Source organism: Erythrolamprus reginae, chromosome 2 (genome assembly GCF_031021105.1).
Source record: "Erythrolamprus reginae isolate rEryReg1 chromosome 2, rEryReg1.hap1, whole genome shotgun sequence".
NCBI lineage: Eukaryota > Metazoa > Chordata > Lepidosauria > Squamata > Dipsadidae > Erythrolamprus > Erythrolamprus reginae.
In genome coordinates, this window is record NC_091951.1 from 302,812,976 (window position 1) to 303,101,333 (window position 288,358).

At 39.4% G+C, this 288,358-nt stretch overlaps 2 protein-coding genes across 4 annotated transcripts; one reads left to right on the plus strand and one right to left on the minus strand.

The window, feature by feature from the left end:
- The first annotated feature begins 20,493 nt into the window (after positions 1-20,493).
- CHD1 (chromodomain helicase DNA binding protein 1) lies at positions 20,494-94,830 on the plus strand. Of its 3 annotated transcripts, none has more exons than XM_070742981.1 (37): positions 20,494-20,916; positions 23,889-24,085; positions 34,176-34,377; positions 37,054-37,158; positions 43,425-43,492; positions 44,993-45,142; positions 46,916-47,184; positions 48,417-48,642; positions 56,903-57,003; positions 58,786-58,964; positions 60,938-61,065; positions 63,807-64,023; positions 65,401-65,490; positions 66,044-66,234; positions 68,132-68,320; positions 68,439-68,601; positions 70,583-70,735; positions 70,858-70,929; positions 72,727-72,876; positions 73,468-73,616; positions 75,024-75,120; positions 75,206-75,301; positions 77,919-78,095; positions 78,212-78,372; positions 79,163-79,204; positions 79,706-79,833; positions 82,113-82,251; positions 82,637-82,787; positions 84,870-84,992; positions 85,289-85,420; positions 86,693-86,947; positions 88,718-88,858; positions 90,152-90,330; positions 90,697-90,793; positions 91,009-91,066; positions 91,408-91,618; positions 93,857-94,830. In XM_070742981.1, the coding sequence occupies exons 2-37, from the start codon at positions 24,033-24,035 to the stop codon at positions 94,200-94,202; spliced, it is 5,388 nt and encodes a 1,795-aa protein (XP_070599082.1). In that variant the 5' UTR covers positions 20,494-20,916; positions 23,889-24,032; the 3' UTR covers positions 94,203-94,830. The 3 variants fall into 3 exon arrangements, with proteins under 3 accessions (XP_070599082.1, XP_070599084.1, XP_070599083.1); XM_070742983.1 differs by having other exon boundaries at positions 91,012-91,066; XM_070742982.1 differs by lacking the exon at positions 20,494-20,916 and adding an exon at positions 21,126-21,181.
- Positions 94,831-102,063: 7,233 nt separating this feature from the next.
- RGMB (repulsive guidance molecule BMP co-receptor b) lies at positions 102,064-136,728 on the minus strand. Its single transcript, XM_070742984.1, has 5 exons — positions 136,635-136,728; positions 134,926-135,015; positions 128,970-129,208; positions 123,762-124,270; positions 102,064-105,584 (listed from the first exon to the last, which is right to left on the minus strand). Exons 2-5 carry the CDS (start codon positions 134,931-134,933, stop codon positions 104,922-104,924), a joined length of 1,419 nt encoding a protein of 472 aa, XP_070599085.1. The 5' UTR covers positions 134,934-135,015; positions 136,635-136,728; the 3' UTR covers positions 102,064-104,921.
- Between the last annotated feature and the right edge of the window lie 151,630 nt (positions 136,729-288,358).

Genomic DNA, 288,358 nt, shown 5'->3' on the forward strand with positions numbered 1-288,358 from the left:
AACAATACAAACTTGTATTATTTTTCTTTCATTTTTCTTTGATATGGTTTGAAGATGTTCTGGTTTCTTGTAGAAATTTAACAATTACAAATAACTCTTATTAAATGCATCATTTCATGAATAAAGAAACTCGATTTATTTCTCTGCTCTCCTGTAATTCAAACACATTCCATACAGGCACTCGGTCCTTATCTCTCTTAACTACATTCCTCACATTCCTTCTCCTGCTCCACTTAACAAGATTTATTTTCCTAACAGCATGACTTTGAAAAACAACAGAACTGACTGTTAACAACACAGGATACTTTTGCTTACTTTAGCTCGGCAAAAAACACATCCACTTTCCCTTCGGCAACGTTGAAACTCCACCCTTCTTCTCCACTGCCCCCCTGATGTGCCAAATACATCACTATAGTATTTAACCCATTCATCTCCTTAATATCTTCTTCCAGACCTCTATTCTCTATGTTTTTGGGCCCTTCTGAATTTAGGGTTAACCCAGTGAGCGTCTGATTCTTCCTCGCTAGATCCTGAACTCATAGCCCCATCCTGTGGCTAGCCTCCCACCTGTTCTACTACCTGTAACCCCGGGCCCCCCACTGATTCATAAACACTATCTGAATCCGAGTCCTCAATATCTTCATCATCCTCCAACTGATCAGGAGTATGTACAACAGAAGACAAATATAGTTAAATACTCATGAACTCGTAGAATTAGGGAGTATTGTTCCCTTTATTCCAAAAAAATTAAATGGGAGCTTCGTGGTGTATAAAATTTGTTCAGTTTCACATCTTGAAGGCAAAGTCTAGTGATGATCCCATTTTCATACTTGTCTCTCCTTGCCTTTGTATTCTGTTAGTATTTGATTGTTTGAGTTCCTTTTCATGCCATCGTCTCAACTTATCGCACCCAATTTTTGACAGTAGCGTCTCTCCAACCTTTCATCAAGTTGGAGGAAAGCAGAACTCCACTCCACTATCATTTTTGTAATCAGAGGGGACATGTTTCACTTTATCTTCCAGTCTTCCTATATGTATCATTATCACTTCATTTCCTCCCCTTGAAATAGCTTCTTGTCCAACAGCTATTCTGTTTAGTGTATCTGAAACTATAGAAGATCTGATTAGTTACACAATCACACTTTTTTCTTCTTCAGTTTTGGCTCTGACTTTGTGCCTTCCTATTTGTATCTTTATAGCACTTTAACTTGGAAGGAGGAGGAGGAGGAGGGGGACAAGAATATTATTACTATTACTATTACTACTATTACTATTACTACTAATAATAATAATAATAAGATGATGATGATGATGATGATGATGATGATTTATAGGCCGCCCTTCTCCTTGTGGACTCAAGGTGGCTTATAAGAATAAAATACAATATAACAATAAAGATAATTATGAATAGTTAATTATGAACAGTTAGAAAAGTTAAGAAAAATTTAAAAAACTCAATATAAGACAGTCAATCATCCCTCATTCACACTACCGGGCGGAGTGGAAACTATCACTCATAGCCCCAGGCCTGCCTTAAAGGTATAAGAAATATTCTACAAAAGTTTAAACAGGAATCAGGATTGTCGGTCAATATGGAAAAATCAGAGATTATGTGTTTAAACACAGGTCCGAGAGAGCAGATAGAAATCAGGAAAGAATCAGGGTTGAAGTTAGGACTAAAGAAAATTAAATATCTGGGAATTTGGTTATTGAGAAATCCAGCGAAAATTGAGGAGGTGAATTATAGATTAATATGGAGGAAAATGTTGAAACAGATGAAGAGCTGGAAAGAGAAAAAGCAAAGGAGAATCTCTAAAATAAGAGCCTTGAAAAGGATGATAATTCCCAAAATTATCTATGTGTTTCAGGTAATAGGGGGGGGGGCTATCAGCATCCAAGTTTAGAGAGTGGGACAAAAAACTTAATTACTGGGTTGAAGAAGATAAGAGACCAAGAATAAGAAAACAGTGGTTAATAGCGAACAAAAAAGAAGGTGGATGGGGAGTTCCTTGTTTGGAGCTGTATAGGGAAGCATTTCAAATTGAAAGATTAATGGAGTTGCAATTATTCGAGAATAAATGGGTGAAACTGGAAAAACAGATAAACGGGATGAAGAATAGAGAATTAATCTTTATAAAGTGGAATAGGAGCGACTTAAATAAACTAATAGGTCCCATGAAAGGGACTATGGAAATTTGGAAAAATGGCAGGAGAAAATAGGATTATATAAATTAAAACTGTCATCGATTTATGTAATAAATAAAGATAATGAAATAAATTTAAATAAGGGTGTAGGAGAGTTGGAGGCAAGAGGGATAACTAAGATAGAACAGTTATATGAGAAGGATGGGAGGCCAAGTAGAAATCGTATAGAATGGTGGTTGGGTAAGGGAAGATGGCTACAAATAAATGCAATATGTAAATATCTGAATAAAAGGGAGAATAAAGAAGCACTATTTAGGGAGGAGATAGAGTTAGAGAAAATAATAAGAGAAAAAACTGAGGGTACTAAGGCACAAGCAAGCAATATACAGTATATAAGATGTTAGTTAAGTCAGAGGGGATGTGATCCAAGGATTGACTAAATGGTGGCAAAATGAGATACAAGTAGAGGTGCAAGAGATGGAAAATACAGTAGAGAATATAAGGAAAATCAAGAATACAAGAGTTAGGGAAATGGTATTACACACCCGTTCAACTTGCACACTTTCAGCAGAATGTTAAAGGCATCTGTTGGCATGGGTGCCAAGAAAAAGGAGTGTTTATGCATATTCTCTGGGAATGCCCAGTGGTGCAGAAGTTTTGGAAAAAAGTGCAAGAGGATATTAATAGGATATTAAATATAAGATGGATGATTACTAAGGAAATGGCAGTATTAGTAAAAAGTAGTGAGATGGGAGAATACAGAGAAATAAAACAAGCAGCGATAGAAAGCGCTCAGGCAGTAATAGTCTTGGGGTGGAAAGATGCGACAAAATGGACAATGCAAAATTGGTATAGGTATATGGTGGACCACATTCAATTCGAGATTATGGATAAAAGGATGAATTTGATTAATGAAACTGATTTGCAACAGCTGATGGGGCGATGGGATAAGGTAAGACAATATATGCGAGTAGGATCTGAGACCAAGCTATAAGAAACAAGTTGGAATCACTCTATAATATGTAAAGAAATATTTCACTCTTGGGTTTAAATGATTTATACAAGAAATACCCCCAACTGGTGGTGGGGTATGATTGATTGTCTGGTGGTGCGATCACTGAGCACATGTTATATGTTGTGTGTGTGTTTTATATTATAAAAATCAATAAAAATATTAATTTAAAAAAATAGCCCCAGGCCTGCTAGCATATATGTGTTTTCAACGCCTTTTGAAGGGTGAAGAGAGTGGGGGTGGTACGAGTGTCCAGGGGAAGTTGGTTCCAGAGGACTGGGTCCACAACAGAGAAGGCCCTTCCCTGTGGACCTGCCAATTGCCATTGTTTGACCGACAGGACCTGGAGAAGGCTGACTCTGTGCGACCTAACCGGTCGCTGGGATATGTGAAGCAGAAAACAGTACCATAAATAATCTGGTCCAATCAAGTCACTTAGTCTGTCGTCAGGCATGGGGGAATTGACATGTTCCCTCCCCCTAGGCTTATAAAATTTATGCATGGTACGCTAGTATGTATGATTGGTTTTAATTTGTGGTGTTTTTTAAATTAACTTAAATATTAGATTTGTTTTACATTGTATTGTTATTGCTGTGAGCCGCCCCGAGTCTGCGGAGAGGGGCGGCATACAAATCTGATTAAACTTAAACTTAAACTATATCAGTGATGGCACTGAGTGTTGAAAAGGGAGAACTTTGCTCACGCTCATTTGGGCCATGGCCAGGAAGAGGAGGCGACCAGGGGGCATGTTCATGCTAGAAAATGTACTTCTAGTTTCTGGCTTGCACATGCAGGCCAGCCAATAAGTCTTCTGGTTACTGCCACGTATGCACACAAACCAATCAACTGGCTGGTGTGCAAGCTCACGCCAGAAAACAGAAGACCAGCTCTTCTCATTTCTGGCACTGCTACATGCACAAAGGCCAGACGATTGTTGCATGTTCATGCGTGTCAGAAACCCAGAAGAGGAATGGGTGATGTCGCGTGTGCCAGGCGACAGGGCACGCGTGTCATAAGCTCGCCACCATGGGTCTATATCTATCTACAGTGGTACCTCTACCTAAGAACGCCTCTACTTACAAACTTTTCTAGATAAGAACCGGGTGTTCAAGATTGTTTTGCCTCTTCTCAAGAACTATTTTTCATTTACAAACCCGAACCTCCGAAACTGAAACCAGAAAAGGCAGGGAGAAGCCTCCGTGGGGCCTCTCTAGGATTCTCCTGGGAAAAAACAGGGTTCGAAAAGGCAGGGAGAAGCCTCCATGGAGCTTCTCTAGGAATCTCCTGGGAGGAAACAGGGCCTCCACCCTCCCTGTGGTTTCCCCAATTGGACTCATTATTTGCTTTTACATTGATTCCTATAGGAAAAATTGCTTCTTCTTACAAATTTTTCTACTTAAGAACCTGCTCATGGAACGAATTAAGTTCGTAAGTTTCTGGTTTCTTACAGCTATGTAACTTTTATGAAAATAAAAATAAGAATGATCTTTATACTAATTAAAATCAAATTTTATTTCATTTCTCATTATATATAAATATATAACTACAATACCAGAAAACATTCAATGTTGGATTTTCTCTCACATAATTATGACTTTCAGGCAGAAAATCTATGACATTTCTCCATTAGAGGGAGCCAGAATCTTTTACTCAAAATTATAAAGTATCATCAATTTAATATAATGAAATGAAAAGTAAAGTGAATAAAACTAAATCTTAATAATATGGTTTCTGTTCTTGCAATTAACCAGGAGTATAACTTTACAAAAGTATTTGAAAAAATATTGTAGAAGTGGGAGACTTTCAAAATGTTTCAGGGAACAATTCTACTCAACAGCAACAACTTAAGCAAATGTACAATCAAGTCTTATTAGTATGGGTCAACAAGTGCATGTTTTTCTGGATTTATTCCAAAATACTTAGTATTTTACATTTATTTGTTTGTTTGTTTGTTTATTATTTATTTGATTTATATGCTGCCCCTCTCTGGGGACTTGGGGCTGCTCACAACATGTCAAAAATAATATATCATATAAATATCTAAAAATCCAATTAATATAACTAAAAAACTTTTAAAAACTCTAATAAGATTTAAAACCATTCATTACCATTCACACAGCAAAACATACTACACTCATCGGCCAGTGGCTAGGATCTAGTGGTCCCAGGCCTGGCAGCATAAATAGGTCTTTTAGCTTTTATGTAAGGCAAGGAGGGTGGGGGCAGTGTGAATCTCCAAGGGGAGCTGATTCCCTAGGTCCCGCCAAACAATATTGTCTAGTTGACGGGACATGGAGAAGGCCAACTCTGTGGGACAGAACAGGTTACTGGGACTCATGTGGCAAAAGGCAGTCCTGGAGGTAATCTTGTCCGATGCCATGTAGGGCTTTATAGGTCATAACCAACACTTTGAATTGCGTCCAGAAACTAATCGACAGCCAATGCAGTCCGCAGAGTGATGAAGAAATATGGGTATGCCTTGGAAGGCACATAACCGCTCGCATGGCTACATCTTGGACAATTTGAAGTTTCCAAACACTCTTCAAAGGTAGCCCCATGTAGCCCCATTGCAGTAGTCAAATCTCGAGGTGATAAGGGCATGGCTGGCGGTGAGCAAACACTCCTGGTCCAAGTAGGGCCGCAACTGGTGCACCAGGTGGACCTGGGCAAATGCCCCCCTCGCCACAGCTGAAAGATGGTGTTCTAAAGTCAGCTGTGGGTCAAGGAGTATGCCCAAGTTTCGCACCCTCTGAGGGAGGCAATAGTCCCCCCCCCCCAAGATGATGGATGGACAGATGGCTTTGTCCTTGGGAGACAGAACTCACAGCCACTCCGTCTTGTTGGGGTTAACTTTGAGCCTTTCTAGTATATACTGACAAGTACTGTATGTATTTACCTATATTTGATTTCAGTGTTACCTGATGCCAAACTGTTTCCAGCCAGATCTGGTAGAATGGGTGGAAAACAATTGCGAAGAGATATTAATCTGGTCCTAAGCCATAAAGGGCTTTTAATTAATTTTAAATTGCATCTGGAAGCACATCCCCTTAGTCTGGCCTATCTTCCATCCATTCCGAAGCCATCCAGATGTATAGTACAGTGGTCCCTCGACTTGCGCGTTCTCGATTAGCGCGAAACGCTGCAACGCGGTTTTTCAAAAAATATTATTTAAAAAATAAAATATTAAAATATTATTTAAAAAAAAAAAAATTTTTTTTTTAAAAATTTTTTTTTTATTCTGTTCCCTGAATGGAGACCGCCGGCCGCTCAATCGGGCCGGCAGGGAACAGAATGGAGCCTTCCGCGGCGGGGCTGGTAAGGGGGGGAGCCGAGGGGGGAGCAGCAGGGAGCCCACGTTGGAGACCCTCCGCGGCGGCGGGGGCTGCTGCTGTTGCTGCTGGCTGTTGTTTCCGCCGCTGCCTCTCTTAAGCTCGCCTGGGGGCGGTTGGGGGGGTCGGGCCCCGCGTCTCCTGGAGGGTGGCGGCGCAGCAGCCTGCCTCCCCCGCGCTTTACTGCGGCCGCATCGGGGCGGCGACCTGAGGGGGTGCCGCGAGCGGGTTGCGGAGCGGCGGCAGCAACTCCTGAAGGGGGCTCCCGCGCGAGCCAGCCGGGAAATCCTCGCGCCTTCCGCCCGCTCTCCCGACAGGCACTAAACTTGCAACTTCTCCCCGGCGCCGGCCGTGCAAGTTTAGTGCCTGTCGGGAGAGCGGGCGGAAGGCGAAGGTCCAAAGTCCGTATCCCTCCGCTGGAGGGAATCGGCGGGTACGCGTCTTTCTCTCCTTTCCCTCCCACCGCTTCGAATAGGGGATTGCGGAACCTCGCCCCATTGTAAATACAGAGCGGGAGGAAGGGGAGGGGGGCGGCGGCAAGGAACATGGCAGGGAGCGGAGGCGCGGGCGAGACCAAACACCGCGGAAAGCAGAGGGGAGGACGCGGGGTCGAGGCGCCTCGGGCCGGCCAGCCCGCGTCGCCGCTTCTCGGCCCGGCGCCCCTCGGGTTGGACTCTCTTTCAGCCGCCGCCAGTCCGGAGAGCGTAGGCGAGGCGGCCCGCGGTTCACCATCCACATCCTCCAGTTTGTTGTTCTCATGGCGCTCTGGCAATTCTCCATTCCTTTCGTCCTTCAGAGCTTTTAAGAATGACGGTGAGCGGGGCGAATCGGGCGGGCGGGGGGTAGCGGCAAGGAGCCCGGAAAAATCACCATTGCATTGCCAGCCTCCGAATTTGCGTCGCTCCACCTTCTGCGCATGTGCGGCCAGGGCGCGCATGCGCAGAAGGTTTTTTACTTCCGCATCCAGTATAACGCGGAAATCGGTTAGCGCGGGAGGTCTTGGAACGTAACCCCCGCGCTAACCGAGGGATCACTGTAGTTGTATCTGGATAAATTTGTCAGCCATTAAAATAAATTTAGTTTCCCAGTGCAATCTCTCCCCCCAATTCTGCATCAGAAGGATGGGGGAGAGAACAGTTTGGAAAGAAAAAACATTCCTCTGCACAAATGAAAACCTATCTCAGTGATTGATATTCCACAATACCTTCTATACCTGTGATGGTGAACCTATGGCACGTGTGCCAGAGATGGCACACAGAGTTTTCTATGCTGGCAGGCAGTGTTCCCTCTAATTTTTTTCCAGTGTGGGCGGAAAAGTATAGTGTCTGAGCGGCAGTCCCTTTGGGACTGGGCGGCATAAAACTCTAAATAAATAAATAAATAAATAAGTGTGGGCTAACGCTATTACGCATGTGTGAGTTCTGACATCCATAATTCGCTACCCCTCCTCTCTCTTTCTCCTCCTTCCTCTCTCATATCTCTTTCCTTTCTCTCCCTCCCTCTTTCTATCCTTTCTATCACTCACTTTCTTTCCCTCCCTCCTTCATTTTCTTTCTCTCATTCCCTCTTTCTATCCTTTCTATCTCTCACTCTTTCTTTCTCTCCCTCCCTTTCTGTCTCTTTCCTTTCTCTCATTCCCTCTATCTCTCTATCCTTTCTATCTCTCACTCTTTCCTTCTCTCCCTCCCCTTTTCTCTCTTTCCTTTCTCTCATTCCCTCTTTCTCTCTATCCTTTCTATCTCTCACTCTTTCCTTCTCTCCCTCCCTTTCTGTCTCTTTCCTTTCTCTCATTCCCTCTTTCTCTCTATCCTTTCTATCTCTCACTCTTTCTTTCTCTCCCTCCCTTTCTGTCTCTTTCCTTTCTCTCATTCCCTCTTTGTCTCCTGGGGCTACCTGCGCCTGCCCTGCACCCCCCACTGCGGAGGGAAAGCATTCGGCATCGGCACCGCCAACCCCCCCTCCACGAGCAGCAAAAGCCTCAGGGACGGAGCCGAAAGGCAAACGGCGCAATCCGTCACTGAGGCTTTTGCTGCTCCTGGAGGGGGGGAGGATTTACTCCTCCCCGCCCCCCCGGCAGCCAAACGTCGCTGAGGCTTTCGGCATCGGCACTCTCCCCTCCACGAGCAGCAAAAGCCTCAGCGACGGAGCCGAAAGGCAAACTCCGCGATCCGTCAATGAGGCTTTTGCTGCTCCTGGAGGGGGGGGAGGATTTACTCCTCCCCGCCCCCCGGCAGCCAAACGTCGCTGAGGCTTTCGGCATCAGCGCTCTCCCCTCCACGAGCAGCAAAAGCCTCCGCGATGGAGCTGAAAGGCAAACGGCGCGATCCGTCGCTGAGGCTTTTGCTGCTCCTGGAGGGGGGGAGGATTTACTCCTCCCCGCCCCCCTGGCAGCCAAACGTCGCTGAGGCTTTCAGCATCGGCGCTCTCCCCTCCACGATCAGCAAAAGCCTCAGCGACAGATCGCGCCGTTTGCCTTTCGGCTCTGTCGCTGAGGCTTTTGCTGCTCGTGGAGGGGGGGGCGCCGATGCCAAAAGGCAAACGGCACGCTCCGTCGCTGAGGCTTTTGCTGCTCCTGGAGGGGTGGGCGCTGATGCCGAAAGCCTCAGTGACGTTTGGCTGCCGGGGGGGCAGGGAGGAGAAAATCTGCCCCCCCTCCAGGAGCAGCAAAAGCCTAAGCAGCGGGGCGCGCCATTTGCCTTTCGGCATCGGCGGCCACCCCTCCAGAAGCAGCAAAAGCCTCAGCGACAGGGCCGAAAGGCAAACGGCACGCCCCGTCGCTGAGGCTTTTGCTGCTCGTGGAGGGGTGGCGCTGATGCCGAAAGGCAAATGGCGCGCCCTGCCGCTTAGGCTTTTGCTGCTCCTGGAGGGGGGGCGGATTTTCTCCTCCCCGCCCCCCCCGGCAGTGAAACGTCTCTGAGGCTTTCGACATTGGCGCCCACCCCTCCAGAAGCAGCAAAAGCCTCAGCGACGGAGCGCGCCGTTTGCCTTTTGGCATCGGCGCCCCTCCTCCACGAGCAGCAAAAGCCTCAGCGACGGAGCGCGCCGTTTGCCTTTCAACATCGGCGCCCCCCCTCCACAGGCAGCAAGAGGCTAGGTTGCTTGCCTTTTGGCAGCCCGTGATCGCGCCCCACCCCCACGGACGCTTAGACGCCTAGTGCCGGCTGCACCACTAGGCCTGTTAACTTTCCGCGGCCACCGGTCGTGGCCCCCAACCCGTGCCCCACCCCACGGATGGTTAGAGGAGAGGCCCGGCAGCGAGCTGCACTGCCAGGCCCAGCCCCCCTCCCAGACGATTTTCTTACCTTACTCGCCGGCTGCTAAACAACGTTTGGCTGCCGGGGGGCGGGGAGGAGAAAATCTGGGATTTAAGGGGCGGGGAAGAAAGCAGGCCTGCAATTGGCCCCTTTGTTTCCCGCCTTTCCTTAAGGAACTGTTGCTGCCCTATGTTTGTAGAGCAGCAACACTTCTAATTTCAAATTCCAGCGCGGAGGTTGGTCCTCCGTGCTGAATTTGAAATTTCTCGGGCTGAGAGGTAAAAACCTCTGCGCCATAGCGCACTGCGCAGCTTAGAGGGAACTATGCTGGCAGGTGTGCCATCACCCCAGATCAGATCTCCATAGAGTTTCTTTAGTCAGCTTCTGTTTGCTTGCAACAATGAAACAGAAGCTCACTAAAGAAAAAGATTAACTTCTTGCCATGCTGCCACTGTTGGGATGCCCTGCCTCCCGCCGGCTAGCTGGTCTTCAGGGCTCTGCTGCGCATGCATGCATGTCTATGCATGCACATGTGCATGTCCCATGCATGCACACATTCATATGCATCCGTGTAAGCACACATTCATGCGTGTGTGCATGTCCGCACATGTATTTACATGTGTGCACATCCTTCAGTTTGGGCATGCAAGCATGCTAACCAATCTTGCTAACCAATTTTGCACGTTCACATGCATCCGTGTATGCACACATTCATGCACGTCTGTGTGCATGTCCACACGTTTTCATGTGTGCACACCTTTCAGTTTGGGGATGCACACATGTGCAGGTTGGGTACCCGGTGCCTAAAAGGTTTGCCATCACTGTTCTATACAATCTGCCAAATTCTCCTCTCAGATTTTAGAGGTAAATGGGTCATTCAAATGATTACACTTATTACAGAATAGTAATTACTTATTAAATATAAGAAAAGGACAAACAAAATGTTGGGTGATGTCTTTATATTGCTATTAAAGCAAGAAATGTGTCAAAAATCTTGGTGTTTAAATTGGATGTATAGTAACATAGGAGCTATCTGGTTAATAAGGCTATGCTCCATCTTTGACCAGTGTTTTCTCATAGTGGCTGGCCAACAGCACTGGTGTTCAAAAGTAATAGATGTTGAGCCAATAAGTAAGATATGAAGGCTTACTGCTCCTAACTTCGCTAACCAAATAGCTCTCTAAACTTGTCTTCCATTTAGCTAGGTTTTTTTTCAATAGTGAAGCCGTCTTTATGGCCTGTAGCAATGAATTACATGGGATATGTATTAAGTAAAAGAAATACTTTCTTTTTCCTGTTCACCATACAATCAATTAAATTAGATTATCCCTATTCTACAGTTTTAGGAGAGGAAGAAAAACAGGTGAAGCAGCATTTCAGAGTTAGAAGCACTGTAGAGAAGTGCCTATGAATTACCACCAGATGGCAGTTAGAAAGTCTTCATATATACAGGTGTAAGGAAATCTCTTTGATGGTCTAAAAACAAAGGCAAACTGACATATAGCCTGGTACCCAAATTATTTAGGTTCTTGTATGTCATAACTAAAATATTTAACAGCAAACTGGCAATAAATCAAGTTGCATCAACAAAGGTGTAACACATGCACAGGTAGGTGCATCATTTCGTTCTGTACTAACTGTAGTTTCCAGAATAAGCTCAGGCTACCTAAAGTGCATAGCTAAATCTAAGTTAACATATGTTTCCAGCATGTGCACAACTGCACCTCTGCTATCCCTGCCTAGGAAAAGATATAATGGTGATATGAACAGAAGTACATATAAAGAATGATTGATGCAATTGGCATGTCTAGTTTAATGAAAAGAAAGACTAGGGGTGATATGATAGCAGTGTTCCAATATCTAAGGGGTTACCATAAAAAAGAGGGAGTCAACATATTCTCCAAAGCACTTGAAGGCAGGACAAGAAGCAATGAATGGAAACTAATCAAGGAGAAAAGTAACCTACAACTAAGGAGAAATTTCCTGATTATTAGAATCAGTGGAACGACTTGCTTGCAGAGGTTGTGGATGCTCCAATACCAAACATTTTAAAGAAAAGATTGGATTTTGTCTGAAACGATGCAGGGTTTTCTGCCTGAGCAGAAGGTTGGAACAGAAGACTTTCAAGTGCCTTCCAATTTTGTTATCCTGAAAGTTGGCAATAAGCACTGCAACATGTAGAGGGTTTCTTTTACTGACAATGACTTTACAATTATCCTAAATTACATAGAGTTCTTTCTGAGGGATGCAATTTTATTCAGGATAAACTGGTAAAATCCTCTGTGTTCAAGGTTTCTTCTGGATGGCAAACCTTTAAGATCAGTAATACTATGTCATAGGTAAAAATGCATACATCATTCCCTAGCATTCAATATTCATCTAGCTCAAAGTAGTTGGCCAGATAGGTACAAGCTAAGACTCATCTATTCAATCCAATAAGATACTGTCTGAAAAGTATTGTTCAAGTTAGTTTAAGCAATTTTATTTCCAAAGGACCTTATAAATGTGTGACATGGACATTGGTTTTTCTAGGGCAGATAGCAGTACACATAGACCTTGCTTAATGATTGCCATGCTTAGCAACTATTCATGTTTATAACCAATTGCCATTTGTACTCTTCACAGCCAGTGAGTCTTATAACAAGCTGAATGTTACGAGTTTAGTCAATGGAAAGGTCAGCAGTAAAATTTCAACTTGTGATCACATGCTATCTCATTTAATAGCCCACAGTGATTCACTTAACTGCAAGGGAAGTGACACCCAAGTTTGTTGTAATCCACGAAGTTTCACTTAATTACCATTTTGCTTAGTGACAAGAGTTGCCAATTCCAACTATAGTCACTGAGGTCTACCTAGATGTTTTTTCCTATCCGAAACCACGCTGCTGGAGTGTTACTTGAGAGGACAACCACGTAAACATTGGGAGGGGAAGGCCCTTGATGCTCCCTGAGCTTGTTTTCTTGCAGATGTTTAATTTCCACTGTAACATCATCAGTATTATTGTTGTGTTTGGGCTTGGGCCAGCCGTTGCACCCACAGAGGGGAGAGATGTGGCACAAAGTAAGTGCAACAGCCAAGAAGACGTGGCAGACAGCCATGAGGATGAGGCCACTGGTTCAGAGGAGTTGGCAGACAGCACGCAGGATCCAGCAGACGGCCCAGGGGATTTGGCATGCAGTCCCTCAGATAGTCTCTCTTCCTTGGATTCCTCTGCAGACCAATTCATAGACATATGTAGCCGAAGAGCCATGCAAAGGAGGGCTCACTTAAAGGATTATTACAGATGATCAGAGTAGCACCTGGGCTGGGTGTGGTTCTTATACTGAGGGCTGGGTGTGGTTCCCTTAACGAGGGCTAAAGGTATAAAAGGGAACAGAGGCACAAGGCAAACTGTGGCTGTTTATCTGTGTTACTTTGTGGTTCCTGCTCTGAAGTTTCTGTTCCGTGCCTTTGGATTTCAACCCAGCATTTTCAGGCACGTGGGAAGTGAAACCTCTGGGACTTGCTGTTTGCTCTAAAGATTCAAAGGACTCCTAAAACATTTCTGCTCCATGCTTTTTCCTGTGTTTTGTATTTGGCTAAATTATGCCTTGCACTATCATTATTTCCTGACACTAAGGACTGTTTTGGTTAACCCTTTTTTGTTTGTTTAATACAAGTTTGCTGATTAGAAGAGCATGTGTGTGTTTGATTTCTTTTCCTTGGACTGTTACGAATTGCCTGAGCCCAGTCAGGCAGAACAATTATAAGGCATGCTTTTTTAAAGAAATTATTTATTTATTTATTTATTTATTTATTTATTTATCAAACAAGTATGGTATTATAGTACATATTAACATAACATAACATAAGTACAATGTAGTAATAGGAAGGATAATAAGACAGCAGGACAGGGACATTAGGCACATAAGTGCACTTATGCATGCCCCTTACAAACCTCTTAGAAAAGGGGAGAGGTGAACTGTAGGTAATGTAAGGTTGAAGATTTTGGGGTTGGGGGAAGCAACAACAGTCAGGTAATGAGTTCCAGGTGGTGACCATTCTATTGCTGAAATCATTTTCTGCAGTCAAGTTTGGAGTGATTTACATTCAGTTTATATCTATTACGTGCTCTTGTGTTGTTGTTGTTGATAAAGGTGAAGTAGTCACTGACAGGGAATACATTATGATGTATGATTTTATGAACAACAGTTAAATCAGTTTGGAGACGACATAGCTGTAAATTTTCTAGATTTAGTATTTGAAGTCTGGAGGAGTAGGGTAATTCATTACGTGAGGAGGAGTAAAGGACTCTTGTGAAATATTTCTGGACTCCTTCGATTGTATTAATATCTGATGTGCAATGTGGATTCCACACAGGTGAGCTATATTCTAGAATAGGTCTGACGAAAGTTTTGTATGCTCTGGTTAATAAATCAGTGTTTCTAGAGAAGAAGCTACGTAAGATTAGGTTTACAATTCTTAATGCTTTTTTGGCAATGCTGTTACAGTGGGGTCTAGCACCTAGGTCATTGGAAATGAGTACTCCAAGGTCTTTGACTGAGTGAGGGTCTGCTGTTAGTTCAGTTTTACCAAGTATGTATTTAGTATTCGGATTCTTTTTACCAATGTGTAGGATGGAGCATTTGTTGGTAGAGATTTGAAGTTGCCAGTTGTTAGACCATTCAGCTACATGGTCAAGGCTCTTTTGAAGGGTAGAAGTATTGTCAGTGGTATTAAATAGTTTAACATCATCAGCAAAGAGAACACAATTGCTTGTCATGTTATCACAGAGATCGTTTATGTAGAGTATAAAGAGAGTAGGTCCTAAAACACTGCCTTTTGGGACACCACTGTTAACTGGAGCAGGATTAGATATGGCATTACCTATTTTGACCACTTGTTGTCTGTTGGACAGGAAGGCTGAAATCCAATCATGCAGAGATCCCGACATGCCATAGGATTTTAGTTTCAGAAGAAGTTTGTCATGAACTACTGAGTCAAAGGCTTTGCAAAAGTCTATATAGATTGCATCTATTGATCTACCCTGATCAAATTGGGTTTGCTCTCAGTTTATAGACAAGTGCCCTGTCCTATCAGAATTGGTGGGGGTATTCTCGGTTGTTTCTTGATTAGGATGTTATTTATGTTTTTTGGTTGTTCCTTGATTGGGTAATGTTTATTGCTTGGTATTAATCTCTGCTTATCTGGACAATGATTGGTTGCCAGGTGTGTGTTTTCTTCACTTTTGGATTGTCTCTCTTGAATGATATGTAGATGTTTATCTTGATGTGCCTATTGATGCCTGATTTGTCAGAATACCAGGATTCTAGGAATTCTCTAGTGTTTTTGGACTTAGCTTCATCTAGGATGCTCACTCTCAGCTAAAATAAAGTTTAAAAAAAGATCTTTTTTGAGCTTTTACTTGCACACTTTAAGTACCAGTAAAGACTATATTGGCAAGTCTTACACTACTTGTCCTTTTGCTGTCTTCCATTGCATGGAACGCTTTAGAAAACAAAGGGATAGCTAGTTTCACATAATGCACTCAGGAGTCATTTAACCAGTATTCAATTCTATTTTTATGTCCCATGTGTCAAGAAGGCCTTAACAAGATTCCTTTTAAACATTCAAGACTTCATGACATTCCATAGCTGTCTAGGGATGGATCATCTTAGTGGTTCTCCTAGGGCAGGGATAGGCATTGGCTCTTTTCTGACTTGTGGACTTCAACTCCCAGAATTCCTGAAGCAATCATGTTAGCTCAGGAATTCTGGGAATTGAAGTCCAGATGACAAAGAAGAGACAACTTTGCCTACCCTGTCCTAGGGGATGGCATGATGCCATAAAACAAAAATTCATTGACATCTGACCATTACAGAAAGGGAAATGTACCTTTCTTTGAAACTTGGCATTTTAGTATAAAGGATAGGTTTGGGGTGGTGGCAGATCATTTCATCAGGTGTATCAAACAAAGTGAGGTTCATCTCATTAAAGCTTATGTCTTATGATAAAATCTATTCATCATGAAAAGTGACACTGGACTTTCTAAATATTTGACCCTAATAAATTAACATGACTTTTCCACAATGACTATTATGGAAGCCATGGAATTCTGAACTGGTCCTGTTAAGGTAGATCCTAGAAAGTAGTTAGGCATATAAAAAGTATTATTGCTTTGAGAGATTTCTGTCACCAACTAATCTTAATGTTATCTAATGTTAGTCTAATGAAGCTACCCATAATTACAGCTACTTTTCCTTTGGCTGCTGCTTCATTTTCATCTTTCCATTATGATTAATCATAATTAAATTAATCACAAATTTGTTCAAACACTCTAATGTCATAAACTAGCTCAGCATAGCATACTGTATAAATGCCAACAATAAGTAATCCTTCAGACATACCTCCACTTCTGCAACTTCTATGACAGTTTCATAGCTACTTTAACTCAAGAGCCTTTAAAGAATCAATTCTTGAAAGGAACATCATAATACACATTGTTTTGGCTACAAAAGTGCTTTTATGCAGTACTTATTTTTCCTCCACAATAAAAACTTATTTTTATGTAGCCTTCTATCAAGCAAAATTGTCACTTTTGCGGTTTTATTTTTTTAATTAGACAAAACATACAGTAGTGGCCAAAATTGTGGAAACATTTTGAAACCTTTTTCTAAAACTAGCTAATAACACCACTTTTTTGTAATAGTGCCATAAAACTATATATCAATGGAAAGATAATTTAATCAAGAATGCAATGCAGTAACCTTTATGAAGGATTTGCTATTAGAATAGCAGTTATAAAGAAAAAAAGTGAAATGCAATATACAAAAATTATCACTGTAGAAAAAAAATGAGATATACAAAAAATATCACATCAGTCAATATTTAGTTTAGGATGAATTACAACATCTTCCTATGGAGTGAACCAAGTACCGTATTTTAGTTCTGCAGCTGTTATTGTGTGAAACCAAGATTGAATGATTGCTTCTATTAACTGGGTTTATTGCTGGGTTGCTTCACACTAACAAGTTTATTTAATCAGCCCCTTAGATTTTCAATTGGGTTAATTGGCCATCCCCAGGCCATTCCAGCAGTGGAATATCGTTTTGAAACCTCCAGCCCCCCCGCCCCCCCAAAAAAGTGTTATTAGTAATCAAACCTCAAAAATACTTTTCCCAAAAGGTTTCCACAATTTTGGCCACTACTATAATTTGCATCTGGGACAATGTAATTATTTTCCTAAAAGAATGTAACTCCTTGTGGGGCTAGCAAACCTATTCTAATTTACAATAGTGATAAGCTCCTTAAGTATTAACATACAAATAAAATTAGAATATACAGGTTTCTTTTTAAGTGTTCTTTGAAATCTAAATCCTTTCGAGTAATTCTGAGGAAAATATATATAGGAAACTTGAGCATTATTTATGGCAGAATTATTATACGGTTCAGAACTCTTCAAAAATTGCATTGCTTCAATATAATTGGAAATGTTAAACTGTACTATAAACTATTAATAAATGTATGTTTTTTGAAGATTGGATATGGTAAGTGAATGTATAATTACCCTACAGTCAAAAATGGTAGGACAAAATGGAAGACATGAGACTTTCATTTTTTCCCCATTTTGATTAAACAGAAGAAACTGTTAACCTACTTAAGTGATCTTATTTTGTTTTGGAAGATTAAGTACATTAAAGGACTAATGCTGGTGCTTCTTGACCTCTCAGCGGCTTTCGATACTATCAACCATGGTATCCTTCTGCACCGACTAGAGGGGTTGGGAGTGGGAGGCACTGTTCTTCAGTGGTTCTCCTCATACCTCTCTGGTCGGTCGCAGTCGGTGTTAGTAGGGGATCAGAGGTCGACCTCTAGGTCTCTCCCTTGTGGGGTGCCTCAGGGGTCGGTCCTCTCCCCCCTGCTATTTAATATCTACATGAAACCGCTAGGTGAGATCATCCAAGGGGATGGGGTGAGGTATCATCAATACGCCGATGATACCCAGTTATACATCTCCACCCCATGTCCAGCCAAAGAAGCAGTGGAAGTGATGGGCCGGTGCCTGGAGGATGTTAGGGCCTGGATGAGTGTCAACAAGCTCAAACTCAACCCAGACAAGACGGAGTGGCTGTGGATCTTACCTCCCAAGGACAACTCCATCTGTCCGTCCATTACCCTGGGGGGAGAATCACTGGCCCCCTCAGAGAAGGTTCGCAACTTGGGCGTCCTCCTCGATCCACAGCTGACATTAGAGAAACATCTTTCAGCTGTGGCGAGGGGGACGTTTGCCCAGGTTCGCCTTGTGCACCAGTTGCGACCCTACTTGGACCGGGAGTCACTGCTCACAGTCACTCATGCCCTCATCACCTCGAGGCTTGACTACTGTAATGCTCTCTACATGGGGCTACCTTTGAAAAATGTTCGGAAACTTCAGATCGTGCAGAATGCAGCTGCGAGAGCAATCATGGGCTTTCCCAAATATGCCCATGTTACACCAACACTCCGCAGTCTGCATTGGTTGCCGATCAGTTTCCGGTCACAATTCAAAGTGTTGGTTATGACCTATAAAGCCCTTCATGGCACCGGACTAGATTACCTCAGGGACCGCCTTCTGCTGCATGAATCCCAGCGACCAGTTAGGTCCCACAGAGTGGATCTTCTCCGGGTCCCATCAACTAAGCAATGTCGCCTGGCGGGACCCAGGGGAAGAGCCTTCTTTGTGGCGGCCCCAGCCCTCTGGAACCAACTCCCCCCAGAGATTAGAACGGCCCCCACCCTCCTTGCCTTTCGTAAACAACTTAAAACCCACCTCTGCCACCAGGCATGGGGGAATTGAGATCCTCTTTCCCCCTAGGCCTTTACAATTCTATGCATGGTATGTATGTATGTATGTATGTATGTTTGGTTTTTATATTAATTGATTTTTAATCATCAATACCAAATTACTATTGTACACTGTTTTATTGTCGCTGTTAGCCGCCCCGAGTCTCTGGAGAGGGGCGGCATACAAATCCAATAAATAAATAAATAAATAAATAAGGAAGCTGCATCAAATTTAATTTGTGAATCGTAAATTCATGCTGGGTGCATTAATGTGAGTGTAATTTTTTTTCCAATCCTGGAATTAGAATGTGCATTCTCCAACCAAGAGCCACATTTCCCAATACTGTATTTCCTAAGTTTAAAGCAGTTTTCATGAAATATCCACCACACTTATAATGTTACCTAATATAACCTATTACTCAGCTTGACAACCAGGTTTTTGAATGGATGAATTTTAAAACAGTGGCAGTTACTATATATAGATTTCCAGGTAGAATTGCACTGCTTTTTATATTTATCCATATTTATTTTGCTGAGAGCCGCCGGGTCTCTAGGGAGTTGGGCAGCATAGAAATAGAATTAGTTAGGTAGGTATGTAGGTGGGTGGGTGGATGGATCTATGGATGGATGGATGGATAGATAGATATAGAGTGAAGGGCTGCAAAAAAATTTACTACCACTGTGGGTGTGCATTATTTTGTAGGGGTGGCTTGCTGGCCATGTGACCAGGTGGGAGTGGCTTGATGATCATGTGACTGTGGTGGCTTAAAGGTGGCCAACTTAACATTGCTCATGTCAAGGGTTTTGCCTCAAAAAGATACAATTTCCCTATCTATTTACTATTACTGAACATCCAAAATATACTATTTAATTCTATGTATATATGCCATAGGTGTACATACATATTACGCACAGGCACACGCAAATATACATTATCTATGATATAAAGTGTATGTACACACATACGTATGCACAGCTGTTCTAAAACTATACACATTCAACCTCATCTTCTGCCACAGGAAAAACATACCCAGAGCCCAAAAGGGAAAAAAAGAAAAAAAATCAGAATCTTTCTACCAGTTCTGGGTGCCTGACCAAAATTTTCCTACCGGTTCTGCAAACCTGACTGTAACCCTTGGAGCCCATCACTGGATGGATAGATAGAAGACAGATAGATATAGAGATAGATATAGATAGATAGATAGATAGATAGATAGATAGATAGATAGAAGATAGATAGATAGAGAGAACTGACATAGATAGATGATAGAGATAGATAGATAGATAGATAGATAGATAGATAGATAGATAGATAGATAGATAGATAGATAAGGTGAAAACAGGAATCTTTATTAGTCAGGACAACACAAATTTATTTATTTTATTTTTTATGCCGCCCTTCTCCTTAGACTCAGGGCGGCTTACAACGTGTTAGCAATAGCACTTTTTGACAGAGCCAGCATATTGCTCCCACAATTCGGATCCTCATTTTACCCACCTCGGAAGCCCGCCTACACGGCTCGTACGTTTCCCAAATACTCAACGCTTCAAGCCATCCCATCCGATTCAACGGGATAACATTTCGACTAAAGATCTGCCTACCCGGAAGGAGGGAGGGAAAAAAATTTTTTTTTAACCAACACGGGGATTCAGCCCGGATCGAAACCCGAATCCAGTTAGGAGCGGTCCCAAATTGGGGAAGTACAACCGTTCCAATCCACGATCCCTCTCACGTGACATCCCGACCCATTTTCTTTTGGTGGAGACCGAAAGGCAAAGCCCTCCAAGCGCCGCGCGCTCATGCCCCTCCCCCGCCCGCCCCCACCTCCCTTTTCCCCGCCCGCCCTCAGCTTCCAAGCCCGTCGCGCGCGCCAGCCTCTCCGCCAGCTTCCTTCCCGCGCTGGCTCCTCCCTCTCCTTCCCGCTCTGTCCCACGGCTGACATCACGCCCGGGGTTTCCATCGGATGAGGGAGGGGAGGGAGGGGAAGAGGCTGAGCTGAACTGCTACGGCGGCAGCGTGATGGCGGCGGCGGCGGCGGCAGCGGCGGCCGGGAGGACTTAAAGCAACGGCGACGCACGCCTGCTTACCTCAGGCATTTTTTTTAACCCATTCCTTCCTCGCCTCCCCCCGCCTCTCTTTGGAAAGGAGTCTCGCTCCCTCCCCCCTCCTTTTGGGGGCAAACCAAACGAAAGGGCCGGGAAGAGGCAAGGAGAAGAGGAGGAGAGCCAGGCCGGCCCGGGAGCGCTTCTTTCTCCGCCGCCTCAGCTCCCCCGGTTTTTTTTTTTTTAAGGGCCCGGCTGCAGAGCTTTTCCGTCGCTTCTTCGCCACGCTGTTCTTCCAAGAGAGGCCCAGGCAGGCCTGGCGACGCTCAGGTAAGAAGAGCGGCCCGCTGAAGGAAGGAACAGGAGATCGGGCAGCGTTGGGCTGACCGGTAGGGCTAGGGAAGATCGCAGGCCGACTTAACTTGCCTGGGCGCCTAGAGGTTGGGAGAAGGAAGGGCGAGGGGAGGGAAATGTTACCAGGGAGGGCGGCCTGAGTGAGCTGAGAGCCGATTTGCGGCCTTCGGCCTGGAATGGGCGAAAGAGAGAGAGGAAGGACGGGGCCCAGTCGTGCTTTCGGGAGAAGGCCGGCCTTCAGGTGAGCATTCGGGGAAGTGCCTGCAGGGGGCCAGCCAGGGCTGGCCGGGAAAATTGTCACTTTTATTAGCCGTCCCCATTCCCTCGTCCGCCAGATGCGGCACCGCGGCCCTCGCTTTGTCCCTCCTTTTCTCCCACAGCGGCTCGGACGAAGCGACCACGCTGCTGCCCTGGCCTTTTGAGTCCGGCTTTTTTCATCTTCCCCCGCCATCTCCCTTTGTTTACCAGGCTGCGGAGAGAGAGAGGCGGTTGTGTGTGTGTGAGAGAGAGAGTCAAGAGAAGCTTTCGCAAGTGGGCGAGGGAAGGGCGGGCACACGGGCGGGCCGAGGCCGGATTCGAGAGGGAGGGAAGGAAAAAAATCCCGGTGACGGTAAAAAGAAAAGAAGGCGCCGTGTGCGGAGTCGTGAGAGACACTATCCAACGCCGCTACGGGGGAGAACGGAGGGAAGGGAGAAAGCCCATTTGTTTTGGCACCCACTAAATCCACGAGGCCCGCTCCTCATTGGCTGACAGGCTGGCGGTGAGGGTGTCTATGCGCTGCCTTCCTACTGCTCTAAACGGTGGCCCCGCCTTTTGCCTGGGTTTCCTAAAAAGAGAAGAGCGCGGGAGAGAGAGAGAGAGACAACCCCGCATGAAACTCAGCCGGGCTGATACGTGCCAATACATGGGCTTTGGGCTCTGGTAATTTTTCCTCGTTTTCCAACGATGTGCCCAGTCTCTCAGCTGTAGTTTGCGCATGAACTTTTATTTAAATCGGCCCTGACTCTAGTCTTAAAAACAGGCCAACGTTGTACTATGTAAATTGTCATGATATTTATAAACATTTTTTTTGTTATCCCAAAACTGTCTTTCATCTCATGTATTTATGGATTAAAAAGATAGGATAGAAACAGAGATTGACAGCAGAAAAAGACCTCATGGTCCATCTAGTCTGCCCTTATATTATTTCCTGTATCTAATCTTAGGATGGATATATGTTTATCCCAGGCATGTTTAAATTCAGTTGCTGTGGCTTTACCAACCACTCTGCTGGAAGTTTGTTCCAATCATCTACTACTCTTTCAGTAAAATAATGTTTTCTCATGTTGCTTCTGATCTTTCCCCCAACTAACTTCAGATTGTGTCCCCTTGTTCTTGTGTTCACTTTCCTATTAAAAGCACTTCCCTCCTGAACCTTATTTAACCCTTTAACATATTTAAATGTTTCAATCATGTGTCCCCCCCCATTTGCCTTCTGTCCTCCAGACTATACCAATTGAGTTCATTAAATCTTTCCTGATAAGTTTTGTTTCAATTTTATCAATATCTTTTTGTAGGTGAGGTCTCCAGAAGTGTACACAATGATCTTTTTTCCTTGTTCTATATTCAAGTGTCAATTTATAAAATAAATGAATACATACACATGCACACGTGTGTGTTTTTATGTATGCATATGTATATGTGCATGAGCACTCTGCAAAACCAGAGCTTCAAATGCTGAGACAATGGTGCCTGCACATGTCTGCCCAACATGTGGCAGAACATTTTGTGCCCCTTTAGGCTTAACTAGCCACCTGCGTACAGCCCACAACCCATTAGATGTCAAGGTCCTCTTCGAACACAATGGACAAACATCATGTATAAGGTGTACATGACTGTTCACAATACAATTCTATGTATGCAATTTTTGTAATGTTTTGACATACCAGCATGTATGTCCTCGTAAATTTATTTAGGATTACAGGTAGTCCTTGACTTGCGACCACAATTGAACCAAAATTTATTTTGCTAAGCGAGATGGTGGTTAAGTGAATTTGGCCTCATTTTATGACCTTTCTTGCCACAGTTTTAAGTGAATCACTGCAGTTAAGTTGGTAACACCGTTAAGTGAATCTGGATTCCCCATTGGCTTTGCTTGTCAGAAGGTCGCAAAAGGTGATTACATAACTCCTGGACACTGCACCTCTCATATATGTGAACTAGTTGCCAAGTGCCTGAATTTTAATCACATAATCATGGTTGTGTTGCAATGGTTGTAAGTGTGAAAAAAGGTCATATGTCACTTTTTTCAGTGCCACTGTAACTTTGAACATTCACTAAACAAATTGCTGTAAGTCGAAGTCTGCCTGTATAGTATTTTATTTAGTTTAGATAAATATATACATTCATATTAATATATATATTATAACTTTTGTAGAAACTTATGTAGGAAAAAAGAATACATTATTTTTCTTGTGTCGTAATTCTTTGAATCCAATCTAAATGTTAGATACTATAGAAGTGCTATAGAATTAGATTATCCAAAGCTAGTCTATCTCTGAACAGTATTAATAGTTTTGTGTGGTTTTGTAAAAATTACTGAGGTAATGGTTTTATATACAGCTTGTAATTGTAAGACACAGCGTATTTGTATAAGTCAACCTATGTTCATGATACAGTATTTGGGAATCCAGAAAATTGAGTTGAGCAAAATACAATTCTATTGTATAAACATGACTATTGACAGAGTGGGATTGCGTTACGTAAATTAATTAATTGATGGACTAAAATCCTATTTCTGAAAATTGTTAAACCATTGAACCTGTTTAGTCTTTTTATATAACTAATGTCATAGGATTTACAGAATAGGAATGACTGCATGTTCAGTTTGTTAAATAAATAGATAATGCTGCCAGAATATCTACAAAGTTGATTATATAAACATTTAAAATACTTCTTTTTTTTAAAAGGTAACTTATGCAAGAATCATGAACTGCTGAACACAGTGAAATATCTGAAGCACAAAGAAGAAAGCTTTCTAAAAAGACATTTTATATCCTAGTTACAGGCTGGGATAACTTTTATTTATATTTTTATCTTGGGGAAGATTTACAATGAATGGGCACAGTGATGAAGAAAGCACAAGGAACACTAGTGGAGAATCAAGGTATGTACTGGAATTCAGTTTGATATAATCTTAATATTTTTGTATAGCTTTGAACATTTGCATACTTTTGAGATTTCAAGCTTTATTGTTTTACTGCCGGTAAAACTATTTGAAATTACTAATACACACTCTGTTTACATCCCCGGTATACATATTATTTGTCCAAGTACAGTATATGCAAAATTATCTACACATCTGGTTGTGCAAAGCTAAATAATATGGAAGACATTTTTGGTCCTGCTATATAAAGCTGTATCTTTGTCATGTCCTTTGTTTCTGACTGTGTTCTGTTTCATAACATTTCCTTAGTGTATATGTTATAATCCTGATTAAGAATGGGAATAAATTGCATTTCACTCAAATATACAAGGAGAAAGCAATTGTTGAATGCTAAGAGAACTTTCAGTTATGTCCATGGACCTGGATACTAAATAAAAAAGAAATTTGAATTATCGTATTTTTTATATTTGTTAAACAGATAGCAAGTTCACAAATATATTGAAAATGCTATAGTGCATGTGTTACAAAAAACAATACACATTGAAGCTGTAATTCTGTATGCAGTTATGTAGGAATAAATCCTATTGAATTGAGAAGATTTACTGCTGAAAACGTTCTGTAGAATTGCTAAGAGACTATTTCAGGTAGTTCAACTTTTTCTACTGATTTTGTTACTTTTCAAAAATATATGCGAGAAAATGAGAACAAAGATTGTTTTAAGATATATCTTTACTAGCATAATACTTGCAATGTTTTCATAAGTACAGTTATAAATATGAAATGTTATGTAATAAGGGACAATTTATACATGTAGATTATTTGGTATCTGGCAAAAGTCAAATTTAAGCAATTGTTTTATACTCGCTAGTCTGGAGATAAATCCAGTTTTAACTCAATCATGCTTACATATGATCCAAAAATAAACATATTTGTTTTTAAATGTAACATATTAAACTATAGTTTTCAAGTGTGATTAAAAGCTAGGTGAATCTGTGAACGCAATAATTTGTAACTTACTCAACAACCAATCATTAAGGAATTCTTAACTTAATACAATGTACTGTATGAACCCAGTTGTTAGATTTATTACTTTATAAAGTGCATAAGATTCATTGTCCTAGATGCCTCAGATAATTTTACTGATCTTTGCACTAGCCAGTGATAGATTACTTTGAGCAGGGCTCTTAAAAGCTAGTGATAATCCATCTTTGTATTGGTTGTCCAGTTATTTGTATGGAATATAAAGTACAGTCGTACCTTGGTACTCATTGTTAATAGATTACAGGTGGAGGTGCGATGAGTACCAGTTTTTCCCATAAGGACTAATGTAGTGAGCCACAAGACAGCTGACACCAATAGGTTCTAGCTTGTGTGTTGAGTACCAATCAAACAATGAGTCCTGGACAAAATTTTCATGTAAAAATGCACTGAGTAACAAATTCAATAAGTTTCAAAGTTGTTGAGTACCAAGGTAACATACAATTGGAATTGTTGTTTGCATAAGTTACTTGTTAGTCATTTCAGTCATTCATAAATTTTGTGGCTATTAACTATGCATCTTGCACTCAAAAATTAACTAAATCACGGTATATGTTATATATTGTTTTTAAGAATTTGATAGTAAAAAGACATTTTTTTTTAAATTTGAAACACTTCCAAGAGCAATTGTGACTTGATCCTTAGCTATTCAGACATACAGAGCTATGTCATAATGTGGCAGGGAGGGTGTGAATGTTATCTAGGTTCCTTCTCCCTTCTTAGTCTTGCTTTTCTGGAGTCTTTAAGTGCCATATATCATGAAAGGTGACAGCAGATTGATCACCTATAACAATTAAGAGCATTCAGATTTATTATTGGAAATCATTTGATTGTCAATGTGAATTCTTATGGGGAGCAAGAAGAGCAATAAACTTGCTTAAATGAGGTTATAGGTAAAGAATACAGATGGTGCTAAATTTTTAATAAAATCAGTTAAAATAGCTGTCCTCAACACCACAGTCCAAGGCCTGATGCCGGGCTGCAGCCTATTGAGAACCAGGCCACAGAAGTGGTAGGCAAGCATGTTTACAGAGTTACATTTATGCAAAGTTACAAGTGTGTATGTGCCCAAAACTATCCCCCCTCCCTCCACTGCCATAATCAGTAGTCTGTAGAGTCAGAAAGGTTGGGGACTGCTGAGTTAAAGGATATGGTTTGCGCTATCCATATGACAAGATAATTCATAAACATGACTTACGTGCTATAGAATTCTGAATAGATCCTGTTTGTTGAAAATACAATAAATTCTTGATTTATCATACAATGGACTTTGTATAGAATGGATCAATTTTTAGGCTGATTAATGCCATTTGTATAATAATATTGTTACACAAATGATGTAAATATATTATTAATGTAATAGAACCATATTAATGAAAATTACTACTGAGGATCAATTTTCTAAATTTGCAAGCATTTGTGAATAATGGAATCTTCTTCCTCCAATTATATATTAAAAATAGGATTTATTGTTACAGAGTTTTAACTCTAGATTATCAAGAAATGACAATAAATTTCTGAAGTTTTAGTCAATATATCTTTAGTGTTTGTATATCTGTTAATGTACAGTATTTGCATATCTATTAAGTCTGGCTGTTTAATTGATTTGTCTCAGTTGCTTTGCTGGTTTAAACAGAAAAGGCAGAAAGTTGGTGGGAAATTGAATGAAGGCATTGCTTATGGCATCTGTGACTTCCCATCTGTCTGTTATTTCTTACCTGCTAGACCAGGGGTGTCCAACTGGCCGCCTGCGGGAGGATGTGTCACATGCTAGCCACGCCCACCCCAGCTCCCTGAATGTGGAAAACATTGCAAAACGTGATGTGGCGAGTTTGACACTTGTAGGGTAGAGAGAGCACTTTTGAAAATATCCCATTTCCATGAGGAAGATAGAAAAATGTTAGCAGAGAAGGGAATTTTCAGTTTCTTGGCATAATCATATTGTCCTTAGTCATCTTCATATAATTATTTATATTCCAATAAGAATGAATATAAATAATTCTTGACTTATCAGTTCATTTAGCATCTGTCCAAGTTACAATCACTGGAAAAAGTGATTTATGACTGTTTTGCACATTGCAGCATCCCTATGGTCTCGTGGTCAGAATTTAGAGACTTGGCAATTAACTTATGTTTTGAAGGTGTCCTACTCCTAAGATCATGCGACTTTCTGACAAACAAAATCAATGCGGAAGCCAGATTTATTTAACAGTATGTTACTAACTTAACAACTGGTTCCCTTAACAACTGTGGCAAGAAATGTTGTAAAATGGGGCAACATTCACTTAACTGTCTTGTTTAACAATGGAAATTTTGGCCTCCATTGTGGTCGTGATTGAGAGCTATCAGTAGGAAACCAAATTAAAGAAGGAGCTATAAGCAAAGTAAAACAAGAACTGAAAGAAAGAACAAGCAGGCACAAATACAGAGTTAGTTATTGCAAAATAACTGTGAAGAGCAATGTAAAATTAAGCTTGTCTATTGCTAATTTACATTTTAATGCATTTTTTTTCCAGAAATATGTCACTTTATCTCAGTACCCATGTATGAAATAAGAACAGGAAATGATCTGGTAAAATCTTTCCAAACTGAGTGAGGGTGAGGTTGAGGTACATAGATTTCAGCATTGGCCACAATGGCTAACACATTTTGAGAGATATCAAGCAGCATTTCTCAGCCTTGATAACTTTAGGATTACTATTCTGCCTGGGGAAATATGGAAGTTGAAATGCATATATCTGAAAAGTTGCTAACATTGAGAAATACTGCCTTAAAGGATACCCAATTTGGGGAAATTACAAATTGTATGTAATAATCTCTGAGCACTAGTATTTGATACAGATATTTACAATAATGCTAGTTGTCATTCTAGTGTTAATTCTGGCATACTAATTTTTATTTATTTATTTATTTATATATATACATGTTTTATATTTTATCATTTCATACAAAACTGCCATTCATACGTGTATTTAATGAGTTTCAGCAGAATTTTCATTCCAATAGAGTGGAAGTGCAGCCACAAAGAAGTACAGCCTTTAATTGATGTATCAGTGAGATAAATTACTGTTTTAGTTATTACTGAGTAAATATTGAAAAAGGTATACTTTCTTTTAAAGTATGATTAATACTATACATTTATCCTGGAATTAAGTTACTAATTAACATCCAGTTTGGTGTAGTGGTTAAATTGGCGGCCTAAAAACAAAGAGATAGCTAATTCTGTGTGTGTCTTCCTTTGACATGAAAACAGTTCATGTGTGTTTGTGTATCTGCATGTATGTGTGTATCTGTCCAAACCACCTTAAATAGTACAGTAGTTGTGGGGAAAATAGGCTGGAATATGTTTGCCACTATCATTTGACCATAAATAAATAAGTGCAATCAAAATCTAATAACTTAATTGTTTTAGAAACTTTTATATATTATATTGAGTAGTTCTTTCTGCCTCTACATTTTTTAGAATACAAATTATTAATAACATTTCTAGTTTTATATGTTTGTTAAAAATCTACTGTTTTCGCCTGAAGCTGACTAAATTGGTTGGAATTTGTTCACTATTTCTGCACTGAACAATTTATTTATTTTATTTATTTATTGGATTTGTATGGGAGTACAATCTTTATTAGCATGGTGTAGCGCTATTATCTTCAACCAGTATAATAATGTTATATATCAAAGATAAATTTAGGGCCATGATAATTAAATCAGATTACAGAGGTATAATGTGGCACATAAAAATCCTTAATTGTGGATTTTGTATTTAATGTGTATATTACATGTATAAATTCCGTAGTGAGGATTATTGGAAAATCAGTAAAAAATAAATTTAAAACAAATAACAGTAATTTATTAATCTTAATGGATTATTAATCTCAACATATGATATTTCCTTGAAGGTAACATATTGTCTCTGATGAGCTTGTTTAATATCCATGCTTGAGTTGGTCTGTTTTCTATTCTAAAAATTTCAACACTGATATTCTTAATTTTGTAGATCTTATTAAGTCCAGATCATTTTAATTTAGATCTGTTACATATTTTCACATACACAACTTCTTTCTCTTATTCATTTAGTTTATTCATTAATTTGTGCTTTTTATCAGATAGTTTTCAACCTATCAGATAGGTTGCAGTTTTCCAATCATTAAAATGTAGATCCTTGAGTATGGAACTCCTCTCTTGGCTTTAGTCAGTTAAGATTTTAAGTGTTTGGGGTAACATAAACAGTAGAGAAATCTTTCTTGTATCCATGCCAGACAGCATTTCTGCTAAGAACAATATTGGTCCAATTTTAGCATTTTGTTCAGTATCAGAAATGTAACCTAAGGAATGAATTTGAAATCATGATTTGTCTGACTGCTTAAGCGTGAAAAAATAATAATTACTGAAGAATAAAAAGATATTGAAACATTATGAATGCAAAATAGACTATTTAGTATTGTGTGGGTTAGGAAATGGACATAGAATAAAAAATAGTGATAGAATATAATCTGAGAATGAAATCAGTTCAAGAATATGCATTTTAGTACCACATGAAAAAGTACTAACATTAATCTCTTAACATAGTTAAAATGAAATCAATACTCAGAATGAAGAGGAAGAAAATATTTGGAACATAGTGAAATAATTATGTTATAGAATATACAATATACTTTGGTGTTATGTTAAATAAAAATAAGAAACTGGTACTTGAGGAATGATGGAATGAAATAAATTGTAGGTGAAGAGAAAAATGATTGATGGAAAAATGACAAAAGAAATTTTTTTTTGTGTGTGTGTGTGTGTGTGTGTATGAGTAAGTAGTCCTCAACTTAAGGGATGTTTCAGTTTTACAATGTTCTTGGAAAAAGAAGATGAAGTTGTCCTTGAGTTATAATTCAGGTTTGATGTCCACTAATCAGATGACTGCACCTGCAGTGTTTATATGGCTGTATCGCAATAATTTTGCAGAAAGATGGACATTACTTCCAGTTTTTCATAAAAACATGCCATGTCAAATAATGGGTTTGCTAAACTACTGCTGCAGAAGTCATAAAATGGGTCAGTTACGTGACCAAACTGATTTATGCCTATAATGGGCAGCCTCCATTACAGTCACATATTGAGGATACAGTGGTACATCTATTTAAGAACGCCTCTACTTAAGAACTTTTCTATATAAGAACTGGGCGTTCAAGATTTTTCTGCCTCTACTTAAGAACCATTTTCTACTTAAGAACCTGAAAAATCTGCCAGGAAATTTGAGAGCGGCACGAAGACCCAGCCATTCCCCCTTTAATCCCGGGCATCTGGGCTGCCAGAGGAGCCTTTTGGTGGCGCTTAAGGAGGCTTTGGCAGTCCAGAGCGAACGAAGCATTTTCCTTTCTCTGGGTGCTTGGATAAAGAATAAACCTCTGCCAGCGCCCAGAGAAAAAAACGCTCCCTTCACTCTGGGCAGCCGAGGAGTCACCACAACGAAGGAAAGACACTGGCTGCAAAGCAAGCGAGAGGAGAGGGGAACCGTTCAGCATGGGAAGGAAGATGCAGCAGCAGCAAGACTAAGGGAGGCAGCGTTGCGCCGGGTGTATTGGAGGCACGAGCTCCTCGCCACCTCAGAGTCCCTCTTTTTTTTTAAAGCCTTAAAATTTTGGATTTTTTTTTATTCCCCTCACCTCCTTCCTTCAGCAGCAACTCTCTTCTTCTTCTTCTTCTTCCTCCTCCTCCTCCCACCCAAATTTCGAGCTTTTATTTCTTTCCTAATGGGTTTGCACTCATTATTTGCTTTTACATTGAATCCTATGGGAAAAATTGCTTCTTCTTAAGAACGTTTCTACTGAAGAACCTGATCAGGGAACAAATTAAGTTCTTAAGTAGAGGTACCACTGTACTTGTAATCAAAGAGGGAATGATTAAATGAAAAGATAGAGAGAAAATGGGATAGAAATAATTTGGGGGGGGGGAAGGAATCAGAAGAAAGCTAGAAAAATTTGCATTTGTGAGAATGGAATTAGATGGGATAAAATGATTTTGAATTAAATTTCAGTGAGAAATGCTGGAAGGAGTATTTGAAAGATTTGTATAGGAATGATAGTGATATTCTATACTCAACACTGGAATTGATACAAATCTGATTATTGATGATATCATAGTTAAATGAAGAAATATTAAAACATAACTTCTGACTTACATAGCATTTTGCAGCTAGTTCAGGGTATGAAGGCTACATCTGTGCCTGATGTTGGGAAGAATTCCATTATTGTACTCTTTGTATTCTTTATACAAAGAAAAAAAACCAAGGGTACAATATAGCTTATTCTTAATTTAGGCATCTGTTTCATAAGTTTTGACTTGCCTGTATTTCTGGTTTGAATGCAAGCTTAAAATCTAATATGCTACAATGATATACTTTTTCATCTATTCTAAAATTTGAATTGGGCCACTACTAAATTCTCGTCCATTCAAATTTCTCAAAAATAGAGGTATTTTTGTAAAAAAAAAAACACATACTAATTTTCTACACTTTTATTTTGAATAAATTCAAATTTATTGATTGATTATTTTGAATGCTTTGCTAGGAACTCCATTTCAATCTTTGCAAATTATATTTCTTAACATTAAACATTTTTTATGGGAAGTAATCATTTTGGTAGCCATCACCTCTCTTAGGAGAATTTTGGAAATGGGGATTACACAGAAGAGTCTATAGTTAAATGTGTATGCAATGTTCATTACAAATATTAACTTTATGTTCAACTGGAACATAAAATTCCAGTTACAGTGACTGGAACAAATGTACTGATTCCAATGTTTATTCCAGTTCTTTGGAAGAAGAATGGCATAAGCATCACATAGGTATATGTGTGGTGCAGCAGGTAGAGTGCTGTACTGTAGGCTACTGAAGCTGACTGTAGATCTGAAGGTCAGCGGTTCAAATCTCATCACCGGCTCAAGGTTGACTCAGCCTTCCATACTTCCGAGGTGGGTAAAATGAGGACCCGGATTGTGGGGGCAATATGCTGGCTCTGTTAAAAAGTGCTATTGCTAACATGTTGTAAGTCGCCCTGAGTCTAAGGAGAAGGGCGGCATAAAAATTGAATGAATGAATGAATATTGATAAATCACTCAGAATAAATTAGATTTTTGGAATTTTTTTCTATAAACATATACTTTCAAGTGGGCTATATTAGGACATGAGATTTAGGTGGCAATGTTCTACATGGATTCAAGTATGCATAATTTTTTTGTCCTGAATCATGGTACATCAGCCAGGAACATATAATCTCTGTCTTTGATAGCAGAGTGGCTTTGGGCAGAATGACTATCTGGTCCTGTTTCTTCAATTATCATGTAAACTTAACATTTTTGTTTCTTCTAAAGCTCCCATTTTGAAAGATGTGTTCTTCATATCATAATCTCACTAGATTTCTTGTTTCCATGAATTTTGAATGCCATCTTCCACCAATAGGAAAACATATGTATATTTAAGATACATATCTTTAAGATATATTTTTGGTGATGGAAAGGAAGCATCCTTTCAGCTGAGCAGTTTCAGGAGTGAAAGGGCTGAAAGGGCTATAATGGTCTTATTTTTTGGCTATTGTTATTGTATACTTTGAAGTTACATGTGCCAAAAAGTTCAATAATAGTTTCCCATCATAGCTTGCCATTGTGGAAATGCATGAAGAAGTAAGGACTGATATCCCCATCTCCTTTTTTCTCTTTGTGAAACCTAACTTCTGAAACAATATTCAAATAATTCATAGAAATCAAATATAATTTACATTAAACTTTCCTAATTTTTCTAGAAATAACCTGAAGACAACTGTATTTTGTTAATAATAACATCAGTTAGAAATAAATGTAAATGTTGGTCATTTACATATAATTAAATGTACCTACTGTGATTGTTGGTTGTGTATTTAATTCTTTTTTCAATAACTTTAATCATTGTAATAATGTCGGATTTTAAGCTTTTGGAGACCACAACTTTCCATAAGCCTCACATTGTATACTTCTCCTATTCTAAATGTTTTAGATGTGGTTTCCAAATCACTGTATTTGCCATGGCAACTGGCACTCATAAAGACAGACGTCTAAAAAAGTTTAGAATTGTTAGTATTTTGGAGATCCTTGAAAATATCTGTCTTCACCCAGGCCTTCACAAAGATAGGCAAATACTGTTGTTTGATGGTGTTAAATGTATCATCACAGTTTATACTAAGCTGTTTCAAGTAAAGCTGTCTTTTTGTGGTCGACTAATGGTGCTTTTGTCAATGCTGATGGTGTTCAAATGAGGGTTTTTTGGGAACTGCACCCAAGGCAACTATTTCTATTGGTATTATCTTTGTTTTCTTTTGTCATAATAGTTCTATTTCTATTTGCAACTTTTTTGTACTTTGCGATTTTTTTAATATTGGAAAGACAGTAGTGCATTTTTGCAAAATAATGTTTTAGTTGCTGAGTTGTGAAAATTTCTTGGAATAGATTCGATCAAACTTGGCACATATCAGTACAGCTACTCAGTCAGGTGTTTTATTTATGTTTGTGTTACAAAGCTGCATATAAGAAATTGAAATATAAGGCAACTTATAAATAAGCTTCCCCAAATTACTGGCTTGCAAACCTCCCAATGATTATCATAAAAACAAGTTTCAAATGAAGGCTGGCAGAGGTTCACTATGCTTCCATGCTAATTGTAGAGGAAGAAAATTATTTGATGAGTAGCATGGTAACCAGATTATGGGAGGAAAAATTAAACCAGTGTTCCCTTTGCTGCTATTAATATTATTAAGTTCAGAATGAAGTGCTCAGTTGCTTAGCAACATAATGCCTGAAATCATTCAGTGCTGTGTCTTCTTCATTTTCTAGGAAACAACTATTCAAACACTCAATTTATTATTGGAATTGAGTGGAATGTTTGAATAGATTGATATAGATTTCCTGGAAGTCCCAGTCTGAGATATAACTCCCTTAAGATCTATCTGTTCTGTTTTAACTCTATTTGAGAAGCTTTAAAATTACAAATAAACATTTGTTTATTGCTTTCCTAATTCTAAACTTATAATTGCAGCCAATCAGATGATGATTCCGGGTCAGCATCTGGATCTGGATCTGGTTCAAGTTCTGGAAGCAGTAGCAATGGAAGTAGCAGCCGGTCAGGAAGCAGTGATTCAGATTCTGGTTCAGATTCTGGCAGTCAATCAGAATCAGAGTCTGACACATCCAAGGAAAAGAAAGTCCAAGCTAAACATCCAAAACTTGATGGAGCTGAGGTAAATGAATGAATGATTTATAATTGACACTATTTTAAATTGATACTGTATTAACTGAGCATGTGAAACAAAACTGAGAATGTAATAGTTACTTTGCTTTAAAATATACCGCAATGCTGGAAAAAATAATTGATAAAAGCATTGCACAGCATATATTTATGGCTGCCCATTTTAAGTACATAATTCTAAGGATAAACAGTATATATAAAAACAATATAACAACCCAGAATCAATTAAAATAATATAGTATGAGGAAGCAAAAAACTGAGATGTCCTGACCCTGTTTCATCTGGTGAAATGGGTATAAACCCTCAGAGATGGACAGTCCCACAAATAACCTGACTGTGCCAAATAGGCTTTTAAAAATAATAATCAGCAAATTGAATTATACCCAGAAGCATGCTGGAAGCAAATGCCGATCATACATTGGTGCTTTTACTGGCAAATTTTGCAGCTTCCAAGTGTTACTGCACTTGTGTTACTGCATTTTGCAGTAGTTGAAGCTTCTGGGTGCTCTTCAAAACAACCCTATGGTAAAATGCATTTCAGTAATGCAACCGTGAAGTGATTAAGGTGTGAATGTCAGTGAGCAGTCCAGTAAAGGGTGCAATATGTGTACCAAACAAATCTATACAAAACCTCTCTAGGAAGAACTGGGTGTCCAGAAAGACCCCTAGGTTGCATACCAATTCTGGGGGAATGTTACCTATCAAGTACAGTGGTACTTATACTTACGAACTTAATTCGTTCCGTGACCAGGGTCTTAAGTAGACATGTTTGTAAGAAGAAGCAATTTTTCCCATAGGAATCAATGTAAAAGCAAATAATACGTGCAATTGGGGAAACCACAGGGAGTGTGGAGGCCCTGTTTCGCCCAGGAGATTCCTAGAGAGGCCTCATGGAGGCTTCTCCCTGCCTTTTCTGGTTACAGTTTCGGAGGTTCAGGTTTTGGAAGTGGAAAATGGTTCTTAAGAAGAGGCAAAAAAATATTGAACACCCGGTGCTTATCTAGAAAAGTTCGTAAGTAGAGGCGCTTGTAGGTAGAGGTACCACTGTATTAAAGATGAAGAATCACCAGACCAGGGAGACCCAAGGTTTTTTTTAAATTCGGGTTGAACTTGAATGAACTTGTTCCCTTCCACTGCACACTCATAGCCTCAAACTACTAAGTAAGAAACTTGACAATGTCACTTGTGACAAAAATGAATATAAAGCTGAGGATTGTCATCACATTAATGATGTTTTTATGTAGATTTAAATAGGAACAGAGGGGACCCACAAAATAATCCATCTCAAGCCTTCTTGAGTTCACCCACAAGTACAGCTAATGCTTTCTTGATATTATAACTTTGCCTAAATCTCAAATGAAAATGGCCCAGGTCCGCTTCCTTTAGAATATCCATAATATATTATCTTCTGCTCAAATCTTCCTAAAAGAGAAGCTTAGAAATTGGACAAAAATTGTTCAATACAATTTGATCGAAAGATGGTTTTTAAACATCCTAATGAACCATTGCCTCAAAAGCAGGCAAAACCTGCCTCTCTCAAAGAAGCATTCACTAAACAAGAACGTCATAAATACATGCCATTGCCTGGCTGGTCTTTATGAACCTTGAGGGACATGAAGGACAAGAATCTTAACAGGTGATAGAGCTCATAGCTCCAAGGACCCTGTCTACTTCCTCAGGGCTAACTGGGTGAATCTCTTCCCAGATAAGCTGCCAAGACCATGCCTCAGAGTCTTCTTTAAAACCTTCCCATCTAATGCCAAATGGAAAAGGATCTGATTGTTTGATGCTTAAAATAGTTCTCAAAGTTACCTGCAAGTCTTCTCTAATCCCCCTTTCCCAAGGAGAGATTTGATCACTTGAAATACTGTTATAGCATAATAAATGTGTTGAATGAACCCTCTTTAATATTCTTTGTTACTGTACAAGTAAGACAGTTGCAAGTACGGCAGCTAAGGCAGCTACAAATGTTTCATTGCTGCATCTTGGTTGAAGCCAGATTGACATTGATCGTAGATAAATATATTTTTATAAGCATTCTTGTAGTTGCTGATTACCACTCTTATTTGTCTAAAAAAGGATAGTAATTTGAAAATGGCATCTTTCAAAGAAGTAGAAATAATTCTCTTCCATAAAAAGGTATTAACCACTCCCTTGAACCATTTGGTTAAACACACTTAGATTTATGTACTTAATATCCATAAATATTTATGTACTTAATATCCATAAATATTTTCCCAGTTCTGCAAATTGCAGTAATTTAAACTTTGATTATATAATGTCCCTTTAAATTCAGTATGTGGTCTCTAATTGTGGCACACAAATAACAACTAATTTGTGGGTCAACCTAAATTTTAGGATTAGCCCCAAAAGCAGCTCACTCGCTACTCAGAAAGCACTGTTTATTGAAGATAGTGGAGTAATGGGTCCTCCACGTGGTAAGCATGTTTGTCATTTATTATTTCTGGTAGGTTGTTTTCACTTTAGGAATTATGCTGCTGTCTACATTCTAGCTATTTGCCAATTTATTTCATTGTGTAATGTTCCTCAGTAAAGTAAGAAATAATCTAGACTCTTATTTAACCAGAAAATTCATTAAGTAATAATATTAGTAACTCTTGCCATTGTCTTACCATACTGTAATATTTTTATTTGTATCCTACTTCAGTTTTGGAAATCAAATCCAAGCATTCTTGCTGTACAGAGGTCTGCAATGCTCAGGAAACAGCAACAGCAGTCAAAAGCAGCATCCATAAATAGTGGATCAGAAGAGGTAAATAATTATGATTGAATTTAAATTCTCCGTACTGAAGGAGCGGGTCCAGCAGTCACATGGGTTGCTCATGTCCAATCCGGTGGAACTGAGCCTAGTATTAAAAAAGCTTGCCGGATCCGCCCCTTCCCCAGAATTCGCTCAGTTCGCATATCCTGCGGTTGTATTGTGATAGCTCGTTCAACTTTCTAACACCTTCCCTTCGATCTTTTCCTTCAAAAGTAGTAAGAATTGTTTTACCATTATTATTTACTTGCACTATAGCGCCAGCCGTTTGTGGCTCGGCTTTTTTCCTTTGGAGAAGTTGCGGTTTCGTTTTCCCCCGGCGGTTTTGCCGTGTATGATCCCCGCTGCCGCTTGTGGATTCCTTTAATCCTTTGGCCTGGAGGTCTTGGTGCAAGTATTGATTTATTGATTTATTGATTCATTATTGTATATTATTAAAGGGCTTAAGAAATACCTCCTGCGGAGTGAGACGTCTTGCTAGTCTCCTGGACTTAGTCGATCGCTTCCCCTTTAAGAAATATTACGGAGCGATTTTTCGGCGCGAAGGCCTTCGCGCCCTTTTTAAATTTAGGCCTCTCGTGTTGGCCTCCTGCCAGCCGCGTAGGCCTCAGTCCACCGCGTGGATCCCGGAGCGGGCCTTGGGACGCCCAGGCTTAATTCTCCACCGGCTAAGCCTCCAACCAGAGTGCCTTGGTTTACTTAATTATAAAGTTTAGGGAGGCTGGCCCCGCTGGATTTGGGGACACGAACTCTGGGTTTGCCCAGATTGCCCTCAAGTCTCAGCAGCTTCGAGGCCTCGAAGCAGGATCCATTCCTCTTGGGAAGTCCTTGAAATTCTTCTCCTTAATTATTCAGTTATTGGCTCAGCCTTGTCTTCTGTTAATTGTCAGACTATGGCTACTTTTCCCAAGAGAGGCACAACTAAAGGTCCCAGAGAGGCCAGGCCTACAGGCGATGAGATTACTAGTATCCCCCAGGCCTCTTCCTCCTCTTCTCCAGGGGCCCGCCCCTCGACCAAGGTCACCAGGGCCGAGAAGAGAAGGGACCTAGCCCTACAAAGAATCCATGACAAATCAGCAAAACGTTTGAAAGTACAGGCCCAAGTACTCAGTAGTCAAGACCCCCCAGAGGCTTCTAGTCTACCTCCTTCTGGGGTCCCTGTGTTATCTCTGGATGAGCCTAACCTAGACAGACCCCAACCTAACCTATGGGGCATAGGTCCAGAGGAACCAGATATTATTGAAGATTCCCCCCAGCCAGGATCCTCCCAGGCCTTTAGGGATTCTTCTGCCATTCCTGCTGATATTTCTAGTTTACCTCCTGAGTTCCAATCTATTTTTGCTGTGTTGTCCAAGGCCATTGATGCCAAACTCTCCACCATCAATGAGCTTCCCTTACCTCCTCCTCCTCCTCGTCCCTCCCGCCCCTTGGGTTCTTCCCCAGCGGTTAGAGCTCCTATTCAGGATGATTCAGATTCCTCTCAGGACGAATATGAGGATATGGAGGATGATGAGGATCCCTTTCAAGGCCTCTCAGATGATGAGGCATCCCAAATAAAGGTTCCTTCTCCAATTACTATTTTTCCTTCTCAATTGTTCAAATCTCTCCTCCTCAAAGCTAGAATTTCTACGGGATTAGCGGCCCAGGAGAAACAAGCCTCCACTTCCACTGATCCCCCGGAGGAGAATTTACCTTACTTCACAGAGGAACAGGAGGATAACGAGGTAATTCCTATGCCTAAATTGTTTAAAGATGCTTTACTCAAACAGTGGGATTTCCCAGCCTCTGGCCTTAATCCCTCCACCAAGGACAGAAAGTTGTACAAACTTTCCTCTTCTTATGAAGAGCTTCTATCTTTTCCCAAACCGGATGAACCTGTCAAGATCCTTCACTCGGCAGCGGCTGTGCCAGGTGAAGCGGAGGAAGTCCTCCGCCCAGAGGACAAGCGGATTGAACAAATGCTCAAAAGAGGATTCACCGCAGATTCCTGGGCCATTAAAAGTTCTGCAGCAGCTTCCTTTTTCTCCAGAGCCATGCTTCTGTGGCTTCGTCAACTTCAACAGCATATTCCTCCCGATGACTTGAGAGGTCAACAAGACTTCAACAAGGTCTTTGCAGCTGCCCAGTACGTGGCTGATGCCACCTTGCAATCTACTAGATTTTCTGCTAAGTCTATTGCAGCTTCTACAACGGCAAGAAGACTCCTATGGATTCGCCCTTGGCAAGCGGGAGTACGCCAGAAGTGGCAGTTATCCCAGGGACCCTTAAAGCGCGACCTTCTTTTCGGTGATCTTCTGGATCCACTCCTCACGGAAACCACGGACAAGAAGAAGGTTTTGGGTCCAACCACTAAAAAGGCTACCAAAACGCAGTCCTTTCGTCGCCCAGGGCGCCAGCAAGATCAAGCGGCTTCCTATCAGAGATCTCCAGGTCAGTATTCCCCCCGCTTTCGTTCCCAAGGTAGGAACTCCAGGGGCAGAGGTTTTCGCTTCCAAAGGGAAGCGTCCTCTAACAGGGCTTCAAAAAAACCTAGATGGTAATCTTTCCTCAATTCCCATAGGGGGTCGCCTAGCCCATTTCGCCTCTAATTGGCGTCTCACCTCCAAGGACCCCTGGGTCATTGACACTGTTCAAACAGGCCTTCTTTTAGAATTTATTTCTCCTCCCCCGAAACGTTTTATTTCCTGCCCTTCTCCCAGGTCCTCCTCAGATTGTAACCGTATGGAGGAGGCCATTTCTCATTTATTGTCCATCAGAGCCATTCAACCGGTTCCTTCCGGTCAGAAGGGCCTAGGTTTTTACTCCATCCTATTTATGGTTCCAAAGTCCTCCGGAGGTTGGAGAGCTATTTTGGATTTAAAGAAGCTAAACCTATTCATCAAATATAGGAAGTTTAAGATGCACTCCTTATCTTCTATTTTGGCCGCCATCCACACGGGAGATTTCATGGTCTCCTTAGACCTCACTGAGGCCTACCTCCACATTCCTATAGCCAAATGCCACAGAAAATTTTTACGTTTTTCCTTTCAAGGCAGGCATTTCCAGTATAGGGCGATGCCATTTGGCCTTTCCTCGGCCCCTCGGGTCTTTACAAAGCTCTTGGGGTCCCTGGCGGCCTATATCCGGGCGTCTCCCATCCACATTTTATGTTATCTTGATGATATTTTGATTCATGGGAACTCCCTAGAGAAAGTGAAAACAGACCTTTCTGTCACCATGTCAGTCCTTCAGGACCATGGATTTTCCATCAACTTTGATAAAAGTCACCTCCAACCTTCCACATCCATCTTACACCTGGGATCCATTATTAATTCAGAATCCTCCCAGGTTTTTCTCTCTCCCGAGAGAAAACTCAGTATAGGGGAGTTAATTTCTAACATTTTATCTAATTCTTCAGTATCCATAGTAACTCTGTCATCCCTTTTGGGGAAGATGGTGTCATGCATAGGCATCATTCCCTGGGCTCGCCTTCATGCTAGGGAACTCCAGTGGCTCCTATTACCCTTTCAGAGATCGGGACACAGCAACTCAAATCGTCGCATTGTCATCCCACCAAGTGTTCGCAGATCCTTCAAGTGGTGGAAGTCTCCGGCCATGGACAAAGGATCCCCGTTCAGGTGCCCGGATCAATTTGTCATCACCACAGATGCCAGTCTATCGGGATGGGGCGCCCACGCCCAGGGGATGATAGCCCAGGGCACGTGGTCCCCGGAGGAAGCTTCCAGGCCAATCAATTGGCTAGAGTTAAGAGCCGTTTCCCTGGCTCTGAAGCATTTCTCTCCTCGCATTCCCAACCGGCACGTTCTCATTCTCACCGACAACATTGCCACAAAAAGCCATATCTGCAGACAGGGGGGCACGAGATCCAAGGCCCTCATGAGGGAGGCCCTCAAGTTAGGCCTTTGGGCGGAAAAACATCTTCGGTCGCTCCTAGCCGACCACATCTCGGGGAGCCTCAACGTCCAGGCGGATTGGCTATCTCGAGCAACGATAGACCCAGGAGAGTGGAACCTCCATCAAGACCTGTTCCATCAAATCAGCCTCAGATTCGGCCTACCAATCCTGGATCTCTTCGCGACCAATGCGAACGCCCAACTCCCTCGCTTCTTTTCCAGATTTCCATCCCCGGGAGCGGAAGCAATCAATGCCCTCCGGAGTCCATGGCCTCCAGGCCTACTCTACGCATTTCCTCCAATTCCAATTCTCCCGGACGTGATTCACAAGGTCCTCACCGAGAGGGCCCGAGTAATCTTAATCGCCCCTCATTGGCCCCGCCGGCCCTGGTTCGCGGATCTCCAACAGCTGTCCGTCCAGGACCCTTGGCGACTCCCCGTTTCGGGGGATATGCTGCGGCAGGGGGCCTCATTCCATCCAGACCCGGAGTGGTTCCACCTCACCGCCTGGCTGTTATCAGGAGAGACCTAGAACTGCGTGGTCATGACCCCGAGTCAGTGGAGGTCATTTTAAAGGCCAGAAGGGGTTCGACCAATCGAATCTACGACCACACGTGGTCCAAGTTTCACCAGTGGTGTCTACAGGAAGGTCTCTCTCCTCTGTGCATCCCCATACACAGAATCATTTCCTTCCTTATGCAAGGCTTCCATAAAGGACTTTCCACCAGCACCCTCCGGCGTCATCTGGCAGCCATTTCATCTGTCCTAGGGGGTCCCCGCAGACAGCCTCTCCGATCCTTCCCTGAAGTTCAGGAATTCCTCAAGGGCATAGCCAACCTCAGACCTTCCAAGGTCCACAGGTATCCATCCTGGGATTTGCCACGGGTTCTCCATTCCCTCACGCAGGCACCATACGAACCCCTTAAATCGGCGTCCCTCAGGTACCTATCCTTTAAGGTAGCATTCCTGGTGGCTATTACCTCTGCACGACGCATTTCGGAGTTGGCTGCCCTCTCAATCAGGCAGGACCTTTGTCAATTTCATCAGGACAAGGTAGTCTTGCGACTGGACCCCACCTTCTTACCCAAGGTCAGTTCCATGTTCCACAGAACTCAGGATATTGTCCTACCATCCTTCTGCCTCTAACGAGACCATCCCTTGGCAATTAGATGGCACACCCTGGATCTTATTAGAGCGCTGAGAATCTATATCCAACGCACTGGACCCTTTCGGAGGTCAGAAGCACTGTTTATAGCCTATCACCCCAGAGTCATGGGTGCCAGAGTGTCTTCAACAGTAATAGGCCGTTGGATCAGAGGGACTATATCTAAGGCCTATGAATCGGCCTCCCTCTCAGTCCCAAGGAACATCACAGCGCATTCCACCAGGAGCGCAGCCACCTCGGCCGCTTGGGCGACTCAAGCCCCGTTGGAGGAGGTCGGCAAAGCAGCCACTTGGGCCTCGCCAAATTCCTTCATCAGGCACTACAAGATTGATGCTTACGCTTCAGCGGACGCTGCCTTCGGCAGAAGGGTACTCCAATCCGTTATCTCACACGATAGCAATTTAACCCCTCCCTAGGGACCATCTATTGGGTATGTCCCATGTGACTGCTGGACCCGCTCCTTCAGTACGGAGAATAGGCGTTGATTGCTTACCTGAACGCCTCTTCTCGTACGGTGAGCGGGTACAGCAGTCACTTCCCGCCCTTGTATGTGTCTTCTTTACCTTCTATAATCCTTTTTCCTCTAACAATAAGAGTTGAACACTACAGAGCTTCACAGCTGAGCCTAGTCTATGGATTCGCGAATTCTGGGGAAGGGGCGGATCCGGCAAGCTTTTTTAATACTAGGCTCAGTTCCACCGGATTGGACATGAGCAACCCATGTGACTGCTGTACCCGCTCACCGTACGAGAAGAGGCGTTCAGGTAAGCAATCAACGCCTATTTTAATAAATTAAAGAAAAAAATGGAATGATTCTCATCAAAGAAAAGTTAGCTTCTAGTCATAAATCTAGTCAGACATGACTAGAATCTGTTTAGATAATAATTGTTTCCTTAGGTTAGAATGGCATTGCATCTTTAAAATTGCTTACCAAATTATTGCTTCATGATTGTGATTAATATACTTTAATCACTGTATAAAAAAAGAGTTAAAGTCATTGACAGCACAATTTTTAGGGGCTTTGATCCAGTTGTCTTTTAATGGATTTTTGTAGTTGGTTTTCTTAATTTCTGATTGCAGCCTATAGTTTCTTGGTAGTTGAAGAACTATATATAAAATTATCAGGCAGAATATACATTTAATGAATTATTATTAAATTAATAAGGTGATAATAAAGTTCATGTGTATTTCTTACTGTTTAGGAATCATCAAGTAGTGAGGATTCTGGAGATGATTCATCCAATGAAATCAAGAGAAAAAAACATAAAGAGTAAGATTTTTTTTTTAAAAAAATGCTTCATAAAAGTTACTTAATTTACTTCATGCCTATTAGTGCAAGTTTATTTTCAGAGATATTTTGTTTCTTATCCAAGGATTAATATTCTTCATTAGTGTTTTATCTTATATAATCATGTCAGGATTTGTATGGAATCAATCGAGAGAGGTTCAGGCAACTATATCAGAACAATGTTTATTTTCCTTTTCAATAAGTTAGATCAGCATTTTAAATCAAGGAAGTATAGATTTTTCTTACTGTCATAATTTAAGAAATGTTGAGAAATACTTGATGCATAGTGCAATAAGGGGAAACTCTGCTTCTCTCAGTTTGAAAACATAGGAGGAAACTGTTATAATCGGCTTTAGTTTGAAGGCCCTTAGTATAAGAAATACATTTTAAATTATACCAAAACTTCTTTATTTATTAGATGCAATAGTTGAATAGAAATAGTAGAAACCATTATAAATGCAGGAATGAACCACTGCTTGAGGTTCAAATTCAGGACAAATGCTGACCTTAGTGATGCTTGTTGGAGATAGAAAAAAATATTGTAGTTAATATCCTGTACGTACGTACGCACGTATGTATGTATCTATGTATCTATTGATTGATTGATTGATTGGTTTGATTGATTGATTTGATTTGTATGTCGGCCCTCTCCGTAGACTTGGGGCGGCTAACAACAATAATAAAACAGCATATGACAAATCTAATATTTTAAATAACTAAAAACCCTTATTAAAAAACCAAACATACACACAAACGTACCATGCATAAATTGTATAGGCCTGGGGGGAAATGAATATCTCAATTCCCCCATGCATGATGACAGAGGTAGTTTTAAGGAGCTTACGAAAGGCTCCTTAAAATCATTAATATGGAGAAGAATTATAGAAGAATATAGCTATTTTGTTAAGCAACCTGTCTTTTTTTGATATTATTTTTTAAACAATTTCTGTATTTTTTCTCTTTAAGGTAGGGCAAAGAGCTTGCAAAGAAATCTTTTCTATTATTTTTCTATTTTTTTCTATTTTTTTACTTTCCCCCCATCCACACACCATAATCTCAAAAGTATAAATTAACAACCTCTCAACAGTATGTATTATGTAAATGCTATTTTTCCTCAGACTTAACATTGTTAATGTGGCAGTTATCAACGTAAGGAATTCATTAATGCTTAATGTTAATGATTTTAAGTTATTTATGATTAAATATTGTCATGTGAAAATTTGGAAAGTTATATAAAGCTGAAATACCCACAAAACTATTTGTCTTACTAAATACAGAAGCAATATTTTGATATTTAAAACTTTTTGCATACTTTTCCTGTACATACTTTATAATAAATTGTTTTCCAGGTTCACTATTGCTCCAAAATATAGTGGATAGTATTCTTTTTGTGAAACACAATACTGATACATTTTTATTAAATTTTGAACAGAATGAGAATATATAGTTAAAATATTTTTTCTGTAATTTTAACCTGAATAGTGAAGATTGGCAAATGTCTGGATCAGGATCTATTTCGGCAACAGCTTCAGATTCTGATATAGGAGAAAGCAGAGAAAAAAGTACTTGTGAAGAGAGTGAATCTGATTATGAGCCAAAAAATAAAGTCAAAAGCAGGAAGCCTCCAAGCAGGTAGGTAATACTATGTTAGAAAATAAAAGTTAATATGCAAATATTTCCTTTAAAGAAACTTTTGTGATACAAATTTGATAAATTGCCAACTAAATGGTTATTCAGTAAATTATCTCTCTGTGTGCTAGGAAGCTGGATTTTGAAAAGAAACAATTTATGTCCTTAGATGAGCAAAGCTGTAATATCAAATGAATATCTTAGTTTTCAGAAGAACCAAAGTACAATTTTGGGTTGATAACAACTTGAACAGAACATGTCGGGCAGTAGGAAAAGCAAGTAGGATGCTTGGCTACATAGCTAGAGGTATAACAAGCAGGAAGAGGGAGATTGTGATCCCCTTATATAGAGCGCTGGTGAGACCACATTTGGAATACTGTGTTCAGTTCTGGAGACCTCACCTACAAAAAGATATTGACAAAATTGAACGGGTCCAAAGATAGGCTACAAGAATAGTGGAAGGTCTTAAGCATAAAACGTATCAGGAAAGACTTAATGAACTCAATCTGTATAGTCTGGAGGACAGAAGGAAAAGGGGGGACATGATCGAAACATTTAAATATGTTAAAGGGATAAATAAGGTTCAGGAGGGAAGTGTTTTTAATAGGAAAGTGAACACAAGAACAAGGGGACACAATCTGAAGTTAGTTGGGGGAAAGATCAAAAGCAACATGAGGAAATATTATTTCACTGAAAGAGTAGTAGATCCTTGGAACAAACTTCCAGCAGACGTGGTTGGTAAATCCACAGTAACTGAATTTAAACATGCCTGGGATAAACATATATCCATCCTAAGATAAAACACAGGAAATAGTATAAGGGCAGACTAGATGGACCATGAGGTCTTTTTCTGCCGTCATTCTTCTATGTTTCTATGTGCTCTAGTAGAAATGAGTATATGTTGCCACAGGTCTCCACTGAGTTTGATATCAACTGCATTAGGCAAATTGCCAACTAGTTACCTCAAATTAATTTATTATTAGATTTGTATGCCTCCCCTCTCCGTGGACTCGGATGAATATCTTAGAGATTTTATGGATAGTTTAATCTGTGTTAGAGGGAATTAACTTTTGTGCTCATTGATAAATCAGAAGACTATGAACTGTTACTTCATCCTATTCATCTGTCATAAAAAGGAGGCATAAGTCTCCTTATGTTCCCTTAGTTTTCAAAACCTATGAATCCAGGCTTTTGCTTAATAAACCTTTAGGCATGCAATTCAGTTGCTACCACTGAGTAGCGATCCAAATTGTTTACACTGGTATATGACATTTTCTTAATTGAATTTGCTTTTGGATATACAGTAGTGCATTTTTTAATAAGTCAGGATAATGTTTTTGATTCTAAATGATAGTTGATATATTAATCTAACATTTCAGGGAGCACATGGATATCATAGTTGAGAATCCAGATGCTTTTTTTTCATAATAAATGCTATAGAGAAATTCAGTATTTGGATCAGTTTGATAGGTAGGTTGGCGGTTACTAAGCATTCAGACTACATTCTTCATTTATTTCAATAGTCTACTATGTCCTGTTCCATATGTAAAAGAATGGGCTGAAATTATTGTGCAACAAGAAGAAAAAATGAGTAGATATCAGAGTAGTAAAGTTGCTTTGCTTTAATACTTTACAGTTTTAAATCTTTTATTCAAGAAATTTACGAAAAATCTGTATAGCCCACAGTTATTCTAAGAATACTCATCAGTCATTTTTTTCAGCCATTGACTCAGTAATGTTTTAAAAGACTTATTTTTCTATTATTTATTATTTAAGAATAAAACAAAAAAGTGGAAAGAAAACTGCAGTGCAGAAAAAAAGACAACTTGACTCATCATCATCATCATCAGATGATGATGATGATTATGATAAAAGAGGTTCTCGCCGCCAGGCAACAGTAAATGTTAGTTATAAAGAAGCTGAAGAAGCAAAGACTGATTCAGATGATCTCCTAGAAGTCTGTGGAGAGGATGTTCCACAGCCTGAAGAAGATGAATTTGAAACAATTGAAAAATTTATGGATAGTCGCGTTGGACGAAAAGGAGGTAATCTTTAATTTACATTAGAAAAATATATTCATAATTGTTATAGTTTTGGTTTGCTTTTATTGCAGAGTACATTGAAGGGCTATAGGTTACACCGAGGCCATATGTCTTGAGGTATCTTAAAATATCATTAAATACATATTTTTCTATGTAAAATATCAGAAAATATATGTACATATAAAATATTTGATGGTTTGCTAATTTTATTGATAAAAGGACTTCTTCTCTAGCTCACTTAGACATTATTTGTATACTACATGGTATACTGGTAGTCCTCAACTTTCAACTATTTGTTTAGTGACCTTCAAAGTTACAAAGGCACTTTAAAAAAAAGACATTGTTTTTCACACTTACAATTATTGCAACTACTCATGGTCATATGATCAAATTTGGACGCATGGCATCTGGCATTCATTTATGACAGTTACAGCGTCCTAGAGTCATTCAATCACCTTTTGCAATTTCTTGACAAGCAGAGTCAATATCTTCCTCTTTTCTCCTCTCTGCAAGGGAGGAAAAGAAGAATCCCAATGATTTTTAAAAAATATTTCCTGGGTCCCCACAACCACCCTCCACCCCTGCAGGGTGCAGAGATTTGGGAAGAAGGGATCACACACAAGTAAGCAAGCATGCAATGAGGAATAGAATTGGGAGTTTGAGTAGTGCACTTGCAGATCTCAGCCCTGATCCTATCCATGGCTGCTGCCTTTCAGTGTGTATTTTTTGTTGTGTGCCTGTTTACTTTCCTGTAACCCCTTCCTCTGCGATCTTTCAATTCTGCAAAGTGCAGAAGAAAAATAATAGGCACAGATATTGTGTAACACTGATCATGTGACTCAGACAGTGCAAAGGGTATAAACTTGAGCATTGGTCATAAAATTATTTTTTCAGCAGTATAACTTTGAACAGTTGCTGAACAAGACAGTCAATAAGCGACATCTACCTGTATGCTACTGATTGCCCAGCATGTAGAGGAAACGTCAGCTAATCAGCATCACTTAACTTGGTATCTTATGGCACTTACAGTTTGTTTTAGATTGGTTGAAATCACATTAGTTAATTCTTTAGCAGAATATTATTTTGTGAAACTTTTAATTTGACAACACTATATCATATCATTGCATTAAATGCCTAAAGAAGTTTTTATTTTAAAACAATTTGATATTTTATAATCCAACTGAGATTTGTATATGATAGAAGTTTTTTTTTTAAACTATGACTATTTTTCTCAGCAATTGGTGCTACAACCACTATCTATGCAGTTGAAGCTGATGGAGATCCAAATGCAGGATATGATAAATCAAAAGAATCTGGTGATATGCAGTATTTGATTAAATGGAAAGGGTGGTCCCATATTCATAATACCTGGGAAACTGAAGACACTCTAAAGCAGCAGAATGTTAGAGGAATGAAGAAACTGGACAACTATAAGAAAAAGGATCAGGAAATTAAGCGCTGGTGAGTATTTGCAAATTATAATAATATATTTGCATGATATATAAGGCAAGTGTTGTTAAATAATTTATATTTTCGAATTCAAGTTATGGCAGTACTTCTGATTGCTAAATTCACAGAATCTTCATTGGTTTAGCAGAATAATGAATAGATTTTATTTGACTGTAAAATCTTTAATAATAGCCTATTGGCTGCTGGGCGCAAAATTCAAATCCTCCACTTGAGAAGCCAGGAAACATAGTAAAGCAGCTCGCAAAATCCGTACAATAGGCTGAGCTAAAATTGGGAAGGTCACCAGGAAGAGGATGCGTGACTAAAAAGATGACATGCTCAGTCTTATCACAGAAGAGAAGAGCAACTATCCACTCCTGGCTTCTCTCTCCCCCATTCTCCGTACTGAAGGAGCGGGTCCAGCAGTCACATGGGTTGCTCATGTCCAATCCGGTGGAACTGAGCCTAGTGTTAAAAAAGCTTGCTGGATCCGCCCCTTCCCCAGAATTCGCTCAGTTCGCATATCCTGCGGTTGTATTGTGATAGCTCGTTCAACATTCTAACACCTTCCCTTCGATCTTTCCTTCAAAGTAGTAAGAATTGTTTATCCTTATTTGTTTACTTGCACTAATAGCGCCAGCCGTTTGTGGCTCGGCTTTTTTCCTTGGGAGAAGTTGCGGTTTCGTTTCCCCCCGGCTGTTTTGCCGTTTACGATCCCCGCTGCCGCTTGTGGATTCCTTTAATCCTTTGGCCTGGAGGTCTTGGTGCAAGTATTGCTTCATTGATTTATTATAGTATTATTGTTAAAGGGCTTAAGAAATACCTCCTGCGGAGTGAGACGCTTGTTTCTAGTCTCCTGGACTTAGTCGATCGCTTCCCCTTTAAGAATTCTATTACGGAGCGATTTTTCGGCGCGAAGGCCTTCGCGCCCTTTTTAAATTTAGGCCTCTCGTGTTGGCCTTCTGCCAGCCGCGTAGGCCTCAGTCCACCGCTTGGATCCCGGAGTGGGCTTTGGGACGCTCAGGCTTAATTCTCCACCGGCTAAGCCTCCAACCAGAGTGCCTTGGTTACTTTAATTAAAGTTTAGGGAGGCTGGCCACGCTGTATTTGGGGACACGAACTCTGGGTTTGCCCAGATTGCCCTCAAGTCTCAGCAGCTCCGAGGCCTCGGAGCAGGATCCATTCCTCTTGGGAAGTCTTTGAAATTCTTCTCCCTAATTATTCAGTTATTTGGCTCAGCCTTGTCTTCTGTTAATTGTCAGACTATGGCTACTTTTCCCAAGAGAGGCACCACTCAAGGTCCCAGAGAGGCCAGGCCTACAGGCGATGAGATTACCAGTATCCCCCAGGCCTCGACCTCCTCTTCTTCAGGGGCCCGCCCCTCGACCAAGGTCACCAGGGCTGAGAAGAGAAGGGACCTAGCCCTACAAAAAATCCATGACAAATCAGCAAAGGGTTTGAAAGTACAGGCCCAAGTACTCAGTAGTCATGACCCCCCAGAGGCTTCTAATCTGCCCTCTTCTGGGGTCACTGTGTTATCTCTGGATGAGCCAAACCTAGACAGACCCCAACCTAACCTATGGGGAATAGGTCCAGAGGAACCAGATATTATTGAAGATTCCCCCCAGCCAGGATCCTCCCAGGCCTTCAGGGATTCTTCTGCCATTCCTGCTGATATTTCTAGTTTACCTCCTGAATTCCAATCTATTTTTTCTGTGTTATCCAAGGCCATTGATGCTAAACTCTCTACCATCAATGCGCTTCCCTTACCTCCTCCACCTCCTCGTCCCTCCCGCCCCTTGGGTTCTTCCCCAGCGGTTAGAGCTCCTATTCAGGATGAATCAGATTCCTCTCAGGACGAATATGAGGATATGGAGGAGGATGAGGATCCCTTTCAAGGCCTCTCAGATGATGAGGAATCCCAAATAAAGGTTCCTTCTCCAATTACTATTTTTCCTTCTCAATTGTTCAAATCTCTCCTCCTCAAAGCTAGAATTTCTACGGGATTGGCGGCCCAGGAGAAACAGGCCTCCACATCCACTGATCCCCCGGAGGAGAATTTACCTTACTTCACAGAGGAACAGGAGGATAACGAGGTAATTCCTATGCCTAAATTGTTTAAAGATGCCTTACTTAAGCAGTGGGATTTCCCAGCCTCTGGGCTTAATCCCTCAACCAAGGACAAAAAGTTGTACAAACTCTCCTCTTCCTATGAGGAGCTCCTATCCTTTCCTAAACCGGATGAACCTGTCAAGATCCTTCACTCGGCGGCTGCTGTGCCAGGCGAAGCAGAGGAAGTCCTCCGCCCAGAGGACAAGCGGATTGAACAAATGCTCAAGAGAGGATTCACCGCAGATTCCTGGGCCATTAAAAGTTCTGCAGCGGCTTCCTTTTTCTCCAGAGCCATGCTTCTGTGGCTTCGCCAACTTCAACAGCATATTCCTCCCGATGACTTGAGAGGTCAACAAGACTTCAACAAGGTCTTTGCAGCTGCTCAGTACGTGGCTGATGCCACTTTACAATCTACTAGATTTTCTGCTAAGTCTATTGCAGCTTCTACAACGGCAAGAAGACTCCTATGGCTTTGCCCTTGGCAAGCAGGAGTACGTCAGAAGTGGCAGTTATCTCTGGGACCCTTAAAGCGCGACCTTCTTTTCGGGGATCTTCTGGATCCACTCCTCACGGAAACCACGGACAAGAAGAAAGTATTGGGTCCAACCACCAAAAAGGCTACCAAAACGCAGTCCTTTCGTCGCCCAGGGCGTCAGCAAGATCAAGCGGCTTCCTATCAGAGATCTCCAGGTCAGTATTCCCCCCGCTTTCGTTCCCAAGGTAGGAACTCCAGGGGCAGAGGTTTTCGCTTCCAAAGGGGAGCGTCCTCTAACAGGGCTTCAAAAAAACCTAGATGGTAGTTTTTCCTCGATTCCCATAGGTGGTCGCCTAGCCCATTTCGCCTCTAATTGGCGTCTCACCTCCAAGGACCCCTGGGTCATTGACACTGTTCAAACAGGCCTTCTTTTAGAATTTATTTCTCCCCCCCCGAAACGTTTTATTTCCTGCCCTTCTCCCAGGTCCTCCTCAGATTGTAACCGTATGGAGGAGGCCATTTCCCACTTATTGTCCATCAGAGCCATTCAACCGGTTCCCCCCGGTCAGAAGGGTCTAGGTTTTTATTCCATCCTATTTATGGTTCCATAATCCTCCGGAGGTTGGAGAGCTATTTTGGATTTAAAGAAGCTGAACCTATTCATCAAATATAGGAAGTTTAAGATGCACTCCTTATCATCCATTTTGGCCGCCATCCACCCGGGAGATTTCATGGTCTCTTTAGACCTCACTGAGGCCTACCTCCACATTCCTATAGCCAAATGCCACAGAAAATTTTTACGTTTCTCCTTTCAGGGCAGGCATTTCCAGTATAGGGCGATGCCATTTGGCCTTTCCTCGGCCCCTCGGGTCTTTACAAAGCTCTTGGGGTCTCTGGCGGCCTATATCCGGGCGTCTCCCATTCACATTTTATGTTATCTTGATGATATTTTGATTCATGGGAACTCCCTAGAGAAAGTGAAAACAGACCTTTCTGTCACCATGTCAGTTCTTCAGGACCATGGATTTTCCATCAACTTTGACAAAAGTCATCTCCAACCTTCCACATCCATCTTACACCTGGGATCCGTTATTAATTCAGAATCCTCCCAGGTCTTTCTCTCTCCTGAGAGAAAATTCAGTATAGGGGAGTTAATTTCTTGCATTTTATCTCAACCTTCAGTATCCATAGTAACCCTGTCTTCCCTTTTGGGGAAGATGGTGTCATGCATAGGCATCATTCCCTGGGCTCGCCTTCATGCTAGGGAACTACAGTGGCTCCTATTACCCTTTCAGAGATCGGGGCACAGCAACTCAAGTCGTCGCATTGTCATCCCACCAATTGTTCGCAGATCCTTCAAGTGGTGGAAGTCTACGGCCATGGACAAAGGATCCCCGTTCAGGTGCCCGGATCAATTTGTCATCACCACAGATGCCAGTCTATCGGGATGGGGCGCCCACGCCCAGGGGATGATAGCCCAGGGCACGTGGTCCCCGGAGGAAGCTTCCAAGCCAATCAATTGGCTAGAGTTAAGAGCCGTTTCCCTGGCTCTGAAGCATTTCTCTCCTCGCATTCCCAACCGGCACGTTCTCATTCTCACCGACAACATTGCCACAAAAAGCCATATCTGCAGACAGGGGGGCACGAGATCCAAGGCCCTCATGAGGGAGGCCCTCAAGTTAGGCCTTTGGGCGGAAAAACATCTTCGGTCGCTCCTAGCCGACCACATCTCGGGGAGCCTCAACGTCCAGGCGGATTGGCTATCTCGAGCAACGATAGACCCAGGAGAGTGGAACCTCCATCAAGACCTGTTCCATCAAATCAGCCTCAGATTCGGCCTACCAGTTCTGGATCTCTTCGCGACCAATGCGAACGCCCAACTCCCTCGCTTTTTTTCCAGATTTCCATCCCCGGGAGCGGAAGCAATCAATGCCCTCCGGAGCCCATGGCCTCCAGGCCTACTTTACGCATTCCCTCCAATTCCAATTCTCCCGGACGTGATTCACAAGGTCCTCACCGAGAGGGCCCGAGTAATCCTAATCGCCCCTCATTGGCCCCGCCGGCCCTGGTTCGCGGATCTCCAACAGTTGTCCGTCCAGGACCCTTGGCGACTCCCCGTTTCGGGGGATATGCTGCGGCAGGGGGCCTCATTCCATCCAGACCCGGAGTGGTTCCACCTCACCGCCTGGCTGTTATCAGGAGAGACTTAGAACTGCGTGGCCACGACCCCGATACAGTGGAGGTCATTTTAAAGGCCAGAAGGGGTTCGACCAATCGAATCTACGACCACACGTGGTCCAAGTTTCACCAGTGGTGTCTACAGGAAGGCCTCTCTCCCCTGTGCATCCCCATACACAGAATCATTTCCTTCCTTATGCAAGGTTTCCATCAGGGACTTTCCACCAGCACCCTCCGGCGTCATCTGGCGGCCATTTCCTCTGTCCTAGCGGGGCCCCGCAGACAGCCTCTCCGCTCCTTTCCAGAAGTTCAGGAATTCCTCAAGGGCATAGCCAACCTCAGACCTTCCAAGGTCCACAGGTATCCATCCTGGGATTTGCCACGGGTTCTCCATTCCCTCACGCAGGCACCATACGAACCCCTAAAATCGGCGTCCCTCAGGTACCTATCCTTTAAGGTAGCATTCCTGGTGGCTATTACCTCTGCACGACGCATTTCGGAGTTGGCTGCCCTCTCAATCAGGCAGGACCTTTGTCAATTTCATCAGGACAAGGTAGTCTTGCGACTGGACCCCACCTTCTTACCCAAGGTCAGTTCCATGTTCCACAGAACTCAGGATATTGTCCTACCTTCCTTCTGCCTCCAACGAGACCATCCCTTGGCAATTAGATGGCACACCCTGGATCTCATTAGAGCGCTGAGAATCTATATCCAACGCACAGGACCCTTTCGGAGGTCAGAAGCACTTTTTATAGCCTATCACCCCAGAGTCATGGGTGCCAAAGTGTCTTCAACAGTAATAGGCCGTTGGATCAGAGGGACTATATCTAAGGCCTACGAGTCGGCCTCCCTCTCAGTTCCAAGGAACATCACAGCGCATTCCACCAGGAGCGCAGCCACCTCGGCCGCTTGGGCGACTCAAGCCCCGTTGGAGGAGGTCTGCAAAGCAGCCACTTGGGCCTCGCCAAATTCCTTCATCAGGCACTACAAGATTGACTCTTACGCTTCAGCGGACGCTGCCTTCGGCAGAAGGGTACTCCAATCCGTTATCTCACACGATAGCAATCTAATCCCACCCTAGGGACCATCTATTGGGTATGTCCCATGTGACTGCTGGACCCGCTCCTTCAGTACGGAGAATAGGCGTTGATTGCTTACCTGAACGCCTCTTCTCGTACGGTGAGCGGGTACAGCAGTCACTTCCCGCCCTTGTATGTGTCTTCTTTACCTTCCTATAACCTTTCTTCCTCTAACAATGAGAGTTGAACACTACAGAGCTTCACAGCTGAGCCTAGTCTATGGATTCGCGAATTCTGGGGAAGGGGCGGATCCAGCAAGCTTTTTTAACACTAGGCTCAGTTCCACCGGATTGGACATGAGCAACCCATGTGACTGCTGTACCCGCTCACCGTACGAGAAGAGGCGTTCAGGTAAGCAATCAACGCCTATTCTATGGAGAAAAGGATATTCAACATAACTTAATTCTGGAAATTATGTTTAAGTCATTAAAATATGACTAAAATTACAATTATGGTGTACATCAGTGATGACGAACCTTTCTTTCCTTGGATGCCGAAAGAGTGTGGGTGGGTGTTATCGTGCATGCGCGAATGCCTACACCCATAACTCAATGCCTGGGAAGGGCAAAAACAGCTTTTCCTACCCCCAGAGGCTCTCTGGAAGCTGGAAACTTCTGTGGGCCCAGTAGGCTTGTGTTTCACCCTCCCCAGGCTCCAAAGACTTCTCTGGAGCTGGGAGAGGGTAAAAACGCCCTCTCCCATCCCCCCAGAGGCTCTCTGGAAGCAAAAAACACCCTCCCAGAGCCTCTAGGAGCCAAAAATTAGCTGACTGGCACAACATGCATGTTGGAGCTGAGCTAGGGCAACGGCTCTCATGCCAGCAGATATGGCTCCCTGTGCCACCTGTGGTACCCTGCCTTGGGTTCGCCATCATTGGTGTACATGAAATAGAAAATCTTTTTTAAAAACACTGACAACAAACCATACATTCCAGAAATTCTGCTTGAAGCATTGTTGGGTCAGCCTGAGTTCAACTAGACATTTTAGTTGTTTTAGGTTTTTTAGATTTTCTTAAATCCCACCTTCATTAGTTTTATAAATAACTCAGGGTGGTGAATACTCCTTCCTTCTACTATTTACTGTAGAAAAACTCTGTGAGATCAGTAGGGCTGAGAGACAGTGACTAGTCCAAAGTCACCGACCCAGCTTTCATTTCTGAGATTGGAGTAGAACTCACAAACTCCAGGTTTATAGCTTGTTGCTTCTGGAATTATTTTATAGGGCAAGTATGTCAAGACTTGTGCATATCGCCCCATCTTCTTCCAAGTGGTGCCAACTCAATTTATCTTCCTAGCATCTGCTCTCCCGTTTCAGCCAGTCAATCCATGTTTGACGAATCTGGCCACGCATACAAATCTAATAAATAAATAAATAAATTTTCATAGAACTTTGCCTCGCGTTTTTCCCTTGCCCCAATTTAACCACCACTACCAGTGTATTAACCTGTGTGCATATTTTTATTTATGAAACTGATTACTAGCGATAAGTGACACGTTTTCACATGCTTATTCCATCAGCTTCTGTTCTATAATCTTCTTAGCCCATCCTTTCTCTTGGCCATGGTTGCAAATCTTCATACATGCTGCTTTCAAAGAAATTCCTTAGCTGTGGTATTTCCTTACGCTTATCCACACATTCTGCTTGATATATTGTGGTGTTTGGATCCATATCTAAATCCATACAATCCTATTTCATTATCTTTACAAATAAGGCATAGGGTAGCTGTTCAATGCAGAGAACAATTTGAGTAGATAATATTTTGTATGTTACTTCTAGTCTTTTTCATACCCCTAGCTAGGAGCTAAATACCTTGATACCAACAGAAAGTTCTTCCTATATTCTTTCTTTCCTGACACAGAGGTTCATGTGATATAAGGAAAATAGTAGATTTTAGGTCACGAAGTAAAGTACATGTCAACAGGTACTAAAGTGCCGTCTCTTTTTCTTTTTATTCTTGTTTATAATAGCAATCAACTAGTAAAAAAAATAATAATAAATCGACTCTTCCTGAAAATGGATTCTGGGAGGTCAAACTAGGTTTGATGATTTATGAAATCAAATTTTCTTTCAGGATTTTATTTAAACCATGTGTGTTTTACAGACCTACTGTATAATTATAAACTATTTTTACTTGGTTTATTATCTTGTCAGAAAGATAATACCTAAATGCATTAGATAATCTTCCGTATTATCCTAAATCTTTGTCTAAATATTTAAGAAAGGGTTTTTGGGGTTGTGCAGGATAGCATTGGGAAGTCGAGAAGCCAACTATTCACATTATCCTTTAGGACCCAGCCATTGAAAGTCACAACTCTGTAAAAGTCATATACAGGTGGTTATCATCTCATTAGACAGAGGATTTTCATACCTTGAAATCAGTATCAATGCTTTTTTAAAGATGTCACCAACATGCATATTTTATGTCCAGGCTGAAAAATGCTTCTCCAGAAGATGTAGAATATTACAACTGTCAGCAAGAGCTTACAGATGACTTGCATAAGCAGTATCAAATTGTAGAGAGAATTATTGGTAAGTGATATAACTTGAAATTTGAAATGTGCATGATTAAAATATATTTAAATTCATAGTATTTATATAAAATATTATTTTTAATACATTTTATTTATTTGCTTAGGTTTAAAGCCATTGCAATCACGGCGACTCTGTTAAAAATTACAGCCTGGGTTTTGCTGAAAATAGAAAAATTAATGTTGAATTTGTAAATGCAGTAATACTAGAGAAATATAATTATTTCACTCCACTTTCTGTCATAGTGTAAACTTAAACTTAAGTTCTTGTCCATTTTGAATGCACTCATCTTTAGCTTTTGCCCAATCAAACTTTTACTGGATTGGTGACCAGGAAGAGGCAGTGCAAGAGCACTCATTTCAATTATCAATATCAATCCCTTATTTGATAGGCAGACCAAGTATCCTACAGAATGTACATGAGGATTTTGGGGAAATCCTCAAGAATTGTCCTATGAAATTAGTTTATCCTGTTTAGGATAGTGATTGTAATAAGTCCCATACTCATATTATTTGTAAAAAACTATTTCTGATTATATATAGTCTTCTAGACAATAACTCCACATCCTCTTCCTCCTTACTATGGATTACATCTAATATATTAAATGGTACAGGATTTCCTGCTTCAGTAGGGAGCTGGACTTAGAAGATTTCCAAGGTTCCTTCCAGCTCTATTCTGATTCTGATTCTGCTTCTAATGTATCATTGATACCCAGATGGGCATATCTCCAAGAGGAATTCCCTTTACTCTTCTATATCTATCTCAGTAATACTTGGCCTAATCTATCTGCTGATCCAAGATCAGAATTTGAATGAGAAAGGTTATATTATGGACAAACCTGGAATTCAATAGCAACAGTCTGTGCCCATAGTGTAGAAGTGTCCCACTACTCAGTTACCAAGAGGAGTTGGAGAGAGGAGGAATTAAAGTAGGGCAGCTCATCCCTTATCGCCTCTCATATTACTATTTTGATACTATCTTTCCTTCCATTCCCCATTCTGATAATTAATGGAGTTCAGAAATTTACTTCCTTCCTTATATCCCTCCAACTTCAGTCAACCCTTTCTCCATGTGGCTTTTCCTTCTCTCTAAATGGATGCTCCCCCCCTCCTTTGTGGAGAGCATTCTACCATCCTTGTCACACACGCACACATACACACCATTTTTTGGGACGGTAACCTGCAATATATTTTTTCTACAACTGACAAGTCTGGTCACCCAATTTCTTCCTCTTTCTGAATTAGGTTTGAACAATTTACCTTTCCCTTAGGAGCCATATGCATTTCACTTTTGGTGTTGATTTTGGGGAGAAGATGACTCTCTGTAGACCCCTATAGGATTGAACTCTCCCCACTTATTTAGCATCCACATGAAACCACTGGGCGAGGTTATCCAACCATTTCCTTTACCGTGTATCTTCTACTGAAAGTTGTCTCTGACTTTTCCAGGCTTAATCCCCTGGCTGCCTTCTTAGCTTCATTCTTGCTTTGTTCCTTTTTCAATGAATCCAATTTTTACTCTGATGCTATTTCAGCTTTTTAACTCCCATTCACAGGTCTCCAACCGATTAACCATTCTCTCAAAACATTTGTCACTTTTTCCATTTTCTTTTTTTTTTCTTGTTCTTTTTGCAAATCTTTCCATTAAACAATTACATCCACTCAAACTCAAACATTATTAACGGATATTGTATTTTAACCAGGTTTTGTGTATAATCTGTTCTTCATGATTCGTTATTTAAGTGAACATGTTACTTTGCATTTTTATGCTTACTTTCTATAGCCCATTCTAACCAGAAGTCAGCAGCAGGTTACCCAGATTATTATTGTAAATGGCAAGGTCTCCCTTACTCAGAGTGCAGCTGGGAAGATGGAGCTCTCATTGCAAAAAAGTTCCAATCACGGATTGATGAGTATTTTAGTAGAAATCAGTCGAAGACTACTCCATTTAAAGATTGTAAGGTAGGTACAATTTAAATTATTTTAGTAAATGTATCATATTCAGCATTTAGAATATTGGCCTTTTTATTGTGCAGATGGGAGTCCATAATTAAAAGCAGGTATAAATCAAATAAATCTGAGTCGAGTGGTCCGCAGGATAAACACATTGTAAGTGGTGATTCAGTCAAGATTGTCTTTCTCTGAAATATCTAGGAATATGCCAATACAGAAACTGCCTTTTGTTTCAAGTATGAAACAAAACTTTCCCCCTGAGTGTTCTAAATTGGGATGGCTATTGAATTCACAGTAAACTATGGCAACTCAGAACAAACCTTTAATTATGGACCTTTGTTTTCAGTCATGGATCACAAGATTGGCATTCCATGATGACACCCCTGGTTAACCAACTTATGCAAAAACTACCAAGAAAGAGGCTTTTAAAAATATTTTTGAAAACATATAAAAATATTATCATAAGTAATAATGGAATCATTTAAATACTGTGAAGAAAACTTGAAAAATGACATGTTTAATCAGCATTATTTTTGTTTGTATCTTCAGTAGGCAGGCTAATTGTATTTATTTAAACAGTTAAACAGGAAAATAAATAGGGAAAAATAAGCAGAAATATTAGATATTAGTATTAAATTGCTTCAGCTACTGAGTCTCCATTCTTAGAAGGTCTCAAGATACAATCACGTGGCATGTTGTTGTGTCATATATAGTCAGCTGCTATTTACTCAGCCATATGAAGAGCAAATTCTGTAAATGTCATTCAGTTTAAATAGATTATTTCCCAAGTGTAAGCTGTAACAATAGGAGGAGGTTGATTTAACACTGAACTGTCACTCTTTCATACATGTGGAAATGATTATAACAATTTTATGATATCTGTATCAGTGCCTGGTGAAAAGATCTTTATTCTTTTCAGACTAAGTCTCCTTTTGCACAATCAGGTGCGATTTGTGGACAATGACAAGATATCTTTTGGTTTATAGCCTGTCTGATATTCCCAAATGATAAACTACCTGTGTAATCTTAGCTGTGGCTTAGAATCCGGGAATAGGAAATTGTTTTCCTTGGCAATCTTTAGCCTCAGTCAATGGATTTCTGATAAGTGGAAGAACCTTTGGCTGGGGCCAGAGGCTCCCAACACTGTCATGTATTTGTACGATTACTGCCAGAAGATAGTGATACATTTTTAAAAATCTTTTTTATCTTTGTCATTCTTTGTCTGCTATACCATTAGAACTTAATCATCTCTCATCCTCTTAACTGTTTATTATTTTTTGCCACTCAGGTGTTTTTGAATTGGCATTTGTATTGGGGGAAATTAAGTAGATTGTGCAGGTGGTGGTGGTGAAGTTATCCCTAAATAAATGGGGGGGGGGGGGGGGACGACCACGACTGAATTATGTGTGTGGTATGCAGCAATAAACACAGCAGTCCTATCACCTATCGTATGTGCAACTTGTAATTCCCCCAAACCAAGTAGTAGTCTTCCTAGGGAAGGGGCTTGAAAGGATATGTTTTAAAGAGATTAAACTGAAAAGCAAAATAAAAGGAGGATGAGATTTGTCTTCCTTTAACAGATGCCCATTACATTGGCTTGAAAATTAAAAAAGAAAACCGAAGAGCTGCATGCTGGAATTAATTGGGTCTGTTGACTGCCTAAGAACCAGATAATGTTATATGATTAGCAGCTGTAAATCATAATCTATTTTCAGATCCTTTGTAGCACTCCTGGTCCTAATTTCTCAATGTGTAATCAGATCTAAGTTTGGTTTTTTGATTGTGCCATGTATTTAAATACCTGCCTGTTATTTATCTCCAGTACTCTGGTCCACAGGTCACATCATATCACCTCTCCCCCACAAAAAAATCATTTTTATATTGTCTCTGTTAGTCTTTAAATGTCAGATAGTATAAAATTCAGATTTTCAATTGTATGCAAAATAAGGAATAAAAATAACATTTCTTTTTTACTTTGGTAGGTTTTGAAGCAAAGACCAAGATTTGTGGCTTTAAAGAAGCAACCTAATTACATTGGAGGTCATGAAAACCTAGAGTTAAGAGATTATCAATTAAATGGACTAAATTGGTTAGCTCATTCATGGTGCAAGTATGTACATATTTAAAATCTTACAACTGTACATTAAAGTGCATGCATGCATGCATGCATGCATGCATGTATGTATGTATGTATGTATGTATGTATATTGCTCTGTTCAGTTTTATTAACAGAAAAATAAGCTTCATATACATTTTCATTTAGCCAACTATTTACTTACTTACTTACTTACTTACTTACTTACTTACTTACTTACTTACTTACTTACATACATACATACATACATACATACATACATACATACATACATACATACATACTTCTTGCTGCAGAGTTTTGGTACTCTCGCTGTTGCCTAAGACTTGCCCCAGGTCATCCAGCTGGCTTTGTGCTTAAGTCAGGACTAGAATTCAGAGTTTTATAGTTTCTAGCCCAGTGACCTAACCACTATACTAAGCAGGTTCTCTTATCTGCATAAATGTGTTCCATTCATACTTGAAGGTACAAAAATAATAACGCTGGTCAACACACACACAAAATCATTATCAAAGGTAATATGTCTGTTTTATGGAGTTTGATGTGCTGATTCCAAAAATATGCTTAGTTTTGCTCTATCACATAAAGTTTCTGATATAGAAGCATTTTTGTTATTAGTTTATTTCTACATTTTCAAAGTATGTGGTAATTACTGTTTTCTTAATGTCATCAGTATATTTCCCATATCTTATAATAATAATGATGATGCTCCTTGGAAACTGTAACTGCTACAGAAAAACTATATACATTTTTGAAATCAGAACAAAAAAATGATTCAGAAAAGTACAAGGTCAACTACGATGATTACAAAAAATATTACTTTTTGTAGACCTGTGTAATTAGATTCTAAAGATTTTTCAGGTTTAACAGGCACTTTGCAAAATTGAAGCATTCTGCAGCCTTAGTTCATTTAGAAGTAAGAACCTTGCTTCCTGTACACCCAAAGTATAGTTTTAGGATCAGATAAAATCTATTCTTTCCCTGCTTCTTGGAATTTTAAAATGTATTTAATAATCTAGTTTAGCAAAGTGGGAGAAAAGTACTGTTGTCTTAATTTTGCCAGCTGGTTATATAGCAACAAACTACACCAAAGGGGAAAATATATTATCACATATGGTGGTTATGCAGAAAAACTCAAAAGTATTAGAAGGAAATACATCAAACATTCAGAAAATGTGAAACTCAGCATTCAACTAAACTCACAATTATTTTTATTAGGACTAATTCTATAAAACATAAAAGTATCAAAATTTATTAAATATGTGTGTTTACCTAATGTATGTTAACATCTGTAAAATATATATACACACACTTTCACAAACACATGCACACACACACATATATGAATGACACATTTTATCTGACATTGTACAGCAAAGATAAATTCAGATACAGTGATACCTCGTCTTACAAACCCCTTGTCATACGAAGTTTTCGAGATACGAACAGAGGGTTTAACATTTTTTTGCCTCTTCTGAACTATTTTCACCTTACGAACCCGCCGCCGCCGCTGGGATGCTCTGCCTCCGGGCTTCCGTTGCCAGGTGAAGGCTTGCCTTGTTGGGAAACCCCACCTCCGGACCTTCCGTTGCCAGCGAAGCACCCGTTTTTGCGCTGGTGGGATTCCTCTGATGCTCCCCTTCATGGGAAACACCACTTCCAGACTTCCGCGTTTTTGCGATGCTGCGATTTTACTGAGGCTTCCCTCGCTTGGAAACCCCACCTCCGGACTTCCATTGCCAACGAACCGCCCGTTTTTGCGATGCTGGGATTCCTCCGCAGCATCGCAAAAACGCAGAAGTCAGGAGGTGGGGTTTTCCATGGAGGGGAGCCTCAGGGAAATTCCAGCAGCGCCAAAATGGGCGCTTCAGCTGGCAAAAGGGGTGAATTTTGGGCTTGCACGCATTAATCGCTTTTCCATTGATTCCTATGGAAAACATTGTTTCATCTTACGAACGTTTCACCTTACGAACCTCGTCCTGGAACCAATTAAGTTCGTAAGACAAGGTATCACTGTATTTTGAATAATAGCTTTTAGGAGATATTATGATACATTCTATTATTATTATTATTATTATTATTATTATTATTATTATTTATTAGATTTGTATGCCACACCTCTCCGGAGACTCAGAGCCGCTTACAACAACAATACACAGTACAAACCTAATGGTTAAAAAACAGTTTAAAACCCTTATTATAAAAAACAGTCATACATCCCAAACAAACCATAAATGAAACGGCCCGGCAGAGGTGGGTTTTTAGGAGTTTGCGAAAGGCAAGGAGGGTGGGGGCAGTTCTGATCTCTGGGGGGGAGTTGGTTCCAGAGGGCTGGGGCCGCCACAGAGAAGTCTCTTCCCCTGGGCCCCGCCAAACGGCATTGTTTCGTATACTATAAATATTTAGGTAGCAATTAGCAGTTGGGAAATAAATCAAAGAGGAAAATGTGGCTACCAAAAGGTGGGGGAGGGGAGGTTCGCAGAGAAGATAAATTAGTAGTAACTTTTATTTTGATTTTTGTATCTTTATTCTTGTTTCATTTTTTAATAATCTGTGAAAGCTTATGCAATTAAATAATGTAAACAAATCTTTTCAGACCTTTATTCCTTGATTCCATATGAATTATAAGTAAAAGTTAATACTTAAATGACTATATTGGTCAAATTTAGAAAGTAATACATCATAATAATTTAATTTCTAATATGTAGGAATTGATGAATATGTATGTGAATATGTATGTTCATATCACTTTACAGGGGAAACAGCTGTATTCTTGCTGATGAAATGGGTTTGGGCAAAACGATACAAACCATTTCCTTTTTGAATTACTTATTTCATGAGCATCAGTTGTATGGACCTTTCCTGCTTGTAGTACCTCTTTCGACCCTGACATCTTGGCAAAGAGAAATCCAGACATGGGCTCCACAGATGAATGCTGTAGTTTATTTGGGAGATATTACCAGTAGAAATGTGGTAAGTGGAATTGTAGGTTAATGGGAAACAGAGATTTGGAAGTATTATTTGTATAGTGGTGTAATTTTAATCCAAATCTATACTAAAGAGTTTTTATATTAATTTTTATTATTTACTATTTGTTTTTAGATAGACTGTAATTAAAATATAGTGACATTATTTAATATTTCAGTATTGGGTTGAGCAAGAGAAAATAGGCTAAAATAGGAAATAGATCTATATTTTAATTTAATTTATATTTATCACATCTGCTTAATAGGCTACAGATAGAATTAAAAACTCCTAGCATGGTTGAATAGTCTGGATTTTTTTTTTCATTTGATATTTAATGAAATGTTTTATCACAAACAAAAAATTAACAGAATTAATTAGCCATTTTACCCAGTATTGTTTTACTTTAAAATTTAAAGTGTTTAATGTTTTACTGATAAAATGTAAATATTTCTTAGAAATTGTTTAAGGAACTAGCTTTCCTGAGAGTAATATTTTTTTTAGCTTTTTTCTTTTCCCTAAAGGTAATGCCTTGATCCACAACTGTTTTGGCAAGCAGGAATGTTTGGAAATTTTTTAGAACAAATTATGGGTGGGGAGGGCGGTTTTCAAAAGAGGTATGAATGACTGCTAACAAAATAATTGTCATGTGTATGGTGTAGTCAGACCGAAAAGGAAGAAAATATAAAGGATATCAACAGACATGACTCTGGGCATATTGTCCCTTGCTACAGATAATATGGTGGAAACCTCCTTGGAACCACTGCCATAATTATTTGATATAGACATTCTATAGTTTTTCATTCTAAATGGGTCAACACTGAAAAATGTCTAGAAAGAATGTGATAGTCTACAGTAAAAAGTTAGTTCTATCCAAACAATGTTCTTACCTACACCAGACAGTTTAGATCTGAGTTTTAGGAAATAATTATAACAGTAAATTCTGAACTGAATTCTATGTATTTTTACTCATACCAAAAGGCAAAGCAGGAATCAAACTATTTCAGATTATAGATCAGTGAGGGCGAACCCTTTTTTCCTCGGGTGCCGGAAGAGCATGCATGCTATCGGGTATGCCTGAGTGCCCTCACCCATAATTCAGTGCCTGGGGGAGGGCAAAAACAGCTTCCCCCACCTCTCTGGAAGCCATCTGGAGGCCAGAAATGGCTTGTTTCCCAACTTCTGGTGGGCCCAGTAGGCTCGTGTTTCCCCCTCCCCAGACTCCAAAGGCTTCGCTGAATCCAGTACTGTTAAAAAAGTTTATTGATTTGTATATTGAAAAATGAATAAATAAATAATAATAATTAAATTGTTTATATTAGCGGTTTCATATACTTTTTTTTTGGTGAAAAAACCTGGCCTTTATTTCACTGATTTTTTCTATAGATAAGAACTCATGAGTGGATGCATCTACAGACCAAACGATTAAAATTTAACATCTTATTGACAACATATGAAATTCTATTAAAAGACAAGGTTAGTAATTAGACTGATCAATTGAATAATCATAATTAATTGCTAAAAATTAAAACAGTATATTCAAAACACGTTACTTTTTCAGTTAAGAATAAGAAACTAGATTGATTGTTAGGATAAATACCATAACTACCAACTATGGCTTGGATGTTTTGGACATTTCTCTTCAAAGATGAAAAAACAAGGCCTATCATCAAAAAGAAGACTAAACCTTTCAGAACTATCTTTGCTTTCAGCAAATTAAGAGGGGACATTTTTAACAAGATTGCAATAAAATATGCAGCTAGCTATAAGATCTATTCCTTCCTTTCCATCAGAATTATGAAAAAATGTGACTTTTTCTAAGGAAATAATTTCCATCCTGTTGGGAAAAAGAAAGAAGAAAACTCATCAATCCAGGGCTTTGGATAAAATGGTTTCTCTGCCTTCTTATATTATTTATCTACCTGTGTAATTTTTATTGCCCATAATTTAGTTTAAATTGCTATGTTAAATATATTTTTTCTTTTAAAAGAAAGCATACTTATTGTGGGTTTCTTTTCTTTCTAAAAAGTCATTCCTTGGAGGCTTAAATTGGGCCTTTATAGGAGTAGATGAAGCCCATCGATTAAAAAATGATGACTCCCTCTTATATAAGACATTAATAGACTTCAAATCTAACCATCGCCTTCTTATAACTGGAACACCTCTACAAAACTCCCTGAAAGAGCTGTGGTCCCTGCTTCATTTCATCATGCCAGAAAAGTAGGTAATCATATTGCATTGACAAATAGAGATAGTATGATTGCAATTTGGTTTATATTCACCTTGTTTTGATGGATAAAAACTAATCTTTCTGAACAAACTTTTTTCAGATCTGTTGTATTTTGAGTGCTATTTCTACTCAGATAAAACTTGATAACTTTATTATATTTAGACTTTACATTTTAAGAAAACCAGTAACTATTAAATCAAGAAATTTAAATTGGCTTGGAGGTCAATTACAAATTCTCAGAAAGTCCAGCTATATAATACATGGCTGTGTGGAAGAATCTTTTCAGAATTAATTTTCACTGACTTTAAAGGGAAAATATATATCTGAAAGGTTTTAGACTAGAGCTGTCAAACTTACATCGTCATGTGACATATCATGACTTTCCCCCTTTTGCTAAAGTGGGTGTGGCCAATCCATGATGCACCTTGCCCATGGGCTGCGAATTTGAAAGCCCTGTTGTAGACTGTAAAATCTGGTATCAGATTAGGGTTTATTTTTAACATAAATAGAATGAATCTCTGTGCTCATTTTCTTGCTTACTATAAGATAAGAATATTCGAATAGTGATGATAAATTAGACCAAATACTTACTTTTGTCTTTGATGATCAACTAGATGCTTATAGAAACAAGATATCAATGTAAATGTCATGTTCCTCTCCTTAACTCATAATTATTTAAAGATGTACTGTTTGTAATACTGGAGGTCACACATAGCCATAGTGACCATTACACAAGGGCTACCTGTAATTCTTAAGTATTATTTTGTATTCTGAATATATAATACTTAGTGAAACCAATATTTGAATTAATTTAATCTCTTTGAATGTACAGTGGTCCCTTTTGCGGGTCTGACTTTTGCAAAAAATCTATATGGATTTTCAATAAATAAATAAATAAATAAAATAAAAATTTTGAATTTTTTTTTAAAAATGTTATTTAAAGAAGCCGTCCTGCTTCTTTAAATAAAAGCTCCGCTTCCTCCCCAGCCTCCCGATCCCTCCCCTTTAATTCTCGGAGTGTTGGTACGCTCCAATTGCAGCCGGGGCAACGGGGCGGCAAGCTGGGGGCTTTGCTGCATTCGCTGCCGGCATCTCCCATGGCGACAGCCTTAGCTCGGAAATTCTGCACTTGACGGCCCTCTGCTCAGAGCGCCTTCGCCGACCGCTGCACCCTCCCAAAGGCGCCCCCGAAGGCAGGAAATTAGGGTGGGAGCTGATGAAGCCAAGCCCCATCCCGCTGGAAGATTGAAGCTGTCCCGCGGGCTGCTCCGCCAGCTGGATGCCACGCACCCCACTCATCCCCGTGGCTGAGCCGCCGCTCTCCAGCCGATGACTGCTGGGTGGCCTTGGGGATAGCCGACGTGCTGCTGGGGCAGTGCTGGCAGGAACCCCCAGAGGAATGCCTGGAACGCCCGCTGCTGGGCAGTTGAAGCGGGGTGCACAGCAGCAGCTTCCGAAAAGCGGGCGGGTGTCCCCTCAACGCATCCAGCCCGCGGGGCAGCTTTGATTATCCGGCGGTTTGGGGCTCTGCTCCATCAGCCCCCACCCTAATTTGCCGCCTTCAGAAGCGCATTTGGGAGGGCGCAGCGGCCGGTGAAGGTGCTCCGAGCAGAGGACCGTCAGCTGCAGAATTCCCGAGCTAAGGCCGCCGCCATGGGAGACACCTGCAGCAAGCGCAGCAAAGCCCCCAGCTTGCCGCCCCGTTGCCCCTGCAGGTTCTGGGGGGTAAGTAAAACCAGGAATGGAGGAGGGAGGGGGAGGAAGGAAGGGAGCATCTCCACTTCGCGGAAATTTGACTTTCACGGGCGGACTTGGAACGTATCTCCCGTGAAAGGCAAGGGAACACTGTATTGCAAATTAACAATGTGGTGATTTTTTTTATTGAAGATTCTCTTCTTGGGAAGATTTTGAAGAAGAACATGGGAAAGGAAGGGAATTTGGTTATGCAAGTCTTCACAAAGAACTTGAACCATTCCTGTTGAGGAGAGTTAAGAAAGATGTAGAAAAATCTCTACCTGCCAAGGTTGAACAAATTTTAAGAATGGAAATGAGTGCATTGCAAAAGCAGTATTACAAGTAAGTAATTTATTATGTTTATTAAAATGATACAAAATATATGCAAATTACCATGTATCTCTTGTTTTATGTTTTGTTTTCTACTGTCTTGTTATCAACAATGTTGTTAATGTCCTAGGTGGATTTTAACAAGGAATTACAAAGCTCTAAGTAAGGGATCAAAAGGCAGTACCTCAGGCTTTTTGAATATCATGATGGAGCTCAAAAAGTGTTGTAATCATTGCTACCTCATTAAGCCACCAGATGATAATGAATTCTATAATAAACAGGAGGCCTTACAGGTAAATATCTAATAAATTGTTGTATTTTGTAGTCCAAGATTCATATGTTATTTTGAATGAGATTTAGTGATTTGTCACTGAAGGTGCTGGTTTTATTATACCTTTACAGTTTTCTTACATATATCTTCTTTCAGTTATACAGTTTACAAAACAGAAAAATAAACACAAGAATCGAGCCTCACTGCATTCTTTGACAAAGTGACCAAATTAGTGGATTAGGGAAATATCGTGAATATAGTTTACTTAGATTTCAGTAAGGCAAGGTCTTTTCCAATTCTGTTATTCTACGTTCTAAACAAAGGAAAATAAATGATATCCATTTCAATCAAGTTGAATTCTAGCAAGAATGAATGGCTCTTGGATTTGTGTAGTGCCAGTTTCAGGTTTTTGCTGCTAGAGTTTTATGAGCCCAGACAGATCCGCTGTGCAATCTGGGGGTCTTTCTTGACTCAAAAAGCGGGGTAGTTGTGGCTATAAGGGTTTTTGCACAGCTTTGTGTCTTGTATCAGTTGCTCCTATTCTTGGAGCTCTGTTCACAGTCACTCATCACCTAGTCATTTCCCAATGGATTATTGTAATGCATTCTGCATGAGATTACCTTTAAGAATATTTGCCTGCAAAGAACTGTTGTCTTACATTTTGATCACATAAATTTATTTCAACAATTTTTTGGAAACTGAAAATTGACTTAATTAATTATAATTATATTAAGCAACTGAAATTATTTGTAAATTTGTTTTATGGCAACCATTAAAAACCGAGCATCAGGTCTGAAAAAGAGTGACCTACGAAGGCATACCTTTTATAATAATGTTGTCATGATAACTATAGGTAAGGTTGAATTAAGAATAATATGTGAAAGTGTGTATGTAAATATGTAAAGGGCAAAGTTATGTTGTCTTTTACAGGATACTAGTAGTCCTTGATACAACCATTCATTTAATGACAGTTCAAAGTTATGAAGGCCTCACAAAAAGTAATTAAAGACTTGTACTCACAGTTAAAATTGTTGTACCTTCCCCATAGTCACATGATATAATTCAGGCACTTGGCAACTGGCTCACGTTTTTTATTGGTTGCAGTGTACTATATCACATCATCACAATTTGCAACCTTTTATGTCAATTTCCAACAAGAAACATTATTTAAAAAGCCAGTTACACTTAATGAACATATAGTTTATTTAATGATTGCAGCAATTCACTTAATGACCTCTGTAAAAAACCAGGTCTGATTTGATTTATGACCATAATGACTTACACTCGAAATTCCAGTCACAATTGGGGTCATAAGTAGAGGATTATCTGTAAATTGTCTCCCCAAGGATAAATGCTATTTGAATAACACTGGGATGCATTCTGTACCTGACTGCCCTTAAAAATAGATGACTAACTTAATTTGCAGATTGTTAATAAGGACTAAATACCAGAATCTGTTATGTTATTGCATCTTTTCTATTTCAGTCTATATTGATTTTGAGATCTTTAGACATGGTCCTCCTTATGCTAGGAACCAAGATGCAAACTGCAAAATTCCTAATGAGAATTCTATTTTACTAGGGGTTCTTAGGCAATTCTCCCTTTTGGCTTAGACCCATTTCTCCTTTATCTTGTGTGCAACAGCAAAATATGAGTGAGTTGTCTCATAAGGTTGTGTAAAAACCATTGCTAGATAGTACCAATACTAGTCCAAAGTAGTAGTTACATAGTACAATGAATGGCTTCTTAAGAGATTTCTTTAGTAATTGTCTTACTTATATGCAACTTTAGTTATGGTGCACTTGTATGGATTAATATGTGTAAAGTCAATATTATTTTTTTTACTTCACTTTGATTTTTTTAAAAACATTGAGCTTCTAGCAGTTTTCATAGAAATGCATTAATGTTGTCTTGTAAATATAATCTTTCTGTCCAACATTTTTTTAAAAGAAACAAAAACAGAAAACTGTTTGAAAGTGTAATACTTTATTTTTCATTTAAAGAACTTGATCCGGAGTAGTGGAAAGCTAATCCTTTTAGACAAGCTGCTGATTCGCTTACGAGAGCGTGGCAGTAGAGTACTTATATTCTCTCAGATGGTGCGGATGCTGGACATCTTAGCTGAATATTTGAAATATCGTCAGTTTCCCTTTCAAGTAAGAATGTTATTCTTTAGCTACATGACTGTGAGTGTATTTGTTTCCATTATTGAATTATTCATTATTCACGCTTGTTTACATACTTACATAATTGTTTTCTTTCTCCACCTCTCCCACAGAGACTAGATGGGTCAATAAAAGGAGAACTGAGGAAACAAGCACTGGATCATTTTAATGCAGAAGGCTCTGAGGTAGGCAATTAGTTGCCTTTTTCTTTTTTTAAGATAAGTGTTCTGTCCCAGACTAAACATGCAATAACAGACAGAAGCAAGAAGTGTGTTTCAAAAATCAAGCAAGTATGCTTTAAATTTCCAAGTGCAAGGCAGCAGACAAAAGAAAAAAAGAATTGGATCCAAGAGTCAGAGTGTAATAGAAGGTTTGTCAGACAATTGGGGTTCAATTGTCTTGGGAGTTCAAACTCATGGGATTCAAAAGTCAAGATACAAGATATACAGAATCTGCATTAGTGAATGGTTGTGCCCAACATACAGGCTTTGCTGCTTTACTTAGAGTCTGTTGATACTGCTCATTATGGGAGGGCACATGTCAGCCTTATGAAGCTGACGAAACAGTAAACATGACCAGATGAATTGATTCTATTTTATTGTAATGTTACATTAACAGAATTTTTCAAGTCTGAAAGTACTCCCTTCTAAGCCCTTTATAGTCCAAAAACTGGGAAGCTCTTGTCCAATTCACATTCTTTTTGTGGCCTAAACTGTCTTTTATCTGATTATTCCTGTTTGCATCTCATTGCCCTGCCTCCCAATGTAATTTCCGCATACCATTACAGCACATATCCTGCCTTAGGAAGAGCTTTGTAGAGTGCCTTCATTCTTTTCCCTTTATGGTGTACCCTTGCATTAGGGGTAAATGGCAACTGAATGTCCTATCTCTGGAGGCTAGTGGTAAAGCTCCTGTTGATTACCAGAAATCCCATCATAACTTCCTGCAGGTCCTTAGCTGGTGACTCATCTATTAACTCTGAAACAGGCTGCTAACTATTGATCCTTGTCTGAGCTTACCATAACAAGTATGAGACTAATTTTAAAAAATGTCCTTTTTTAATTGTACATATGAATGGTGTGTTTAGAGATTCACCAAATACAACACGGTTAAAAAATTGTCATTATGGTAAACGTTTGGTTTAACAGATTAGTTGGAAAAGGAATACCTGTTAAAGATGAATGTCTATCAAATTGACAGTTTCTTGTAATTGTAATAACCAGTGAATGGGCAGAGCAGATCCTGTCTCTGAACAAAGCTTTCATGCATCATCTTGTCTCTCCTCTTTTCTCTTTAGTGTTGCCCCAATCTTCCTAGCACCTTTCTTTCTTCTGCCACTGACCTAATGCAGCATATATTTATTTATTTGCATTTTGTCAAAGTCCACCAAAGGATTAATAAATTAACTTAGAAGTTTACTATACTAAATTATGGATTGATGTAAGCCAGTGATAGCGAACCTATGGCATGGTGGCATGCAGAGCCATGTCTGCTGGCATGTGAGCCATTGCCATAGCTCAGCTCCAACATGCATGTGTGAGCCTCCGGGGGGATGCGGCACAGCATTTTTACTCTTTCCCCAGCTCCAGGGAAGCCTTTGGAATCTGAGGAGGGTGAAACACAAACCTATTGAGCTCACTAGAATTTGGTAAAGAGACCATTTCCGGCCTCCGGTAGGGGTGGGGGAAATTGTTTTCACCCTCCCCAGGCATTGAACTATGGCCATGGACATTCAGGCATGCGCAACAGCGCGCGCCCATGCTCCTTTCGGCACCCGAGGGAAAAAAGGTTTGCCATCACTGATGTAAGCGATAGGGCTATCAGATAGAGCTGCAAAAATCCAGAAATCTGTGAGACTGCAGAAAAAAGATGCAGAAAATCTTTAAATAAATTTTCCTTCCATTTAACTTAGACAGCTTAGTTCAAAAATATTAATGGTATCATATTCATTTTCCACTATTTAATTCTTCTCTTAATTTCAGGATTTTTGCTTTTTACTGTCTACAAGAGCTGGAGGTCTAGGTATAAATTTGGCATCTGCTGATACTGTTGTTATATTTGATTCTGACTGGAATCCTCAAAATGATCTGCAAGCTCAGGCTAGAGCACACAGAATCGGACAAAAAAAACAGGTTTGAAATTTAAATTCTAATTTAATGTTTAGTATATCAGAGCACAAACATTTAGATTTTCCTGCATTTTATCTCTATTTGGATTCACCGAATGGTTAATCAAGGTAGTTAAAGATGGATGCCCTATTCCTGTGGTTCATTGCTGCAGAATTTTACTCCTTGAAAATAGACATGTCATATGATTCACTTAAATACATATATTGAACGTTTTCTTCAACTAACATTCCTTTGGTATCTGAATGGCATCACGAGACCAGAACTGGCTTTTCAACCATTTTTACAGTGATCATTAAGTAAATGTGAAGATCCAAATCAGGTGATCATTAAGTGATTCCATTCTTCTGAGTGGAAGTTGTTTTTTCCAGAAACCAACTAAACAAAGTTCCAAATTGTGGTCACCAGTTGCCAAAAGCCCAAAATACCAGGAGGGAGGGGCAGGGGGTGACATTTTATGAGAGCCAGAAGTGCTTTCTATATGATTCAAATATAATACATGTTTGTAAATAATAAAATGCATATTGTTCCATTTCGGAATGCATATTTCTCCATAATTTCTGTTTTGCTATGTAACTTTCTTTCTTTTACCCATAGGTTAACATCTATCGTTTAGTGACCAAAGGATCAGTAGAGGAAGAAATTTTGGAGAGAGCCAAGAAGAAAATGGTACTAGATCATCTAGTCATTCAGAGAATGGACACTACAGGAAAAACCGTACTACATACAGGTTCTGCACCCTCTAGGTGGGTGGGTGTATGTGTGTGTCTGTGTTCTAGACTTCCCAAAAGTATAAAAGTAATATATTAATTCGTGAGGTTTAGTTCTTTTGACAAGTATACATACATACATACATATATATTACTGAGAATTGGGTTCACAATCTCTAGTGATCACCGAAAAGGAAGGGCAAGACTTCCTTTTACAGACAAAAGCTGGGAAAGACTGCAGGCCCAGAAAAGATAACTTCTTGCTTAAAAGTATCTCCTGACCAATTGGCCCCCATCTTCACCCAAATCTTCAATAAATCTTTAGAGGTGTGCTCTTTTCCTTCTTGCTTCAAATGTTATACTATCATCCCGTTACCGGAAAAAAATATCATTAAGGAACTTAACAACTTAACTTCTGCATGATCTGAAGTTTCTGAACACTTTTCAAAGGTAGCCCCATGTAGAGAGCGTTACAGTAGTCGAGCCTTGAGGGGATGACGGCATGAGTGACTGAGCAGTGACTCCCGGTCCAAATAGGAACGCAACTGGTGCACCAGGCGAATCTGGGCAAGCGCCCCCCTCGCAACAGCTAAAAGATGTTTCTCTAATGTGAGCTGTGGATCGAGGAGAAATGGTGGTAGACTTTAAAAGAAACCTGCCCATACTTCCACCTCTTACAATAGTAAACAACATAGTATATCAGTAGTAGAAACCTTCAAATTTCTGGGGTTCTACTATATCACAAGATCTAAAATGGACACCTAACATCAAAAAGTCATCAAAAAAAGCACTACAAAGAACTTTCCTTCTGCACCAACTCAGAAAGCTTAAACTTCCCAAAGAGTTGCTGATACAGTTCTAGAGAGGAATTATTGTCTGTCATCTACACCTCTATAATGGTCTGGATTGATTCTGCAACTCAACAAGATAGACACAGACTTCAGAGGATAATCAGAACTGCAGAAAAAAACAATTCTCATGATTCCCATCACCCATCTCTTCCCACTAATGACTAACTTTGTTGCTTGTATTCTTACAATTTATATTGACTGGTTCCTAATATGATTGCTGATTTGTACCCGGACTATCATTACATGTTGTACCTTATGACTCTTGACAACCATGTCTTTTATGTACGTGAGAGCATATGCACCAAGACAACTTCCTTGTTTGTCTAATCACACTTGGCCAGTACAAATTCTATTCTATTCTTTAAATCCACAATGGCCCCCCAGATTGCTGCCCTATGCAGAACTAAGGATGAAATATTCAGAGAGCCAAGGAGCCCATATTATAAGAACCATTCAATTTGGTCAGAATTGAGCCTTAACCTGTTCCTTATCCAGACTTGCACACTCTCCAGGTAACAGGATACAGCATCAACAATATCATGAATGGCCCGGGCTGAAATATATCCTTAAAACTATTGTTCTTCATTTTCAGCTCTGCTCCTTTTAACAAAGAGGAATTGTCAGCTATTCTAAAGTTTGGTGCTGAGGAACTTTTCAAAGAACCAGAAGGGGAAGAACAGGAACCACAGGTACAAGCAAATTAACTTCCTGGCATTTTATTTATCTGTAATGCAAAATAAAATTCAGCTGTATAATTTTATTTCATGTTCTTAGGAAATGGACATAGATGAAATATTGAAGAGAGCTGAAACACGGGAAAATGAAACTGGACCATTAAGTGTTGGTGATGAATTGCTCTCTCAGTTTAAGGTATTAACATGGATGTTTAATTGTAAATAAGTATTTCTAAATTTGATGTTATTAATTTTATTTATTTATTTTTGTTTTGTCAAGCATGTATTAGATAATATATATAAGTATAAACATGATTTGAATACATGAAATGAATATAAAAAAAGGGAACATTAGGACAGAGACGGTAGGCACACTGGTGCACTTATGCATGCACCAGATCTCTTAGGAGTGAGGTGAGGCCAATAGTAGACAATGTAAGATTAAAATTTGGGGGATAAAACCACAATCAGGTAGTGCATTCCAGGTATTGACCACTCTGTTGCTAAAACTGTATTTTCTGCAATCGAGCTTAGAGCGGTTCACTTTAAGTTTATATCTGACAGGAAGGACATTGTAGCAGATAATTTTATGAACTATGCTTAAGTCATACCGAAGGCAGCATAGTTATAGGTTATCTAAGCCCAGAATTTCCAGTCTGGTGGCATAAAGTATTCTGTTGCAAGCAGAGGAGTGGAGGACTCTTCTTGTGAAATATTTCAGGACTCTCTCAATTGTATTAATGTCCAATATGCAGGGCAGTTTCCAGACAAGTGAGTTGTATTCGAGGATTGATCTGGTAAATGTTTTCTATGCTTTGGTTAGTGGTGTAATATTTTTGGAGAAGAAGCTACATAAGATTAGGTTTAAAACTCTTAGTGCCATTTTGGTGGTGTTGTTACAGTAGACTTTGGCACTTAGGTTATTAGTTATGAGTACTCCAAGGTCCTTGACAGAGTGAGGGTCACATCCATTCAGCTTGCATTTTGTGTTCTGATTTTTTTTGCTAATGTATAAGACAAGAACATTTGTTGGTTGAGAATTGGAGTTGCCAATTGTTTGACCATTCAGACACAAAATCAAGGTCTTTTTGAAGGGTAGCAGCATTGTCAATGATGTTAAATAGTTTTACATCATTGGCGAAGACAACAGAGTTGCTTATAACATGATCTCAAAGGTCATTTATGTAAAGTATAAAGAGTGTTAGTCAGGGGTGAGGCTCAGCAGGTTCGGACAGGTTCTGGAGAACTGGTAGCAGAAATTTTTGGTAGTTCAGAGAACTGGCATATACCATCTCTGGCTGGCCCCAGAAAGTCACATCAATTTTAAAGATCTGTAAAAGTATAATCTGGAATGTCCTGTTTTAGTATTAAGTATCAGTATTAAGATAAGGCAGCTGAGTTAAACCCTGACTTAGTTATGTTTGGAGTAGTTATATTTAAATAATTGGGAGGAGTAAGTGTGATTACATTTAAGAAAACTTTCTGGGATTAATATACTGCCATAATGTACATTTCTCCAATTATTTGCTATTTCTATGGGTCAGGCACACATGCATAGAAATGTACATGAATGAATCCTGTATTGAGCAGGGGGTTGGACCCGATGACTCTTCCAATTCTATGATTCTACATTGTTGCAGAAATGCGAACAGTGTATATCTGTGCTGTTTACTGTTTGGCAAATCGCTAGGAGGCAGAGGCGTTTTTTCCTAGTTTTTCCTCCCCCCCCCCCCCCCAAATTAAGGTGCGTCTTATACTCCAGTGCATCTTACACTCTGAAAAATACAGTACATTCCTACATTTATTTCTACATAAGCATACATAGAGCTCTAGTTTAAATTAGTTTAGCCTTTATTTCCATTACATCAGAGCTTTTAATGCAGTGGAATAGAAATAATTGAGGTATGCTTGGTCAAATGTACAATTATTACAATTAAGTGAATTGGTTTCTTTTCATTATTTTATTGGCTTGGGCTTTGTACAATACAGATACAATTCTGTGTTCTTACAATTACACTGGCACTGAAAAAAGGTTTATAACCTCTCCTTGAACTTATGATCATGTCATTGTGAGTCTGGTATGCATTTACAATGGTCACATGATCACTATTTACAACCTTCACATCTGGCTTCCAGCAAGCAAAATCAGTGGGGAAGCTAGCAGGAAGTTACAACCCGAAGTCATGTGATGCTATGCTTAACAACCATGGGTTGTTATTCTGCACTTAATGACAGCACAGAACTGATGTCAGAAATGGGGTGTGGTCACATATTTCACTTTATTACATTGTTATCTAGTAAAACTAGGTAACTGCTGATCCCAATTGTAGTTGGTAAGTGAGGATATCTATACTAGTCATATAAACATTTTCATTCATTAGAGCTGTCAATCTAAATTGACATGAAAAATCCAGATTTTTTCTCTGCTCCATAGTTAGTCAAATATATATAAATAATCTGTTTTATATAGTTCCTAAAGCTTTATAGATTTTGAAGTTATATGGAACCAGCAATAAAAGAAAAGATATTTCTCCCTTTTCTGTTCTTCCAATTCTTCCTTAATTTACAAATGAAGATATTTGACCATCGGGGCAAAAGAAAAAAAACACAGGAGAATTAGATTAACTTTGATGATGAGTTACTTGTGTTCTTGCTAATTTTAGTTTTGGGGATTTGGAACAAAAGCATTGATTTGTCATCTATAAAGATCTAGATAATATTTAAGAGTTTGATAATTTATATATTTTGTGACAATATATACACTGTATAATGTATGCATTTGTATTGTGTCTGATAAAATAATATTTTTACAGGTGGCCAACTTTTCCAATATGGATGAAGATGATATTGAATTGGACCCTGAACAAAATTCAAGAAATTGGGAAGAAATAATTCCAGAAGTTCAAAGACGAAGATTAGAAGAAGAAGAAAGACAAAAGGAATTGGAAGAGATTTATCTGCTTCCAAGAATGAGAAACTGTGCAAAACAAGTAAGCTTGACCTTTGAAAAGACCTCTTCGTTGTCTTTTGTTTTAGAACAATTATTTATTTGAAATGCTAAATGTTAAGATTGAATTTGAGCACTTCTGACCTTTTTTTTTAATAGATAAGTTTTAATGGAAATGAAGGAAGACGTTGTAGAAACAGAAGATATTCTGGATCTGACAGTGACTCTGTCTCAGACAGAAAACGACCAAAAAAACGTGGAAGACCACGGACCATTCCTCGGGAAAACATTAAAGGATTTAGTGATGCAGAGATTCGGAGGTAAGGAACACATTATCATAATGGATATTATCCTAATATATTTCAATTTAGAAAGTAAAAATGGTCCCATAGCAAAGTGTGTGTATTTATTTATTTATTTATTTATTTATTTATTTATTTATTTATTTATTTATTTATTTATTTATTTATTTATTTATTTATTGTTAGATTTGTATGCTGCCCCTCTCCGTAGACTTGGGGCGGCTAACAACAATAATAAAACAGCATATGACAAATCTAATATTTAAAATAATTAAAAAACCCTTATTCAAAACCAGACATACACACAAACATACCATGCATAAATTGTATAGGCCTAGGGGGAAAAGAATATCTCAATTTTATTTTATATATATATATGTCAAAATGATATTTTTTTTCATTTGTGGATGTGAAAAATTCTGATATATTAAAATAGGTTTTTATTATTGCAAGTTTAAAAAGGTATACTTGAATACTTCTATAAATTCAAATAGCAGTAGAAATTAATTAGATTTGGGTTATAGTTTAAGTAAATATCTAACATTCTTCAAATTGATTAATCAAGAAATGATCACATATACCTTGTTAATTTGTACTGTTATACAATTCAAGTAATATAAAGTAACTGATTGTTTTATGTATGAACATCAGTTTTTCTAAAGCCTTTCTAGGCTCTTTCTGTGAGACAATCATTTCTAACTTGTCATTATTCACTAAAATTGATAAATGTTTTTATTTTCTCTGCTTATAGTGGTTTATTTTAAAACAAGAATAATTTTCCACTTAATTTATCAAACTTTTTTCTTAGGTTTATCAAGAGTTACAAGAAATTTGGAGGGCCTCTAGAAAGGTAAATAACTAATAAGAGGAATTTCTCTTTTAATTATCCATAGTGAAGTATTCCAATGCTACTTTAAAAGACAAACAAAAGCAAAATATATACAGTTCTGTGCATGGAAACCATAATTCTAGTAGCATTTACTTACTCCCGCAACAAGGATTTTTCTATTTTAAATTCAGTAAATAGAATTGTTTAGATTATAAAAAAATAATAAGGGGGAAGGGCAAATTAAAAAACTTGAGATTTAAAAGCTTATAAAAAATGTTACCATCTCTCACACAAAATATAGAGATATTTTTCCTCTTTTTCTTCTTTAATGAAAATATTTAGAAATAAGGAAAAAATGTGTCAAATGAATTACTGAAAATGTCAATTATGGATTGATTGTGTCTTTCCTTCCTTATTAAGAACTTTATTTAAATGTTTAGCATTAATAGTTTTCTAGCTTTCTTTATGGTGTAAAATGATTGATACTATTGAAACCGGAATTGTAATGTTAACCTGTTGCAGATTAGATGCCATAGCTAGAGATGCTGAATTAGTGGATAAATCTGAGATAGATCTCCGGCGGCTTGGAGACCTTGTACATAATGGATGTTTCAAAGCTTTGAAAGACTCATCTGGACAAGAAAGAGCAGGTACAGAGTACTTAACAATACTATGTTATTGTTATGTGGTATGTAGTATAACTATGTGGTATGAACCCAAGCAAAGAGTTCAGATTATACCTTTTAGCTCCATAAAAAAAATCATAACATTTTTGGTTGTGCCCTTGAGTTTATGAACATTGTGGCTGATAGCAGTTTCTTGTTTCTTAATGTGTTTTCTGTTCCTCCTGTTTCTAGATATATCCAGTATATCATGTTAGTTACCTTAGAACATTACTGGCAACAATTACAAAAATTAAAAAGTGAAAAAAATGGGGGGGGAAAGTGAAAAAAATTTGTAAAGTGAATAGGAGACATTATTTTCAGTAACTTCCATTTCTTTGCCCATTTTGACTAATGCTAAATATGCCCATTGATGTATTTCACCAATGCTATCTTAACTATTCTTATATATTGGGCTAATTTTGCATTGTGTAAAACTTTACTGTTTTAAGAACCTAAGAATGGATCTGCCTCTATTAAACTCGAAGAACTAGAAAAATAATGTCATACAGGTAGTTAACAAGTTAAAAATTGAAATCAAAATTTCAGTCACTAAGCAATATGGTCATAAAGTGTGACTTTCTTTGACTTCAGGTTTCCCACAGCTGCCTATTTTTCATCATTTATGCCATTTTGGCTTTCTTGCAGCTGCCTTTCAGGGCTGCGGGGTCCAATGGCTGTTTGCCATGCTGCAGCTTGGGCTTGTGCAGTGCTTCTCTGCCTGCAAGAAGTCCCTGAGCTGCAACATGCAGCCACCCCAGCTCAGTGAAACCTCAGCACCCATGGCATGAAAGCCATAGCTACTCCAGAAAAACCCAGGTATCCTCACCAACCTGTACTACAAGGCTTCTGCCACCCAGTGTTCCACTGACTTTTGCTATGTTCTTGTTCCTGCTGCTGCTGAGTTGTGGCCCTTTGCCTGCATGAGATCTTCCCCAGGTCTTGTGAGCAAACTACAGTGGTACCTCTACCTATTCGGGTTCTAGATTTTTTTGCCTCTTCTCAAGAACCATTTTCCACTTACAAACCTGAGTCTCCAAAACTGTAACCGGAAAAGGCAGGGAGAAGCCTCCGTAGGGGCCTCTCTAGGAATCTCCTGGGAGGAAACGGCCTCCACCCTCCCTTAGTTTCCCCAATTACACACATTGTTTGCCTTTACATTGATTCGTATGGGAAAAATTTCTTCTTACAAATTAAGTTCGTAAGTAGAGGTACCACTGTGCTTGCTACCTCAAAGAGAAGGCCATGTAGAGTCAATAGCTGCCTTTTGAAGGACCAGTGTGGGCACATTCGTTCAGCATCAGGAACAAGAAGACAGCAGAGGTCAGCTGGGTGTTGAGAGCAGGGAACCAAAAGGACAGAGATGATGAGGTATGTGACTTGAGGTGGGGTGGGGAGTTGAAGCATCTTTGCAGTCATAACTTGGGCTGGTCTGCCAGGCACCCAAATTTTGATCATGCCTGCCAGATCACTGTAATTTCAGAATTATTTGTTTTGAAACTGCAGTAAATTCAGACAGTCACTGAACAAATAGTCATCACTCAAGGACTACCTATATACTTAATATTATCAGTACAGTATTAGGTAGTACTGGGGTAGGATTTTATATAGGTTGCCCTTGATTTGTAAGAATTTGTTTAGTGACTGAAAAAAAGTGACTTTTGGCCATTTTTCACATTTATGACAATTGTAGGATCGTCATAGTCATGTGATCAAAATTCAGGCACTTGAAACTGATATGCATTTATGACAGATGCACTATCATGTGATCCCGATTTGTAGTCTTCCCATCTGGTTTCCGATAAACAGTCAATGAGAAAAACAAATTCACTTAACAACCACATAGTTCACTTAACATCTACAGTGATTTCCTTAACAACTGTGGCAAAAAAGGTAATCAAATGCGGCAAAACTTCTTTAGCAACTTCCTTAGCAACGAGTCTACGGAGAGGGGCGGCATACAAATCTAATAAATAATAATAATAACAGAAATGTTGGGTTTAATTGCCATAGGTCAAGGACTATATTCATAATTACCATTTCAGTTGTTTTACTTCATATTTTCAAAAATCAGCTTTCCTACTCAGTTTGTTTACATCTTATGCATTTTTTTTTGTTTTTGAAACAATTTTGTTTAATTGGCTCTACTCCTTTGGATGGTTTTGTATTGAACTGTAGAGCCTTTTATTCTTTTCACATTTTGGAGTGTTTATATAAAGAGAGTAAGAAAATCTAATACTTTCCCTTTGTTACATTCTAAATTTAAGGAAGCAGACTTGGAAAAGTTAAAGGCCCAACATTCCGAATATCAGGAGTACAAGTAAACGCAAAATTAGTCATCTCACATGAGGAAGAGCTGGAACCATTGCATAAATCCATTCCTTCAGATCCAGAGGAAAGGAAGAGGTTTGTATGTTCGTATTTGTTTCCTTAGGTAGAAATTCTGGCAATCATAATCATTCTGACAAGTGATTTCATTCACAAAAAGGAGTTGCTATTTTATAATGGTTGAATTATGAAGTAGCTCCTGAGCTTGTGACACAATTAAAGTAACTGGTATAATGATCAGTGTATATCACTTCACCCAAAGAACTTCATGTTAAACATTTTAATGATCCCCCCAAAAAATCACAGATCATTCATCATTTAACAGTTTTCACAGAACTGTTGATATACAGTGGAGAAACAAGTTTACAATGCTAATATTTAGTTAAACGTGTTCTTTCTCGTTTTTATTGTTTACATTCTATTCTTAGACATTATGTCTGAAGCATATTGACTTTTTATTTAGATACACCATTCCTTGCCACACTAAGGCTGCTCATTTTGATATGGATTGGGGTAAAGAAGATGATTCCAACCTTCTAATAGGCATTTATGAGTATGGATATGGGAGCTGGGAAATGATAAAAATGGACCCAGATCTCAACTTGACACACAAGGTAAGTCCTTTTTCTATTCAATCAATATAATGTTGCTTGAAATATTAAAGTTGTTCTTCAGTGAGTGTTCATAGTGACTTGTTTTGGAACTCAGCAGTGAGAGATTAACTGGTGTCATACTATTAGTTAATTCATTTGGGATTTTATATTTTAACTATTTCTATGATATCTTTAGAAAAATAAGAAAAATATTTTTGTATGGGTTTCCTTTACTTGTTTATTGCATTTTAATCAAAATATTTCAAAATCACCAAAAAGTAAATTTCCTATCTACAATAATTCCATCTATTCGATTCAGTATATATCCATAAGAGAAAGTGCCATGAATTGAATGTACATTTTGCTATATAGCAGCAGGGTAATACTATATATTACAAGAATGAATAGGAACTTAACTTTTAATTCCATATTATTTTATTTCATCTATATATGTAAGCTTTCTTGGTCATCTGCATAATTTGTTTGTTGTTCATTTTATCCTATATTTATTACTTTATAACTCAAAGTGATGAACATACATGATGTTCCTTCCTTCTATTTTGCCACAACAAAAATTGTGTCTCAGTGTTGTGTATAGCAGTATGTATTGCAGTATAGCAGTAACAGCGAACCTATGGCACACGTGCCATAGGTGGCATGTGGAGCCATATCTGCCGGCATGTGAACTATTTGCCCTAATTAATTTGCAGTGCGCATGTGCCCACCGGGCACCTGATTTTCAGCTTGTGCAGAGGCTCTGGGAAGGTGTTTTCAGTTTCTCAAGGGCTTGGGGAGGGGGGGGAGCCATTTCCGCCCTCCCCAGACTCCAAGAATGCCTCTGGAGCCTAGAAAGGGCAGAAAATAGGCCTACCAGGCCCACCCTAATTTGAGAAACATGTGATTGGGAGGGGGGATTGTGCGTGCATTCATAGGGGCAGGGCAGCACATGTGTGTGTGTGTGTGTGTGTGTGTGTCATACATGCATGTGCAGGGGGGCATTGAATTATGGGTGTGGGCATTCGCATGGGCGCAATAGTGTGCTCACATGTGCTTTTGGCACCCAAGGAAAAAAAGGTTCACTATCACTGCACTATAGAGATAGATATAGGGATGGGAGGAAATTAAATAGATCAAATATTATACTTTAATGTGAACGTTTACTGGTTAAGAGCATATTTATTTATTTATTAATTATTTATTATTTAGATTTGTATGCCGCCCCTCTCCGCAGACTCGGGGCGGCTCACAACAAAGTGAAACAATTTACAACAAATCTAAATTACAGTTTAAAAATATTTTTAAAAACCCATTTTCTAAACAAACATACATACAGACATACCATTCATAAATTGTATATGCCCGGGGGAGATGACTCAGTTCCCCCATGCCTGACGACAAAGGTGGGTCTTAAAGGAGCTTACGAAAGGCAAGGAGAGTAGGGGCAGTTCTAATCTCCGGGGGGAGTTGGTTCCAGAGGGTCGGGGCCGCCACAGAGAAGGCTCTTCCCCTGTGGCCCGCCAACTGACATTGTTTAGTTGACGGGACCCGGAGAAGGCCCACTCTGTGGGACCTAATCGGTCGCTGGGATTCGTGCGGCAGTAGGCGGTCTCGGAGATATTCTGGTCCAGTGCCATGAAGGGCTTTAGAGGTCATAACCAACACTTTGAATTGTGACCGGAAATTGATCGGCAACCAATGCAGACTGCGGAGTGTTGGTGAAACATGGGCATACCTAGGTAAGCCCATGACTGCTCTCGCAGCTGCATTCTGCACGATCTGGAGTTTCCGAACACTTTTCAAAGGTAGCCCCATGTAGAGAGCATTACAGTAGTCGAACCTCGAGGTGATGAGGGCATGAGTGACTGTGAGCAGTGAGTCCCGGTGCAGATAGGGCCGCAGCTGGTGCACCAGGCGAACCTGGGCAAACGCCCCCCATATTGTGTGCCTCCCAGAATCAATTTGGAATGGGCAGCATCAGATTTGAATGAAATAAATAAATATATAGATCTATAATATATTTTCAATTTTAGCTTTTCTGTCCCTATCAATTAGTATATTGCTATTGATAAATTCTGAAGAAAATATTTTAAATTGTGCTTTCAGATTCTACCAGATGACCCAGATAAGAAACCCCAAGCCAAGCAGTTGCAGACCCGTGCAGACTACCTCATCAAATTATTGAGTAAGGACCTTGCAAGAAAAGAAGCACAAAGACTTTCTGGAATAGTAAGTAACTTGTTGCTGCAAAAAGTAGGATGCTAAATATTCATCTTATAGAAATGTAATATATCTGTTTACATTGTTTACATTTTGAAATTATTTCTATATCTGCCCACATATAGATAGGTTAAATCAGGATGCTCCCTGAACAAATGAATTGTGCTTGTTTACTAACTAGTTCTGTGTATGGTTCTAGTTTCTAAAATTTCTAAAATGTAAAACATACATTTTTAGAAACAGTAAGACACTAAAAATAAGCCTTACTAGCTTTCTGATACTCACAATGCTTTTCTGATATTTAGGGTTCAAAGAGGAGAAAAATAAGAATGAAAAAGAGCAAGATTATAAAAGCAATAAAAATGAAAGAGGAGTTAAAGAGTGACACATCACCACCACCTTCAGATAAGTCTGATGAAGAGGAAGAAGATAGCAAGGTGAGTATATTGAAAATGTTATCTGCTAAATTTATTTAGCTTTTTATTATCAGTTTATTCAGACTTCACACTTAGAAAAATTATATCAAAATCACAGGTTCAGGTTCTAAATGAAATTTCTAAGGCGATATCTGGTGTATTTGTGTTTTAGATCCCTTGGTAAACTAGCTCCCTAATTTAAGGGAACAACTTGAATGCAGTTTGCATAAAAGTGAAATAAGATTTTTTTTCTTATACCCGTTTTATTGTATTATAAAATAGTCTCTTATTAGATGTCATTGCTAAGTGGCAGTGGAACATTGCATGTATTTAGGATATTTAATTCCTGTGGTTTTGAAAGTGCTTATGAACCTCAAATTAAAATCATATAAAATATAGATTTTAAGAAGATTTTTTTTTTATTCAAGAAAGAGCAAAGAATAGTAGGTAGGCTTTTAAAATGTCTTTTTACCTCAAAAATTAAATTAAACAGGAAACCTTAAACATTATTTAAGGTTTCCTAAGCTAAGAAATTGCAATCTCCAGTTATTTGCTTGTTTTTATTCCTTCATTACATGACCTTTTTAGGAAATTGCAAAATAAGATTGAAATTTATTTGTTTCTTAAAGTATTAAAACATATGGCTGGGATTCTGCCTGAAGAAGGGCTTATTAACATGGTCTAAAATACAGCATTCTAATAAAAATATCAAAACATAAAAAGAATGGAAGAAATAACTTAATTATAGTATAAAGATAAAAAGTAAAATGAAAAATTAGACAGACTACCAGATGTTTTTCTTTGTTTTATGTTTATTTTTATGTTAAACCTTAGGATTTTTCCTGTGATTGCTAGGTTGAAGAAAAAAATAGTATTGTTTAAACAATTGTTTAAAATTGTAAAATAAACACTTTTGCTTGAAAAGATTTTTGTTTTAATGAAATACATTAATGGGAAATAGTACAAGAAAATAGCAAAAGATAGATACTTTAAGCATTGTTTTCTTTATCACTGATTATAAATAGAAACTATTTTAAAATTTGATTTAAATAGCAAAGAATGTCCAGTCATTTTAACACTCCAAATCCAATCTGTGTTTAACTGATTAATAAGAGATACAAAAAAGTGAATAATTGACAATGGAATAAAATAGAAGAATGTGTCAGAACAAAAGACAAAATTACTAAATAATATCACAGTTTCCTGATGTTTCTGATGCATATTACTTGTGTGTTTATATGCCAATCAAATGTTTAGATTTTTTATTTCAGCAGATATGTTTATATATTATAGGATGAAATGGTTTCATTGAAAAATTCAAGTAAGATAAAAATGGAAAAAGAAAATGAAGAAAATCTTGATGGAGATATAGCTTTGAAAAAGCAGGGTGATGAAAAAAGAGAAAATAAGGAAAATAAAAAGGAACAAAAAAGAGAGAAAAAAGAAAAAGAGGACAAGAAGGAGATGAAAGAAAAAGATATGAAAGAAAAGAGGGAAAGCAAAGGAAAAGAACACAGCCACAAAGAAAAAGACATTAAAGAAGAAAAGGTAATTAAGCCCTACTAGATTGCTTGATCTCTTTTATAGACAGGGTTGTATTCTAGGACTCAGGAACCTGGCCAATCTTTTCCAGGCATTCACATGTAAGTTAGGAGCTTCACTCCAAATGTATACAGGGCAGGAATAAAATGTTCAAAATTAAATAATGCTAAATTTTGTTTTTTCTTTTTCTTGCATTAAATATTGTAGTTTACCGTATATACTCGAGTATAAGCCGAGTTTTTCAGTCCAAAAAATGGGCTGAAAAACACAACCTCGGCTTATACTCGGGTCATTGACAAAGTCACCACAAGAAGGTGCCATTGCTTGAGCCAGAGCGAGGAGGCACCAGCTTTTTTCCCCTCTCGCTTGCCGTAGGAGCTGTGGGAGGGGTGGGGCTGGTTCTTCCTCTCCCTGGCTCAAGCAAAGGAGCCAGCCATGTGCTCCAACCGAGAGGGGGGAAAAGCAATGGAAAGCCGGTGAGGTCGTGTGTGTGTGTGTGTGTGTGTGTATGCCCCCTCCCCCCCCCACCGTGAAAAAAGCCAGCTACCTCTTGCTGAAACCCGGAGGCTTTTTTTTTTTTTACTCCCTGTGTGTATTTGTCAACAGGTTTACAGTAACTATTCCTTGCTCTCTCTGCATTGCCCTTAGTTGGATTAAAAAGGCCCCCTGCTGTCAGATTCTCCTCCCCCTCCTTTGAAAGGATTTAAACTGTTTAAAAAATGGTACTTTGTGGTAGTTGCTGTCTTTGCTTGGATAGGAACTAATAAGGCAAGAGCTAGACAGGAATTCCTAAAGTGTGTTTGTGGATCTTTAAAAGTTGCCTTTTATAAAGTGAGTTTGAGAGCAAGTTTCAATTAACAAGTATGAGGGGAAGCATTTTACATATTTTAAAAATGAGTTTGATTCTTAATAGGACCTGCATATTTAGGATACAAAACCACAAGAGCTGTCTGTGTTTTGCAAGTTTTGCTTGTCTCACTAGTCTGTCTGTCTGTCTGTCTGTCTGTCTATCTATCTATCATCTACCTACCTACCTACCTACCTATCTGGTTTTCTATGCTGATAACCTCACAGCAGCTAATGCTGAAGCTCTGTTTGGATATACAGATTTATTTATTTATTTGATTGATTAATTAATTAACTGGATCTGTATGCTGCCCCTCTCCAAGGACTCAGGGTGGCTCACAGCATATATAAAAACAGAACAATAATGTAAATCCAATTAATGATGAGATGATGAGAAGGAATCCTGTTTTAAATTTACAGAGCTAGCTTACTGGTTTTCTTTAAAATAAATATTCTAAAACATGTAATCTTCTGATATTTCAATTAATGTAATTTTATTGGTTTCCATTTTTATAAGTTACCAGTAGCCACTGCATTTTCTAACCTCGGCTTATACTCGGGTCAATAAGTTTTCCCAGGGGTTGTTTTTTTTTTTTTTTTTTTTTGGCAAAACTGGTGCCTCGGCTTATACTTGGGTCGGCTTATACTCGAGTATATACGGTAGTTACAACTTTTAAAATCTGTTGGACAGCCTATGCAATGTTGAGGAGAGAACTCAAATCTGCTACTTGGGTTCTGCACCTTCATTCTATAATGTGCTTCATTGGGGGTGGGGGGATAAGGGAGGGGTCCCCTTCAATAAATAACCCTTTGATTGAAATCTAGGCAGTTCTTCAGGGTGCTTTGGAATAACAGAGCATATGTAAAATGTTGACTGTCCAATATATTTCATTGTTGGCAGCATTTTAGACTCTTGATTTTTTTTTATAGACAAATGATCATAAATCTGACAGCAAAGAGAAAATGAAAAAAAACCCTTTAGCAGACACACCTGTTCATATAACAGCAAGTGGTGAACCTGTTCCTATAACAGAAGATTCAGAAGAATTGGATCAGAAAACGTTCAGTATTGTAAGATTATCTCCAGTACTAGCAATTGCATTGTTATTTGATTGTATCACTTTGTCTTGTTGTGAATTGAGTATGTACAATTTTTTGTCAGGAAAAAAAGTCTATATAGAGTTAAATAACTAATAGATTTGGGGTTCTGGCTAAGTGTTTTATCACCGGCAACATAATATGGGAGCAAAGGAGTGTTGAGAGGTAAAATTTTCTCAACAGGCAAAATTTTGTAAAGTTTAATTGGGCTCTGACACACTATTGCTATCTCCTCAAAGTCTCCTTCTGCAAACTCACATTGCTGGCCAAGATGTTGAGTGACTATGGCAGGCTTATTTGATGAATGTATATCTTACTTTTCCAATTAAGAGTTAGCGCTTCTATTTTTTTGTACAAGAATTACATCATGAGGTGTGCTGAGCTGAGAGAGAGTGACTGGTCTAAAAGTCACCCAGTGAGCTTGATCTTCCTACTCCTGGCCTATCACCTTAACCCTTTAGATCTTCTTTTAGGAGGATATCTATTGCAGCATTGAATGTTAGATTATTCTACTGCACGTTAATTAGCTACTTGAGAGACTTTTAACTCTTTATATATTTGTTTGTGAATTATATGCTGTGTGAATTGCATACAGTTGATTTTTAACTAAAGTTCCAAAAATGCATTAAATTTACATGACTCCATATTTCTATAATTAAAAGATCCTTTGCCACATACTGCACATATTGAACATTCTCAAATTTTTGTTTGTTTTTATAAATTCTAAATAAAAGTGGACTTTGTAGATGGGTTGAGATTCTTTTTGTTTTGTTCATGGGGGAAGATAGTTTAATTTCTGATTAAGGTTGCTGGAAAGAGCAAAATTAGATGAGGAAAAGGAATCACACAAAACCATAGAAAATGGTAGAAAATCCATTGCTATTTCAAAAGAATAGAAATTGAGTTCCACTTAAGAACTAAGTTACTGATCCTGGGACACTTTCCCAGTTCAGAATGTGCCCATGAACCTGAAATAATAGGGAAAAGTTGGTGCAAGTTGCAATAGGTAACTTAGATACCTCTGAAATTTGTTTGCTTTTTCCATTTCAATAATGCCGATCTACTTGTGCATAATGTTACTTTTAAATTTTGATTATTTTAATCCGATGTTTAATATAAAATTAGTCTGTAATAGAAAGCTTTCCATATAAGAGAACAGGGGTAAGTGAAATCACTCTGCTACAAATTTTAGTGTGTGTGCAAGTATAAACTTGTTTAGCAGAACTCTGAATATTTGTGAATATATGGGTATCATTTTTTTTACAGTGTAAAGAAAGAATGAGGCCTGTCAAAGCAGCGCTGAAACAGCTGGATAGACCAGAGAAAGGTCTTTCAGAAAGGGAACAATTAGAACATACTAGACAGTGTCTCATAAAAATTGGAGACCATATAACTGAATGTCTAAAAGAATATACAAATCCTGAACAAATTAAACAGTGGAGAAAGTAAGTAAATAAACAGATCTACTGAGCTTTTAGTTACTTTATCATTAAACAGTTTATAGGATTACCACTAGGTGGAAGTTGATATCTGTTACAGCCGCTACTGTGTTAAAGTAATATGTTGGAACCAAGTATTCTCTGCCCAGTTTAAGACTTGTATTTTTGTGCAAATTATTCCATAATTATACCACCTAATTCATTTTTTATCCGGAACATGGTCTAATTTCTCTTTGAATAAGAACATCCAATAAATAAGGTACTGTTGAATCATAGCAATAATTTACTGATTATAGAGAAGTGTAACCTGCTTAAAAGGAGTTTCCTAAAATTAAAGACTAAATCTTTTTCTTTCTTTCTTTTCAATTTTAGGAATTTATGGATTTTTGTTTCCAAATTTACTGAATTTGATGCCAGAAAACTACACAAATTGTACAAACATGCAATTAAAAAGCGCCAAGAAACACAGGTGAGGGAGGGATTATTAAATACACGCAGATAATGCTGTTTTGTTATGAAAACAAAATATTAAAAAATGTATCCCATGGATGGGGCTTTGTTGTGTGGTCCAGTTTCTGGCATGTCGCAGGCTGGTGCCAGTTCACAAACTGGGGGTTGGGGATTCCTGATCTAGTTGAAAGTTATCAAATAAAACGTCAATAATATTTTATTTATTTTTTTCAGCAGTATAATGAACAGAATATCAATAGCAGTATGAACACAAATTTGATTAGAAATCCAGGTAAGCTATTAACTATTATGCTAATTGTTACACATATTGTATTTTAAGGACATACTCTGAATACTGTTTTCATATTTCAATTTTAAATACCTCTATGAAATGGGAAAATATTTTCATTCCCAGTTTAGTATAAACCTATTTATTTTATATTTTCCACAAACCAAATTGCATAACAATCAGTATATATGGTCCCCTGAATTTCAGTTCTCCGATTTAAAAAAAAATGTAATTTACATAGACATGTATGTATATTGCTAGAAATAATATAAAATATCTTATGTTGTAGATAATTATTTGCAAGCATATAAATTGCTGATGCAACTCTATTTCCATTTAAGCAGATATGGAACGTTTAAAAGAGAACACAAATCATGATGACAGTAGTAGGGACAGTTACTCCTCTGACAGATACTTATCACAGTATCATGATCATCACAAAGACAGACTTCATGGAGAGTCTTACAAAAAAAGTGACTCAAGAAAAAGGCCTTATTCCACTTACAGCAATGGAAAAGATCATAGAGATTGGGATCACTATAAACAGGATAATAGGTAAGTCCTGTGACGTTCCTTGAGTCCAGTGCTGCCAGACATTTCATAATTGTTATGATTAATATGATAAGTATGTGTTGAGTTCATAAAATGATAACAGTTATTGATATAATTTTAAATTAATAATATACTTAACTCATCTTGAACAAAAACTATAATGTAGTAGGGAAAAACAGGATGAGAAAAGGATCAGGACTATGCACTAGACTCCATGAATCTACATGAGAAGAAGTTGATTCTCTTCTCACAAACACACACACACACTGGGGGGGAGAGCAGGTAAGACGCCAGTTAAAGACAGTATGAAGCGACTATTAGTTTCTCTTCTTGTACTTGGCATATATTCCTCCGTTAACAACCACTTGTTCAGCAATTATTCAGTTACAATTTCTGCTGATTGAGTGCTGGTTACAACCGGTGCTTGAAGTTCCAACTATTTCAATACCCTCCATGGTCAAACTAGCAGCTAGTTTACAGTTATGATAGTCACGGTATCCTGTGTTCATGTGATTGCATTTATGACCATCTCTACCAGCTTCTCACAAACAAAATCAGTGGGGAAGCCAGTAAAGAGGGTCACAAGTTGCTCAGATGGGCCTCTCCTATCCACACACCCTCCAGCAGCCCCTTGGGCACATGCACCTTGCCAGCCAGCCACACCCTACATAGCCACTCCCCCACCCAGAAGTAGTCACCCTAATCCCTTCCACTTACGCACCTTCTCCCATCCATCTCCCATTCTCCCATCTCCCATCCAGCAGCAGCCAGCCCAAGCGTCACCAGACGTGGACCTTGCCTCCACAGCCATCTTCACATCCCCTTCCCACTCTCTTCCCACAGCCATCTTCACATCCCCTTCCCACTCTCTCCCACCCAGCAGTGGCTACTTACCTGCTTGCCATCCTGCTTGTAAACCACCTGGGATTTGCAACTTCCTGCTGACTTCCTCACTGACTGCTTGTTGGAAGGTGCATGCAGATACTGCCCTTGCCAAGAAATGCAGCCATATAGTATCTCTCTTTAGTATTATAACACTTAGCAATGGAAATTATGGACCCAATTGCTGTGGAAACTCGGGGACTAACTGCATAACAATAGACTTCCAGTGCTTATTTTATTCATGTGTTTATTAAATTTATATGTTACCCAATTCTGGATGTCACTGACTCATAAGTGTAATAAAATAAAACACAGCAAAAATGCTAAAAATAGACAGGAATGAAAAAGGGAGAAATCCACACATAGCAAGGGAACTTCACTCACCAAAGTTCTAGAAGAAAACCCAGTCCTCAAGTCCCTTCAAAACACCACAAGACATCCATATTTAGGGGGAGTCTCATTCCAGAGGGCAGGTGCTTTTACAGAGAAGGCACATTTCTGGAGTCCCGATGGGTCACTACTTTTTAACAAGTAAAAATTGGTTGTGGCCTCTGTATCAATGCAGAAGCTTTGTGGTGGCTCCACAGGGACTACATCAAGTATATTAATTATAAGCCAGTAGTATTGCCACTTCCCTGTTCAAAAAAATATCCAATAGTTTAGGTGGAAAAGGTCATGAGTACTGATGTACAGAATTTTTGTACTGGCGCCTGAATGAAATCTATGTTGCACATTTCATCTGTTCCTGTAGAATCTGCCTTTTTAATCCAAATTTATTTCCACATGTTCTGAGTAATTGACCCAGCATATCCTACTTAGTTTCTTCATTTTCTTTTTGTGATTTTCGTCAGCTCAGGTGGCTGATTAGGTGTGATATTAAATATACGCATATGATAATATTAAAGGCATCTGTTTTGAAAGGCTAATTATAACAAGAATCATCATTTAAAGAGAAAACTATATTCTTTCCTACTGCAGTCATGAGATGGGTTTCCACCTTGTGAAATTAATATATGCATTGGAAATTGTTTTTAAAATTCTGAGTTCCATAATCACTAAAGGACAGGAAAAACCAATCCCATGCCATTATAGCAGATACCTTGAATAAGGTTGCTTTTCAACTTTTATGTCCAAATAATTTTCACACACGCACAGGAGGGGTGGGGGGGAACAAATCTTCCTTTCTGTGAATGGGTAGTTTCTAAATTTGGCAAATTACATAAATGCAACGTTTCCAAAAACGCAGCCTTACTTTTAGAAAGTTGTGAAACCTTTATAAATAAATTTGGGGTACAGATTCTAAAGCTATATTATTTTAAGTTACTTTCCACTATAGTAATTATTTTTCTTGATTTTCAGATACTACAATGATAGTAAACATAGAAAGTTAGATGATCACAGAAATAGAGATCAAAGATTGAATCTGGAAGGAAGTTTTAAGGACAGTCGATCACATTTAGATCACCGGATACATTTAGATCATCGATCCAGTTCTGACTACAGTCATCATAAATCTTCAAGAGATTATAGGTATCACTCAGACTGGCAAATGGACCATAGAGCTTCCAGTAGTGGGCCCAGGTCACCATTAGATCAACGGTCGCCTTATGGTTCTCGATCTCCTTTAGGACATAGATCTCCTTTTGACCATTCAACGGATCATAAAAGTACACCGGAACATATGTGGAGTAATCGGAAAACATAGCAAAGACTTAACATTTCATGGACTTCTTTTTTAGCCATACACAATAAAACTAACACAGTAATTGCCTTACATGACTTGAAAGATGTGGACCGGATGTGCTCTGAGTAGCAGTATTGTTACTACTTTCCAGTATGTTAGTTATATTATCCCCACAGAAGAAGAAATATTTTTGTATTTAAAGTTTTAATGCTGCACTGTGCTACAAATGTTGTGGCACATTTTTTAAAATAGGAAATGTTTACTTTTTACAGGGACCTCAACACTGCCCAACTTAGATTGGATCTTAATCTGAATTCCTTGTCAATAGTTTTATCCCGAATAAAGTTTAAATTATGCTTTTAGATGAGTATTCACATGATAATCTGTGATAGTATTTCAGGAAAGGGGATTTTTTTCAAAGGATGTAATGACCTAGTTCACTTTCCAAAGCTACTTGTTTACGTTATATGCTGCGACCACCTTGCCGCTTTTTCATCACAAGCTTGAATATTTAAATTCTGTACCTATAATTGTAAAATAGTCAGGCATTCTACAGTTTGATCAGTTGTAATGCCTTTTTACAAAATGACTGTAAATTATTGTAAATTAATTAAATGAGCTTCCCCTCTCTGGACTTTTCCTTTCTAAATTGGTTTGGCTGATCATTTCTTTTTAAAAAAAATTTTTTTAATGAAGTTCAGAATTAGAATCTAAAAAGGAAAATAAATTTTTAAAAAGCTGTCTGCCTTTTGAAGACAATTCAATTCTACAGATTGGATTACATGGAAATGAATTTTTATTCCCTGACATTTCACTCAGGTTGGACATTTAGGTCCATTATTTCTCTCATGTTTATATGCCCTCAAGCCCAAGATCAATTATCTTAAAAGCATATTCAAAGCTATTCTGAATCTAAAACACGCATGTTTATCAGAATAAATTTATTGATTCAATCATATTTATCTTATGTAATTTTGCATTTCAGCAAATAAAAGCTACACTCTAAAAGTGTAAAGTCCCTGTTACCAATTTGCTTGGGTAATTATTTAAAAAACGTTTTAGGTCTAGAAATAAGCAGTTAGGTTCTAACATCAGCTCTCACATATCTTGAATTATTAGCTTGGCAAAGGATGGACTTGGCTGCTTCAATTCACAGTTGTTTATTTGTAAGGAAGATCTGGATTAAAAATACATATAAAATCTGATACCAATATTCTTGGGGGAACGTATAATCTTTATTTCAGTTTAACAGAATTATTGTTTAAACTGCATAGAACTGTTTCCATGGCACAGCAAAGTGGTGCCAGATTTTTTTCTTCCTAGTCCCAGTGCAACAAATAGTAACTGATGATGACAGTTTTAAATTGAGTGCCTAGCACAGCTATGTGGCTTCTACCCTTTTTTTATGTATCCCTCCCAGCAGATGCCTAAATGAATAGAAAATATTGCTTAAAACCAGTGCCAGCTCAAATTCATATCCTTTGTTTAATTGTACAAATATAGCTAAGAAAGCAAAGCTGTCCTTGTTAAAACCTTGATTTATCATTATGAAATTGTGTTTCTGCTCACGTGGTTATGTACAAAACTAAAGTGGTTGTTAACATATTTTTAAAATACAGCTTTTCTTGTTTGTTGCACAAAACACAAGTATTAGTTTATAAACTTAACAAAATATTATGACATGAATTTTGTCACATTACAGCTCATTTCATTAAGATGTTTGGAGATGTCATTACAGCTCTGAGAGAGTTTGTGGTAAAAGAAAAGTTTATAGAGTGCAAAGTTAATGTCTGCAAGTATTTTTACAATGGGAACAATAAACATAAATTCTGTGAATTTGTGACACTAAAGAAACAAGTTGTCTTCACTCATCTGAAAAACCTGCAAACATGTATGAGGGATAACCTATTTTCCCTTAACATGATATACAGTATTTGGAGGTGATGCATAGTCTATTTCAGTCTGTGGAAGGCCAATTCACAGGCTTAAGACAGGTAGATGGAAAATTTGCCTGCAATGAAACCAAGCGTAATATACAGTAGTGGCCAAAATTGTGGAATCCTTTTGGGGAAAGTGTTCAGTATTTTTGAGGGTTGATGGCTAATAACACTTTTTTTGGGGGAAGTAGTACCATAAAATTATATATCCTCTGTCCAGGTTACATGGGGTTTAGCCCACTTTAGTCTTTTCAACCTTTGTTTGAGAGATAAAAGTGGCTTTTTTCATGGAATTCTAAATTTTAGGCCAAATTTCTGCAATCTGCACCGAACAGTCCTTGCACTGAATTTCACATCACATTGTGGCATTTCATCTTGTATACACCCAGATAATTTTCTTCTGTCATGTAGGCACAATCTCTTAATTATTCTATTACTACTTGCTGTTGTGCACCTTTTCCTACCTTTACCAGTATGGTTTGTAATGGCTCATTATACTCTCCTTATACCTTACTTAGAAATGCCACCTTTGGTTAAATTTATACTAATTTTCCTTCTAATTTCTTTATAACTATAGCCTTGCTCAATAGTACTACTTTACATCGCTTTCTGAAAGACCAGTCAACTCCACCATTAATTTTATTATGTTTTACTAAATGAAAGAACACAAAAAACCCAATCAACTTGATTGCGATCATATAACACACTGATAAATGTCCTCCTGCCAGCTTCCATATATGACATCAATAACTGAATCCTACTGTGATCTGATTGGCTCATTGCCAAAACAAGATGACATCTGATTGGCTCTCTAAACACTCATATTCATTGGTTACAATTAGATGAAGGAAAGCCACCTGATATAAACCTAAGCAAGTTGTGCTTCCTTTTTCTGCTTATTTGGCTATAACACTTCATAGAATACATAATTGAACAAATTTTGTTGCATTACATTCTTGATTAAATTATCTTTTCGTTGATGTAAAATTTTATGGTACTATTTTTTTAAAAAGTTATGTTATTAGCCATCAAACCTCAAAAATATTTTTCCCAAAAAGTTTCCAGAATTTTGGTCAGTTCTGTATGTTGCATGATGGTAACACTCCAAAACTCTTGTGCTGGAATATCATCAAGCAGAGAAAAACTATTCTCACTAGTTTCTAAATACTTTCAGAAAGTCCTCAAAGGAACTGGAATTTTTAAAATGTTTTTTTTCTTCACAAAGAATTTTTGAACAATACTTAGAAAGAATTCAAACATTTTATAGAAGATATAATAATAGAAACTAGGTCTATCAGATTTAAGAAAACTGAATAAATTAATTTATATTGGGCAATGCATTATCATAATACATTTACGTATTTTAAAATAAATTAATTTATATTGGGCAATGCATTATCATAATACATTTACGTATTTTATCATAATACATTTACGTATTTTAAAATGCTATGCATATTAAATGTTTGCTATAAAAATATTATAAATTATAAACAGTTTAATAAATGTCATTTGTATTTCAGTTATGTGGTAACCTATATTACTTGCAAAGTTTTTGGAAAAAATACAGGGCCCTAGGTATTATGTTTCAATATAGTACAAAAAGTGAAAATATGAGATGCTAATGAGTAAAATTTAAATAATGTTGACACCAGGGAAGAATACTGTGGATGAGAATCATAATTTGCATGAATATCCTAACATTTTTCAAGGTGTGCTATTTGGTTTCACAATTTATGAAGTATTCAAAGTGATGAATTATGTTGTATCTAGGTAAATCTTGGTACTGAAATTTGGGAATAGACTTGGCTTTGTTTAGATAAAGTTGTATTCCTGTTGGAAGTTCTCAATGTATTGGCATTTTTAAACTAGCCTTGTCATGAAAATCCCAGCAGTTTCTTCAGTAAGATGAATACTGCAAATTCAATCTACCCTATTTTTAATGACTATCCAACCTTTGGTAATGCTGGTTTAAAAAAAAAAAATGTCTGCAATTTTGTTTGAACCATATTGAAGGCAACTGACAGACTTCAAGTGAAACTGAATACTGAGATTACTGAATATCTATATGCCTACTAACATTTGTCATGTCCTTTACCTGGGCAAAGTGGTCCATCATAGGGCAACAATGACTCCCAATGGATTGAAATTTTATAATGTTGTGGTTGCTTCAATGCTACTGGCTGTTGCTGGGCTGCTTTAATCATTGCTGGGCTGTTTAAATGTAATTTTGGTTAATGTTGCCAGATAGAGGCATTGAAGATACTCTATATTTGGAAAAAAGATAATGCGTGAATCTTTATGCATCCTACCAATCATAAAACACCAGTGCAGCTTGAAAAAAAGATCCACAAGAGGGCAAATTTTTTTAAAAAGTAGCTTGCAATATTTTTTATCAATTTAGAATACTTAGAAAAATGTGGCATTTTTAATGCGCAGACTCTTCTAAATACAACAATGTCCTTATAATAGATGTTATCAAAACAAACCTGCAACATAATGGGTAAAGAACATTGTATTGCATGTACATGCCTTAGAGCAGAGGTCCCCAACCTTTTTAGCACCAGGGACCGGCTTTAAGTTAGACGAGTTTTCCATGGCCCGGTGGGGGGGGGGGGCTTTGGTCATATGGGGGTGGGGTTATGGAGGGGTGGAGCTTAGTGACGCAGCCCTCCACACTTCTCCACAGGGCGGGGAGAATCAGGAGGCTCCTTTGGCGGCTGGGGGCTGCCTGGCTTTGTGATTTTGGCTGGGGGGGAGTTAGGAAGGTCCTACTTCTCCCCCCCCAGCCAAAAATTCAAAGCCTATCTGCTAGATACGGGCGATGAGTGGGACAGAGCGGCGCAGAAGCCTCTTGCAGCAGCTGCCACAGCCACCGGCTTCGGCGCCGCTCGTCCCGCTCATTGCCCGTGTCTGGCAGAAGCTGCTGCCCGAGTGCTCTTGGCCGGCGGGATTTAAAGTGCTGGGGTGGGGGGTGTCCCAGCGGGAGGCGAAGCACTGGGGTGGGGGGGCTGTCAGGACACCCCCCACCCCAGCACTTTGAATCCCGCCGGCCAAGAGCACTCGGGCAGCAGCTTCTGCTGGATACGGGCGATGGGCGGGATGAGCGGCGCCGAAGCCGGTGGCTGTGGCAGCTGCTGCAAGAGGCTTCCGCGCCGCTCTGTCCCACTCATCGCCCGTATCCAGCAGATAGGCTTTGAATTTTTGGCTGGGGGGGGAGAAGTAGGACCTTCCTAACTCCCTCCCCAGCCAAAATCACAAAGCCAGGCAGCCCCCAGCCGCCAAAGGAGCCTCCTGATTCTCCCCGCCCTGTGGAGAAGTGTGGAGGGCTGCGTCACCGCCCGACGCCCCACCCCGTCCTGCATAATGTTCTCTGCCGGGAGGGCAGCGGCACCGCGGACCGGCTGAAAACCCCCAACGGCCCGGTCCTGGTCCGCGGACCGGCGGTTGGGGACCTCTGCCTTAGAGTCAAAGATGGTGAAATAATTTCTAATATTAACCCTTTGATCCCATCATTTATCACACTAGATAAACATTGGAAATAACCCATGCGAAATCACAGCAACTAGTTGATATGAGGCAATTGTTTTGTCTTGGACACAACAGTGTTTTGATTCAGAAGATGGCTATCAACCCCAGCTTTGATATTGACAATACTGAGTTTTGGCAAAGGTAATGGCAAAGATAATTGATCCACAAAACCAAAGAGGTCTTCTTCCCAGAATCTGTGACCGCCTGCAAATTTCCCTAAGGTGAAGAAAGGGCTTTCACAAACTATTTTTCATTGGCTGCATTACAGGCAATACATGGACCCACACATATCTGTAGAATGGCCTCCCCGTTGATAGAAATTAATTGGGGGATTTTTGAGTTTAATGCATTTGTTGATCCTGTAAGATGAGACAAATGGTAGCCAGTCAGACATCATTTTGGTAGATTGATTTTCCTAAAAGGAAAGGAGCTACAACCACAGAATTACACATTTTAGTTCTGGTTTTGATCTTTCCAAATCATACTTGATTTTAATCAATTAAGGAATGCTACTATTAAGAGTGCAGTGCCTTCCATTTTCTTTTGAATAGTATTCGCTATGCAGAGCTAGAAAAAATGTCAGCTAAAAACGTCAGTATTTCCTTCAGAGAAAAGATTGGGTTTTTAAAAACCAATACAGTGGTACCTCTACTTAAGAACTTTTCTAGATAACACGACTCGTCCTCGTCTTCCTCCTCCTCCTCCCACCCATATTCCGAGCTTTTATTTCTTTCCTTTATTTGCGTTTACACTGATTCCTATGGGAAAAATTGCTTCTACTTACAAACTTTTCTACTTAAAAACCTTGTCACAGAACAAATTAAGTTCTTAAGTAGAGGTCCCACTGTATTAATATTGTTATGTATAAAAAGTATTTCTGATATGCAAAAAGCAATACATGGCTCTGCCCACAAGAATCATCTCTGAAGGGCATAGATTAACTCACATGATCTTTTGAGCCAATGCTTGTGGGCAGAGCCACGAGTTGCTTTCTGCTTATCAGTAATATTCAGTATTATTATATTGATTCATTCAACTTCTGACTGTTTTGGTGAGGAAAGCCTACTGATTGCAAAATTATATTGGGTACCGAATTAGGCTCTGGGTAATTGCTTTTTACAGGCTTGGAACAATTCAGAGGTTGCTTGCTCAATTCAAAGCAAGAGGTCCAGCTCTCATTAGTGAGCATGCAAACCTCCAAAATGGTCAATTTTGGGGGCATGCTCATTTGAATGAACATTAAGCACCTGTGGAAGGATGAAACTTACCTAATCGAAGAACGACTCCAAGTAGGAACCTTCATTGAAAAAAATCCAAAAATTTTAAAAGAGCCGGGGTGGCAGAGTGATTTACAATGCAGCACTGCAGTCTACTTCAGCTAACTGCTAGCTATAGTTCAGCAGTTAAATCTTACCACCAGCAGCTCAAGGTTGACTCGGCCTTCTTTCCGAGGTGGATAAAATGAGGATCCAGATTGTTGGGGGCAATATGCTGATTCTATAAATGGCTTAGAGAGGGCTGTAAAAGCACTATAAGTGGTATATAAGTCTAAAAAAAAATCTCAAGCAGACAGTCCTGACAAATTAGAGACGAGTTCAGGCATTTTTGTTAAAGGAAATTCTTATGGTAAAGTTTGGTTTTTTGAGTTGTTAAAAAAAGATTATAATACAGATAGAAAATGAACTATTATCTTGTTACTATTGGCTTAAAACAAAAATGACAATTTTCATTAGGACAAACCAACAGAAGGATATTTTAACCTGTTACAAGAAACCAAGCGATATCCTTTAACACTTGCTTCAAGGACACAATTCAAGCAAATATTTTGAGCTGTCTTTAAGCATCGTTCAGCTAAAGTTCATCAACGTTTAAAGTTTGTCCTAAGAGAGACAGTGATCCCTTAAAGCCCCTTGAAAAGAACTAATTCATTGCAATGGGCATTCCTCACTCTCCTTGCCTAACACCCCAGGCAATTTATTTCTCCAAAGGAGTCGACAGTGTGATTGTTTGATTAGACCCTCCACCCCCCACAAAACACCTTCTATAAAACTCTTCCAACATTGGCACTAATCCTGCAATTAGTAAATGGACTTGTCAATCACAGCCTAATCCATGCCTCTCCCACTCTCATCCTTATTTTTATGGAAGAAGGTAGTTGATATTTGCAGACACAGCGTCTGGCTGTCTGCAGCACCCCAAACCATTACATTATTCATGAATTCACTGTTCACTTAATTGCTCTGTGGGGGTTTAGTCTCATCTCCATAAAGCTGTTGCTTTGGTTTCAGGCATTGCATTTCCCTCTCAAAATTTGGAGATTGGTTGGATTTGATTGGAACACACCTTCGGTTACATTACTACTCGTCAACTAATACATACTGGCAACCAGCAGGGGTCAGTAATGGCACAAAACATTCCACAGCATGATATGTAACTTTATTATTCTATCATAATTTAAAGTATACACTTCACCATCACTTTTCCTTTTCACACAAACATACTTAATAGTATAGCCATGAAGCACATCTAAAACAGTTTGCGAAATATCGGACATACTGTGGGTTTGGTTTTGTATTCTTTTTATCAAGTGTAAGCCTGAAGCCTTCTAAAAGAAAGTCAGTTGGAGTATCTGTGAAAACCAGTGTTCCCTCTAAGTATACATTTTCTCCCAAAGACCACTCACTAGCTTCAAACTATCCATATGTTTGGCATTAACTAAAGCTCTTTTGGCTATGGTGGACTTTTAAGAACCAACATGTGCGAAATAACATTTTTTAAAGAAATCACACAGTAGGACAAGAAGCAAAAAGCATTCCCAATGCCAACTTTTCCAAAATAGGATTCATCTCTGGATTTCATAGGTTTTAGTTATTTGTTGTGTTTTTGTCAGCACATGAATATACGCATTTTGGGAATGCAGAAAATTAGCATAAACTTGCTGTTTACAATGGGCTTACATTGTAGCTACAACTCTAGACTTGTCTAACCAGACTTCTTCCACAAATACCGTTTCACTTGGCACATAAAAATATGAAAAAAATTAACTATTCTAAGACCATCATGTCTCTCTCCATACAAGACTGTAAAGGGAACAAGGGGAGAAATACAGAAAGGTTGGTTTCATATTCTATGTTGCCTTATTGCCTTAACAACTGACCAAAGGCGGAATTTTAAACATTTTGTAGCTGCAAAAACCAAGTCATGTACATGAGGCACAAAAACTGGACCTCAAGTTCATCCTAACACGCTGACATCAGGCACGTTTTGAATATACAAACTAGCAAGCAATTTTGCTTGTATTTGGTGACTCTTTAAGTAAAAGCTTACACTATTATGGTGCTGTCACTTTAAAGCAGATAGGAAGGATTTACTAAAGCTCAATAAGAATTTGCATGCCATGAATCCAAGCCAAGCAAGCTAGAAGTATGTGCATAACTGGGATACAATTCCAATAGGTATTACAAACCAATGTTTTTTCCACTTGAATGAAAGTTACTGAGCACATTGAAGGACAAGGCAACTAAATCCAGGGACAGGACGATGGTGGCAGCTTCAATCTTTGACACTTCCATTCTCAAGTGCTGGGTAAAAGCCCTGCTTGAAACACAGCAACCCATTCCCAGATCAACCACTAACGTCCAAAGGAGCATGTACCATTACACAGTCCAAGGAACTACCATGCCTTCCTAACACATGCCTGGTTTTGCAGATTGTTCTTTATTAAGTGTAGCTAAAGCGGAGTGTATTTAGTAATCAGAAACTCCAGCAATCCTTAAATTACATTTAACTTGAAATGATCTGAAGCAGGCTTGTTGTCAGCCTAGTTGCTAGCATGGTAAATGATATACTGCCAATAAGAGAGTAAAAAATGGCAGTGAATGTTTTATATAGATTCCTCTGTGCCTGGAGTATATTTTAAGGACCTAAGTGCAACAATTCTAGCAAGTGTTGGAAGGAGCTATGTTCTCCTCAGTTACACAAAAGGAACCCCCCCCCCCAAATCGCATTTGGGCACCCAAAAGTTTTAATTGTGTCATTAAGTTCTTACTGGCTGCAGCTTGTATTACAGATGCATCATGTAATAGAGTAGATTGTAGTCCATCAAAACTGATGTTACAATAAATCTGCCAGTCTCTTACACATCCAATAAGGTTTTTGTGTATGTTTGTACTTAGAACCAATGCAGAAAATCTTGTAGTTGAGGAACTTACTAACATTGACAAAGGAATGATAATTAAGTAGTCCTAACCTCCTGAGCAATATCCATTTTCTTAATGTTTACCTTTCTTTTCAGACAATTCAAAAATTATGCTCATTATCAGTTTTTATGGGGGGGGGGGGGGTTTGTTGTTGCAAAAATGTTTAGGAGTAAAATTAAGCAAGTAAGGCCTACCACTATCTTAGGGTACAACATTTAATACAAACCACTTGAAGACATCCATATAGATATGAGAGAGATTTGAGTCCTAGCCCACCCCAAAAAGTCTTGGAAAGTCTTTAGGCCTCATTCATATACATCTGGAAAGAAAAGAGACAAGAGTTTTCTATTTGTGCCCTTCGCGAAATTCATAGAAAACTCTATTTTGTACTTATATATTACAACTCAAGTACAATTTTTATCCTAAAAAGCAATTCTTGGAAGGAAGCAGAGATTTGCTGCATCAGTAAACAATAAGATGCAGTTGTGAAAGCACAAATTCTGAGGGCTGATGGCCAATAATTGCTGCATTCCTATGAAATGGAGGCGCCTGGCCCAGGGTCCAATGTCAGTCCTAGGCTTGTCTTAGACCTAGATCTACATTATCTAGCTAGAGTCTTGTGTTGCCGTAACTGGCCAAAAGAATGGCAAAAAAGAAAGAAAAGGAATCAAATAAAACTTATAACTGTATGAATTCAGCTAGGCAATACTTAGAGGGCATACTGGGTATGATATATGTACAGATGGATATATGATTTACATATTACCTAGATACACATAAATAGTTAATATATAAAAAATAAAGTGCTTTCTATTAGGTCCTGATGAGAGGACATTATAAAATGTTTCACCAACTGCAAAGCAAAAAAAAAAAATATTACAATCAAAAGAATATTACATCCAACATACATAAGAAAAAAGGGTAACACAATTATATACAATCCTCTGGATGTCCCAGGACAAAAAAATCATCCCTTCATATACACGGTATATACATATATGTTCTTAATATATTATGACAATATATATTTTAAAACTTTGTTCTCTACAACAACCACCCAAGAGGGGAAGATCCTACAAAAACACAAGAAGCAGAAAGCCCACAAGTCCAAGTCGAAGTCCAAATTCTCCCCCATGGACACTGCCCTCATTTTCGGGGAAGATGTGCCATCTCTCCTTCGTCGGATGCAGCGCCTCAACATCCTGCAAGGCACTGTGTGCAGCCGCTGTGAAATTGGCATCACCGGTGGTGAGTAAATCAAACACACAAGAATGAAAGTAGATGTCCTTCAGCAGCATCTTCTCATGGCACTTGGTGGTTGCACTCTCCAGTGTATATATAGAACGGGTGTGGCTTGAAGCACCAGAGGGAAGGAGCTGCCCCATCACTGGTAGAGGAAGATGCCCGCTTTCGTCAATGCGTTCACTGGAAGGGCAGCCGTTCACACAGAGCTGCAGGTCCTGGCTCTCCTCATAAGCCAGAGCTAGCTCTTCTGGCATGCGAATGGACAGTGTTAAGTAACGGCCGAGCTGGCGCACAAACACAGTAGTTCCAATGTACCTAGCATGCATTTCCACGTATTTGCCACTCACTCTTTCCACAATGCGTAAGCTTTTGGGGTCCCCATCTCCACTACTAGTTGTGCCATCTACAAAAGCTGCTGGCAAATCATCGGTTACTGCCTGATACACCTTCTGGTCTGTACAGTCTTGGTAGGATTTAAAGATAATGGTAATCTGCGGGGAAAATAAGAGAAATAAGAGAGTTAGAATGGGACACGTCACATGACAGTTCATCAGTATGTACCATGGAGCCGTGATGGTGCAGTGGTTATAATGCATTACTGCAGGCTATTTCTGCTGACTGCAATTTGGCAGTTCAAATCTCACAAGGCTCAAAGTTGATTCGGCATTCCATCCTTATGAGGTTGGTAAAATGAGGACTCAGATCGTTGGGGGCAATAGGCTTACTCTGTAAAGCATTTAGAGAGGACAGTGTGTAAGTCTAAATATTATTGCTATTAAGAATTCCTAAAGAGGAGCATCTATTGTTAAAAATAGAGCAATCATTATACAAATTTCACGAACAAGTTTGTCAATTTACAGAGTGCAACATTTCTAAATCATTATTGCACAACTACTATTTCCTCAAAGTTACAAGATGACCGACATGCTATTTAAAACAGCTTAACCTCTTAGGGCGAACTTTTTAAACTTAAAAAGTATGGCTCCTTAAGAGTAAAAGTAAAGGACAAGACGGTTAATTCTATCCTGGTGTTTCCAACCAAATACCAATAATGAGGGTATTAATTGTGTAGAATCACAAAAGAAGTGTCTTCAATGTACATAATGATAACTTTCTTGATAATATATCACATTCATAAGATCTAATAGAAATAAGCACTTATCTTACTGGACTGCAAACAAATTATCCCAAGCCGATGTGACTAAAAAATACGGCTCAATATTTTTTATTTGTGTTATTCGTAGTATAAATCATAACTATTATAGCACCAACCACCTGATCAGTGGCTTCAGCAACTTAAGCAAAAAGATGATTGGAAACGAGCTGACACAACAACTACTTTTTTGCCATTTACAAAAAAGGCAAAAAAAAAACAGACCCAGGAAACTACAGCCTAACATGGGAAAATACTAGAAAAAATAATCAAGAAACAGATCTGCCACCACCTTGAAATGAACAACATAATAAATACCAGCCAGCAAGGATTCATCAGAAACAAATCATGACAAACCAATCTCATCTCATTCAACTCTGTGACCAAATCAATTGACCAAAGAAACGCAGTGGACTTAGTATACCTAGACTTTAGCAAAGCATTTGACAAGGTGGACAGCAATCTACTACTCTGCAAAATAAAGAAAAGTGGGATAGACAGTAACACAACAAGATGGATTCAAAACTGGCTGACCAACTGTACCCAACAAGTAGTCCTCAATGGATCTATGTCCACATGGAGAGAGGTAGGCAGTGGGGTACCACAGAGATCAGTCCTAGGCCCAGTACTCTTTAACATATTTATCAATGATCTAGATGAGGGAATAGAGGGGGAATTAATTAAATTCACAGACAATACCACGCTGGTGGGAGTGGCCAATACCCCAGAGGATAGGCTCAGAATACAGAAAGATCTGGACAGACTTGTACCTTATTTTTCAGAATACAAGACGCATCTCCCCCCCCCCCCCAAAAGAGTGTGCAAACTAAAGATGCCTCTTAGGACACTGAATTAGCCCCGCCCAGCCACCCCCACCCTTTGGCTTCTGCCTCCCAGCAATTTGCCTCCTTGCAGCAAACAAGGCAGTCTGATTAGTACAAGCAACTGATTATTAGCAGGCAGGTGGCAGTAGGTTGTGGCAATCCCTGCAGCCTGAAACTATTAGTTGCTTGTGCTAAAACTGAAAGTGAAACTAAAACTTCAAGGAAGCAAATTACTGGGAGATAGAGGCAGATTTTTATTTTCTTGCGCTAATTAGGTTGTGCTGTTGTTTCCTGCAAGGACCTAAGTCAGTAACTATAAATGCCTATAGAATGTTTTAATTATTAGACTTATTTTTTAAGGCTGCTTTAAAAATGAAGCAGCTTTTTAAAATAAATGCTTGATTTGAAGAGGCCCAGAACTATTGTATTTTCTTTTAAATAGTAGAAAATAACATATACTTCCAGAAAGCCACATCAATTTTAACAGCATCTGTACAAGTATAGTCTGAAATGTAACAGTGTCCTGTTATACTATTAAGATAAGCAGCTGAGTTAGAACCTGGCTTAGTCATGTTTGGAGTAGATTTATTTAAATAATTGGGAGGCGTTAGTGTGACTACATTTAAGAAAACTTTATGGCATTAATATACTGCCCTAATGTACATTTTTCCAATTCTTTGCTATTTCTACGGGTCAGACACACATGCAGAGAAATACAGAGCAAACAGCGTATATCATCTGTACTATTTGCTGTGAGGCAGAAGCAGAATTTTTTCCCCTTGTTTTCCTCCACAAAAACTAAGTGTGTCTTATACTCCAAAAAATATGAGAGTTATTTGTTGCACTAAGCCATTCTTTTGTTGATTTATCTCAGAAAGAGAAGAGAAGAATCAGCTAATATAATAAAGATGAGAATGAAAATATGCTATACAATAAAAGGGAAAATGAGAATATGCTGTGAATGAACAGCTACTTTTTAGTGGCTGAAAAATTCCAGTCTTCAGCAGCATAGACATGGGGTCCATTTTGTAATGAAACTAATGCTGCTTAGCAGAAAAAGCTAGCAGCCGAAGGAAAATAAGAATCCTGAGAAAGTTCACTCATATCTTAAAGTGAGAGATCAGTTATACAAATTGTGATTGACTAGCTCTCCTTTTCTTCTGCTGATTCCTTCAGCTTCACCATCTTGCCACAAGACTAATTGCCATAATTCTCCCCCATTAACGTCACTTTGACCTATTTTCAATTCCATGTCACAGATGATTGTAGGGGTTTTTTTTTGACAAAACAGATGATTTCTATATTTTAACAAATTGCATTTAGAAGCCTAAGATGGAAAATTTAATGCAAAGCCCCAAAATGAAGCATAGCTGCTTCCAATGTCGATTTAATATTGGAGCAGCAACCCTGTGTTATTGGGCCAAATTTCATGCTATGCTGACTGGAGAATTCTGTGAGTTAAAAGTCCACACAGTCTTAAAATTGCCAAGTTTGTCATATCATATGGCAGGTTCCCTTCCCCTGGCATTCAGCGAACAACTTAACAATGTAATTCCCAGATTCCCCTTACTAGGACAAGCTTGGGGAAAAGATGCATGTCTTGAGGGCAATGGGGAAAGCCATCCATAAAAGTCACTTCCTTTCTATTATTGTATGTTTTGAATTTTTGAGAGAAGACATGATCCCACATATTCAGTGCACAATTGTTCTGTCTCTCTTTTTTTTCTGTAGTTCATTGGTCTTCAGAGACAATAGTTCCTGATCTCTGATCTAAAAAAAAATCAATGGATACCATGTGGCGTGACCATCTGATCTCTTTTGAATTCTGTTCTTATTACCTTATCACAAATACTGGGGGTAGACAACAAAATGGAAACACCTTGAAAAATCATCAAAATATCTTTTAATATGGTGTTGGTCCACCTTTTGCGGCAAATACAGCCTCAGTTCTCCGAGGTATTGATTCATACAAATTGTGAATTGTTTCCAAATGAATTTTAGCCCATTCTTCAGTTAAAGCACCCTCCAGTTCTTTTAGAGACAATGGTGGTGGAAATCAACTTCTTACTTGAATCTCTAAAATCGACCATAAATGCTCAATAATGTTGAGGTCTAATGATTGTGGTGGCCAGATGAGATGCTGAACTTCATTAGAATGTTCCTCGTGCCATTCTTTAACACTTCTTGCTCTATGGATTGGTGCATTATCATCTTGAAAGATAGCATCCCCCTCTGGAACCAGTTTTTGAACCATAGGATGAATTTGGTCGGCCAAAATTCCTAAATAGTGATGTCTGTTAATTCTTCCATGAAGGGAAATCATTGGCCTGGTGGATTTCCAAGAAATAGTACCCCAGATCATCACTAAACCCCTGCCATGTTTGATGGTTGGGAGAAGGCAGTCTGGATGAAATTATTCTTTTGGCTGTCTCCAAACGTAAACATGGCCGGAGGTCGGAAAAATTGTAAACAATGATTCGTCAGAGAAAATCACATTTTGCCACTGCTCGAGGGGTCATTTCTGGTGGTTTCTACACCACTCTAAATGCTTTGAAACATTTGTCTTTGAGAGGTTTTTTAATTGCAGCTCTTCCGTGGAATCCAGATTTGTGAAGCTCCCTTCGAACAGTTTTTGTGGAAACTGGGTTCTGTACGTGTCTATTGAGCTCTGCAGTGATTTTAGGAGCTGTGGTCTTGCGATCCGCTCTAACAATTAGCTTTAGAGTCCGACGGTCTCTCTCAGACAACTTCAATTTTCGAGCAGACCTGTGCTTGGCTGAGGATGTTTTCCCTTCTTTTTCAAAAGCAGCCATTACTTTTGAGACATTTTACCTCTTGAAACGCCAAACATTCGGGCACTTTGTTGCACTAGCGCCTGCCATTCGAGCACCAACAATTTGGCCTCTTTGAAAGTCTCAGAGGTCTGGCATTTCTAGAAGGCTATAACCAATTTCCTTAAATTTCTGTTTAAAAAAAGGTAGCTTAAAAAAACATCAAATAACATAATTTTTTAAAAATATTAAAATATGTCAAGTTTTGATTGATTTGAACATGTTCAAACATGATGATGCCAAAAAGTCATGTGTTTCCATTTTTTTGTCCACACCCTGTATATGAATGTCCAAAATAAGCCCTATGTAAAACTTCCAACTACCTTGGTGCTATAGTATTCTGGGGCAGTGATGGCGAACCTTTCTTGGTTCACATGCCAAAAGGGTGTGTGTGCGGGTGCTGGCACGTGCACCCACAATCATTCCCTCACTCCCATGCATTCCCACACAGCTATGCTGCGCCCCGCTCATACACACAATCCTCCCCCTCCCCCCCGCCGTCCCTGTGCATGCACGCAGGCCTCACTGAAGAGCCTGGGATGTGAAAAAATGGCCAAACAGGCAAACTGGAAGTTCAGAAAAATGGACTTCTAATTTGCCCGTTTTGCTGTTTTTCACATCCAGGGCTTCAGGGAAGCTTCCTGAAGCCCCAGAGTGAGAAAAACACCACAATGGGCAAAACGGAAGTCTGTTTTCTGAATTCCCAGGTTTGCTCGTTGTGCTGTTTTTCGCACTCCAAGGCTTTCCTGAAGCCTCTGGAGGGCAAAAGAGTCTTCTCCACTGTGGAAAATCGGATGGCTAGTACGTGCATTCAAGCAAGCTGGAGCTAACATATGGCAACACCTCACATGCCTTCCGATATGGCTCATGTTCCTGTGGAACGCGTGCCATAGGTTCGCCATCCTGTTCTAGGGCCTATGCCAAATAGAATTTGCTTTCTACTGGCCGCAAATGTAGCTGTTCCTCTCAATGTCACTCATGCCCTCATCACCTCGAGGTTCAACTACTGTAATGCTCTCTACATGGGGCTAGCTTTGAAAAGTGTTCAGAAACTTCAGATCATGCAGAATGCAGCTGCGAGAGCAATCATGGGCTTCCCAAGGTATGCACCAACACTCCGCAGTCTGCATTGGTTGCCGATCAATTTCCGGTCACAATTCAAAGTGTTGGTTATGACCTATAAAGCCCTTCATGGCATTGGACCAGAATATCTCCGGGACCGCCTTCTGCTGCACGAATCCCAGCAACCGGTTAGGTCCCACAGAGTGGGCCTTCTCCGGGTTCCGTCAACTAAACAATGTCGTTTGGCGGGACCCAGGAGAAGAGCCTTCTCTGTGGCGGCCCCGACCCTCTGGAACCAGCTCCCTCCAGATATCAGAGTTGCCCCCACCCTCCTTGCCTTTCGCAAGCTCCTTAAAACCCACCTCTGTCGTCAGGCATGGGGGAATTGAAATTTTTCCCTTCCCCCGAGGCTTATAGAATTTATACATGATATGCTTGTATGTATGAGTGGTTCTTTAAATTGGGGTTTTTTAGATAGTTTTTAATATTAGATTTGTTTACATTGTCTTTTTATATTGTTGTTAGCCGCCCCGAGTCTTCGGAGAGGGGCGGCATACAAATCTAATAAATACAAATACAATACAAATACAAAATGTATCTCTAAAGGCTCATGGTAACCATTAAAATTCTATAAACCTTCCCAAGGCTTTGCTAAATAAAGGGATGTGATGTTAGATAGTTATGGCAATATTTAGAGTGCAGTGCTTTCAGCTGAACACTTTTTTAATGACCTCATTCATCCACTGTCTTCGGTATTGGCAAAGGCACCATGAGGAAAAAAGATATCTTTTCCAAACACTTTATCTGGCTTTCTAAACAAACAGAAGCTATCATTTTTATGTTCTGTTGGAGTCTGTTTTCAGCAAAGATTTCAGTAATTTTCATGTTCAAAGACCTAATTTTAATGCCGCTATATTCACTTTATTTTTTTCACATAAATGATATTTGTAATATTAACGGCTACATTAGAAACATAGAAACATAGAAGACTGACGGCAGAAAAAGACCTCCTGGTCCATCTAGTCTGCCCTTATACTATTTTCTGTATTTTATCTTAGGATGGATATGTGTTTATCCCAGGCATGTTTAAATTCAGTTACTGTGGATTTATCTACCACGTCTGCTGGAAGTTTGTTCCAAGGATCTACTACTCTTTCAGTAAAATAATATTTTCTCATGTTGCTTTTGATCTTTCCCCCAACAAACTTCAGATTGTGTCCCCATTTTATGGTGTCCACATTTTATGGTGTAAACTAATTTAAATAAAAATATCAATCATGAGTATAACGAAGTCACAATTTTTTCACTACATGATCAGAATTTCAAGGAAATTTGTTTCCATGTCAGTGAGAATTTCCATACTTCAAGAATTTCAGGCATGTTTAAACTTCTTCTCAATGGGTAATCTAAAGCCAGGAGGAGGGAGGGACGGAGGATGAGAAGAATTCAAATAAAATCTTAGAGATGGCAGATTGAGAATGCTGCCATAGAAATAATATGTGCAAAATTACATCCATTTATGAAGTGCAACCCCAACAACACATGAGTGAAAGGTGGTATGACCATCTTTCTTTCAAGAAGGACATTCCTCTATCTGCAACAGGTCAGTTCCAAAATACAAAATTTGTGTTTAATAAAAACAAACTTTTGAAACAATGATATGTATTGTTGATGTCAAAGGTAACATTCCGGCAAGTATTCATTATTATACTAACTATTCCCAAATTAAACACTATCTATCCCATTTAAAGCTATCTGCCTTTGGGGTCTGGAATTGTGAGAATTGATAGCAAGATATCTGGAAAGCCTTAGATCTCCCAGCTGCTGAATCCTGCAAGATAAAAGCTTGGACAACCTAAGTCCTCTCTCCCAGGAAATCCTCTGGGTTTTCTCACCTAAGTCCCCTCTTGCTTTGGACAATCAACTTAGTAGTTTCTACTAGCACTATCTATCTTTCAGACAGTGTCTCACATGGCAATCCATCATAATCCCAATATGTGACAATTATAGGACAGTGATGGTAATCTTTTTCTCATCCTGTGCCAAAAGTGCAGAGTTGCTGGCACCCATAATACAATATGCCCGTCCCTTGCGCATGCATGCACGACCCCACCCACACTCCCCGTACCTCTGCACATGTGACCCACCAACACTCCCCTTGTGCATGCATGTGTGAAAACCCCAACTTCACCCCTTATGGGCCTAGCAGACGTCCGTGCAGCTTCCTGAGAGCAAAAATGGACCATGGAGGGACATGCTGTACCTCCACACACACCCGTTTGGGGCCTAGCAGGCTTCCCTGCAGTCTCCTGGGGCCAACAATGGGCCATGAGGGGGTGATTTGGACCCCCTCTCCCTGTTTTGGGCTAGGAGGCCTCCCTGCAGCCTCCTGGGAGCAAAAATTGGCCATGTGGGGGAGGGCTGTACTACCCTATTCCCCCTATCCCCCTACACAGCCTACACCCCCCCTTTATTGGGCCTAGCAGGACTCCCTAAACCTCCTGTGATCAAGCACAGGCTGTAGGGGAGATGCCGCACCTCATGTGTGCGCCCCCACCCATGCGTGTACCCCCATGTATGCCGCATGTGCCCCACCCGTGCACATCCCAAAAGTTAGCTGGCTGGTGGGAGGTACACACGCATGCACCGCGGAGCTGAGTGATGGTTCATATGCCCATAGATTCGTCATCACGGTAATAGGACCTTCACAAGTTATATTGTCTTGTTTCTCTTATTTCTTTAGTATAACAGTATACTGTTATATAGAAGAAATAAAATGCAAAAAAATGAAGTAATAGGGCCATCTAAATTATCCCAGAAAATGGGAGCACAATCCAAGAAACACTAATAAAAAGACAGCAATTATCCTTAAGTATTTATTTCATACATACAGAAAGAGATTTTTCTGGAGCAAATGTCCCCAACATAAGGCTGCTGATTTTCCACAGTGTCATTGCAGAGTTCTACTCTGCTCTGCCTTTACAATTTATTGTAATTATAATTATTATTTCAATAATAGAGAAAAGACAGCAAAATCTCACTGTGCATGACAACTTGACAAGAAGTCATTCTTCACCTGTAAAGATTTAAAGAGGGACAATTTACAACCTTACTATTTGTTCTTTTGCTGTGAAAAGAATGCATTGACTACCCTTGGATTGCAATTTTACATTCATTTATCTGGGATTCCAATCACTGAATTCAATATGACTTAGCTTCAGAGTAAACTCATACAGGTTTGTAATGTTCCTTTTAAAGTGCTAACTGTCAATCAATCCAACCAGAGACAGTTCCATATGCACATATATTGCACATTACTGCAAAAGTGTTACAGAAGAATAGCAAACGCATTTCTTCATGTACACTAATATTATCAGAACTTGGCTGATTTCCCCCCAGAGAATCATCCCATCTAGCTGAATATTGGGTTGCTCTGTCAATTATTCCCCCTTTAAAGGTTTCTTGAAATGAAACCTTTCAGTACATACCCCCTCACCCTCTGAGCATGATCATGAAAATGCTTTTTGAAAATCTCTGAACCTCCAAACACCATCTGCATTGCTTACTTGTTTCTCTGACCTAATCCATAAACTGCAATAACTTACTCTGGCACATTTGCTCTATACCACACCATTTATTATTAATAGATGATATTGCTGTGCATTTAAAACATCAATGCTTTTGTTAAACATTTCACCTCCCCTTCTGCCAACTCTCTTCCTAAACTACTTTGCTTCTATTCATTCATTTTTAATACATCTCTTCCAATTGATTCTGCAGTTCACCAGTAAGGTATATCTGGCTAAATTCCATGTCTCCAGGGATAATCCACAACAGAAATGTTTGTATTCTACACTTAGGGCGTAAGGCTGGAGTCCCAACTCACTAGGTGGCACTAAGGAATCTACCTGCATCTTACTCTCCTACTAATAAACAGAGATTCTTCACCGATCTTCTGAAAATGCCTCAATTACCAGAGCACTACCGTGTTTCCCCGATAGTAAGGCAGTGTCTTACTATCTTTTTACCCCCAAAAGCCCCACTGTGTCTTACTTTGGGGGTATGTCTTACATTGTCCCGGGCACCGGGGCCGGCTCGTCTTCGGGCGCGGGGAGCTGCCGGAAAGGAGGCGGGCGCCGACCTCGACGTTCGGCGGGTTGCGGGGAGCATCCCCTCGCCGCTCCCGGCAATGTTTCTCGGCAGGGGAGGCCAACTCCGCTGCGACACGGACGCTCGGCTGGCTGGCTAAAGGCAGGTCAAGGGGTGGATGGGCAGTCAAAAAGGGTGAGCGGCCGCCGCTGTGCCCTCCTTCGCCCGCCTCCTTTCCGGCAGTTCCCTGCGCGCCCCTCGCCTTCGCTCGCCGCGGCGCCACCGCCCCCTTCCCCTGCCGAGGCTCACCTGCAAGCGGCTCCGAGGCGAGCGGAAAGGAGGCGGGCGAAGGAGGGCGCAGCTCCGGCCGCTCGCCTCGGAGCCGAGCGGCCTCGCTGGCCGCTTGCAGCTGAGCCTCGGCAGGGGAAGAGGCGGTGGCGCCGCGGCGAGCGAAGGCGAGGGGCGCACGGGGAGCTTGGAAGCAATGTCATCGCCCCCCCCCCGCAATACCGTTTATACCGTGTTTTCCCCGAAAGTAAGACATATGTCTTACTTTCGGGGTATGGCTTATATAAGCCGACCCCCCTGAAACCCCCCCATATGTCTTACAATTGGGGGGGTCTTACTATCGGGGAAACACGGTAACATTCTTTTTTATGTAATGTAAAATGTCCTTTAGATGTATATTTATTCAGAGCAATAGCTGCTGGGTTCCTTACAATGGTGGGCTCCTGCCGATATGGCTAATTGTGCGCAGCTGTGCAGCTCTGGACGTAAGTGTGGGATCAAGAGCAATTTTGCTTCCTGTGCAGGTAGCAAAATATCACATGGGGCGCACATCTGTACGCATGCAGGGAAGCATAAAACTCGCCGAAACACACACGCAAGTGCATTCCCGTGCGAGGTTTTACTACCTGCACAGATGCAGGAAGCAAAATTGCACTCAATCCCGCACTCATGCGCTAGAACCACAGAGCTGCGTGCAATTAGCTGTACGGGCAGGAGCCTACCACTGGTTCCTTACCATGCAAGCATCCCAATTTTGTATAATGCCTACAATACATTCATATGAAAACAGCTCCTGTAGATACTGAACTAAAAGCCCAATGCAAGTATTGTGTGAACAGCAAGATGAGGCAAACAGCACAACTTCTCTTTCACTTAATAATAATAATAATAATAATAATAATAATAATAATAATAATAATAAATTATTATTATTATTATTATTATTATTATTATTATTATTATTATTAATTAGACTTGTATGCCTCCCCTCTGCGAAGATTCGGGGTGGTTCACAACAACAGAACAATACAGATACAAATCTAATAATTAAAAACTGTAACTAAAACCCATTACCTTAAAAACAATCGATACTACACAATCATAACCACACATAACTTTCAATGGACAGAGGGAGGGATATACTAGTTACTCCATGCCTGGTGACATAGATAGGTCTTAAGGCTCTTGCAGAAGGCGAGGAGGGTGGGGGCAGTTCGAATACCCAGAGGGAGCTGATTCCAGAGGGATGGGGCCGCCACAAAGAAGGCTCTTCCCTGGGCCCCGCTAGACAACATTGTCTGGTCGACAGGACCTGAAGAAGGCCAACTCTGTGGGGCCTAATCTGCCACTGGGATTTATGCAGCAGAAGGGGGTCCCGTAAGTACGTTTAATCTATGTTTGAAGACAAGTAGGGTGTTGTTTGCAAGTATTCAGCAACTTAAGCAGTTATATTTAACAAAAATGGCTGACAAAACTCAGAATACCAATGTAACTGTTCTCCTGCTTTCCAGCTGCTCAGCTCTTGACTACCTATAGCAATGATGGCGAACCTTTAGCATGCGTGCCACAGGTGGCACGTGGAGCCAGATCTGAGGCCACACAAGACATTGCCCTATGTTACCTCCAGCACACATGCACGCGCTGCCCGGCTGATTTTCAGCCTTCTTTTTGGCTGTTTTTGCTCTCTCCAGGCTTCCAGAAAGCCTTCTGAACCCTGCGGATGGTGAAAAATATTCATTCATTCGATTTCTAGGCTGCCCTTCCCCTGAGACTCAGGGCGGCTTACAACATATTAATCTCATCACCAGCTCAAGCTTGACTCAGCCTTCCATCCTTCCGAGGTGGGTAAAATGAGGACCCGGATTGTGGAGGCAATATACTGGCGATTGTTTGTTTTTTAAAGTGCGATTGCTAACATGTTGTAGTCTAAGGAGAAGGGCAGCATAAAAAAAATTGAATAAATAAAAATGGAAGAAATCGAAATTAAATAAACAACACTATAAAAACATCACTATGTAAAACCCCTTTACTTAAAACATCTCACATACAGCCCAACAGGCCAACCAGAAGTTTGTTTCCAAACTCCCGCTTGGCCCGTTTTTGGCCATCCCCAGGCTTCTGGAGGCTTTCCTGAACTCTGGGGATAGTGAAAAAGATCCCAACCTGGCTTCAGTGAGGCCTGTATGGTGCACCGGGGGGGGGGGGGGTAGAGTGGGGGTTGTGCACATGCATGGGGGGAAAGTATTGCATTATGGGTATGGGCACTCACACCTGCACCCAAACTGAAAAAGGTTCGCCATCACTGACCTATAGTAACCAGAGTGCTTCAGCATCTCTACCTGTACAGGTCAAAATGATGTAACTGAGACTAGCCAATTGCTAACATTAAGAGCTAGGTTATCAGCATATCAACAATTATGAACATGTGACACTGTATAGCAATTAGAGAAAGCAAATATATCCTGCTGAACTTGTTTACATATCCAGCCTAAGACTAGCCTAATCAATTATCTTAAATCTTCCAGAACCTTTATTATTTGTAAAGGATATTGTGGCCAGTTCCCAACTCAAAAATATGACTTTGTATTGAAGACTTTCTGTGTTGAGATTGTGCACCCATTAGTAGCAGCCCTGTAATATTAGAGCTGCAAGATATCATCTTGAAATGATCAACTAACATCCAATTTGGACAAGCTTCCCTCTTAAAATTTTCTGAGTAAAAAAAAAAATCTTTATCTATTTAAGGTGCACTCAGAGGAGAGTGTTTCCAAGCAGAACTCCGTTTGTTCCAATAGCCTCAACTAGAGGCTGGAGTATTCTGGAAGCTTCTTGAGCTCCAAATGGTGTTTCATTTTCTGCTTTGACTTGAATGTCTTTAAACCAGAAAGTCACAATGTGTGCTTGGTATTAAATATGAAAATAAACTGATTTCATTTTAGATCAACAGAGACCTTGTTTCAAATTAGGTTAGGCCACCCCTAAAGAATGGAACGACAAAAGAACAAGTGCACAAATTATGCAGTTCATTTTAATGCATAAACTTTTCCCTGTTGTGTTCAGTCACACACTGTATTTTACTGTTCCACGTTTCTTATTTAATTGACCTGACATGCCAATAGATGGTAACAGGAACAGGTCTGTCTAGCCGGCATATCCGCCTATGCTCTCAACAAACAGCAAGGCAGACTGCTGAACAGGCAGTTTCAGATCATGAACGGTACGCCTCTCATTATTTTTACTTCCTGCATTTTCCACCACAGGAGATTTGTAAAAGATACTGGCTTTCCAAGTGTTTTTAAAGGGCAAACACCACTGAAGAAAATGACTACTTTATTCAATTATACCCGAGATGATTCAGTCCATGAGAAAAAGTGGGAAAATATGAAGAGGAACAACTTTCCATCAATAGCAGTTATAAAGAGAGCAATTCAAAAGACACACTTTGCAATATTGGTTGCAGTTTCAAGAAAGGGAAGCCAACAATAAATAAAGACACTTTATTTGATGAAATGCTGGTGTCCTTCATTAAAAAATATATTGCTCAAAAAAATAAAGGGAACACTCAAATAACACATCCTAGATCTGGACAATTTGACTTCACAGAAGTTCGATTTACTTGAAGTTAAATTGTGTTGTTTAAGTGTTCCCTTTATTTATTTTTTGAGCAGTGTATTACCACCTTGTATTGTTTGGCTCTATATTTTGGGGGGTTCCAATAGATCAGTGGTTCCCAACATGAAGCCCATGCCCCACAGGGGGAATTTCATTTTTAATGGGGGCAATTGGAACCTTGTTTAAATCTAGTCAATTGCCTTTTAGGCTTCTTCCGCATGAGTAGTTCACTTTTTGTATAATAAGAATTATACAGTATGTCATGGGATTTTAGAAATGCTTACTGTTGGTGGGGCATGGCCAAAAAAAAGGTTGGGAACCACTACAATAGATCCTACTAACATGAGGCAGTCAGTCCATTCAGAGTCAAAGTAATAACAAACCCCAAGTTTTCTATCTGATACAGTGATGTCCAAAAGTTCTTCTGCAGTGACCATCACAACTGTATCAACTTTGGAGAGATGGGAAACAAGGCTCAGAAAGCCTTACACTTTAGTTCAACAGCAGCCTTTTCAATCTGGCATTGTTTCAGATAGATTGGATAGTGAACAATTCCCACTCTTCACAATCTTCCCAGAACTGCAAACCAAGCGTTGCATATTACTAATGTCTCAGTTGAAGTTGCCATTTTAAATATTTTCCCCCCACTGTCAGGCCTGTTGTTCTGCCCCTCCCCCACTTTAGAGGGGGGATGGTAAACCTACTGAACACAGTTCTAAAATATTTTGAGTGTTAAATCTGCACATAAAACGTGGCATTTGAGTATCTCTTTTACAAACTTGTTGAGGCATGTAAGCGGAATAAATACACTGGATTAGGAGATACTCAGAGTCAGGTACATTTATAACGTATCATATATGTAATGTTACACACCAGATGAGTGACATTTTTGAGATAAACAACTAAAGGAACAAGCAATCTGTGATGACCTTTTAATACTTGTTTTTTCAATGCATGTGTAAAAGATTTTTCTGACTTATCAGGTGTGAAAGTAATACATCATCCCATTGACACCTTATTTCTAGTGCCTCACATTCTTCACCACTTCCTATTAAGCAGTTTTCTTCAACAAAACATTATGCAGTTTACAGCAAATGTGCATTTCTTCATTTATCAGGAAAAGAAGCATAAGTGTTTTGCCAGCACATGATCACAGCCTGGCTAACTATGAAATTCTAGGACTTGAAGTCTGAATAATCACTTCACAAATAAATGTCCAAAATGCCATACTCAGGAACCACTACCCATACTAAGCAAGCTTAAAGTAAACCAAGCCAGTAGTTTTATGTCCAATATTACAGTTACCCCAAATCCAGGGAAATGTCACCTAAAAGTAGCCCTTGACCACAATTGATCCTGGAATCACACCTCTCCATGTCCTACACACCATGTATGGACTAAGGCCACTCTCTAACCCTTTCCTTCCTATTATACAGTGGAACCCCGACTTACGAGTTTAATTGGTTCCGGAAGGAGGCTCGCACGTCGAACAGCTTGTATTTCGAAACATTGTTTCCCATAGGAAACAATGTAAAAGCGATTAATGCGTGCAAGCCCGAGGGCTGAGGGGGAAAAGACGTCGGCTGAAGCGGGGAAGTTCGCCAGGAGGCAGCAGAAAAGCCGCGCGTGTGTTTTAAAACATTGGAGCCGGCATGGGGAGGCTCTCAATCAACCCCCGAGTCCGGGTTCGGGGGCTGATTAAAAGCCTCCCCATGCCGGCTCCGATGTTTTAAAAGACACGCGCGGCTTTTCTGCTGCCTCCTGGCGAACTTCCCCACTTTAGGAGGCAGCGGAAAAGCCGCGCGTGTTTTAAAACATCGGAGCCGGCATGGGGAGGCTTTTAATCAGCCCCCGAGCCCCGAACCCGGACTCGGGGGGTTGATTGAGAGCCTCCCATGCCGGCTCCGATGTTTTAAAACACACGCGCGGCTTTCCTGCTGCCTCCTGGCGAACTTCCCCACTTTAGGAGGCAGCAGAAAAAGCCGCGCGTGTCTTTTAAAACATCGGAGCCGGCATGGGGAGGCTTTTAATCAGCCCCCGAGCCCCGAACCCGGACTCGGGGGTTGATTGAGAGCCTCCCCATGCCGGCTCCGATGTTTTAAAACACACACGCGGCTTTTCTGCTGCCTCCTGGCGAACTTCCCCACTTTAGGAGGCAGCGGAAAAGCCGCGCGTGTGTTTTAAAACATCGGAGCCGGCATGGGGAGGCTTTTAATCAGCCCCCGAGCCCCGAACCCGGACTCGGGGGTTGATTGAGAGCCTCCCCATGCCGGCTCCGATGTTTTTAAAACACACGCGCGGCTTTTCCGCTGCCTCCTAAAGTGGGGAAGTTCGCCAGGAGGCAGCAGAAAAGCCGCGCGTGTGTTTTAAAACATCGGAGCCGGCATGGGGAGGCTTTTAATCAGCCCCCGAGCCCCGAACCCGGACTCGGGGGTTGATTGAGAGCCTCCCCATGCCGGCTCCGATGTTTTAAAACACACGCGCGGCTTTTCTGCTGCCTCCTGGCGAACTTCCCCACTTTAGGAGGCAGCGGAAAAGCCGCGCGTGTGTTTTAAAACATCGGAGCCGGCATGGGGAGGCTTTTAATCAGCCCCCGAGCCCCGAACCCGGACTCGGGGGTTGATTGAGAGCCTCCCCATGCCGGCTCCGATGTTTTAAAACACACGCGCGGCTTTTCTGCTGCCTCCTGGCGAACTTCCCCGCTTTAGGAGGCAGCGGAAAAGCCGCTTATTTTTTCTTGCTTATTTTTTCCCGCCACTCGCAGCGAAAGTGCCCCGGTTTTTTTGCCCCCCCCCCCCCGCCCGCCTCTCGCAGCAAGTGCTTGTCCGGGCGTTTTTTTTTGCCGCCCCCCCCCCTGCCCGCCTCGCAGCAAGTGCTTGTCCGGGCGTTTTTTTTGCCGCCGCCCCCCCCCCCGCCCGCCTCGCAGCAAGTGCTTGTCCGGGCGTTTTTTTTTTGCCGCCCCCCCCCCGGCCCGCCTCGCAGCAAGTGCTTGTCCGGGCGTTTTTTTTGCCCCCCCCCCCCCCCGCCCGCCTCGCAGCAAGTGCTTGTCTGGGTGTTCCCCCCCCCCCCCCCGCCCGCTTCTGCACCCCCAGCAGAAGCCAAGGACTCACCAAGAGCTGGATACTGAGAAGAGCCGGCCTGGCTTGCTTTGCTTCCGAGCTGATGCAGAGCCGAATAAAGCGTCACGCCCCCCTGACGCTTTTGGCGGCAAAAGAGCCCAGCATCGCTTCGGAAGCCGCCGAAAGCGTCAGAGGGGCCTGACGATTCGGCTCTGCATCAGCTCGGAAGCAAAGCAAGCCAGGCCGGCTCTTCTCGGCTCGTATCCCGAATGGAAGCTCGTGAGTCGAACAAAAAATTCTCTACTCTCCCAGCTCGTATCTCAAGTAGCTCGTAAGTAGAGCTGCTCGTATGTCGGGGTTCCACTGTACCCTTCTCTAAAATGTGAACAGATCTTAACCACCAAAATCTTGTCTGTGAAAATTCTGAAAGCAAACAAAAAATATCAAGTACTCAAATCCGAGTACTCTTACTCTTTTCTCCAAAATTGTACTCACACTAGTACCTCAAGAACAAACTTTTTTGAATCAGTTGCAAACTGTAGTTGAAGGGCTGGCCAACCTAGGCCAGCAGCCTGTGGAGCTGCCAGCAGAGTTGGACAGTGAAGAGGCTGGGGAGGAACTTGGGCCAGGCCTGGAGGAGGTTTGATGCCAGCCGCAGGGATTCAGCCAGGACCATCAGGGTGGTCCGTCCTGCTTCCAGAACCTCCAGAGGCTGACATGAGTGAGGCAGAGGAACAGGAGGAGACTGTTCTCAATGCGCGCATGTGCAGAGCTGCCAAAAGTCAAGAACAGTTCCAGAGGAGAATAATTACTGACCCCTCGCATCCTGAACATAAACTGTTTCAACTCCTACCCTCAAAACGTCGCTACAGAGCACTGTGCACCAAGACAACAGTTTTTTCCAGAACGCCATCACTCTGCTAAACAAATAATTCCCTCAACACTGTCAAACTATTTACTAAGTCTGCACTACTATTACTACCATTTTTTTCTCCATCATTCCTATCACCCATTTCCTCCAACTTATGACTGCAACTTGTATCCTTAAGATTTTTATTAATATTGTTTCCTCATTGCCTATTTGACCCCTATGACAATCATTAAGTGTTGTACCTCCTTATTCTTGACAAATGTATCTTTTTCTTTTATGTACACGGAGAACATATGCACCAAGACAAATTCATTGTTTGTGCAATCACACTTGGCCAATAAAGAATAAAGAAAGAAGAGAAGGACTACTCGGGAGTAAGGCTTGGGGATAACTGGCCCCCTACCATAAGCTATAAGTGGAGACCACAAAAGGGTTCGTTGCAGAAAGCAACTCATATCACTCTTGTCATTGCAACTCAATTCAGTTTTGTTCCTGTTTGAACTTGCCAGGTTTTTCCTGCAAATTGGTCCCTGGCAGTTTTCCAAAGAAGAGCAAGGTGTTATCTGCCTTTTCCTGAAAGGCTTTAGTCAGACTTGTTTTACTTTGTTTGGACTTATTATGGCTGATCATAAAAATAATTATCAGCCATTACAAATAAAAAGAGGTTTGCGAGATGCCATTGTGCCATTTTATTTCATCAGGAAGCCTAGGTCAGAACAACTATGCATTCTTTAGTTGCCAAGAATCAACTCATTTTACTCACTGACAATAGATTGTACATCACCAGAATTATTAGTTTTGCGTATTATGAAAAAAAATGTTAACCTTCACATTTTTGAGCTTCTGAAGCTAGGCGATAAAGGATAACACAAAGCATACCTTATTTGTTGCAGTAGCACTGGATCCTGGGACCACAGGAACATTTGTCACTTGCACAGATAAATAGTTGTTGTCTATGAGCGGCCAAGCCCCTTCCACTTTGCATGTCTGAAAATGATCCTTAAAGGTCCGTAGATGGGGATCTCCAAACAAGCCACAGAAAAAGTAAGTAGGGGGAATCTGCTCTCCTCCACGATAATCTCTGGTTGCCTGACGGCCACTGTAATTGCAAGGATCATGAACAACTTCAGGATTAGTAGGGGATGTTGGACCATCTTTAGAACAGTTTCTCTGGCTCATGAGATCACCAATCCCCAACACAGCAGAATGATAGACCAAGTTGCCACGGCAGACTTTGGAATTACGTTGGGTACAAGCCGAATAGGCTCGGAGGGCTTTGCAAAACTCCACATCAAATACATCAATGGCTGAGTTCAGGTGAGACGTTAGGGATATAAAGTCTGTAGTGCACTTCTGGATTCGACATGGTGTCTGCAGCTGACAATCACCTGAGCAGAAGATTCAACAGGGAAATATTAGCATTTGATATAATTAACCTCTTTGAGAAAAGACCCATAACCCCTTTAACACAATAATCACTGGAGATGTGACACACAAATTTAATAAACTATCACCATCTACGCAGGACCCTAAGTGCATATAAATATTGTATCAATAGTCATTTATTTTCCACAACAGCACATTCCAAAAAAAGACAGCTTTGACCTCTTATGGTTATACAAAAATAAATCCCACCAATTACTGAAAAAATTCTCCCTAATAAAGGATTAGTAAGAATACATCCTTAATCTATGTTCAATATCCCTTCTAATTGACGGATAATCTAGAACAGGTGTGTCAAACACAAGGCCCCATGGGCCGAATCCAGCCCAAGAGGCCGTCCTAGAAAATGTAAGAGGCCGACTCTCATGGCTTCGGCCTTGTCTACATGCATCGCTTCAGCCAATCTACCCAATACAAAAATGAAACACCACAGTTCAAAGTACAATTCTTCAATCAGCCCTTCTTAGTGTCCAACTCTCATACACATACATAGGGAAGACTATTGCTCTAACTATCTCTGCTTTTCCAGATTATTCTTGTTAACCATTGTAGTGCATCCTAACATTATCAAATTCATTTGATTTCAGGACTAGAACTACCATTGTGAACAATTTTTGATCCAAGGAAGATAAATTCTTAAACTAACACAATTTCCTCTTCACTGGTTTTTTTCATGTCAATCTGCAGCTGTCTTCATTATCTTTGTTTATCTGAAGACTCAACCCTAGTTTTTCACTTTCACCTTATTTTCCAGAGCATTTTTCCAGTTCTTATTTTCAGGCAATAGTTTGATATCATCGGTGTACCTCAAAACTATCTTTTTCTAACCTTCGCTCCGAATTCAAGCAGTTCCAGGTCTGATTTCTACACAATCACTTCAGGAAACAAACTGAATAATGGTGATAAAATACAGCTCTGTGTAATTCCCTTACTGATACTCAACCAAACTGGGGGTCCATGGGGTAGATGCATCACATGCAAGCCATGCCCACCCCAGCTTCCCAAATGTGAAAAACATCACAAAACATCATGTGGCGAGTTTGATACCTGTGTTGTAGTGCAATACTTTATTCAAACCCATACTTGAACCACCATTCAACTGTAGATAAATTGTTTAGTGTGCTTCTACAACTGCATTTGAATGTTTTCTATACAAAATAATATATCAAAAAATTAAGAAAAGTTCTATTCAGAACAAATCGCAGCCATGGTCATCAGATCATACTCCTCACCTTCATTTTATAATAATGATAGGCAGGATGCATTTTTTTTGTCTATCACTCAATATCATAGACCAAGAAATCCAATTTCATATCCAACTTTTCATAAAAGCAACACTCACGTTCATCAACATAGTGAGATTAATTTGTATTCCCAATCCTGCTCATTTGAGCCTGATTTAATTTCCCAGTTCACAAAGAAAGTCATGGAAAAGGACTCAAATTCATTTGATGGGACTTTTATACTTTTTTTCAGAAGCCAAGGCACATTCACTGAATGTGTGTTGTATAAGACGCACCTTTTTACCAGCCAAAAGAGGGTGAAAACTTGGGTGGGTCTTATACACTGAATGTAGCCCAGCCACCCCCACCCTCAAAGATTAATTTACTTCCTTGCAGCAAACAACAGCAGAGCCTGATTAGCACAAGCCACTGATTATCTGCCTCCCCAGCTGATTGATTGAAATTGGGGACAAGACTTGCTATAATGAAAGTGAAACTGAAACTGCAGGCAGACAAATTGCTGCACTGTTTTTTTGGTACAAGGAGGTAAGTCATTAACTATAAATGCCTATAGAAAGTTCAAATTATTAGACTTATTTTTAAAGAGTGCTTTATTATTGTTCTAGACAACTTAACAAAAGCTTAACAAAATGAAGCTTTTTAAAATAAATGCTTGATCTGAAGAGGCCCAGTGCTATTGCATCTTCTTTTGAATAGCAGAATAATTCCAGAAAGCCAATCTTAAAGATCTGTAAATGTATAATCTGAAATGTTCTGTTTTAGTATTAAGTATTAGTATTAGTATTATTATTATTATTATTATTATTATTATTATTAAGATAAGGCAGCTGAGTTAAACTCTGACTTAGTCATGTTTGGAGTAATTCTATTTAAATAATTGGGAGCAAGTGTGATTACATTTAAGAAAACTTTCTGGGATTAATATACTATCATAATGTACATTTCTCCAATTCTTTACTATTTCTATGGGTCAGGCTCACATGTACAGAAATACACAGCAAACAGTGTACAGTAGAACCCCGACTTACGAGACTAATTGGTTCCGGAAGGAGGCTCGTAAGTCGGAACGCTCGTATGACGAAACATTGTTTCCCATAGGAAACAATGTAAAGTCAATTAATCCGTGCAACAACAAAAAAACCCGCTGCCGCCGAACGCGGAAGTTAGCGTTCGGCTTCAGGAGACAGCTGCGAAGCGGCGCGCGTGTTTTAAAACGTGGCAGCCGGCCTGGGGGGCTCGGGGGCTTCCCCCCGAGCCCCCCAGGCCGGCTGTGACGTTTTAAAACACGCGCGCCGCTTCGCAGCTGTCTCCTGAAGCCGAACGCTAACAGCTCCTTGGTGCTCGTATCCCGAATGTGAGCTCGGGAGGCGAACAAAAATGTCGCTCCCCTCCCAGCTCTTATCTCGAGTAGCTCGTAAATAGAGCTGCTCGTATGTCGAGGTTCCACTGTATATCATATGTGCTGTTTGGCAAATCACTAGGAGGTACAGGTCTTTTTTCTTTGTTTTCCTCTCCCCAAATTAAGGTGCATTTTATACTTAGAAAAATATGGTATGCATGCAATGTAGTAACATAATGTGACCTCAGATATTTAAATTTAGTTAAGTAGGGTTTAATTAGCCTTCACACAAAGAATCCAGAAGCAGAATGTGTCAAACAGTGTTTCCTTACTCTGTAAAGCTTTCCAAACCACTTGGACAGCTTTTAGAAACATACATAGTTAACATTTATCTGCCCAGTTTGTTATAAGATGGGTGCCTATATTTTAAATATATAGACACTTAAACACCAAGATTCTTGTTGGCCATAAATACCAGGGAAGGGAGGGTGGATGTACTCAGCATTCCTACAATAAATTAAAATATAAGCCATGAATTGCACATTACAAATGTCAGAAGGGCAGGGTTTCCGATTAAAACACATTCAAAAGGCTTATTTAAATAAAATGTATTAGTCTGAAAAAAAATCCTACCAAACTATTTCTGACTTTTGACTATCATAAACACTGCTTTCTTCCTGCAAAAAATAATATAAGGAAGGCTAAGCTAATGTTTTCAAATAGTAACACTTAATCTATGGCTGAATGGCTAAATACATAGATTTTGAAATGACTTTATTGCAAGGTTGTTGCTCTTCATCTTGATTAAGAACAACTACCATATCAAATTGCTGGTGATCTTTTGCATTGTATATAAAAGATTTTTATTTTCACACACACACCCCAACAACTATCAATTTTGTATTTAAAAAGTGTAACTGACCAATCTTTATTCACAAAGAACAAGAGAGAGAAATTGTACCACTCATAGAACCCTATCTGTACTAACCCAATATGCTTTGTTTAACCTGCTACCTGCCAGTTAGTTGTTTGCTAACTGTGTGTAACTCTCAGAATATCACTGGGAAAAAAGACCGCAAAGCTACCTTGCAGAAACAGACGAACAAATGTGATCAAAAATATTTTCAGAACCTACCGTCCCTGTCCTGCTGCTTTTATCCTTTCTATTTCTACTTTATACTTATGTTATGTTAACACATACTGTAATACTATGTACTTGTATGATAAATAAATAAAATAAAATAAAATACCCAGGCGGGCTATGTTAGAAAATATACAGGATTCCAGCCACCAGAAGCAATTGATGTTAAGAGCTGCCGTAGAGGCTGGAAGGACGCCTTTCAAACACCGCGATTGCTTCCATTTTCCCTCTCCCGAGATCCTCCACTGGCGGCGGCGGCAGCAGCAGATCACGGAGCCGAGACGCTCTTCCTGCCCGCGGAGGGAGCGGCAGCAAGGAGAGAAACCCGATCCCAGCTCCGCCTCAGTAAACACCGAAGGCAGGGAAGGCCCAGCGCCAATCAAACCCCGACGCAGCCGGTCGCAACCCCCCCCCCCTCCGCCTCCCTCGAATCTGGCCGAATCCGCACCGCGGAGGGGACGCCGAAGCCCCCCGTCGGGTGTTTCTTTTTTTTTTGGCAAGGGGCAGAGAGGCCCTCGAGCGGGTCAGACTCTCCGGATTTGCACATCAAAAACAAAGGCGCTTTTTCCCCCCTCCCGTTTTAATCTAGCAGGCGCAACAAGCCTTGAATTGACCCAAACTCCCCCCCCTCTTTTTTTTGGTTTGATCCAAACTTCAAGTGTCCTCGCGACAAACACTTTCTTCTAAAAAGTTTTACTTTTTCAATGTTTTCAAACGGGTTTTTTTCTCCTTTCGGAAAAAGCGAACAACCCATTTTTTTTAAAAACGACGAAATACTCCAAACAACTCTGTGGCCGGCGGGACATCCCTCCCCGCGCCCCTATTTCGTGGTCCATTTGCTTCCAAATCCCCATTAAGACCCCCACCACTCCGACTCTTCCCCTCCCCGCTCTCGGAAAGGGGCAGCGGCGGGTGGTTACCTGCGTGTAGGAGCAGCCCGAGGCTCAGCAGCACGACGAGGGCGGCCGAAGGCGGGGGGCGCGGTTGACGACCGGGGCGGCGTTGCTGCTCCTCAACCTCGGCGGCGTAGGCGGCGATGGCGCAGAGAGGGGCCGCTGTCCCCATGCCCGTCCATGCAGCTCTTCGGGATTCCGGCGGCGGGGCGGCGGGGCTGAGGCATGAGCCGAGGGAGGGGCCTCCGCGCTTCCTCTTTTTCCTCCTTGCGGATTAACCCCGCGGTGGAAAGAGGCCGCCAGGCCACGCAAGAGAAGGAGAAGGGCCCAGAAGGGGCGGCATCACGGAGAGGCAACAAGGGAGAAAGAGAAAGAGCACACAACACAAACAAAAGCGGGTGAGCAGGAATCCGGATTCAAAGGAGAGGGGGGGGGGAATAACGAGGCGTTCGGAGATCCGGCCGATCGAGAGCGCCCTCGCTACCCCGTTAGCGGGGGCTGGAAAGAACTGGTCGCCAATCAGGTCCTCCCTCCGCCCCGTCCTGCCCACTGGAAACAATCTCGGCTCCTCACACGGCGCGCGCCCACCCCCGCCAGCTCGAGGCTCGTCCCGGCACGCTCTCATTGGCTCAGAGGAGCCGTCCAATGAAAACAAAGGCAGGTCTCGGAGGAGGCCGGGATTTGCAGAGCCGCCTAAACTGGCAGCTTGGCGAGAGAGAAGGGGAGGGAGGGAAGTTCCGTTGTGCTCCGCCTCTTTTTTAAGTTGTTTGGAACACCACACAGGAAAAGAAAGATTGACGGTAGAGAGCGGGAGGTCTCCAACCTTGGCAACTTTTTAAGGCATGTGGATTTCCAACTCCCAGCAAAGCAGACTGCGGAATTCTGGGAGTTGAATATGCTCTGTATAATCTTGGCAACTTTTAAGCCAAGATTGTACAGAGCAGTGTTTCCCCAACTTGAAGATATTTGGACTTCAATTCCCAGAATCCCCAGCCAGCAAATATATATAGAGGTATAGAGGAGTACGCGGGACAAGCTTAAAAGGTCGTTAAACAGATCTTTCTGTCAAGACCTGTGGCCGACAGTTGCTGAAAAGACCCTGAACATAAGTTGCGAGCAGTGCTCCTAAATACAAACAGAATTAAACAAGGATCGGCTAATAAAGCACTCCCTTCAGCCACAGGGTGGGGGGATTATGTGATTCAATGTGATTATTTTTTTGTGCGGTAATTAAAAACTGCACAATTCAGGCAAAAAATCTTAAAATAGAAGGCTGGGAAAGCTTTTGCTGCAATTCAGGATACGCAAGGCTGCAAGGTGTTGTGGTTGGTTGCGAGTAGTGGGATTGCTTGACCGGGTTTTTGGAGGGGGGGACCCAGCGGATGCCTTTCAAATACACAAAGGAGTGATTTTTAAGTATTTTGGCACCCGTAATTTATGAGCAATAGGCTTGTTTTTCTTTTTAATTCAGTGACTATTTCATGAACCATTAGTTGATGTGCTGGTCTTTAATTAAAGAAAGCACAGTTAGAGGTGACTCCCATTATTCTGCATGATGCAAGATCTTTTGTTCATAATTAAAACAGCAGCACTCCTATTGTTCAAGAACTCACTACAGTGGAGTTGATCTATTTTTTATGCGGATGTAATTGAGCCATTAGAGCAAGCCCATTTTAATCAGGCGCTGGGAGTAACAAATTATATGTCCTGTATAATGTGGCTTGATATTAGCCAAATATCTACTTTCCATTTATGGTAATTTCCAGGAAATAGTCAACTTTGCAGTTTCACCAACTTTAAAGTCTCTTAAACAAGTTAATTGAGAACCAAGCTGCTGTGGTGGTTAAGTCACTAGGGCAGTAACCAGGGGTTCTAGTCCTGCCTGAGGCATAAAAAGCCCTTGGGCCACTCTTAGCTCCAGGCAATGGCAAATTATTTCTGAAATCTTGCCAAGAAAAGCTGCATTGGGTAATCCAACCACTCGCCTACAGTCAGCAACTGACCCCAAGGCACCTAAAAAGGTTAATATTGAAGTAACTAATTTGAATTTTAAAAGTGATTTCCTTAGGGGTGTCTGAATGGTGGCTAGTAAGGAAGCAGTTACTGAAATAAGTGTAGAGATTTGAGAACTTTTTTTCACCAGTAATTAAACTGATGTTAGTCAGAAGAACAATGAATTATCTTATCAGTAAGTGTAAAATTGAATCTAATCTTTATGAATCATCTTGATGCTTACCTTTCTTTTTATCAAGTCTCATTGTATTCTTTAAGACATACAAGCAGCAGATTAATTTTCCCATTCCCCTCAAATTGTAGGATCTTTTTTTGAGATATTTGCTATGCAAAAAAATGGAGCTGGATTTGTACCTGAATGCCTGGATTGTAAGAAAAAGTACTTGAAATCCTTTAGAGTAAAATTTATAATTGGCATCTCTACACTTTATATTTAAAAAGTATGTAGAAGTATGGAAGTTATGTGCAACAGCTGGCATTTTTTTCTTCAAGTGAATGAGCAATTTTAAAAATCGTGCTTTAGCTTAATTCTGAAATAATTTGTTCTAAACTATTATAATTGCAGCCACAATATATGAATCACTATTTGTGCATTGGCCATAAAATAGCTTCTGCTAAAGTTTGTTCAGAATTTCATCCAATTGAATCCAATGGGATTGATTCTATAATAAAGGTATACGATGGTAGCTTTGATGAATATGTACTTTCAAATTACATGTTCAAGGTAAGTTTATATTGCATTGACATCAAACTTAATGTGAAAAAACATCAATTCTTATAAAACTGCTTGCAGTAGCCAGTCTTTAAGCCTGAATGAGCAGTCCAGTCACACATTCCCGAGAGCCAGATCACTGCATTAGTTGCCTGCAGCTGGCATCCTTGTAAAAGGCTCCTTATCCTGTATCTTGTCTATGCAAGGTCACAGGTAAAACAAATCTTGCCACTGCTTATCAATGCAAAGCTCTACTTACTTTAAACTTTTTACGGATTGGCCCATTCAAAGTACAGAGATAAGATCAGGAATAAGAATATATTTGTTTATGCAATTGTCTTTCAACACACAGAAGCCAGGCAGCAAAACTTGTGCTGTGATTTTAGGATTTGTTAAAAAGTCTTGGCTTTATATGGACAAGGATATCAATGTGTGAATATGAAACAGCTCAAATATGCATGCAGAAAATTTGGTGTCTTGCTGTTGAAGTTACTTCTAGTGTTCAAAGTGATAACCTAAACACATTCCATTTTAAACAGGTGTCCACAGCTGAGTTTGTTAATGATGCTTTTGTTTAGTATTTTAGTATTATGCTTTTGTTTAGTATTTATTGGAGGCCTCCTGTATTTCTGCTTGTACTCACTTCAGAATCTTGGGATTGGGTAATATTAAAAAAACAACCTAATAAAATAAAAATAGTGGTGTGTGGCTAAGATTGTCCCTAGGAAATCCCTATCACTCTAGTAGGGTGTGGTACAGGCTGAGGCAGAACATGATTTGGTTTGGTTTATTGTGTGCATAATCTTAGTCACTTTGTAAATCAATTTCTGTACACTGTACAGAAGTGTAAACTTTAAACTAATTTATCATACAATGACAGATATTTGGGGTTTATTCATATTGTTATGCCTGAATCCTGATTATGTATTGTGGTGAGTCTAGTTGCAATAAAGAATGAGTATCTCTTCCTTGTGTGTTAGTTCATCTAATACTTATTCATTGGATATTTTATCACTAGCAAGATAACATTTTATACTTTTAAAGATTTTAGGGAAAAGTCGGTAAAATGATTGTTGGGAGCAATATGCTTACTCTCTCTAAACCGCTTAAAGAGGGCTGTAAAGCACTGTGAAGCAGTATATAAATATAAATGCTATTGCTAAATCATATATTACAATTATAAATCAGGTATTCAATAGAGGAAACATTTCAAGAATCAGTTTGCATGATAATGCTTGCACTAGCTTATAAGATGGGCTTCCATGTTCAGTTAATATATGAATGCAAATGTATTATATAAATATTATTACTGGAAGCAAATTCCACATGAAGAAACCTGTATGGGCTAAGATTTCCTATGCTACATTGTACTTGCACAACAGTCTTCATACTGTAGAGGGCATTCTTGAGTTATTGTAAACATTGTGAAACATTAATGCTTTCACTTAAAAAAAACCTACATGTCATCAAAAAGGCTTTACAGTATTGATCAACTGTAAATGTAGAAAATATTGAATTTGATACACTTCATTTATCTATTTTGCAATTACAGAATATGACCTTAATATTCTGATATTAATGTTAACCCACCAATAGGACTTTTTGTCACTGAAATACTTTGATGTGTTGAACTGTTACTGTTTGACAGATGGAATTTACTTTTTAAAATACTAGCATATTGAAAGTGATTGACAAATCTCGAAGTGTGTAAAAATTCAATAGAAACATTAGCTGTAAAAAGTCACTATTGGATTCTCTACTCTTCTTGCCCCAGTTTAGGGTCTTCCTTTGTTCTATTCACTATTAATGCATAATTGCCACAATTATTCTAACATCTACTAACTTTAAGTGGGGGTGGGGGGATATGTACAAGTCAATTCTTGAAAATAAGCTAGTACTTCTGAAGGCACAATGTTACTTCCAGATTGGGGACAGCATATCTCTAAATACAAATTGCAAAAGCAAAATAACAGGAAAGAAGAATGTCTGTATTTCCTGCTGGTGAGCATCCTAAAGTTTTTTAGATGATCACTATGAGCAATAAAATGCTAGATTAAGGTAAGTTTGCTCTGAACCAGCAGGGATATTTTTATAATGCTAACAGTTTAGTAATAAGGGAACTATTAGGTGCCAAAGTCAATTATGTTCTACATAACTTAGTTGAAAGAAAATGTAAATGTTAGCACTTACATTCTAACTAATGAATGAAGTCTTAATAAAACTGTGGTTTACTCTCCTGCCAGTGATGACTAAAATGTATGCATTTCATTGTTTGGGTGTGGTCAAGACTTTGAGAAAACACAATCATGTCAGACATTTTTTTCTGCTTACAAATATGCTTATATAACACCTTATTTTTTTTTCAGTAACAGATCATCCATTTTCCTAAATGATTAACAACACTCAATTATTTAATTTTTATAGATTAATTCTTACCAACTTCCAAGTGCCTAGAACATAAGTTATAATTTATTTGAAAATAAATCCTGTTTGTTTCAGCAACTCTACTTTTAAATACTATTTCAAGTTTTTGAGAAGTGGGACAAGTTTTAGTATTTTTATTGTGAATAGATTGTACTGAAATGCTAAAGGTTTCACTGGTAGTTAAGCTGTTTAAGGGATCCTTTTAAATTTAAAATAATTGCAATACAAGTCCTATTTTACATTACAACAACTTCAAAGTGTCTGATCCAAAGTTAGAAAACCCAATGTTTTCTGATTTAATCAGACTGGAGTAATCATACTATTTTTGATTCTATGGATATATCTTTAGGGACAAAATCTGCAAAACACAGACTACTGAACTTGCCAGTAAAAATACATAGAATTTGTTAATTTCTTCTTAGAAAAGGGAACTCTACAAATCCTACATAAGGTGAAAGAACAAAATTGAACCATCACTGTACACAGCTAAATACATAGGCAAGGCGTATTAGGAGTTTCAAAACGATGTGTTATTTCATTTCCCAACCCCCTCCATTATCAGTTTAACAGACACACCGTTTAATTCCCATGTGCTGAAATTCTTGCCAAGACAAATATCTTTGAAAGTTGACTAAGGAGCTGATGTTTGGAAAAGAAAAGCAACTAGAGAAATGGAGCTCCAAGCTGGTTACTTCAGGGTAAAGGCTAGCTGCCCTTTATAGCTCCTACCACTGCCATTGTTTTGCTCTTCCACCTTACTAAGAAAATATCAGTGTGCAAGCACACACATAAAAAGTGCTGAATAAATCTGCCTTGAAATACTTGGCTACTTACATCATCATCTTTAACTCTTCCTGTGCTGAGCAGATTGTGGAGGGTGTTATACTTGCATGGAGGAGGACAGGACACTTGGTAAATCAGGACCTGGTCCGCAATCACAAAAACAAACAGAAGATGAAAATTAAGATGTAGCAGCCTTTTTCACGGCCAAAGGGGAAAATAGAGGAGGGGGGCTTGCAGCCAGGAACTGGAAAAATGCAGATTAGCAGGTGCAAAAAGCATTTGGGAGCTGCTGGCCAGCAGGGGAAACAATTCACTTCCTGCCCATTTATCTCAGGAAACCAGCACCCTTGTCTTGCTGAAACAAAATTAACCTCTCCCTAACCAGGCAGCATTAAGAGATTTGCAGGGTCCTTAATATATCTCAAGACAGCTCTTTTCATTCTGTCTTTCCTTTTCTTTAAAATGTGGGCAAGGCGTGAATGCTTCTCCATGCAGAGACTGCTCAACCTGGAAGATCAGTTCTGAAATTGCCAAGGGCATCACACACTGCTTATCTTACAAAAAAAAAGAAAAAAACCTCAATCCAAGTCTTATGACATCTTAAATAGAATTGAAGAAGAAGGGTTACTGCAATCAACTGTAAAAAATTGAGAAGCTTCACTTGGTGCTTTAGAATTGCAGCATAAAAAGCCAGGCAAAAATATACAGTGTTACCATTGATTCCCCCTTCCCCCACAAAAAAAGATTTCATATTTTCTACTTCCAAGACAAAGTCGTGTATTTACTGTACAGTGTGTATGATCAGCCTGCTTTAGGACCTGTTTCGTTTAGAACACCCTACAGAATCAGCTCCGTTTGACTGATTTCCATTCCTAACATGCATTTTATTTTGAATAACCTCGACGTTTTGGGAAATTCCTACTTCCAAGTAAACGTAGATTGAGATCGGGCTATTAGAGTACTCTGCAGCGCTCTTCCTAAATAAAAAATAAAAATAAAAATCTATTGCGGGGCGGGGGGATTTGTAGATCGTATCCGAGGCACTTTGCCCACAACTTCATTCTCGGCAAAGCAAAGCTTAGCTCAGGAGAACCGTGAAAACAAACCAGCCTTCCACACTCGTTCACCTGAGCCAGAGTTGATGATGACATCCAAAGAATCGGAAAGCGGTTGGCTTCGAAGTCAATTCTCACAGCCGCCGCTCCCCCATCTCCAATTTCTCATTAAAAATTAACCGTCTTCCGCTCCTTCGTGTTGCTACTGTTGCGAGAAGGAGAGCGGGCGCGCCTTTTCCTCAACGGAGTTGTCTTCACCGAAGTCCTGCTTCAATATAGACCGTTCCGTTCCTCGGGGCCAAACACCCGCCGCCTGGTTAGATCGGTCCCGCCTTGTCCTTCAGGTGGGAGAGCGGGCGCCCTTCCGTTTAGTGAGGCTTCATGGAGCGCGCTTCGGTTCATTCCCGGGCGGAGGACGCGCGGGGGCTGAGCCAGGCAAAGCTTGCGCTCCGGCTTTGCGCTGGATTGCCCTGCTTTTTTCCCCTCCCGCCGGCGCGCCAGCTCCAGGTGTTGGGGTTGCTCAAGGCGGCTTCCCGCTACCGCGCCTTCCCAGGAGCCCCTTTCCCGCTTGCAAAGTTAAAGACAAGCCGGTGGGGAGAAAAATAAAAAAAGCAACAACAACAAACCGTCCCGCGGTTTTCCTCAGCCGCTTCCTCTCCCCTCTCCCACCCCCCGCCCCAGCGGCGACCAAACAAACCCACTCACCGCAAGCATCGCCTCGTTAGTTTCTCTCGCCGAAGTTCTCCCTCACACACCGCCACCCTCTCTCTCCCGCCCCGGCGGAGCCGCCCGCCACAACAAGGAGCGCACCGCGCGCTCGCAAGACGCCTCCTCCCGCCCTCTGATCCCAAGACCCGGAGGGGAGGGGGGAAGACGCCTCCTGAGCCGCGTGGCGGGCGAGCGGCCGCGGCTCCGTCGCCGCAAAGCGCGACCCTTCCCCTTCGCTTGGTTTGAGGTGGTTTTTTTGACACAAAATGAATGGAGGGCGAGGCGGGGGTGAGGGCCCTCTGTCGTTTCGGTGAGTTTGTCTCCTGGAACCGAACGAGGAGCGGGAGCTGGGAGCTGCTTGAGGCGTGCAAGGGAGACCTTGACCTGCTCGCCGGCCAACGTTTTTCCCCCTCCTCGACCGTAACCACCACAATGTTACCCGTACATCTTGGACCGTTGAAAGGTGGCCGTTTCCGATGAGGGGGAGGAGAGGTTTTTTGCTGCCTTCTTTTTCAAAACGCTCTCTTTTCTTTCTCTCTCTGCCCTCACTTCCCACGAGTTCACCAGGAGTGCACTTCATCTTATTCCCCCTCCCCGGTAGAAACATAGAATATTGACGGCAGAAAAAGTACTTTCTAACTGTGTGCTTTCTGGACCACAGCAATGGTCCAGGAAGCAATCTTTTGCTGAATGAACAGTAATCTTTAAAAATTAAAAATTCATCGGTTTTGTCAAACCAAATAAACTGTCTATATATATTACTAACGCTCTTGGGGTCTGTTCTTAATGTTTAATAATTGGATGAAACCTTGTCACAGGACAACCCCTTGAACCCAGGTGTCTCAAATGGTCTTTGTTAAATTGTTATTTTAGACTTTTAATATTAAATTGTTAAATTGTTATTTTAGACTTTTAATATTAGATTTGTTATTGTACTGTATATTGTTTTATCACTGCTGTGAGCCACCCCGAGTCTGCGGAGAGGGGCGGCATACAAATCTAATAAATGAATGAATGAATGAATGAATGAATGAATGAATGAATGAATGGAATTAAAATCTGGCCAAGTTTTGACTGTTGTGTGCTATGTTGCCATGGCCACTTGATCGTCATTTCCAATGCTCCGGCGCTTTTTATTAAGGAAAGTCAACGGGGAACTCCCTAGAACAGTGATGGCGAACCTTGTTTCCCTTGGATGCCAAAAGACCATGCGTGCGCGCGCTATCAGATATGCCCGAGTGCCCACGCCCATAATTCAGTGCCTGGGGAGGGCAAAAACAGCTTCTCCCACCCCTCTTGGAAACCCTCTGGAGGCCAGAAATGGCCTGTTTCCCAACTTCTGGTAGGCCCAGTAGGCTCGTGTTTCTCCCTCCCCAGACTCCAAAAGCTTTCTTGGAGCCAGGGGAGGGTAAAAATGCCCTCCTCCATCCCACCAGAGGTTCTCTGGAAGCTAAAAGCGCCCTCCAAGAGCTTCTGTGCAAGCCAAAATTCAGCTAGCCGGGACACATATACACATTGGAGCTGAGCTAGGGCAATGGCTCACGTGCCAGCAGATATGGCTCCATGTGGCACCTGTGCCATAGGTTCACCATCACTGCCCTAGAAAGTCACATGTTGTTGCTGCTCCCAATTTGATTTGGCTCTTTGCCTGTAGTCATTCTGTTTCTCTGTTTAGATAAGAAAATAGCTCTGAAACAATGACAAGTATGAATCAATGACAATAGATAGCTCTGAAACAATGACAAGTATTTCATGGATTGCCTAACACAAAGCCACTGACAACATCAAAAATTATCACACGTAATCTTAATTCATTATCTATGAAAGGTGAGACTTTGCCCTTGGCAGATTTAGAAACAGTTGTTCCTAACTTTCGTAGTGTTCCATCTTGTGAGGTAGACTAGACAAGAAGCACAAGCAGGAGTACTGTACCAGCTCTATCTTTATTGTAAAGTTATATTAACAGACACAAGTTGAAGTACCTTTCCCATCTCTCACTTTTATTTTCCCCTCTGAGATGCTTTTGCCACCACTATCTTTGGAGGCAAATTTTATTTATTAAGCTGTTGTCTCGGTTGCCCTGCTTCCTCCTGTCTCCCAAGGTCATCCTCACATACCTTTACACATATAAATTCACCAATAGGCATGGTTGCCTTTTATATGTCTTTTCATATTAGTTTGTATTACTTGTCTATGGCTCTTTTTCCTGGCACTGTCAATTACAACAACTCTAGTTGCAATCTGCCTATCTTTTTATTTAGGAATAAGTTCCATTTATTTATTTATTCATTCATTCATTCATTTAATTATTTATTTATTTGTTTGTTTATTAATTAATTAAATTTGTATGCCGCCCCTCTCCGCAGACTCGGGGCGGCTCACAACAGTAACAGAAAACAATATACAGTGGTACCTCAAGATACGAACCCCTCGTCTTACGAACAACTCAAGATACGAACCCGGGGTTCAGAAAAAATTTGCCTCTTCTTATGAACTTTTTTCGTGATACGAACGCCAAACCCGAACTTCCGGATTTGGCGTTCAGAGGCTGCTGGGAAGCCCCCCAGCCCGGCTGTCACCTTTTAAAACAACCGCGCGGCTTTCCAGCAGCCTCCGAACACCAAACCCGGAAGTTCGGGTTTGGCGTTCATATCACGAAAAAAGTTCGTAAGAAGAGGCAATTTTTTTCTGAACCGTTCGGAGGCTGCTGGGAAGCCGCACGGCTGTTTTAAAAGGTGACAGCCAGGCGGCGGGGCTTTCCAGCAGCCTCCGAACGCCAAACCCGGAAGTTCTAAAAGGTGACAGCCGGGCTGGGGGGGTTGCTGGGAAGCCCCCCAGCCCGGCTGTGACATTTTAAAACAGCCGCGCGGCTTCCCAGCCGTCTCCCGAAGCCGAACGCCAAACCCAAACTTCCGCATTTGGCATTCAGAGGCTGCTGGAAAGCCGCGCGGCTGTTTTAAAAGGTCACAGCCAGGCTAGGGGGGGGTTGCAGGGGGTTTTTTGGTTGCACGGATTAATTGACTTTACATTGTTTCCTATGGGAAACAATGTTTCATCTTACGAACCTTTCGTGTTACGAACCTCCCCCTGGAACCAATTAGGTTCGTATCTTGAGGTTCCACTGTATAATACAAATTCAACAATTAGAAAGCTAAAAACCCATAGTTTAAAAACATGCACACAACATACCATACATAAACAGTATAGGCCCGGGGAAGATATTTCAGTTCCCCCATGCCTGACGGCAGAGGTGGATCTTAAGGAGTTTGTGGAAGGCAACAAGGGTGGGGGCAGTTCTAATCTCAGGGGGGAGCTGGTTCCAGAGGGTCAGGGCCGCCACAGAGAAGGCTCTTCCCCTGCGACCTGCCAAACGACATTGTTTAGTCGACGGGACCCGGAGAAGGCCAACTCTGTGGGACCTAATCGGTCGCTGGGATTCGTGCGGCAGAAGGCGGTCCCGGAGATATTCTGTTCCGATGCCATGAAGGTCTTTATAGGTCAAGACCAACACTTTGAATTGTGACCGGAAATTGATCGGCAACCAATGCAGACTGCGGAGTGTTGGTGTAACATGGGCATACTTTGGGAAGCCCATGATTGCTGTCGCAGCTGCATTCTGCACGATCTGAAGTTTCCGAACACTTTTCAAAGGTAGCCCCATGTAGAGAGCATTACAGTAGTCGAATCTCAAGGGGATGAGGGCAGTCAATTGCTATATATCTCAGTAGGTATATTATTATGCATTAAAAGGAGCACCAGATAGCTGACAGAAGTAAGCAAGATTTGTACAAGATTTGTACAAGTGAATATATTTAGAATTTGGACAATATTTTCTTGCATTCTCACAAAACTGCCCTGATGTGTGCAGTTTCAAAGAGAAGACAAGTTGGTGAGACTACTACTACTCACTTCATATATTTGTTTTTAAAAATGCAAGGATCCAGGTATTGATGGCATCACACTACCATGGCTTTAGAATTAAACTTAAAAAGGGTTTAATAATGTGAAATATAAATAAATATGTGATTATGCAATATTTTACACAATTTATTAATTATTAATATTTAAATAAGATTTCTGGAGTATATTTTAATTATATGGCTACAGATCCTCTTGTGAGATGACATAATGTGGAAATGTTATGGGGATAGGAAGCTTTTCCTCCAGATTCCAGGAAGCTTGAAAAAGATTACTTGCTCTGGAGATCAGTCGCTGCAAATCATTATTATTTAGCTAATCATAGCTAAATCATAGCTAAAATAATAAATTGTTTTAATCTGTTTTGAGATGAAAATTGGGCAGATACAAATCAATGGCAGCAGTAGAATCTTATAATGTTGTCTAACAGGCTTTTGAGACTGTGGGACCTAAGTGTGACAAAAGGTTCTTCTCCTTGTGTGTTTAACATGTACTTCCTGGATAGTCAAGCAAAAGGGGAACATGGGTGGATCCAAACAATACTACAGAGTCAGTCAATTCCCAGGGAAGACCTACTAAACTACAGACTCCCCCCCCCCAAAATAGAACAAGAGAATATTACTGATTGTCTTCTATAGCTCACAATTCAAGCTACTCAAAACCTTACTAATAAGCTACAACCCATCTTGCACAATGCCACCATTCTTTCTCAGATATTGAGTGGCAAGCCCAGACTTGCACACAGACAACCTGAAACAAAGTCCCACAGCAACAAGAAAAAAAATTGAACAATAATATTAAATTGGGAACCAAACACTCATACTAGCAGTCCCATCCTAGGCCTCAACTACACTCACAGGATTAGGGGTGCCTTCACGTGCTCTTCTAATGTGGTCTATACCAGAGGTCTCCAACCTTGGCAACTTTAAGCTTGGGCGGACTTCAACTCCCAGAATTCTCCAGCTGGCTAGGGCCAGGCTGAAAGTTGCCAAAGTTATAGACCCCTGGTATATAACATCTTCTGCCAACAGGCCCTCTAGGATTCTTCTTAGGACTAACAAGTTGCACTTTGAAAAAAAAAGAAATAATGGCCACAGGTTTGACATCAGGATTCAAAATAAAGACAAATACTTTAGCCTCCCAGGATATTTCATAACAACTTTCAAAATATAGCTGGTTTGTAATAAAGAAACTATCCACACAATGTGGTGAAGAACAGTTGAACTCTGTTTCAGACTGTTTCAGAAACTCTTAAACAATGGATTTTTTTTAGCACACTACAATTGTTAATTTGTTAACTATCAGGGTGCTCATAATCTGTCTCATATGTAACTTTCTTTTGCATACCCACTATGCTATCTCCTTCTTTTAAGTGAAGCATCTCATTCCAGTTTAAATCCTGCCTCTGTTAGTCCAATCCATGCATCTGAACTGAGTTGTAATTAACAAGCATAAACCTTTTAATAAAAAGGTCTGAAAAGGTGTTACTGTAATTATTCTGATTATTGGCTATCATAGAGTCATGTGGCTCTCAGACAATAAATTTATACTGTAATCTCTAAAATTGACTTGACATACAAAAATTGCAAGTGTACAAAATCCAAACTTTATCTCAAAATCCAGAACAACAGGTAGTCCCTTGACTTCCATTTGTTTAGCAACTGTTTTAAGTTACAACAGCACTGGAAAAAAATGAACATTAGAACACATAGTTCTTACTACACACAGTAGTCCTTACAATGGAATAGTCACATAGACAAACCAGCATAGAATCAGAGAGTTTCATTTCTCCGTTTTCGGAGAAGGGCGGCATACAAATCAAATAAATAAATAAATAAATTTCAATTGGTAGAGAGTCTTATTAGGCTCTGAGATTGGAGAGACAGATGCTGCTGGCTCCCTTTTATAGCTGACTGCAACACCAGTTCTTAAAACATTAGTGTGCTAATTCCTTTATTACATCGCTGGCTTAAGTTATATATTATAAAACCCAACCAGTCATATACACCAGTGTTTTTCAACCAGTGTGCCGTGGCACACTAGTATGCCGCGAGACATGGTCAGGTGTGCCGAGAAGAAGGAAGCTCAGGTTCCGGTCTCAACTTTTTGCTGAGAGAGAGAGAGAAAGAAAGAAAGCAAGAGAGAGAGAAAGTGAGAAAGAAAGCAAGAGAGAAAGAAAGAGAGACAGAGAAAAGGAGAGGAAGGGAGAGAGAGAGAGAAATGAGCAAAAAGGGGAGGAAATGATTGAGACAGAGAATGAGAGGAAAGAGAGAGAAACAAAAGAGAGAGAGAAGTGACTCTTGATTTAAAGCATATGATAAAAAGCACCCAAAGAATAAGAGAGAAAAAAACCCCAGCCCTCACCTGTTTTTGGAAATGGTTCAAGAGTGTGTATACACACACACACACAAGGGGGAGGAGACAGGGATGGAAAAAGGGAGGAGAGTGTCTTAGGGTGTCATTTTGTGTCATTTTGGTTGGTGGCGTGCCCCAGGATTTTGTAAATGAAAAAAATGTGCTGTGGGTCAAAAAAGGTTGAAAATCACTGATATACACAGTGCTAACAATGGTATAAGCCGAGAGCTATCTTTATTCAGACCTTGCACAATGATGACAGTTGTGCACTCTTGGTCACTTGCCTTACTCATTGCAGCCCCCTAGAACATTCATCCGTTCGTTCATTTTCATTCATTCATTCATGAAATCACCTTTCTCCTGTAAATCAGGAATATTTTTTGCTTTTTAAAACAATGATCCTATTGTATATGTAGCTCTGGCACCTCAGAATATCCATTCCTCCTGCCTAATTATGTCAAATTGCAATATCTCTGGAGGCTTTTGAGATATACAAGAAAGACTCCTGTTCCCAAACAGCTTCTTGTACATACAAAATAGTGGTGGCGATACATACAGCATCTTTATACCACTGAGAGACTATTACTTGAAAGAGGAAACACTGAGATTTTACTTCTCCATCCTCACAATTCACAGTGGCAATTAAGAAAGCTGTAGCTTTCGTTCTCTTCCTGCTTTCTCCCTTTACTACCATGAGCATCAAAATGATCATATAATAAAATAATGATGAAGAAGAGTTCAAAGCAATTTCAGAAAGCTTCCCCTCTGAGCCTGTTTACCAATGCAGCTCCAGCCTCTTTGTGACTTCTCCTCATGTTAGAGGTTTTTGCCTGGAAAAAAGAGAATTTCAGTAAGGTTAGTAGAGTCCCTCTCTCCAGAAAGATTAAGCAGCATGCCTAAGTACTTGGCTTGATACGATTAAAATAAACATGAGATAAACACATTGTAATTCAGTCCAGAGTTGCCCCCTTTGTTGTCATTATCATCACAAGGGACCTTTGGTTTGGCAGCCATTTGTTAGTTGATCTTTGTCTGATTTACAACTTAGAAGAATGATCCCTTATGAGGTTACTTTTCAGCTTTCAGCAACTGGAAACATTGAAAAGGAAGATGCAGAGACACCTGTCCATCTCATTTGGCTACCCTTCAAAGTTTAAGGATAAAAAAGTTTAACCATACTTTTATACAATGCTTAACAGGCTTCCTTGGGTTGCTTGGCACACAATGATCTGTTAAGACTAGGCAAAGCATTTATTTAAAATCAGTGCACTTTTTTATTTTTTTAAATCATTTTTTGCCTTGGTGCAAACATTTTATTGACCCACTTAGACATGTTCATTCATACATTTCTGATGCAAATACCATCAGCTTGCCACAAAGCATTAAAGCACAATAAATCCAATATTTAAACATTTACAGCATTTCATTTTTGTAATTTCTTCTCCATCTAAACAAGTATCTGAGCAGCAGACAAGTATTAAGAAAAATGGAGGATCCATCCAGTAAAAATGCAGATATTTATATTAACCGTACTTCCAGGAATACAAATGAGAAAAATAGTTTACTCGAAGAAAATGAGGCTCAGGTCTTTGGATTTTAAAAACAACTATCCCCCAAAACAGCATTTAAGAAGACCTGGCCTTCTTGGCATTTCTGGGAAGAGTCATCAACTAGCAATATCTTCTAGGCTTACCTTTTTCATGTTTGCAAAATCAGTGCACTTTTGATATGTTTGACTTCAGTTCCTATCATTCCCCAGTCAGTCTAATATGTTGGGATAGCTGATTTAGGGATTCAATAGCAATAGCAGGATCCAATCTGGTTCAGTCACCAGACCTGAGTTTTTGTCTTCCAAGCTTGCGACACAGATTGGATCCTGCAGCATTATCCTGGGACACATATATTCACCTTAATTTGTGAGTCACAATAGCACTTATTAGCCTTATACACTTCTTCGCATTGTTTTACAGCACTCTCTCAGCAGTTAACAGAGTCAGCAAATTGCCCCCCAAACAATCTGGGTCCTCATTTTACTGACCTCAGAAGAATTGGAGGCTGAATCAACCTTGAGCTGCTCAGGATTGAACTCCTGGCACTGGGCAGAGTCAGCCTGCAAAAATGTATTTAAACCACTGCACTACCATGACTCCACCATGGGTTCAGCTTGTGACTAAACTTTATTTATCATTGATTGATCAATCAAATTTATATACCACCAGTAAGTGGCTCTCGAAACTAAATTAGTTTTCAGTAGCTATCCAATCATTGACCAGTCCTCCCTTTTTTATCCTTACCAGATTATGTGCTAGGGAGAACTCATTTAAGCACTAATTTAATTATATCTAAACACAGCATGTTCAGACACTTCTCTCTGATTAGCACTGCATCTCCACATAATAGGTTGTTTAAAAAGGAAGTTGTTGAACACAAAGTTATTAACATACAAAAACTAAAATATACCAGTTGGGAGAATTAGCAGATACATTCCTCAAAGCAAAAACATTTTCTCAAACAATGTAAAAGTAAAATACAATACTATAAATATTATAAAATGTATGGTATATATTGCCCTTATAACAAATGAAGAGAAAGAAGGATGTGAATGAAGATCAGTTGCCTAGGATTTGAGTCCTCAGGGTGTTAACCTTTGTTAGGATGACCATAAATGAAACATGGCTAAGAAGACAGCTGATAATAATCATATTAGGCATTCTTCAAACATAGAATAACAGATTTGGAGGAGATCTTGTTGATCAACTCCGTGCTCAAGCAGGAGATCCTACACCCATTCTACTCCCACGATGGAGTACTCACAACTTCTGGAGACTTAAGATAAGAGTAGCAGCAGCTGTAAAAAAAGAGCTTGAAGGTTCAAATAAAAAAAATACATATTGGAGATTTCAGGTGCCCTTCTATATGAAAACCTCATTTAAAAAAACACACAAAGGTTATAGTTGCAGAGCAATAAATGCATTTGACAGTAAGAATTTTGAAAAATACCATCATTAATCCTGATGGGGTTGATTATTCTGCTTCAATGAAACCAAGGTGATATATGACATGAATGAACTAACTTGCACTTCTTTCCCAAATTTCACAAAGTGATTGTGAAATGTCTTTTAAAAAAAGATTAAACTCCCTCCGTCCTTCACTTAAAAGCTACTTGACATCAGAGAGAAGGGAGCCACCATGGTCGGAGCTGGGCATCAATGGCACAAGCACTGCCTTCAAGCTCTGCACAGAAAGACAAGGAGGGGAGGTTCTCAGGTGTCTTCTGCCGCCACTGCCGCCGCCTCTTCTCCCTGACTACAGTCGCCTTTTATGCCTCCGACGCTTGCTAAGTCCGAGTGCCAGCTGAGGCGGAGGAGCTGTCAGGAAAAAACACGCCGAAGGGGATGACAAGCTTTTTTTTGCTCACAGAGTGGCGTCACGTTGCATCTTGTGGTTTTTGATGCTTCTTCCTCTTTTCTTTCCCGCCATTTTCTTCCCTTGGCGATCTTGAACATTTGGGAAGGCAGAAGCGGAAGAATCAGGGGTTGGGGGGACTGAATGGGAATGGGAGTTGTAGTCCACAAGCCTTAAATCTTCTAGGTTTGAAGACTCTTGTACTCCTAGTCTCTAACCCAGGGGTCTTCAAACTTGACAGCTTTAAGGCTTGTGGACTTCAACTCTCATTCCTAAAATAGCATGACTGGTGGAGGAATTCTGGGAGTTGAAGTCCACTAGTCTTAAAGATGTCAAGTTTGAAGACTCCTGGATTAGGGGTTAGGAGTGCAAGGGTCTTCAAACCTGGCAAGTTTAAGACTTGTGGACTTCAACTCCCATTCCTAAGATAGCATGACAGGTGGAGGAATTCTGGGAGTTGAAGACCACTAGTCTTAAACTTGCCAGGTTTGAAATTTGTAAAAAGTGCACATGGTTTTAAAAAGTATATATGGTTGTAAAATACTACACTATTTGGTTCAGAATACTTTCCCCCTTGTTTTCCTCCTCTAAAATCTAGGTGTGTCTCATACACTGGTGCGTCTTATACAGTGAAAAATACGGTAACTCCTATTCAGCATCTCCAATGTTTTATTTTTCCTTTTCTTATTCAAATTATTCTGCATATATATACATATATTTTTCTGGAGGTAAATGGGAAGACTGATAGTGTGCTCAAAATAATACTTTCCCCTTCCTTTCTAGTTTGTGAATGTCAGATAAGCAATGAATATTAATATTTTCCATTCTACGATGTTAGCATTTCATTAATTTCAGCTCAAAGTAGTCTATTATGTTGTTTGATAGGGGAAAGATCTCTTGTGGGTCATCTACTCTATCCCCTAAAGCAGAATAGTTTTGATTGCTATATATTTTTAAACTGATGGCTGTTAAGAGTAACCTTGAAACAGAAACTGGGAACAATTCCACAGCTACTCTCAATAGTCATTGCTCAGTTGAAAAACAATTCCTAATTATCCTAGCAATCATCTTCAATTTTCTATCTTAATCTTAGTTCTAGAAAGTATTTTTTATCAAGGTGTTTATTTTATTTTTAATATAAATTTTAATTTAGACAGCATTTTTCAATCTGCAAGATGCTGCTACTAATTTATGAGCATCTGAATTTCTGCCCATTTTTCTCCATTTGGGACAGTGAGATTTGGAGGAAGGACTAAAGCAGTGTTTTTCAACTAGTGTGCCGTGAGACATGGTCAGGTGTGCCGGGAAGCTCAGAGAGAGAAAGAAAATGAGAGAGAAAGAGAGAGAGAGAGAGAGAGAAAGAGAAAGAGGGAGAGAAAGAAAACAAGAGAGAGAGAGAGAAAGAGAGAGAGAGAAAGAAAGCAAGAGAGAAAAAGAAAGAGAACGAGAGAGAAAGAAAGCAAGAGAGAGAGCAAGAGAGAGAGAGCAAGAAAGAGAGAAAGAGAGGGAGGGAAGGTGGGAGAGAGAAAGATAGAGGGAGGGAGGGAGGGAGGGAGAGAGAAAGAGCAAAAAAGAGGAAAGAAGGAAGAGAAAAAGAAAGTGGGATGGAGAGAGAGAAAAAAAAGAGGAAGGGAGAGAAAGAGGGAGGGAGAGAGAAATAGAGCGAAAGGGAGGAAGAGAGAGAGAGAATTTTTTTGGCCAAACTTTTTTTAGCCGCCCCCCCTCCCTCAATGTGCCCCATGGTTTTGTAAATCTAAAAAATGTGCCGCAGCTCAAAAAAGGTTGAAAATCACTGGACTAAAGAGAGAGAAAGAGGGAGCATGCTAATAAAAACGTGAGTACAGGATTGATTGCAGGATTGGTGCCCAACAGAATTTTTATTATTCTATTGGACACCAATCCTGCAAAACTTTTTACTATTAGTGATTCTTTTTTGTTACTTTCCAAAGACTCCCTCAATTATTTCTCCTATTTATAAAAAGGTTCCAAAGAGACTCAGAAAACTATCCAGTTGTTGAGTATAATCAGCAAACACCTTTTCCTAAAACTTTGGGATTGGTGGAAATCCAAAAACAGCATTTCAAATTAACAATCTGGCTTTAGAACTGGCAGGTCAACAATTGACTATTACTCAGTATTCTAACATCCGGCAGAAAAATACACTGCAAGGCTCTGTGGAGCTTTAAATCCTGATTTTATTGCCCTTAAATCCCATTTTGATTCAATTCTGCTAGGTAGGTTTTGAGGGAAATGGCCAACCTCATCAATAGCCTGCAAGCTACCGTAAAAACATATGGACAACTATCTTGATCAAGGAAAATCTATAGATGCAATTTATATTGCATATAGATGCAATTTATATTGACTTCTCCAAAGCCTTTGATTCAGTGGTCCATGACAAACTACTTCAAAAAGTCAAATCCTATGGCATCTCAGGATCCCTCCACAGCTGGATTACTGCATTCCTGTCTAACAGGCAACAAGTGGTCAAAATAGGAAGCTTCATATCCACACCCATCCCTGTTAAAAGCGGTGTCCCCCAAAGTAGCCTACTGGGATTTATACTCTTCATTCTCCACATCAATGACCTTTGCGATCTCATCACAAGCAACTGTTCTTTTTGCAGATGATGTAAAACTCTTCAACACCATTGATAACACAACTACTCTACAAAAAGACCTAGACTCAATTTCTGACTGGTCCAACACATGGCAACTCCAAATCTCAACCAGCAAATGCTCATCGGCAAAAAGAATCAGAACTTCAAATACAAACTTAATAAACAAATTATCACAAATAATCCCCACTCAGTCAAGGACCTCGGAATACTAATAACTAAAGATCTAAGTGCCAAAGCCCACTGCAACAACATCGCTAAGAAGGCCTCAAGAGTTGTTAACGCTGCTGTTCTGTTTAGAAAAAATCCCTAATCTTATGTTCCCGGGTCTATTTGACCCGGACTGCAAATTGATCATTTTAGGTACTTATATTTGGTCTTTTTGAAAGCTTTTTTCACCTGGAAACAAGTTTGAACATTTCTGCACACAATGGAATGAAAATTGAACTGAATAAATTAATCCTTATTGGTTTATTTTGCACATAAATGTGCCTCCCCCCCGTTTTTGTGAAATGTTTTTCAATTGATGGATAGTTTTGCTTGCAAAATGCATTCTATTTTACTGAAGTTGGTGTGGGATTGGTAGCTTGAACATTTCTGCACACAATGATATGAAAGTTGAAATGAAAAAAGTAAATCTTATTGGTTTATTTTGCTGATATAATTCATGCCCCCCCCGTTTCTGTGAAATAGTCTTCACTTTATGGATAGTTTTGTTATCAAAATGCATTCTATTTTACTAAAGTTGGTGTGGGATTTGTAGCTTGAACATTTCTGAACATAATGATATGAAAATTGAAGTGGAAAAATTGATGCATATTGGTTTATTTTGCACATAAAGTTATTTCAATTTATATAAAAATTATGCTATTAATTTCAAACTTACATACTTTTTTTTAGTAAAATGGATTTCTTTCATAAAATTAGTTCTCTGGCTATAATGTGGTTGATTTTCAAAAGGATATTCCAAATATTTCTAGCCAAATATGTATAACAAGTGACAAGAGTCTTCGGAGAGGGGCGGCATACAAATCTAAGTAATAAATAATTAATAAATAATGGCACACAGCAAGGCCGAGGGGGGTGGCCCTTTTGTGGCAAAAATAAACCAATAAGAACCATTTTTTTCAGTTCATTTATATTTTTCTTATGTTCAGGATTGTTCAATTTAGTATATCAAACCTTTTGGGGAAAATTCCTTATGGATTTGTAGCCTTAAAAAATATAAATTGACACAAAATTCAGAAAGGATGGGGGGAGGGGCTTTTTGATCAAAATAAAAATATAAGTCTCAATTTTTCCAGTTAAATTTTCATATCATTATGTTCATAAATGTTCAAACTAGTTTTCCAGTTGAAAAAGTTTTCAAAAAGATCAAATTCAAGTACCTAAAAAAATTCTTTTTGGTCCAGTCATATACGAACAGAAACAGACTCGAAGTGATGATTTTTTTTTGCCCAGAAAACAATTAGCCACCACCCCAAAAATATTTTTTTGATGATCAGCATTGTTAAATTGAGTAAACGAATGCCTAAGATTTTAAAGAATATTTCGGATTTGGAGCATAAAAAAATAAAAAGTGAAAATGGTTGCAAGCAGCCGAGGGGGGGGGGGGAGGCCTTATTTCTGATTTTAAAAAACCAGTAAGAATCATTTTTTTCAGTTCCTTTATATTTTTCTTATATTCAGAAATGTTCAAGCTACCAATCCCACACCAACTTCAGTAAAATAGAATGCATTTTGCAAGCAAAACTATCCATAAATTGAAAAACATTTCAAAAAATGGGGGGGGGCATGCATTATATCAGCAAAATATACCAATAAGATTTACTTTTTTCATTTCAATTTTCATATCATTGTGTGCAGAAATGTTCAGACTACTTTCCAAGTGAAAAAAGCTTTCAAAAAGACCAAACATAAGCACTGCAAATGAAGAGTTTTCGGTCCGGGTCAGGGTGACCCGGAAACAGAAGATTTGTAACTTTTTTTGCCCAGCAAAAACTAAGCCCCCCCCCCCCAAAAAAAATTCTCATAGAGAGAACCCCTGAAATGATGAACAGTCATGAAATTTCAAGTTTCAGATATGCAGGGAAAATTTTTTACAGGGACTCAAACTTGGCTTCAGGTCACATACGACCCGAACCGAACAGCAGGGTTCTAATCCTACGTAGCTTCTGCTCTGGAAATCTCACACTACTTACCAGAGCTTACAAAACTTTCACCAGACCCATCCTCAAATACAGCTCTTCTGTTTGGAACCCATATCGCATCTCAGACATTAACATCCTTGAAAATGTTCAAAGATACTTCACAAGAAGAGCCCTTCATTCCTCCATTCGAAACAGAATATCCTACGAAACTAGACTTACAATCCTGGGTCTTGAAAGCTTAGAACCACGACGCCTTAAACATGATCTAAGTATTGCCCACAAGATCATATGTTGCAATGTCCTGCCTGACAAAGACTACTTCAGCTTCAACCACAACAACGCAAGAGCACACAACAGATTCAAGCTTAATATTAACCGCTCCAAACTTGACTGTAAAAAACATGACTTTAGTAATTGGGTTGTCGAAGCGTGGAACTCATTACCAGATTCTGTAGTATCATCCCCTAACCCCCAACATTTTATCCTTTGACTATCCATGGTTGACCTCTCCAGATTCCTAAGAGGTCAGTAAGGGGCGTACATAAGCGCACTAGAGTGCCTTCCGTCCCCTGTCCTATAGTCTCTCCTATATCTCGTATTTCTTCTCTACTATATCCTCTATAACCTTCTGTTCATTGTGCATTATTATGTATTGAACAAAATAAATAAATAAAATAAATAAATAAAATATCTCTTATACAAAATCTGCATTAGAACAATTATCCGAAGCTCCACTGTAATGCCCAAGGACATATCCCTAGAAATAAGTGGATGAAAGCATAATGACTTTCTTGGTATTTCATTTTTATTTAAATTGTGCAATCAAATTTCAAATTCAAAGTTCAAATGATTTTACACCCACATATCTGACCACTAGACAAATTCTCTTACTCTGTGCCATTCTCTGTGCTATTTTTCCTCTTTGGACGGGTGTGTGCATAAAGACTGTTATAGTCCTTAATACCTTGTTGAAAGGAGAAAGACTTATGCTAAATTATGCTAACATTGTTGTTAGGAACTTTCTGACTACATTACAGAACAACTGATTCAATACAAATACAAAATGGAATTTCATGTTATATGCAAATGCAAAGCCCCAAACTTCTAGGCCACAAAATGTCCAGTGGTCATCATTTATTACTCTGAGTTTTTTTTCTATAAACTAGGTGGCCATTTTATACCTTTTGACTTTTGAGAATTTCCAACATCACTTCTGTATAAGATACAGCCTTGCACATGTAAAGATTTCTATAGTGTTGAAGAAATAAAGTAAATTTATGTACCCGGACTCCTTGATATGTTTCAAATGCTTGATATATGCATCAAACAGTATGATAATTCTGTTTCTCCCCTCCCCTCCAACACACAAAAAATGCCTATCCAATTCTAGGAATAGTAAGAAATAGTGAGACAGCACCACAACAACAACAACACCCCCCAAGCACTGTGATAAGTGTGTATGTGGGGGGAAGGTTTGCAACAATACTAAAACTGATCACTCAGTCTCATCTCTTTCTGTTTTCTCTGTTCATGGAAAAGAAGGTGAAAGAATTTAAATCTGTGAAGGAGAAAAGCATGGGAACATTAGTTTGATTCAAGGCCTCAAATCTATGATCAAATATATGATAGGGTATTCTCATCACATCTACTTTGAACCAAACTCACTCCTTCAAAGGTTCACATAACCTTCATAAAACAATAAAAGCAGTGTAATGGTTGCTTTTATATACATCCATTACCCATGGCTTATTTTTCTGGAAGACTGGTTTTGAAAAATAGGCCAATGTATTGGTTAAGATTTTTATAGTGCTTAGAAGACTCTTAATCTTATATAATCAACATCATTTTAGGTGAATAGGTTGTCTGGAAGGAAAAACAACTAAGGAAATGTGGCTTGTTACCACCATTTATTATACCTATGAGATACTTAAAATCCAAAGAAGCTATCAAACAGTGTATAGTGGTACCTCTTCTGACCAACTTAATTCATTCCATGACCAGGTTCTTAAGTAGAATATTTTGTAAGAAGAAGCAATTTTTCCCATAGGAATCAATGTAAAAGCAAATAATGTGTGCGGTTGGGGAAACCCCAGGGAGGATGAAGGCCCTGTTTCCTCCTAGGAGATTCCTAGAGAGGCCCCATGGAAGCTTCCCCCTGCCTTTTCTGGTCCTATTTCCTCCCAGGAGATTCCTAGAGAGGCACCACAGAGGCTTCTCCCCGCCTTTTCTGGCCCTGTTTCCTCCAAGGAGATTCCTAGAGTGGCCTCACGGAGGCTTCTCCCTGCCTTTTCCGGTTTCAGTTTCGGAGGCTCGGATTTGTAAGTGGAAAATGGTTCTTGAGAAGAGTCAAAAAAATCTTGAACACCTGGTTCTTATCTAGAAAAGTTCATAAGTAGAGGCGTTCTTAGGTAGAGGTACCACTGTATTATGAATATAAGTAAACAAGATTATTGCAACATAACAACACAAAGCTGTGCTATTGAAAAATACTCGAGACAGGCAGGTTCAAAAGACGGTTCCTTTATTTAGCTCTTTTTGGAAAGTGACATTCAGCAGGGAATGCGTCTGCTGTCAATGAGAAAAGCCGCTCTATTTATACTTTTGCGGCTCGCGCCAAAAGGAACTGTCATGCGTCTGAACCAATCAGACGCGACCTCTTGTTATTTACATTTTCTGCCCGGAGACAGCTTTGTACAAGGATTTAACTATTTACATAGGATTCAACACCCCTCCCTCCTTAGTTCAGAATATGTCAATCAGTTAACCATGTGATATAGTCCTCCAATCTGCTCGGTCTACGCGAGGCTCTCTCCGACCTGCACAGATCAGTTAAGTCCTCGCTTTCAATGGTGGAGGTCGGTTCGCCTGTACCTCCCCAGTGCGGCTGGGGCCGAGTTTGAGCTCCGGCCTGCTGAGTTGAGTGGGCAGGCACAACACCGACCTCTGAGGACGAAGATGGCTCGGCGTCGCTGGAGGACCGTTCCTGGCTTGGTAAGTCCATTTGTAATTCCAGTAAATCGGGTTGTCAGGAAAAGTCTGATAGGGGGGAAGAGTTTTCATTAGCGGTTTGTCCCTGGGAGGATTCAATGCGTCCTCTCAAGTGATCAATGTGCCGCTTCCACATGCGGCCATCTTCTAATTGTACATAATATGTTTTGGGAGCAGTTTGCTGCACAATCTTTCCCTTAATCCAGTTTAACCCCCCATCAAAATTTTTAGCAAAAACATTTTGTCCCAGGTACAAATTCCTTTCAGGATTTACAGACATATAATCAAGACATTTATTATTACAATATCGTGGGTGTAACCTGAACAGAGGTGATCTGAGTTTTCTACCCATTAGAATTTCTGCAGGACTCTTGTGTGTAAGGGAATTGGGTGTAATATGCTGTACTAACAAAAATTGGTCCAAATGTTGCTGAATTTCTCCAGGGCCTGCTCTGCGCAATGCTTCTTTGGCCACCCCTACGTACCGTTCTTCCAAACCATTAACCCATGGCGAGTAAGGTGATGTGAGTGCGTGTCTGACTCCCAAGTTACTGAGGAATATTTCAAATTGCCTGGCTGTCAATCGGGGCCCATTGTCTGACACTAAGATGTCAGGACAGCCATGAGTGGCAAACAAATGGTGCAAAACCCTTATTGTAGCACAAGTGGTTATATTACTCATTGCAATTATCTCAACCCATTTGGAGAAAGCATCTACCACAATCAGAAAATACTGAGACCCTATTGGGCCTGCGAAATCAATGTGTATCCTGGACCAAGGCCCAGCAGGCTTTTTCCACTCTACTGGAGCTGTTTTGGGGAGATTAGGCCGTGACTCCTGGCATGGGTCACACTTGGCTATCCACCGTTCAATGTCTGCATCCAGACCTGGCCACCACAAGTGCCCCGGGGCTAGACTCTTCATTCTGACAATACCAGGATGGCCTACATGTAACATAGTGAGTACTTTGGTCTTCAGGCTTTCAGGAATGATTACTCTATCACCCCACAATAGACAACCCTTAATAAAAGACAATTCTAACCTTTTGGTTTTAAACTCACTTAATTTTACCTCCTCGGGGTCTCCGTGCCATCCCTTTAGTACACAGTTTATAACTTTTTGTAGAGTTGGGTCTTGCTGGGTGTGCGCCGCCACCTCCTTTGCTGTTGTTATTGAATTTTCCTCAAAATCTATTATTAACACATCCTCAGATGGGGCTGGGTCTTCAACTAAGTCTGACATAGGGCACCTACTTAGGCCATCAGCGTGGTTGATGGTTTTGCCCCCTTTGTGAATGAGCTCATACTGGTATCCCGAAAGAAATAAGGCCCACCTAATTAGTCTGGGGGACATAAATGGGGGTGTTGGTTTGTTAGAGGCCAGAAGGCCCAATAAAGGCTTGTGGTCAGTGATCAATTCAAACTTCCTTCCAAACAGATAGTTATGGAACTTTTTAACCCCAGCCACTAAGGCTAAAGCCTCATCTAGTTGGCTATAATTTCTTTCAGTGCTGGTCATTGTTCTGGAAAAGAAAGTGATTGGGGCTTCAGTATTATTAGGCAGAACATGTGCCAATACCCCACCTACCCCATAAGGTGAAGCGTCGCACGTAAGCCTGACGGGTAGTAATGTACTATATTGAACCACCACGCTTTTAGAGGTTAATAATTGTTTAATTTGAAAAAAGGCTTCGTGCTCAGTTTTGCCCCAGGTCCAGGGAATTCCCTTCTGAAGCAGCCGGTGTAGGGGTTCTGCTGCCGTTGCCTTCTGTTTCAAAAAGATAGAGTAAAAATTAAGAAGGCCTAGAAAAGCCTGTAACTCTGTTTTATTTTTTGGTTCTGGAGCTTCTGTAATAGCTTTTAACTTTTCGGCAGTGGGGGGGATACCATTCCCATCTATTCTATATCCTAAGAATTCTACACTTTCAGTTCCCCACACGCATTTGTCAGGTTTGATCCTCAAGCCCTTAGATTGCAGTCTATGCAAAACCTCCCTTATTCTTTGGTTTAGTTGTTCTTGGTTTTCCCCACAAATTAGTATATCATCAAAGTAGGGGATAGTCCCCTTAACCCCGGACAATAAACGTTCCATTATGCTTTGAAAAATCCCAGGGGCTATGCTGACCCCAAATTGTAGTCTGGTGCATTTAAAAGCACCCCTGTGGGTAATGATAGTCTGTGCTAGAGATGTTGGTTCATCAACTGGGAGTTGTTGGTATGCCTGTGCGAGGTCGATCTTTGCGAATACCCTCCCTTCCCCCAGGGAGTGAAGGATTTGTTGCACTACTGGAATGGGGTATGGGTGATGTTGGAGGGCTTTGTTGAGTGTGGATTTACAGTCCGCACAGACTCTTAAGGAGCCATCTGGTTTTAGAGGTGTGACTATTGGCGTTTCCCAAGGCCCTTGTTCTACGGGGACCAGGATGCCCTGGGCTATGAGTTTGTCGAGATGTAGGTCAAGCTTGGGGAGAAGAGGTAAAGGCACCCTTCAGGGCTTGAGTCTGACCGGGGGGACCTTAGGGTCAATAGAAAACGATATAGGGGGCCCTTTATAAGTTCCCAAGGTGGGGCTAAAAACCTCTGGAAATTCCTGTAAAAAATTGGGAATGTTATCAGAGTTAACAGTACAGACACCCGATATTTCAATACCCAATGGGTGCATCCAAGTTAATCCTAGAAGAGAGTGTTTAGCCCCTGCAACCACAACCATAGGAAGGAGACATTTAACATTTTTAAAATCAACAGGTACATGTACTTTTCCTAACACAGGTATGATATTCCCTTGAAAATCCCTAATTACCAATGTAGTTTGCAATAGATCAGATTGTAAGAGGTTAGGCATGTACATCTTAAGTTTCTCCCATGGCATAATAGTATATTTAGACCCCGTGTCCAGTTCCAGATTGCATGGTTTGTTGTTTAGGAGCAGCGAGATTACGATTTTGCTCCCATTTTTTGTTGTTGTGCTATTTACAGAAAATTGTTCATTACCTCTTGTGTAGTCGCGGTTAGCGGTTGGGTAGTTTCGGCGGCTGGAACCTCGGGAAAATCTGTTGTCTCGCGGTTGGGTTGTCTGGTTGGAAAATCGAGGAGGGCGAGGAGTGGAGAAGGATTCCTCGGGCAGAGGGGCTCTGCTGGCCTCGGCGATGTGGCCACGTCAGTTGCAGCGGTGGCAGATGGCATCCCGGAAAGGGCAGCGTTGGCGCGGATGGTTTCCTCGGCAGCCGGAGCAAGGAGCAGTGGGGCGAGGGTATCTGGGTTGTCTCGATTGGTCACTCTGGAGTAGGAGACAGTTGTCCTCGGCGATGGCAGGTGGGCTGAGGTCGTCTGGGGCCTCGGCGCGGGAAGGCGAAGAGACAATTTTGGAAACGGTTTCTCGTTTGTCATGTTCTTTTAGCTCTTTGGCGGCAGCGTCGGCGACCTCGGCGGTTTGTGCCAACTTGATTACCGCCTGGAGAGTAGGCTCGTCTTCGGTGAGGAGCTTGTTGCGGACTGTGGCATTTCTCATGCCGAAAATGAGGGCATCGGTGAGGCGAGCTTCTGGGCTGTCAAACTTGCATTTTGACAGCACCATTCGAAGTCGCGTGGCGAATTGGTTGATGGACTCAGAGTCGAGTTGTGTCATTCTAGAGAACTGGTGCCTGAACACGATGGCTGGTTTCGTGGGTTTGAAGTGGCTAGCGAGCCTTGCTTGTAGGTCGTCCCATGGAATGGATTTTGCTGGCAGTGGGTCGGTTAGAGTTTGTGTGAGGTCGAAGATTTCTGGGCCGCAGTAGTTTAAGAAAATTGCCCGCTTTCGGTCGGCGTCGGCGTCCCTCATCCCGGCGGCTTCGAGGAAGATTTCGAATTTTGCCATGTAGGCGTCCCAGGATGACTTCTCCGGATCGAAGTATTCAGGAGCCTGGTCGATTTGAAGGTTGTTCATCTTGCACGCGTGGTTTCTCCGTCCGTCGTCGCCAGTGAAAAATACTCAAGAAAGGCAGGTTGAAAAGACGGTTCCTTTATTTAGCTCTTTTTGGAAAGTGACATTCAGCAGGGAACGCGTCTGCTGTCAATGAGAAAAGCCGCTCTATTTATACTTTTGTGGCTCGCGCCAAAAGGAACTGTCATGCGTCTGAACCAATCAGACGCGACCTCTTGTTATTTACATTTTCTGCCCGGAGACAGCTTTGTACAAGGATTTAACTATTTACATAGGATTCAACAGCTATCAAAACTTTATTAACATCTCTGCCCTGGTTTCCTACTTTTTCAGTGACTTATTGTCAAGGAGCACCATGTATTTTTAATAGAACAACTAAATGCACAGACTACTTCAAATCCAAGGTAGATTAGCAAAGCAGCCCCCAATCCTTAGGGTGCCAGGGAGCAGTTCTATGGAGAGATGTTTTTCTGCAGACTGGAAGGGGCGTGGTTTCATATTCTATCTGCATCTACCTGGGTCTTTGCTTATTTGTGTGGTCTGATTTCTGACATGCCTGATGCCAGTCCATGGGACAGAGATTAGCAGCATATTTGGAAAAGTTATGTCCTTGGTCCTTGGAAAACCACCAGGTCAATGGAAATCATTTTATAGTATTGTATCTTTTGTAATATTCCAATATTATTAATAACATTTCTTCCAGTTATTGCCATAGACATCAGATATGATTTAGATCACTCTCCATTTATCTGATTCAAAATCTATATAAGGTGGCAACAGTTCTTTCTGAGACCATGAATATAATGAAAAATTCTTTATAATGATATAAAAGATGATTCATTGCTTGAGCCAAATTTTGCCGCATAATTTAATTTTACAATCTTTACTCATTTTATTGTGTTTGTAATGATTTCTTTTTATATCTGTGGTCCTGGATCAATCGATATCATTCTTTCTCTCTCTCTCTCTCTCTGTGTGTGTAACATATTTTTGCTGATAATGAAAAGGAAGGGAGACTACTATAGATCTATTTGGGGCTTATTTGCCTTCATCAGGTAACCATACCCTTACTGGGAGGCAAATAAGCCTGAAGTAGATCCATAGTGGTCTCCCTTCCTTTTCATTATCAGCAAAAATATGTTACACACACACATACACACACACACACACACACACACATATATATACAGCCACATATATACACCCACATATATACATACATACATACATACATACATACATACATACATACATACGAGTCCCAGCAACCAGTTAACTCCCACAGAGTCGGCCTTCTCTAGGTCCCGTCAACTAGATAATGTCGTTTGGTGGGACCTATGGGAAAAGCCTTCTCTGTGGGGGGCCCGGGCCTCTGGAATCAGCTCTCCCTGGAGATTTGCACTGCCCCCACCCTCCTCCCCTTCCATAAGACCTATTTATGCCACCAAGCTTGGGGCCATTAGACCCTGGCCCTTTGGCCAACGAGTGTAGTATGTTTTGCTGTGTGAATAGTAATGAATGATTTTAAATCTTATTTTAAAGTTTTTTAATATATTAATTGGATTAGATATGTATATAGTATATTGTTTTTGACATGTTGTGAGCCGCCCGAGTCTTCAGAGAGGGGCAGCATACAAAGCCAATAAATAAATAAATATACAAAGAAGCTGATATAGGAGATGAGCCTGTAGCCTAGAAGTTAAGGCCACTGCCTTACAAGGCAGAGCCCCAGGTTCAAATCCCAGTAAGCGTGTGGCTACCTGATGAAGGCAAATAAGCCGGAAATAGATCTATGGTAGTCTCCCTTCCTTTTCATTATCAGCAAAAAAATATGTTACACACACACACACACACACACACACACACACACACAGTTGAAGCATGGGGTGCTCTCAAACTTTCAAAGTTGAGGCTGAAGAGGGTATATACTGGCTATGGGTCACAAGTTGCCTATTCCCACTCTAATAACAGTTATAGAAGAGTTAGATGAAAGATTAAATGCATACATCATTAAGAGCAGTAGCTGTTAACTAGAAAGTCCAGAGTTCAGTTCCTGATTCACTCATTAACTTAGAATGGATGGGAAAACTTGCTTAAGGAATTTGACCAGGGGTGGGTTCTAACTTATCTCGCTGCCGGTGCGCTTCTTCCCATGCCGCGTGGCTGCCCTTCATGGGGTAAAAAAAGGCAAAAACAAGATGGCAACGCATGTGTAGTGCCGGAAAATTTGACTTCTGCACATGCACAGAAGGAAAAAACCTGGAAATCTCCCTCCTATTTTTGAAAAAAATTTTAAAAAGATGGCAGTGCCCACAGACCGGCACCGACAGAACTGGTTCTGTGATGTCACCATGATGTCAGCAGTGTGTCGCTACCGGTTTGGCCGAACTGGTCCGAACCGGTAGGAAAAGCAAGTAGGATGCTTGGCTGCATAGCTAGAGGTATAACAAGCAGGAAGAGGGAGATTGTGGTCCCCTTATATAGAGCGCTGGTGAGACCACATTTGGAGTACTGTGTTCAGTTCTGGAGACTTCACTTACAAAAAGATATTGACAAAATTGAACGGGTCCAAAGACAGGCTACAAGAATGGTGGAAGGTCTTAAGCATAAAACGTATCAGGAAAGACTTAATGAACTCAATCTGTATAGTCTGGAGGACAGAAGGAAAAGGGGGGACATGATCGAAATATTTAAATATGTTAAAGGGTTAAATAAGGTTCAGGAGCGAAGTGTTTTTAATAGGCAAGTGAACACAAGAACAAGGGGACACAATCTGAAGTTAGTTGGGGGAAAGATCAGAAGCAACATGAGAAAATATTATTTTACTGAAAGAGTAGTAGATCCTTGGAACAAACTTCCAGCAGACGTGGTTGGTAAATCCACAGTAACTGAATTTAAACATGCCTTGGATAAACATATATCCATTGTAAGATAAAATATAGGAAATAGTATAAGGGCAGACTGGATGGACCATGAGGTCTTTTTCTGCCGTCAGTCTTCTATGTTTCTATGAATCCACCTCTGAATTTGATATTTCAACATTAGTCTGCATCATGTTATAGCTAGAAATGACTGACTTCATACAGTTTTATAAAAATATGTTGTTTATTAAAAAGGATATTGCCATACAACCAACACCTTCTTGGGGGGGGGGAGGGGGAACCAAGATGCTAGTAATCTTGTATTTTTAAATAAAGTAGTTAATACAGCAGCCTTTCTACTATTGGATTGGCAGTCTCAGTAAGTAATCTGGTTTTAAACAATTACAGGAGATAGCTGAAGTTCCTATTAGGAAATAATAGGGTAAATGCTTCAGGGCTAGTCTTCAGACTCTTCACAAATCAGTAATGAAACATGAAAACATTCATAAAACTTAGCCATTTGGAAAATTCAGAAATATATTCAATAACAATAACTGCAGAGAAATGTGGTTAATTTACACAGTGCCAATAAAACTAGAGTGATACTTTCCTTATACACATACAAACAATTGCTCATACTTGATTATTTTTGTGGCGCTAGCCATTCAAATGGCATTTACATTGTACTATGATCAACCTTGAGCCTGCACTTAGAAAATAATAATTGTTCTCCAGGACTTCAACAGCATCAGAACATTATGATGGATAAAAGTTAAATTTAACTGTCCATATAACAAAATCAATCCCCCTTTGCCCAAATGAATGAGTGTGACTGCTAGTTTCATTCTGAATGTAAATCCTACAAGATTATTTTAAGAATTCTTTTCATGCTACTTTTAGCAGTTTATATTTTAAGCTTTGTTTCAGTGTGCCTTCATACTGCACAGCTGGATTTATTTCTGAGCTGATAACAACAATAGAAATCCTATATCTAATGCTATACCAGTTTAAAATATTTCTTCAATTCAGTTAGTGTTAGCTAATTTTCTTTTTTTCTATTGCTCAAATGGCTGAATTTAAAAACAGTTGGGGTTCAGGGACTCTAGGATAGGTTGATTTAAATTCAGAGAGCTTACACCAATTACTTATTACAGATTCAGACTGAAAATGTCTTTAGGGTCTGCCTGTGGCAGAATGATCTGAAACCAAGTGAAGGACTGCAAGAGTTAAGATTTTTTTTTAAACAATCCCCTAATTGGAAAGACCAAGAGTAGGCATGTCTCTGAAACTGAATTTCTCAAAATTGTTTTTATCATCAAATTTATAATTGTCATCATTATTTTGCACCTTCCTAAAACCTTCCCTTATACAGAAGAAAAAGTAGCAATGAAACAATCACAGACAAATCATTATTTAGAGGAGATAATGACAAATCCTAAACCTCAGACTTGGCTTCCTTTCAATACCAGTGCAGTATTTTTTTTAAAAAAATACCAGGATAGGAGGCTGCCTGGTGTCACTTCATTCCAGTAATGGGTTCTAAATCCTGTTGTTATCAGTTCGTGCACATGCTTGTGAGCAACTTTTCTGCACATGGGAAGAAGGATCCCAGGCGAGTGGACAGAGCTTCCAGCTGCTGCCACTACCAGTTCGCAGAATCTGGAAACTGGGAGCAACCCACATAAGAACATAAGAAGAGCCATGCTGAGTCAGGCCAAAGCCCATCGAGTCCAGCATTCTGTGTCACACAGTGGCCCACCAATTGTCCTTGGGGATCTTGAGCAGAAAGAGAAGGCAAGACCCTCCCTTTCCCCTGACCACCAACAAATGGTACTCAAAGGAATCCCGCCTGCCTCAACCAACATAGAGGCGGCACATGGACATCTGTTTCGATAACCACCGATACACTTGGCATCCATGAATCTGTCTAATCCTGCCTTGAAGCTATTAAGGCTGACAGCTGTCACGACCTCTTCTGGAAGTGAATTCCATAAATCAACGACCCTCTGGGTGAAGAAATATTTCCCTTAATTTGTCCTCACTTTATTACCTATGAGCTTTAAGGAGTGCCCCCTTGTCCTAGTATTGTGTGATAGAGAAAATAACTTTTCTCTATCCACATTTTCTATCCCATGCATGATTTTATACACTTCGATCAAGTCACCCCTTAAATGCCGTCTTTCAAGGCTGGAGAGACCACCACTACTCATTCCCATTCAGCCTTGGACTAGTAACTCATGCAGATTCTCTTTGCAGAATCCAATGGAGTGTGTGTGTGTGGTTGTGTGTGTGTGTGTGTAGAGGTCTTGGCATATTTGGATATACTGTATATATATGTATGTACACTGCTAAAAAAAATAAAGGGAACACTTAAACAATAAAATATAACTCCAAGTAAATCAAACTTTTATGAAATCAAACTGTCCACTTAGGAAGCAACACTGATTGACGGTCAATTTCACATGCTGTTGTGCAAATGGAATAGTTGTGCAAATGAAATATTCCATGAGAATATTTCATTCATTCAGATCTAGGATGTGTTGTTTGAGTGTTCCCTATATATATATATTTTTAGCAGTATATATAGGTCTTGGCATATTCGTGTCTTTTCCCATGTAAGGTTGATAGACTCCGGGTGACATTTCAATGAGGTCCCTCTTGTCATCTTCAGGCTGGTGTCTTCAGCTTTGTGCTCAGGCGAACAAAGCCTGGTCTGAGCTGTTGTCCCTCTATAAATACTGCTCGGTGAGTATGCAGAGCTGGCTCAGCTGCTGCAAGCGGGTTGGCTGGCTGTATTGAAACATCCTGATTATTTGTTTGTTTGTATGTTTGTTTGTTTGTTTATTTATTTATTTATTTATTTGTTTGTTTGTTTGTTTATATGCCGTCCCTCTCCGCAGACTCGGGGCAGCTCACAGCAATAGTAAAACACAATGTAAAACACAAATCTAATATTTAAAACTAAAAAACCCATAAAAAACCCGAGTCTTCGGAGAGGGGCGGCATACAAATCCAAGTAATAATAAATAAATTTAAAAAACATACACACAACATACCGTACATAAATTATATAGGCCTGGGGAAGATGTCTCAATTCCCCCATGCTGACGGCATAGGTGGGTCTTAAGAAGTTTATGAAAGGCAAGGAGGGTGGGGGCAATCCTAATCTCCAGGGGGGAACTGGTTCCAGAGGGCCGGGGCCGCCACAGAAAAGGCTCTTCCTCTGGGTCCTGCCAGCCAACATTGTTTAGTCAACGGGACCCGGAGAAGGCCAGCTCTGTGGGACCTAATCGGCCACTGGGATTCGTGCGGCAGAAGGCAGTCCCATAGATATTCTGGTCCTATGCCATGAAGGGCTTTAAAGGTCATAACCAACACTTTGAATTGTGACTGGAACCTGATCTGCAACCAATGCAGACTCCGGACTGTTGGTGAAACATGGGCATACCTAGGAAAGCCCATGATTGCTCTCGCAGCTGCATTCTGCACGATCTGAAGTTTCCAAACACTTTTCAAAGGTAGCCCCATGTAGAGAGCATTACAGTAGTCAAAACTCGAGGTGATGAGGGCATGAGTGACTGTGAGCAGTGACTCCCGATCCAAATAGGGCTGCAACTGGTGCAACAGGTGAACCTGGGCAAACGCCCCCCTTGCCACAGCTGAAAGATGGTTCTCTAATGTAAGCTGTGGATCGAGGAGGATGCCCAAGTGGCAGGCCCTTTCTGAGTGGGTCAATAATCCCCCCCAGGGTAATGGACGGACAGATGGAATTGTCCTTGGGAGACAAAACCCACAGCCACTCCGTCTTATCTGGGTTGAGTTTGAGTCTGTTGACACCCATCCAGACCCTAACAGCCTCCAGGCACCGGCACATCACTTCCATTGCTTCCTTGACTGAACATGGGGTGGAGATGTACAACTGGGTATCATGCATTTAGTGGGATAACACCTTGAATAATTGATGTATGCAGATTAGTTGATGTTTGCAGATTAGGGATGACATCCTGAGTTGTTGTGGCAGTTGATGCCTGCAGACTAGTCAGCTGTTTTGTAATGGATGTCTGTAGTGTAATTTCCTGGGTTTTGGTTTGACTCCGAGTTTGTGTTCTGGCTATGTATTTACGGCGTTTTTCAATTTGCTTTGTATGTGTGTCGGAGGGGGGTGCAGCAGTAGGAGGTGTCGTTAGGAGTCTATCAACCTTACATGGGAAAAGACCCGAATATGCCAAGAGCTACATACCTATACCTGTGAAAATCTACGAAAACAAAGATATGCATATAGGTATATACAGGCAGGGGTTGTACTTACCAGCCACTACTGGAATACCCTTTGGGATCATCGTGGGTGTGCGCATGTCTGATGGGTGCATGCACACACATTGGTGCAAAATTTGACTTCTGCGCATGCGCAGCAAGTGAAATCTCACACGAGGATGCTCTTGCACAAGAGATTTCACTGATTTTCAGTGATTTCTTTGCTTCCACTCATGCATGGAAGAAAAAAAATGCCCCAAATCAGTGAAATCTTGTGCACAAGAGAATCCTCGTGTGAGATTTTGCTTGCTGTACATGCACAGAAGCCAAATCTCATGTGTGCACATGTGTGTACACATCAGGGGTGCAAAGATGTGTCTGCATCTCAATTTCCACCACCAGAACCCCAATCCCAACCATACCGGTTGCAACCCATTACTTATGTGTGTATGTGTGTAACATATTTTTGCCAATAATAAAAAGGAAGGGAGACTAGTATAGAATTATTTCAAGCTATTTTGCTCTCATCAGCTAGCCATACTCTTCCCGGGGTTTGAACTTATTTGAATAAGTCACTTAACTGTCTCGCCAAGCAGTAGAAGTTCTGGTTACAGTTGTGACCATAAGTTAAAAACTACCCTCACTTGTCTTAAGTAATTATCTTGAACAGGCATCCCTGCAATGTTCATAGCTTCATATGTTTCAAATAATTCCCATTGTGCTCCTAAAGAATGGGCAGCCAGGAAAGCTGAAGAACTAGAGAAGTGGATGTAGCCTTCAATAATAAGTTAAACCACACATATACAGTATGTGCAACTACATTTATATGGACAAAAACAGAAGACCCCCCACCCAGCAAACAATCCTAAAGCATTGTAATAATTGTAATAATGTGAAATAAAATATAGAAGCCTCTTTCCCAGGACAAAAAGCATCAATAGATTGCAGAGAGATTTACTCAAAGTATTAGCAATGAAACCTATCAAAATTAGACATACTTCCAGGTAATAATGGATAGAGTTTCAGTTTCTTTATGCCAATGATTTTATTTGTCCGCAGAGCTCAGTATTGTCTACTTCAGAGATCTTCCAACTTGGCAACTTTAAGACTTGTGAACTTCAACTCCCAGAAGTCTCCAGCCAGCATAGCATAGCATAGCATAGCATAGCATAGCATAGCATAGCATAGCATAGCATAGCAAAGCATAGCATAGCATAGCACAGCATAGCAAAGCATAGCATAGCATAGCATAGCATAGCATAGCATCTATTTTCAGTGGTGCAGAATGCAGCTGCGAGAGCAATCATGGGCTTCCCCAGGTATGCCCATGTTACACCAACACTCCGCAGTTTGCATTGGTTGCCAATCAGTTTCTGGTCACAATTCAAAGTGTTGGTTATTACCTATAAAGCCCTTCATGGCATAGGACCAGAATACATCCGGGTCCGCCTTCTGCCGCACGAATACCAGCGACTGGTTAGGTCCCACAGAGTCGGTCTTCTTCGGGTCCCGTCAACTAAACAATGTCATCTGGCGGGACCCAGGGGAAGAGCCTTCTATGTGGTGGCCCTGACCCTCTGGAACCAGCTCCCCCTGGAGATCAGAATTGCTCCCACCCTCCTTGCCTTTTGTAAGCTTCTTAAAACCCACCTCTGTCGTCAGGCTTGGGGAAACTGAACTACCCTTTCCCCCCTAGGCCTATACAATTTATGCATGGCATGTTTGTGTGTATGTTTGGTTTTAAATAAGGGTTTTTTAAGTATTTTAAACATTAGATTTGTTATATGCTGTTTATTACTGTTGTTAGCCACCCTGAGTCTACGGAGAGGGGTGGCATACAAATCTAATTAATAATAATAATAATAATAATAATAATAATAATAATAATAATAATGGTTTTCCAGGCATAGAACCATATCTGTTATTCAAGATTTTTTTTGTGTGTGAAAAAATTAAATGGTAACAGTAGAATGAAATCTGGACTATTCTGCATGAAAAGAAAAGATTGACAGTCTGTTGCTAATGGGTTATATACAGTGATGGGCTCCTACAGGTACGGTCAGGTACGCAGTACCGGTAGCAAAACTTTGATTCCCCCCCTTTTTTTCCCCTTCTGGGCTCTGGGTATGTTTTTCCTATCTCAATAAATGAGGTTGAATGTGTATAATTTTAGAAGAGCTGTGTGCGTGTGTGTGTGTGTATGTACACATACAGTTTATATAGTAGATAATAGTCGATAGTAGCTAATGTATATTTGTGTGTGCCTGTGTGTAATATGTATGTACACATATGGCATATATACATAGAATTAAATAGTATATTTTGGATGTTCAGTAATAGTAAATAGATATGGCAATTGTATCTCTTTGTGGCGAGGAGAGGCCAGGCACCCTAACCCAAACCCTTGATGTGAGTGACGTCAAGTTGGCCACCTTTAAGCCAGGCACACGATCTTTAAGCCACCCCAGTCACATGATTGTCAAGCCACTCCCACCTGGTCACATGGCCAGCAAGCCACACCCACAAAATAAGCCACACCCACAGTGTGGTAGTAAAAAAAATTGTAGCCCTTCACTGGTTATATATATAGCACAATCATTTTGATTTGATTCTTGAAGCTCCTCCATATTCAACAAGCTACTTAATAACATCACTTCAGTTCCTGCGCTTTCTTCAAGTACTCTCTCAGAAAAGGGGCATCGTATCTTTCCTGCTGATCAAACAAAAGACACTTTAGTCAAGAGGCACAAATAGTTGATCTATGATAACAATCATTCATTATACTACAAAGTAAGATGTAGAGCTGCTGAAGATGAACCACTCTCTATTTTGACTTTAAAATTCTATATCTATTTCTGTTTGTAATACTTGCACTATTGAAATAAAAAAGGTGTCTTCTTAGCTCAAACTGTGGGCAAATTCCGGTCCTTGAATGATATTTTGTCATCCTTCACTGGTAGATCTATCATTTATTTTTATTTCTTGCTTTATTGTAATTCTGTGCATTACTTGTACATTTTTTTAGGTTTCTAACATTGAAAATTCTGCTGCCTCAATGCTGTGTCAACTCTGAAGTGAACCTGAATGGAGCCATCTTTTGCTCCCTCATAGTTTCTACAAACTCTGAAAGGGGAAAGGGAGAGGGAAGTAGATAAGACAAAACCAAAAGTTTTCTTGAGGGAACATTAAAGTCATTATACCTTCTGTGTGCTGGCCAGCTGATTTTCAGCCTTTTTGGCCATTTCTCGCTCTCCCCAGGCTTCAGGGTGCTTTCCTGAACTCTGGGGACAGCAAGAAACAGCCCATCAGATCTACTGGATGTCTGGAGGCTTCAGTGAGGTCTGTGTACGTGCTTGTGGCAGGGCAGTGCGGGGGTTGTGCATATACGCATGGGTAGGGCATTGCATTGTGGGTGTGGCTATGCATGTGCACGCTATCATGCATGCACGCACTCTTTTCTCATCCGAGCCAAAAATGGTTCGCCATCACTACAAAGTGTTGGTGATGACCTATGAAGCCTTACATGGCATCAGACCATACTACTTAGAGCAGTGATTTTCAACCTTTTTTGAGCCGCGGCACATTTTTTACATTTACAAAACCATGGGGCACATTGAGGGGGGGGGGCTAAAAAAATATTGGACAAAAAAGTTCTCTCTCTTCCTTCCTTCCTTTCACTCTATTTCTATCTCCCTCTTTCTCTCCCTTCCTCTTTTTCTCTCTCTCTCTCCATCCCTTTCTTTCTCTCTTCCTTCTTTCCTCTTTTTTGCTCTCTTTCTCTCTCTCCCTCCCTACCTCCCTCTATGTCTTTCTCTCTCCCACCTTCCCTCCCTCTCTTTCTCTCTCTCTCTTGCTTTCTTTCTCTCTCTCTCTTGTTCTCTCTCTTGCTTGCTTTCTCTCTTGTTCTCTTTCTCTCTCTCTCTCTTTCTTTCTTTCTTTCTCTCTCTTGCTTGCTTTCTCTCGTTTTCTTTCTCTCTTGCTTGCTTTCTCTTTCTCTCTCTTTCTTTCTTTCTCTCTCTCTCTTGATTTCTTTCTCTGAACTTTGCGGCACACCTGACCATGTCTCACGGCACACTAGTGTGCCACGGCACACTGGTTGAAAAACACTGACTTAGAGGACCGCCTTCTACCACATAAATCCCAGCGGCTGATTAGGTCCCACAGAGTTGGCCTTCTCTAGGTCCCACCAACCAGACAATGTCGTCTGGCGGGGCCTAGGGGATGAGCCTTCTCGGTGGTGGCCCCGACCCTCTGGAACCAGCTCCCTCCGGATATTGGGACTACCCCCACCCTCCCTGCCTTTATTAAGAGCCTTAGGACCTATCTATGTCACCAGGCATGGGGCAACTAGCACATCCCTCCCTTCTGACCATTAAAAGTTATGTGTAGTTATGATTGTGATATTGATTGTTGGTTGTGTATTGCTGCTTGTTTTTTAAGATAATGGGTTTTAGCCATAGTTTTCATTATTAAATTTGTACTTATATTGTGTTATTGTTGATGTGAGCCGCCCTGAGTTTACGGAGACGGGCGCCATACAAATCCAATAAATAAATAAGTAAATAAGTAAATAAGTAAGTAAGTAAGTAAGTAAGTAAGTAAATAAGTAAGTAAGTAAGTAAATAAGTAAATAAGTAAATAAGTAAATAAGTAAATAAGTAAATAAATAAATAAATAAATAAATATCATCATCATCATCATCATCATCATCATCATCATCGATATGGTACTTATAGTTGCTATCATTTGCTAACCATGTTGCTAGATAGAGACAAGAAAACCTTCCTCTCCTTTTCTGAAAGCCCTTCTGGCAACTACTTAAAAGCAGCTCTTTGAAGTTTTTTGTTTTGAATAATATGATTTAATGGGGAATTTACATCATAGCCATATTAAATGAGCTGAAAATCTCCCCAAACGTATGAAATACCGAGAAAGCAGGCTACCTTAACTCTTTAGGATAAAAATCAGAAAAAGTTCCTGCATTAAAGAACAGGGTTTTGAAGATGAAATACTGTTTCTTATGTTAAAGGCAAATTCATTCTGCAATCAAAGTGAAACAACACATAGCTATCTTAAAACAACTGATTGTATGAATCTTTAATTATATTAGTCAACATTCAAAGATGCAGCTATATAACGTGCAACTATATCCATCAGTGATATAAAATATTATCAAGCTGCAAGATGATATAGAGAAATTGGCCTGGGTATCACAGTTTTTAGAACTACATTTGTTTAGATTGCATGATATTGTTGAATGATATTGTTTTGAAATTTACACAGTAGAATCTGTGCCTGCTCTAATACTTTCATTAGCCCACTTCTCTCAATTTGCATTTTTATAAATAAAAATTGTAATAAAATCTTCCCCTCTTTTTTAATTGAAAACTTTAAAATGAAAAAATTAAATAAGCAGAAGAAGTAACTTGAGAAAGAATAAAATAATATAAAAAATTAATTAATCAGGAATTTAAACATGACATGGAAGTTAAAAGCTTCTAACATATCATTAATTAGTTGCAAATAGTTAAGCATACTATATATTTCCTACTGGTAAGGTTGTACAATCCCTTCAACAAAAGAATGGTTAACCAAGTTTTGAGAGTATGCTTTAATTTCTCAAACAACATTACAGTTTAAAAGTAAATCTGACATAGATTTTAATTCAAATTGAAAAATGGCTTTCGAGTATACTCTAATACATTGTTACCACATGCCAATTTGCATTTATCTATGTATTAAATTTATATTTTAATTTTACAAGATATTTAACCTGAATAGATTCTTAGTAATATGGATTAAACTTATTTTATTTGTTGATAGATATTGTGTTAATTATGATTCTTTATATTCATTTCTTGATTATATTTAATAGTTATTCTTGGGTCTTAAATAATACCTAAAATGTACCCAAATACATAATCTATTCTCACTTTCTCCGTTATGTTTAGTGTTGAACTTATCGTTGTTGAGGGTTGAGATGTTATACTGCTGCTTTAAAGAGATTTAAAATGTTTTTGAGGGGAATATTCTTGTACTACTTTTTAGCGCATTCAGATTTTGCATTTCATTAGTGGTTCATTTATAGAAGTCATTTATAGAAGATGACTTTAGTTTTCACCAGATTGTCAAACAAGTAGTTAATTATAACACCCACCCCATATTTGATCTTTAGATGTTTTGGGCCTCCTATCAGCCTACATGGCCAATAACCAGGATTTTTCTCCTGCATTTTATTTTTGCTAACCACAATTTTTCATGATATAAAATTGATAACAGACAAACTATTATTAGTGTGAAATTTCAATTCATCACTTTAAATAGCTTTAAAAATAATGTGCAGTTTATAAGAGAGGATTTCACTGAAACTGAAAATGAGGAAAGAATCAACATTGTGATATATTAAGGACTAAAGGGAAGAAGACTAGGAAATTCATAAACCTATTTGTGAATTACCAAACCACAATTTGAAGGATTGTCTAAATCAAGACATTATTTCTCTGCCTGTACTGTGGTGATGATGATGTAGCATAATTCCAAAGAATATAAACATTCTTTCCCCACAGTTTTGTAGAGTAAGGCATTTTTCCAAATAAAATCAGAGAAGTCTATTGTGTAAATCAGTGGAATTAAGACCAGATGGAGAGTGAGAGAGAGAGAGAGAGAAGGAGGAGGAGGAGAAAGAGAGGAGAGAGGAGATGAGAGAGAGAGAGATCTGCAGTCAGAAATGTAACAGTGACTCTAGAACAATGGATTTGGAGAAACTAAGAATCGAATTATGGGAGCAACGATGTTGCTATATATTAAAAATATGTACAGGAAATACTTCCTATTTCCTTATTAACAAAGTTGCATATGGATAGTGCTATTAAAAAGTAATCTTTGCAGAAATAGGATGCTTTACCTGGGAAAAAAATTGAATCATTTGTGAATTCTGTAGGTGAAAAATGGCTCTCCCTAGCCCATGTAAAAGGTTGGCAAGTTTTATTTGGTACCTTATACACTTTCTATTTTAATTCATATATTTTAAATGTTACTGTCACTGTACCAGAGAGCCCATCATGCAAATAGATACAAAACATGTTTTATTCTGAGAAGATTATCAAAAATACACATTGGAAGTGTCCAAACGCACTTTATGCAGTGAAATAGTAGCCATTTGGATAAAATGCAAAACTGAACCATTAGTTAGGTCATGTAAGTAGCCTGTGGCATTTTCTTCTCAATCGTAAGTCTCCCTACTTACCATTGTTCCATAATGGAATTGGAATATACATGTATAACAGGCCTCCCACACCCATTTTTGGCCTGGATGGCCTCCTGTAGCATTCTGCCACCTAAAACAGGGCATGAGAGACACACATGCCTGCCATGCCCCATTTTTAGGCATGGACAGACTCCTGCAGGACTGCTGGCCAAAATGGAGCATAGGGGGTGTTGTACTCCCTCCCCACCCCATTTTCACTGGCAGAGTGCTGCAGGAGGCATCTGTCCCATCTTCCCCACTCCCAACCGGCCCACGGATGAAAACTACAATGCTGATCTGGCCCTCAAAAAATCCAGTTTGACACCCCTGGTGTCAGTGATGGGCTCCTACGGGAACAGTCAGGAACGCAGTTCCAGTAGCAAAATTTGGAGCTCCACCCCAGAGCACCCAATTTGCACTGAAAGATGTTGAAACAAAATGCATAAGCCACACCCACAGTGTGGTAGTAAAAAATTTGGTAGCCCATCACTGCCTGGTGTATAGTGCTTGCAACCATCATCTTCCTCCTGTTATCAATATAGGAATCTAAGTTGGTGCATTAGTTTTAATGCCTCAGAAATTCATCAGAAAAATCTGCATAGACATTTCTTTTTGGCCTAAGCTTAACAGAAAAACATGTTATCCATGCCTTGCTTGTCTTTAATAAAAGTGAGGCTGTGACTGTCATCAAAGCTATATCTGCCCAGTTGTTTAGAGAATGGAGTTGAATTATCTCCTCTAAACTCATTACTTAGTTCAAATACATAAATTTCAACTGAGACCCCAATCAACTTCTGTATCTGGAATGAGGAGGTGCTATCTTCACTGTTTCTCTGGCAGAAAACTATCATGGGCTCACCATCTGTTGTGGTTAGCTCTGGCCCAGCTCCTGCCCCAAGGACTGTGGATGTGGGGGAGACATCCACATACTGCAGGCCTCTTTTTGCCCCCCCCCCGGTGGAATATGATGATGAAGGCTCCTCTGACCAAGAAGACATGAGTGACAGGGAGGAGGAAAGTGGGGCAGACAGCTCAGAAGGAGATCAATTATCTAGCTCCTCCTTGGATTCAGAACAAGAGTTAATGATACAGCCATGCATGCGGAGAGCTATGCATAGGCAACAACAACTGAGAGATTATTATCAAAGAAAATGAGGCTACCTGTGGTTGGGTGGGGCTGTGGTAATTAGTGAGGCTGCTATAAATAGCAGCCTGTGGGTTTGGCCATTGTGGAGGATTATATGATCCTTGTGTTTCGTGACTGCTTTACTGACTTTGACCTTTTGTGTACTGATTTTTCCCCGCTTTGAAACTAAACCAGAGCAAAGTGTGTTTCACTTTGTGAAAGAAGAAGGACTGTGAATTTCCTCACAGCTGCAAGCTAAGTATCACAGAACTGATAAGGGACTTGTACAAATTACCAGTTTGTTTGAAGACAGTGCTCTTTGCTATACCAAAAAGAGGGCTTAGTTTAAGTGACTTTTCATTATAAAGAACATTGTTTTGAATTTTCAAACGTGGGTTTGTCTGAAATTTGTATCTGTGAATTTTTGGGAGGAGTCTACCAGAGAGCCCGACAGAACACCATCCTAATGTCAATAAAATAAGAATGGAAGAATCCCAAAGTGAAAATATAAATCAATATTTTAATTGACTGATTAGATTCTCATATCTTCCTGAAAACTAAACAGAGACTAATCCCAACAAAACCGGTGATTCTGCCCTTATTAAAAACGGATTCCCTTATGGTCCTGGGGATTTCTGAAATTAAGACAGCTCTCAGATAAGGCCCAGCTAAAGCTAGAAATGTAATTCTTTTTCATGTTACTCTTCTAAATGTTGGACTTTAAGCTCAGTGATAAATCTTGGAATGATTTAAGAGCTTTATACCACTGAACATCAGTTCAATTATCTCGTAAAGCCCCCAAAGCTACAACATTTTAGCCAATTGTACACTAGACTATAACAAAATATTTTTCTCAAAAAGAATGTTTCTTATAGAAAGCATTATTCCTCAATTTAGAATACTTGCAAAGGACAAATCTGCTATACAGTCTGAAGATCTGTTTACATTCTACCTCAAAACCAGGAATCAGCCTTCTTGAAATTTGAGTCCATTTTTTCCATGATGGAGAACAGTATAACTGACATCTTTTCACATTTTTCAAAATTTTTAACCTTACACTGTCTGCTATTGACCTCACCCCATTCCTAAGAGGTCTGTAATGGGCTTTCATCTCACGCTGGTATATTGAAGTTGCATCATAGCTTCCTTTTTGCCTCTCGGCCCAACCGAGGGCCATTTCCAGGGCAGTTAATTTATTCTTAGCCAAGCTATATTGAGAGGCAGAATATAGTTTGATATAATTTTTTTTATATCTGCCCTTAGTTATCTTCTCAGGGCTTATTGTACCCAACTCTTTCAATCTCTCTTCACTGGATTTTGTTTCAAAGTACTTAGTCCATCTTATTGCTCTTTTCTGCATCTTTTCTAATTTCATGGATTCCTTAAATAATCATTTTCAGAAGTAAACACAGTGTTCAAGATAGGATCAGATCAGAATTTAAAACTTTAAATTCTCTTGGATATAAATGTTTAGAAAAGTGGTGTGTGTGTGTGTGCGTGTTAGGAAGATTTTTACACCTTCATTTTTACCATCTATAATTTTACAGAAAAAAAATGGTGCTACAAGTTACTCTTATGCCTGGAGATGTTATATTTTTGTGATAATATCAGCATTTCCTAAATTATATGGAATAATTATTGCAAATACAACTATTTGTTTTTAGAGTAAGAAAACTCATGATGTACACATTATCTTATAGATTTTTAAGACTATACAGTATTTGCACTATAAGGTTAAGCCATTTAGCTATAAAAATAACCAGTTACATATGTGGCCAAACTTAAATATTTCAAGCATTTAACCAACTTTTGTGATATAGAATTACACAGTTATATTTCAGACACCCCTTACAATATAAACAGGTTTGAATAGTTGATGGATTATCTATTCTAAGTGGGGCAACTCAGTCTAAATTAAAACATACATCTAAGTTTCACAAATGAGATCATCTCAGCTAACAAATATTTGATTTAACTTTGGGTGACATTTACCTAACTGTAAAGATCAGCTATTTACAGACTACCATAATGCCGAGTTTCCAGTTTCTTGCTGTATCCATTATAACTGTAGCTAGCATGAATTTTAAAATTCTCTTGTAGGATTCTGGTTTAGGTGTACAAAAGTTGATAAAAGTGCTGATAAATATTCATAATCAATAGCCAAATTTAGTAGTTGTGAAATAATGTCAAAATGTAAACCCATCTAATAGGACACATTTCTATTTTCTGTATTGTTTCCAACATTAAATTATTAATTGGATGCTGTCATTAAGCTATTCTGCTAAGCTATTCATTGGCTAAACTCAGATATTTTCTTTGGTTCTTTAGGTAAAGGTATAGGTTCCCCTCTCACATATGTGCTACTTGTTCCCAACTCTAGGGGACGGTGGTCATCTCTGCTTCAAAGCTGAAGAGCCAGCACTGTCTGAAGACATCTCCATGGTCATGGGGCTGGTATGACTAAATGCCAAAGGCACACGGAACGCTGTTATCTTCCCACCAAAGGTGGCCCCTCTTTTTCTACTTGCATTTTTTACATGCTTTCGAAGTGCTAGGTTGGCAGAAGTTAGGACAAGAGCTGGGAGCTCACCCTGTTTTGCAGCACTAGGGATTCGAACTGCTGAACTGCCAACCTTTCGATCGACAAGCTCAGCATCTTTGCCATTGAGTCACTGCGTCCCTTCGTCTTATTGCTCCTGTGTTAATCATAATGCTGCCATTCTAATTCCTAGTAGTGTAATAAATTGTTTTTTTCAAATTCTGTTTTGTTTTATCCCAACAGTACAATCTGACACATTTCTATTCAGAAATAATTTAACTTAGATTCAATGAGATGTATTCTCAGATAAGACTCTGAAGCATTCCTGGTAGAAGGGTGGTATAAACTTAAGAATTACATTTTAAAAAACATTAATAACTATCCATATTTTCAGGAACAAGAAGAAAGGAGTGTATCATCCACCAGTATGCTGACTTAAAAGGAGATTAGTCATATTGTTGCAGGATAAAAATATCAATTTGCATTCATCATGACATACTAATTCATGTAGTACAGAATCAAGGCAGAATTTTTCTGCATAGCAGTTACAATTGATGGTTTTATTTGACAATTTTTGGCCACTGTGAGGACAGAATTATGATCTTAATATGATTTCAGTCTGTCCAGGGCATCCTGAGTCAATGGTTCAGACTTTTCTCAGCTTCGTCTTACAATTCAGCATGGTCATTGTTCTTTAGGTCATTCTTTTGTTTAGCTTCTTTATGTAACATTTTGTAAATTGTACTTAGCCTTTTATCAACCTTGACATTTATGAGCCTTGTTTTGCTGTAAACTTTCTAACTTTTTTCCAGATATCGAACATCATCTAGTGTTGTGCTTCTATTTTGCCTAAAATCAATGCCATTCAATTAACGACAGACAATAGAGAACACATTTATGAAGCAAGTGGGAAAAGGAAAATTCTAAGTTGTCACAGTAGCTACATATAACATTGTACCATAGAAATTAGGATAATTTTGTAATATCGATAACTCACAACTACATATTCCACAGCAAGTTATAACAATTTCATCCATGAAATTCCTCTAACATTGGAGGGTTTTTCTGGTTTTCTTAAAGTAAAAATTGAATAATAAAGAACTTGGTCCAAATCTACAATGTTTAAAAAGCAATTCACATGTGTTATACATTATATGTTAAAATCTCTCCCTTATTTTCTTCACATTAGGAATAGTCAGTCTTGGAGACTAATATAAAAACAGGAGGGAAGATTTGGAACCTTGCCTTGTTGGCGATTACAGTCCCTGAGTCAACGCTGTCCCAACCTCAAGTTTATTTGTTTTGCTGACCCATAAATCCCATGCCTGGTTTCCTTCCAGTCATCTTCTAAATTGCGCTCAGTGTGTTGTCTTACAGTTTGAGATTCCAAAAAGGGAAATGGGGAAGCAGTGCTACAGAATTATAGAATGAAAAAAAAAACCAAAACCACAGAATGACCATGATTGGAAGTGACCACAGAAATAATCTAGTCCAAGGATCCCCAACCCCAGACTGTGGCCTGTTCAGAACTGGGCCACACATGCGCATGCACAACTCGATTTGCACAACTGACAGCCCGGCATGCATGTACACAGCTCAACTTGCAGAAGTTGCAGCCTTGCATGCAGTTGACTTATGCACTGGGCCACCACTTGCATGGGATGACTCCCCCTTCATTGGGCTGCCAAGTCGTAAAGATTGGGAACTGCTGATCTAGTCTAACCCTTTGTTCAATGCAGGATTCACTACAGTATCCTTGATAGACAACTATCGAACCATTGCTTAAAGACCTTTAGCAAAGGAGACTTCAGCATGTCACATGGAAGTCCATTTCACTGAGCTCACATGACATGTGGCAATGCATTTCATCTTTCTGATGTCAAGTATGAACATTGTTCCCTGTGGTTTCAACTCAATGGTTCTGGTTCTGCCCTCTACGTAACAGAGGAAAGATCTATTACCATGATAGAGAACCTATGGCATGTGTGCCATAAGTGGCATGTGGAGCCATATTGGTGGACACGCGAGCTCAAATCCAGTGTGCACGTGTGAACTGGACAACTGATTTTCAGGCCTTCTGGACCCACTGGGAGTCAGGAAACAGCTTTTTTTGAGCCTCCAGCCATTTTCACCCTATCCAGGCTCCTAGAAAGCCTAGTGAGAGTAAAAAGTAGATGTGCAATCGCATGCCGGGAGGGAGGTGATGCCCACACGCATGGGGGGTTGCATGGAATTATGAGTGTGCATGTGCATGCCCCCCACTCCCCTTTATGGCACGTGAACCAAAAAAGGTTCACCATCACTGATCTATTACCTCCTCTTGGTAAGAACCTTCAGATACGTGGAAGATGACTATCATATGTATTCTCCTTCTACAAGTTAAGAAATATCCAATATCCTGGAACCATTTCTCATGCGACTTATGTATTTTTTACATAAAGACTAGTGGACTAATTTAGCAACTCGGTCATGCCTAGTTTTGTAATCTGTTTGCGATTTTTCTGCACTTATTAAATGTGAAACAGTTTCAATTTTGTTGTTTCAAAATCAGCAGTTTGGGTGGATTTTATCTCATTAATTTGTAGTTGGATGGAAGGTCCAATCCGTACTTTCTTATGCCTACCTCCTTGTTTCCTCAACATTGAAACAGCAAAGTTATACTCCTCACCAAAAATTGTGTGTTGTGACCAGTGAAGGGCTACCAAAATTTTTACTACCATACTGTGGGCGTGGCTTATGCAGGACACCCTGCATTTCTTTCAATATCTTTCAATGCAAATTGGGTGCTCTGGAATGGAACTCCATTTTCGCTACCCCACTGCGGCGTCGCCCCCCCATTCGGACAGTAGCCCACCTCTGGTTGTGACATAATGTCATAATAGTGTCATAGTGTTATTAAGCACAACAAAATCTTTAAAAGATAGAACATCAAATATAGAAACGATGCTAGGAATAATTTCTATCCTACTAAAAATCCAATTTTATTCCAAATCAGACATCACTTTAAATTAAATTAGTATTAACTTTAGTCTTCCAAAACATCAACCAAAGCTTTGTAACCTATCTTAGACAAAGAGGACCCATACATTTGTTTTCCTATTTTAGCATCTTCTATACCGAAAATGTTATGTGGTTCTGTGTGTAGGTGATACAAGCTCTAATGAAATCAATCTGACGAATCAATCTGTACATGTTTCTCACCTTTTGGATATACAGGTAGTCCTCGAAAAAGTGACATGACTTTTCACACTTATGACCATTACAGTAACCCCATGGTCACATGATTAATATTTGGGTGCTTGGCATTTATAACAACGGCAAGTGTCCCTGGGTAATGTGAATATGCTTTGTGACCTTCTGACAAGCAAAGTCAATTTGTAAGCCAGGTTTACCTAACAATTGTGTTACTTAACAACTGCAGTGATTCACTTAATAAGGGCAATAGCCGGCCGACATTGTTTAGCTGATGGGAACCAGATATGACCAACCCTATAGGCCTTACTGGTCACTGGGAGCTATGTGGTAGAAGGCGGTCTCAAATATAGTCTGGCCCTAAGCCACTATGAGGTGACAAGGGCATGAGTGACTGTGAGAAGAGCCTCCTGATCCAAGTAGGGTCACAATTGGTACACTGGGCAAACCTGTGCAAAGGTCCCTCTAGCTACAGCTGTCAGATATTGGTCTAATGTTATCTGTGAATCTAGAAGGACAATCAAATTGCAGACCCATTCAGAGGGGGGCAATTTCTCACATACACACCAAACCAAGGATGGACAGTCAATACAGTCCATAGACCGATATAGGATGAATATAGATGATTGATTTTTTAAATATATCGAGGTTTTAATAATTAAATAATATGTTTCCAGTATTGAAGGGTTTTTTTAGAATGTTGAATATTAAAGATAAAAATCATGTTTTGTATTTACTTGTTGTGAGCCTCCTTGAGTCTCAGGAAAAGGGTGGCATAGAAATCTGATAGATAGATAGATAGATAGATAGATAGATAGATAGATAGATAGATAGATAGATAGATAGATAGGCAGGCAGGCAGGCAGGCAGGCAGGCAGGCAGGCAGGCAGGCAGGCAGGCAGGCAGGCAGGCAGGCAGGCAGGCAGGCAGGCAGGCAGGCAGGCAGGGAATCAGTCTGTCTTTCGGGGGGAATACTCACAGCCACTCGGTCTTGTCAGGATTAGGTCTGAGCCTGTTAACTCTAACACTAGGTCAAGCGTGTGTGTCCCCCTATGAGTCCACATCCATAATGCAATGTGCTCCCACTCTTTCTCCCCTAATCTGCTTCCATCTGCTTTCCAAAAAAATGAAAAATAAATGTGCCACGTTTGGCGGTCAAAAATATTGGATCTGCTAGGTCTCAACTTTACCCCATGTCTCCCTAGCATGCCACCTTTTGTTGTCACATTTATTTGTTTGTTTATCTATCTATCTATCTATCTATCTATCTATCTATCTATCTATCTATCTATCTATCTATCTATCTATCTATATGCCGCCCCTTTCCGTAGACTCGGGGCGGCTACAGACCATGTTATAAACCACTCCCACTCTCTTGGGTGGTTATACCAAAGCAATGTTTGCTATAATTATATGAGATGGGGAGAAAATAGTAAATATAACTATTTGCTGGTATGTGAGAAACATAAAACAGGTTTTCTGACAGAATGAAGAAGTGAAAAAGTAGAAATGCTCCCTATCATGTACCTCACTGGATACATTTAAAGTGTAAGAATCTTTGAAGGCTCAAAGACAAAGAGAAAGTGCACCTACATTCCTGTCTTACAGCTGAAAACCAAGGCAAAATATTACAATAAATATCTATGGCTAAACTCAACTCAGAATGTCCTGTTTGATTTATTTTCCTTATGAATAGATTCCTTCTTTGCTGCTGATCTATTATTCCCATTCATTTTGCCCTGAGACATGAATATAATTTACCAATACCTAGAATTTGGTGAGCATTGCTTGGAAACATTCAAAAGTAGTATTAAAAATAGATTGTGCTGTTTTCATTTTCTCAGTATGGGGCTGTCCAGATACATTCAGTTCTCGCAAAAATTTCCAAGTATTGGAAGGCCATTTTCTTTAAAGCTCTGGAATGTATATCAGAGGGATAAGATTTCTTTTGTTTTCATAAAGAATGGAAACCATTTTTAAAATTTTTATCTTCAATGTGTGGGACCAAGTGTAATTTGCTTGTTTCTTCTTTACAGCATTTTTTAAAATGTAATTTAATACCTCTCTAACTGATAAAGGCTGTCCTGAAAATTACTGAAAAAAGTTGCCAAAGCTAAAGAGATATTTTGGAACAATTTCCAGAATTGAGCCCCTCTGCTTTGTGTTATTTCTATTTACAGATAGATCTTGGCCTCTTCTTTCTAATTTGTTCGAAAATCAGGCCTGGCATGCTTTTCTAAACAGGTATTCCTTGCTAAGATTGGGAAATTGTTTACCGCAGAACATTACAATAGTAACCAATGTGTGTTTCTGCAGATCTTTCAAACATTCTAGTTGAAATTGTAAACTGATGCAGGCTTGGCTTAAGCATGAAGCCCATTTTTGTCCAGGTACATGTTTTTTGGCCTTGGTTGTTAGTCAACTTGTCTGATAGAGCTTCTGGAAATTTAAATGCTTGGAACAAGTTAGTAGATTTTCAATTGAGCTTATCAAGGTTAAACAAGTTAGCTAAATGCCTCCAAGACGGGTGACATTCTTGGTAACTGCATTGACAAATGTTGGTCATCTCAATCTATCTCTACTAATAACTTACAGTTCTTCAAAGTACATTCCTGCTAACTTTGATCATGGTCTTACATTGTCTTCATTTTCTCTTCCTTGCATTCCTCTCCTCAGCCTTACCAAGCTAATAATGTTTTTCTAGTTTATCCTCTGCTCATATCACATGACTAAAATCTGTGTTTCTGCTTTCTTTCTTTAGTTCATCCTAAAAATGCTTGGTTGAAGTTCTGACCCACTAAAACTTATCCTACTTGAGCAGCAAATTAAACAGTTATTCTTAATTGGGGAGGGGGAGTAGCTTAATCTCAAGGCAGACTGGGGAATGTGTGCAGAAGTATTTCCATTCCAGAGAGTTGGCCATCACTTTGGTATAAATACTTAATAAGACTACCATGGGATTCTAAGAAGATATAGGTGCTTTCATGTTACAAAACATAGACTATTTATCAGTAGTCTGATGCGAGATCTTCTCTAGCTTCCTTGTCAGAGACTGTCAACCACCCCATTTTACCGTTATCATTTTATGTGTATGGTGGTGATGGGGAGAGACAGATGCAAAGATAATCCAACAAGCATGGAACCAGAGTGGATTCTTCCCAGTTTGGACTGGTTCACCTGAACCGGTAGCAACCCGCTGGTGACATCATGATGATGTCATGGAGCTGGTTCTGTCTGTGCTGGTCCCTGAATGCCGCCATCTCTCTTTGTTTCGGATTTAGAACATAAGAACATAAGAAGAGCCATGCTGAATCAGACCAAAGCCCATCGAGTCCAGCATTCTGTGTTACACAGTGGCCCACCAATTGTCCATGGGGATCTTGAGCACAAAGAGAAGGCAAAACCCTCCCTTTCCCCTGACTCCCAACAAGTGGTACTCAAGGGAATCCTGCCTGCCTCAACCAATTTTTGGGGGGAAATATTTTTTTGGATTTTTCCCCATGTTTTTTTCTTCTGCAAGACTATATATTTTCAGTTGTTTCAACATATTTCTGCTCTTCAATTTTTTGAATGTCAACAATGATACTGGTAGTTGGTTCCATGCAGGGGTGGGTTCTAACTTACCTCACTGCTGGTTCGCTTCCTCCCACGCCACGTGACTTTGTAGTGGCGAAAAGTACTTCCCCCCAAAAAAGCCCCAAACAAGATGCTATGCATATACAGTGCCACAAACTCAGCTTCTGTGTATGTTATCATGTCTCCCTTGATCTTTCTCTTCACTTGACTAGCCGTGCCCAGTCCCTACAACTGTTCATCATATGTTTTAGTCCCCTAATCATCTTGGTTGCTCTTTTCTGCACTCTTTCTAGTCTCAACATTTTTATAGCATGGTGACCAAAACTGGATGCAGTACTTTAGGTGTGGTCTTATTAAGGCTTTATAGAGTGGTATTAGTACAACTCTATAGTACCTCCCTTGATCTTGATTTTATCCCTCTGTTAATGTAATTTAGGATTGCATTGGCTTTTTTGGCTCCACCACACACTGTTGGTTCATATTTAATTGATAGTCCACTAAGATTCCAAGATCCCTCTCACAGTTACTGCTATAAAGCCTGGTTTAAAACCCAGTCTACATATCCTCCTTCAGTTCTTCTCAATACAAACATCTTATAAATCCATATACTGTATTTATGAACAACCAAAATCAAAGGTTTTCATATTTTAATTATGATTATCATAGATGCTTGAAAATTAAGAATTATTCATGATCAAATTTCCTTGGCAAAAGTCTCCAGTTTTACTCATGAGAAGTGGAGAGAGGTCACATTTTTCACAACATAAATTAGATAGCGTTTGTTCTCAAGAAAGAAGTAGTTATTTCTTGATATCGAGTACGTTGAGTCACTATGTACATAAACCAAAAACTTTAAATATGTAATTTCCAATTCTAAGATCTAACCTCGGATCCAAATATCTAAAACAAAATTTGCCCAGCAAACTTTTTTTCTTTTTCTAATTTCTTTTTTTGTCAGGGTTGATAATCAATGTGCAAAACATGTTTTAGGTCTTGAGCTAAAAGTAAGTGATGGGATTTTTAAACCTGGAATCTGGGAACAAGTAACAGAAGAGCTGACACCAGGGTAATGAGTGATAGTGCTGGCACTGTCATAATTGCTAGCTCACAATGACCAAACCCATTTATTTGAATTATTTATGCAAAACAACTGACAGGAAATTTATAAGAGCAAAAAGACAGAGTCCAGAGAGCATAGTTGACATGAGGCAGACGTGCATCTGATTGACTGGAGTGCCACATCTGCAGATGATGCTTTAAATGCCCATGGGATGGGTTTATTCATAACAAACAGACACCAATTTTTGTCTTCTCATCACCGTCTGATTATTCAGTCATTCTTTTTTGTGGAAAGTGATCTACCATTAAAAAGAGTGATGCAGTGCATTTTATTTTAAAAAATCAGCAACGTGTTTGGGTGAAGGAACCTATTAGGTGAGAAAATTATCCTCTTTTCTTTTACACAATAGATTTATCATGAGTGACATTGCCACTCCTATCTCAAGGGGGACAACCACATTTCCTTTTGCTACAAAACAGTAAGGCTTCCAAATAGAAATCCAATTTTATTCTTTCAATACATGGCCTCTAACAGGGAGAGGATTAACAAAGCTCTCATTTCCTTCCTTCTTTCCTTCCTTCCTTCCTTCTTTCCTTCCTTTTATGTCTCATCCTTTTAAAGACATTGGCAAAGACAAATGAATATGTTTTGCTTATTGTTTGTTCAACAATAAGCAAAAATGGAAAGTTCTTTATTTTGGGGGGCTTGTATGATGCTTCTGGGTGACAAAATATAGGAAGAACTAAAACCTATTCAGGGAATCATCCATTAGGCATAGGATTAGCTCAATTTTAAAAATTCCTCCACCCTAATTGACACTTATGCTTTCTATAAGACACAGAAAACAAGACACAGAGAGACATGTCCAAGTAGCCAAAAGCATAGTCCCCTCTAAGCTGAGCAGTGAGCAATCACTCACTTAAAAATCATCATCAACTCAGAGTTTTCCAAACCTGCCCAGAAGCCGAGAGGGAAATTTTATTATTATTTCTGTGTCGCCCAGTCCCAAAGGGACTGTCGCTCAGACACTATACTTTTCCGCCCATCCCAAAAAAAATTTAGAGAGAACACTGAGCCAAAGGATACATTTCTCCACAAGCCTTTACTTTACTGAAACCAGCTACTGGGTTTATTGGCATTAAATTCCCACCATCACCATGGCTATCTTTGAGAAGGTTCAATTGAAAACATGAGAAGAACTGCACATATTACTTCTTTATTTCGATTCTGCTGTTCATCACTGGATTGCAGAAACTTTCTGATTATTCTGTAGGATTGCTTTGCTTTCTGAATTCTATTAGGAACCACTTTTTTCATTAGTTTCATATCGTCCCCTGTAAAGTTTCCATATTAATTCATAGTTCTTGAGACCAGTAGAAAGCATATGAAAAACCTAGACTATGACAATTATTTATTATCTGATGTTTTTTAACTTTCTTATTTTCTTCCAGCTGGACATTATGATCTTGCTAAAGTCCTCCAAGCTAACATTTATCTTTTTAGCTGCTGAATTATTCTGCTAGTTTACAATTAACACTTGACAAGGATATCCAAATCCTTTGCCCATGTAGTACTGCCAAAATAACCACTGCACCATTCTGCAATGTACATGTGCTCAATATTTTAGTTATCCAGATCTCTGTTTAATTCTATTTTTAGCCCACTGCTAAAGTCTGCCTAGATCACGGATGTCAAACTCACAGTGTCATGTTGCTGCCATATGACGTAATATGACATTTCCCCCTTTGCGGAGCTAGGGTGGACATGGCCTGTGCATGATATATCTAATCCGTGGGCTGCCAATTAGATACCCCTGGACTCTAGATCTTCTGTATAACCATGATGACTTTCAGGTCACCTTATAGAAATTGCTGTATTTTGCAAGATAAGATATACATACTGTTTGTATGAATGCATGTATGTAAAAGGCTGTATGTATGTATGTATGTATGTATGTGTGTGTGTATGTATGTATGTATGTATGTATGTATGTATGTATGTAAGGGCTGCCCATATGTTTACTACCACACTGTGGCCGTGGCTTATACAGGACGCCCTGCATTTCTTTCAACATTTTTCAGTGCAAATTGGGTGATCTGGGGTGGAGCTCCATTTTCGCTACCCCACTGCGTTCCCCCCTGTCCAGGCAGCAGCCCACCCATGTATGTATGTGTGTATATTTCATGTTTTTAGACCACATATTTCCCTTAAGGTGTTTAGTTGTGATAGGTGAATTAATGGTGAATTAATATGAATTTCTAGAAATTTGGATAAATGAATGATATACAAAATTTTCTGTAGTATTGAAGATCTTTTAGGGCGGGGGTAGGCAAAGTTGGCTCTTCTATGACTTGTGGACCTCAACTCCCAGAAATCCTGAATCAATCATGCTAGCTCAGGAATTCTTGGAATTGAAGTCCATATGTCATAGAAAAGCCAACTTTGTCTACTCCTGTTTTAGGGAATAACAACCACATGATCAATAATAGTGACCAATACATGGTATTGTGCCTATGGGAGAATGTGTCCTAGTTCTTCTTAGCTGAAATGCAAAACAGTACGTAAGAAGAGCCATGCTGAATCAGGCCAAATCCCATTGACTCCAGCATTCTGTGCACAGTGGCCCACCAAATGTACATGGGGATCTAGAGCAGAAAGAGAAGGCAAAACCCTCCCTTTCCCTGGACCCCAAACAAATGGTACTCAAGGGAATCCTGCCTGCCTCATCCAACATAGAAGTGGCACTTGGACATCCGTTTCAATAACTACCGGTATACTTGGCATCCATGAATCTGTCTAATCCTGTTTGAAGCTCTCAAGGCTGACAGCTGTCATGACCTCTTCTGGAAGTGAATTCCAGTAATTGTAGTTTTAGGGCAAGGGTGGGGTTTTTTTGCTTAGTTTCTGCTTCTAAGCACCAAATACTTAACAATTTTCAATTCCTATAAAGTATATTTGGTAAAAGTTTTAAAAAAAGATTTCTTCCCCCACATCATGCAAACAAATGTTTATGATGATAAGAATTGATACAGTGAACATTAACTGAATAGCTGAGTGAGAAATGGAAATTCTTAAGCCATGAAGCCATGCATATTGTTGCATTATAAATCTTTTCATTCCAGGCTAATGGTTACGCTTGTGATGGCTAATGAGAGTTGCAATCCAATATCCTCTGAAGGGGCCACATGTGCTTTACTTTTGGAGCTATCAAAAGGGAATTCATTAAAACACACACCGACGCACAAAATCTATTGGCATAAACCAATAGGTTAATTATATGGATTAAAATAAAACTTTTGAATTTATACAGCAGTGAATGTTCATTAACTACTGTGATATTATTATATGTATGTGTTTCTCTGTATGTCTCTTTATCTTACTTCCACTGTTCTGGTTTCATAAAGCCTTTGGCTTTGGAAAATATTTTTTATAACAATATATTTAACATAATTTAAATATATTAATTTCTTTTAACAAAACAAAAGACAAGAGCAAACCAATCATCAAATATCTATGTTTGAAAGCCCATTCAGAATGATATTGAAAACAAGTGGATTCTTGACATTGTTTCCCCAGCACTGGAAATCAATGGGGCCACAAATTATAAAAATAACACTAACACTAATATTAACACTATCACCAATACCAACAACAACAATAAAAAAATAATGATGAACAATACAATACATTAGAATACAATACATTACAACAACAACAACAACAACAACAACAACAATAATAATAATAATAATAATAATAATAATAATACAAATGATGAACCTGGAAGTGATGTGCTGGTGTCTGGAGGCTGTTGGGGCCTGTATGAGTGTCAACAGACTCAAACTCAACCCTGATAAGACGGAGTGGCTGTGGGTTTTGCCTCCCAAGGACAATCCCATCTGTCCATCCATTACCCTGGGGGGATAATCACTAACCCCCTCAGAAAGGGTCTGCAACTTGGGTGTCCTCCTCGATCCACAGCTCACATTAGAGAAACATCTTTCAGCTGTGGCGGGGGGGGGGGGGCGTTTGCCCAGGTTCGCCTGGTGCACCAGTTGCGGCCCTATTTGGACCAGGAGTCACTGCTCACAGTCACTCATGCCCTCATCACCTCGAGGCTCGACTACTGTAATGCTCTCTACATTACAGAATGCAGCTGCGAGAGATATCATGGGCTTTCCTAAATATGCCCATGTCACGCCAACACTCCTCAGTCTTCACTGGTTGCTGATCAGTTTCCGGTCACAATTCAAAGTGTTGGTTATGACCTATAAAGCCCTTCATGGCACCAGACCAGAATATCTCCGGGACCGCCTTCTGCCGCACGAATCCCAGCGACCAGTTAGGTCCCACAGAGTGGGTCTTCTCCGGGTCCCGTCAACTAAACAATGTCGTTTGGCGGGACCCAGGGGAAGAGCCTTCTCTGTGACGGCCCGACCCTTTGGAACCAACTCCCCCCAGATATCAGAGTTGCCCCCACCCTTCTTGCCTTTTGTAAGCTCCTTAAAACCCACCTCTGTCATCAGGCATGGGGGAATAGAGACTTTCCCTCCCCCTAGGCTTATAAAATTTATGCATGGTATGTTAGTATGTATGATTGGTTTCTAAATTGGGGTTTTAAATTAACTTAAATATTAGATTAGTTTACATTGTATTATTATTGCTGTTAGCCGCCCCGAGTCTGCGGAGAGGGGCGGCATACAAATCTGATAAATAAATAAACAAACAAACAAACAAATAAATAAATAAACCTGCTGAAGAACTGCTCCATGAACAAACTGACCAGCCAGTGAAAGAAACCAACATGCAGGATGAAGGTCCTCCTGTGCAACAACTCAAAAATGTGGAGCTAAGTGATCTAGCAAAAATGCTGAAAGAAAAGATTGAAAAGCACATCAAAGAAAACATAAAAAGACTACCTAGTATTCATGAAGTGCATAGCAAAGGAGGGAAAGATCTGTTAATTGCCATGAACATTTTAACTTCCATCCCATCCAGCACATTATATGAAACCAGCCAATGAATGTATAGCACAGCCATGGTTATAACTGCAGAGCTAAGTGATAAAATGCCAAAAAAGAAACTCACTGGAACATCAAAGTGTAAAATTCAACTTGAAAATAAAATTAAAAACTGCGAGAGGATGTCAGCAATTGAAAGTACTTGAAAGAAGGAAAACTAAAGAACAAAAAGCTGAAAAATAGTTCACAGAAAAAAATACAACCTGGAGGAAAAAACAATAATGGAAATTATGGGAGAAATAAGACAACGTGTAATAGCAATAGCAAATAAAATTGAAAGTTACAAAGGACGAATAAAACAATATTGTGAAAATGTGCAGTTCAGAAGAAACCAACACCTCTTCCACTGATTCCTTGATGAAAATAAAGTCCAAACTAATGTTCACCCATGTAAAGAGGAAACTTTGAACTTTTGGAAAGAACTGTGGGGAAAAACAGTGGAATGCAGCAGAACTGCCTTCTGGTTTAAAGATATTCAACAACAAACATCATGAAAGAAAATGGAAAATATAATGACAACTGACATGGTTGCCAAACAAGCAAAGAAGGTCAAGAACTGGAGTGCACCTGTCCTGGATGAATTGCATGGATACTGGCTAAAACACCTGACCGGCCTCCATCATCACATGGCCACTCAATTTGATAAAATGCTTCAAAATGCAACAAGTGAAGAATGGTTAACAGCTGGCCGAATATACTTGATAATGAAAGATCCAGAAAAGGGCACAAAAAGGAAAACAGTTCTAATAGCAAATGGGGAGAACATTGATGAAGCCAACATCAGATGAGAAATCTTCCAGGGGGGCTTACTTTCACCACTACTATTCAACATCACATTAATTCCACTGATAATAATCCTACGAAACAAAAAACTGGGATATTAAATCTCAAGTCAACATGGCAAGATAAACCATCTACTCTGCATAGATGCCTTAAAAATGCATGCAACACCCCCCACCCCCAACTTAAATCAATGCTAAACACAATTCAACTGTTCTGCACTGACATCAAAATGAACTTTGGACTTGAAAAATGGGTTATATTATCAGCGAGGAAAAATGAAAAAAAGAAGAAGGAATAGAACTGGGAAATGGAAGAATAATGAAAGCATTAGCAAAGAATGATGGTTACAAATATCTATGTATATTGGAAGTAGATAACATCTGGAATGGAAAAGTCAAAGAGTCAACAAAAAAGGAATGTGTGTGTGTGTGTGTGTGTGTACACACACACACAAAACACATCAAAAAATTGCAGCTCCCTGCAATAACACCGGCTGGAAGTGCAAAAATCAGTGCTACTTGGAACATCAAATATTTTAAGAAAATACTTGGTTGATATCTAGGATGCTGGCTGCAACCCGTATAAACCATTAGCATGAACAATGAAGGGCTACCAAAACTTTTACTACTACACTGTGAGCATGGCTTATGCAGGATGCTGTGCATTTTCATTCAACATGTTATAGTGCAAATTGGGTGATACTACCCCACTGAGTCCCCCTCCCCGTTCGGGCAGTAGCCCACCCCTGAGCACGTACTTGTGGCACATTTGCAAATGTTCAGTTGCCTGAGTTTCATGTTTAATGAATAAAAGAGATCACCATCATCTATGAATACTAGTGAAAGGGCTGTGGGAAGTACAACTCAAAAACATCTAGTGAATACATATCTTGTATCAGAAGATTAGTAAGATCTATTTTAATATTTCTAATCTGTTGTTATAGCTATATAACAACAGATTAAGGAATAGATAAAGCTACAAATGCACATATGATGTAACAGTGTATCAGAAACCAAAGTAATAAACAGTGAAGTTTTATAGCTAACTAGTTCATAATTTTACAGCAACTGAGCTATACTTGTGGCCTAAGGTCCCACCACAAGACCTCTGTTCCTTGTGATCTAAGATACGTTACCACATATATAAAAAGCAGCTCTAAGAGACAAAACATGATTGGTTTCTAAAAAGGGAATACTATAAAGTACACATGAACTGAGAGCTTAAAAGGCCAATTCTTTTTATAGGTTCAAACATTATTCTGTATTTTATATACAGGGTCTCAGAAATGTCAGCCAAGACCTTGGTAAATGTACTGTATATTTTATGTATTATTCATAGATAAGGTGGAAGGTAAGAAGTATATTTCAGGAGCTTTTTATAAACAAGAACAACAATAATAAGCTTTGTGACTGGTTTATTGTATCATATCTATCTATCTATCTATCTATCTATCTATCTATCTATCTATCTATCTATCTATCTATCTATCTATCTACAGTATCTCTCTCTCTCTCTCTCTCTCTATCTACAGTTTCTATCTGTCTGTCTGTCTGTCTGTCTGTCTCTATCTATCCATCCATCCATCCATCCATCCATCCATCCATCCATCCATCCATCCATCCATCCATCTATCTATCTATCTATCTATCTATCTATCTATCTATCTCAACAATACTATAGTCTATGGGCCCTTGGTCAGTATAAGACTGGACTCAAATGAATGAAAATTCTAGGGCTGTGTGGTGGGACTTTCTCATACCCATCCATCCTTTTTCATTGAGCAGTACCCTTTCTGTCTGCTGGGACTTCAGCTTCTCTTCCAGCTGATTCACTGGACCTCTGGCATCCTCCTTTCCCATTGACTGGAGTGCCGGCTGATGTCTTTAATCCATTATCCTGTTGCACACCTCCCCTTGTTAGCAGCATGGAATGTGCAAAATGCAGCAGGAAGAAAAGCCACATCCATTTGGCATCTTGGTTACTGTCAATCTGTCCATTTGCTAGTTGAGGGGAGGAGGCTCCATGACCTGCTGGTTCCCAATGTCCTTCAGTTTTGCTTTCCTTTTCTCTGTCTTCTGTCTCTTACATTTAAACTAGAAGTCTCTCTTTAAATATTTCTGAACTAATTCTATTCTTCATATTCCAAGCTAGCTTTTTTCTTCCATTCTATCCCCTCTCCCACTCTCTAATTGGGATGTCTAGTAAGAACTTCTGTATCATATCCAGGGGTGAGTTCCTCCCGGTTTGAACTGGTTTGCCTGAACCGGTAGTCACCCACTGGTGATGCCACAATGATGTCATGGACTTGGTTCGGTCGGTGCCAGTCCATGGGTGCCACCATCTTTTTTAAAAAAAGAAATATTTTTTTCATTCTGAACATGTGCAGAAGGTGAGTTTCTGGAACTGTGCATGCCGTCACTATCTTGTTTTTGGCTCTCCCCCCCCCCCAGGTACATCCACACAGGAAGCAAACTGGCAGCGAGGAAAGTTAGAACCCACTCTTGATTATGTCCCTCAATTTCTAACATTGTTGATCTTAACTCCTCTGAGGATCTCAATTCCTTTGTTTTACCTCCTCCTAATTGCAGGTTCATGGGACTAGATCCTCAGCACTTGTAGGAACCGGCCTTGATGTTTGGGATAAAAGATTGGAGCTCTCTAAATATTTCCCCTCTGGATTTATGTCTAGTCGTTCCACCTGCTGCCTTGGAATCTTGCTTGGCAGTTCTGCTTGTGGCCATGTGTTTTCCTGGGGGATGCCTTGATCTGCTGTCCTCTGAACTACTCTTGGTATGTGTGAAAGAGGAGAGGGGGTTGTTCAGTCTGCAGGCAAACAAAAGGGGGGGAATGTAAAAAGGAAATAAATTTGTAGCCATCTTCTAGTTTTGAAGCATTGAGGCATGTGATTAGGCAAATCAGCTTCTCCTTTCTTTGGGAATTAAGTCAATCTCAAAATGGATAATTAAAAGCAATATGCTTTAAAAATGAAAAATAAGTATATAAACACTTGTTATTAATCTTAAGTAGTCACTTGAGAAGCAATCACTGTTGGAAGAAATAAGCATGTGGCATGTTTATTGGTCCAGAACTGTAAATAAATGATTTGATTTGATTTTGATATAGTGTTTATTTGTTTGTTTGTTTGCTTGTTTATTTATTTATTTATTTATTCAATTTTAATGCCGCCCTTCTCCTTAGACTCAGGGTGGCTTACAACATGTTAGCAATAGCACTTTTTTAACAGAGCTAGGCTATTGCCCCCACAATCCGGGTCCTCATTTTACCCACCTCGGAAGGATGGAAGGCTGAGTCAACCTTCAGCCGGTGATGAGATTTGAACCTGCCCATGTTTCTCCATCACTCCGCAGTCTGCATTGGCTGCCGATCAATTTCCGGTCACAATTCAAAGTGTTGGTTATGACCTTTAAAGCCCTTCATGGCATTGGACCAGAATATCTCCGAGACCGCCTACTGCCGCACGAATCCCAGCGACCGATTAGGTCCCACAGAGTGGGCCTTCTCCGGGTCCCGTCAACTAAACAATGTCGGTTGGCGGGCCCCAGGGGAAGAGCCTTCTCTGTGGCGGCACCGGCCCTCTGGAACCAACTCCCCCCGGAGATTAGGATTGCCCCTACTCTTCCTGCCTTCCGTAAACTCCTTAAAACCCACCTTTGTCGTCAGGCATGGGGGAATTGAAACATCTCCCCCTGGGCATGTTTAATTTATATATGGTATGTGTGTGTGTATGTCTGTTAGTATATGGGGTCTTTTAAATCTTTAAACATTTTAAAATTGTTAGATTATTCTGATTTGTTGTTACATGTTGTGAGCCGCCCCGAGTCTTCGGAGAGGGGCGGCATACAAATCGAATAAATAAATAAATAAATAAATAAATAAATAAATAAATAAATAAATAAATAAATAAATAAATAAATAAATAAATAAATAAACCAACCACTGACCTTCAGATCTACAAGTCAGCTTCAGAGGCCTGAAGTACAGCACTCTACCTGCTGCGCCACCCCGGCTCAGTGTTGCTCTAATCACACATTACTTTTAAAAAGATATCTCTTATAGAAAACAACAAAAGGGAAATGGAACATTCAGAAGCAAGAATTTATTGGAGCATGATAGGGAAAAGGTTAAAAGAAATCACAAAAGATGAAACTGAGAAAAAAACCCAGAATTATTTTTATTAGAGATTTTCAATAAAACATATCAAAAAGTAAATTAAATATTTGATTATTCATATTTTGACAGCAGCGAGGATAAGTTATGCCCAGCTATGGAAAAATGAAGACATACCAAAATAATGATAAACAAAAAAATCATGGATTGTTCAGAAATGGACATGCTGACAAGGAAATTAGAAGAGAAAGAGGATTCAGATTATTATAAGATATGGGATAAATTTTACAACTGGTTAAAAGAAAGGAATGACAAAGGAAGTGAAGTTAAATGGAAATATAGCCTAAAAGATTAATAACAGACAAAAATAACTTTTTTCAAAATTCAAATAAAAATGTGCAAGTATAAACATTAACAAAATATTTTAAAAATGTACATATCTCCGTTACAGCTTCTGATAGAAATAGCGATGTAAGTATCCCAAATGTATGTTTTTGTCTTTGTTTGTTTTTATGTGTGTATGTTTTAATTTTTTTTAAAAAGGAAAAAAACAGCAAAAGGGAATATAAGCTTGTGGTAAAATCAGAAGATGGGATGTTAACCTGATCCTACGTAGCTTCTGCTCTGGCAATCTCACACTACTGACCAGAGCCTACAAAACCTATGCCAGACCCATTCTCGAATATAGCTCATCTGTCTGGAACCCACACCACATCTCAGACATCAACACTCTCGAAAACGTCCAAAGATATTTCACCAGAAGAGCCCTCCACTCCTCCACTCGAAACAGAATACCCTACAAAAATAGACTATCTATCCTGGGTCTTGAAAGCTTAGAACTGCGGCGCCTAAAACACGATTTAAGTATTGCCCACAAGATCATATGCTGCAACGTCCTTCCGGTCAACGACTACTTCAGCTTCAACCGCAACAACACAAGAGCACACAACAGATTCAAAGTTAATATTAACTGCTCCAAACTTGACTGTAAAAAATATGACTTTAACAATCGAGTTGTCGAAGCGTAGAACTCAACATTTCTCCCTTAGACTCTCCACGATTGACCTCTCCAGGTTCCTAAGAGGCCAGTAAGGGGCGTATATAAGTGCACTGATGTGCCTATCGTCCCCTGTCCAATCGTCTTCCCTTATCTTATATACCATATATATTCTCTCCTTATCTCTTATATCATATATATTCTCTCCCTCCCATCTACTTCTCTTCTTTTTTACTTTCTATCTTTATATATATTACTTAATGTCTATTCTCTTCCATATGTATTGTATATTGGACAAAGAATAAATAAAATAAATAAATAAAAAATAATAACATAGGATCCAAGGCTGTATCAAACATACAATAACTTGGCTTACCGAAAGAAAATAAATAGTCAAAAAACATAATACAGCCCCACACATATCCAAGTAAAGCATTCAATCCTAACGCAGATTTCTAACTAAACCCTTTCCGCTATTTCGTAGACAAATGGGTTCCCTGAAGCAAAGAAAGTTGGCTTCCCTTGGATTTCTGGATTCTTGCAGAGTTTAATTAGACGCTCAGATGCAGAAAGTGTTTTCTCAAACCTCTCTGGGCTCCTTCTTGGTTTTTTTCCCCTCCCCACGGGAGAGGTCTCTGTAGGTTTTCCAAAAGAACAAAAGTTGTTTCACCTGAATGGGGGAGCGGGATTGTGGGGAAAAGATATTTGGCTCGATGTTCCGCAGCCGCATTTCACTCAGGAGACTCTCCTTTGAGACAAAGAGATGTTGATACTCTTTCTGGGCAGCAGCTGTTCATTCTGTGAGTGCCAGGTGGCATTGACAGCACCCAGCGCAACCTCCTTCCTTTTCCTGGCAAACTCCTGCTTAGCTGGCACCAGATCGTAGCTCCTAAACTGCTCTAACCAACAGGATGGCTTCTTTATTGCATTCTTTTGCTAGCATATGTTTTGAATCGGTTTCACTGCTTATTTTGTTCAATGAGCTCACTCCATGGTTTAAATAAAGTTTCAGAGAAGTGGAGGTTTGGAAAGCTGGAATTTCTTTCTTTTAATACCTCTTTTTCTTTCTTCCATAAAAGAAAGGGACTTGTATATCTAACTGTCTTAGGCCCCAAATTGATTGGTGCCTCAGGTGAAGTAACAAAAACAGTGACTCATTTATTTGTTTGTTTGTTTGTTTGTTTGTTTGTTTGTTCGTTCGTTCCTTCCTTCCTTCCTTCCTTCATTCATTCATTAATTCATTCAATTTTTATTTATTTATTATTTATTTATTATATTTGTATGCTGCCCCTTTCCGTAGACTCGGGGCGGCTCACAACACAATAAAAACAGTTCATAACAAATCTAATAATTTACAATTTAAGATATTTTTTAAAAACCCATTATTAAGCAGACATACATACAAGCATACCATATGTAATTGTATAGGCCCAGGGGAGATATTTCAGTTCCCCCATGCCTGACGACAAAGATGGGTTTTAAGGAATTTACGAAAGGCAAGGAGGGTAGGGGCAGTTCAAATCTTTTATGCCACCCTTCTCCTTAGACTCAGGGCGGTTTACAACATGTTAGCAATAGCACTTTTTAAACAGAGCCAGCATATTGCCCCCACCTCGGAAGGATGGAAGGCTGAGTCAACCTTGAGCCGGTAATGAGATTTGAACCGCTGATTTCAGATCTACAGTCAGCTTCAATGGCCTGCAGTACAGCACTCCACCTGCTGCGCCACCCCGGCTCTTGATCAGGCAGTGTTTCCCAAACTTGGCTACTTGAAGATATCTGGACTTCAACTCCCAGAATTCCCCAGCCAGCATTCTGGGAGTGGAAGTCTAAATATCTTCAAGTGGCCAAGGTTGGGAAACACTGATATAAGGGATAGAACTAGATTTATCAAAATTATCAAGAAATTTTGCCTCATTTGGGGGAGGAAGCCTGGACTAGAATTGAGACAGCAGGTTTGGCATAAAAGTGTGTGTGTGTGTGTGTGTGTGTGTGTGTGTGTGCTGTGGTTGCTCCAGGTTCAGCCCAGTTCAATGAACCAATTAGCGGTGGCGGCAGGAGGCTTTGCCCAGCCGCCCAGGATGCTTCGGCGCATGTACAAGTGCAAACTGGTAGTGACAGTATTTACAACCCATTACTGGTGTGTGTGTGTGTGTGTGTGTGTGCATGTGCATGAATGTGTGTGTGATGGGCTCCTGTGGGTACGGTCAGGTACATAGAACCGGTAGAAAAATTTTGGTCAGGTATGCAGATCCGGTAGAATTTTTTTTTTCTTCATTTTTTCCCTTTTGGGCTCTGGGTATGTTTTTCCTATCACAGTAAATGAGGTTGAATATGTACAATTTTTGAAGAGCTGTGCGTGTGTGTGTGTACATACACTTTATATAGTTGATAATGCATATTTTTGTGTGCCTGTATGTAATATGTATTTACACATGGTATATATACAGAGATGGGCTACCAAAAATTTTACTACCACACTGTAGGTGTGGCTGTAGGACCCTCTGCATTTTCTTTCAACATCTTTCAGTGCAAATTGGGTGCTCTGTGGTGGAGCTCCATTTTAGCTACCCAACTGTGTTCCCGCCCATCTGGGCAGTAGCCCACCCCTGCATATATACATAGAATTAAACAGTATATTTAGGATGTTCAGTAATAGTAAGGGAAATTGTATCTCTTTGAGGAGAGACCAGGCACCCTAGCCCAAACCCTTGATGTGAGTGACGTCAAGTTGGCCACCTTTAAGCCAGTCGCATGACCTTTAAGCCACTGCCCAATCACATGATTGTCAAGCCACTCCCACCTGGTCACATGGCTGGCAAGCCACACCCACAAAATAAGCCACTCCCACAATGTGGTAAAAAAACATTTTGCAGCCCTTCACTGGTTTGTGTGTAGAAAAGGTTTATTGAAGGCAACTAGTAAAAGCCATACATTTTCCCCCACTTTATTGAAATCAGCATGTGCCTATTGTGAATAGGTACAACTCAACTCAAGGAGAGCATAGAATCCCAAAAGGTAAAAATGTATTGAACTGAACTCAACTCTTGGTGATTTTATAAACAATTCTCAGCAAAAGAAAGGAAGAAAGAAAGAAAGGAAGGAAGGAAGGAAGGAAGGAAGAAAGGAAGAAAGAAAGAAAGGAAGGAAGAAAGAAAGAAAGAAAGAAAGAAAATAACTAAATAAATACATTTAGAAATGATTGCCACAGCATTTTTCTCAGTATTTTTTTTCAATTTTCCAATCTAAACTGCTACCTTAGAAATGCCTTCCTTTTTAAAAATAAAATAATCTTTATTAGTTTAATACATTAAAGAAGAAAAAACAAACAATAGTAAGAAACTAACAAAACATTAAACACACATAAACAAAATGAGTTGTCAACTGTACTGTTGACTGCTAAAACTGTGACTTTTCAAAATTTCTTGTAAATGTTAAGTATTTTTACATTTCACAATTTATCAAATAATCATGAAGAAAAAAAATATATTTTTTGCTATATCTCTTATCTTAAATATAATATTTTTCCTATTTGGGGTGAGTTCTTTGTGTTTTGGGATTTGTTTATTTCCTTTCCTTTCCTTTTCGCTGTATTTGAATCGTTTTACCCATTTGCACCATTGAACCCAAATGCCTTCCTTTGAGATAGTAGCAAACTTATTTACAATGACAGTAATAATTTATTACATGTGCATGCTATGGAATCATTTCAACACCAAGCAGAGTGCAAAGGGTAAGATGCAATAAAAATATCCACATCAATATTTCTCAACCTTGGGAACTTTAAGGTGTGTGGACTTCACTCCCCAAATTCCCTAAGCAGCCTGCTCAGGAATTCTGGGAACTGAACTCTACATATCTTAAAGTTGCCAGGGTTGAGAAACACTGACCCACATCAGTAACTATGGATGTAATGAAATATCCATGTAAAAGAGAAAGAAAGAAACTATTTAAACATTTTACAATTTTCATAACCCTGGAATTCCGAGAGTGCACACAAATAAATTTATGAGCAAATAAATACATTAACATTGATAAGCAAAACACCTCCCCCTTGCCCATGTTGTTTTGTTGATTGATTGACTGTGTGCCTGTTTTTTATATATATTGGGATTGTTTTATGAAATTACTAATTTTAAATTGTAATTAGATTGGTGGGCATTGGATTTGTTATTATGTACTGTTTTTTATTATTGTTGTGAGCCGCCCCGAGTTTGCGGAGAAGGGCGGCATATAAATCCAATAAATGCAAATATATATAAATATACAAAAACAATAAATACAATAAAAACAAATTATGCTGGTAAAGGAATCACATCCTGAATGGAAGGCTATTGTCTCTATTTGTTTGGCTTCTAAGATAAATTTTCATGTTTGTTCTATTTTAGTTCATTTTCATGTATTTGTATTTTTTGAAGGAAGAAAACAAAATATATGGTATACATATACTGAATTCTAAACTAGATTCCGGCACATTAAAGGAAAACCTTTTAAATCCTGGGAGTAGTTTTCCCTTGAAATTGGCTGGGATTTACATCTGGAGCGCAGTGTTTATACATCATGTTTCTTTCTTTTTCCTCTGCTTGGTTTATATATTTTCTTTTGATTGCCTTCACTTTTTCCCCCCGAATGAGACATTTCATGCTGTGGTTTTCTAATGACTAATACATTGCACCCAAAACATGTTTATTATATCTTTGAAACCATAGCACTGGCCTACAGCTTTTTTAAAAGCAATTGCATCTTCTCTTAGGATCATATAGCTGTCCTCCACAGATGTCCTGTGATTCCCCAAACTATTTTAAAGAGTTGGAGCAAATGCTAAACATACATTCCTGCATGCTTTGAATTGCCTTTTGGGAACTGAATTAGAAGTGTCACCCAGCTCCATAGTAACTTTTCTTTTCAAATTTTATACTGTATATAATTTTATACTGCGGAGAGGGGCGGCATACAAATCTAAATAATAAATAAATAAAATAATAAATAAATAAATAAATATCCACCAAGTTTATCTTTTAAAGGAGACTATTTATTTCTAGGGGAAAAAAATCTATTTGGCATTAACCTTTGTATATATAGATATATAATGCATCCAAAAGGTATTCAGATCCACTATTGTCAATTTGTTATGCTGCTTCTACAGTTGTTGAAATTCATTTTTTTTCTCATTAATCTACATGCAGTACCCCATAATGACAAAGTGAAAACAGAATTATAGAACTGTTTGAAAATTTGTTAAAAAGAAAAAAACCTGAAATATCACATTGGTATATGTATTCAGAACTTACCGGTACATGTAGTACAGTACTGTGATAATGCACCTTTGGCAGAAATTACAGCCTCGGTATTTTTGGATATGATGTGACAAGCTTTGCACATCTGGATTGGGATATTTTCTGGCATTCTTCCTTGCAAATCTTCTCAAGGTCAGTCAGATGGATGGTGGCCATCAATGAACGGATATTTTCGGTCTGTCCCCTATTTAATAGTGTCCAAATCAGAGCTCTGGCTGCCCCCCTTTCCTACTTTTCCTAAGTAGTAGTGGGCCAGCTACTACTACTTAGTGTCCCTAAGCTACTCCTGTGTTGTCTTGGCTGTGTTTAGGATCATGTTCATGTTTAGAATAGAATAGAATGGAATGGAATGGAATAGAATAGAATAGAATTCTTTCTTTATTATTTGTATGCCGCCCCTCTCCGTAGACTTATTGGCCAAGTGTGAATGGACACACAAGGAATTTGTCTTGGTGCAGATGCTCTCAGTGTACATAAAAGAAAATATAGATTTGTCAAGAAACATGTGGTACAGCACTTAATGATTGTCATAGAAAAAGTGAACCTTCAACCCAGTCTGAGTTCCTGAGTGTTGTGGAACAAGATTTCACTGAGGATATCCTTGTACTTTGCTCCATTCAGCTTTCTCTCAACCCTGTTCAATTTCCTAGTCCCTGCTGCTTAAAAACACTCCAGATCATGCGGTTACCACCATGTTTCATTGTTGGGATAATTTTAGGCAAGTGATGAATGTTGTCTGGTTTTCTCTAGACTTAACATTTAGAATTGAGGCCAAACAGTTCAATCTTGGTTTCATCATCAGATAATCTTGTTCCTCACAATCTGAGAGTCCTTCGGGTGCTTTTTGACAAACTCTAAATGGGCTCTCATGTGTTTTGCAGGGAAGAGAGCCTTCGGTCTAGCCACTCTGCATAAATCCCAGGTCAGTGGAGGGCTGCAGAGTTTCAGAAGGATTGTCCTTCTGGAACTCTGTCCCATTTCCATACAGGGTCTCTGGAGTTAAGTCAGAGTGACCATCAAGTTCTTGGTCACCTCTCTTATAAGGCCCTCCTCCACAATTGCTCAGCTTGACTAGGCAACCAACTCTTGGGAGAGTCTTGGCTGAGAATTATGGAAGCCATTGTGCTTTTAGGAACCTTTAGTGCAGCAGAAATTTTATTATAGCCTTCTCCAGATCTGTGCCTTGCAATAATCCTATCTCTGAGTGCTACATTACCTTTGACCTCATGGCTTTTGCTTTGCATTATCAGCTACGAGGTCTTTATATGCCTTTTCAAATCATGTGTAATCAATTTAATTGACCACAGATCAACTCCAAACAAGGTGCAGAAACATGTCAGCAATGATTAAGAGAAATGGAAGGCACCTGAGCTAAATTTCAAGTGTTGTTGCAAAGAGTCTGAATACTTGTGTATGCCAATGGGATAATTTAGGATTTTTTTTCCTTTTTAATAAATTTATAGACATTTCTAGAATTCTGTTTTCACTTTTTCTTTATGGGGCACTGAGTGTTGATAGGAGAACAAAATGAATTTCAACCAAATTTTGTCCCTGTCCTACTGTCCTATTGTCCTCTTCTATCATTACTTTTTATTTATATTATGTTATGTTTATACAAACTAGTTGTTTGACAAAATAAACAAACAAACAAACAAACAAACAAACAAACAAACAAATACTGTAGAATCAGGCTGCAGCATAAGAAAAATTGACAAAAGTGGAGGGGATCTGAATACTTTCTGAAGACATGGATAACATATCTTTATAAACCAGGGTCTTTATAAATGAGACAGACAAAATGAAAAGGCCTTTTCGTGAATTACAACACAATTCATCAGATGCATAGAGTGAATTGGAGAGTTGCTTCTCAACTTCCTTGACACAATCCATGTTCATACTTTTTTACAAACTCCTCCTGTGTCGACTTGCTAGATTATAATGTTGTTCTTCAAGCTTTGGGTGGATCTTGTTCTGCTCTGTTGAGATTGTTTGACTAAGAGGAGGGCTTTTTTCTTCTCCTTATTTGATTAGTGTGGCTTGAGCATGTTGGCAAAAAAAGCATTTGGTGTAAAAATCCAGTTCAGTGTTACATCCATCTGGGGGTGTCCTTGTGGTATTTTTGTTAACAATATGGGGTTGGATCTGTGGTTGTGTGCTGAACCAGGATGTTTTGGGCTGTAACTGCTGAGTCTTAATTTGAGTCTTGTTCTTCTCTTGAAATTTTTGTTTAAGCAGCCACACAATGTACAATGTATACATTCTGTGAGTTTAGCACATGTGTATGCAACCTTAAACACTCAAAGACTCATTTGGACCTGTTTCCCACAGAAAACAAAACACAGAGAGCCACAAAATCTGAGTGGGCGTGGCTAAGTCATCACTCATTCCCACACAGTCACATGATCCCCCCCCCACCATGTCTACCCAGATTTTGTGGCTTCAGGTGTTTTCTATGGGAAACAGGTATCTCTCTCTTTCTTCTCTGTTTATCTATCTATCTCTCCCTCCCATATATTTTTCCCTCCCTCCCTCCTTTCCCCCAACCCTGGGCACCCCTGAAGATACTTGACAGGCAAAGTAAGGGACAAATAACACACACACCCGCCTCATCACTATGGCAGCATCTTCTAAATCCTTGCAAAAGTGGGCAAAGGAGGAGAGAAGGGAGCAGACAGAGCTGAATCAAGCCGAAACTGTCTCTATTGCTCTGTCTCTTTCTCTCACTGCTTCCCTGCAGCAGGAAACAGCTACTTCCAGCTTTGTTTGTGCTGGACATGCGTCCTGCTCTCCACCCTGAGACAGACAGAGAGAGAGTTGCCAGGGGAAAGCTGGATAGGGAATGGGCTCCAGGAGCAGGAGGAGGAGACCCAGTCTTTCCCATTGTGAAGTGTGCTTTCACTATGCTGTGCAAGGCACTGTGAGAGCAGTACTTAGGCCGTGGGGGGGATATTGGGTCTTCCCTTCACCCCATGCCAAAAGGAAAGCCAGTCAGGTTTCTCCAAAACCCTCCTATCCTCCCCACTGCTCCCTTCTCCCTTTTCCCTTCCCTCTACCCCCTAGTCAATCCCACTTCAGGACAGAGGAGGGTGTTAAATCCTGTAAATTCTGTAATGTTCTATATTGTTCTGTATCTGGGGTAACTTGTTAAACAAGAGTTGTTAAGCAGAATTGAAAGAAACCATAGGCATTGTTTACCTGCTTCCTATTGGTTGCTGTAGAGGGCGCCAAAATGGAAGAGCTGTCAGCCGCCGGCTGTTGCTGAGGGAAAGTCTTTAAATAGCAGCGCTACTTGTCTTACGCGCTTCTTCTGTTAACTCGCGTATACAGTGAAAGTGTTTTTTCGCTCGCACAGAGCCTGTAGAGAATAAAAGGATTTAAATTGGAGACCGTGTTTCTCGGTTATTACATTGGCGACGAGGGTCTTAGCGGTGATTTTTTTTTAGGAAAAAATCAATATGTCGACCCCTTCTCTTATTCAGCCTCCGGAGTTGTTTGACCCGGAAAGGTCGACTTGGGCAGCCTATATGGCTAAATTTGAGATATTCCTAGAAGCTGCCAGTTTGCATACTGCTGAAGACAGCAGGAAACGTGCTTTATTTTTGAATTATTGCGGCACGCATATTTTTGAATTAGCCGGAACTTTGACAGATCCCGACCCTCCTAATTCTGTGCCATGGGCTACTTTACAAACAAAATTGGCTGCCCATTTTAAACCGACTAAGCCGCCAATAGTTTATAGGCATCAATTTTCACGTATGTCTCAATCGGATGGGGAATCGATTAACCAGTTCGCAACCCGGCTACGTACTATCTTGGCGAAATGTCAATTTGACAATCCGGAAGCGAGATTGACAGACGCCCTTATTTTTGGGATGCGAAACGTTACCATCAGGAATAAGCTCTTGGCAACTGAAGATTCCACATTACAAGACGTGATTAAGGCTGCTCAGACAGCTGAGGTAGCTGAGGCTGCGGCAGCTGATTTAAAATCCAATGACAAGCTGCAAACTGTTTTTCAGATAGCAGACTCTCAGCGTGCCTCGGGTCGCCGCCTACCTGAAGTTCAGCTCGCCGACTATGAGGAATACAATGAGCACTGCTGCTACCTTCGAGGGCCGCCAGACAGACAAGCCCGAGCAACTTTCCCTGCCTGCGCCGGGTGCAGAGGTCAACATCAATGGTCTCGCTGCCCCTTTAAGGACGCCTTCTGCTACAGATGTGAGAAGAGAGGCCACATCGCCGCCGCTTGCCGTGCTGCCTTGCCAGATGACATCTCTTCTCCACAAGGTCAACAACCTTCCTTTGCTGCTCCACGAGCCTACCGTCCTTTCCGGCCACAAGGACGGGGTTACCGCCGTCCTTGGAATGCCAGAGGTAACCGCTTTTTCAGTGGTTCTGAATTTAACCCTCCTGCCCCTAATAAAATTGTTGTCCCCCTCTTCTTAAACCATCAGCCGTGCCATATGGAATTGGACACAGGCTCGAAATATACACTAATGCCCTGGCATAAATTACATTTGTATGTACCAAGTTTGGCACGGGACGATTTGCAACCTTTGGACATTGCTATCAATGACTTCCAGGGTCACCCTATTAGGGTTTTGGGTAAAGCCAGGGTTCCTGTAACCTTTAGAAATGTGCACCATGTTCTCCCTCTGTTGGTTGTGGACGGGGCTAATCATTCCCTTTTAGGGTTGGACTGGATGGCACCTTTAGGGTTAGCAGTCACGGGTCTTAACAAATTGACATATTCTACTGCCCCTAATTTTGTCACTGAATTTCCTGAGGTTTTCCGTGCTGGTCTGGGTACCTTTAAAGGGCCTCCTATTTCTTTTTCATTAGACCCTGCTGTTCCTCCCGTTAGATTAAAACCTCGCAGGGTGCCCTTGCCCTTGCTCAGTAAGTTAGATGAACAATTAACTAAACTTCAAGCACAAGGTATATTGGTTCCAGTGGAACATGCCCCCTGGGAAACCCCAATTGTAACCCCACTAAAGCCAGATGGATCGCTTCGAGTTTGTGCAGATTATAAATCTACTATTAATAAGGCACTACAGCACAACTCCTATCCCATTCCAGTAGTGCAACAGCTGTTACACACATTAGGTTCTGGGAAAATCTTCACGAGGCTGGACCTTGCCCAGGCATACCAGCAATTAACAGTAGACGAAGCCACTGCCTTATCGCAGACTATTGTAACGCACAGGGGTGCTTTCAAATGTACGCGCCTGCAATTCGGAGTGAGTGTTGCTCCTGGTATATTCCAGCGGTTAATGGAGCGCTTATTGGGGGGCCTTGATGGGGTGGTCCCTTATTTTGACGACATTTTGATTTGTGGTGACAACTCTACCCAGCTGCATAGTCGAATTAGACAGGTGCTCACGAGATTGAGAGACAAGGGTTTGCGGCTGAAACCAGAAAAATGTGTGTGGGGGACCCCATCAGTCGAATTCTTGGGATTTCGTATAGATTCTGAAGGCATTCACCCCACAGAAGAAAAAGTTAGAGCCATTAAAGAAGCGCCTGCCCCAACTTGTAAAGCAGAGCTGCAAGCCTTTTTGGGGCTATTAAATTTTTATGCTGTTTTCCTAAGACAGAAAGCCTCCGCAGCTGAACCGCTACATAGGCTCCTCCACAAAGGGACAGATTGGCACTGGGGTGAGAAGGAGCAACGGGCGTTTAACACTGTTAAGGATCTTTTGTCGTCCCATAGCTTAGTGGTGCAATACAGCTCAACACTTCCCGTGAGGCTCACATGCGACGCTTCTCCGTACGGGGTGGGCGGGGTGTTAGCCCATATCTTTCCTAATGGTCAGGAAGCGCCAATTGCCTATTTTTCGAGAACGCTATCTGGGGCTGAGCGCAATTACGCGCAAATTGACAAGGAAGCTTTGGCTTTGGTAGCCGGGGTGAAAAAATTTCACCATTATTTGTTAGGGAGACCTTTTCAATTAGTAACAGACCACAAGCCTCTCTTGGGTCTGCTGGCCACAGGACGGCCGACTCCTCCCTTCATGTCTCCCCGTATGTCCAGGTGGGCTATTTTTTTAGCTGCATATGACTACAAGCTCATTCATAAAGGGGGATCTACTATTAATCACGCAGACGGCCTTAGTCGCTGTCCATTGGGACAGAGAGTAGAAGACCCAGCTCCAGCATCAGAGGTGCTCCTTATTGAATTAGATAAGACTCCTGTGGTCACTGCCAGAGAGGTGGCATTGGAAACCAGGCGGGATAAGATTTTAAGCAGGATTTTGAGTTACATTCTAAAAGGCTGGCCAGCTAATGGGGACGATCCCTTAGTAGCTGAATTCAAAACAAAGCGGCTAGAACTATCAGTTATGCATGATTGCATACTCTGGGGGGAGAGGGTGGTTATTCCCACTGCCCTGAGACCGCGGGTTATGAAAATGCTGCATGAGGGACACCCAGGGGTGGTGAGGATGAAAGCATTGGCAAGGGGATACTTGTGGTGGCCTGGCTTGGATAAAGAGATAGAGAACTGGGTGGCAACATGTGGCCAGTGCCAAGAAACGCGGCCAGACCCGCCTAAAACCACCCCTGCACAGTGGGACAGTCCCCAAGGGCCATGGTCTAGGGTGCACATTGATTTGGCCGGACCAGTGGGGAATAATATGTTTTTAATCGTGATTGATGCCTACTCAAGATGGCTTGAAATAGTGTTATTAACATCTACCACATCATCAGCAGTAATACATGTATTAAGAAAGTTATTCACAACGCATGGGTGCCCAGACATATTAGTCTCAGACAATGGGCCCCAATTTACATCTAAACAGTTTGAAGTGTTCCTAGCTGATCTTGGAGTCCGACATGCACTCACATCGCCCCATGCAGCGTGGTCTAATGGAGCAGCAGAACGTTATGTTCGAGTGGCCAAAGAGGCCATTAAGAGGTCAGCTCCAGGTGAAATCCAGGAAAGATTAGACACGTTCTTGCTGACCCAACACATAACACCTAGTCTGACTACTGGGAAAAGCCCTGCTGAGTTGTTAATGGGGAGAAGGTTAAGATCCCCCCTTGATAGGCTGCACCCCTCCTACATCAAATTAAAACCGGACAATGTGCTAATGCCTGAGCGTGCAGTGGCTGTGGGGCAAAAGGTATATGTTAAAAATTTTGATGCGGGAAAGCATTGGGAAAGTGGCATTGTTCAAGATCAAACAGGTCCCAAAACATATATGGTCAAATTACTAGATGGCCGCCTCTGGAAGAGGCACATTGACCACATTAGGGGAAGAGTGGAAAAGGCCGAGAATGAAGGACATAAAGATAACACTCATCCCCTCCCCACAGGGAATTTCTCAAGGGCTAACAGAAACCCGGAACCAGTTGATTGGGACTTACCTGGGGGAAATAGCCATTCCAGCGCTGCCTCTGCTCTGCCATCTCCTGGTCATGGAAGCAATGCGTCTGCGGGACGAGAGGAACCATCTTCGTCGGTGGACACACAAGTCATGAGCGACCCTAGACGGTCAGATCGGACTTCACGAAGACCCCCTCACTTGGAAGACTTCGTTACTTATTTGTCCGAATAAATACCTGTAAAATCATCCAGAGGGGGAGGGGTGTTAAATCCTGTAAATTCTGTAATGTTCTATATTGTTCTGTATCTGGGGTAACTTGTTAAACAAGAGTTGTTAAGCAGAATTGAAAGAAACCATAGGCATTGTTTACCTGCTTCCTATTGGTTGCTGTAGAGGGCGCCAAAATGGAAGAGCTGTCAGCCGCCGGCTGTTGCTGAGGGAAAGTCTTTAAATAGCAGTGCTACTTGTCTTACGCGCTTCTTCTGTTAACTCGCGTATACAGTGAAAGTGTTTTTCCGCTCGCACAGAGCCTGTAGAGAATAAAAGGATTTAAATTGGAGACCGTGTTTCTCGGTTATTACAGAGAGTGCATTGGAAATGCATGTTGGAGTGACCCTCTGGTGTTCGGCCTGCAACTCTCTTCCCTCTTCCAGGCATGGTTTGCTTAAGAGGGGGGGAAGCAGCCCTTCGACCCCAGCCATCATTGCCCAGCTTCTTCAAAAACGTGTCAAATTTCAAAAGTGTTAGCTCGCATTGGAGTAGCCAAATAGTGGGACAACTGCAAGAACTAGGCCAGGCCTCTCCACCATTGGACTCGCCAATGAGGGCACTTCTGCCAGGCCAGCCACCACCACCCTACTGGTCCGAGTCTTCGAAGAGGGGCGGCATACAAATCTAATATTATATAATAATAATAATAATAATAATAATAATAATAATAATAATAATAATAATAACAACAACAACAACAACAACAACAACAACAATAATAATAATCCAAAGTGCAGACTCTGTAAAGAAACAGATGAAACAATCGATCACATACTCAGCTACTGCAAAAAGATCGCACAGACTGACTACAAGCATAGACATGATGCTGTGTCACAGATGATCCACTGGAACTTGTGCCGGAATTACCATTTACCAGTGGCAAAGAACTGGTAGGATCATAAGCCCGAAAAAGTGGTTGAAAATGAGCAAGCAAAACTACTGTGGGACTTCCGACTTCAGACTGACCGAATTCTGAAGCATAACACACCAGACATTGTGATCGTGGAGAAAAAGAAAGTATGGATCATCGACATCGCAATCCCAGGAGACAGCAGAATTGAGGAGAAGCAGCGAGAGAAATTAGTGAAATACGAAGATCTAAAAATCGAGCTGCAACGACTCTGGCATAAGCCAGTGAAAGTGGTCCCAGTGGTACTTGGCACGCTGGGCGCAGTGCCAAAGGATCTCGGTGGACATTTGAAAACCATCTGAATTGACAAAATCTCCATCTGTCAATTGCAAAAGGCCGCTTTACTGGGATCAGCAAACATAATTCGCCGTTACATCATGCAGTCCTAGGTGCTTGGGAAGCACCCGACTGGTGATGAAATACAAAATCCAGCATAGTGATCTCGTTTGCTGTGTTGTATTGACATAATAATAATAATAATAATAATAATAATAATAATAATAATAATATCATCATCATCATCATCATCATCATTATCATTATTATTATTATCATTATTATTATGCTTTTGTGCACAGCACTCAGCCGAGGAGAGGAGTGCTTTTGCATGCCCATCCCCTTCTTTCTCTTGGCCTTACCGACCAGGGAGGTGGAAGGTCAGGCTTGGAAGATGGCCCCACCCCACGAGTTCCGCCCTTGACATTCTCTGCCAACTCTCTTTGCTGGCAAAAAATGTACCAGGCAGAATCCTGTTGCCACGCAAAGGCATGTACAGGGACTCTTCGCTTCTGCATTAAGGTAACAAGGCAAAAGCTCTTTCATCTCTCTATTGCAACAAGGCCACAGGGAGCCACAGCAGAGAAGTGAAAGAGCTGCATGTGGCTCTAGAGCCGTAGGTTGCCAACACCTGGTTTAGCAGTACAAGAAATAACCAATACTATATTCTGCCAACATCTGTCCTTAGATTTGACAGCAATGTATCAGAAATAATTCAGAAAAAAAATATTTCAGAAAAAAAACTAATGAAAAAAATTCTTTCTATATAATGAAACCTGACAACCCTGACTAAGCATTTCTCCCCATTTCCCCACCCTACCCACCCCAAAAAAACCCACTAACCACACAATATAAGTCATTTCATTGCTTCAAGAATTGAAATAATATGTAATATTACTAGCACTTCCAACTATGTCAGTGACACTCACTGACTTTCTGAGATTGAAATCCATTTGCAATTTAGCTATCAAAGTTGTTAAGGATTGGATGATGTACGTATTATCTTTTTAAAAAATTGTTTAGTTGTGTTCAAATGTTAAATACTGCCCCAACATGTCCCTGCAGGTTTTTGGGAAAAGTTTTTCATAAGTGACTACCCATTGTATTCTTCCTAGGGCTAAGAGAAAGAGATTGGCCGAAGGTCATCTGGCTGATTTTGTGTCCAAGGTGGGAATTAAATTCACAGCCTCGGGTTTCTAGTCCGATGCCTTAACTACTACAGCAAAGGCAACTCTTGTACAAAATATACAATAGATGTCAGGAATAGCAATCCTCGGTGAAATGTAAGCATGTATTACCATATAAGGTAAAAGGTAGAATGTAAGCATGCTAATGCTGAGTCATTGGGTGTGAACTACAATGTGATTCGACCAGAGCATTATAATATGCAGATCAACCTCACCATTCCCTTATTGGACATTGTTGGTCTTGTTGGTCGTTTGCTGTTGATGGTGCTGGCTGGAGCTGTTTGAGCGTGAGTTAGATATTGAGTAGAACTGAGATAGTGATATGAAGAAACCTGGATAGGTTTTGTATCTACTTGTAACCTGGATTGGTTGAATATCTACTTGTAAGTAAGCTGAATATAGTTGATGTAAAGTTGCTGTATATATAAGACTGAAGATATTTTTCATTGAAGAGTAAACCATTGATTTCTACAAACGTGCCAATAAAAAAGAATATTTGTCATTCAGAGTTAATATCTACATGCTTCCAGATTTCACTCAGAACACACTAACAAATTTGTAGCTGGCTCTACATTGTAGTTTCATTTCATATACTCCATATACAGCAACGTATATGGAGTATAGGTCAGGTAACAGCCTTCTCTATTGTAGCTTCTACTTTTTGGAACACTTTATCCCTGAAAATGATAATGGCTCCATTCCCTAATTTATCAGGAAGTTAAAACCATTTTATTCTAATGAATATTCAGCTCTTTGTTTGTCTCAGTATCTCTTATGTATTTAATTTTAATTTGTTTGGACTTTTCATTAAGCTTTTATGGTTCGCAGAGGTTGTATGATTCACCATAGTTGATGAAGGGGCTTATGAATATGATAAATAAAAATATAAAACTTTTAACAGGGCCTAATTTTCTTTAGCCGCTGTTGATTCACACAGTGTCTTTTAAGCTCCCTCCCTGTCTCTCTTTCTCTTTCATAACTCAGACAACTGCAGTTATAAACTGCTAAGCTTCCTTTTCATCAGTTCTTTATCTGCACGCACGAGAAAAGAATATTTTCTTTTATGACAAATTCCTTATTTCCTTGTTGACCCCACTCCCTCGTTCACTCCCTCCCCCTCCCTCTCTCTGCTATAAATCACTACATTCAGTCCTGTGCTTTCAGCGAAGGCACTATCTAAAGACAGAAGTGGGTCATTCACTGAAAAACAAATGCAGAATGACTCTTTCTTCCCAGCGAGACTAATCCACATGAATCCCAATCAAGACTTCACACTCCACAGAACATCAAAGCTTCCCAAAGAGAAGATGTCAGTTTGGGGATTAAAAGCTATGAAGGGTTCCCTTTGATTTCACCCAAGAGTCACTACCTACTGAAGCCAGTTTTAACACCTGTGCTAGAATGAAAATTACTTTGGGGACTCAAAGGATGTCCTTGGATGTACTGTATATTTAGGATTAATTTTTTTCCCCTGGTAGCTTTCCATAATGGAGAACCGGGTTTTGTAAATGTAAAGGTGTGCTTTAGGGGACAAGATTACAAAGATCAATAAGTCAGCATGGGATTTTCCCCACGTATCGACAAATAAACTGGGCAGTATAAAGATGGTTGGTGAGACAAACCAATGAATGTATAAAAACAGGAAGATATAACATTACCAATTCTTAAAAGTTAATCAGAAGTCTTGACAAAGAAATGTTTGATGTGGATACATGCTGGCACTTTTCCATGGTTACCTTTAGAATATCCTAGGTCATTCTGAGATCAAATAACCTGGTATAGATATAGGAATCAATACAGATATAAAATACACACATACATAAAAACTCACACCGGTAATTGTATTTTTCTGTAGAGTAAAAAAAATCAATAGAAGAGAATATTTGTAGCTCAGGGTTGAATTGTGGAGTCCTTGGTGCCTCTGAGTAGTTGTTTGCTTGACAATGTTTCATTACCAAACTTGGTAACAATATCAAAACTAGAAGGGGTGGTGTTTGCTCTCTATTTATATACAATAATTTGCCCAGTCAGTTTTGGTGGGGGCATTGTTTTTAGCAATTCTTTTTTTAAAAAATTATTAAACATTTTTTTCCATTTTATATAACTTTTTCCTCTGCAACATTTCCATATCGGTATATATCAATTTTGTCCCTTTACATCTATATATACATGTGGTTCCCTTATCTATGCTAATATACAACAATACTAATGTATATACAATTCCTGATTATTCATATATATTTATACAAATTTGTTACTATTTTCTTTTTTTAAATAATTTTTTAAATTAATTTTAAATGTTAAAACATACAAACTGCATACATACAACATAAAAATAGTGTCCTGTGAAGGTGCACCCATCACCTGACAACATACATATATACCCCACCACCAATTGGAGGGTCTGTACTAACATCTTTAATATTCTTCTAAGTTGGAATCTGCGTTCTATTTACATATATGAGCCGGGGTGGCGCAGCAGGTAGAGTGCTGTACTGCAGGCCACTGAAGCTGACTTGTAGATCTGAAGGTCAGCGGTTCAAGTCTCATCACCGGCTCAAGGTTGACTCAGCCTTCCATCCTTCCGAGGTGGGTAAAATGAGGACCCGGATTGTGGGGGCAATAGCCTAGCTCTGTTAAAAAAGTGCTATTGCTAACATGTTGTAAGCCGCCCTGAGTCTAAGGAGAAGGGCGGCATAAAAATTGAATAAATAAATAAATAAATAAATATCAAAGAGTGATTCTAATTTATTCTTTATGGCTAAATCACAAATTCTACTTTGTTACTATTTTCTACCTATTTTCTTCTTTTCTTAACTATTTTTTAATCTTTGTACCTATCTTCTAACCATTTATGGGGGCCATAAATTTACATCTTGATGGCCAACTATATGAATGGTGTGCAAGTATATGATTATGACACAACTTTTTAATGGGGTTTTAGTCTTAGATAATGTTTTAGTCTCAGATAATGTTTGATTTATTTTTTATTGTTTTGTATCTATTTATATTTGTATTTATATTATTATTGTAAGCCTCTCTGAGTCCTTTGGGATTGGGTGGCACATAAATTGAATAAATAATAAATAAATAATAAATAATAAAAATAAATGTATACCATGCATTCCATTCTAAGTAATATTCAGTTTCTCCTTTATATTTTATTTCTTTTGTCAGTCTATCCTTCTCAGCGCACTCTTATACTTTCTTTATCACACTTTTTTTTCTGATGGTATATTTATATTCTTCCAATTTTGTGCATAAGTTATTCTGGCTGCAGTTATGATGTGTAGCATTAGATATTCAGTTTTTTTTTACATATTTCCCTATAATTATGCCTAATAAGAATAATTTTGTTTTGTTTATTGGTTGCTTGGTTATCTCCTCTAGCCAATGTTCTGTCAGGCTCTCTGGTAGACTCCTCCCAAAAAAGGTAGGTACATAGGTACAAATTTCAGACACATACACGTTTGAAAATTAAAAAAAATGTTCTTTGTAATGAAAATTCACTTAAACTAAGCCCTCTTTTGGGATAGCAAAGAGCACTTGTCTCCAAACAAACTGGTAATTTGTACAAGTCCCTTATCAGTTCTGTGATACTTAACTTGCAGCTGTGAGGCAATTCACAGTCCTTCTTTCACAAAGTGAAACAAACTTTGCTCTGGTTTAGTTTCAAAGTGGGGGAAAAATCAGCACACAAAAAGTCAAAGTCAGTAAAGCAGGCAGGAAACACAATGATCAGATAATCCTCCACAATGGCCAAACCCACAGGCTGCTATTTATAGCAGCCTCACTAATTACCACAGCCCCACCCAACCACAGATGGCCTCATTTTCTTTGATAATAATCTCTCAGTTGTTGTTGCCTATGCATCGCTCTCCGCATGCGTGGCTGTATCATTAACTCTTGTTCTGAATCCAAGGAGGAGCTAGATAATTGATCTCCTTCTAAGCTGTCTGCCACACTCTCCTCCTCCCTGTCACTCATGTCTTCATGGTCAGAGGAGACTTCATCAGCAGTTTCCACCGGGGGGGAGGGGCAAAACAGGCCTGCAGCATGTGGATGTCTCCCCCACATCCACAGTCCTTGGGGCAGGAGCTGGGCCAGAGCTAACCACAACAGCCAATTTCTTATTCTTGGCCATTTTTTTTTGTTGCTACGGCCCATGTCCACCACATATGATACTATGTTCCCTAGTCCTGTCTGCATTTCCAACAATCTGGCTATCTTTTTTGTTAGTCTCGCTGGGGGTAGATATCATGTGTAAAATATTTTGTGTAGGTTTTCTTTATAAACTGCTGACATTATCAATTTATAATCCCCCTCCCATACACAAATGTTTTCCACTTCTCTAATCCCTTCAGCAATACTTTGATTAGTTTTTTGATTCTGCTTGATTGGGTGGCCATTGCTTTAATACTAACAGCCATAACATAACTTGTTCTCTATTTCTGAAGAAAGCCATAGCCTTCTAGATATATACAGTGTTCCCTCGATTTTCACGGGAGATGCATTCCGAGACCGCCCGCAAAAGTCGAATTTCCGCGAAGTAGAGATGCGGAAGTAAATACACTATTTTTGGCTATGAACAGTATCCCAAGCCTTCCCTTAACACTTTAAACCCCTAAATTGCAATTTCCCATTCCCTTAGCAACCATTTAGATTATTACTCACCATGTTTATTTATTAAAGTTTATTATAAAAAATGTTTTTTAAAGGCAGACGAAAGTTTGGCAATGACATATGACATCATCGGGTGGGAAAAACCATGGTATAGGGGAAAACACCATGAAGTATTTTTTAATTAATATTTTTGAAAAACCATGGTATAGACGTTTCGCAAAGTTCGAACCCGCGAAAATCGAGGGAACACTGTATTGTATTTTCCAGAGTGGGTTTTTCACAAATTGTATGTTGCAATGAGCGACATAAGAAACCTATCACTGATTTTTTGTGGTGTCCTGTTTTATTTCTAAAAACAATTGTATGATATTGTGAATTGGAATACAATAAGAAAGAAATAGTGTAAAACCCTCCTACACATTGTTTTTCATCCCCTGGTTTTTATTAGCGGTGTCCTTGCAAATTAAGAATAGCTTCAGGGAACAAACAATTTGTACTCAACGATTCAGAAGGGGTAAAGCATTATATCAACCCACACTGTTCTCTACGGTCACAATATAAATTGCCTAAATAACTGCTTTTGGGAGAAGAAATTTGTGATTGCAGGTAGGGTGCAATTATAAATCTACGTTATGTGAAGACTGGAAACATTTAAAATGGTCGCCTTGCCATCCTGGTAAGACTTATTTTATTTTTCAGTCAGGGATAGACAAAGAATTCACAGAAGTTGCTGATTTTGCAAAAAAAAAATAAAAAATCAATATAATAAACCATCTGCAGAATTTCTGGGTATTGGGAAGCTGTGAAGAACCAGAAGTGAAATTTGATGAGCACACGGCTACCACATTGCCCGAATCACGTCTATAATGTTATTGGTATCAAATACTAATGCTTTGCAGATCACCTTGAGCTAGCTGGATATTAGAAACGCTTTAGAATAAATAACTATATAGATAATAAGCATTCAAGTAAATGCTGCTCTCTGCTACCTTCATTTTCCTTGTTGAATCACTATTGTTCCCTCTGGGTTATTCTGTGACTTTCTTATCTATAAACAGTTTGCATGGGAAAGCTATTACTTTAACAATTCTCTTGACCTGTTATGGAAATGAGTCTCGGTTATCACATTTTATTAGTCTTGTGTAGTTTTCCACAGGAATCCCAATTGTATATATTTCTATTTGGATTTCTCAGTTAAATTTGTCTCTTGAGGCTATTTTAATATTGTTAACAGGATTTGTAATTGGGTCTACTGACAGAAATCATGTTTTCTGTCAGTAGGTGTGTTATTTTCTGATGGAAAAAAGGCCTTCGTACCCTTGTCAAATTAGGTCAGATGTCCCTTTTCTGTACAATATTTGCATTCATCTGACCAGGTAATGTCACCACCAGCAAATCACAACACTAAATGGTGAGGGATAATGGGAATTGCAGGCTTATATCTGAATAAACACATGTTTATTCAGACTACTGTAATGCTCTCTACATGGGGCTACCTTTGAAAAGTGTTTGGAAACTTCAGATCGTGCAGAATGCAGCTGCGAGAGCAATCATGGGCTTCCCAAAGTATGCCCATGTTACACCAACACTCCGCAGTCTGCATTGGTTGCTGATCAATTTCCGGTCACAATTCAAAGTGTTGGTTATGACCTATAAAGCCCTTCATGGCATCGGACCAGAATATCTCCAGGGCCGCCTTCTGCCACACGAATCCCGGCGACCGGTTAGATCCCACAGAGTTGGCCTTCTCCGGGTCCCGTCGACTAAACAATGTCGTTTGGCGGGACCCAGGAGAATAGCCTTCTCTGTGGTGGCCCCAACCCTCTGGAACCAGCTCCCCCCGCAGATCAGAACTGCCCCCACCCTCCTTGCCTTTTGTAAAGTTCTTAAGATCCACCTCTGCCGTCAGGCATGGGGGGAACTGAGACATCTCCCCCGGGCCTATACAGTTTATACATGGTATGTTTGTGTATATGCTTGCTTTTAATAATGGGGTTTTTAGTGTTTTTTAAATTATTAGATTTGTTCTTACATTGTCCTTGTTATTGTTGTGAGCCGCCCCGAGTCTACGGAGAGGGGCAGCATACAAATCTAAATAATAATAATAATAATAATAATAATAATAATAATAATAATAATAATGTTGCCCATCCTACCATGCACAGTACTCTAGCCTCACAATCAGGAGGTTGTGAGTTCAATCCTATGTAGAAGCAGATGTAGGGTCTCCTGCTTGGGCAGGGGGTTGGACTAGATGATCTGCAAGGTCCCTTCCAACTCTGTTTATCTGTTATCTGTTAGTCAAACAGAAGTACAATATTTGTATATAGTTATACTTTGATGTTCAATCTGCTATATTTTCTCAAAGCAGTTTTGTGGTATGCTTCAGAAAGCTTGATATGTTGATATCACATTGACATTATTCTAACTCACTCTGATATACTTCTTCCTTTGGTAGGTTTCATTATGGGCATGCAAACTGTTTAATGTGGTGGTCTGGATTCTCACAATGCAACTATCATAACCAAACTGTAGACATGCAGCTTCTTGCATGGATTTTGTCACATTCACTGTTATTCGGGTCTAAGGAACTTATATTGAGTTAACAGAAGGCCAACTAAGTAGGACTTTTAATTATACAGAGCTAGATGGATGAAAATTGACAGGGCTAAAATTGTTAAATCAACATCGTAAGTGGTAAAACTGAACAAATATTTCAAAGGCAACCTTCAGAGAAAGGCAACTCTGAACTCTGAACATCAACAATGCGCAACAGAACTTTCCAGACACTAGCTGTGAGCAGTAAATGTTTATCTGCACTAATGGGGATCTGTCAATATATCCAGAATATTTTTTTAAAATAGTCTTCTGAACCTCTACTTTGGAAGCGGATGTTTAAAAAACAGAAGTCAAGCCTTATTGTGTGAACTGAATATGAATGAATACTCCATGCAAGGACTGGAATGCAAAATGTATTTAAATCAAGTAAGTATTAGGCACATGCATTTTTAATCATTTGACCTTTGGGAAAATAAACATTTATAGATGGATTTTACTGCTGATTTATTGCTTAATTTTTAAGCTCACAGTCAATTGTGTTTGAATAGTGCAACACCCTAGAATTGATTATGAACTTCAACAACATCGAACTAAATAAAACTGTATGGATCAGAGAAGTGCTCAAATAATAATGTTACCCATTGATTCAAACACTCTACTATCATCCCAGTGCTGAAGAAGCCCACCATCAAGGAACTTAATGACTACATACCAGTTACTCTAACACAGTGGTGGGCTCCTACAGGAATGGTCAGGTATGCAGTACCGGTAGCAAAAATTTGATACCCCCCCTTTTTTCCCCCCTTCTGAGCTCTGGGTATGTTTTTCCTCTCACAGTAAATGAGTTTGAATGTGTATAATTTTAGAAGAGCTGTGTGTGTGTGTGTGTGTGTGTGTGTGTGTGTGTACATACACTTTATATAGTAGATAATCAAGGGTGGGCTACTGCCTGGATGGGGGAGAACGCAGTGGGGTAGCAAAAATGGAGCTCCACCCCAGAGCACCCAATGCATAAGCCACACCCACAGTGTTGTAGTAAAAATTTTGCTCTAACATATGTAGTTATGAAAACCTTTTGAAAGGCTATTGCTGTCCCACTTGAAAACCATCATGTATCCACTGTTAGACCCTTTGCAATTTGCATGCCAAGCAAACAGATCAGCAGATTAACAGATGCTGTTAAAATGGCTCTGCACTACATCCTATAACATCTCCAAATACCCAAATACCTATGCAAGGGTCCTCTTTGTAGACTTTAATAAGCATTCAATACTATCATTCCAGACACCCTGTATTCTACACAATAGAAAGGGTGGTAGACTTTAGGAGAAACCCACCCATACTTCCACCTCTTACAATATTAGACAGCACAGTATCAACAGTAGAGACATTCAAGTTTCTAGATCCAACCATATGGCAAGATCTAAAATGGACACCTAACAGCAAAATCATCATCAAAAAAGCACAACAAAGAATGTTCTTTCTGCGCCAACTCAGGAAGCTCAAACTGCCCAAGAAGCTACTGTGATACAGTTCTACAGAAGAATTCTTGAGTCTGTCATCTGCACCTATATAACTGATTGGTTTGCTTCTGCAACCCAGCAAAACGGACACAGATTTCAGAGAATAATTATACCTGCAGAAAAAAAACAATTACTACCAACCTGCCTTCCATTGAGGACCTGTATACTTCACGAGTGAAAAAGAGAACTGGAAAAATATTTATAGACCCCTCACATCCTGGACACAAACTGCTTCAACTCCTACTGTCAAAACAATACTATAGAGCAGTGTTTTTCAACCAGTGTGCCATGGCACACTAGTGTGCCGTGAGACATGGTCAGGTGTGCCATGGGGAAATTAAACATGGGTCCCCAAACTATGGCCCGCATGCTGGATACAGCTCACAGAGGCCATTTATCTGGCCCACCGCCAGCCGCCTCCATCCGAACATAAACATTTCCCTCACAATCCCTCCAGCTATCAGAGACAGGAAGAGTGGAGGCATAGGGAACGCTCACTGACCAATCACCTTCTAGGATTCATCCCGACCACTAGCGATGAACCAATAGCAGGCCGCCTCTCATCCACACCCAGGAAGGTCCCCGCTCAGGCTGCCGTGCACTTGTGTGGCCACGGTGAGTAGTTGAAGCTGCTACTCCTCCCCATGGTCCCAATTTCTAATCCTGGTCAGGACTGGAGGTAAATGTTGCCACCACTAGATGAAGAGAAGAGACTGAGAACTGTTGAGGAAAAGCTTAGTGTGTGTCTTTCTACCATTCCTGCCAGGATATCCCTTTTGTGTTCATCAAAACAAGCCCAGGTTTCACACTGAGTATAAATACATTTAGAAACTATATTATTAACTATATGTATAATATGTACTGTGTTAGTGTGGCATTTTGTGGCATTTTGGTTGCCCCAGGATTTTGAGCCGCGATTCAAAAAAGGTTGGAAATCACTGCACACCAGAACAACTAGGCACAAGAACAGCTTTTCCCTGAACACCATCACTCTGCTCAACAAATAATTCTCTCAACACTGTCAAACTATTTACTAAGTTTGCACTATTATTAATCTTCTCATCATTCCCTTCACCCATCTCATCCCACAAATGACTGCATGGCTGTAACTTTGTTGTTTGTATCCTTGCAATTTGTATCAACTGGTTCCTAATATGATTTGATTGCTTATTTGTACCCAGTGTTAGTGTTAAGTGTTGTACCTCATGATTCTTGATGAATTTATCTTTTCTTTTACGTACACTGAAAGCATATGCACCAAAACAAATTCCTTGTGTATCCAATCACGCTTAGCCAATAAAATTCTATTCTATTCTATTCTATAATTAGAATTGCATCTGATTGACAGTGAATGCAACCTATGTATGGTATGAAAGCTGGTGTTAAAGAATTAATGAAATGTAATGTCTCAATCTGTCTAACAAAACAAAATCTCAATAAAGAATTAAAAATATAAACCAGAAAACATTTTATATTATTTTCATCACTCCAAATCTCTTTAAGACAACAGGCAAGACAATCAAAACAGTCGAGATGAAAGCTGCAACTGTGCCCATAAAACAGGGGCAAGACTCTAATTATAAAATTGTGGTTGCTGTCTTGACTTTCTTTCTTCCTCTTTCTTTCTTTCTTTTTTTTTCTTTCTTTCTTTCTTTCTTTCTTTCCATCTTTCTCTTTCCTTTCTCCCTCTCTCTCCCTCCTTCTTTCTTTCTTTCTTTCTTTCTTTCTTTCCATCTTTCTCTTTCCTTTCTCCCTCTCTCTCTCCCTCTTTCTTTCTTTCTTTCTTTCTTTCTTTCTGATGTCCTGCCTTCCACATGCCCTAGTTTAACATAATTGAAGTTTCCCAAGCAAAAACACTTCTGCCACAAGAAAGAATGAAGGTGTTAAGATTTCACTTAGAAGATAAAAGCAAACACAAAGATACTGCACATATCTATATCTATCTGTACCTATATCTATACCTAGTGTTGTAGCTTATTGTTTCAGTTAGGGCATGGGGTGGGGGAGGGCAGAAAACAAACTTTTTGTAAGATGTTTTTCTATTCCTAATTTAGCCCACAGCCTTAGAATTCCTTATAAGTCTCCTCTCCAGGTATACTGTATTCCTGCTTAGCTTCTCACCTCCGACAAGGTCAGACAAGGCTTCCATCTTTATGGAACCATTCATGAAACAATGGGAAAATAATGTTCCTGTTTGAAAAAACCTCACATTCCCTTATTTTAAAAAGCAGGTACATGGAATAAAAAAACAGCAAATCAGAGCATTACTTTAACTAATGTTTTGATATAACGAATGCATAGAATGTAAAGACCAACCAGCAGCTGGAGCAGCAAACGGAGGTATTTCCCTGGAGGATTTGGTTCTCTCTTTAATGAACTCTCCCTTTCCATCTTACTAATTTATGAAGAACCCTGACAAGCCCATGCTGCAGTGTCCAGGCCAATCTCAACCAAAGGGGGGGAGGAGTGCTTGGTGCATCCATTGGGTTTCATGCTTTTGTAAGTCAAAAGCATAATATCTGACAACTTATTTTCTTGGTATTTTCCTCCTTTACATTTTTTTTTCTTAGTGATTTTTCAATATTTCCAATATTCAATTATCTTCAAAAGCACCATAAATCATATCTGCCCAACCTCACTTTTCTTTTCAAACAGTTTTGCCTCACCTCTCCTTCCATTTTTATAAACAAAAGAATCATAGCCAATCTGTTTAAATAATTACTGCTATTGCTGACTGACATTTTGTTTTGCTTGTTTTCATATAACTAACACACATGTTTGAGTTGGGCGGGTATATAAATTCTTAAAATAAATAACTAAACTAAACCATTCAAACAGAACAACGACTCACAAAATAACAATCCAATCTCGACTCCTCCAAGATAGGAGATTTCTTGCTGAGATGTGTAATGCAAATTTAAGGAACATAAATAATTATCTGCAATTCATTAGCTGTTGCATTTCTTAGGCTACAAATGTTCTAATAGGAGAATGCTATTGGCTACCTGAATGCCTAATTTTAAGACTGCATTCAAACATTAGTGACCCTTTCAAGGTCTCATTTTGTCACACAACCAAAGACAATGGCCAATCAGCTAGCTGCCTACTTGTAAAGTGTTGGCCCAGGGTACCCATTTTTAGTTGTATTGATTTTAGCTGAGTACCCAGATGGGGTAATAGTGGGGAGGGAGGGAGGGAGGGAGAGAGGCAGAGGTGGGTTGCTCCTGGGTCAGCCTAGTTTCAAGAACTGGTAGTGCCAGTGACATGAGACTCCGCCCGCCCACCCAGGACACTTCTGTGCATGCACAGTAGCAACACATGCATGAGGAAGGAAGGAAGGAAGGAAAGAAAGAAAGAAAGAAAGAAAGAAAGAAAGAAAGAAAGAAAGAAAGAAGGAACTGCATTGATGTTGCTGAGCCTTGACACTCAAGGGAGGAGAAATATTGTTATTTATTTGTTTGTTTATTCTTTCATGACAAAGCCAGGTCTTCATGGCTTTCTGAAAGGCTAGGAGGGTGGGGACAATCTGGATATCAGGGGTCACTTGGTTTCAGGGAGCCGGAGATGCCACAGAGAAGGCCCTCCCACATGGCCCCACCAACCAATACTGTCTAGTCAATGGGACCCAGAGAAGTCCAATCCTGTGGGTCTTAATTGCTGGGAGGTATGTGGCAGAAGATGGTCCCATAGGTAGTCTAGCCCTAAGCCATGTAGGATTTTATAGGTGATCACCAGGGGTGGGCTGCTGCCCAGATGGGGTGGAACGCAGTGGGGTAGCAAAAATGGAGGTCTGCCCCAGAGCACCCAATTTTCATTGAAAGATGAAAGAAAATGCAGGGCATCCTGCATAAGCCACGCCCACAGTGTGGTATTAAAAATTTTGGTAGCCCTTCACTGGTGATAACCAGCATCCTAAATTGCATCAGTAGACCAATTGGTATCCAGTGCAGCTTGTGGTGGGTGTGATGTGGGTGTACCCAGGCACACCTACAATAGCTTGCGTGGCTGCATTCAGGATTAATTGTAGTCTCTAAACACTTTTCAAGGGTAGCCCCATGTAGAGCTATATCTGTTGAATGACCTTTTCCATTACAGACTGTTTTAATAAGACAGAAAACAAATATTCTGATCAAGCAAATGTTGCTAGAATATTGCTTGCTTCCATGAAATCTGATAAATGTAGGTTGACATAAATAGCTGGATTTAGACAGTAGATATATAGCTAAGTATACATGTCATATAAAATGGAGATGAAGATGAAAAAGACGAAAAAGACAGGTACAGCTACACAACTAAGTGCTTAGGGATATGTAGCTGGTAGAAATTCAATCCTTTTTACTTTGGCAGTGATAATGCAGTATTCCAGGTTTCTTTTTACAGTATTTTTTAATCTACAGCAAAAAAAGAGAGCAATTGTTGATGCATGCAACTTCCCCTGATATACAGAACTTCTTTATTTAACTTTTCTTAATTTAAATTTAAATAGCTGTCTATGTAAACTGTCCAACCATCCTTTTTAATGCAAATTTTCAAGATGTTCTTTGTTATGTTAATTTTCTCCACTATTGAAATATAAGCTCCCCGAAATAAGCTTTTTAACTAACAACTACAGCTATTACTACATAACCTTCAGAAGCATATATTCCTTTTCAGGCATAGCTTATACAGACTTTTGATTAAAGTAAGACTGGGATTGGCTAATGCCTTTCTTTCTCGGGCTCTTATTTCATTTTTATTCATTCAACTTACCATTTCATTTTTAAGGATGCCCATTGAATATGTATTTATTTTATTATTATTAAAAGTATAGGGCCAATCCAACCCTGTGTCTCAGGTGATGCACATAAAAACACCAGCAAAAAAACAGGTCACACAAATGGGAAAGATCAAACAGCCATCCAACCAAACAAAAAACTCAAAGGACCCACTGTTATATCCAGAAGTTTCTGTAACCGGGTAAAAAAGTTAAGCATTTGTTGTTAAGCAAGATTCACTATGTTCAGAAAGGATTGTTTACTTGCCTCTCATTGGCTGCTCGGCTTTGGCGCCAAACTGAAGAAGCTGTCAGGCGTCGCTTGTTGCCGGGCGAAAGTTTATAAGTAGAATGTGCTGCCGGTCTTACGCAGCTCCTGTCAGACACGCGCCGGAGTGAAAGTAAGCCGCGGCTGTTAGTCTCCTGTTGAGAATAAACGATTAAACTCAGCTACCGTTTCACTCGGTTTATTTCATTGGCGACGAAGGTGGGATGGCGGAGAGATATGTTCGTGTGGCCAAAGAGGCCATCAAGAGGTCATCCCCAGGGGAGATTCAGGGGAGACTGGACACTTTCCTTCTCATGCAATATATCACACCGAGCATGACCACAAATAGGAGCCCTGCCGAGCTACTTATGGGGAGACGGTTGAGGTCGCCTTTGGATAGGCTGCACCCAGCGTATGTCTAGTTAAAAGCTATAAATGTCACAACCCCGGAGCGCTCGGTATGTATTGGTCAAAATGTGTATGTTAAAAATTTTGACAGGGACAGACATTGGGAGAGTGGAGTAGTCACCGAACAAACAGGTCCAAAAACATATACAATTGCATTGAGTGATGGCCGCCTCTGGAAGAGGCACATAGATCACATAAGGGGGAGAATTGAAACTGTCAGTATAAGGAACAATATGGCTACCCTAGGTAATGGGGCCTCTCCTCCTTCACACCCCACAGGGAATTATTCAAGACCTACTAGGAATCAGGAACAAATAGACTGGGACTTACCAGGATTCAATAGTCAATCCAGCGCTGCTGCAGCTCGGCCATGCTCCAGCCATGGAAATGCTGAACAGTCATACCCGGAAGAGCCATCTTCTTCGGTGGATACCCAGGTCCTACATGAAACCCGTAGGTCTGAGCGAGCACCCAGAAGACCTGCACGTCTGGATGAGTTTATTACATGTCTATCTGAGTAACATCTGTAAATAAACCAACCAGAAGGGGGAGGGATGTTATATTCAGAAGTTTCTGTAACCGGGTAAAAAAGTTAAGCATTTGTTGTTAAGCAAGATTCACTATGTTCAGAAAGGATTGTTTACTTGCCTCTCATTGGCTGCTCGGCTTTGGCGCCAAACTGAAGAAGCTGTCAGGCGTCGCTTGTTGCCGGGCGAAAGTTTATAAGTAGAATGTGCTGCCGGTCTTACGCGGCTCCTGTCAGACACGCGCCGTAGTGAAAGTAAGCCGCGGCTGTTAGTCTCCTGTTGAGAATAAACGATTAAACTCAGTTACCGTTTCACTTGGTTTATTTCACCCACCATGTGACCTAAAGCCTGGGGCAAGAGCCAGGTTTCCAAAGTTCTTTTAAAAACAACCCAGCCAGACAAATCTCTGGTGGGATGGTTTAGGGCAAGTGCTGTGCATTAATGGGTTCTAAAACCAGGAGTGGTTTCTAACTCACCTTGCTTCCGGTTTGCTTCCCTCCTGCATCACATGGCCGTGTGTGCATATACAGTACCAAAAACTCCAGAAAAAGAAAAGCCAAAAACAATATGGTGATTGCATGCACAGTGCCAGAAACTCCTTTTCTGTGAATGCTCAGCAAAAAAATAAAATAAAATAAATTAAATTAAATTAAATAATAATAATAATATTATAATAATAATAATTTATTGGATTTGTATGCCGCCTCTCTCCGCAGACTCGGGGCGGCTAACAACAATAATAAACACAACATGTACAATCCAATAATAAAAAACAACTAAAAACCCCTATTATAAAACCAAACATACACACAAACATACCATGCATAACTTGTAATGGCCTAGGGGGAAGAGCTATCTCAACTCCCCCATGCCTGGCGGTATAAATGAGTCTTGAGTAGTTTATGAAACACAGGGAGGGTGGGGGCAGTTCTAATCTCCGTGGGGAGTTGGTTCCAGAGGGCCGGGGCTGCCACAGAGAAGGCTCTTCCCCTGGGGCCCGCCAAACGACATTGTTTAGTTGACGGGACCCAGAGAAGGCCAACTCTGTGGGACCTTATCGGTCATTGGGATTCGTGTGGTAGCAGGCGGTTCCGGAGGTAATCTGGTCCATTGCCATGTAGGGCTTTAAAGGTCATGACCAACACTTTGAATTGTGACCAGAAACTGATCGGCAGCCAATGCAAGCCACGGAGTGTTGAAGAAATGTGGACAAATCTTGGAAGCCCCACGATGGCTCTCGCGGCTGCATTCTGCACGATCTGAAGTTTACGAACACTTTTCAGAGATAGCAGTGCCCACAGACCAATTAAAAGATAGCAGTGCCCACAGACCAGCACTGACCAAACTAATTCTGTGACATCATCATGATATCACCAGCAGGTCACTACCAGTTTGGGTGAACCGGTCTGAACCAGGAGGAACCCACCTCTGTCTAACAGTTTGCACATACAGGTGTGATACTTCTGCACATGTGCAGAAACATCTTGGGTAGGTGGATGGAGCCTCCAACCACCAGCACTACACTGTTTTTCCTTCATTAGATGAAGATCATATATTCATAGTTCCCAAATGAAAGCATGTAGCCAGTAACTAGAGAGGCCTGCATAGTTTGCCAATGTGGAGCTTATGCTTCACATGGGGGGAAATTGATTTTTAATGGGGGCAATTGGAACCTTGTATAAACCATGTTAATGGCATTTTATGCTTCCTCTGCATGAGTGGGAGTTCACTTTTTGAATAGCAAGAATTATATATCATGGAGGGGAAGCACCAAGATTGTAGAGATACTTAGGTGGGGCATAGCCAAAAAAAGGTTTGGAACCACTGACCTAGAGTATTCAGCCCTTCTTTCCTCCAAAAAATCCTCAGAATTTCCAGAAGGAAAGAATTAAACGCCATTCCACATGTGTTCACTTCATTCACCACTAAATTCCTTTATTGCTTAGTCACTTTGTACCCAGGACTGCAGCTGGCTAGAGCAATCATGTCTTCATCAAAGTCCTGCAATCTCTCTGAGAATAGAGAGAAATTTGCATTTCTTTGTCCAGTTTAAAAAATGTTTCGGCCATACTCATGGACATGATCAGGGGAAGATGAAGTGGTACCTTGTTCAAGCTTGCTGTCTCTCTTTTGGGCTTTTTTAAGTTCAATATTTCATGACTTGTGAATGTGTCAGCCATGGATGATAAAGGAAGAGGAAGATTTGGTATTGACTTTTTCACCTTTACAAGGCTGGAGTTCTAGCTACATTTCAAAAGTAGGAAATTCAATGAATCTTACAACCATATAGTTCCAAATTATGGGATGAAAATTGTAGAAATTTGTCTCTAAGTATGTAGATAAAATATGTAAAGTTTTGCTTACTGAATAAAATTATATTTATCTGAGAGTAAGCAAGCAGAAGATTCTAGAACAAAACTTCCTGAAATCTCAAGTTACGAGTAATTTTATGGCTGCTCTACATATAATTAGATTGTCCATTTATTTATGTTGAAAATAGCTATTCACCTCATAGTCCACTGATTTCATATCCTACTCATAAAACAATTACATTTGTAATTATTATTATGATTATACAATTGTAAGTGGATAGCTGAAAGTCCACTTTTAAAGACTGAATTTTATTAAAACACTCATTATAAGAATTCTTATTTCTTAAGCTTTTGGAATGAATAATTTGATTTTATTTCTCCAAAGGAGGTAGAAAATGTTTCTAATTGGGAGACCCAAGAATAACCCTAGTATCTCCATGTTTATCTTTGAAAAATCTGGCCTTCTTGCCAGGAACATATGGATGGTTACAATGAAAACAGACCCCATATTAATACAGTTTTGAAGTGTTTGCTAATGAAGCGACTAATGAATGAAGCGAGGCTCAGGAACAGTTCCACTTTAGGGGCTTCTGCCCTGCTAACAAGTGACTCGCTCCTCGCTAGCACCTGAGAGGCCAAGCGGCAACCCTAGGCATTGACAGCTCTTTTATACAGCAACTGACAATGCCTTAGCTAATCCCTGGCCAGCAATCTTCTGCTTTTGCATGAGTTGACGATTAGCCAATCAACAGATGTTTCCCTGGTCACATGGTCACACCAGATGTGACAAGCTTGGGCCAGAAAATAGCAAACACGGGACAATTTTAATAAGGATACTTAGAGGTAGCTTGGAGAAAACTTAGTCACATTATGAAAATTTGCAGGGGAAAGATCAGTCAACTTTGCCCCCAAAATGTGCATTTATAAAAAATCTTAAAAGCAGCCTGGCTCTCCAGAATTTCCTCCTTTAACCTCTATCAGCCTAAGGTAGAATGGCCAGTGTCAGGAACTATGGCATTGTCTTTAAGAGTTATATGCCTGCCTATGTTCCATGTTTGAAATGCTACAGGTCACTCACTCACTCCAGTTGTAGAACCTCTGAAACCTACCTCAATAAGTGAGGAGCCTATAGTCTCCAGTGCATGTTTATTTTGTCTGATTGAATACCAAGATTGAATATCAAGATTTGTAATTTAAACCTGTGCAACAAGTGTTCCTTGTCCTAGGAGCCTAGTAATAAGGGACTGAATATTTCACAAAATTCTCAGCAGCTTCAACCAAAACTGTGTTCTTTTCGACGACGATGTAAAACTATTCAACACCATGGACAACACATCTACTGTCCAAAAAGACCTCGACTTTGTCTCAGATTGGTCTAACACCTGGCCACTTCAAATATCAACCAACAAATGCTCTACCCTCCACATCGGCAAAAAGAATCCAAACCTCATATATAAACTGAATAAACAAAATCTCACAGCCAACTCCCACTCAGTAAAAGACCTTGGAATACTAATATCAAATGACCTAAGTGCTAAAGCCCACTGCAACAATATCGCCAAACAGGCTTCTAGAGTTGTTAACCTGATCCTATGCAGCTTCTGCTCCAGCAATCTCACACTACTCACCAGAGCCTACAAAACTTTTGCCAGACCAATCCTTGAATACAATTCATCTGTCTGGAACCCATACCACATCTCAGACATCAACACCCTAGAAAATGTCCAAAGATACTTCACCAGAAGAGCCCTTCACTCCTCCACTCGAAACAGAATGCCCTACGAAAGCAGACTATCAATCCTAGGTCTAGAAAGCTTAGAACTACAACGCCTAAAACACAATCTAAGTATTGCCCACAAAATCATATGCTGCAACGTCCTGCCTGTCAATGACTACTTCAGCTTCAACTGCAACAACACAAGAGCACACAACAAATTCAAACTTAATATTAATCGCTCCAAGCTTGACTGTAAAAAATATGACTTTAACAATCAAGTTGTCGAAGCGTGGAACTCATTACTGGACTCAGTAGTGTCAATCCCTAACCCCCAACATTTCTCCCTTAGACTATCCATGATTGACCTCTCCAGGTTCCTAAGAGATCAGTAAGGGGCGTACATAAGTGCACTAGCCTGCCTTTCGGCCCCTGTTCAATTGTCTCTCCTTATCTCATATATCATATATCTTTTCTTCCTTTCATATATCTTTTCCTCTACTTTTATATCTTTTCTATTCTATATATATATAATACTTCATGTCTATCCTCTTCAATATGTATTGTGTATTGGACAAAATAAATAAATAAATAAATAAATAAATAAAAATGTTTTTGCAGCTTGACCTAATTCAGTATGTGTTCCAAAATCACTTTGAGAACAAGCACATATCAGAGAACAAGCACATAGAGATGGAAGGGACTTTGGAGGTCTTCTAGCCAAACCCCCTGCTCAAGCAGGAGACCTTATACAATTTGAGACAAGTGACTGTCCAGTTTCTTCTTTAAAACTTCCAGTGATGAAGCATTCACATCTTCTGAAAGTTAACTGATTAATTGTTCTCACTGTTAAGAAGTTTGTCCTTAATCCCAGTTTGCTTCTCTCCTTGAGTAGTTTCCATCCTTAGAGGAAGAAGCTATTTTCCCTATAGATTGTTAAAAATACAACTCCCAGTGCATCCACCACTGCTCATACTTAGACTTATAACAATTGTATTTCAACCACATCAAGAAGACCACATATTAGGAATGATGCGGTAAGATAGACACCAGCATTTTTTAGCTTTAGGAATACAGTGTTCCCTCGATTTTCACGGGTTCAAACTTCGCGAAAAGTCTATACCACGGTTTTTAAAAAATATTAATTAAAAAAATACTTTTTGGGTTTTTTCCCCTATACCACGTTTTTCCCCGCCCGATGACATCATATGTCATCGCCAAACTTTCATCCGACTTTAATAAATATTTTTTTAATAAACTTTAATAAATAAACATGGTGAGTAATGATCTAAATGGTTGCTAAGGGAATGGGAAATTGCACTTTAGGGGTTTAAAATGTTAAGGGAAGGCTTGTGATACTGTTCATAGCCAAAAATAGTGTATTTACTTCCGCATCTCTACTTCGCGGCAATTCGACTTTCACGGGCAGTCTCGGAATGCATTCACCGCAGAAATTGAGGGAACACTGTACTGTTATGTGAAATTATCAGAACTGCTTCCTATGGCCTTGAAGAATACTGGAAAACATCAGTTTGTAAAGACAGACATTAAAACCCTAGGATTTAAATCCGGAAACATATAAACCCAAATAGGCTTCGACTGTTACTATTTATGAGTTTAGTCTACTTGCAGTAAAATACTAATGTTTATGATATGGTGTGAGATTTTCATTAAGTCAACTTGAATCTTCAATAAGAGGTTCTGGCTTGACTAACCCAGAATAATGAACTGAAAAGCATTGATTCTTGAACAAAATAAAAGTGTTATAAAATTAAATTTTCAGTCTCAGCTTAACTGGCATAGCTGGCTCTCCTTATGGTAGCCATTGCCAACATAACATGCTCCGATTATACTAGCAATTTTGTTTCAGAATTTCCAGCCAACATGAGAATGTTGCAAGTTGTAATTCCAGAACATGTGGAATGCTCCAATTATGAAAAAGCTGCATTACAATCCTTTGCAAACAGTATATTTGGACTTTTAAAGTTCAGGTTCTCTTTCTAAAAATTGACTTAGAATGAAAGGTAAAGCCATGTGAAACATGGTCTACAATTTTCTTTATTAGATGTCCAATTATAAAAACATGGCTTTGAGTTACTTATGTCCTGATCGAGGAAGAAATATGATATTATAGAATGCTATTTACCATATTTGATAATTTCATGCTGCCACTTGTAATATTTTCTTCATAATTTGATGCCAGACCATTCAGCAATCAATGAGATAAAGGTATAATTTAAAACTGATTGTGATGATGATGGTGACTTTGCTAAAAAAAAACACCAAGTCTTTCAAAAGAAAGAAAGAAAGACAAATCCCTTGTGGGGAAAAATAGCTAGATCTGAAAGCATATATTATTTTATTGACAGTTTGAAAACAAAATATAGCTTTCCTCTATAAATCCATGGATTTGTTCCAGTAGAAACAATCTAGAAAATTTAGCTCTTGGGATTATTATTTCTCCTATCACAGTGATGGCAAACATTTTTTTCCTTGAATGCCAAAAGAGTGTGCATGTGTGCTATCACACATGCGCAAGTGCCCACACCCATAATTCAATGCCTGAAGAGGGTGAAAACTGCTTCTCCCACTCCCCAATGGCCCTCTGGAGACCAGAAATGGCCTGTTTCCCAATTTCTGGTGGTCCCAGTAGGCTCATGTTTTGCCCTCCCCAGGCTCCAAAACTCCCTCCCCAGTCTCCCTGGAGCTGCTCTCTGGAAGCCAAAAATGCCCTCCTGAGCCTCTGTGAGAGCCAAAAATCAACTGGCTGGCACACACATGAATGTTGGAACTGAGCTAGGACAACAGCTCGTGTGCCAGCAGATATGGCTCTGCGTACCACCGGTGGCACCCGTGCTATAGGTTCGCCATCAATGTCCTATCAGGTGTTTTTTTAAAAAACAGAGGGTGGAAAAGGTTAACCATATAGAATTCAATCCTTCTCAAACATGGCAACTTTAAGACATATGGACCAACTCCCAGAATTAGCATGATGATTCTCATTTTATGTCTTTTACTGGTAGAGCTGCACCTGTGTGTCTACTCTGAACATTTCTTCTCGCAGACAGGAAAAACAGTGCAGAAGATAAAATAAATAATAAATAAAATAGTTGACCACTCAAAACCTACACTGAAATAAATATTCAGGTATTTTTTGTAGGCTGTTTAAAAAAAAAAAACCATTGAATTTGTTTTGAGGTTTTACATGACACTAAACAAATATTGGAGGAGAAAACCTGGATTGTGCCTCTCAGCGCCTTCGTGGTAAGTGCAGTGATTTATGAACTTCAGAAAACTTAACATTACAAGCTCTTAAACAGCTGGGTCAGGTTCTGCCCTGGAGGTATGCATTATTTCTTTGAGAAATGTATAAATAATATGCATTTTGTCACATCTCCTTCAAAAATATGTAAAATGGTTTACAGCCAAGATTCGTGGACTCGAGATTTTTATTTATTTATTTATTTATTTATTTACTTACTTACTTACTTACTCACTCACTCACTCACTTACTTACTTACTTACTTATTTATTGGAATTGTATGCCGCCTCTCTCCAGAGACTCCAGTTGTCCAGTTAGCTTACTCTAACCAAACAAATGACCAAATATGTAGGTTTTTCCAGGATTCTTCACCATCTTTCACCATCCACTTTCTTCAATGAACCTTGCTGACTGAGGTAGATATATTATCTCCTAGTCTTACCGTGTGAGGAAGCAGAACAGAATTGTAAACTACTCATCACTTAACTTCCAAACCTTGGTAATTATCTATATAAATACTACTAAAATTCTTGTTGTCGTGACATTTAACTGGGCAATGCAGTACACCATAGGGCAGTGATGGTGAACTTTTTTCTCCTCGGGTGCTGAAAGAGCGTGGACGTGCACTATCGCACATGTGCAAGTGCCCCTGCCCATAATTCAATGCCCGGGGAGGACAAAAACAGCTTCCTCTGCCCCCTGGAGGCCCTTTGGAGGCTGGAAATGGCCTGTTTCCCAGCTTCTGGTGGGCCCAGTAGGCTAGTGTTTTGCCCTCCATAGGTTCCAAAGGCATCCCTGGAGCTGGGGGAGGGTAAGAAAGCCCTCTCCCACCACCCTGGAGGCTCTCTGGAAGACAAAAATGCCCTCACAGAGCCTCTGTGTGAGCCAAAAATCAGCCGGCCAGCACACAGATACACGTTAGAGCTGAGCTAGGGCAATGGCTCACGTGCCAGTAGATATGGCTCTGCATGCCACCTCTGGCACCCATGCCATAGGTTCGCCATCACTGCCATTAGGCAACAATTTTTGAACCAAGTGCTCTGGTGACTGCTGTGATGACATTCTGTCACAATTTCCCAGCCAATTTCTCTCAATCCTTTGCACTCTTCCCTACCTAGCAGCAGCCACTTTTCTGCCTGCTAGGTGGGAAGGGAAAGATTAAGAGAAAAGGAATCCCAGTGTACCCTTTCCAGCCCATGCCATATTCACATGGTCGCCTCTGATCTGTGCTATTTCCCTGTGCACCTTTCCTGACCTGATGTACCCACCCCTGAGGACACTCCCCAATCCATACATTATCTCTTCTATACTTCAATGTATCCTCAACTGGTGGACTTCTAACGTACTTTCTGTGACCCATGTGACACCTTTACCTGCTTAATGGTCTTAGACTTGCAACATCATTCTAGCTTCTCCACTGATTTTTCCCCTGCAAACTTTCCACAAGCCAAGTAAATGTAAAAACTAGTAGACACTCAAAGGACGAAAGAAATGACAAGAAGGAAGGATAGAAGGTAGGGAGGGAGGAAGGAAGGAATTAAGAAAGGAAGGAAGGAGGGAGGGAAGGAAGGAAAGAAGGAAGGATGGAAGGAAGGAAGGAAGAAGGGAAGAAAGGAAGGAAGGAAGGAAGGAGGGAGGGAAGGAAGAAAGGAAGGAAGGAAGGAAGGAAGGAAGGAAGGAAGATTTCCAATGTTTGCTAACAGGAAATTCAACGAGGAACGCAATAAAAAGTCAGAAGTCATTTCCACTGCTACTGATTATTTTGGCTGCCCTTATTCATTCTGGTGAGTTTTGTTCTTGTTGTTTATGTAAAGGAATATCTTTAAAACTATGACCAAGTGTGTCATGGGTTACCTAATTTTCTTTATTAAACCCTTCTGAAATCAATGAGATTTGAGTTAATTATGAGTGATGAACATTCTTTGAGTAATAGCAATAACAATTACTATTACCTCTACTGTTAATATTTATATATGTTGCAAGTAAATTAGAACACCTTTGGACATTCAATATTTTATTGAGGAACAAGGCAACCATATGTGTATTTGTAAAGAAGGCAGAAATGCACGACATTAAAGGATTTTTTTTTTTAAAAAAATCCAGGTCAGCAGCCAAAAAGAAATCCATAAAATGCTTTTAAAGCCTAAAGTAAGCTTTTAAAGCAAAAAGGGAAAGGTCATTCCAGAGTATGATTATTTGGAATAGGTCATGTTACTAGTCTGACATTAAAGGAACAAATTATGGTATACAAATGATAAGACAAAAAAGCATACAATCTTTTTCTACAAATTAATTGTTATTGAGCATTCTGTACCTATTGGCTGCCATTTGGATACTTGAGAACTGCATCAATTATTTCTTATTTTTTATTGGAATTGCAACACTCACTAAATTTGATTCTCTCCAAATCTTTTGCTTCCAGAATTGTGGTGTGATAAGCTGTCTACTCAGTGAAACTTCCTGGATTGTAAATGGAACAATAGCTGATGATTCTCCTCAAAGTTAAAACTAGAATAGAATTCTTTATTCTTTATTGGCCAAGTGTGATTGGGCACACAAGGGATTTGTCTTGGTGCATATGCTCTCAGTGTACATAAAAGAAAAAGATACATTTGTCAAGAATCATGAGGTACAACACTTAATGATTGTCATAGGGGTCAATAAGCAATGAAGAAACAATCAATATTAATAAAAATCTTAGGATACAAGCAACATGTTACAGTCATACAGTCCTAAGTGGGAGGAAAAGGATGATAGGAATGATGAAAAAAACTAGTAGAAATAGAAGTGCAGACTTAGTAAAAGGTTTGACAGTGTTGAGGGAATTATTTGTTTAGTAGAGTGATGGCGTTCGGGGGAAAACTGTTCTTGTGTCTAGTTGTCTTGGTGTGCACTGCTTTGTAGTGACGTTATGAGGGTAGGAGTTGAAACAATTTGTGTCCAGGATGTGAAGAGTCAGTAAATATTTTCACTGCCCTTATTTTGACTCGTGCAGTATACAGGTCCTCAACTAGAGAGAGATTGTTGCCAGAGCGTATTTTGATAGCCATTATATCAGTCTTCCCCAATTTGATTATTTTAAATATGTGTTGGACTTTAGCGTCCATAATTTAATTTCCAGGATTTATGAAGTCCCACACCACTGAAGGGCACTTGTTTGGAGAAGGCTGCTCTGCATAGCTTTGGAGTTAAATGAAATATGGACATATAATACAGGCATGCGATACTATAGCAGCCCACACAAAGAACCTTACATTTTTTTCAACTGTATTACGGGCTTGTAGAAGAACACAATGAATGTGGGCATTGTATTGGTACAAATTAAAATTAGCTGGCATTAGATGGATGCTGTACTTCTTTGGACTGCTAAAGTGCACGTGCGCCCACATTCACGCAAACACATTTATCTTAAAGGCATGTTGCAAAAGCAGTTAAAGAGTTGCCGTGCATATCCTATTTAAAATTGTGTAACTTATTACTATGAGGATGGTTATCAGACTAGCTCAGAGTGCTAGAATGAATAATGCATTAGTCCCTCGTAGCCTCACATTTCCAGGGAACCTGAGAGAGAGTGATTGTTCAATCTTTTCACCCCCTTTTCTCTGCCTAGTGGGAACAAACTGGCCTTTGGCCTTCTTGCTCTCAGCCATTACCTTCCCACCCTGAGCTATTCAGGCTGAAAGAGCACGGCGCTCACGGCATTCCCTGTTTTTCACCTTCACCCACTCTTCATGGCACAGCTGGGGAGTCCCACACAAAGCTCTCCTTGGAGAGACCACACAAAGAGCTGACTACTGTATTGCAGCTGGGACAACCCGGCTATTCTTTCCTAACCACTCAAGCCACAAATTCCACAGCCCCAGAACAGATGCATTTAAGTTGAGCTCAAAGGAGAGAAATCTGGTGAACTCCTTTGAATTTGATCTGCATTCAGAGGCACTGGGGCTTTCGAGGGATGCGTTCAGCATTCACATTCTAAGTTGTAACAAACTGCTCCGGGTCTATGCAAGCTTGACTTATAGTACTCAGGAGACATATTCTGCAGTCACACTGTGTGGCTATCTCAGCCAGGGATTTATCTCAACACATTTTGGTAACTGAGTGTTTTCTCTCTTCTCATCTCCCCTGTCACCACTGCCTTCATTTCTAATATCACAGGAAATCCAGTTGTCCATTGTTCTGACCAATTGAGATAATGGGTCTATTTTTCTTTCTTATTTTACAATTGTTCAATTTCCCACCCACTTCACACAAATGTCTCCAGGGAAAGGCAACTTTAACCATATAATCTATATAGATCTAGTGAGCTGTGAAACACACTGCTATACATAGCTGCCTGGGGAATATTAGCCATAGTCCTGAGCTGAGAAAATTTGTGGCTTGGGCTTTGCAATCAGGAGCATGTTTAAAAAAGAAAGAAAGAAAGAAACCATTCTAGAAAAATTACTGAACCCTTGAGTTGCAGAATTGTTCCAATTATGTAAGAAACTCGAAAGAGGTTTTTACAAGATCTAAAAACTATATATTTTCTCCCCTTAATATCCTTTTCAGTTTATCTGGGTTGCTTCAAAAGAGGTAAAAGGACTAGCTGTTCTTTCAACAATTTAAAGCAGAAATAATGTGCTTATTCCTAATAATTTCCTCAGTATATTTTTTTTACAATTGCAGAATAAATCAGATGGTGGCATATACTACCATTAGCACTTTAAATTTCATTATTAATTATTTATCTTGCTTGGATCAACTAAAACATTATAAAATAACAATTGTCAGCCATGGCAAACAAAACATGGCAGTCCTGGAACACTAAAAGTATGGAGATTCAGAATTGATAAAAGGGAATACAGTAATCCCTCACTACTTCACGGTTCATCTTTCGCGGCTTCGCTATGTCACAGGTTTTCAAAGGGGGCTTAAATCCATTAAATCCATTAAAAAAATTTAAATACATTAAAAAAACTCATAAAAGTCTTCTACAGTACCACTGTACTCTATTAAAGAAACTGGTAGGATATCATATGTAGTTCCAGTTGAGAAACATTATAGAATAATTGTTTAATGCAAAGGGTGGATTTTAAAAGTCCAAATACTTCTTAAATACATTCAAAAATATCTTTCTTCTACTTCACGGAAATTCATTTTTTCACGGGTGGTCTTGGAACGTATCCCCAGCGAAAAACGAGGGATCACTGTACCATATTTTTCAGAGTATAAGATGCACTGGAGGGTAAAACGCACCTTAGTTTCGGAGGAGGAAAATAGGGAAAAGGATCTGCTTACCAGATATTAATCTGGCTAGCATCCTTAGTCTGGTCATTTCAGCACATTATTTTATCCCTTGGCTAGGGTTTTTAAAAAACCTTATTTGGAGAGAGTAACAATGAAAGAGCTTTCAAGCTGTAAGAGCTGGGAACATCATTAGCACCTGGTTAGGGCTGGAAAGAAACTTACTTGGAGCAAGTTAGAATAATGAAAAAAACTCTGCAAAGACTTAGAGCTTGGAAAACATTCTTCACACAGTAGCAATGAAAGAACCTGCAAGATAAGAGCTAGGAAGATTGTTAGCACCTAGTTAGGGCTGAGGGGGGGGGACTTCAAAAAAAGCTGCATTCAGAGTATAAGACAAACCTGAATTTTCAGCCTCTTAGGGAGGAAAAAGGTGCATCTTATACTCTGAAAAAATACAGTACTTTTTTATACAACACATTGTTAAGATGTAACTGCGATATTGATAACCTCCAATTTAACAAGACATGAATTTTGAATGTTTGGGGGGGAAATGAAAAGCAATAGAAAAAGAGATTAGCAGATGATGAGTTGATTAGCTATCACAACTATGACCTAATCAGAACTCAAAGAACACTGTCCTGGAATGATGTTTATTGGATCACGAAGAATTGGAAGCATTCACTAAGCTGCTACCGAATCTATGCTCTGATGGATTTGGAAGCAAAATGGGCTGCAAAATATGCTTGCCAATTTTTGAGCCAAATCATCTGCTGGGCTGCTACCAAATCCAGCTCTGATGGATTTGGAAGCAAAACAGGCTGCATTCAAAGTAGCCTCCGCCATCAGTTGAGCCACAGTGATCAACTTATTGATGTCTTTAGTTGAGTATCTGTTGCTTTCATACTTTCCTGCCACTGGTGTAGCCATATGAGCAATGTTCATGAGAAAAATGACTCTGTAGTAGAGGCGCAAATAGCCCACACTTCTGCTTGATGCACCCGTTCCAGTGATTGCTTGGATCAACAATCCTTAAGACATAATGTCTCAGCTGGATCCACAGACATACTTGAGGAATTATGTAGTGTGGCTACCAGAGCATCAATGGAAGGGATCTGGAGCATTTTGGATAGGTCAGGAGCCACACTGTATAATCTTTTCTTGGCTGATGATGAAATGGGCCCCACGTCCGGCAATGACCATTCGTGAGAGATTGTATCCACAAATAATTTCAGTGATGGAACCATATTGTCTTCCAAGGATGTCCAAGAATAGAGGATCAGTGAAATCCAGGGAGAACTGTTGATCTGGAGATGAGGACACTGGAAATAGACTTGCCATGTACAGTAATTATTTAAACAAATGATTGGGAAATAGCCCCGTGAAAGAAAGCTGTTCCAGTTGCATGTTATTATCTTCCGACAGCTTTAAGTCAGGGTCCTTGACTCCCTGCCTGAGACTCATCATCCCTATACTTCCTAATTTTTGTCCTTGGCCTGGCCACCCTTCTAAAAAGCTCAATGTGCGATGGGCATTATGTGTCTATATCAACAGACCGCAACCCTTGTGAGCTTCCCTAGGGAACAGGTTGAATATAATATGACATAGCATGGATTAGGTTGGGCCACTAATCCGATCTAGTAAGGAAAATATAGGATAGCATAACTCCAAAGAAGGCTGAAAGTACAGCAAGAACTAGTTTGGTGTAGTGGTTAAGACCTCAGACTAGAAACCTGAGACTGTGAGTTCTACTCTTGTCTTGGACATGAAGCCATCTGGGTGACCTTGGATTACTCTAGTTGTTTTTCTCAGCCAGAGGAAGAAGGCAATAGTAAACCACTTCTGAAATACCTTGTCAAGAAAATGTCAGGGATTTGTTGAGATGGTCTCCAAGAATGAAACGCATTAAAGTGGAAGAAAAGAAAAAGTAGAGCATGGTAACTCCGGCAAGAATGAAAATGTATTCCCATGATGGTAACCCTTTATTATTGAATGTGTTTGATTCATGAAAACAAAAGTGAACAAATCCATGGCTTTCTATGGCTGGGTTAAGCTGGAGAAACGTTTTGGCTATTCTTACCATTTGCAGGGAAACAGCATTCAGGAGGGCAAAACAGGCAATGGAAGGGTGAAGCTTCAGTGATGAAAATGCCATTGACTGTAGATTTGGCAAGAACAAAACTCTATTCATCCTTTCTTTTCCTTTTTCTCAAAGGCTTTTGGGGGTTGCTACAACAACCTGAAACACACCAGAAGGATGGATGGATGGATGAAAGAAATAAAAGTGTAAAGAGGAGTCTTCTATGGTTCTGGTTGGAAGAATTCCTTCCCATCTGCCTGATTCAGATAAATGAGGATAGCAGTCAACATTCTGCCTCATCCCACTTTGAAAAGTATGTTCTCTAATTTGCAAAGGCAGCTCACACCAGCACATTGCAGTGTCCATTTAGGCCATTTATAAGGTCACTAAAGCATATGTCACTGAAGCATTCTCTTGGGAGGTCTTGCCTATCTAGGAAGCCCAGGATATTTCTGGTCAAAGCTGTTTTCTTAATATCAAGGCTTATGTTTGATGTACATAAATCTTTAGCTGTGTCAACATATGTTTCAGAAAGAAGACTGTCACTATGAGCGGTAATTGAATTCAAGATTTTTCAGAAAGTGTACTGTGGTTGCACATAGTTTTATTATGCTTTTATTAGTACATTTTGTAAAATGTTTATCATTTTTATAATTGACCCGTATATAAATATTGTGAAATAAACAAATCAATGTACCGCAGTGATTATGGTAAACAATTTTTGAAATTACAGAGTTGCTTCTAAAAGGGAAATTATAATTTATTTTTAAACAAATGTTTTGATTGGAATCGCAGCGCACTGAAAGAAGCTCTGGTGATTCACATTCTTGACAGGTACTGCATCATTAATTAGATCAAATCATTAGAACAAAAACAATTAACTCATGGTAATTGCAGAGCATCATTATATTCTCATATTCTTTGCTATACCCAACTTCCAAACAACATAATTCAAGTATACCACAACTGAAGTGGCAATAAATTAAGTCATAACTCCAACAATATTTAATCACGGATATTCAGAAATTTGGATCTCCTTTCAAATTGGGATATAATCATTGTGTGGAATGATTACAGGTAATCCTAGAGTTTCAACCACAATTGAGCCCAACATTTCTGTTATTAAAGAAGACAGAGGTTAACTGGATTTTGCCCCATTTTATGACTTTTCTTGCCACAGTTGTTAAGTGAAACATTGCAGTTGTTATGTCAATTACACAGTTATTATTATTATTATTATTATTATTATTATTATTATTAATTAGATTTGTATGCCACCCCTCTCCGAAGACTCGGGGCGGCTAACAACAATATAAAAAGACAATGTAAACAAATCTAATATTAAAAACAATCTAAAAAACCCCAATTTAAAAAACCACTCATACATACAAACATACCATGTATAAATTCTATAAGCCTAGGGGGAAGAGAAATTTCAATTCCCCCATGCCTGATGACAGAGGTGGGTTTTAAGGAGCTTGTGAAAGGCAAGGAGGGTGGAGGCAACTCTGATATCTGGGGGGAGCTGGTTCCAGAGGGTCGGGGCTGCCACAGAGAAGGCTCTTCTCCTGGGTTCCGCCAAACAACATTGCTTAGTCGACGGGACCCGGAGAAGGCCAACTCTGTGGGACCTAACCGGTCACTGGTATTCATGCGGCAGAAGTTGTTACGTGAATATGACTTTTCCACTGATTTTGCTTGTCAGAAGGTCACAAAAGATGACTATATGACCCCAGGCTATGACAACTATTATAAATATAAGTCAGTTTTCACATGCTCAAACTTTGAACCCATGACCATGGGGATGCTGCAAAGATCAAATAGTCACTTTTTTCATGGCATTGTAAGTTCAAACAGTCACTAAATGAACTGTTGTAAGTTGAGGACATTGTTGTATATTTTAGCTGAAATGAATCCCTCTGAATTTAAAGGTACTTATTTAAAATTTGAAAAGTTGATTATTTAGCTTTCTGACAGATAAATCTGCCAACACTGAGCTATATATGTGGACCTTAGAAGTGGTAAATGCTACAATGAACTGTAACATGGTTCTTTCCTTTTGAAGGACAAAGCAATATGATTAAATATATTGATATTGAAACTCTATTTAGAGCCTGAGTTTCAAGGAGATTCAGGGAATGTAAGATAGTGATCTTTAGATCAGATAAGAAAGTTCAAAGCCACATGCAATTTTTATGATATCCATATCACCTTTCTGCTACAATTTAAGACTGCAATTGCCTAAAGATAGTAATGTAATCTCTTTCCATTCTAAGAAACATCCTCACCCAAAATGAATAGGCTTGAATATCTTATTTATTTATTGGATTTATATGCTTCCCCTCTCAGGGCGGCTTACAATATATAAAAGAATAATTAAAAAATCCTAAATTCAATTTTAAAATTAAACTAACTAATCTAGAACCTCAATTCCTTAAAAACCAATCACTCTCATTCCGACAATCAAACATACAGCTTCTGTGCTGTGTCATATTATTCTACATCTCTTTCTAGAATAGAATAGAATAGAATAGAGTAGAATTCTTTGTTGGCCAAGTGTGATTGGACACACAAGGAACTTGTCTTGGTGCATATGCTCTCAGTGTACATAAAAGAAAACATACATTTGTCAAGAATCATGAGTCATGTTAAGTTAAATTAATTTAACTCATCAACTAAGACGAGTCATTTCCATCTCAAAGTAGTTTTCCCCCCTGGGTGAAGTGCATTTAATTTACAACGTGAATTTTGCAGTTTGTTACATTGCAGCTCTGTGAAGTTGGAAATGTTTTCAGATTTTCAGGAAATATTCTCTAAGCAATTTCAGAGGCAGCCTTATTAATGAATTAAATGTAGTCTGAGCTTATTCATACCATTCAGTTGCCCCATTGTCAGAATGGGGAGGCAAGCATTTTTGGAGGGCTGAAGTGAAATCTTTCTTCATCAATCATCAACCTATTGTCAAAACAACTTGAGGGAACTTTTTTTTTCTTTACTTCCAAAGTTTGCTTTTCTTTGTTGTTGCCTTTGCTGTTCCTATACATTTGAAACAGTGTGATTCAGTCCACTGCAGACTCTATTAAGTCAAACTTCAGAGATCCTTATTAGAACAGGACTGTAACTTAATAGCCTCTCTAAATAAGTAAACCCAGAATAGCAGGGGTGGGCTACTGCCCGGAAGGGGGGGGGGGCGGACAGACGCAGTGAAGTAGCGAAAATGGAGCTCCACCCCAGAACACCCAATTTGCACTGAAAGATGTTGAAAGAAAATGCATAAGCTACACCCACAGTGTGGTAGTAAAAATTTTGGTAGCCGTTCACTGCAGAATTGGTAAATTCAACTAAACTCCATTCTTTGATGTTAACTTATTGGAGAGAAGCTTGCTAGGACCTTTTGTCATAGAGTCTTCCATGGAAAGAAAAAAATGACCTCTTCCATATTGTGTTCAAGTGATAAATTTCCAGAACTGAGGAAAGAATTACTTACTTACTGTTCTGGTTTCTGGTAAAAGTTTAGTAATTACAAATAACTCTCATTAACTGCATCATTTCATGAATAAAGCAACTCCGTTTATTTCTCTGCTCTCCTGTACTTCAACACATTCTATACATCACTCAGTCTGTTATCTCTCTTTTAGCCTCATTTCTCACATTCTTTTTCCTGCTTCACTTAGACAAGATTTATTTTCCTAACTACGTAACTTTGAAAAAACAGCAGCACTGACTAAATACAATACAAAATACGTTGGCTTACTTTAGCGTGGCGAAAACACATCCATATTTCTTTTCGGCAACGTTGAAACTCCACCCTTCTTCTCCACTAGCCCCCTGATGTGCCAAATACATCACTACAATATTTAACCCATCCCTCTCCTTAATATTTTCTTCCAGACCTTTGCTCTCTACGTTTCTGAACCCTTCTGAATTTAGGGTTAACTCACTAGATCCTGAACTCATAGCCCCATCCTGTGGCTGGCCTCCCACCTGTTCTACTACCTGTAACCCCGGGGGCCCCACTACTTCATAAACACTATCTGAATCCGAGTCCTCAATATCTTCATCAACCTACAACTGATCAGGAGTATGTACAACACTTACTGTGTGTAATCACTTAAAATGCTGACAAACTCCCAGTCCACTGGCTGGATGTGTCATATGTTGGCCATGCCCATGCCTGGTTTAGTGAAGAGGGAAAAAGTCCTGATATGTCATGTGACACTGCCATGACACTACAAGTTTGACACCCCTGATAAGCTCCCGGCCCGCTGGCTGATGTGTCACATCTTGTCATGCCCGATATATCATGTGATTCTTGTGTGACACCACGAATTTGACACCTCTGACTTAAACTGTATTCAGATTTTAATTTTATTTGGATATACTCAAAACCTTGCCCACATTCTTTCACAAATATTTTTCTATGAAGTTCAAATCTCTATTATGATGAGCTTACTTGTTGTTTATATATATTCTTTGGATTTAGTCATTGTTATCCTAATTAAATTAAGGCACCAGACTAGAAAGCAGGAGAATGTAAGATTGTAAATTCTAACCCTACCAATATCAGCCATAAAAACCAGCTGGGTAACCTTAGGTGGGTCAGTCTCTTAGCCCAATCCACCTCATAGGGTTGTTGTGGGGAAAATAGCAGGAGAAAAATATGTTAAATATATCCACCGCCTTGAGTTATTTGTAAAAATAATAAAGGCAGGCTATAAGAAACTAAATATGAAAAATGATATACACCTATTTGGCAATGTTAAGGGGTAAATGAAAATCTTTAATTTATAAATGTTAAAAGCCAACCCAAATAAATAATACAAGTAGATCAAAGTTTGAAACAATTTTCTGATAAAGGTTACAGGTAACAGAATCTTTACTCTAAAAAAAGAAAAAAGATGAAAATTGTTTCAGACCATTGTATAATTTATGAAGAATGTGCATCTTTCCATCCTTGTAATATCCACCTTGTGCAATATTGATGTTACAGTGCATGGAAGATAGTTTGATATATGTTCCCTGTTGTTCATATTTATTGTTGCAAAATGGATTTAATATTTAAAGCATTATTGATGTTTCCTATCCATACTCACATAACACTTGCACCCAAAGATAGCTTTGGGGGAATAAAGAAGTGAGAAGCTGTACCAAACAGCAATCTCAAGGTAGTGTTTCCCTGTTCATCAAATTATTGATATTTGTCATTTCTTTGTCCTTTATATATGCTTTAATAGTGGGTGGAAAGGCTTTTCTATTAGCTGCATTTCTAGGACACTGTCATGCTTTGTCCCAGGGGTGGGCTACTGCCGGGATGGGGGAGAACGCAGTGGGGTAGCAAAAATGGAGTTCCACCCCAGAGCATCCAATTTGCACTGAAAGATGATCAAAGAAAATGCATAAGCCACACCCACAGTGTGGTAGTAAAAACTTTGGTAGCCCTTCACTACTTTGTCCCCATGACTTAGTCTGACCCAGAACATGCATGTTGCAAGCAAAAATATTCTAGAACATTTGAGAAAGTTCAAAGTTGGAGGCAACTAAGCAGGGAAAAGTGACTGGAGAAGAGGTAGGTGGCCTTGTCTAGTATGCTTTGCTTATTTCTGAAAACAGTGGAAGTACTAGGGCAGTGATGGCGAACCTTTTTTGGTTCACTTGCCAAAAGGGTGAGTGTGTGTGTGCATCCTAGCCCACCACTGATGCCCCTTGCATAGGTACACAACCCACCCCACACACACACATGCATACAGGCCTCACTGAAGCCTGGGATGATGAAAAAACAGCCAAACGGGCAAATCAGAAGTTTGCCCATTTTTTGTTTTTTCGCAATCTGGAGGCTTCAGTGAAGCTTCCTGGAATGCAGAAAACAGCACAAACTGGAAGTCCATTTTTCTAAAAATGTCGTTTGCCCATTGGGGTATTTTTCACGCTCTGGGTCTTTGGGAAGCTTTCCTGAAATGTCCAGTGAGTGAAAAATAGAAGAATGGGCAAACCAGAAGTCCGGATTTTTTAACTTCTGATTTGCCCGTTGGGCCATTTTCTGCACCCTTGCGCTTCAGAGGGCTTCTCTGAAGCTTCCAGTGTGCAAAACAGTCTTCCCCAAGGCTGAAAATCAACTGGTGCTGGAGCTGACATAGGGCAACATCTTGCGTGCCATCTGCATGCCATCTATGGCATGCATGCCATAGGTTCGCTAGCACTGCACTGGGGAAAGGTGACACTGGAAAATTAATGAGATGTGGATAATCCAGCTAGGCATAAATTTGCCAGAAAGAGACAGCGGCTGGATTGGTGATTGTGGACAATGAGAGGAAAAGAAAGGCAGGCACTCTGATGAACAGATTCCTGTATCACCCACACCCTTGATATTATCAATCACTCCCATTTTCCATTATTCTCAGGTGAAACCAAGAATAACCAAAACTTTCTGTATTTTAGTTCTGATCTCGCTCAGAATAATCTGTGCAAATATCTAAGTCACATCCATGAAATTAAACCCAGTTCATGCACCCCATTATTTGCTATTTTTTGTTGCCTTTCTGAAACAATTCTTTGTTTAACTTTCCTTGTCCTGTGTTTGGAATCTTGCCAATCTTAAACAGTAGATGAGTGTCAATTGACAAGAACATTTTGCAGCATCTCTGCAGACCTTCTTGAGTTAATTGCTTTCGTGCTGAATCCCATTGGCTCCTTTTTTCTTGATTCCTGTCCACAATCTTGTTCGGGAGCATGATGTTTGTGTGTTCCTATTCATTGCCCTTGTTTTTGCTATTCATGCTTGTGATGACTATCACATACTGTAGATCAAACTTATAGATAAAGCAGTTTATGTTGAAACTAGCTTGCTTGTTCTGGCAAATGTTTTGGAATTTGAAGCATGTTGATCCATGCTGGCAAATTTTATGCCATCTTTTATATCTTATATAGCTAGTCCTCAATTTACAAAGAATTTGTTTGGTGACCTTTCAAGTTACAATGATATTGAAAAAAGTGACTTATTACCATTTTTCACACATGACTATTGCATTACTCATTTGGTCACATGATTTACATTCAGATGCTTTACAATCGATTCACATTTATGACCATTGCAGTGTCATGGGATCATATGATCACCTCTTGTGACTTTCTGACAAGCAAATCAATGGGGAAGCCAGATTCACTTAATAATCGTGTTGTTAACTTAACAACTGCAGTGATTCACTTTAAAAATGTGGCAAAAAAAGTCATAAATGGGACAAAATCCATTTAACAAATGTATCACTTAACAACATAAATTCTGGGTTGAACTGTGGTCATAAGTCAAGGACTACCTGCCTTTAAGAGTTTTATTATGAAAAGTAATTATGAAATAATTACATAGATGTTGCCTTTTTTAGAAAAAGCCACTGTTTTTAAACACTGGGATGTAGCATTACATGCCATCCTGAAAACACCTTGCCATCATTCTAAATTAAGATGACTTTTTTAAACTGCAGGAAAAAAATCAATACAATTTTTTTAAAGAAAGAAAAAGTCCACATTTTGCAATAGCAGCATTGTTTTCTAAACTTCATTGTGGGGATTTAATTCATAAGCAAAAGTTTGTCCCATTTTCTGTACAGCTTAGAATTAGAAATTACCACTAATGATCAAAAAGGTCTTACTGATCAAAAAAACAATATTAAATAAAACTCACCATTGAATTCATTTACAGATTATTTCTAACCTATACTGTATTTATTGGGCTCAATTATGCCACTATCATCCTTGAAAAAAAAGTTCATTAATCATTAGTCTTTTAATTTTCTGATTAAACAGCTGATTATATTAAAATTAATTTCCATTGAGCATATCTCCAGAAGGGTTTTTTGGGTTTTTTTGGAAGAATGATGTTGAGTTAATAAGCAAAATTATCCATTGTTAAAAATAGTAATTTCAAAGATTGGCATAATTTAACTGAAGCATTCATCCTCCACATGGCAATTTCATGCATCTAATCTCTGTTATGCAAAGTCAGAAAATTCTGCCCCTGTCCTGGTTTACATGTAGCATTATACACAATGTACTTGGTAGCCTGACTTTTATTATAATTCACCAATACTATGGCCATCATTGAAAAATGATCAGGACCTCAAGGATTGTCTGTACAACACAGAGTGAGTTGGAATTTTTTTTTGCAATGTTAATGGTAGTTTTAACCCATTAACATATCTGCTTCGCAATGCAAGCTTCATGGGAAAGTAGTGGAAAACTTTTACATTTACATTTGGAGTAAAAAATGGAATTGTATACCATAATTTTGTTTTTCATAAATTGACTATGCTGCACATGGGGGAAAATTGCATTTATTATTGGGGACATCCGGGGGTGGGTTCTATTTACCTTCCCTACCAGTTTGAGTCCCAGCAGAAGTGTGTGTTTTGCATGCGCCCCTATCGATCCCGGGTTAAACTGCTCTGAGCATGCATAGGAGGTTTTGCACATGTGCAGAGCATTATTTTCACATAAATTTGGCTTTGGTGGATGAATTTCAAGATGGAGGACCAGTTCAGGGGTGTGTCTTTAAAAAAAATATTTTTATTGATTTTTATAATATAAGAAAAACACACACACAACATTTAGCAAGTGCTCAGTGATTGTGCCCACCACCAGACAAACATTCATGCCCCACCATCAATCGGGGGTGTTTCTTATATAAATTATTTTTAACCGAAGAGCGAAATATTTATTTACATATTATAAAGTGATTCCAACTTGTTTCTTATAGCTTGGTCTCGGATCCTACTTGCCATATATTGTCTTACCTTGTCCCATCACCCCATCAGTTGTCGCAATTCAATTTCATTAGTCAAATTCATCCTTTTGTCCATAATCTCAAATTGAATGTGGTCCACCATATACCTATACCAATTTTAGTTCAGGGGTGTGTCCAGCCAGCCATTGCTGCCAGTTTGGTGAGTGGGGTAAAATTCCTGCTACTGTTTCTATAAAACTGATCCAAACTGGCAGGAACCCACCTCTGGGTTCATACAAATACTTAACCCCATTGTTGTGGTGGGATGACACAACAGACAAAAAGCAAAACAAAGCAAAAAATCTGAAAATTGTTGGAAACAAGCTTTTCTTTTATTGTGTTACCGTGCCAGGGGAAATGGTTGCATTTCAGGCACCATTTTTCCATACTTTGAATCTTCATTGGAGATTGACAGTTGCCATGCCCTTTACTTCCCAGTTCCATCAATCTAGTGAACCAAAATTATTTGGTGGAAAAGGGATTGGTATATGGTGCCTTACAAACAGTGAAGGGCTACCAAAATGTTTACTACCACACTGTGGGTGTGGCTTATGCAGGACGCCCTGCATTTCTTTCAACATCTTTTAGTGCAAATTTGGTGATCTGCGGTGGAGCTCCATTTTCTCTACCCCACTGCATTTCACCCCTGTCCGGGCAGTAGCCCACTCCTGCTTACAAACATCTCGCAACTCACACAGGGGATAGAGTAGCATAGCACATTGACACACCATTTAGATAGGAGTCAAATTGCCTCCTCCACATGCCCTTCACATAATGATGAAAAAATCATTAAACAAATATAGTGATGTGATGATGCAATAGCAATAGCACTTATACTTATATACCGCTTCACAATGCTTTACAGTCCTCTCTAAGAGGTTTACAGAGTCAGCAGCCTCCAACAATCTGGGTCCTCATTTTACCCACCTTGGAAGGATGGAAGGCTGAATCAACTTGAGTCAACCTTGAGACTGGTGAGATTTGAACTGGTGAACTACAGCCAGCAGTCAGCAGAAGCAGCTTGCAAGTACTGCACTCTAACCACTGCAGCATCATGGCTCACCATGCAAACCCCAGTCCTGGTGTCCCTGGTGTCAGACACAAGGACTGAAGTCATAGGGTTTCCACCCTAATATCATAGCACATTTTTAGTTACTTTCTTTATATTCACAGTATAGCTACAACTTATCACAGCATGCACTGCTACTTAGTAAAAGTTACTTAAAGAAAAATCCCTTTTGCATTAAGAGCGTCCAAAAGTAGTACTTTTAAAAGTAGGACTATTCATTATTCCATATTTTGGAACTGGGGAACAGGAGAACTTCCCTTTAATGTGCAATCGATGGAATAACTGCATAAAGTAGTTCACTCTAGGAACAATGCATGCAGCATGTAGCATGACTAGAATAAACATCTAACATTTTAAAAATCCTTCCTTTATAGATTCAGAAAGCTGCTACTTTTTTTTTTTTGTATTTCACCTCCTACTCTGAAACCTTGATCTGCTTCGAAACTTTGTTTCTTTAACAAGGAAAGACAATCTCTCCTCTGGGATCAGAGCCTTAATCTTCTTTTTCAAGCCACCCCATGTAACCTTATCCCAAATCTTTCCAAAGTACTGCAGGTGTGAATTGAAGAGCTGGAAAAGTATTAATAAATCCCGCACAATTTAAAACAAAAGAGGATTGGTATCCCATTTAGCCTAATAATGTTAAGCAGAGAGGAGGCCGCCTGAAAGTTCCATTTTGACTATGGGTAATTCCAGAAGGTGGTTTGAAGTGCTTGAAGTCAAAACACATTATGGAGCTATTCTCTTTTTCTTAACAGATTTGTGTGACATGAAAAAAAGTGTAAAAATGAATGGGGAAAAGTATTTCTTCCTATAACATCAGGTGAATGAGGCAGACTGATAACATAATAAATATTGAATGTACTTTCGAAGTACCGTATATACTCGAGTATAAGCCGAGTTTTTCAGCCCAAAAAATGGGTTGAAAAACACAACCTCGGCTTATACTCGGGTCATTGACAAAGTCACCACACGAGGGCGCCATTGCTTGAGCCAGAGCGAGGAGGCACCAGCTTTTGTCCCCTCTCACACGCCGTAGTTCCTCTCCCTGGCTCAAGCAAAGGAAGCAGCCATTTGCTCCAACCGAGAGGGGAAAAAAGCAATGGGAAGCCGGTGAGGTCGTGTGTGTGTGTGTGTGTGTGTGTGCATGCCCCCTCTCCCCCCCACCGTGAAAAAAGCCAGCTACCTCTTGCTGAAACCCAGAGGCTTCTTTTTTTTACTCCCTGTGTGTATTTGTCAACAGGTTTACAGTAACTATTCCTTGCTCTCTCTGCATTGCCCTTAGTTGGATTAAAAAGGCCCCCTGCTGTCAGATTCTCCTCCCCCTCCTTTGAAAGAATTTAAACTGTTTAAAAAAATGGTATTTTGTGGTAGTTGCTGTCCTTGCTTGGATAGGATCTAATAATGTGTTATGAGGCAGAGCTAGACAGGAATTCTTTTTCTATCTGTCTATCTTTCTATCTATCTATTTTTCTATCTATCTATTTTTCTATCTATCTATCTATCTATCTATCTATCTATCTATCTATCTATTTTTCTATCTGTCTGTCTGTCTGTCTGTCTGTCTGTCTATCTATCTATCTATCTATCTATCTATCTATCTATCTGTATCTATTTCTATCTATCTATCTATCTATTTTTCTATCTTTCTATCTATCTATTTTTCTATCTATCTATTTTTCTTTCTATCTATCTATCTATCTATCTATCTATCTATCTATCTATCTATCTATCTATCTATCTATTTTTCTATCTGTCTGTCTGTCTATCTATCTATCTTTCCATCTATATCTATCTATCTATCTATCTATCTATCTATCTATCTATCTATCTATCTATCTATTTGGTTTTCTATGCTGATAACCTCACAGCAGCTAATGCTGAAGCTCTTCTTTGGATACACTTATTTATTTGTTTGTTTGTTTGTTTGTTTGTTTGTTTATTTAATTGGATTTGTATGCCATCCCTCTCCAAGGACTCAGGGTGGCTCACAGCATATATAAAAACAGAACAATAATGTAAATCCAATTAATGATGAGAAGGAATCCAGTTTTGAAGGATTTTAACTCTTAGGTTTTAGCTTTGTTGCTGATCGAGCTACTTTTTTTACTTTTTAATTTATTATTAATATTGTTAATTTGTTTACCCTCTTTTAAATTTACAGAGCTAGTATACTGGTTTTCTTTAAAATAAATATTCTAAAACATGTCTCAATTAATGTAATTTTATTGTTTTCCATTTTTATAAGTTACCAGTAGCCACTGCATTTTCTAACCTCGGCTTATACTCGGGTCAATACGTTTTCCCAGTTTTTGTGGCAAAAATTGGTGCCTCGGCTTATACTCGGGTCGGCTTATACTCGAGTATATACGGTTCTTCAGTTAGTACCACATCAGCATTTCCAGTGTTGGTTATGACCTATAAAGTTCTACATGGCATGGGACCAGATTACTCACAGGACCGTCTTCTGCCTCATACATCCCAGTGGCTAATCAGGTACCACAGAGTCAGCTTTCTCCAGGTCCTGTCAGCCAGATAATGTCATCTGGTGGGGCCTAGGGGAAGAGCCTTCTCTGTGGTGGCCCCAGCCCTATGGTATGAGCTCCCCTCGGAGATCCATACTGACCCCACTTTCACTGCCTTCCATAAACTTTTAAAGACCCACCTCTGCCTGGAGCCGTTGATGTTTTAACATCTTGCCCGACCCAATGAATGAATGTGTGATGGATGATGTACGAATGTGTTGTTAACTTTTAATTATAGGAATTTTAATATGTAATGTTATTCAGATTTCTACATGTGTGAGCTGTCCTGAGTCCCAGGAGGAGGCTGTCATATAAATCAAATTAAATCAATCAATTTTCTCCATAAAATATTTTTCTCCAAAATGGATTTCAGAATATTGAGCAGCATTGAGCTTCATGGTTTTGCAATCATGGTACCCAAGAGCTGTCCAGACATTTTGACAGCAAAAGTGGCTGGCTTCTTCAGAGGCAAGGGACTTTGTTACACAGACCACATGCAACTGAGAAGGGACTTGCTAGGCTCCTGTCTTTGTAGCCAGGTGATTTGATTTCCAATTGGTCCTTAGTTGAACTGGTTTCTGATGGGTGCATGTTGGTCAGGGCTGGTTTCTGATGGGCACAATCTTCTGCAACCCACTGCCCTTCAGTTACATTTGATCACAATTCCCATCATTCTCAGTCAGCATGACTACCAAAAACTAGCTCAAGAATATATAAAATGCAACTTACTTTAGTGAAAGGGGGGGGCGGACACTGACTGAGAAGATTGCATTGAGATATAGAGATTTTCCCCATAAAAATATGTAAGTGACACTTATCCAAATTATCATTAATGAAATGGCAGAGTTTATAATGGAAAGCCATGTGGGAACACAAGTCCTGACATCAAATGCACATCCTGACATCAAATGCATAAAATGTATCAGGAAAGACTTAATGAACTCAATCTGTATAGTCTGGAGGACAGAAGGAAAAGTGGGGACATGATTGAAACATTTAAATATGTTAAATGGTTAAATAAGGGTCAGGAGGGAAGTGTTTTTAATAGGAAAGTGAACACAAGAACAAGGAGACACAATCTGAAGTTAGTTGGGGGAAAGATCAAAAGCAACGTGAGGAAATATTATTTCACTGAAAGAGTAGTAGATCCTTGGAACAAACGTCCAGCAGACGTGGTTGGTAAATCCACAGTAACTGAATTTAAACATGCCTGGGATAAACATATATCCATTGTAAGATAAAATAGTATAAGGGCAGACTAGATGGACCATGAGGTCTTTTTCTGCCATCAGTCTTCTATGTTTCTATGTTTCTATCCCAAAGAATCAGTGTTCGCGGTACAATACTGCAACACTGCTTTTCTCAGCCTGACATTGTGCCACCATCCTTGTAGAAAACACTACAATGAAATTAATAATGCAATAATATACACCCCTTTATTTAAATAAGTAAGAAACAATGACTTCCTTAGTACTTCATGTTACTACTAATCTCTATCAACCCAATCTAGTTTACAGGGAACTAAAAAGGAAGAAATCCTATAAATGCTGCTTTCTGTCCTTTAAAGAAAGAAAAAAGATAAACAATAATTTGTTACAACTATTATTGTAATAGTTTGTAAATATAATATTTACAAATAATATATTATTTAACATTTATTGGCTATCATACTTCTTCCTTCCAAATGTACTACTGCTCCAAATTTAAATAGCTGTTATGGTATACTTCATGGTTGTTGAATTGTATTAAATTCTTTATCCATTGAGTTTTCTTGGAATAAAGATATAGATGTGAAAAAAAATAACTAAAGCACTTAAGAATAATGAGGGCAAAAGGCAAGAATCAAAATTAAATTCCAGTCAAAATGACTCACAATTTTTTTAATGAAAGGAATGTGTCCTTAGAATTTTTTAAAAATGATGCTTCAAAAATTATGAAGGAAAAAAAGGCAGATTCTCAAACAATTCCCACTTTCTTCATTATCTATGCAATGTTTTTGTTTACCTTTTTACCTCTCTATGCATATGCATTCATTTCTTGTCCTTCAAATGTAAAGAGAAAGGGATCTTTTATCATCAGTTTTAAGGACAAACCTGTGGAATAAATAAATCTCTTCTGACTGGTGATCAAAAAAAGAATTCTCTAAAACTGTGTTTCTCAATGTATCAGAAATTTTAGAATGGGTCGAAAATCTATTCCCAGAATTCCCAAACTAGCATGGGGAAGTCTGGGAGCTAAAGTTCTACACAGCTTCGAGTTGCTGAAGTTATAAAGCACTGCTGTAGACACTTCTGATCAAGTCTCTTTTTAGAAGTATGCACTTTTGTTTTGTGGGATAATGTTCTATCCCACAAAACTTATTAGACTGTGTAATTACAACCGAATATAGCCAGAAAAATTACTCTTCTGACATAACTGCAAAACCATTCAGAAACTGTAATCCATATTGTGAAGTTGTTGGTTGTTCATGTGCTTTATGAAAATGGAATATGAAATGGTGTTCCTGCTAAAGGAAACATTCTGTAATCAAGAATATACCGGTATGTTCTTAAACTGTCTGAGCAATTACTTATGATCCAAGGGGTGAAATATTTCTAAAATAATTCTTAGCCATGTGCATTACAGTTATTACAAATCCTCATGCAGGACAAGTATGACATTTTTAGGGAAACATTTAAGCTAAACACTGATCCCATGATTCAGATCAGTTTATAATTTTATGTTTAATTCAGAGACTACCGTATTTTCCGGCGTATAAGACGACTGGGCGTATAAGACGACCCCCCTAACTTTTCCAGTTAAAATATAGAATTTGAGATATACTCGCCGTATAAGACTACCCCTCTTCTGTACATCATAGACCTGACTGAGTCTAGGTCTATGATGTACTTGCATTGAGAAAAAAATCATTTCTGAACATGATAACACAATATTTTAATTACTAATGATGAAGATCTTATTGTTAAAATTATGAATGAATTATTTAGAGAGAGAGAGCCAAGTGGGAACACTCTTCTGTCTATCTCTCCATATGTCTCTGTCTATCTGTCTTGTCTGCCTCTCATATTTCTCCTCACCACAATTAAGTTTATTATTATAACTCATCATAATTTGTCAACACAAAAAGGTGAACCTGGCTATTTTTCTTTCTCCTACCATCTATTCTGCAGGTATCTTTCAGTCTAACATGCAGCATGCTGACACCTATGTGAGAATCTATTATGGAATGAGAATCTGTATGTGATATCATGATATGGCAATCCAAACAGCCCATCCATTTTTTCCTCTTTCCGCACTTTCTGTCTTTATCCTCTTGCAATGTCACTTAAACAGATTTTAACTTGTCGGGTTTAATTAGTGACCCTGCCAATTTTCAGTACTGTGCAGTGTGCTATGATACAGAGCAGGGTGAATAATATGACCTCAGCTTTTAAAGTTATTTTAAAATGTTGCCTAAGAAATATGGAAAGATGATTCTTTTTGGAGGAAAAGTACATTTTCAATGGTTAAACATAAGAACAAATACAAACAGGCAGAAATAAATGCATCCAGTTTAACATTCAATTTTGCAACCACTAATAATGTTGGTCAAGTAGGTACAAAAATACCTGGGGAAATTATCAAAGTCTGAGAAATGGGTCCCTTGTCAGTTAAAAGGAGTGCTGATTTACCACCTGCTAGAGCAGTGATTTTCAACCTTTTTTGAGGTGCAGCACATTTTTTACATTTACAAAATCCTGGGGCACATCACCAACCAAAATTACACAAATCTAATAAATAAATACATACATACATACATACATACACACACACACACACACACACACACATAAATAACCCCCTCATATATACAATCCCATGTAACATCCCCTTATAAATACAGTCAATCATCAATCATCCCTCCTCAAATTTATACCACTGTCTCATTTCTGGGTTCTTCTCCTGTCTTTCCCCCTTTTCTCTCTCATGTTTCTCATTTCTCTCTCTTCCTCCCTTTTTCCCTCATTCCTTCTCCCTCTCACTTCTCCTCTTTTTCCATCCCTGTCTCTCCCCCCCCCTTACGTGTGTGTGTGTGTGTGTGTATACACACTCGAACCATTTCCAAAACCAGTTGAGGGCTGGGTTTTTTTTCTCTTTTATTCTTTTCAAACACAGGTGTGGGCTGGGGGGGGTGTTTCTTATTATTTGGGTGCTTTTTACCATATGCTTCAAGAATCCCCTCTCTCCCTCTCTCTTGTTCTCTCTTATTTTCTTTCTGAGGCTCCTCCCACAACGGTGGCTACAGCGGCGCTGGCGATCCGGACGCTAGCCGCTCCGAGCGCTGTGGGAACGCCCACCTCTCTCGCAGTCCGGTCCCGAGCTTCCCATCCTCCTTCTCAGAAGGTTTCCTTCTGAGCAAGCTGGCAGGAGGATGGGAAGCAGCCCCCACACCGCTCGGAGCGGCTAGCGGCCGCATCGCCAGTGCCGTTGCAGCCACCGCTAATGTAAAGGGGCTGCTTCCCGGCGGCAGGAACGCCTCGCCTCCGCTACTCCCGCCGCCGCCTTTGCTCTCCCCGCCGGGCAAGAGGCAAAGGTAGCGGAGGCAAGGCGGAGAAGAAAGAAGCCGCGGATAACTGCAGCAAGGGCTCGTTATGCCGGCTACCCCCCGCAGTTCCTGCCGCCGGGAGTGGCGCTCCACCCCAGCAAAGCCGGCGAGGGAGCTCCGGAATTGGTTGGTGCTCGCCCGACGCCTTGTTTTTTTATTTCCCCCTTTGGCAAGGGAGCGCTCGAGGAGACAGCGTCTTGTGGCATCGCCTCCCATCGGGTTTACGACGAAGGGACGCTCAGCAACTTCTTTTTCCTTTCGGCGCCATAGCCACCCGCAGTCCCCGGAGCCGGTGGGTTGAGGCAAAGGGCTGCGTTTCCCTTCCCTCCCTCCCTCCTGCCCCCGTCCTGAATGGAAGCCTCGCTCCGGGATCTCCGCCGCTTGCAAACCGCTCACTTTCGGCTCCGGGGACTGCGGATGGCTATGGCGCCGAAAGGAAAAAGAAGTTGCTGCGTGATGCCGCAAGACGCTGTCTCCTCGAGCGCTCCCTTGCCTCCCGAACTCCCGCCTGTGAAGAGAAACCAAAGGGGGAAATAAAAAAACAAGGCGTCGGGCGAGCACCAACCGATTCCGGAGCTCCCTCGCCGGCTTCATCAACGCGCTGCTGTTGCTGCTGTTGCTGCTGTCGCTGCCGCCTGAGGCGGCGGCACTCGAATCTGGCGTGGTGGAAAATCTTTGCCTGCCTCCAGATTTTCCACCACGCCAGATTCGAGTGCCGCCGCCTCAGGCGGCAGCGACAGCAGCAACAGCAGCGCTTTTTCCTTTCGGCGCCATAGCCACCCGCAGTCCCCGGAGCCGAAAGTGAGCGCGGGTCCGCTCCCCCCCCCAATCCCGCTCCCAGCCTCCTCCCGCCCGCGGCTGTGGAATGGGCGCAGTATCCGGCCTATAAGACGACCCCCCACTTTGGAAAAGATTTTCAGGGGTTAAAAAGTCGTCTTATACGCCGGAAAATACGGTACCTAACTTGATTTATGGCCCAATCAAAAATAAAAGTTAGATATCAAAAGTTTCAAAACTTCCTTTGTCAAGTTGTGTTGACAAATTTTAAACAGACTTTGACATTTTTTTCAGAAGAGTTTTCCAAGGAGACATATCTGCCAACTTTCTGGAGAATTTTGATTTTATTCTTTGTACACTGAAAATGTACAATGCTTGTATTGAGATGTTTGTATGGAGGAAATGAATCTTCAAAAATGTATTTGCAATCAGCTATCTCTAAGTCTATACCTTCCAGTAAGCAAATAACTTTTGTATGTAACCAACTCTCATTTTTTTAGAATACAATTGTCTATTTCCCTTGTTACCTTCCATACATAATAAAATAAAACAAAACAGAGAAGCAGTATCAGAAGCAAAGCATCCCAATTCTTTTAGTTTATTTTTCTGCTGACATACCTGATGGCCACAGAGAGAAAATCTGGCTCTGACAATGCTAGAATTGTTCTATGGATGTGGCACTTTACTAATGGCTCTTTTATTTATCCATGTAAGCAGAGAAAGCACAGAGGTTTAGCAAGAATTCAGAGTCTACTTTCAGCTTGGAATAGTAGAAACAAGTAATTAATGTGCACAATGTCTATAATCAATTGCACAAAAGTTATCTTTGATTGTTCTTGCAAAATGCAAGTTTCAGGTAAATCTTTTGAGTCAGGAGGGAACAAGAAGAGACCTTCCATTATTTTTCTTTGGAAATAACTTTGCTGTGAAAACAAGGGCATTCTTACTGAAAATATCTCCATTTAATATAAAGGATTCATGCTTTAGATTCTATGATATGCTATCAAATGTGGCCTTGAAAATGCAAAGAATGAGTTAACTTGAAAGGATAACTTATCTTTCCACAGAAATTCTACACCCTTCATCCTGGCTGCATGTTTGCTTATGTGCTGGTATACCTTTTGTCTTGAAGATTGACTTGCTTTTATCTGAATGACTCAAATCCCATGACTGGTAAAAGATTAAAATAGTAACATACATTAGGATATGTCTTGTGTGATGAAATAGTACTTGCTAATTTAGCCATAACCTTTTAAACTGACTAAATGTGGTCATGCCAACTTGGCCAATTAATATAATTTTATTTTATTCATTCGACTCAGGCACTGCCCAACTCCAAATGACTAGATGGTTTGCAATATAATAATAATAATAATAATAATAATAATAATAATAATAATAATAATAATAATAATGACAAAATACAACAAGAGTTTAAAACTAAACTAACAATATAAAAAAGTAAAAACCAGAAGAAAAAGAAGAAGATTCTGGATCTGGCCAACAACAAAAAACAAAATGCATAGGTACAGTATGTGGTACATTGCTCAACAGTAGTAACTGTGAGAGGGATCTTGGAGTCCTAGTGGACAACCATTTAAATAAGAGCCAGCAGTGTGCAGCAGCTGCCAAAAAAGCCAACGCAGTTCTAGGCTGCATTAACAGAGGGATAGAATCAAGATCACGTGAAGTGTTAATACCAGTTTATTAGCCTTGGTAAGGCCACCCTTGGAATACTACATTCAGTTTTGGTTGCCACGATGCAGGATATTGAGACAGTAGAAAAAGTGCAGAGAAGAGCAACAAAGTTGATTAGGGAACTGGAGGCTAAAACAGGTGAAGAATGGTTGCAGGAACTGGGCATGGCTAGTTTAATGAAAAGAAGGACCATCTGCACCAAAGACAAATTCCTTGTGTGTCCAGTCATACTTGGCCAATAAAGAATTATATTCTATTCTATAATTGCCACTCAATGGCAGCTGAGAAAATTAGGGTACAGTATAATTTATTTAAATTTAAATTGATTTATATGGCCACCCATCTCACTAATAATTGGGTGGCTGATAAAAAAAATAAACAATTAAATATAAATACAATAGATTTCAAAATCAACTCAAATACAAAGTAGCTATTGAATACCTGGTATACAAAAAAGTATCAATAAAATTGCTCTGACAATCCCCATGCTGGAAAAAATCAGCCAAGACTTCAAGGATTTTTGAAAGGTGAGACAATCAATGTCAATCTAACCTTAGACAGTATGGTGTCCTAGAGGGGAGGCATAGCTACAGAAAGGCAAACTTCCTGTATCCTGCTCAAAGATGGGCTCTAGTCAGTGGTATACAGTAGAGTTTTATAGATAATAATCAGTGATTCGATTTGCACCTGGAAGCAAATCAGGAGCCTGTGAAGCTTCTGGAGTAAAAGTGTAAACTGACATACCCATAATTGTCTGCACAGGTGCATTCTAGATCAATTGAAGCTACAGATGTTATTTTAAGGGCAGTCCCATTAAAGCTCATTGCAATAATCTATTTGGGAGGTAACCAAAGTTGGGGAGAAAATTGAGAGACCTTGGATAGACCTTTTGAAGACATAATATGTTTCCTTTCACGTTTTAAGCAATGTTATCACTTAGCTATACAATATACCAAAGAAATGAGAAATTAAAACAAAACAGTTCCCTTTTCACTTCAGCAGGTATCTAAACAGCCGTTTAGCTGAAAAAAGGAAATTGTGATTGAAGAAAGAAGAGTTCTCCTCAGAATCTTTTATGAATCACACTTTATATCTTTTAGAGGTTATGGGTTTTGTCATCACCATGCCAACCAAGACAAAATAAAATCTAGACCACTATATCATCATTTATTTTTATTTTATTTACGGTATTTATTCATTTGTCCAATACACAAATACATAGGAAGATAAATAGACATGTGATAATATAAAAGAGGGTGAAAGTAAACTTAGAGGAGAGGATATATGAAAGGAAGAGAATATATAAGATAGGTGAAAGAAAGGAAAGACAATTGGACAGGGGACGAAAGGCACTCCAGTGCACTTATGTACGCCCCTTACTGGACTCTTAGGAACCTGGAGAGGTCAATCGTGGAGAGTCTAAGGGAGAAGTGTTGGGGGTTAGGGGTTGACACAATTGAGTCCGGTAATGAGTTCCACGCTTCGATAACTCGATTGTTGAAATCATATTTTTTACAGTCAAGTTTGGCGCGGTTCGTATTAAGTTTGAATCTGTTGCGTGCTCTTGTGTTATTGCGGTTGAAGATGAAGTAGTCATTGACTGGTAGGACGTTGCAGCATATGATCTTGTGGGTAATACTCAGATCGTGTTTTAGGCGCCGTAATTCTAGGCTTTCAAGGCCCAGGATTGTTAGTCTATTTTTGTAGGATATTCTGTTTCGAGTGGAGGAGTGAAGGGCTCTTCTGGTGAAATATCTTTGGACATTTTCAAGGGTGTTGATGTCTGAGATGTGATATGGGTTCCAGACAGATGAGCTACTCCATAATTTAGGAATCAAAGGAACAATGCCTGTAAATATCTGTTCCTATCCTGCAATGGCATGAAGGGAACCCCCAAATATATATACCAGTATATATATTTGATGTAAACAGTTGAATCTTTTTAAGTGACCAAAATATATCTGTAAGATAAATCTACTGTAGATACTATTTTCTTCCCTTCCAGTGATATTCTGGTCTACCTTCCATTTGTCCATAGGTTTTAGGGTTATCCTGTTGTATAATAGATTTTAAGTTTGAGTTCCATTTTGAGTTGGGGACAGACAACTTCAATCCTGTGTATCAATGCTACATTCTGTTTTCCAGAAATCATTGGTGGAAGAGGGAAGTGTCAACTTTTTTAAAAGATGAATGAAAATGATGGCTTTCCCACATGAAAGCTTAGCACACAAAGATGCCAACATCTCATGAAAATTCAAGTGTGCACATAAAGGTGTTGTAGGGTATTTTGATATTTTTAAATATATTTACTTTTTTCCTAATTTATATTATTTACCTGAATATTTCTCAGAATCTTCTAATTTTGTAATCTGAATCTCCTAAATACCTTCGTCCTAACTTCTGTTAAATGCTTACATTAGACTTTAGAATATTACTTATTACTTTTGTTTTTCAGATGGGAAATAGAAAGTGTTAACATACTTTCAAAACCAATTCTCCGTGTAATGTTTTCCCATATGTCCAGCCTTCTGACTATATTTCTGAAGTAACTTGAAAGGGTTTGTTTGGATGAAACATGGTCTGGTGTTTTGTTTGAAGGGATAGAAAACATATTTTCTGACAGTTTTTTAGTCTGTACCAAAAAAATAATAATAATCTACAGCCCCATAGCCACTTGCTGGAGATGCACCTCAGTGAAATGTCAGACTTGTCAATCAAAATGATTTATTACATTCTCAATTCCCAAGTCATTTGCTGGAACAGAAGCTGAAGTATCTAGAAACCATTAAGAATCTTTTAGCCTAAAATAGGATATATATACAAAGAAGCTAAGCAAGATAAATTATATATTCTGAGCAGCAATAATAACATGGTGTGGGCCCCATTGTGATACTGTGAGCTTTGCAAATCTTTTGAGACCAGGCTATAAATAAACATTATTGTTGAGCTCAACTAATGAATATTTTAATGCCAGCACATAGGATGGTTATCTATATTGCATTCACATCTATACAATCACATGTTAAATAATATTTAAGCATTCAGAGCTTCTGAGATAGATCTAGCAGTAAAAATGCAAATGGGTAAAAGTACTTGAGCCTAAATCATGTTTTTGCTAACTGAATTTATATAATATAGGGAGAGTTACTGTAAGTACTTTTACATCACCTACATGAGGAATTAAACCCCTGTTTAACTAACTTCAAATGCATTGATTGAACCATAATAGAATGTAACATTGGAACAGGATATTATTAAGACCTACCAGAGGAAAGGTTAGAGGGACAAGGTGCAAATAAAATAATCAGCCTAAAAAAAAAAGAAGAAGAAGGAGGGAATGGTAGGGAGAAAATATGGTTGCTGAAATATGTTCTGCTAGCACTGAAGTTAAGTAATTTTCCCATGCTGGTTTTTAGTTCAATAAGTGTGAAGGGTGCTAGGTTATGAAACTCAACTTCAAGAATAATATTATAGCACTTATCCAACTTCAAAATGTCCTAGGCCTGTTCTTCTGAATTCTATATTCTTTAATCACTCTTGTAAGTGAAAACCTGGACATCTCTTCACAAATCCTTTCAAGAACTAACACAAGTCTGATCAGACACAGAATATTTTTTTTAATGTTTAAGAAGATCTTTATAACAAAATTCTATTTTCAACTGATGATTAATTTATTTTTATTTTTTATTTATTTGTTTCATCAAGTACATATTGTTGGTATAGAAAGATATAATATTTATATACATGATACTAGTAAAAGAGAAACATTAGGACAGGGGACGGAAGGCACTCTGGTGCACTTATGCACGCCCCTTACTGACCTCTTAGGAATCAGGAGAGGTCAACAGTGGATAGTCTAAGGGTAAAGTTTTGGGAGTTATATGATGATACTACAGAGCCTGGTAGTGAGTTCCATGCATCAATTACTCGGTTGCTAAAGTCGTATTTCCTGCAGTAGAGTTTAGAGCAGTTTACTTTAGGTTTGTTTCTGTTGTGTACTCATGTGTTGTTGTGATTGAAGCTGAAGTAGTCATTGACAGGAAGGACACTGTAGCAGATGATTTTATGGGCTATGCTTAGGTTGTGCTTAAGATGACATATTTCTAAGCTTTCTAAACTTAGGATTGTAAGTCTAGTTGCGTAGGGTATTCTGTTGTGAGTATAAGATTTGGAGGGTTCTTCTAGTAAAGTATCTCTGGACATTTTCTAGAGTGTTTATGTCCGAAATGTGGTGTGAGTTCCAGACAGATGAACTGAATACAAGGATTGGTCTAGTAGTGAAAGTTTTGCATGCTCTGATTAGTAGTGTGAGATTAGCGGAGCAGAAGCTATGTAGGATTAGGTTAATATCTCTTGAAGCCTTTTTGGTGATGTTGTTGCAGTGGGCTTTGGCACTTAGGTCATTTGATATGAGTATTCCAAGGTCTTTTATGGAGTGAGGGTTGTCTGCAAGGTCTAGCTGTCTGATAGCTTCCCAGATACAGTACATACATGTAATCCGTTACCTTCATATTTGTAGAGAGTAACAGGTGATCTGTAGAGGTGATCTGTAGAGGTGATCTTGACAGAAATTAGAATAACAGCCCCTGCAAAGTGACTGAAACATTATTTAAATGCTGGATTCGCCAGAGTATGAGGAGTAGCAGAAGTGCAGCACTATCACACCTGCAAAATTCTGTTATCACAAGCTCAATAGAAAATGGGTTTGATCTTGCTGTCTGGATGGTTTTCTAGGCTGGTCTATCTAGTGGGGTTTGGCAACATTCATGTGGCTGTATTAATTGCAATATCCACCGAAATCTGAAGTCGATAAAGCATATGTCTTTATAACTACGCAACAAATTGATCTGTTGGGCAGCAGTGTTGGCAATGTTGTTATTTCATTAAAGTTTCCACACCCCCAGAACTCAACCCCCCCTCCAGCTATCAACAAGAAGGGTCCCCAAAACTGGGTTTGAAGATTGAATGGAAGCAAAATTTAACTGGAAATAGAAGGAGTGGTAAGTTTAATGCTGAAAATCATAGGACCAAAAAATGCTCATTTTCTTGTATTCTGCATAGATTCTAAAAGCCTTTAGATAATGCAGTTAAATAAGGAAGAAAAGTAGAGCCTGTTATTAACTGATTGACCTTCACTTAATGTCTAACATCTGAAAAAACATACTTTTTGAATTCCCAGATGCGCATTAGTAGTCAATACTGGGGGGAGGGAGGGACAGCTTTTTTTAAAAAAAAGAATACAGATGGTAAACTTAGATCTCAGGCTGAGCTTGGAGTTTTATTCACGTTTTCTGCACATGCCTCATAGACAAATGTGTGAATTGGATTTGGACAGCATAGAAGTTTAACACTAGACCAAAATATTTTCATGTAACTGTCCAGATAATATATTAAGGTTCCTTATTTTTTCAAGGCATATATACCTTCCAATCCCCCTACCCTTTGTTCTCAGATTAGATCCTTCCTTTGGTTCAGGAGTTCAAAATGTAATATTCTCATCTTCCATGTTTTTCTACAACAACAACCTGTGTGATAGGTTGGAGTGAGAAAGACAAGTAGCCCAAAGTCATCACATGAATTTCTGGAGTGGGTGGGTTGGTAGTTGCCAGTAGTTGCCGGTACATAGTGAAGAAAAACCTTAAATATAACGAAAGATGCACATACTATATATAAATATCTTTGGAATTAATTTATTAGTTGATCTTTAAATCTAAGCTAGTAATGTACTGTGATATTTGTTCCTATTTGTGTTCTGGTTTCTGGTAGAACTTTAGTTATTACAAATAACTCCTACTAAATGCAGTATTTCATAAACAAAGAAACTCCTTCTTTATTCTCTTCTCTTCTGTATTCAAAATGCAGTTCATACTAGCACATTACTTTCTCTCCTGTTATCTCTCTTAATTACATTCCTCATGCATTCCTCCCAGCCTCCCCCATTTACCAAGATTTATGTACTCACAGCATGATTCAAAAACAGCAGAACTGACTGTAAAATAACACAGAATGAATTCGCTCGCTTGGGAGCTGAATGGGAATACCTTTCATTTTAGCACTACAACATTGAAACTCCACCTTTCTTCCCCACTGACACCCTGACGTACCAAATACATTACTCCAGTATTTAACCCATTCCTCCCCTTAATATCTTCTTCCAAACACCTGTTCCTTGCGTTTTTGGACCCTTCTGAATTTAGGATTGACCCAGCGAACATCTGTTTCTTCCTCGCTAGATTCTGGACTCATAGCCACATCCTGTGGCTGGCCTCCCACCTGTTCTACTACCTGTAACTCTGGGCCTACCACTAATTCATAAACACTATCTGTATCAGAGTCCTCAAGTTCTTCCTCATCCTCCAACTGACCAGGAGTATGTACAACAATTTGGAATGTAAGGAGTTCTCAAAAGTAGATAACAAATTCGTATTTGGGATCCATATCTTTAAATCAGGAAGGTGGTTTTCCTTTTTCTCCCTTTTGCTATACCCCAGGCTCAATAGAGCCAGTTATACATAGGATGATAAAGTTATAGCATAGTACATATTTTAGGAATATAATTCAGCATCAATTCAGAATCAAAGCCCTAAATATAATATTTCTTCCAAACTTATATTAACATGCTGTCAAATCAAAACAAAGCTTTAGCAGAACAAGAATAAATTATGGTACTTAAAAAAAACCACATTTCTTAATGTGTAAAATAATATATAATGTTAATTTCATTTTTAGGCATTAATATCCAATGGACATATTTTATAATAAATAGATTTCATGTTTAAATCACAGGAAATTAATTAATATAAACATCCAAACTAAACATTCCCCTTCCTCCTTCCATAGATCAAAGGTATTCAATTTAAGCACAGCATCTTTTAAAGAGGTTCAAATTGGAGGTGCTATGGAACTGCCAAAGCATTTGGGACACTGTGTTTCATTAGTACTGTACATATTTCAGTTGTTTTATATTAACTATATTTTATATTAACCTATGCTTTATATTAACCTATGTATATTAAAGGTAAGTCAAACCCAAGTGTTTCTCAGCTTCAGCAACTTCAAAGTATGTGAATTTCAACTTGCAGAATTCCCCAGCCATAATTTTCACTCTTTAAAGTATTCAGTGTTTTAAAGTATTAATCCCTTATGTAGCCCAAGCATTCCAATAGAACTTCTTTTCTGCTGCATTTCAACTTGAATTACTCCATAACATCAACTTCTCAAATGATTTGGAATCAAAATATAACTACTTACCCACTAAAAATCAAACATCTTTATCCTCTTTCAAAGCAGAAAATAGATCTAGTTTAGTACACTCAGACCTAAAACTTGGCCAGATTTCCAAAGTGTTAGATATTTGTTCTCTAAATGAACCCAAATGGAAAGTTATCACAAAAAGTTTCATTCCAAAACTGATACATTTTAAAATAAAAGATATGATATAGTTTGAAAATCTGATATGTTAAAGAAACCATAGAGTGCCTTCTTCATAAAGTAATCACAATCTGAACAAAATTAGCTGAGGCACTTTAACGTAAAATGATTTAACCTGACAAATCATGTACTTATCTATCTGTGTGAAATATTTCATAGGAATTAATATTAATAGCAATAGCACTTAGGCTTATATACCACTTCACAGGGCTTTATATCCCTCTCTAAGTGGTTTACAGAGTCAGCATATTGCCCCAACAATCTGAGTCCTCATTTTACCAACTTCTGAAGATTGGAAAGTTGAATCAACTTTGAGATGGTGAGACTCAAACTGCTGAACTGTTAGTGAATAGGTGAATTCGAAAACATGGAATATGCATACAGTGAGAATCAATTGTATCCCAGTGAGCTTCTGTGGCTTAGGGTGTATTTGAACCTGGATCTAACACAGAACACAGAATTACCCCATAGAATTGAGGCAACATGATGCTAAAATCAGAGTAACGAATTCCCACCTATCATATTTCAATTATACCTATAAAATACCGTATGTATTTTTCTCATGGTTTTTTTTCCTGAAGAATGTTATATCTAACTGCATTTTGCTTTTCATGTATAGAAGTACTCTTAAGATGATTGGGTATTCAACTTCTTATCACAATATTTTTGGGTAAAGATTTATTCATTGTGCAAAATGACTTTATTGTGCAAAATGTATTTGTTATACACTGTGATAGTTAGTAACACTTTGCATTAGAAGAATCTTATATAGCTTTCAAAATGTATTTTAGTGTTTTATTCAGTAGAATGTATTTCCATAATATTGAGAAGAAAGGAAAATAAATTCAAGAAAAAAAATGCAGCAGCAAAATGATACAGTTATAGAATTAATTTTATTTAAGTTAAAAGGTATAGAAATGCAAAAAGATTCTATCAATTAAATAGGTTGGATAATTAATTCATACTCAGAACTGAAATTCTCATCACTTTCATTTTAAAGGCTTCAGAAAGATTACAGAAATATTGTATGGAAGTCATGAAAAAATTGATTCTGGAGAATCAGCTTTATTCAGCCAAGAACCTCTGGAGATTCAAAACACTAATGGAAGAACTTTTGGAGATAATTGCAATGTAATAATGAAAAGTGGATGACAGGTGAATGGATATATAAATGATATGTGAAACTGTTTTAAATGGAAAGTTAATAAAAGAATAAAGATGAATTGTTTAAAAGAATGACAGAATTGAGATTCAGTACAAAGTTTAATAGGAAACTCGAATCTGTTCAAAAGCCTGAACTCTACTAGCCATTACAGCTCCATAATAACATTTTTTCCGAGTCTGAATTAACCACCACATTTGAAAAGCTGTTAAACAATGAAGATAACTATTATAGTGCAAACATATTGATGGTGTTCACAGAATGCAGTTAAAAATAGTAAATAAATGGAATCTTGTTATCAGCACGCCATACTATACTTAACTTTAACACTAATTAGCAGTGTATTTGTCTGCAATGGGTTTAATGTGTAATGAGAAATATATAATGAGAAATATATAACTCAAGCCATTTAGTTCAATATTCAGTGTATTGAACAATTCCAGTACTGTATATGGATTAATTCATTGAATAGGTTAAGTCAACATGGATGAAGTTGCTTAGATCAAAAACAAAAATTCTATAAAAATGCAGTTATACATTTGTACTTTCATTGATACTGAATTTTTTTTCAACTAAGGTTCATAAAGACACCTTATGCAAGCAAGCATATGACTCTGGATCTGAATAGATTTTTTAAATAATATACCCCATCTTTTAGTAAACTGAATAAACTGCAACAAAAATTGGTGCAAAAGAGCTGCTATGTTTACCTATTCTTTTGACATACTATAAACTTCTCAGGTAAGAATGGAAAGCACTTCTGTTTCTTAGCCACAACCTTCTCTTAGCCACAGCCTTCAAAACAGCACATTATATATTACTTTGAAAGATCCATTTAAAGTCATCAGACATTTCTTGGAAGAATTTTGCAACTGATTGCAAACAGAAGCATGATGTAGAATCCCATCCCCATTATACTTGTAGAATTCAATCATGAACCAAATCATAGTCTTCACTTTGAAATATTTAATGTACATTTACTATGTCATTGTGGAGGCTGATTTCCACCTACGCCACTGCTGTTGAGGCTAAATCAGGCTCAAATCTAGGGAGCTGCCAAGAGACAGAGCCTGATTGGGGAAGCGCTTAATTTCAATAGGACTGGAAGATAATAATTATTATTTATTAGATTTGTATGCCACCCCTCTCCGAAGACTCGGAACAGTCTCTGTGACTGCCCAAGGCTCTTGGAACCAGTTACTTCCTGAGGTCTGGACTATCCTCACCCTATTGGCCTTCTGGAAAGCAGTAAAGACCTGGCTTTTCCGGCAGGCCTGTGGTGTTGATCCTATGGTAGTGAGATCCAGCAATGAACGGTATGCAGGGATCTAATTGTTGTATTGTAAATTGTTTTTAAACTGTTTTTAGAGGTTTTAGTACTATTATTGATGTTTTATAGTTTCGCTGTGAGCTGCCTAGAGTCCTTAGGGAGTTGGGTAGCATAGAAATTGAATAAATATTTATTTATTTATTCATTCATTCATTCATTCAATTTTTATGCCGCTCTTCTCCTTAGACTCAGGGATGCTTACAACATGTTAGCAATAGCACTTTTTAAACAGAGCCAGCATATTGCCACCACAAACCTCATTTTACCCATCTTGGAAGGATAGAAGGCTGAGTCAACCTTGATCCGGTTATATAGATATAGATATAGATAGATAGTTAGTTAGAAAGATAGATAGATAGATTATAGATAGGTAGGTAGGCAGGTAGGTAGGTAGGTAGTTAAGTAAATGAGTAAATAGCTGATCTACAGATTGTCTTCAACCTACTTTGGGCCTGGTATTAACAGTTTCAAATTGTGATGGTCAAAAAGCAGATCATCTTGTGACTGGACTTGATTTTATGACCTTTTTTTGCAAAAACGGTAGTCATAAAGCAAATGCTACAGTCACTAAGTGACCACCATGGTTGTTAAGCAAACCCATTGTTCACTATGGGACTTTTTTTTCTGGAAACTACTGTAGAAGTAACAGTAGTTTCCAGATCAAAATGTCATAAATTGAGACATATGACTACTACAAGATACCTCAAATGATCATAAATGCAAATCAATTGCTGAGCATCCAGAAATTGGTTCATCTGTCTCAGAGCATCTTAACTTCAGAACTAGCTCCTAGTACTTTTGGGGTACTATTGTAACTTCAAACAGCCACTATGCAACCATTTGTAAATCAACCACTACTTGTATGACGTATATCCATGCTGTATTAAACTGTAAGATAGTATGTATTTTAAAGGTTTATTAACCTATATTTTATGGGAGAAGTGCAAGATGCACAGATCCCATAAAATATTTTATGTAAGATGTGATATCATTAAACCAAATCCATTCAGCTAAAATTGGCAGGATTGTAGGTCTGCATCTTGAATGGTTTATTCATAGTTTAATTTGAGAACAGAATACTGGTACCTACTTTGGAAATAATATGAAAACAGAATGCTTTATTGCCCTCTAAAATAAATGCTACCTTATAATACAGCATGAACGATTGCAAAGACATCATAACCAACTGAAGCAGATTTAGAGTACAGTAGTTATTTAAACATCACCATCTTTTGTTCTCGTCCATGCACAGATGTGAATATAAGACATACCTATTTAGTAGTAGATTAATTGTACATTATCATTTGAATATAGTGGTACTATCACTTGAAGCTTCCAAAATGTCAGCTAAGTGCCTGAGAACATTTAGAAACGATAAACTAATCCTAATTGGTGCCATCTAATGTACCTTTTGCTTCACAAATAATGTTTTGGTTAAAATATTCTGAAAGCTGCTTACAGGTACTTATTTTTAAAAGTAGTCACAGGATTACAGTTCATGTACAAAGAGAGTGAATGGCAAATGTCAGTTGCCAGAAGAATCAAGGCTCTATAAAGTGCACAATTAAGGCATAAAAAAGTCCATATCTTAAGAACAAAGAAGTATATTCAATGTAGAACTATAGTTACAGCCTTGTGAGGATGTGATAATGATTATTATATTTATTTTATTTGGATTTTTCTTTATTTTACAAAAATCTGTCTGTCTGTCTGTCTTTGTCTGTCTGTCTGTCTGTCTGTCTGTCTATCTATCTATCATCTCTCTCTCTCTCTCTCTCTCTCTCTTTCTCTCTCTCTCCCCACCCACTCTCTCTTGTTCTCATTTCAGTCCTTGCCACTTAACACAACAAATTCTGAAACTTAAACAATGAGGCCTTTAGGTGAAAAGGATAGTGATTGGAGGGCTGACCTGTGAGTCCTACCTTAGTCGTTTCAAATGGTTTAGTAGAACATCCTTCAAATAAGTTCTGTTTTGTTGATTTATTTAGGTTCCTTCCCTTTTTCTGTTTTTTTACCCTTCCATTTTTCCTTTCACTGCTTATTTTGTTTTACTGTGTGTGTGTGTTTTTAGAAGCATCTCAGTGATTGCAAAAGACAATTAAAAATAAAGTCCATGATGGGAGCCCTGAAGCATGAGACTGAAAGCACATGCTTTGAATTTCAGGAAAAAAGGAAGCGTAACCAATGGTTCTGAAATACATCAAACAACTGAAATGAAGTATTGGTTCCTAGTGTGAAGTGTGAGATACTAAGGTCCCCCTTTTTTAAAGAGATGGTTGTTAAATAGCTAATAGAAATAGCAAATTGTATAGTGACCATGTGATAACATGCAACTAAGAGGCTTTTTTTTAGCATGTTTGGGTAAAAGAAAGGTATTGATCTGACTTACTACTGTGGCATGAAGGGCTCTGTAACATCCTATTTTCTTTGTTTGTTTAGAGTTTGAGGAACAGAGAGACCTAATATGTCAAAAACAGGATTATTTTTTAAAAGAAATAGCCAAACTCATAAAAATGTCAGAATAAAGAACATGTGCCATAAATTTACCATTATATTTCTCTATGACTCCTTTTGCCTTTACATTAAAGGGTACCTGATAAAGTTCACATTTAGTATTCTGATCTATTAATAAAAAAGTTTATTTACATAGTCATACTTAAACCAATAATGCTTAAATACTTTTTATTGAAGAAATAAAAACAATCTTCAAATAAAATGTAAAATGCATGTTTTACATGGGCTGGTTCTTAGTTCCTTCTTTATTTGCAATCCATTAAGCAATGGATACATGTAAATGTATCTTTGTTAGGGACATCAAATAACAACAACTCTGTTGTTCTGAATAAATTCAGCAGGGGGTTGGACTAGAAGACCTCTAAGGTCCCTTTCAAGTCTGTTATTCTGAATACCAGTTAACCAGACCGAGCCACAGCAATGCGTGACTAGTCAGAAATAAGAAATCACAAATAAGATGGTAAGAAAAGAATTGGCATAGAACCAATCCAAAACTACATACAAAAAACAGTAAAAAAAGGCATTTGTTCACCAGGAGAGAATAGAATAGAATAGAATTTTATTGGCCAAGTGTGACTGGACACACAAGGAATTTGTCTTGGTGAATATGCTCTCAGCGTACATAAAATAAAATATACATTTGTCAAGAATCATATGGTACAACACTTAATGATTGTCATAGGGGTCAAATAAGCAATGAAGAAGCAATATTAATAAAAATCTTAGGATATAAGCAACAAGTTACAGTCATACAGTCAACATGGGAGGAAATGGGTGATAGGAATGATGAGAAAAACTAGTAGAATAGAAGTGCAGATTTAGTAGAAAGTCTGACAGTGTTGAGGGAATTATTTGTTTAGTAGAGTGATGGCATTTGGAAAAAAACTGTTCTTGTGTCTAGTTGTCTTGGTGTGCAGTGCTCTGCAGCGACGTTTTGAGGGTGGGAGTTGAAACAGTTTGTGTCCAGGATGTGAGGGGTCAGTAAATATTTTCCCCGCCCTCTTTTTGATTCGTGCAGTATACAGGTCCTCAATGGAAAGCAGGTTGGCAGCAATTGCTTTTTCTGCAGTTCTGATTGTCCTCTGAAGTCTGTGTCAGTCCTGTTGGGTTGCAGCACCAAACCAGACAGTTATAGAGGTGCAGATGACAGACTCAATGATTCCTCTGTAGAACTGTATCAGCAGCTCCTGGGGCAGTTTGAGCTTCCTGACCTGGCGCAGAAAGAACATTCTTTGTTGTGCTTTTTTGATGATGTTTGTGATGTTAGGTGACCATTTTAGGTCTTGAGATATGATAGAACCTAGAAATTTGAAGGTCTCTACTGTTGATACTGTGTTGTTTAGTATTGTGAGAGGTGGAAGGGTGGAAGAGTTTCTCCTAAAGTCTATCACCATTTCTACGGTTTTGAGTGTGTTCAGTTCTAGATTGTTCTGTCTTGGGATTCCATACCATACAAAAAGAGAAGGTCAAAGAACATGAGGCAAACCCAGAAGAGGATGGAGAGACAATTACACATTACAACAGCATCGATTAAGGATGGTTGTGGCTGCCAGAAGAGCAAGAATCAGAATTTTGTTCAACACCAGAGTGGCAAAAGAGGAAGTAAAGAAGATCTTTGTCAGATGCCAGAAATATATGAGGTCAGATATACAGGTACTGTACTTCCCTAGAAACAATATCTGTACACTGATGCTTTAAGTGGCAAGTGTTCAATTTGTATCTCTTAAGTGAGTCTATGTAATATGCCCTTCTGGACTAGAGCCTCAGCGGTGCAGTGGTTAGAGTACAGTACTACAAGCTACTTCTGCTGATCACCAGCTGCCAGCAGTTTGGCAGATCAAATTTCATTAGGCTCAAGGTTGACTCAGCCTTCCAAGGTCGGTAAAATGAGGACCCAGATTGCTGGGGGCAATATGTTTACTTTCTATAAACTGCTTAAAGAGGGCTGTGAAGTGGTATATAAGTCTAAATGCTCTTGCTCTTGCTAATACATGGATTGCAGTACAAATAATATAACAACTGAAATGCTACGAAATAAGGTAATTTTGGTCAAACTATGAAAAATAAGGTTTGAGTAAAATAGATGTCAAAAATGAAAAACTTAAAGGAAAATGTATACAAAAGTAACTTTTCAGAACAAAAAGAATCCACCATTAATGACATAATGTTTAAGAATGTATACTTTCTGAAGTCTGCCTTTGAAATATATTCAGAAACTTTTGCCGTTTCAGAATGCAATGGACTAGGACTTGCAGAATTACTTTTCTTCATATCCTCTTCTCAATTATTGTAGCCAGAATCTTAAAAACAACCCTTTCCAAAAATTGTACTTGCTTTGCTATTTACAAGATTACATATCTGTCATGAGCTATGACAGCATGATCCAATATCATCATACCAAAGTATGTTTGAAGGCATCTCAAACCAGGGCAAGGGAGTTCCATAAAAGAAAGTCACCACAACTGGCAGAGTTGTGCTTCTTATTCAGGACACTCTTTTTGTTCATTGTGTTTGAGTGGTATACAGTAGATATATATAACAGATCAGATCAGTTTCCTGGAGGAATGTTTAAGCCATCTGGATTCATTTTCTGAAGAGGAACAGGATCAATCAATACTTGGAATTTAGTTCTATTTTGTCTTGCAGCTGGTGAGAAGGAAGGGAGGCACAGCACAGGTGTTTATAAGGAGCCAAATTCAACTTCCTTCCACTCCCTTTTTCTCTTTTTTTAATGAAATGCACTTTAGCTGACCATTTTGACTTGAAAATGTGAAATATGTACATAAATAACAGTTGTAAGGATGATAAACAACAGATTCTGATTATGGCTCTGTTTTTAATCATAAATATGATTTTTTGGAAGACATTCTTCTATGACCTAATTTAAATCTGAACGGCACATGAGTCTTCAAATGAGAATAAGTGTTGCCAGATCTCATAGCATTTTGGAATGTTTGACAACAAAATATTCCCTAACTAACCAACATAATGGAGTTCAACTTTGGGGCAGATCTAACAGTGAAAAATCACTGTAGGTTTTATCAGAGTTATAGAATTGGAAAAATCCATCTAGTCATCAAATCCAATTACTTGCTCAAGAATCCAAATAAAAGTATAATGGCTCTTTATTGCTGCCCAAAAGTATTATGTGAAAGGGAGTTTATTTGCAATCAATCTCGCTGGGCGAGATCATCCAAGGGCATGGGGTGAGTTACCACCAGTATGCTGATGATACTCAGCTGTACATCTCCACTCCGTGTCCACTCAGTGAAGCAGTGGAAGTGATGTGCCGGTGTCTGGAGGCTGTCAGGGTCTGGATGGGTGCCAACAGGCTCAAGCTCAGTCCAGACAAGACAGAGTGGCTGTGGGTACTGCCTCCCAAGGACATGTCCATCTGTCTGTCCATTACCCGGGGCGTCCTCCTTGATCCACAGCTGACTTTAGAACACCATTTTTCGGTTGTGGCGAGGGGGGCCTTTGCCCAGGTTCACCTGGTGCATCAGTTGCTGCCCTATTTGGACAGGGAGTCTTTGCTCATGATCACTCATGCCCTTATCACCTCAAGGTTCGACTACTGCAATGCTCTCTACATGGGGCTACCTTTGAAGAGTGTTCGGAAAGTTCAAATCGTCCAAAATGCAGTCACGTGAGCATTTATGGGCCTTCCAAGGCATGCCCATATTTCATCATCACTCCGCATTGGTTGCTGAATGGTTTCCAGACACAATTCAAAGTGTTGGTTATGACCTATAAAGCCCTACATGGCATAGGACCAGATTATCTCTGAGACCGCCTTCTGCTGCACGAATCCCAGCATCTGGTGAGGTCCCACAGAGTTGGTCTCCTTAGGGCCCCGTCGACCAAAAAATGTTGGCTGGCGGGGCCTAGGGGAAAAGCCTTCTCTGTGGGGCCGCCAGCCCTCTGGAATCAGCTCCCCCTGTAGATTCGCCCTGCCCCCTCCTCCTTGCCTTCTGAAAGAGTTTAAAAACATATCTTTGCCGCCAGGCCTAGGGACATTAGACCTTCCCCCTGACCAACAAATGTTGTTAGTGTGATTATTGAATGAATGCAAATGAATTTTATAAAGTTAGAACTTTTAAGAATCTTTTTAGTATATTAATTAGATAAACAGTATTGTTATGTTTTTGGTATATGCTGTGAGCCGCCCCAAGTCTGCAGAGAGGGGCGGCATACAAGTCCAATAAATAAATAAATAATAAATAAATTCTTGTAACTTGGATTCATAATTCTGTGTCCTGTATTATTATTATTATTATTATTATTATTATTATTATTATTATTATTATTATTATTATTATTATTATTATTTTATTATTATTATTTTATTATTATTATTTTATTATTATTATTATTATTTATTCAATTTTTATGCCACCCTTCCCCTTAGACTCAGTGTGGCTTACAACGTGTTAGCAATAGAACTTTTAAACAGAGCCAGCGTATTGCCCCCACAATCCGGGTCCTCATTTTACCCACCTCGGAAGGATGGAAGGCTGAGTCAACCTTGAGTCGGTGATGAGCTTTGAATGGCTGACCTACAGATCTACAGTCAGCTTCAGTGGCCTGCAGTACAGCACTCTACCTGCTGTGCCACCTCGGCTTCATTCTGGAACAAGAGAGTTATCAAGAATGTTTCCTCACACTGTGAGATTATATATAAATTTGATAAATAAATAAGTTAGTACTCAGTTTTTTTGGGTTTTTTTAGATTTTTATCCTGCCCTTTTTCACAAACAGTAGAACCTCTGGTCACGAGCACTTCTGACAATGACCAAATCAGGTTCTAACCAAAAAAATGTGCAACTTTTTTTTTCTGGTTTTCCCTTCCATGCCATTTTTTTTCTTTGAAAGCACCAAATTTCTAAAATTAGGTTCGGGCATGACCAAATCAGTTTGCGACCAAAATTATGGAACAAATTATGGAATAAATTCCACTGTAGAACTCAAAGTGGCAGTGATACCTATATTCTTTTCTTTTCCTATTTTGCCTTGTGTGGTCAATGCCTAAGACAGGACTCAGTGCCCTAGTTTCTAGGCCAACAGATCAACCACTCCACCAAACTAACTCTCTCTTAAAAACATTTTCTCTTTGCAAGGCTCAAGATTTTTTCATGAATTTTTATTTCTAATCTCCTGATTATGGTAAACCCTACCAGCTAGCATTTTGCTGTCCTCCTAAAACAGCTGATTTCTTTTGTCTTAATTGCATTTAGAACATATCTAAAGGAACTCTTTTCATTTTTCATGCTATTCTTCGTTTATGTCATCTTTAGCATTCTACAGTTCAGAGCTACTGTACAGACCTGTCCTTGGTGACAAATCAACCATATATCCATCTCTTTGTCCTTTCCTATTCTCAAATCTTCATTAGATTTCTGATGAATTGGCGTCTTCTGCATTCTTTTACTTTATCCCTCCTTGGAATTTTTAATCAACATTTTTACACATTTCTTTTTTATATGAAGTTTTTAGAATTTTAAAACGTTTTTTATTTGCAATACAATTGAAAAACATTGGATGTAACATGATATTCTAGTTTAAATATTTCCATCAAGTTATTCCTTCCCATAAATACAATTCCTTATCTCTATATAGATAATACAACCTTTACAATCAATATCAAATCCATTTTTCCTCACTAACATAAAAATGTCTACATTTCCAACTTGTCATTGATCCATAATCCTAATAATCCTCCTTGATTCCTACCAATTGTACAATTTTCTACAAATTTCATAGTAGTCCGATTCATTTTTATTGTTATTGTTTATTATTATTATTTATTAGATTTGTATGCCGTCCCTCTTCGTAGACTTTTATGTTTCAATTCCATAGTACATCTGTACATTTCAAATTGTATTTGATTTTGGTCCCCTTAAAATCAAGCATAAGATGTCCTTAACTTTCTAATGAAGCATTGAATTTTGCAGAAAAACAGTTATCCAAAGTTTTGGATCAGGGTCTCGTACAGAAAGGTTGACAAGAGTTGACCTTACTTAGCTAAATTATTGGAGAATTTATGTGAATATTATATTCAGATGAGATGTTGAGCTTAGCTGACCTCTGTTGGTTGCTTATTTCCCATAAATGCTCCAGAGGGTTGTCTTTGAATGTTCTTGACTTTTTCTGTTCCAGACTAGTGAATACAACGGCATGTTCTACATTTATAACAGATATGGAGGAATTATGTACAAGGCACACAAATTGTTGTTGTTTCAAGGCTTTCAAATTTAATCTGTTTTACTTTTTAAACAAGAATTGTGTGTCATTAAAGTGTTACAATTTGATTAGGTGTGCTCAGTGGGTTTTTCTTTTCTTTTTTTGTTCCTTTAGTACTTTACAATCTGAACAATCTTGAGTGTTTATATTGTTGACTAATTTCTCAGCAGTCTCAAGGTTAATATTGTTGACTAATCACTTGGCCAATAAAAAAAATTATATTACATTTCTCCTTAACAAAAGATCTTGGATTCATTGGCATACTTTCTTTTGTGTCCTTTGGTACTAGACGGCAATTTTTTAATGTATGTATTAAAAGTTATCTTCCCTCTTCTTCCTTGAATATGCTTCTCCTTGCCACAATTTTGGGCAGCAGACAAATCTATCAGAAATGCTATAACAGTGGCTCATGGCCATGGGTGATCTTTTATGGTAGACTAGATATCTCTGAAGCAACAGACACGTTGCTATAACAGTGAACAGTGGTGAGAGGTGGTTTTTACTCAATCAAGTCTTTCCAGATAAAGGAGAGATAGTGAGATTACCATCTGCATTCTGAACAGCTCACAGGAGACTGTGAGATGGAAGTCATGTGGTCTTCTCATGAATAGAGCGTTTGGACAACACAGGAGAAATAGTGCACTCCTATTCCCAGCACAGGCTTTTAAATTAGCTAGATTAGAACTTAAAGTATTAAATTTTCACCAGTCTTAAATTGTGAATATAACTGTAGATATTCCACACATAATAACATAATAACATCTGCTTATCCCAGATTCTTGGGAAGGATTTGTTGCACAGTCAGCCAGATTTTTAGATTGTATTTGGTATTTTTATCCAGTTTTTGAGTCCTGGATAAAGGACCTAGGATAGGCAGATGCCGCTTGATGATATTAAAGGTAACTGTATAAAGTAAAGATTTACTTTTGCAACTGATTGATAGTGAACTTATCTATGCTGATAGCATCAAGTTCTTCCCAAGAACCTAGTATGTTATAAGATAGAATAGAATAGAATAGAATTTTATTGACCAAGTGTGATTGGACACACAAGGGATTTGTCTTGGTGCATATGCTCTCAGTGTACATAAGAGAAAAGATAAATTCATCAAGAATCATAAGCTATAACACTTAATGATTGTCCTGGTTCAAATAAGCAATCAAATCATATTAGGAACCAGTCAATACAAATCGTAAGGATACGAGCAACTAGTTACAGTCATACAGTCATTAGTGGGAGAAGCTATGTGATGGGAACAATGAGAAGATTAATAGTAGTGCAGACTTAGTAAATAGTTTGACAGTGTTGAGGGAATTATTTGTTTAGCAGAGTGATGATGTTCGGGGAACAACTGTTCTTGTGTCTAATTGTTCTGGTGTGCAGTGCTCCATAGTGTCGTTTTGAAGATAGGAGTTTGTGTCCAGGATGAGAAGTGTCTGTAAATATTTTCACAGCCCTCTTTTTGATTTTTGTAGTATATAGGTCCTCAATGGAAGGCAGGTTGGTAGCAATTATTTTTTATTATACTCTGAAGTCTGCGTTTGTCTTGTTGGGTTGCAGAACGAAACCAGACAGTTATAGAGGTGCAGATAGCAGGTCCTTATACTCTTATCAGTATTTTACATTTAAATTATTAAATATAATAAATTATATTTGTTTGTAATAAAATGGATTATATTACTATTAAAGATAATGAGCCTTTCCAGTACATCATGTTGGGAAAACAATATTTTAGCTCTATTCATTAAAAGTTCAAGGAAGGATTAAGAAAATAAAATCAAAACATAACTATTCTGCTAGAATATTCCCATAAGAAAGACCAGGTAATATAATTGAGTGTTCCATGGGCATCTAAAAAATTTAATAGTGGAACATTGTGGATTTAAAGGGGCAGGTAGCCATGGATACAATCCCTTGAGATAAATGGGACTTATAATATATAGAACCAAGGTATAATTTAGTAAACCTTTGACACCTGTTCTTTGCTTTAGTGAAACTCAGAAAATAGTACCTGTCATCAATGCGACATAGTACAAATTTAGCATCTCTTGCTTTCAGTCCTGTGGGAAATTCTTTTATCCCCAGAGAATTCTTTATCCCCAGAGAACATTGGAAATGGTACTTCTGTGTCAGGATCTGAAAATTCAAAGTACCCAGAGTTAAGTCCTCATAAATCACTGATTCAACTGTTAAAAACTTGCATAACAACTAAAGGGCAGTTTCTGTTTAGCTATACAACAATATATTTGGGGAAATGCCTGCTGATTACTTCCTTTCTGTTACTATCTAACTAGAAAACTGGTTTGAACTTGTTTTTCAAATTATGATTGTAAATCAGTTTTATTGTTCTCATGGCTGCACAGGTGAAGCGCAAAACATAGTCAGCCATTTTGGATTGCAGATATTGTGCGAAACCAAGTAGAAACAAAGCATAAAGCAAAATTGAACTTCCTTGAGGGGGATTGGAACACTTCTGAAAAGTCAGTTTCCAATACATGTTGACCTTGCTTTATGACTACAGCGACCACTGCCTAATAGCACTGATAGCTCTATCACTAAGTGACATGGTCATTAAGTGAGATATCATGTGACCATGACTGGTAATTTTACTTCTCCATTGATGCTGCTTGTTGGAAAGTAATGGTAAACATGAAAATGTTCATCACATCACCACATGATGCTGTGACAGTCATAAGTGTGTGGACTGCCATGACAAATGCCTGCAGTTTTCTTAACACCAAGTACATTTTAATATAAAATTAATATAATTCTGTAATAATTTCACCTCAGGGTGACACCTGGGTTCAAAGTATTTTTTCTCGGCTGCCTCATAAATTATTTTTTTCATGATCAAGAAGCATTTTCATAATGTAATTTTGCTGTCTGGTTCCCAAAACAGACTGTTACAGCAGCAATAATATATGGAATATGTAGCTTTTGGGAAATCTTTCAAGAATTATGAATATGTGGCTACATTATTAATATCCATATTTGGCTGATATAAATGGGATATTTCCCATGATGAAAACAGACTTTGGCTAAGGGATAGAGCTTGAGTGATAGAGATCAAAGATGACCAGTTACTTCTTGTTTATTATATGCCACATATAATATCAAAGTACACTTTTCTGTTTAGGTATGAATATCATGTTGTACTGTTTCCCACATACAGTACTGTATTTTTTAAAAGAATCATCCATATAATCTTGTGGTAAAGTATGTGAAAGAAATGGTTGCCATAGTGATGGATTCTTTAAAAAGCATATTCTAGTACAAGCTGGTAGAAGAATAACATTTGGAGCAGAATATCAATGTACAAAGTTTCAGTCTTTGTTTTATTTTATTTTAAACAATGAGATGTTTGCCTTGTATACAAAAATGATTCCTTTCTGCCTCAATATCAAGTTGGGATGATAAAGTATTTTCAGATCCTTAATAGTATGCAACTGAAAATTGATAAGCATCTACTTCTGATATAGAAGAGTAGATTAATGAACTATAAAATGTGGTTTTGTTATTGTACCTTCTATGCTCATCCAAGTCAAAATAGTTTCCTCACCCAAACTAGAATTACTGGTTGCTGTTTAAGTTGTAATCCCCTTCATACTGTAAAATGATTTGATCTTCATGTGATCATGAAGGCAGCACACACCTCTACTCTTTGTAATAGCAGAATCTAATTGTGTTTTTGTCTTGTCTTTTTTGAATATTTCTATGAATCCTTGAAGAAAAAAAGATTCAACTGCTTTAAAAGTCTTGTTGAAGCTGATTTTCTTAAAACAACCTTTCTTTCCTCAGATTCATTTGGAAATTAGGAAAAAGGTGTTATTTCAGTAGCAATAGACATAATTCAAAGCCTGTTTGTATGGGATACTTACACAGTTATTATGAAATCCAGCTATTAACAGATGACTGCAGACTATTGAAAAAATGTGATCCTATCCCTTCATAGACTCTAAGAACAGCAGATAGTTTTCTTTTGTAAATGCTCCATGTATTTTTGTACCTTGCTTTTCTAAGTTCCTAAACTGCACAGAGATCTAAGGGCCATTCTGGGGATATGAAGGATAATACAAAGCCCCTCCAATTTGCACCCTTTTCGTTCAAACACAAGTAGACCATCTCCAGATTTTGTAATGACTCAACATGGCTTAAATAACATTTATAAAAAATCCATTTTATGGGAACAGAATTTTAATACCCTAATCATAGACTGATTGTGTCACGCTGTGTATTGCCAGCCCCAGAGACATTCAGAGACATTCAGTAATTAAATAGTTAACTCTGTGTATGTTAATTTAGCTCCACCCATTATGATGTAAATCCTGTCTAGATAGCCAGCATCACTTCCTCTCTTCTCGGTGAGAAGAAGAATTCCCATCTTTCCTCTAACTCTCTAGCAATGTAGACGTACAGTAAGAGCCTGTGACCAGGCAAAGCTGATTTTTTTGTTTTTATTAATAAAAGTAACTTCAATTTGAAGCCATTTCTGTAACTTTATCCGTCACCTCCAGATTTGATTTATTGCAGCTCACGCGGGCTGTGATTTATCCACTATAATCTGATAGATTGGGCTTTATTTCAATGTATTTATAACAAACTTGCAGGAAACATGGCTATATACAGTACATCGACTTCCATTATAGGAATATTATTTCTCTTTCACCAGCAAATTGCACTGCAGGGATCACCCTTCTCTGGATGGGCATGTTTGAAATCAGTCTGACATACATACCCCAGTCTGGGTTTCTTCCATTTCATTACATAGAAACATAGAAGACTGACAGTAGAAAAAGACCTCATGGTCCATCTAGTCTGCCCTTATACTATTTTTGTATAAGGATTTACCAACCACGTCTGCTGGAAGTTTGTTCCAAGAATCTACTATTCTTTCAGTAAAATAATATTTTCTCATGTTGCTTTTGATGTTTCCCCCAACTTTCTTTATTCTTTCTTTATTCTTTCTTTATTTCATTCTTTATTTCCAGGCAACCCAAGCATTCCTAAGAAGGTAGAGAACAGCTAGATTAGTGAAAGTTCACCTAATCTCTTGTATAAAGAAATTAATTCTAAATTGATACAGATAAATTCCACTTTTAATGTTTGACTATGTAGCTATAGGAAGACTTACAAAATGGGCTGTAGTATTACTTAAGGGTTTCAAAATATAAACTGAATTTTGATTAAAGTAACACCATTTTTCATGCTACATTTGCTACATTTATTTGCTACATTTATTTGTTGCTACATTTATCCCCAGTTTTTCTTAGATTTAAATCATGCCAAAGTCCTAACTTAATTTTACGTTGTCTGGATTCACCAGCAATGTATTTATCCTTTGGGACTTAATCACATGTTGAATTAACAGCACATCTTCTATCCTTACAATACCTTTAGAAAATTCATCTGCTGCTAGAGCATAAAATAAAAAACGCATTAAAATTGTCACCCTGTAAGTAGAAAACAGAATGAAGATGTAATGGATTTCATTCCAAAGTTTAAGTGCCTTTTTGGCATTTCTCAAAGTGCTGTGTGTTAGCATAACAGCCAAGCAAACACTAGTCTGAGCTACAGCAAATCTAAAACATTTCACACATGCAAACACCTCCCCCTCCCCAAGCAAAGAATTATTCCTTTAGCTCTTACATGCACTTAATGTAAGTGAGCAAAAGAAAGCTACCGGTAATTGATTTCTTATTGACATAGGAAAAAGTAATTGATCCATAAAAGTAGTAGATGCAGGATTTAAAGTTATTTAACTGCATTACTGTTGAGTATCTGACAATGTATAAAACTATAAATTCAAACTTTCTTTGTAGTCTGACACAAGATAAATATTACTGTAAATATAAATAGTAAAGAAAAAAATTTCAAAGGAAGTGAATCAAATATGCAAAATCTGTACTATGTTATATGTACTATAAACACACTGTCTGATATTTTTTTTAAATGACAAATTCTAAAATGCGGATAGTATTGATTGACAATTTTAATTGTGCCTAGCTCATTTTCTGATTATCAAATGATATTTCCCTCCTGGAAATCTTTCTAGCAACTTTTTTTTATATTGCCAGTGGGGCTCCTCTTGCTCAGAAAATGAAAGCTTTGGATCCAACCCAATGCAAGTAGCTTGTTCTAAGAAATCAGTTCATGAAACTACATTTTGCTTGGCAAGCAGAGCAATAATATCTGGGCTAGAAAAGAAGGTGTGGCAGAAGATCTATCACTTCCTAAACTCTAATTTTAACCAGCCAGAAACAAAAGTATATCCTTGGAAAGGGTGTCATTTCATTGGCATTTTGCCTTTTTATTTATATTTATTTATTTTTATTATCTTTCATTTTGAGAGTAGAGAATGTAATACATATTCAGATGTATGATACTTCTAAAAATGACTGTAAGAATCTTTATGAGAAGCAAGCAATTCCTTTTGGCCTTTTGAGTCTTACTTGGGCCATAAAGTTATGACATCATCAAAGTAGTTAAGGGCAAAATGTTCTTTATTTCTCTCTCTCTCTCTCTCCTTCTCTCTCTCTCTCTCTCCTCTCTCTCTCTCTCTCTCTCTCTCTCTCTCTCTCTGTGTATGTGCACATATGTGTATGTGTGTTTCTGAAGTGGGAGATTAAGGAACAAAATTTGGAAGTTGGATGTTAAGGGAAAAGGCTTATGATTAAAAAATGTATTCTGGCCCTTAATCTCCCTAAATGCAATACCAAGACAAAAATAAATAAATTGTTTGAAGTCCTCTTCATGTCTTAAATGAAATATCTTACCTCAGGGACCTGTAATGATTTTTATTATTTTATTTTTGTATTCCTAGGTTTCAAGAGATTCCCTAAAATAACTGTATATGAATTTAAGATTATTGCAACAGTTAGTGTTACACAATGACCATCCAGTTGCCAACGGGAAATCCAAAGGACGACATGAAGAGAAAAATCCATCTTTTTTCATTGTTTTTCAGCTACTAGTATTCAAGGAGATGATGTCTCTGGTCCTCAGAATAATATATTGACAATCAAATCTGCCCGGGAACAGAGATTCAATAGAAGTTGGAATAAAAATGTTAGTACCTTTTATGATATTGTCTAGACATTTCCCAATTCTATTTTATTTATGTATCTTACAGCACAATTCTGAAAGACTCGTAACAATAAAACCACAAAATATAAAAACTGCCATAGAAACTAAAAACCTCAGTCACCATCCTGGGATGCTCCCACAACCATGTATAAGTTTCCATTACTCTACCTCAGCATTTGGAGAACAGACAGTTGCATATTCACCATATGATTGTGATGAAATTATCAGTATTTTCCCTTTAAATTTTCACCAAACAATTCAATTACTCTAGGATGCACCAAAGGAATCTTTTGCCTAGATCAGTGATGGTGAACCTTTTTTTCCTTGAGTGCCAAAAGAGTGTATGCGTGTGCTATCACACATGCATGAGTGCCCACACCCATAATTTAATGCCTGGGGAGGGCAAAAACATCTTCCCACAACATCTGGAGGCCCTCTGGAGGCCAGAAACAACCACTTCCCCAACTTCTGGTTGCTCCAATAGGTTCAAGTTTCACCCTCCCCAGGCTTCCTGGAGCTGGGGTAGAGTAAAAATACCTTGCCCCATCCCCCTGTAGACTCTCTTGAAGCCAAGAACACCCTCCCAGAGCCTCTGTGCAAGCCAAAAATCAGCTGGCCCTGACACACATGAGCTGAGCTAGGGCAACAGCACCCGTGCCATAGGTTCGCTGTCACTGGCCTAGATGGTCGGTCATTGGTAAAGAGCAGCCACATAGGCCTAAGGAAAGATGTTTTTCTTAAATGCAACTACTTTAAGATGTTGCTTGCGATAGGAACAGATAGATATTGGGAGTTGTGCACCAGAATAAAACTGGTTTTATTCTTTGTTTTTGAATTCAAATCTCTGCCCAATCCTGTCATAGCTTCCAACAGCATGTTACAATGATGTTTAGCTGCATAGTAGTTAGGAATTATGGGATTCTATACTAAAGTCTGAAGAAGGACTCACATTTTGGAAGATAGCCATACACTTTTTGAAGTTACTTGGATCTCAGCAAATATATTGTTTCAGCTGCTAGTCTGGAATAAGATCTTAGGGGGAAAAACCCTCCACGAAAGCAATGAGACTTTCTTTTATATAAAGTTATATAAAATGTTTTGCTATGTTTTGTTTTACCTGAAGGTAAATGAAAGCAGTATACTGACATAATATTGGTGCTGGCAATACATATATAAACTCCATATATCATTCCAAATTGGTTTCTATGTCTTAACTTTTCATATCCACAGTAAGCTGCCCCGTGTATGTATGAAGTACACGTCAGCTCTCCAACTGCAGAAATGATAAAGTAGGATAAAGTTCAATCTACTCAGTAACGAATGGTCATAACTCTAGCTGAAACTTCAACTCAACTTAGAATAAACTGTTCTTCAGCTGGGCAAACTCTAAACAAATTCATAATTCCCGGATCTGCTTTCCTTCCATTCTTTTAAACTGTATCAGGTAACTTTGTAAAACTTTGGAATTCTAAGACACTTATTGTGGAGGATCCTCAAAAGATCCTGAATCTTTGTACACATATATAAAAACAGAAGGATAGCTCTTCTGAATCAGGCCAAAGTCATCCCTGAACCTATAGCAATATAATAGTATAAGCTTCAAATTTTTGTATAAGAAAGGGAAAGCTCAGAAAGATTTCAAACAGTGGCATATAGAGAATTTTGTATAAGATTGCATTCTCCCTTCCTACTGACCATACAAATATAAGAAAAACACTCTAAAAATCTTCATAGGCCCTCTGCTTGTCCTTCCTTCCTTCCTTCCTTCCTTCCTTCCTTCCTTCCTTCTTTCTCTTCCCTTCCCTTCCCTCCTTCCCTCCTTCCTTCCTTCCTTCCTTGCTTTCTTCCTTTCTTTTTTCTCTTTCTTTTTTTCTGACTTGACCTTATGAATGTGACATTAAGGAACTAACTTAGCTTGAAATATTTTTGCTGGAATGTTAAACCAAGGGTCAATTCCCAGGGTACAAATCAGGGATGCATTCCATCCAACAAGAAAACTGTAGCAGATGGAAAACAGATCCACAGCAATTCCAAGCTTAACCCATATTTTTCATAAGAAGGTAACCAAGACAAAAATAACTTATCTCATCATTCTCATATCCAAAGCAGGAGATAATCCAGGCATGGAACTTGTACCAAATTATAAAAAAACATATTTCATTTAGTTAATTGTTTCATTTATAAGTTCTCTCAAAATAATTCTCTACGAAATAGGAAAAATAAAAAAGAGCTATCATAAAATATAAAATATGATAAAATACAATAATTCCATCAGGCAATTCAATGAACAATCATCAGAGTATCATTAGTGTCTGAAGGAAAGTTATGTCCTTAAACATACTGGCTCTGTTAAAAAGTGCTATTGCTAACATGTTGTAAGCCGCCCTGAGTCTAAGGAGAAGGGCGGCATAAAAATCAAATAAGTAAGTAAGTAAGTAAGTAAGTAAGTAGGTAGGTAGGTAGGCAGGCAGGCAGGCAGGCAGGCAGGCAGGCAGGCAGGCAAGCAAGCAAGCAAGCAAGCAAGCAAGCAAGCAAGCAAGCAAGCAAGCAAGCAAGCAAGCAAGCAAGCAAATAAATAAATAAATAAATAAATAAATAAATAAATAAATAAATAAATAAATATTGCTTCCCTAGAAGCTAGGAAGAGTTTATCTGGGGTCTGCTAGATGTTCATCAGCTGTAAACTATTTGAGTTTAGTAGCATAGCTAATGATGAGATACAGTATATTGAAAATTGAAGCTTAGAAGCACACAATAAATCTAAGGCATCCTACTCCTGTTTTATATAGGAGGGATAAGAATGTAGCTATAACTCCGTCTGTAATTATCTTGGCTATATAGGGCACATGTTTTCTAAAACTGGTCATGGTCAAGCTATATAGTTGTAATTATGTTTTCGTTTGCCTTTTTGTGTGTGTGTGTGTGTGTTTGAAGAAAAGAGATGCCCAATATGGTAGGATTGATAGAATGGTTTTATCTTCCTGTTCTTTGAAGAGTTCATAATCAGATGCAGGTGTTAAAGTCTGCTTGGGCTGGTGGACTAGATGACCTACAAGGTCCTTTTTAACTCTGTCAATCTGTATCTGTAAGTCTCATGTTCAAGAATACAGTATTATATTTTTTGTCATGACAGATAACATAGTTCTGGTGAATACTATTTTTGGGTCAAATATATGTTCCTTGGATAACACAATGGAAAAAAAAGAAGAGAAAAAGTTTGATTTTTACCAATATGACCTACTGGGAAACAGGAAATTCATTTGTGTTGTGGTTAACTCTGGCCCAGCTCCTGCCCCAAGGACTATGGATGTGGGGGAGACAGCCACATGCTGCAGGCCTGTTTTGCCCTCAGTGGAATCTGATGATGAAGGCTCCTCTGACCAAGAAGACATGAGTGACAGGGAGGAGGAGAGTGTGGCAGACAGCTCAGAAGGCGATCAATTATCTAGCTCCTCCTTGGATTCAGAACAAGAGTTAATGATACAGCCACGCATGCGGAGAGCGATGCATAGGCAACAACAACTGAGAGATTATTATCAAAGAAAATGAGGCCACCTGTGGTTGGGTGGGGCTGTGGTAATTAGTGAGGCTGCTATAAAGAGCAGCCTGTGGGTTTGGCCATTGTGGAAGATTATCTGATTGTTGTATTTCGTGCCTGCTCTACTGACTTTGACCTTTTGTGTGATGATTTTTCCCCGCTTTGAAACTAAACCAGAGCAAAGTGTGTTTCACTTTGTGAAAGGAGAAGGACTGTGAATTGCCTCACAGCTGCAAGCTAAGTATCTCAGAACCGATAAGGGACTTGTACAAATTACTAGTTTGTTTGGAGACGAGTGCTCTTTGCTATACCAAAAGAGGGCTTAGTGTAAGTGA

What these genes read in the sequence shown, in the direction of transcription:
- CHD1 (XM_070742981.1), top strand. Translation starts at nt 24,033, where the DNA reads ATGAATGGGCACAGTGATGAAGAAAGCACAAGGAACACTAGTGGAGAA. An exon ending in TTAATGCAGAAGGCTCTGAG is followed by an intron (nt 70,930 to 72,726) that starts GTAGGCAATTAG and finishes TCTTAATTTCAG; the next exon opens with GATTTTTGCTTTTTACTGTC. An exon ending in CAAATTAAACAGTGGAGAAA is followed by an intron (nt 90,331 to 90,696) that starts GTAAGTAAATAA and finishes TTTCAATTTTAG; the next exon opens with GAATTTATGGATTTTTGTTT.
- RGMB (XM_070742984.1), bottom strand. An exon ending in CGGGCTGCTCCTACACGCAG is followed by an intron (nt 124,271 to 128,969) that starts GTAACCACCCGC and finishes TCTTCTGCTCAG; the next exon opens with GTGATTGTCAGCTGCAGACA. An exon ending in GTGCTACTGCAACAAATAAG is followed by an intron (nt 105,585 to 123,761) that starts GTATGCTTTGTG and finishes TTTTCCCCGCAG; the next exon opens with ATTACCATTATCTTTAAATC.